Consider the following 265,632-nt stretch of genomic DNA (forward strand, 5'->3'; position numbering starts at 1 on the left):
GCATGCTGCCCGGGTTCGATCCTCAGCACCACATACAAAGATGTTGTGTCCACCGAAAACTAAAAAATAAATATTAAAAATTCTCTCTCTCTCTCTCTCTCTCTCTCTCTCTAAAATAAATAAATAAATAAATAGCTTAAAATACTTTTATTAAGAGGAAGAAAAGGGACTGGGAATGTGGCTCTGCGGTAGAGCCACATTTTAAGCCACACTTAAAAATCAAGGCAGAGAGTTGGGGATGTGGCTCAAGCGGTAACACGCTCGCCTGGCATGCGCGGGGCATTGGGTTCAATCCTCAACACCATATAAAAATAAAATAAAGACAGGCTGGGGATGTGGCTCAAGCGGTAGCACGCTCGCCTGGCATGCATGCGACCCGAGTTTGATCCTCAGCACCACATGCAAACAAAGATGTTGTGTCCACCAAAAAATAAAAATTAAAAATTCTCTCTCTTTAAAAAAAAAAAAAAAAAAGGGCTGGGGATGTGGCTCAAGCGGTAGCGCACTCACCTGGCATGCGTGCGGCCCGGGTTCGATCCTCAGCACCACATACCAACAAAGATGTTGTGTCTGCCGAGAACTAAAAAAAAAAATAAATAAATATTAAAAATTTTCTCTCTCTCTCTCTCTCTCTCTCTCTCTCTCTCTCTCTCTCTCCTCTCTCACTCTCTCTTTAAAAAAAAAAAAGATAGTACCAGAAAATTGTGACAATTGTTAAAAAAAAATTAAAAAATAAAATAAAGATGTTGTGTCCACCAAGAGCTGAAAAATAAATATTAAAATCAATCTCTCTCTCTCTCTCTTTCTCTCTCTCTCTCTCTCTCCCCCCTCTCTCTATCTCTTTGGAAAAAAAAATCAAGGCAGAGCTGGGCACAGTGGTGCATGCCTATAATCCCAGCAGCTTGGGAGGCTGAGGCAGGAGGATTGTGAGTTCAAAGCCAGTTTCAGCAAAAGCAAGGTACTAAGCAACTCAGTGAGAACCTTGTCTCTAAATAAAATACAAAATAGGGCTGGGGATGTGGCTCAATGGTCAAGTGCCCCTGAGTTCAATTCCTGGTACCACACCCCCCCCAGCCAAAAAAAAAAAAAAAAAATCAAGGCAGAGCTCAGCACTTACTGAGTTCCTAGCAGGTGCCAGAATCTCTGTATTCCACACACTAAACTTTCTCATGGCAGTCTCATCTCAATACAATGCAATGGGGACTACCATCTTCTCCACTTCCCAGATGCAGAGACTGAGGCTCAGAGAAGTGAAGCCTGTGGTTATATAGCGAATAAGGGAAATCTAGGATTTAACCCAAGCCCTCTCAAACTCAAGAACAACAGTCTTAGTTATGAATCCTATTAAGAGATATTCTAAAAACAAAATCAAAAAACCACCTGGAGTGTGGGAGGGGGATGGAAAGGAACATTAGGAAGGGGAGTAATGTTGCCATAGTAACTCTATCTGTCCCTCCCTAAAGACCTTTCAGTTATCTATGGGTGGCCACCTGTCCCCATGGCCCACATACACCAGTGGTCAGACTATTCTGCAAAATCGAAAGCCCTGTTCAGATGACTCCTGGAAGCAAGTCGGGTAAGTTAAGGTCAGCCCAGTGTGGATGGACTGTTACAGACCAGACCTTGTATTGGCAGGCAGGGCAGAGGCATAGGCTATCCCAGACCCAGGGTACAAGTGCCTGTGGGATGCTAGTGACATCTCAGTCCACCATTCCCTGCAGTAGCTTGAAGCAGTATCCCATGAGCACTGCCAAGCCAAGATACCTGGAGCAACTAGAGAACTACCTACGCAAGGAGCTCCTTCTGTTGGACTTGGGCAAGGATTCTACCCAGGAACTGAGACTGCAGGTCAGAGCTACAGACAAAATGTGAGAAGGGTGGGAAGAAACCTTACTCAAAGAACTGAGCACTTCACACCTTCAGGGGAGACGACCTCTCCCAACTCTGAAGTCTCCTTCCCTGAAAAGAAGCATATCCTATGACAAAGCCAGCTAGGGCAAAGCTGTAGCATGGAACCAAAACCCTAGTGAGGCTGGTAAGTACCCATCTGAGTGAGGTTAACTGGATGCAGCCTCTAGTCCCTTTTGCAGTCTCCAGGATCCAGGCTGAGTCTTATTTTATGTCAGCAAATAGCGCCCAAATTTGTCAGCTAGGCAAGCAGAAGTCATAGTGTCCACCAGCCCTGTAGTAACAACCCCAAGCTTGAGGAAAAAGCTGAGAGAGAGAGAGAGAGAGAGAGAGAGAGAGAGAGAGAGAGAGAGAGAGAGATATCAGTCTAGATGCAACACAAATTCCAGTACATATTAGGATATCAGGGAAGGACTCAAATAGGGATGATGGCAGGGATTCCCTGACTTCTGCCCTAATCCTGACTGAAGTATTTACTGAGCCCCAGACATGTACCAGGCCCTGGACACAATCATACAAAAAGAAGTTACAGCACTAACAAGGAAGCAGAAGCTTGAAGGCACACCACTAGGAGTAGTGGGGGTGGGACTCAAACTCAAGGCTGCTTCTGGAGCCTGTGCTCATTTCAGTAAACAGTGCTACCTCTCTGCAAATCAAGAGGTCCCTGCTTCACACCTGAGTAACATCTCAGAAAAACAAAACAACAAACAAAAAACAATCTTCCTGTGTCCAAGTGGGATAGAAAACCATACATCCACTATGAAGCTGGAACTTAAGGCAGGCTTGAACCTTCAACCTCTTCCCCCAGGATGGCAGGTGAGAGGCCAACAGATTCAGGAGTTAGAAAGCAAGAAGCTGGTTACCCGGGAACCAGAGACAGGGCTCAGACAGAGTGCCTGGCCCATGATGGTTCACCATGCCTCACAGACCAGCAGAGGCCTGCAGGCAGCTGCTCCCCAGCTCCATTGTGCCATGAAAAACTTTGGTGATGCCTTGGGCATTCATTTGTGTTACCTGGGAACACTTCTGTGCCCAGTTAAAAAACAACAACAACAACAAAAAAAAAAACATGGGTTCCTATAAAAGGGTGGCATCTATGAGCCAGGAATTGACAGGATTCCTTTTTTTTTTTTTTTTTCCCAGCCTTACAGAGAGATCTTTGAGTTCTTCATAGAGGATTTCAAAACATATAAACCATTGCTATCCTCCATCAAGAATGCATATGAGGTGATGCTGGGTAAGAACACAGCCCTTCTCATGAGCCCAGCCTACAATGGATGCAGAGGATTCTATTCTTTCTGAGGCTCCACAGCAGGGTTGGGGCAACTACTAATTGGGATTTGAGGTCACTTTTGCATGTACTGTTCTGTGATAGGGCTCCCCAGAGGACATCACCTCCTCCTGTCCTTGAGAGGGAACCCCAGAAGAGTGAGCACCTCTGGGAAGTGAGGTGGTCCTTTTTCAGACTCAAAAGGTATAAAGCAGATTGTGGCTTTAGGACTAAAGATGCAGGGCTAAGTGTGTAGTAGCAACCCTGATCCTCATTTGGACTCTGCCCTTGCTTTTAAAGCAAGTGTGAGAAGGTCTGAACTAGGAACCATGGCATTTAACAGGCAAGTATAGACTCTTGGTGTTTGCAAGTGATAGCCACTTACCCATGACCTTAGGATCTGTCTCCTGGCTGCTCTTCATGGCTCCAAAAGGACTCTTCCATCCATCCCTGCTTAGCCCACCAAAGGGAGAAGATTCGTGCCTTGGAGCCACTGAAGGCCAAGCTTGTCACTCTGAACGAGGATTGCAATGAAAGAATCATGGCTATGAGGGCTGAGGAGAGGTATGAAATCTCCATGCTCAAGAAAGAGAAGATGAATTTGTTAAAACTCATTGACAAAAAGAATGAAGAGAAGATCTCATTGCAGACAGAGGTGAATGAAAATGATGTACTGACCAAGTCCCTGAATTCCTGCCCCCTCATGGTGACCTTATTATGCACAAGGCTACTCCTAACCCTATCCACCCTCCATCTACCTTTTTAACCCCTCCCCAGAGCATCTGTTACCTCTATCCTCTGACCTGCTGCAGGGCTCAAAACAGGTTTGGTGTGGCCCTGAGTGCCAGCAGACTTTCTTCACAGGAGGAAGCACTGGCATCTTGTTGGGTTCTTGGGAATGCTGCTTTCCTTCTTCAACCTTTCTTATTCCTAAGCTGAGGACCACCCAACACCCATCCCACCCCTGTATCGACTGGCTGCCTACAGGGATCCATAGAAAGCTCCTGACCACACAACCACTGTCCTAGCAGGTGTCCAAACTGAGGAAGAACTTGGCTGAGGAGTACCTGCACTACCTCAGTGAGCGAGATGCCCGCAAGATCCTCATTGGAGATCTGAATGAGCTTCGGTACCAGCGGGAGGACATGTCACTAGCCCAGTCCCCAGGTAACCTGAGTCAAGAGTCTCTCCCCTCTCAAAGGGCTGGAGAAAAGTCTGGCTCTCATCACTCACCCCATTCATTCAAGATTTGTAATATCTGCTCATTCTGTACCCATACATGTGGGACATGTCCCTTTTACTAACAAGGGTTGTGAATCTTTTGAGTAGGACGAGAATCATGGGATCATTAAGTAGGAATACTCCTAGCAGCTGAGATAGCCAGGGCTCCCTGTGGACCAGACAGGCCTAGTAACACATGTGGTGGGTTTCACTACTTAAGAATGAACCCCTAGGCTGGTAGCCATGTGGATAAGACACGGGGGATTCAAGGCAGATAAGGCAGAAAAATCTTGGGTATGCTAAGGGATACTCAACCCAGGCCTGGGCTACAAACCCCAGAGTCAAGGTGACACAGGCTGATGGGTCCCCTGGCAGGCGTCTGGGGGGAGGACCCCGTAAAGCTAACCCTGGCTCTGAAGATGACCCGGCAAGATCTGACCCGCACACAGATGGAACTCAACACCATGAAGGCCAACTTTGGAGATGTGGTACCCAGGAGAGACTTTGAAATGCAAGAAAAGATTAACAAGGATCTTCAAGAGCAGGTGCTGGTGGGCAAGCAGGGCCAGGAATGGTAGGGCAGGGTTAAGCAGGTGGGTGACTAGGACCAATCACCTTACCCACAGCTGGACAGTCTGCGAGCTGATTATGAAGAGGTCTGCAAGGAGCATGATTCACTGCTACAGATGCACATGAGCACACTGAAGGAACGAGACCAGTTCTTTTCTGAGCTGCAGGAGATCCAGCGTACGTCCACACCACGACCTAACTGGACCAAGTGTGAAGGTAATGATGACTTTCCTGGCCCCAGGGTCTGCTAAAAGACATGAACTGGACTCCAGGTCCTTCTCCCCTTCTGCAGATGTGGTGGCTGGAGGCCAAGAACGCTGGCATATGCTGGCAGCAGACAAGAACAGTGACCAGCTGGTTGATGTGCTATTGGAGGAGATTGGCGAAGGCCTGCTCCGGGAGAAAGACTCCTTTCCTGGTCTGGTAGGGCATTCCTAGCAGGAAGTTTGGGTCAAAGTCAGAATAGTCAGATTGTGCTATTAAGGAGAGTTGAGCTTTAAAGGAGACCATCTGGGGCTCTTCCCTGCTTGGAGGTGGGGATATCAGGTAGCCCAGACATGAGCGGACACCATGCCTTCCAGGGTTATGGGGAAACCATCCCCACTTTCCTTCGGTTTGATGGCCCTGTGGAGAACAAGAAACCAAGCAAGAAGGAAGTGGTAAACATCCTTAAGGATGCCTGGAAGGAACGTCTGGCACAGGAACAGGTCAGCTCTCACCAGTCATGTTGGCCCAGTGTGGCCTTATATCAAGTCCTCTAGGGGGTCCCCTCATGGTGCTAGGGAATAGGGGTGGGTCAGCCAACCCTGGGACATGCTGACCAAGCATCCTCCCCACTCTGCAGAAAGAAAAGTTTCCAGATTTCTTCTTCAATTTCTTGGAGCATCGCTTTGGGCCCAGTGATGCCATAGCCTGGGCTTATACCATTTTTGAGAATATCAAGCTCTTCCACACCAATGAAGTCATGAGTCAATTCTATGCAGTTCTAATGGGAAAGGTAAGCTTGGACCTGTTTCCCTACCTGGTTCCCTCAGGGAGACAGAGGGACCTTTGTCTTCAGCATAGCCCAGCACTGCCCCCATCACTCCACAAAGCAGCAAGTTAGTGAATAATTTCCTTTCTATAGAGGACAGAGAGTGTGTATATCAACCAGAAGGAAACAGTAGCCCAGCTGCAAAAAGAGATGACCAATGCTGACAGTCAGAACGAGGGGCTACTAAGCATGGAGCAGTTCAGGTAAGAGGCCTGTCCTGGCCACACCAAACTTCGGCACCTCTCCTCTGGCCAGGAATACAGGGAAAAAAGAAGCCTGGCAGGAACAGTCACAGCCTCAGAGATTGCTGTTCTTCTGTACACTAATGGGGATGGCAGAAAAGGGTGTGGGGAATTGGGTGGGCAGCCTCTGCCAGTCCTCTTGTTTGTCCTTTTGTTTCCCCATAGCAACATCCTTAAGAGCACTTTCCCCCTCAAGAAGGAAGAGCAAATTCAGGAGCTGATGGAGGCAGGGGGCTGGCATCCCAACAGCAACAGTTCAGACTTGTTCAACTACCGCTCATTGTTTATGGAGGTAGGTAGGGAGTCTAAGAACTTGCTCAGCTCCTACCCTAGCATTGACTGGCCCCCATTCAATGTGGCCTCACCCTGCCTGGTGGCCTCTTCCAGAATGAGGAGGGCCAGAGTGATCCCTTTGTGCAAAAGCTGTGGCAACAGTATGTGATTGAGAAGGATGAGTACCTACGTGAACTAAAGCAGGAGCTGGGCCTGGAACTGTGAGTGACCCTGGGGCCTATAGGTCCACTTGGCCATTGGTGATTCCCACACAAGTCAAGTTCCACAGGGTGGCATCTCAGGCCCCTGAGCACACTGAGCTTTCTGCTGGGCACTATAAACTGCTCAAGTCCAGCAGAAAGGAGAGCACCTTAAGAGTTTGGGCTACAGAGAAGAAGGCTCAAGCCTGTTTCTCTTCTTTTTTTGTGGGGCAGCCATAATGAGGTGACCCTATCCAAGATGCGTAGGGCCTTGATGAACATTGATCCCAGCCTGGACAAGCAGACTTTGAGCACCTACCTGAGCCAGGCATTTCAGCTCCCCATATCAGAACTTCCAGAGGAAGGCAACGAGGTGGAGGAGGGCACCAAGCTGTGTCTCAGGCTTGCACTGGAACAGCTTCAGATGGCTGATGTCAAGCGCATAGGGCCTCGAGACATAGAGCCTACAAGCTAGGACCATCATGGATCGGATGAGAGCTTCAGTGCTGCTAATACAATGTTTAGTACTAAACTGTTTGAACCCATACCGTTTTCGAGGCTATGTTGAGATGTTGGGTGGTAAGGGAAGGAGGATTTGGGAGGTTAGGATATGAACCAAAAAGCAGAATATTCTATTTGTCACAATTTATTGATGCTAGGGGACAGGGAGGAGAGCTGGAGGGTTATGTGGGGTTAAGAGGCCTCAAGTGGGGAGACGGCATATTGAAGCCTCGCCACTACTGCACAGGGAAGACAGAATTCCCACTGAATGCACAGGGGATGAGCAGCTGCCGGTATTCCAGGGGTAGGTGTCGTTCCACAAGCACATACAATGAGACTTGGTCAGTGATCAGGCCCTGCCTGCAGCAGAGGAAGAGAGGGGTGTAGGGAATCAGTACCAGCACTCCCACACCCAGCCTTCCTCTTCTGCTCACTCACCGCACCCAGCCTTCCTCTTCTGCTCACTCACCGTCGCATCAACAGTTCCAGGTCTTCTGGCCTCACAGTCTTTCGGCCAGCATGAGCAGCATATACCTCCAAGTCATTGCAAAGGTGCTGGAAATACTTCTCTAGGCTGCCAAGAAGTTTGGGTTACAGCAGACTGAACAGTCTGTTCATAATCTGAGAGGCCCCACTCTCCATCCAGGTGTCCAAGACTCACCATTTCTCCACCATTTCAAAAGCCTTCCTCTCCATGGGCATCTTAGCATAGAAGCTGAAGAGTTTTGCATAGTGGTTCAGTCCAGCCTTGTAGGAATCTTGACGGGGCCTGGAGCCAGCAGTTCGGGGTCTGGGGGTAAGCCGGGCTGACACAGGCTCCCTAGTCTCTGAAGACAAGCTGGGGGCAGGAATGGACAGAGATGGTTAAACTGCTTTACTTGAGAAGGTCCCTAATAGGGCAAGTCCTACTGACTCATGATAAGACTGAGTCCATGTGCTCCTTAGCTTGGACCAGCAATCCCAACCATCTACAGAGAAGCAGTGGACTTGGGACCACACAGAAAGTTGGGTCCAGTGTTTCCCTGGACCCTGTTTGTCCAGTCTGGATACAATGTCCAAGTCTAGCCTCATCATATACAATGGTACTTACTCAGGCCTGCGATCCCCTGGCCTCAGAATGAACATTTTCTCCCCTCAGGAGTCTTATCACTGCCTGTCCCAATTCTGCTAATCCTCCTCCAGGAAGCCCTGAGTACACACTGACCTAGGCACATCTACCTCACCCTAGCTCCCGTAAGCTCTTGGAGGTAGGCATCAGGATCAGATATGCCCTTGGGAAGTATCTCCTCATACTGGCTCAGGCTGCTGTGCTAGATAATCATCTGTATACCTGTGGAAAAGGGGATGACTGTGCGCAAGGTACCTAATGCTGACTTCAGCGCCTGGCCCTTTCCCAAGAGGCCCATGAGTAACAGGGTCATGGAATCTTACACTGCAACATCAGGCGGTGGGGCTGGCTCAAGAATTGAATGCAGTCGCTTGGCCTGAAGGAACCTGGGTGTGCTGGATGCCAATTGTGGACTTGCTGCAGAGAAAGGGTAGGGTCATAGGAAGCTCACATTTGACCCATCTCACCCAGTTATACAGGTCCAGTAAAGTCTTTTCCTGTTTCTCAAGAGCCTCAACTAGCTCCAGCTAAATAAGTATCCCTCAGAGTCTCCCTGGCTCCCTACCCAGAAACAATACAGGCAAGCCCCTTGTGTGTGCAGGGCCTCAACACACCTGTTGCCATTTACCCACTGATCCACATACTAGGCTTCTTACCTGGCCTGTCAGAGGTGTTCTCATCCTCTGAAGATCCTTCTGGCTCCTCTGCCTCCATAGTCTCCTGGGATTCCTCTGCTTCCATTACTTCTGAAACAAAACAGGCCAAGGCTGTGGCTCCAAGAAGGGTAAAGATGGAGCAGCAAGGCGAGCCCCACTCATTGAGGAAAGACCAAGTCAGAGGCAGCACCAGGGCACTAATGTGAAATCTTCTGGTCTAACACTGACACTGTTTTGGGTGGAGGAAGAACCTCCAGCCAGAATGCTTTGGGGAACACAGTGTTAGGGCTTGAGGAAGGAAAATCAACAGTGTTAACCTGCCCAAGCTAAGCTTGGCTCCAGGCCACCTGCCCTACATACTCACTGTGGTTCTGTAGCCCAGGTCCACTGCTCTGTGTCCTGTCCCCCGTAGTCCTCTCAGCATCTTCAGTACCAGTAGGAAAGGGGTTGGGCAGAGAGCGATATACACTGGGGGAGCAGCCAACCAAGGGCTGTGAGAATGGCTGGGTGTCTTCCAGTACAGTGTCCGATGGCAGATTTGCAATAGGGGTTTTAAGGCTGTCACCTGAAGATCAAGAGCCAGCTGGCATTCAGTGTATTAAAGGCTAACCTGCTGATACTGAGTTGCCAGGGTCTGAGCAATTGGCCCCATGGGTGTGCCCTGCCTGAGTGGTCTCAGAGAGAGATGACCTACACCCTAAACTTCATCTCCCTTCCACTGCTTTCATTGCTTACCTTCCTGCCTTTGGTCCACAGCTTGCCCACCTGCAACTGTTTACCCTTACCTGTACTCTTCACTTTCCTTTGGCCCAGAAATTTTCCTACTCTGATAAATTTGACTTGTCTTAGGGAATCAGGCTCCCAGGTCAGCTCTAACTGGCTTGCTGATCATGAATCCGCCTTTCATTCTTCCAATGAGTTTCAACCACCAGACCACACCCTTTTCCTACCCTACCCCTGTAGTTCAAGGATTTGAGATTCTGGAAGAAATGGAGACACTCAGACTGAGCTCCACCAAGGCCAGTGCCAATAACCATGGAAAGAAAGTAGAAACTCCTCATAGACCTATTAGCCAGGCTCAAATGCTATCTTTGATTCCACCAAGAGGGATACAACCCCAGAGTGAGGAGTATCTCCAATCTGTCATAGGAAAGTACCTTCTCCCAAATGCTGAAAGGCAAAACCTCAACCTTACCTGGAGGAGCCAAGGCCAAGGAATTATCTTGCAAATCCTGCAACAAGGCACCCACATCTATAGCACGGGGGCGGGGAGGTCTGCGAGCCAAACCAGGTCTCCTCACTGACTGTGGCTTAAGAGGTGTAGCAAAAGTCAGGTTGAAGGAGCTGGTGGTAGGGAGGAGGCAAGAGGAAAGTCAGGTAAAGTCAGGAAAGCCCAATGTCCCCAAAGGAATGCCCCTATCTGCTCTTGGGGTTCTCATCTTTTAGAATGTAGTCACAAGTGTGTGAGGCTAGAACCAACAGGGATCATATAGCTAGATTCCATCAGTAAGAACCTCTCTCCCCAAGCCTCTACTCAATCAACCCCCAGAACAGGGAATAATACCTGGTAAGGGATGGGGCATCAGCATTTTCAGGATGCTCTGTCAGTGACCAGAACGAAGATGTAAAAAGAAGAAATCACGGTAAATTATTAGAGTCCATGAATGCTCTCCCTCAGGCCTCCTTAAGCCTCTTCAGAAAACAGGAGGCAGAGGAGAGCAACAGGTGGTATCCTAGGCCTTACCTTGCAAGTGAGGCAGGCCCTGGTCTACTTCCTGCTGAAACACTGACAATCTCAACCTCTGCTTCTTCCTGTCAGAGGCTGGCAGACCTGCAGCCAGGGTTGTGGGGGGCTCAAGTTCAGGAAGTTGTAGCTCCAGGCTATGAGGACAGATCTTATCTCAGACAGGCAAGGAAGCCCAACTTTGGCATTTGGAACCAAGAGGTGCCCAGACCAGAACAACTCAACAGCCCAGCCCAGGAGGAAAGTTCACTGTGTACCTGCCCTGACTGCTTTCCCTTCTGGAGGGTTGGACCACCTGCAGTGCTGGCACTGGCTTCACCACGGCCTCTGGCGTGAGGATGGAAGATTTTGGGGCTGCAGAATAGAACAGCAGAGGCTTCCTTGAATGAGGGCTAGCACAGGACTGGTGCCTATCTCTGCTTGGCAGATCAGTGCCCACTCACCAGTTATTAGGATGTTCTCTACCAGAGTCCGGGGTGTCTGTTCCTTTAGGTTACCAATGACTTGAATGTGGGCCAGTCTGCCAATAGACTATGGGTGAAAGCATCATGCAACTAGTCTGTTTTTTTTTTTTTTTTTTTTTTGCCTGGGGAGTCCTTCAAGATGGGCTCCAGAAATAGACCTGATAGCCCCAAGAAGGCAGTCTGGGCCCTATAGTCATCAGTGGACTGGGCACTTACCCTGACTCCATGGGAACGCTGTTTGGCAGATGTCTTTGTTCTGCTACTCAGCCTCCTGGAGGAAGATGTTTTAAGTAGGGCTCTCTGGGCACTGTGTAAAGACCAATTTTCTAAGAATTATGTAAGGGAATTGAAATGACAGGCTATATGATGCAGAGACATGCTTTCACCAGGGGTCTTGGTTTAAAGCCCTTTTCTCTTAGAGATAAGAACCCAGAAACCACTTGAGCCTTCCATAGCCTCTGTGTCAAACAGTATGTGTGTGAAAGAGAACTATTAGGTATGGGAAGAAAGGGACCATGATTGATCCAGAGGGGTACTGAAGAAGCCTTCACAAAGTGACTTTAGCAGAACCATAAAGGATAAGTTGGGATTAGCCATACAGACAAGAGGAATAATCGGAAGAGCTTCCATCCAAACACTTTTAAAAGTCTGAAGGCTATTTAAGTATTTTTAACCCTTTTGATTACTTGTCAGGGTCTGATGGGAGACTAAAATGGGTCACCCAATTCTGTCTCCCCAGTCCAGTAACTCTCAGAACCACATAAATATTCCCTGAGCACAGGTTCTATCTCATCACTCATAGGTAAAAAAATCTATCATAAATGACTTCCCACTCCTTTATAAGGGAAAGGACTGAACTGTCTCAAATTCCCACTTATGCACCCTCTGCCCCATGAGATCACCACAACCCTCTCCCAGGGTCACTCCCTCCAAGTCAGAACAAATTCCTGCTCCCTAGTAGAACATCTTTCTAGTTCCTGTCTCCCGACTTTTGCGAAGGCTGTTCTCTCTAGTTCTGTTCCCATCTTTCAGCTGAGAGCTGCAGAGTAGGGCTGAATGTGCAGGAAAAGGTGGGGACCACCCGGAAGGCAAGGGCAGATGTCTGGACACACCCTGGGTGGTGTTGGCCAAACAGCCTAGAAAACTTAGCAAGCATCCTTCTGACTCCAGAAGTGGAAGACTCCGAGAGTGCACTCTGTGGTCCCGAGGCCTGGTTGCCTGGAGCTCCAGGGTAGGGGCACAAACAGCTTGGCCGAGCCAGGCTGGGGGAGCGGAGCAATTCTCGGTGCCCAGAGCTCTGCTTCTCTCTGGGACTGTTGCCCTCTCCAAATGGGGTTGATGTTGGCTCCCACCAAAACCCCACTCCCGGGTCCTTCTAATTGCATCGCCTTCCCATACCCAGCCCCGGAACTCCGGGGTCGCCGAGGGGTACGCGAATCCGCGTTATCCAGCACGCGCTGCAGGACCGTGCGAATAGTAGGCTCGCTGTCCCAGTTGTCGGCCATCCTCTCCGCCTCCGGCTTTCGCCAACGCACAGGAAGCTGCCGATACTGCGTTCCCGCCGCCGCATTTAAGGAAGATATCGCGATGCTTCCGCACAGCCCCACGGGAATTGAAGTTCTCGCCTTACCCGCGGTGCGCCGCGCTAACCGTGGTGATTGCTAACTATAGCTTTGGAGGCAGCCTTTCCAAACGTAAGACTGGGCAACTGTGTGCTCCACTCCAAATTTTGGTTTCCTCATCTATAAGACAAGGCTGAAACCCACCTAATAAAGATTCGTGTCGGGACGGGTGTTGGGGACTGAACCCAGTGGTGCTCCTACCGCGGAGCTACATCTCCAAGCCCTTTCTAAAATTTTGATTCAGAGTCTCACTAAATTGCTGAGGCTTAGAATTTGCGATCCTTCGGTCTCAGCCTCCTAAATCGCAGAGATTACAAACGTGCGCCACCTCCACTAGTGAATAGGCATATTTGTATTTGTTATTAAAACAAAACAAACGTGTGATAACCCACACCGGTAATACCAGTAATTCAGTAGGGAGACTAAGAAAGATGGCCAGTAAGTCAGCCTCGGCAATTTAGCGAGACCTTATGAAACATAAATTAATTAATTAATTGCTGGGATCCGGGCGCGGTGACGCATTCCTGTAATCCCTGAGACTTGGATCACAACTTCTAGACCAGACTAGCAATTTAACGAGCCAATTTAGTGAGACCCTGTCTCAAAATAAAAAATAAAAATGACTGCGGATGTAACTCAGTGATAAAGCACTCTTGGGCTCAATAAGTAACAAAAAATAAAAAGTGCTGGGCTGGGATATTACTCAGCAGTTACTTTACCCCTGAGTTTCATCCCCAGTATTTAGGGGTGGGGGAGTGGGGAAGGAGCAAAGAAAAATTAGATTCTAGCTTCTGAAAATAATAGAACTGCCTGGCGGGTGCAGCACATCTGTAATCCCAGCAACTTAGGCAGGAGCATCACAAGTTCAAGACCAACCTGGATTGCCGCTGTCTGGCTGGGCACAATTCAGGAGCCACTTGTCAAAAGAAACTAACTTTATTTTTAGAACCACACACTGCCAAACAAAACAGCTCCTCAAGAAAAACCCTCAGAGCCCAACTGCCACCACCGGCTTCCCACAAGCCTCTCACCCACAAGCCTCTCCACCTCCCCCAATCCTCCTGCTCTTGAGGACCATTGGCTGGGTCACATGGGCGGAGCCAAAGAAGTCCCCCAATGAGCAGCTCCGTGGTCTGAAAGGGCAGGGAAACAGCCCAATGAGCATCACTGCAGAGGAGCCAATCAGCTAGATGTTGCTGGGGCAGCTGTGAGCCAGTCATCAGCTGGCAGTCTGAAGGGCGGGAAACAGCCCAATGAACATCACTGCAGAGGAGCCAATCAGCTAGATGTTGCTGGGGCCGCTGTAAGCCAGGGCCCCTGTGAGCCAATCATCAGCCAGCAGTTGGAAGTTTGCTGGCAGCTTTAAGTTTGCTGGGGCCCCTTTGGCTGTGGCTCTCAACATCTCCCCCTCTCTGTTTAAACAACAAGCATGTGGCTTAGGGACTGTGCCTGCCTTAGGTTGTCCAATACTACATATGGTCCTTACCTGTCATCGGATGAGCTGATCTCAGGGCGTCAGCCTCCTGTCTTAGGTTGGTACCATTGCAATTGGATCTTAGCCGTCACTGACTACCGGTCCAGTATACAGCCACACCTGTGGAGAGGTCTTTGTACCAGCGGGGGGGGGGGGGGGGGGGGGGGGGGGTTCTTTGCCTCACCTCTGTTGGCCCCCAAATTTTAGCTGAACGATCATGACAAGCAGAAGGGAGGAAGATACACCAAGCCAATTGACGGCTCCTTTTGGAAAATTTGTACCACCGATGACATCATCAGCAAAAATACCCCAACACTACCACAAGTCGCTGCACCAACAGATAGTTCACAATGCATACAAGTGAGTTCACAATGCATCCAAGTGACACATAGTCTAGGCAAGTTCTGCAAGCAGTTCGGTGATGGCTATTGCAGAAGCTGTAGATTGGTTTTATCTTTGTCTTCACCGGCACTGGGATGAAGATAGGAATTCTGGTAATAATGGCTAAAGAAAAAATTATGTAACATTCCAGAAGGCACTAAAAGAAAACAATTTTCTTGGGCTGGGGATGTGGCTCAAGAGGTAGCGCGCTTGCCTGGCATGCGTGCGGCCTGGGTTCGATCCTCAGCACCACATACCAACAAAGATGTTGTGTCCGCCGAGAACTAAAAAAATAAATATTAAAAAAAATTATCTCTCTCTCTCTCTCTCTCTCTCTCTCCTCTCTCACTCTCTCTTTAAAAAAAAAAGAAAAGAAAACAATTTTCTTAACAATTTACATTGTCTTCACTGGCACTGGGATGAAGATAGGAATTCTGGCAATAACGGCTAAAGAAAAAATTGTGTAACATTCCAGAAGGCACTAAAAGAAAACAATTTTCTTAACAATTTACATTATCTTGAAGAGAATTATTAAATATAATGAAAAGGAAAGGTGAAAGCAAACAAACAGATCTGTTAACCTCCTTTTTTGTTCACATATTAAAACAATCCTCAACAGTTGTTTACCCAATTTAAATTAACCCATTTAAATCACGTGAATTAAAAAAAAAATATTTGGATCCATTTTTTCATGAGCGCTCATCATATATGATATATGGACATACGTACATTCAAACATATAACACAAAACACAAGTGTGCACACATAATATAATACATACAACACATAACATAATAGTAAAGACCTTATAACTTTTTACAGGTGAAATCTCCATTGCAATGTTTAAAAACTCTATAGTCAAAAAAAAATAGAACTGATCAGCAAAATATTAACCTAGGTCTGTATGAGCTCAAAAAACAAAATAGAACTTCATGATATGGGAAAGGGCAATAATAAAATAGATATTGAAAAAAGCATCCTGGTTCTGTTGCAGATGTAAGAATAGCCAAACTGGAGTTTTGGATATCAGCTGTTATGTATTTGAGCCAAATCATCTTCTTTTTGGTCTGTAGAAATTGCTTTAATTAATCTCTCTGGAATCCAAATCGGCTGCTGTTCTCCCTGTGGAAACACAAAAACAGGCCCCCGACTCCAGACAATCACTGGGTCAGGACCTTGGTTAATCTCTCTGGAATCCAAATCGGCTGCTGTTCTTCCTGTGGAAACACACAAACAGACCCCAGACAATTACTGGGTCAGGACCTTTCCATTGTCCTGTTAGAATATCTTTCCAAAGTACCTTGGGCTTATGTACATTTTTTGGACACATATGCCTTTCTGCAGCACTAAGTCCTGATGAATCCAAATTTAAAAAGTTTAGAGTAAAAAGGGTTATTTTAAGTTTATCTTTGGGGAATATATACCCCTTCCCAATTCCATCTTTTTGCCGTACGCATGCCAGGCGAGCGCACTACTGCTTGAGCCACATCCCCAGCCCTCAAAATAAAATTTTAAAAGGGGATGGGCCTGTGGTTGGGGTTGTGGCTCAATGGTAGAGTGCTTGCCTAGCATGTGTGAGGCACTGGGTTTGATTTTCAGCACGGTGATAAATAAATAAAAAATAAACCATATATATATGGATATATGGCTGGGACATAGCACAGCAGTAGGGCACTCCTGGGTTCAATCCTCAGTACCATAAAAACAAAGAAATTAAATAAATTAAAAGGGCTGAAGCTAGCTTAGAGAGGGTCCTGGGTTCAATTCCCAGTACCACAAGGGGGCCGGAGTGGGGGGAGTCAGGAAAAAGGGTGAAAAGGGGCAAGAAAAAAAAATGGGAGAAATGGAGAACTCTGCAAAGAAAGGCTAATTTGCAGGTAACTTCCATGTCTATTGCCTGGCTCCTCTCTCATTTTCACAGCCTCATTACGCTTTAAAAGATTTTCTCCCAAAGATGTCAAGGGAGAGAGAGAGGTATTACCTACAATGCAAGTCCTTTTACTTAAAACTCTTCGATGGTTCCCAGTTACCTGCAGAATAAAATACCAAGTTCTCTAACATGGCCCAGTTTGTTATCTTTCAGCGCTTTTGCTACCCTGGCTGTCTGCTCCCATGCCCTTTAAGGGCCAAGAAAAGGCTACAACTTCCAATCAAGGACTTAAAGGTTCTGGGGCTGGGACTGTGGCTCAGCGGTAGTGCACTTGACTTGCATGTGTGAGGCCCTGAGTTTGATTCTCAGCACCACATAAATAAAATAAAGGTATTGGGTCCAACTACAACTAAAAATAAGTATAAAAATTGTTTAAAAATAAAAAGGACTTAAAGGTTCTAACTTTCTAGGTTCCTGATCACCATCACTTCCATTTTTTCCTCTGCCCTATTCCTTAATTTGTACGTTTACTTCTGACTAGCCATCTATTTGCAATATTCACATCTATTATTGAAAAGACAGATCCTAATCCTAGGGTTTCTGGCTCCAAGAGGAAGGGGCCTGGTCATTCTGGCTCCTTGCAGCCCCCTGCCCTATGTACTGCAAATAGTTGCCTAGTAGTGATTTAAATTATGTAAGTGAGTCAAATCAGGCTGAGTCGGAAGTCTCCAAGGCAGAGAAAGTGGTTCCTGAGCTCCTTCGGGGCACCGAGGCCCAGGTTTCCTTCTCTCCCAAGAACGCTGTCCACTCAAAGACACTCAGGATTTGGGGGCAGCTTCTAGCAGGTAGCACAATCTTGCCCGAATCCTAATCCGCAGTAACCGGACCTTTTCCTTAGGCGGCGCTCGGAACCACACTCGCAGAGTTCGCGCGAAGCATCATGGGACTCGTAGTCTCCGCGGGCATACCCATAGCGCTTGCGTACTGCTGAAGCACGCCTCCTTATCCCCAACCCCATCAGGATTCCGGGTCCTTGTAAGCAGCAGTCTATGTGACAGCATTCCAACAGAACACACTTCTTTCGCCCGCCAAGGATGATCCGGGTCTGGAAAAGAATTTTTTTCGGGAGACTGCTGCGGTGCCCTGGAAAGCAGCCGGAATTAAGCACGCCCCCTCCCGGAAGTGAGCGGCTTTTAGCGCGGTGCATTGTGGGGGGCGTAGTCCTCCTTTCCAGGCGGTCCTTCGCGGCGTCCCCCGGGCCGACTCCTGAGCGCAGGCGGACGGCCGGGCGGGTGGCGCGGCGCGGGCCGGCGGGAAGCGTATTCTGGGCACGGGGCGCCGGGCCGGGCCGCCTGCGCCCGGCGGCAATAGTGGGAGGCTACCTAAGGCCTCGTGCGGCGCCGCCCGTCGAGGGGCTGGCGGCGGCGGAGGGACCGGGCCGTCGAAGAGCTCAAGAGGCCGGTGGGCCGGGCCGAGCCGCGCGGCGCAGCCATGCCTGGCTTTACGTGCTGCGTACCGGGCTGCTACAACAACTCTCACCGGGACAAGGCGCTGCACTTCTACACGTTTCCCAAGGACGCTGAACTGCGGCGCCTCTGGCTCAAGAACGTGTCCCGTGCGGGCGTCAGTGGGTGCTTCTCCACCTTCCAGCCCACCACGGGCCACCGTCTTTGCAGCGTTCACTTCCAGGGCGGCCGCAAGACCTATACGGTGCGCGTTCCCACCATCTTCCCACTGCGCGGCGTCAATGAGCGCAAAGTAGCGCGCAGACCCGCGGGGGCCGCGGCCGCCCGCCGCAGGCAGCAACAGCAACAGCAGCAGCAGCAGCAGCAACAGCAACAACAACCCTCGCCATCCGCCTCCACTGGCCAGACCGCCCAGTTGCAGCCAAACCTGGTGTCTGCCTCCGCGGCCGTGCTCCTCACCCTTCAGGCCGCTGTAGACAGCAGCCAAGCTCCGGGATCCGTGCCGCCTGCGCCCACCACTCCCACTGGAGAAGATGTGAAGCCCATCGACCTTACAGTGCAAGTGGAGTTCGCAGCCGCAGAGGGCGCAGCCGCCGCAGCTGCCGCGTCAGAGCTAGAGGCTGCTACAGCGGGTCTGGAGGCCGCGGAGTGCCCTATGGGCCCCCAGTTGGTGGTAGTAGGGGAAGAGGGCTTTCCAGATACTGGCTCCGACCATTCCTACTCTTTGTCGTCTGGCACCACGGAGGAGGAGCTCCTGCGCAAACTGAACGAGCAGCGGGACATCCTGGCGCTGATGGAAGTGAAGATGAAAGAGATGAAGGGTAGCATCCGCCACTTGCGTCTCACCGAGGCCAAGCTGCGCGAAGAACTTCGTGAGAAGGATCGTCTGCTTGCCATGGCTGTCATCCGTAAGAAGCACGGAATGTGAATGGATTCCGCTGCGGTCTGCAGAACTCCTGGACCTTGCAGCCCTAGGAATCCTCAGGCTGATGTTGGAACTCCCCAGTAGTGTGGTTGACAGTACTGAGGCTTAGGGCAGCTGGATTCTTGCTGGTGATCTGGCACCTTCACTTGGGGCTTCTGACTTAATTGGTGACACCAGCAATTATGACTTTGTGTACCCTTTCTCCCCACTTTATGTTGCAGATTCCGGTTAGGCAGAGGCTTCAGAATCACTGAACTTGAAACTTACCCTGGAGGGATGCAGGTGGGATGCCCAGGAACTATGGGTTTAGGAAAACCACACCTTAAGGTTTGCCAGCAAACAGAGAAGACTCTACTGTGGGTAGTGATAAAGATCCAAATAACATCAGTTCTCCTTTTCATGGTTAACCTTTTCAGGTGCAGCCTGTGATTCTAATGGGGACTAGTTGATCTGTGCCTCCTCCTAGAACCTCCCCATCCATGAGGTCATTTATGGGGGATCTGGGTGACCTGCTGATGGAGATCCAGCTTGCCAGGGACTTAGGTTTATCCTGTTATGTTTGCTACTGGTTACAAATTCTATTTTCTGTACAATTAGTCAGACTAAAGTTTTCACTGTGTTTGTTTGGCAAAACAAATTAAACAAAAAGTAAGGTTTTTATTTTTGTTTCGCCATTTTATTTTTATAAAAATTCAGCTAAGTGTTCTTGAAATTTGGGGAAATAGGCCTATTTGAAAGACCAGGATGCCCCTGAGAATAGATATTCTTCAGGTTTCTCTATAAAGTGACCTTAAGCACATGGACCCTGGCCTCAAGGTCCTTGTAGAGTTCCTGGCCCAGCTCACCCCAAAGAATTTGGAAACTGCACTGAAAGTCTCATTGGTTTTCTCCTTATGTCCTTTTAACAAGAAGGTGAAACTGAGACTAAGATGAAGTCTAAGAGGAACTGTTCAGGTCCTCCTATCTCTGAGAGTTTTAAATTCTCTTAAATTTTCAGCTGGTATTGAAATTTGCTCATCATTTCCTTCCTAAGGCCTAGCACAGTGTTGGGTACACATATGCATGCAATTACTTAAGCCACAAAGACCACAGCTGGAAGCAGCCATGGGTCCTGCAGTACTCGGGACTCTTGTACAGATACCTTGGCCTTGGGACACCTTCAGTGTGAAAGAGCTATCCAAAGAGGGCATTAAGGAGTTGGAATTTGTGAGCCCTTGACTCATGTTTTTGGCTGCCTTTATTTTTTGACTGCTACTGGGGGGGGGGGTGAAAGAGTAACATTTTAATCTATAGCTCCAAGTAATTTAGCTCAAAGCCAATCTAGAGGTGAATGCCTTTGGAGCTATCTTGTTTACTATGAGTGATGGGGCACTATTAAATGACTTCCTTCTCTTCTGAACAGAGCCACCTGTGTGGCTGTGACCTGGAATGGCCCGAAAACTAATCTGTTTCCCTTCTGGTCCCTTGGCATTGAGGTGGGAAACAATCTTTTGTGAGGAAGGAGGGTACAGCATAGGTTGTATAGGGGCGCGCTTGGGGTACCGGACTGGATCTTTGCCTTTCAAGGACTAGCTGGCTGGTAATCAGATGGTAGAAGCATAGCTCTGCAATTCCAGACCATCTGAGCCTTATCAGACTGGTCTCTCACATATCACCACTCTCCTTCCTTGGAGTGGAGGCTTTCCCAGGCTTGGGTCTTTCTCTTTAGTGTATCCTTGAGCTCCTGTTCTTTCAAGGGATGCTGCTGATGTACTTTGTTTCTCTTGAACCTCTCAGCAGCACTCCCTGGACCCTTTCCAGTGTCTGGAGGTTACTTGCACACAACCTGTTTTGATTTCCAGGGGAGGAGGAGGACAGTTCACAGAGCAAGAAAAGCCCCAGGTGCAGGTGTACCACTAGCAGGTAATAGAAGAGAGTTCTCAGTGTCTGAGTAGTAGAAGCATTTAGATAGGTAAAGTGGTCTGAACAGTCCTGGGATTTAATCAAGTTTAGCTTGATCTTACCAGTCATCCCCAGGAGGCAAGTGTGGGTGGCTAAAGGTGCAAAACAGGAGTACTGAGAGATCTTAGGCCAGGAGAGAAGGCTTAAAGCTATTTCCCTTTCTTGTGGTGTCCTAGGTTGGCTGCAGAGCCATTTGCCCAGCATGAACCTGACCTACAGATAAGCTTTCCTTCAGATGTTTGTGTTACCAGGGAAACGAAGAAAAGGGCGTTGAAAGTAAAGGGCAAAGGATGGGAGAAGGGTTTACTGATTTCCTAGTCCTTTAAATATCGGGAAAAGTTTTGGGTGAGCTAGTTATTTCTCTTAATAAAAATCAAACTCATAGCTATCTGCTGGAAAGAAAAGACAAAATTTAGAATACTTTGAAGATCCCGCTGTAGAAATGTGAGTAATCGCTCCAGAAAGCCCCACCTGAGGGGCATCTGAGATTCACCCAAGAAGTCTAGTCTGCTGGAAACCAGCTTTAGGCCCAACTGGCCCCAGGGCCGAGCTCCCAAATGGTGGGACAGCAGAAATTGGGTTCCGCCCGGGCTGGCTTAAGTCCTCACGGCTCAGCTCGAATTGGCAGCCGGAGCCCAAAGGCAGCGGGGTTTCGCGAGCCGAACATCCCAAGGGCCCAGGGAGGGACGCCCCGGCCAGCTCGGGGCCAGGCCGGCCTCCTACAGAGGCGGGGCTAACCACCCACGGCCGCACAGCCTGGGCGGGGCCGGCCCGCTGGGACCGAGCGACAACAGAGCCCTGACCCTACCCTGGCGCCAACCTTCGTGTTCCAGAGGCTTCCGCTGGACCACAATTCTCAGGGGCTCTCCCGGGTAGCCTCCCTCCCTGACTTAGCCTCTCCTCCCGCGCTGCGGGCAGTGTCTGGGCCTCCATGCATAGCACAGCGGGAACTGTAGTTTTCTCTTGACGTGCTAATGCCAAAAAGGTGAGCGGCGGGACTGCATTTCCCAGAGTGCAACGGGGTGGGCGAGGGAAGGCAGGGGGGAAGGGACAGTCGGTCGCAGACCGCGCTGGGTTGCCGCCGCCGCTGCCGCCATCGTGCCAGCCCCTCGGGTGAGTGTTGGGGCCAGCGTTCCGGGGCGGGGGCTGGGCCGCAAGAGCCGCGCTCTAGGCCGCCGGCAGCCTCTGCTGCGAGTTTCCGGGAGGCCCCTCCCCTCCCCCCCCGACGGCCCGAAGCCGCGCGGGGCCCGAGCCATGTGTGGCGCGCGGCTCCGCCTCCCGCCGGTCCTCTGAAGCGGCGGCCTGGGGGAACGCGGAGAGCCAGACTGGCGCCTATCCGGGCTATACGGTGCGGTGGCTGGTGCGCCGGACTGCGCTGTGGCCAGGCCTTTTTCTCTAGTTCGGACCATCTGGATGGGGCGCTCCGGGCCCCGCCCCGTCTGGCCTGGCCCGGCCTGCTCGAATCCCGAAAGCTCTCCGGGCAGGCTAGCGGGCAGACACCATCCCCGCGTCCCGCCACCCGCCTGCGAAGATCCGGGGATGGGCAGCGCCACCCGGCTCACTCCAGAGCCAGCATGGGTAAGGGTGCCCGCCTGCCGCAGTCGGGGCTTGGGACTCTTACTCGGTCCCAGACTATAGTCATGCCAGGATGTAAGTGAACGCTCCGCTCCCTGCCTGGCTGCCTACTAGGAGTGCACGAAATCTACAGCTCCTGTGGTGGAACCCATGCTAGCTTCTGCATGGAGGGTAGGGTCGGGGAATCGGGCGCGAGAGTTCCACGTGGGACTTTACCTGTAGCCAGTTTGGGGAAATGTGAACCTGATGTGGTAGTGCGGCTCAGTTACCAGGTCCCAGCTACGGGTGTGTTGGCAGGCTGTGTTAGTGGAGAAAGGGAGGAAAGAAACCAAAAAGATGAAGTTGGAAGTGTGAGCCTAAGGTTTTGTTAGACCTTTTAGGCACAGTCCAATTTTGACGTCGGGACCTCCTGGAGTAAGCATAGAATTGCCCCGCAGAAGAGGATGACTCCTTAAGAATGGGATGACTAGGTGTGGTTTGTTGCAAGGGGAAGTAGAATCCAGGCCTGAGTTCCTTGAACCTAGTGCCAAACAAGACACCAAGGTGGAAGGGATCTTGAGGGTGGGGTGCATTTGAGCTGTAGGTGTCAGATTCAAACTCTGCAGGGCCCTTTTGAAGCCTGAGTGGCAGAAATAGAGCTGGAAGCTGCAGAAAGCCAGGCTTCCCCATCCCAACAGTTGGAGCTGCCTGTGAACAGGGAGGAAGCCAATTGGGTCTTGGGAAAGTGCCCTTAATAATCGTACCAGAGACTGGCCACATAGTTACTATCAGTCATGCTTTGAAAAGGCACTTCTGTTTGAATAATAAATTAAGAAATTAGTTCAGAGAAAAATCCTGGGACTTGGGAGTAATAATTTGTTAAGCCTTGATTCCTCTGCAGCTTTTGAGCCACAGGTTTTGAAGGGACCACAGCAGCTCCATCTCTGCACACTTGGCCTCAGCAGCAAGCAAAATGCTAGGTCTCTTAGGAAGGCTGGATTAAGTCCATAATGCAGACAACCACTGGCCCTGTCCTTTTTCTTTCTCTTGAATATTTCCCCAGATGATATTTTTCTGGTCATTCTGTTCTTGACTTAGAAGTTTTCTTTTAGTTGAATTGCTCTGCCTAATGATTCTCTCTGGTCCAGAAGAATAGGCAAAGAATGCTTTAGATCTCACCAGGGACTACCTTCTCTGGAATTAACTTTCCTAATCCACATCTTGGCCTTTAGAAATCAGGTCCATTCAGTAGGCTCAGGAGAGACCTGGTTTACCAATGGAATTGGGCAGTAAGAAAAGGAACTACCCACAGAACATGTGTAGGGTTAATGAGGTGGCTTCTCTTAGAACTAGAAACAGTTATTTCAAGAGCCTCTGGATTTTATTGGTGCTTTCTGGTACACAGGTTTCAGGTGAGGTGGGCTTATGGTCATGGATTAGTTTGTATATTGCCAGGTCTTGGGTAGTTTGACTACAGGGCTAGTGGTTTTTTTTTTTTTTTTTTTTTTTTTGTTTTTGTGTTTTGGTTCTGAGGATCGAACCCAGGGCCTTGCACTTGCTAGGCAAGCACTCTACTATTGAGCTATGTCCCAGAACCTGCAGGATCAAAAAGATACTATTCATTCTTCAAGGTTACCCTGGAGTAGGAGGAATTCAGGTCCCTCCCTCCTACTCTAATCCCTTTTGTAACTTTTGTCTGGAGTTTGTCTTGCTAGTCCTGACTATGAGAAGTCCTTGACCTTTCTGGAACTTGGCAGGCCATCTAGATTCTCTTCTCATCTGAAAACTCTGAGGTTCTTCAGGATCTTATCTGTGCCCTCTGTTCATGTAGGACTAACTTGGAACGTGGAGCCTGACATGGGGCAGTTGGTATATGTCTGTATAAGCAAGGAGCAGGTTGTGAAGATGCCTTTCATTCAACTCAAAATTTGTTTGCTGGGCACAGTCATACATATCTGTAATCCCTGTTTAGGAGGCTGAAGCAGAAGGATGACAAGTTTGACATTAGCTAAGACCCTGCCTCAAATAATAAAAAAGGATCAATATAGCTCAGGGTGAGCATGCTTGCCTAGTATGGTAGCCCTGGATTTAGTCTCCAATACTGAAAACAAGTTTGGTCCCTTAATGACCAGGAATACACTTCTCTCTGAGCCAGGTCTTGCTTTATTCTGGTGTCTTTGCCATTGGTGAGTTGGTATGGGATTAATGATTTAAGGGAGATAGAGAATTCTCAAATTTTAGAACTGGAAGGTACATTATGTCAAAATGTCAGGATTTCCTTACTGAGGCATTAGTATCTGGTGTGAAATTTTTTCCTCTTTGTTGGCAGTGATTGTGAGGGTTTTTTGGTTTTGCTTTTCTCTAAATGATCTTTTTTATTTTTTATTTATTTTTTCAGCCTTTGGCCTTCTCTGTATGTACACCTCTGGGCATAAGACGAAAAATGAATACTACCTAGCCTGGTACTGGGGAAAGGAGGTCTCCATGTTGGGGGTGACAGACAGGATCATGTTGGTATTATGTGCTGAGGGCCTTGTTGAAGAGACCTACCTGCAGGGTCCCTTAATCATGTGTAGGAGAGGAGGCTTTTGAATGATCAGAGGATTGAAGAGAAAAGACTTGGTGGATCCCCCTTCCTCTCCTATGTCTGGCAGAAACTGCCGAGGGAGGTATACCTCTGGATTGTGGGTTCACAAAGATTTTTTTTTTTTTTTAATATTTATTTTTCAGTTCTCAGCGGACACAACATCTTGGTTTGTATGTGGTGCTGAAGATTGAACCCGGGCTGCATGCACCCCAGGCGAGTGCGCTACCGCTTGAGCCACATCCCCAGCCCAGGTTCACAAAGATTTGAGTGAGGCTGCCACCACTCTAAATTGCTGTGACTATTGAGTTGCAACCTGCTCTTTGGTCTTCCAGGAGTCTGCTAAGGGTTTTCATAGTGGCTAGGAATCTCCCCAGCATTTTCTGTGGCCTTTCAGTCCCCTGGGTGTGTGGCTTCTGCCACTTTGACTGAAACTCTCATGGTCAGCTTGATTCAAGTGCCAAGCAGTTGTACCTAGAGTAGTGCCCATTAGGACATCTTTCCAGCATAAGAGATACAGGGGCTCCCTTCCTGCGTAGAGACCTGGTCATGGAGGCTCTTTGGGTGTTTCAGCAGATGACCCTTGCCTAAGGTACTGGGAAGGTGAACAGGAGCCAGAAGGGAATTTTTTTTTTCCCCAGTACTAAGGATTGGACTCAGGGCCTTACGTATGCTAGGCAAATATTCTTCCACCGAACTACATCCAGCCCTTTTATTTTTAAAAATATTTTATTTATTTATTTATTTATTTTTATGTGGTGCTGAGGATCGAACTCAGGACCTCGCACATGCTAGGTGAGCGCTCTACCACTGAGCCCCAGCCCCAAGCCCTTTTTATTTTTTGAGGCAGGGTCTCACTAAGTTTTGTAGGTTGACCTTAAACTGGTGATTCTTCCTTAATCTCAAGTAGCTGGAATGATAGGTGTGTACCACCTTACCTGGCCAGTAGGGACTTTAGAAATTACGGTGCTGCTTGTTTTAGAATCTAGTTCTCCACTTCTCAACAAGGCCTCCAAGACAGAGAAACAGTCCTTAGAGGACAGGTGAGTGGATCTAAAAAGTTTTCCACAAAATGGGATTTGAAAGTTGGACAGGATTTCTTTGGGCTGATATGGAGCTGAACCTTATGCTGGACTTCTTGTATAATTTTTTCAGGTGGGCCATTTGAAGGTGTTTGTGTTTTGAATTCAGTTTAAGTCAGCTACCTGTTTCCCAACTTTGACTATATGTGGCAGGAATTCCTAGAATAGTGACCATAAGGCATCTTTGCAGGGTGAGCCATTGAGGAACCAGCCCTATCTATCCCTAAGGGAGGCAGCAGTTTGTGGATTATCCCTGGGATGACTTTCAGGCCATGTGAATGATTGTTCTGGTCAATGCTCTGGCCATCAGGCCTATGTGCTGCCATCTCCCTTCTTATTTTATTATTTCAAGTGTATGCTCCTGGCAGGATGCTTGGCTCAGGTCTGGCTATGGCTGAGAAAGTGTCTTAGCAAGGAACAGGGACACAAGGCAGACCTGCTTTTTGGCCCCAGGGTTCCCACTGTTGGTAGACATATGGCTGAGAACTTTCTTTCACTGTCTTGGGCCTTATTCCTTTTTTGTTGCTGGTACATGCTATGTGCTGACTCCATAAGTCCCTACGCTAGACATAGGGCTACCACAGAGATGAAGAATATATATCCCAACCTCACTCTGATCCTTATCCTGAGAACCCTTATCTGATCCAACCCTGAGAAAGGGTTGTTTGAGGAACCTTGGAACTGTTCACCTCATTATCCTCAGTTAACTGGGAAAATTCCAGAATGTTCTTTCTTTCTTGTTCTGGGAATCAGACCTGGGCCTCACACATGCTAGGCAAGCGTTTTACTACTGAGCTACGTTCCCAGATGGGTTGATTGGCTGTTTGTGTGCTTGTTTTTCTTTTCTCTTTTATTTATTTAGTTATTTTGGTACTGGGGACTGGATCCAGGGTGCTTTATCACTGAGCTACACTCCCAGCCCTTTTCCATTTTTTATTTTAAGACAGGGTCTTGCCAAATTGTCCAGGTTGGCCTTGGAACTTGCATCCCCCTGCCTCGACCTCTTGATCACTGTGACCAGTGGTTATTTCTTAAAGCCTCCGCTACTCCATTGGAGCCACTTGGTTTCCCCAGGATAGAAACTAGAAGGTCTGCTAACCCCTTAAAGGTTCTCTGTGTGGAGCCCTTCTGCTTGCAGGTGATTTCAGTCCTAAGAATTTGTCACTATATTAAACCTGCTTTGACCTGGTGAGCATGTGCTCAGGTATTTTCCATCCTGTGTTGTATGGAGCTTGCTGATTTCAAACGGGAAGAAAAGGCCTGGGCTCTCTTCCCACCTTATTTTGCTGTCTTTATATGATCTTTTGCCCCACATTGGTTCTCAGCTATTCCAGTCCTGCTCATCTTCATGGACATTGTAATGCTAACTGCTAGAGGCCTTTTATGGTCTTGAATTCCTGTATTCCTTTGTTCCTTCCTTCCTTTTTTTTTTTTTTGGACAGTGCTGGGGATTGAACCCAAGGTCTCAGACATGCTCAGCAAGCTCTCTTCCACTGAGCTACGTTTCCAGCCTTTTTTTTTTTTTTTTTTTTAAGATTTATTTATTTTTTTGTGCCAGGAATTCAGGGATTGAACCAGGGGTGCTTAATCACTGAGCCACATCCTCAGCCCTTATTATTTTTGAGACAGTGTCTTGTTAGGTTGCTTAGGACCTTAGTGAGGCTGCATTCAAACTTGTAATCCTCCTGCCTTCAAGTTTCCTAAGCCACTGGGATTATAGGCGTATGCCACTGTGCCTGGCTCTTTTTTATAAATGCTGTTTTGCAACAGGGTCTCACTAAGTTTCCCAGGCTGGTCTTCAGCTTGGGATTCTGCTGCCTCAGCTTCCTGAATTGCTGGGATTACAGTGCTGGTACCACTATTCCTGGCTCGAATTGCTTCTTAACCTTGTCATGGCTTCTTCATCTACGAGTGAAGATACTCATACCAGCCTTAATTTCCCTGCTGTTCTCAGTCTTGGGATGTCACAGCAATGTTGTCCAGGCATAGTAGTGGCAGACCACAGGAGTGGTTACTTAGAGGATGGGGATGTAGCTCAGTGGTAAAGCACTTGTCTAGCATGAGCAAGGCCCTGGGTTCAATCCCCAGTACTGGGGAAATAAAACCAGGAGTGGTCACTTAGGGGCTTCCCTTAATCAAGTCCCTGTATACCTGACAAAGTTAATGGCATGAAGCTCTCAGTTCACATATGAAAAGACTGAGGCCCCAGAGATCTTGTGAGCCACTTGAGAAATGAGGTGCAAATGCAGGACAGAGAGACCAGAATGTGGTCTCAGGATTCCACTTCTGGATAAATCAGAGTAGCCCAATGGCTCTGGAAATTCTACCATCCAGGTAGAAGAGGAAGAATAGGCTTGTACAGTGCTGGGCTAGACCTCTGTTGTTTAGTTCAGAAAGGGTTCTGTCTGGCCAATCATCGGGCATCTCTTTATAGACTTGAGGCAAAGGAGTGGTGGGCTAGACAGTTGCCATTTCTGGGTCAAAGGGCCTACCTGCAAGAGGCTAAGGTCTTTTTCCTAGTGTTGACTTAGAATTCCTCTCAACTGGGTCCTCTATGATCTCAGTTATTTCTCTCATATGCCCACAATTACTGATGAGACAGAGTCAGAGGGTCACATAACAAGGGAAAGGTGGAGCAGGCTAGCGGCTAGATCTTTGAAGGGATGGCTGTATGTCTGCTATTCAGCTACAGTTGCCCCTCAGATGACAAGAACTGTGAGACAGTGTTGGTTAAGCCCCACCTGACACTCCACAGACAGATAACTAGATAGATGACAAAGGATCGTTTCCTGGCAACTTTGAAGGTGTGGGCCGGGGGGAAGTGGGTCACTGGGCCACTTAAATTGAGCAGGATTTGCCAGCATTGACTCCTCCAGACAAGGAGTCCCATGAATTTATGCAGTCAATCAAAAAAAAAGTTATTGTTGAACCAGGCACCATGGAATAGGGGTTACTAGAGAGGTGCCTTTATCAGGGAAACAGACCATAAAAAAGTATATAAGTGGGACAATCTATGTGGTACTGAGAAAACAGTACAGCAGGTAAAATGAGTATCTGGCGGGCTATCTAAACTGGGAAGTCAGTAAAGTGTTGATGAGGTGGTAACATTTGATTGACGTTTATGACATGGAGCCAGGGGTGTTGGGGCAAGAGTGAGCCAAATAGAAAAAGCAATATTTGCAAAGCCCTTGGGTAAGAAAAGCAGAATTTCCAGAATCAGGAAAATGCCTAATGTGGCTGCCAAAGAGGGAAGGAAGTGGACGGCAAGAGACAAAGTTGGGCAGCTGGGAATGGTAGCTAACCCTTAGGGAGTCAGAACAATCTGAAATTGTTCATAAAGTGGGGGCAATCCTACCTCTGTGCACATTTCTTGGGAAAGGACCACAGTTTTTGAGACATTCTCAGAGGGTCTTTGCACCCACAGAGACCTAAGGGTCAGTGGAGGCTGATGCTCAGTGGGTGATGATAGCTCCTCGAGGAGTCTGACCTGTCAGCCAGCGGACGGTTGGGGTGAAACAGGAGATGATGTGGTCAGCGGTCTCTCAGAAGAGCTGTAGGAGAAGCCATCAGGATGAAGGTCAGTCCCCAACGTGATGTGAGGCTGCCTCTAAGCCTTGGCATTTTGTTTTCTTACAGGCTGTTATTTCCATAGTAAATGTGTTAGGAACATAGTCAAGGCTTGCCAGCCCTTCAACTGGAATACCCACAGCCCAGAGCCACAGTGTTCCTGGGCAGAGGAGTAAGGCCTGTATATTAATAAGGGTTTGCACACAGGTTGATTTTGGGGGGAAGAGCCAGAACTGATCAGGCAGATGAGGTTATCTTGGCAGGAGACTCACCTGTGCATAAATCCAGGTGAGCAAGTACTGGACAAGTTATGGTGTGTGTATGTGTTTGGCATTACTAGATAAAAGTAGGAGAAAATGATTGATAAGATAGGGATAGGGATAAGTGGACAATGGATGACCATTGGCAGAGCTTTGGGGATTTGGTCTTTCTTTTTTTTTTTTTTTTTTTTTTTTAGGAGAGAGGAGAGAGAGAGAGAGAGAGAATTTTTAATATTTATTTTTTAGTTCTCGGCAGACACAACTTCTTTGTTGGTATGTGGTGCTGAGGATCGAACCCGGGCCGCAAGCATGCCAGGCGAGCGCGCTACCACTTGAGCCACATCCCCAGCCCGGATTTGGTCTTTCAACCAAGGTTGAGGGTGTTGTAGGGTAGGAATGTGGCCAGCTTTGTGTTTTAGAGCTTGGGAGTGGAAAGTTCATGGAGAACAAGTGCTGGCCCTGACTAGAAGCCCCAGTATTAACACACTGATGGGTGGTGAGCTCACTATGCCCCACCAAACTAGGAAGCCCTTCTGTTCCTTTATCCCTCCACCAGTACTCTTATCAAGTAGTTTTTGCATTAGAAAGTTATCATACCATTAAGAACAATAATGGAAAAGAAAACACACCCCCATACTTTCTCTGTCCTACCATGTGGCAGCACTTTTCTTGTGTTTGCATCAACTTCCAGTCCCAGTTCCCCTTCCTCCATCTCCAACTTTCTGCTTTCCTGCCCTCTGTTTACATGCCATCAGATATCTGCTGGTACTGTGTCTTCTGATTAGCATACATTTTTTTCTGGGACCTTCCCTGAAGGCTGCCCAACCCTGCCATGGATTGTGGCAGGAGAGATGGCTCAATTCATTCCTGCAATCTACCCCTGCCCCCAGAGGTCTGGGGATTGGGCAAGGTATCATGGGGGATGCTGTAGAATTGGGACAGGATTGAGAGAACTAAGCACAGTGAATACTAGGTGGAGGGGCAGAGATATGATGGGAGGCTATGCCCTGCCTCAGGTACTCTGAGTTTCTCTGTGGGTACAGCTTTTGTCTAACCTCTTGAAAAAGTACCCAAGAGAACAACTGAGACTAGATAATGGGTCCTTTGCTTCTCCCACTAGTTGACTTTTTTGTGGCAGAGTATGAATTGAGACACCTTCTGTTCCTATGTATAGGCGTGGCCAGATCCAAGCTTTCTTCTCTGCTTATTCTAGACCTTCCTGGAGATTTCTTAGTCATCCCAGTACTGAGCTTCTATTTTTAGTGCTACTACCTCTCAGGGGACCTAAAATTAAAAATTGGCTTAGTTTCTTAGATCCTCATTGGCTGGATTATTGGTCATAGGCTGGGGGATTGGCTGTGTTGTAACTGTTGGTACCTTCTGGCTTCTCTGGCCTAGGGTGAAGTCACAGGGACTTGAGTGAGTCTGTATTTACCACATTAAACAAGGGATTTAACCAAGTTCTCCAGTGAAGCTACACAACCACTGGCAACATTAGGGTTAGGATCCCCATTTTACTGGGGAGGCTGAGGAAGAAATCCCTTTAGGGTAGTGACTGATGTCATGATTGTCTGTTGGAATTGAACCCACTTCCTCTCTGCTTTGGCTCACAGTCCTGTTATCAGACGGGGCATGCTCCTCTCCATTCAAAGACAACTACAGAACATGAGGTGCAGAGAAGTGTGGGCCCTCTCACCCAGGACTTGGGCTTTCTATTCGGAGTCCTAGAGATTATTATCTGTGGCCAGGAGGGGGACTCCCTTCAAGACACCCCCTAGGGATAAGGCAGTACTAGGATGGGAGGATGTAAAGAAATTATTGTTTTCCCCTTTTCCATACCCCTCAGCTATCATTACTCTGATCCTCTGAACTCATGGCCCCAGCTCTGAGGCAGGGAAAAGTCATCCTCATCAATGGAGAAATGCCCCAGAAAGGGCCAAATTGGATATCAACTAACCTCACAGATGCCAACTGCTCCTTTGAGACTAACGGAGTTATTTTTGTTCTTTTTGTTAGAAGTGGGCCTCGAGGAGCCATCACTTCCCTATTCTCAATGGATCTTCCCCCACCTGCCAACAAAACCCTGGGACAGTGTGGGGGCCTGAGGTCTGCAATTGAAACATTCCATACATAGACATCGGTAATTTCTGGTCTGTGAAGTAGGAAGGATAGTAGTAACTCTGGTTTATAGCTTGTTGAAAGGATTAAATGAAAACATAGGGGGCTGGAGCAATTGCTTAGCTTCTATTTCAAGGGCCTGCTCCTTATTGGACATTGCAGGATCTGCTCTGATTTTCCTTTCTCAGGGCTCAACCCTCAACACCCATCCTGTATGCTCCACAACCTTGGTACTCTGACTCATCAACCAAGAGCTCCTCAAAGGAAGAACTGACTTTGGCCCTTCTCTGGGCTTCTAGCATTGGTCTAGCTTGGAAGGAGATCTCTTATCAAATCCCTAGGATTTCTCCATGTTCCTTAAGAGAACAAACCTCAGCAAAGGATTCCCTGTGCAATGAGGCCAGGGAAGGGGTAGGGGTCAGTGGCTGACTACCTCCTCATCTTGGAGTACCAATGCTTGCCTTTTTGTCTCACTGTTCTTGCAGGTCTCAGTGACGCTGGGTGACGCTCCAGAATGGGAGATAAGCCAATTTGGGAGCAGATTGGATCCAGCTTCATTCAACATTACTACCAGTTATTTGATAATGACAGAACCCAGCTAGGTGCAATTTATGTAAGTCTTCAGCTTTATGGCCAGAGTAGAACTTCAGAGGATCAATTCAGATGTTGGGCCAGTGGGCTGGAATTGTAGCTTAGTGGTAAACCCCTTGCCTAGCATGTGTGAGACACTAAGTTTAATCCTCAGTACTGCATAAAAATAAATCAATTAAATAAAGGTATTGTGTCCATCTACACTAAAAACTATATATATACTTTAAAAAGATGTTGGGCCAGTGTGTCCACTTCATAAGTTTGGGCTGTCCTGGCTCTTCCTCTATGAGTTTCTGTTCATAGGAAAGGAGAATCAAGGCCTGGTCCAACTACATATTTCCTTTTGTCATCTTCCATAAGAATGGGGATCCTACTGTCTTGGACAGAGGATTCTGGGCTTACCATTCCATGTGGTCACCACCTTATCAGGGCCCATGGTCCTGAGAGTGCCTCTAGACCAGACTGGGTAGCAGCAGGCAGAGGCTGAGGCTTATGGTACTCTCTGGAGGCAGCAGCTATGAGCATCTTCAGGTCAGAGCTGAGCTCTCTTGGAACCCCAGGTTCAGCTTCCCTTGGAGCCAAAAGCCCCTGAACACATGTGGGAAATGAAACCCTTCTATGTAGACATTGTTTACTACTACTTTAATGGTGTTCATTTATACTTATACTTGACCCTGCCTGAAATTCGGTCATAGAGATGCAATTGATTAGGCCACTGCTAGCAGATCTGCCCAGGATGGGAGTGATATGATTCATCCAGGCATAGCCTCAGAGGTTGGTTAGGCTGTGGGCAAAAAGTCTCCTTTTTAAAAGTCTAACTTTAAAAAGTCAGGGAACAATTAGAAATTTTAGAAGAAAGAAAGGACTTTTAGCAGTGAAAGACCAAACCCAGCATTAAGTATTACAAATATTAAGGTTAAGATGATTGTCATTACAAATAGAGACTTTTTTCTTTTTCCAGTGCTGGGGATCAAACCCAGTGCCTAAAGCATGTTTGGTCTCATCTTCTCTCAAATAAAGCAGGCTTTGCAATATGTAGTGTAGTGCATTCTGCTGTCATATATTTAAAAAAAAAAATCAATAAAAAATTTTTTTTCTAAGAAGAAACTAAATACTCAAAATTAAATTTTAGCAAAGAAATTAAAGTCAAAATAAATCTTGTCGATTATGGTTCTGAAAAAAAAAATAAAACAGGTCTGATACGGAGAGTTTAGCAAAGTCCTAAAAGAGCACTTACTATACATTGTTTCATAATCCTTAGCACATTTCCCCTTTGAAGATTAGGAAATTATGACTCAGAAAAATAAGTAGCTTGCCTAATGTCATCACTGGAAGTAGCAGAGGCTCTTTTGAATTCTACCTCTGAAGAAAGGGAAGGCATCAAAGGGCTAATTTAATGGACCCCATGTGGCATTTTGTCTGTTGATGGTAGTCTAGGGTTCCAGGCTACGTCTTGAAGAGGCCTTGTTAGCCTCCATTCCTCCCTGACTCGAGTACCTAGAAGGGCCACGGTAGAACTCAGCCATAGACCTGGAAATGGTAATAAACTTGGGATTTTTCCAAGTTATTTATTTTTTTAAAATTTGTTTTGTTTTTGTGGAACTGGGGATTGAACTCAGGGCCTCATACATGCTAAGCAAGCACTGAGTTACATCCCCAGCCCATATTTTAAATTTTTATTTCAAGACAGAGTCTTGCTAATTACCCAGGTTGGCTGTGAACTTGTAATTCTCCTGCCTCAGCTTCCCAAGAAGCTGGGGTTATAGGTGAGCACTACAACATCCAGCCCAAGTTCTTTTCTTTTTTCTTTTTTTTTTTTTTTTGGCCGGGGGGTACCAGGGATTGAATTCAGAGACACTCAACTATGGAGTCACATCCCCAGCCCTATATTGTATTTTATGTAGAGACAGGATCTCACTGAGTTACTTAGCACCTCACCGTTGCTAAGGCTGGCTTTGAACTCGTGATCCTCTGTCTCAGCTTCCCAAACCGTTGGGATTACAGGAGTGGGCCACCGTGCCCGGCCCAAATTATTTCTTATGACATCTCTGGGGCTGATGCTTACTAACCATGTGGCAGGATGGCTTTTGGCTGAGCACTGGCCACATATGGCCCTCCTGGAGCCCGTGGAGATTAGAGGCTCTTGAATAACAATGGGAAATGAAATCAATAAGTATATTTTGTTAAATAGGCATTTAGAGTCTGGGCCCATGGACCAATGGGGTGTGATTTTAAAAGTTGTTGATACTATAAACTTTGGAACTACCTTAGTTCCCCTGTTTGTGGACAGGAAAACTGAAGTGTGGACTCATTTTGTCAAATAAGACCTTTTCTCAGGTCTTAAGAAGAGATATTCCTTGTATTGAGGCCCTGACCCTGGGTTTCCTGTGCATTTTTAGATTGATGCATCATGCCTTACGTGGGAAGGACAGCAGTTTCAGGGGAAAGCTGCCATTGTGGAGAAGTTGACTGTAAGTAAGAGCCAAGCTTGGGTGTGGGTACTCCTTCCTTGCCCCTTCAGACCTCAGCCCACGGTCCATTCTTTCTCTTGCAGAGCCTTCCGTTCCAGAAAATCCAGCACAGCATCACGGCGCAGGACCATCAGCCCACGCCAGATAGCTGCATCATCAGCATGGTTGTGGGCCAGCTAAAGGTAGTAGTGCTGCTACAGTGTTATAGTAGTCCTGAGCAAATAGCAGAACTCTGGATCCCTGCCTTTCCTGTGTATGTGATCTGCTTATTAAGGGACAGCTAGATAAAGTGACTGTCTTGACCTGCAAAGTTCAATACAATAGCCATTAGTCATATTTGTTGTTGTTGTTGCTATTTGTTTGTTTGTTTTGTGATGATGGGGATTGAATCCAAGACCTTGCACATGGTTGACAAGAGTTCTACTACCAAGTTAAACCTCCAGCCCCGCAATTTTGGATTTTATTAAAATTAAATAAAATTTAAATGTAGTTTCTCGATTGTACTAGGTATATTTTAGATGTTCATGGTTAGTCATAGTCTATTGTACAGCACAGATACAGAACATTTCTATTATTGCAAAGGTATAATAGAGAACAATGATCTAGAGTATTTTTGGTGGGGGGAGTACTGGGGATTGAACTCAGGGGCACTCAACCACTGAGCCATATCCCCAGCACTATTTTATATTTTATTTAGAGACAAGGTCTCACTGAGTTGCTGAGCTCCTTGCTTTTGCGAGGCTGGCCTTGAACTCGTGATCTTCCTGCGTCAGCTTCCCAGGCTGCTGGGATTACAGGCATGTGCCACCCAGCAGTGTGGAATATAGAAAGGAGACAAAAGGTATAGGAGAAGGGTCAGGCTATAATGCTAAGCCCTTGGGCCCCTGAACTACCTCAGGGTATTAGATTATCCAGCTGGGTGCTAAGGGGCAGTTCCTTTCTGGAACTCCTGCATTTTTCTTTCCTCTTCTCAAGACCTGTCATTCTTTCCAGCATGGTGGCACATGCCTACAATCCCAGCTTCTTGGGAGGTGGAAGCAGGAGGATATCAAGTTTGAGGCCAACCTGAGCAACTTAGCAATACCCCATCTCAAAATAAAAACTAAAAGGGTCTGAGGATGTAGCTTGGTGGTAGAGCATCCTCGGATTCAGTCCCTAGTATTGGGTGGGATCCAGACTTATCAAACTTGTCAAACCTACCTGGCCCTTTGGACCCCTAGTAACTCTTGAAGGAACCTATTGTACTCCAACATATTAAAATCAGATCATGTTTTCAAAATACTTCTTTCATCCAGGTATGGTGGCTCACACCTATAATCCCAGCAACTTGGAAAGCTGAGTAGGATTACAAGTTTAAGGCTAAACTCAACAATTTAGTGAGTCTCTGTCTCAAAATAAAAAATAAATAAAAAGGGTGTTGCTTGGTGGTAAAGCACTCCTGGGTTCAATCCCTGGTACCAGAAAAAAAAAAAAATTAAAAAAAGGTAAGTCTCTCTTCCCAAAACAAGAAAACTTAACTGCCCCTTGGCCAGGTCCCAGTCTCCTAGAAATACGTGTGTCATGGTGGTGCTCACAGTAATAGGTTCACGTGCTTTCCCAATGCTAGTTAGGACAGGGCTTCCTAAGTCTAATATGGCTGTGGAAGGAGGGATATCCCAGCCTCTGCAGTGGACCCTGAGAGACATGCTTTCTGACTTTCCTGTCAGTTTCTCCTGTCTGTCCAAGATATTCTGTATCTAATTAGGCTCTCAGGATTTAAGAGGTATCTCCAGGGCTAGAGTTGTGGCTCAATTGTAGAGAGTTTGCCTATCATGTGCCAGGTACTGGTTTCGATTCTCAGCACCACATAAAAAAAAATAAATAAAATGAAGATATTGTTTCATCTACAGCTAAATATATATATATATATATATATATATATATATATATATATATATATATATTTTTTTTTTTTTTTTTTTTTTTTTTTTTTTTTAAGAGAGAGAGAGAGGGAATTTCAATATTTACTTTTCAGTTTTCGGTGGACACAACATCTTTGTTGGTATGTGGTGCTGAGGACCGAACCTGGGCCGCATGCATGCCAGGCGAGCGCGCTACCACATGAGCCACATCCCCAGCCCCTACAGCTAAAAATATTAAAAAATAAATAAAAAGAGGAGCCAGGGTTGTGGCTCAGTGGTAGAATACTTGCCTAGCGTGCGTGAGGCGCTGGGTTTGATCCTTGGCACCATATAAAAATGAAAACAAATAAAATAAAGGTATGGTGTCCATCTACAATAAAAAAAAATATTTAAAAAAAAGGTATCTCCAAGATATTCAATGCCTACTTTCTTAGTTAGGATAGTTAACAGTGCCCCTTCCCACCTGGTTTCAGATTCTTCCTGATGTTTCTGTCTCTAGAACTACAGTTCCCGATGACTGATTTGCTACTTTGTTGACATTAATTCCCAGAAACACAGTTGATGTTGGAGACACCACTGGTTAACTGGACTCTTACTTTAGTTAGGCCTCATCCCACTTTTCTCCATTTTGGCTAGAGACTGCTTGCCTTTCTTTTTCCATTACAGTGTTATATATTACACAACAGGACACAGATCACTCAAGTTTATACTGTTTTTCCCCTGTCAATTTGTGATCCCATTGTGAATTCAGTTTTAAGCCTTTTCTCACCTAGCCCCTGTCAGTATTAGCAATAGTTTCTCCAGATTGGATTGAATGGCATTATCAAATACTAAGACTGTTTGCAGGTTTTGTTTTTGTTTTTAATTTTGTTGTTGTTATTTGTTTGTGTGTGTGTGTGTGTGTGTGTGTGTGTGTGTGTGTGTGTGCGTGCGCACGCGCGCGCGCGCTGGGGATTGATTGCAAGGCAAGCACTCTACCAACTGAGCTTTTTCCCCAGCCCTTGTTTGCATTTTTTTGATACTATAAATTACATGGTAAGTACTAAAAGATTCTTTAAAAATTTTGATCATTTGTGCCCAGAGATATGGGTTTGAAGGCAGGTATATTCTCTGCTTCATTGTTGAAGCTAACTGGTGAAACAATCTGTACTTTTAATGCACATGGTAGTGGGAGCTGCCCTCTGTTGGCTTGTATGTGCCCAGTACAGTGTTTGATACATTATATCAATTTGCATTCACATTAGTTATATTGGGATTTGAGACCAGGACAGGAGGGTGTGATTTGGGATCAACTTTGGAGTTGACATTCTCTGCCCTACTCCCCTACCACTGAATTCCTTTTTTGTTCTTGGTCCTCTTACTGAATCATTTTCTCTCTCCTCACAGGCTGATGAAGACCCTATCATGGGGTTCCACCAGATGTTCCTATTAAAGAACATCAATGATGCTTGGGTTTGCACCAATGACATGTTCAGGCTTGCCCTGCACAACTTCGGCTGACCTCCTCCTGGCCAGGCACTCATGCTGTTTCCTCCTCCCTCCTCTTCCCAGTACTATCACACTCCTCCAGATGCTCCAAATATCATACACAAATAAGCAGGGCCACAGTGGGAGTGGGCGCAGTGCGCTGCTGCCACCAAGGTGTTGTGCATGATGTTTGGACACTAGCCTAGTTGCATCTGATGGGAGAAGTTTGTGTTGTACCAGCGCATGCCTTGGAAAGACTTAAGTAATGCAAAAGGTTGTCTTTTTTTTTTTTTTTTTTTTTAATCTACTGACAAGTTGCTCTAGTAACCCAAAGAAGTGAAGGAGAAAGCAGCTGCCTCACCACCCAGATATTGATTTGTTCAGATGTTTCAATGCCTCATGATACAATAAAACACGAAAATTTTCTTAACAGTTTAAATTGTTTTAATTAGTTTAATAGTTGACTAGGCATCAACAGCTACCCTGTTCCATTGTCTCTCATGTCTCACCCTCCCACCTGTCCTAACTCAGCAGTACCTGCTGCAAGGAGAACACAGGCAGAAGCACACTCTCAAGCCCTGTGGGCCAGAGTTCTCCACAGACTAGCTGGTCTTGGTTAAGCAAAAAGGGAGAGTATGGTCTGGCCTGAGCTTCTTTTGCAAGGAAGCCAGTGCTGTCAGTTCTGACACCTGTGACCTCTGCCGTGGGTAGGTTCAGGGCTCTAGTAGCAGGAGAGGATCCTGAATCCTGTTGCTGTGCTGAAGAGATCTTTGCACACACAACCTACAGGGTTCAAGCCCTCTAGGCTGAGGTGTCAACAAAAATGACAAAGGGACCTTGTCTGTCACCAGAATGGACAGGATCCCATCCAGGATGCCCGTATCCCCCAAGCTAAGCAAAGGGCAGCCCAGATCCTGTACCACCTGCTTGGGATATCATTGCCCACAGAGCTAGTCCCCACTGGGGTGGAATTAGATTTGGAACAATGAGAGAGGTCGGTCTGAGCATAAAGGATTCATATTCTATCAGTTCTCAGACCTCTCGGACATTTCCTGTCCACCTCCTATTTGTTATACACACTGCACACCTTCAAATCCTAGGAAGTCAACTATTAGGACATTTTTCTGCTCCTCAGTTTTGGGGGCAGAGGTCTTGTCCAGTAGAAATCTAGCCCTTCTGTCCTGAGACCACTGGATGGTGTAAACCTAGTAGCAAAGTAGTAACTGCAGACTAGAACCAAACCCAAAATTTTGGGCTAATGCTGTGAGAGTTTAGGATTGGAAAGGGCACCTCAGCTCAGGCCGATCTGTAAAGGCATACCTTTCCCCTCACCCACTATGGGAGAAGGATAAGGATTTTCTCAGACCCCTCAGGTTTCCTGGCTAAACTGGGCACACACAGAGCTGGATGTGCTGTTTGTCAGGGCAGCATATTCAGATTTCAGTGGGACTGGTCTCCAGCTGCTATGTTTGGGGAAGTTTGGGTTGGGGAGAGGTAGATGCCTGCTGCCTCTTAAACCATCCTGTATAAAATCTGCAATACAGCTTCTTCCATGTATCTGTACCTGAAATGTCTGCAATAAAGAGGTGTTTGTAAACTATGGTTTCTTTCTTTATAACCCAGAGGAAGCCCCGTGGGACAAGGGATACTGTCCAGTAGGAAACAATGACTGACCTTTATGGTGGGACTATCTCCCCTGCCCTTGTAATTCCTGTACTTAATGACCTCGTGGGTCCCCTCAGGCCTTGGGTTATTCCAACCCATTTCCCAAAGGGGACACAGGCCTCTGTCAATTGAGTTTATCCTGGGGGCTTGAGGAGCTCCACCCTGGGCGGTGGAGTTAATCCTGTCCTAGGCTTATCTAGACTTCATTTAGAGTAGACAGGAACTAGACTCGTCCCAGGGTGTCCTGGGACGAGTAGGGTTACCAGCCCGGTAATTGTACGTGGACTTTTGCTGCCCTTCAGTCTAACACAACTCCGACCTCACTGGCACTGGGTGGAGGTTGCAAAGGGTGAAGCTAGGCATTCTCCCCTACCCCGGAACCTTTTTTCTTTCGTCCTCGCAGGTTCCGGGAGCGGAGGCTTTTGGGGGCCGGAAGTGGAGGCGGTTGGTGGGGTTGGCGGGGCTCTGGACGCTGCACGGGCGGCGGTTTAGGAGCTGCGGGTGGACTGAGCGTAGTTACCGGCGCCCAGCTCTCTGCCCCATCGGGGCTGGGCGGTGCGCGGCGGCAGCGGAACGAACGCCGTCCGGGCGGAGCGCCTGCGGCTGGGCCCATGGCCTCTTGCGCGAGCATCGACATCGAGGACGCCACGCAGCACCTGCGGGACATCCTCAAGCTGGACCGGCCCGCGGGGGGTGAGCGGGGATAGCGCGGGTGGGCCCTCCGCAAGCAGGGGAGTAGGTAGCGTGGATCTGAACCATTCTCAGAGCCCGCAGTTCCTCTAGGTCCTTTAGGCCGATGAGGGCAGACCAAGTTAAAATCCCTAAGCGTACCGGGCGACTGGTGCAGACCCCTGGGTATGACCCCTCCCCATCCTGACGCCAGATTATCTCGTCTCATCCTTGAGAGTCTCAGCTGAAGGTGAGGTCCCTTCTTTGAACCGAGGCGCCCCTCTGGTTTTCTGGCCACAAAGACTGGTATTCTTGGTACTGGCCCAGCGCCCCTAGCCTTTCGCGGTGGATCAGAGGCCTACAGTTAAGCGCTGTGCTGAAGAAGCTCTGGTCATTCTCTACAACTTGCTCTTCCCTCTGGAATGCGACTCTAGGCCTGCCTTTGTTCTGAAATCTATTTTTTGGAGGAAGGTGGCCAGCCCCAATTCCTTGTTCTTTCTGTGATGAAGGCAAATCACAGATTGCACAACCTTGATTGGATTAGGTTTCGAACATCTGCAAGCCTAGCTTGTTCCAGTGCATTCAAATATCACTAGTGATACTTGTGAAGCTCCCTTGATTACCAAGAGCCCCGGAACAGAGCTAACAGGGTTGCAATAAAATGTTGTCATTGTAAAAGAGTACTGTTTTGGTACTGTTATGGAAATAGGGTGGAGGGAGAATGGAGCTGGAGATGCAGAGGGCAAATCTGAGAGAGGAGACTGTTTAGGCTAGGTCTCATAATAAGGACAGATCTTGGGTATCAGGAAGCCACATGTTACAAAAAGTTGTAGTGGTGAAAGGACTGGCTTGAGATGGTGGTATGGGTGTGTGGAGGCCGCATTGAGAATTGGTGTTTATACTTTTTGGATGGCCCAGTCTGGCTGCTTCTGGAAGCAGGCACTGGTGGTTAGCTCCAGGTGGGTTTAGGTAACTCATACTCTGCGGAAATCTATTTGCTGCCTGAGACCATTGGGCCCTTTGACCCATACTTTGTGTGCTCCCTTTCCTCATGAGTGTAGCTTGTGCCTCAAATGCCCATATCATCTGCTGAGCAGACTACACTCCACAGAGATTTGGTAGAGCTTGGCATGACCAACCACATACAGCCTGAGCCTCCAGTTTATCTTCATGGTAGGCTGCCTGAAAGGGAGAGTGATCACCTTTTCCCTGAGCAGCTATGGTGGCTCTGAACCTTGTGAAGTGACCTGGAGGCTTTCCTCATAACTCCATTGTTTATTGATTGGCACTTGATTTTCATTTGCCAAGTAGCTCTTGCTTGTCTCCTCCCCACGAAGGACCAAGTCATACCTCATACTGTTTTGTAACTGGAAATTTGCTATGTTCCTGAAGGCCCAGTCACCTTGCTTCCTGGGAGTTTTGGCAGTGGTGTATAAGCCAGTGAGAGTGCTCAAAAACCAGCCAGTGCAAACAGTTAAGATCTTGTCTTTCCTAACACCATGCTTCACCCTATAGTTTCTTTCCTTTTTGTTCAGCTCCTTCGTGTACATTTCCCCAGAGTTTACCTGTCTGAGATGACTTCAGAGCGATTTCTGTTTGGGACAGGACCCTTGCTTTCTTACTGCCACATTTATTCAGGCCTTAGGAGCCCTTCTCTCCAAACCCTGCCACTGCTTTGGTAATAGGCCCTGGTTATCTGTCACCAGATTCTTAGTTTGTATGCTGCCTTGAAGCAGCCAACCTACTGGTCGAAGCTGACCGTGTCACCTTTTCCTTTAAAATTCTTTTGTGGGGTTAACTTAGTAGTAGAGTACTGGCCTAGCATGTACAAGGCCCTGGGTTCTATTCCCAGCACCTCTAAAAAAGAAGAAAAAAAAATTGTGGTTCTCATTGTCCACAGGGAGTGTCTAAGCACCCCAGTGTCATACCTGAGGCCTCTGCAGCCTTGTTTTCCCTCCATTTTCCTGCTTTTCTTTTGTTGTGATTACAGTGATTATAATAGTGAAGGTGAGGTCCCTTCTTTGAATTGAGGTGCCCCAACCACATTGAACTCTCATCTCCTAGGTTGAGAGGTGAGGACACAAGCTAAGGGCTTTACCTGGGTGCCCAGTATAGAATGGAAGTAGGCTCATTCCCAAGGAGGGAGGTGAGCAAGGGAAGCTGTGGGACTGAGAACAATGGACCAGGCAAAGCTGGTCATCTGGGACTAGAAATCTTTACCAGGTGGCCTTTGCCATGCTCTCTCTCAAGTGTTCCTCTTGGAACACCTAGGCTGACCCCGGCCTGATATTACCTAGCTTCACACATGCTAGATAGGCACTCTACTACTGAGCTATACCTTCAGCCCCATCAGAGGATCTTTAATGGCATGTATCCCTCCTCCAGATGGAAGAACCTCATGTTCATCCTTGGTCCTTATATCAGCATTTATAGAATGAAATATGAACAAAGGGCCCTCCTCCCCATGGACATACTATGTTCAGTTTTTTTTTCCTAGAGCACCTCATGGTCCAGAAGGAAGTTCTATTGTAAGAGGGGCTAGTTGAAATGTGTAACAACCTTATCAGGGTGTCTCTCTTTCCCCAGGCCCCAGTGCAGAGAGCCAGCGGTCATCTAGTGCCTATAATGGGGACCTCAATGGGCTCCTGGTACCAGACCCCCTCTGCTCAGGTGATGGTACCTCAACAAGTAAGCCTGGTCTGCGGATCATACCACCCATTAACCTTCAAGAGAAACAGGTCATGTAAGTAGCCGAGAGATGGCAAATGTGCTGATGGTACTTTGGGGACATCTGCTAAATGAGGGCAAGAGGTGCCAGCAGCCTCTGCTGGATGACCTGGGACAGAGCACTCAACCACATTGAACTCTCATCTCCTGGGTTGAGAGGTGAGGACACAAGCTAAGGGCTTTACCTGGGTGCCCAGTATAGAATGGAAGTAGGCTCATTCTCAAGGAGGGAGGTGAGCAAGGGAAGCTGTGGGTCTGAGAACAATGGACCAGGCCAAGCTGGTCATCTGGGACTAGAAATCTTTACCAGGTGGCTGTGTCTTCTCCTTTTCTAATCTTGCTGTTAAGGTATACCAGACATATGTAACCCTTCCATTAAGCTTTTGGGTGAATAAAACAAAGTTCGTGCACCCCTCTCTCCAGCTGCCTTTCTGGAGATGACAGCTCCACCTGCATTGGGATTTTGGCCAAGGAGGTAGAGATTGTGGCCAGCAGTGACTCCAGCATTTCAAGCAAGGCACGGGGGAGCAACAAGGTAGGTACCAGGATACTGTGGCACATATAATGTATGGAGACACACCCAGCCTCTCCCTTCTCTCCCATGAGTCCAGTTCCTGTTGGTACCACCCTGACAAACAGCATGCCTCTATTTCAGGGAGCCAGGCTTTGCTGTCAAACCTCTGTGGGAATCTGGCTCAGGAGATTTGTGTGAATGACTGGGTTTTCATCTGTGTCCTCTCCATCCCCAGAGTTGTTGAGATTGCTGAGGATCAGAGTTGCTTCAGCTCTCAGTTTCTTTGACTTTTCCTCACTCTGGGTTTTCAGGTGAAAATCCAGCCTGTTGCCAAGTACGACTGGGAGCAGAAATACTACTATGGCAACCTAATTGCTGTGTCCAACTCTTTCTTAGCCTATGCCATTCGTGGTGAGTAGGGGCTCTGGGTTGTAGGAAGTATTCTGCTGGAAGCTCCAATTTGGGACCACTCAGACCTTAGGATACATTGGGAGGCTTCACTGGACTGCCCTAATCTCTGTCAGGCCTGGTGGAGCTGGGTAGCCAGGCTTGAGATGGTGGCAGTGAGGCAGGCAAGGGCAGAATTTCTGTACTGTTTGTTGCCTAGACCTAGATGTTTGCTCATGGCCCCCTGCTCTCTTGATTACAGCTGCCAACAATGGCTCAGCAATGGTGCGAGTGATCAGTGTCAGCACTTCAGAGCGGACCCTACTTAAGGGCTTCACAGGCAGTGTGGCTGATCTGGCCTTTGCACACCTCAACTCTCCACAGCTGGCTTGCCTGGATGAGGCAGGCAATCTGTTTGTGTGGCGCTTGGCTCTGATTAACAGCAAAATTCAGTATCCATTCCCAGGCATGGGGGCTGATGAAGAGTGGGCAAAGTGGGGGTTGCCAGGCATATTTAATCATCTATGTGTCTAGCCCTTAACATCCTGCTCAGAGAAGAGATCTTGGTCCATATCCGGCAGCCAGAGGGCACGCCACTGAACCACTTCCGAAGGATCATCTGGTGCCCCTTTATTCCTGAGGAAAGTGAGGACTGCTGTGAGGAGAGTAGCCCAACAGTGGCCCTGCTGCATGAAGACCGGGTGAGGGGGTCAGACATGGTGGAGAAGGTGAAAGCAGCCATATTGTATGAATGGGTTGAACACTCACCTCCTTGTACCTCCAGGCTGAGGTGTGGGACCTGGACATGCTCCGCTCCAGCCACAGCACGTGGCCTGTTGATGTCAGCCAAATCAAGCAGGGGTTCATTGTGGTAAAAGGCCACAGCACGGTAGGCCTACAGCTGATTGCTTCCTTGTCCTCCTCCTCTTCCACATTCTCCTCATCTATTTCCCATATTCACAGCTGTCCAGATAGCTTTACCAGCATTATGCCCATGGGGACTTAGCATAAAGTAGTTCTTATCTATGGAACTCATTCTTAACCTAGTTGTACCCTGCAGGTCTGGACTTCTCTGTAGCGCCCCCCATTCAGTCAGTCACAAAACATGTGAATCCACAGGGGTCAATCCAGTTTCCTACCATCTTCATTTGGGAGGGTCTCGTTTCCACCTTGGTCAAATAGCAAAGCCCTTTGGCTTCTTCCCAGTGTCTAAGTGAAGGAGCCCTCTCTCCTGACGGGACTGTCCTAGCTACTGCAAGTCATGATGGCTATGTCAAGTTCTGGCAGATCTACATTGAGGGGCAGGATGAGCCACGGTAAGGCAAAGCCTGAGGGACCAGGACCCCCTTTGCCTTAGGAACAGGAACAAATCACTCATTCAGGTCCCTCATCTGCCTGCCTTCAGGTGTCTACATGAGTGGAAGCCTCATGATGGGCGGCCCCTCTCCTGCCTCCTATTCTGTGACAATCATAAGAAACAGGACCCTGAGTGAGTGAGTGGGATACAAGCATGTGGTGGGCTAGACCATGAACTCCCACCCAGTTGGAGACCCAGCCAACCACTTGTGCTTTGTGGGTTTGTAGGGTCCCATTCTGGAGGTTCCTCATTACTGGTGCTGACCAGAATCGGGAGTTGAAGATGTGGTGCACAGTGTCCTGGACCTGCCTACAGACCATTCGGTAAGCAGGACTTGGGCAGGGAGCAGGCAGAGGTGGCAGGGTGGGAATGTGCCTTCTGTGAATTCTCAGTCTTACCTAGCCTGTTTCTTGGCTTCCTAGCTTCTCCCCAGATATCTTCAGCTCAGTGAGTGTGCCCCCCAGTCTCAAAGTTTGCTTAGACCTCTCAGCAGAATACTTGATTCTCAGTGATGTACAACGAAAGGTAGGCTGTCATGGGAGCACTCTGGGCAGAGCCAGTATCACTGGGAAGGACTGAAGGGACTCATAGTTTCTAAAGCTCAGTTTGGAATGTGGCACCCATGCAGGTCCTATATGTGATGGAGCTGCTGCAGAACCAGGAGGAAGGCCGTGCCTGCTTCAGCTCCATTTCAGAGTTCCTGCTTACCCACCCTGTGCTGAGCTTTGGCATCCAGGTTGTGAGTCGTTGCCGGCTGCGGCACACTGAAGTGCTGCCTGCTGAGGAGGAAAATGATAGCCTGGGGGCTGGTGAGCTGCTCCAGAGTCAGGCCTGGTATTGGTGTGTGGGGTGGTACTGAGGTGCAGAGCTGGCTAGCAGCTTAAGGTATCCAATCTGTCCTTTTAGAGGGTTCTCATGGAGCTGGTACCATGGAGTCTGCAGCTGGTGTACTCATCAAGCTCTTTTGTGTGCATACTAAGTGAGTGTGTCAGGAAGTCCCATCCAGGCCCTGCCTGTGTTCCTCCCCATTCCACTGACCTTGGCCCCTTTGAGCACTCTGTTCTCCCCCATGCCCTTTTCTTGCAGGGCCTTGCAAGATGTACAGATCCGTTTCCAGCCACAGCTGAACCCTGATGTGGTGGCCCCACTCCCCACTCACACTGCCCATGAGGACTTTGGTGAGTTAGAAGTGAGAGAAACAGGTTGGACTGACAATGGTGTGAGATCTGACTCAAGTGGCAGCTTTCCCCACAGCCTTTGGAGAGTCTCGGCCTGAACTGGGCTCTGAGGGCCTGGGATCAACCACTCACGGCTCCCAGCCTGACCTCCGACGCATTGTGGAGCTGCCTGCACCTGCTGACTTCCTCACCCTGAGCAGTGAAACCAAACCCAAGTTGATGACACCTGATGCCTTTATGACACCCACTGCCTCCTTGCAGCAGGTAGCTCCCTTAAGTAGGGGGAGTGGGAATGCCCCACTCAGGCCATAGTGCTTATTCTCTGCATCTCTCCAGATCACTGCATCCCCTAGCAGCAGCAGCAGCAGCAGCAGCAGCAGCAGCAGCAGCAGCAGCAGCTCTCTTACAGCTGTGTCTGCTGTGAGTAGCACCTCAGCTGTGGATCCCTCCTTGCCCAGGTGAGGTAAAGGTCAGAGTTGGGGAATGGTAGGGGCTAGTGCCAGGTGATGCCAAGCTCTGACTGCTGATGCCTTGGCCTTCCCACCACCAGGCCACCTGAAGAGTTGACCTTGAGCCCCAAATTGCAGCTGGATGGCAGTCTGACAATGAGCAACAGCAGCAGCCTGCAGGCAAGCCCACGCAGCCTCTTGCCCAGCCTGCTCCCAGGCCCAGGCGATAAATTGACTCCCAAAGGGCCCGGGCAGGTGTGTGTGCATGTATGTGAAGTGCTGGGTAACTGGTGGTTGGCTGCAGGGGAAGTTGGCAGTCTCTTCCTGCACCCTTTCTTTGCTGACTTGTTCTGACTCAGGTGCTCCATGTTCCCTCAGGGGTCATATCAGTCTTCCATGTTCCCTGGAGGCTATCTTCTCAGTTTCTCCATCCCCACTTCCTTTCTTGGGCTGTAGCCCTGTTTTTCACCTGCATCTCCCTTCCCAGCTGTCCCATCTTATCACTACTGATTCCAGTGCCTCCTGACTGTGGTCCCCTACCTCCTATCACTTAAACCCACATTTTTCACTCACTTCAGGTATCTGCTACTGCCTCTGCACTGTCCCTGGAGTTACAGGAAGTGGAGCCTTTGGGGCTACCCCAGGCCTCCCCCAGTCGTACCCGCTCCCCTGATGTTATCTCCTCAGCTTCTACTGCCCTGTCCCAGGATATTCCTGAGATCGCATCTGAGGCCCTGTCACGTGGCTTTGGCTCCTCGGCTTCTGAGGGCCTTGAGCCAGACAGTATGGCCTCAGCTGCCTCAGCACTACACCTACTATCCCCACGGCCCCGGCCAGGACCCGAGCTTGGCCCCCAACTTGGCCTGGATGGAGGCCCTGGGGATGGGGATCGACATAGTACCCCCTCACTCCTGGAAGCAGCCTTGACCCAGGAGGCTGCCCCTGCTGACAGTCAGGTCTGGCCTACGGCACCTGACATTACTCGGGAGACCTGTAGTACCCTGGCAGAGAGGTGAGGAGCTTAGAAGAGAGAAAGTATGTTTGTGGGAGGGACCTCAGGAAGAATCATCCACTGCTGAGTCCACCTGTCCCTTCAGCCCTAGAAATGGCCTCCAGGAAAAGCATAAAAGCTTGGCCTTCCACCGACCACCTTATCACCTGCTACAGCAACATGATAGCCAGGACACCAGTGCTGAACAAAGGTGGGTGTCACCCTGTACTATTCTTCCAACAAGGGAGAACTAGCAGGTGGATAGGTGCTTAACCCCTCCTTCCCCTTCCCATAGTGACCATGATGATGAGGTAGCCAGTCTTGCTGCTGCCTCAGGAGGCTTTGGCACCAAAATTCCTACTCCCCGCCTGCCTGCCAAGGACTGGAAGACCAAGGGATCACCTCGGACCTCACCCAAGATCAAGAGAAAAAGCAAGAAGGATGATGGGTAAGAAGAGTCCTTGGGCTAGGGAGAGGGGTGGTCTCTAGGCTGCCTGATGTGGCCTGAGGTACTTCTTGCCTATGGCAGGGATTCAGCCATGGGATCCCGGCTCACAGAGCACCAGGTAAGTAAAGGAGCTCTTCCCACCCATTGGAACCCATCCTTTAAGGGCTCTGGGCTATTTCCCTGGTCTGGTGGGTAGGGATAGGTGGGGCAGGCATCATGTGATTCTCAGTGATACTGGCAGGTGGCAGAGCCTCCTGAAGACTGGCCAGCACTAATTTGGCAGCAGCAGAGAGAATTGGTAGAGCTTCGTCACAGCCAAGAAGAGCTGCTGCAGCGTCTGTGTGCCCAACTCGAAGGCCTGCAGAACACTGTCACAGGCCATGTAGAACGTGCCCTTGAGATCCGGCATGAGCAGGAACGTATCCTTGAGGGTGATGGCACAGCATAGTATAGAAGAGGGGTAGCCTTCTTAGCTTGGGAAGGGATATGCTCCGGGATTGTTCCTTAGCTACAGTGCAGAACGGCGTCTAGAGAGGGCACTGGCTGAGGGGCAGCAGCGGGGTGGGCAACTGCAGGAGCAGCTGACACAACAGCTGTCCCAAGCACTATCTTCTGCTTTGGCTGGGCGGTTGGAACGTAGCATACGAGATGAGATTAAAAAAACAGTTCCTCCATGTAAGTTTTGCTTGAAGATTTCTTTTGGGTGGGCCAGGTGGGAATAGGTGAACCTGTCAGACTTAATCTCCTGATTCCACCTTCCTCTTCTTTCCCTGCCCCAGGTGTCTCCAGGAGTCTAGAGCCTGTAGCAGGCCAGCTGAGCAATTCAGTGGCTACCAAGCTCACAGCTGTAGAGGGCAGCATGAAAGAGAACATCTCCAAGCTACTCAAGTCCAAGGTGCTATAGGGCCCAAGATTGGGGTGGTGGCTAGTTCCGACCAGGTTGGGCTCAGGCTTTCAATTTGGCCTCTCCCTGTACCTCAGAATTTGACAGATGCTATCGCCCGAGCAGCTGCAGACACATTACAGGGGCCAATGCAGGCTGCCTACCGTGAAGCCTTCCAGAGCGTGGTACTGCCTGCCTTCGAAAAGAGCTGCCAGGCCATGTTCCAGCAAATCAATGATAGCTTCCGGCTGGGCACACAGGAATGTAAGTGGGGTTGTATAACCCAGCGTAGGAGGGGCGTCTATTCACTCCTTCATCCCTCTTATGATCCCCATGGTCGCCTCTCAGACTTGCAACAGCTAGAGAGCCACATGAAGAGCCGGAAGGCACGGGAACAGGAGGCCAGAGAGCCTGTGCTTGCCCAGCTTCGGGGCCTGATCAGCACACTGCAGAGTGCCACTGAGCAAATGGCAGCCACTGTATCTAGCAGTGTTCGGGCTGAAGTACAGCACCAGCTGCACGTGGCTGTGGGCAGGTATGTAGGCAGGGCTTTGGGCAAGGTGGGGTGTTTGGGATTGGCCAGACTTTGCTTCCTGTCCACCTCTGTCTCCCTTCCCTTTTCAGCCTGCAGGAGTCAATTTTAGCACAGGTACAGCGCATTGTTAAGGGTGAGGTGAGTGTGGCGCTCAAGGAACAGCAGGCTGCCGTCACCTCCAGTATCATGCAGGCCATGCGTTCAGCTGCTGGCACACCTGTCCCCTCTGCCCACCTCGACTGCCAGGCCCAGCAAGCCCATATTTTGCAACTCTTGCAGCAGGGCCACCTCAATCAGGCCTTCCAGCAGGTATGACAGCATTTGGCCCTAGTAAGGTTCAGGTGTCTTCTGACAAGACCTACACACCACACATTCCATTCCCTCCACCAAGCTGTGGGCTGTCTGACAGACTTTTTCATTCTCTTTGACCTCCAAGCCATTGCCTGTGCCATTCTTTTGTTCAGGATCCCTTTTTTCCTATTTCAGCTCACCTTGCCTTATAACCATTTTTCTAAGGAACCTTTCTTTTCTTTTCTTTTTTTTTTTTTTAAATATTTTTTAGTTGTTGATGGATCTTTATTTTATTTATTTGTATGTGGAGCTGAGAATTGAACCCAGTGCCTCACGCATGCTAGGCAAGCACGTTACCACTGAGCCACAACCCCAGCCGTTCTCAGGAAACTTTCTTTCTAATCTTTTTATTGATAGGGTAAAATACAGCCCTCCCGTTCTCTGGGTCCCTGAGTATCCTCCTCTGGAGCCCTTAGCACCCAACTCTGTGGTTCTCCTCCCCCAAGCCACACACCACAGACAAGCAGGCATTCTATTCTAATACTAGCCATAAATGCTGCTGCCCTGTTCTGCCCCCAGGCGCTGACAGCTGCTGACCTGAACCTGGTGCTGTATGTGTGTGAAACCGTGGACCCAGCCCAGGTTTTTGGGCAGCCGCCTTGCCCACTCTCCCAGCCTGTGCTCCTTTCCCTCATCCAGCAGCTGGCATCTGACCTTGGCACTAGAACTGACCTCAAACTCAGGTACCTGAGTATGTGCAGTAAGAGAGTAGGAGATAAGCTGATAGTGGGGGTGAGAAGGGAAGCAGAAACACCCACTCATGCCTGATTCCCTTCCCTAATTGTCTCCACTCATTTCCCCCATCCTCATTCATTGTAAGGTTTAGACTTCCCTTATCATCTATCCCTCTGGGCTTCAGTGCCACCAGGGGGCACTCCTGTCTACTGGCACCCACCTGTAGCCTGTGCTTTTCCCCCCATTCTCAGCTACCTGGAAGAGGCTGTGATGCACCTGGACCACAGTGACCCCATCACTCGAGACCACATGGGCTCCGTCATGGCTCAAGTGCGCCAGAAGCTATTTCAGTTTCTGCAGGCTGAGCCACACAACTCACTGGGCAAAGCAGCCCGGCGTCTTAGCCTAATGCTGCATGGCCTTGTTACCCCCAGCCTCCCTTAGCAGCTAAGCCTGCCTTGTGTAGGGGTGGGTTCCACTGAAGACCAGTAGACAGGCGTCAGCCAAGATTGGGGTCACATCTGCTATTTACTTGCTCAGGCCTCCACCTCTAGTATTTGGGGACTGGGGATGCAGGGTATACTGGCCGTGGTCTACAGATTGTGGTAATCAGTAGGGTAAGGCTGGGCCCAGGGCAGGTATTGTGCCTTCTTGGGTTCTGCCATTCCTGGAGCATGACCCCAAGATCGTGACACCACTTGAGTTGAATTTTCCATGTTCCTTTTTACCTCTGATTTGGATCTTTTTGTTTTTGAAAAACATTGAGAAATTCAATTAAATGCTTTTGGAATAAAATCTTATGTGTGTGGTTTTGGTGTGTCTTTGGTGTGACTGATGACTGCCCTTTCTCCCTTTGGGGAGATCTAAGTCAGCCCATCCCTGGGGCCTGGAAATCTGTTCTCATCAACTCCACTGCCTTCTCAGAGCTCCCCTCCAACTCCCAGGGCAAGGGTCCTCAGACCATCTCAGCACGAACCTGGGCCTCTCAGGGCACATCGACTCTCTGGGGGCACCTCTTCACCCTTCTGCCAATCTGGGCGCTGGGGGCGGAGCCAACAGCCTGCTTCGAGCCCTGCCCATTCCTAGCTTCCATCCAATCATGGTCCCTCCCTCCGTGGGCTGGGCCGGCCGGCTGCATTCCAAGCTGCTAGCTTGCACTAGGCTCTTAGCCAGGGACCATGCGCTGCTGCTGCTGCTACCGCCGCTGCTGTCAGCGGCTGCCTGATGCCCTGAAGCTGTTGCTTTTGCTGCCACTCGGTGAGTGCGGGAGCCCTGGACCCAGACCAGCCCTGGACCCAAGTCCTCTTGCTGGTCTCCCATCAGGCTGGGTATAGAGTGTGGGAGCTGGGAGTACTACTTTCCTGGTGCCAGGTGCCAGGGTGGATAGGTGTTCTGAGGGCCCCAGGAAAGTGTGAATGGTTTCATGATGGAAAGTGAGGAACAAATTGAGCCCCAGCTGTGGGGGGAAGGACCTTGAAATTCTGAAGTTCCTCTTCTGATAAAGGGAACCCATTACCTTTGGCAGGACTCCTAGACTAGCCTTGGGATTCCTGAAGTTCTCTGAGGGTCTGGCCTGGATCCCTATCCCTGGCTATGTTGCCCAATCTCATCTGAAACACTTATCTTTGGTGTGAGGTGGGAGGGTCATGCAAAGCGTTTGAAGGATGCAGAGATAGTGCCCCACCTGCCTCTAGACCCCAATCCCTCCATTCTCTCCTGACTTCTTCCCTTAAACCATCTTCACTTCACCTAGAGCCCCAAGAGCTCAGGAGGAACCCAATTCTGGGATACACAGTTCCTGCTTCTGCATCTTGGTCTAGGTCCTGCCTTGAAGGCAGTTGATCCCTAGACATGCCCCTCAGCTCCCAGGGGTGCTCTTTTCTCGCTGAGTCATGTCCCTAGAGCCCTCCCAAGGTAAACAAGCCCCTGGGGGCAGGTGGGGAATGGCCTGGCTTATTCTGTCAACCATTCTTCACCCCCTCTCCCCAGTCCTTTTACCCCTACTAGCAGCAGCCACAGAGGCTCCAAACCGCTGTGACTCCATATATCAAGGCTTTGCCGAGTGTCTCATCCGCTTGGGGGACAGCATGGGCCGCGCAGGCGAGCTGGAGACTGTCTGCAGGTACCAGCAGGTGGGAGGCAGAGGGCAGGTGGGAGGCATAGCCCTATCCGCGCCACCCTTGGAGCTGAACTTCCTTCCCATTCCAAAGCCTCACCCCAACCTAACCCCTCAATCCCATTTCCTAACAGGTCCTGGAATGACTTCCATGCCTGCGCCTCTCGGGTCCTGTCAGGCTGCCCAGAGGAGGCAGCTGCCGTGTGGGAGTCTCTGCAGCAAGAAGCTCGCCGGGCCCCACATCCTGATAACTTGCATACATTGTGTGGTGCCCCGGTGCGTGTCTGGGAACGCGGCACTGGCCCAGAGACCAACCAAGAAACACTACGGGCTACAGCAGCTTCACCCGCTGGGGCCCCTGCGCCCCTGCTGCTGGTTGCTGTTCTGGTGCTCGCCTATCTCCTGGGGCCTCTGGCCTAGCCAGTCGGGTCAAGTAGCAGCGCCCATGCCTCCAACCCTGCGCTGGCAGTCGCCGTCTGGGCTCTGCAGAGCGCACACGGCTTTCATTAAAGGTATTTATATTTGCACTAAGCTCCTTCCTTTCTCGCAGCTGCGACTCACTTGATTGGGAAAGGAGGCCCCAGAAACTGATCCCCAGCACAGGATGGGCTTGGCCAAAGGCTGCCACAGGGGACTCCTTAGGAACATACATTTCCCCCAGCGCAGAGCTTTCCATTACACTAATCTCAAGAGCTCTGGTTGAGACCGGAGATCTGCCGGAATGCGAGGTTGTTCTCTGCGTTTTGGGGCTTGCTTGGTGGGGGACCAGATGAGGTCTGGCAGACCGAAGTTCTAAGATCCACACTTCTAATCCTGCATACCCCTTCTATTCTGTCCCCTTGGGAAGGGGTGAGGTAGTGTTTGCCCTTGGCCTCACCCCAGCTGCCCAGGCTCCTTTCAGCTTCCAAGCTCCTGATCCTATCTGATCCTCCTCCCTCTGTTGAACTATTACTCAGGTTCAAAATTGCTTAGGCTCTGGGCTCAGTTCCCCTCCTCCTCCAAGGGTAATAGTCCTTTGGAAGAGGGGCTTGTTCCAAAAAGTGGGGATCCTCTGTCCTAGTCCATGTTCAAATTCTTGAGAAAATCTGAAGCTACAGAAACTGGGTTTATAATGAGGGATCTCTGGCTTTTACTCTCCACAAGCCTGTTCTTTCAGAAGAGGTGAGCATGTGTGCAGAGCCCCTATTCATCCTTGTGGAAAGGAAGGTGAGACTCAGCATGGGCAGAAACTGAAGGAGACCTCAGAGAGAGGGAACCTGATTTCAAGATACCACCCCAAGGCTTCTGCGGGCACTGCCTTGGCCTCCTCACTTGTTTCTATTATCACCTCCACTTTACTTTCTTGTCATAGTCATCTTCTTTTTTTTCTGTGGTACTGAGTGTTGAACCTAGGGCTTTGTACAAGCTAAACAAGCACTCTACCTCTAAGCTACATCCCCAGTCTTTTTAAATTTTTTGTTTATCTATTTATTTTTTTCTGTATTGAAGATTGAACCCAGGGGCATTCTATATTCTATATTCCCATCCTTTTAAATTTTTCTTTAAGATAGGGGTTATTGAGGCTGGCTTCAAACTTGCAATCCGCCTGCCTCAACTTCCCCAGTAGCTGGAATTACAGATATAAGCCATCACATCTGGCTTATTCTCTACTTCCTGAATGAAAATCTGATGACTGTGTTCCTACCCCTTGTCTGTAACGTCCTATATAAACCAGTTTTGTCCACTCCTACAGCCCACTCTGTAGTAACACAGAGGAGTTGTCTACCTATCCAGTCCTTCAGGACAGAAGAAGCTTCAGAGAGGACACAGCACTCTCAAGGGGGTGACAGGACATAGGATGTCAGACCTAGAAGTGGTGCAGGAAAGGTGGGCTGACATGGAAAAGACTTTACAAGAGACATCCAAAGCAATCATTTGGGAAGGAGGAAACAAGAGAGTTTTGCAGGCCAGGCCTACACTGAAGTTTATGTTGAGAGGGTGTCACCCTTCAGGACAGTCAGACCTGATGAGATCCTTGCTTAGGCAACAGGTGTCTCTAGAGACCTCTACATACTCCACTTTCATCAACAAGACCTTGTCCATCTTCTCACATCACCTGAAGGGGAAAGTACGGGGGGAACAGATTTATCCCCTTTGACCACTAGAATTTTCCAGGAAGAAAGCAGGCTTTTTATTCTTCTGTGTCTGTGCATCTATTATTTTTTGTTCAAAATATCATTGTGGCTCAGTGGTAGAGCACTTGCCTAGCATATGTGAGGCACTGGGTTTGATTCTCAGCACCATATATAAATGAATAAAATAAATAAGGATCCATCAACAACTAAAAAATATTAAAAACACCAAAATACGATTCTCCATTTTCTCCTAGTAAATTCCTACTTCTTGTTTAATATCCTCTCCTCCCTAACACTGACTTCAACCTGAATTAAAGCCACCTCTAGGTCTACACAGATCCTGGGCTTTCTGTTGCCTCAGTACTAATAGCACTGGCTTATTATTGTCAAGTACAGGTCAGAATTTTCCACTGTGTTGAAGAGGTTGAAGCAAAAAGATGGAAAGTTTGAAGCCAGCCTTAACTAATTATTGAGGCCCAAAGCAATTTAGTGAGACCCTGTCTCAAAAGAAAAAAAAATTAAAGGGCTGGGAGTGTAGCTCAGTGGTAAAGCACTCTGGGTTCAATCCCCACTACCAAAAAAAAAAAAAAAAAAAAAAAAATCCCCACTGTGGACTCCTCAAGAACAAGGAATTCTTGCTGTGTTTCTAGCACTCAACCTAGGGCTGGGAATAAAGAGTGTGCATAGAGTATATGAAATGAAAGAATATCTAAGCCCAGCACAGGAAGTATTTCAAAAGCTTGAACTGAGGGAAATATAGCTCAGTTGGTAGAGTGCTTGCCTCGCATGCACAAAGCCCTGAGTTCAATCCCCATCACCACACACACCCACACACACCCACCCACCCACACACACACACAAAAAGCTTGGACTGAGAATACCCCAACATAGGCAATGTGTCATGTTGGGGCAGTCTCCTCAGCCTGGGCATACTGTTAGGAGGGATGGTGCTGGTTTTCCAGACTCTCAAAGTCTTCCAGAGCCAGTTGTGGTGGGTGGCCAGGAGCAGCTTGCTTCCAAGAGCAGGGGCTTGGCTGCACTGACCAGCACTGGGGGATTACCATCCTTCTGCTCTGACCTACTTTTCCCCTGATTTTTTGCTCCCTAAGTCCCTACTCTTCCATGGAGTGCAGTGATGGGGGAGATGAGGGAGGGTGGAAAGAATCTGCTCCCTGGCCAGAGGCTTAAGGGCTTTGTGTGTTTTATCCCAAAGCTAGAGGAGAGGGGTGGGCTGATAGCCAAGCAAACTGGGCCCTGGGCACAGATGCCTAGGCTAGAGCATCACAGTGATAGTGTTTCACATTTGTAGCTCTGTAGATGAGGAACAGTTTATTTCAGAAAGGAGTCCAGGGGTTGGATTGCCTAGACCCCAGTCCCTTTTGCATCAATATTCTTCACTGCAGGGCCTCCTGCTCTTCCCCAGAGCCCAGAACAGGACCTGTTTGTAGGGCTTAATAAATATTTGTAAATTTGCTGAATATCTTTAAAACGGAGGTGTTGTGTAGATGTTTGAGTACCATGAACCTTGGAATTCCATATTATTTTTAATTCTTTGTGAGGTTGGGATTATGAGCCCCATTGCATAAATAAGAAAAAAATGAAGTGGTAGCTCACACCTATAATTCCAGTTACTCAGGAGGTTGAGGCAGAAGGATTACTAATTCTAGACCAACCTGTCTACAAACTAAATAAAAAGGGCTGGGGATGTGTAGCTCAGTGGTTGAACCCTGGGTTCAATCCCCATTACTGCAAAATAAATAAAAAGAAAAAGAAACTTGAGAGGAGATATCTTTCCTAAAAACACAGTCATGGGAATATCAGATCTGGGATTTGATCCCAGGTTTGTTTGGCACCAAAGTCTATTCCCTTAATCATAATCATCCCACTAAACTCGTTTTTGGTTTTTTTTTTTTTTTTTTGTTTTGTTTTTTTGTGGTGCTGGGGATTGAACCTAGTGCCTTGTGCTCCACTAAACTTTTCAAAAACATTGTGTGTGTGTGTGTGATTGAACTCAGGGGTGTTCTATCACAGCTACATCTCCAGCCCTTTTTTATTTTTCATTTCAAGACAGGGACTAGTTATGTTGCCCAGGCTGACCTCAAGTTTGTAATCCTGCCTCAGCCTCTGCAGTTGCTGGGGTTACAAGCATGGGCCACTACAAAGACTGGATAAGAGACAATTTTTAAAGTTTTTTTGTTTGGTACTGGGGATTGCACCCAGGGATGCTTTGTTGTTGAGCTACATCCCTGCTCTTTTTTAAATATATATTTTTTAGTTGTCAATGGATCTTTATTTTACTTATTTATATGTAGTACTGAGAATCGAACCCAGTGCTTCACTCATGCTAGACAAGTGCTCTACCAGTGAGCCATAACCCCAGCCCCATCCCAGCCCCTTTTGAGACAGGCCTCTTTAAATTGCAGAGGCTGGCCTCAAATTTCCGATTCTGCTGCCTCAGCCTCCCAGCCTCTGAGCTTACAGACGTGTGCCGTGTGCCGCTGCTCCCGCCTGCAAACCTTTTTTATTTAATTTTGAGACAGAGTCTCGCTAAATTGCCCAAACTGGCCTCCCTCGTGCCTCAGCCTCCCTAGTAGCTGGGCTTAGAAGTGACCACACCTAGGTTCCATTTTCAGCACCACAAAAGCAAACAAACCAAAAAACAAATAAACAAATGATAAAATAGGGCTAGGAATATAGCTCAGTGGTCGAGCGCCCTTAGGTCCAATCCCAAGTAACGAAATAAGTAAATAGGTAGATTTGTTATTGAAATTTAAGTCGGTCTTTTGCGGCGACTGAGGCATTTTCAGAAATCTCCGCTGAAACCCTCTACGTCCTTAACCTCGCTCTTCAAAGAACACTTTTCCCCAATCAGAAACTTGAAACTCTCTCCCAACTTCCTGAGGTCACTCGTTTTTCTAACACAGCCTAACTTCTTAGAACAATAAACAGATGTCCCCCCTGCTCCGCCACAAAAGAGGGACTGTCCCCGCCCCGCAGGCATCGCTCGGCAGACAGGCAGAGCTCGGAGCGCAGTCCGCCGCGTAGCCCGACCTATGGCGAGTTCGCCCGGGTCCCTCCCCGTAGGCGGCGGGGGTTTGTTTTGGCGCCGGGCGCGCGCTGTGATGACGCTACCACGCTGACGCCGGAGGATAGTGGCGGCAGCAGTGGCGGCGGCGGCGGCGGCGGCGGCGGCGGCGGCGGCCGTGCCCGCGGCCGTGAGACGGTCCGCGGAGCCGCCGAGACGCCGAAGAGCCCGCCGCCCGCGCGAGGTGAGGCGGCCTGGCTCAGGGCGAAGGCCCGACGGGCGGGAGGGGCTGACGAGCAGCAGCTTCAGTCGTTTCCTGTGAAAACAGGGCCTCTCCCTGCACAGCCCGGATTCCTCGGCCCTTGTGCTCTGGGGCCTACCGGGCCGGGAGCAGGCCGAGCGATGGCAGCTCGGGGTCCCGGGTGTCTGAATCTGGCCTGGCCTTGAAACGTGCTGCAGTTCTGGGTAACCCACACTGGTGGGCCTGGTGGAGCTGGTCAGCTGCCCTTACTGCGGTTCAGCGGCGTCGCTTCCAGTGTGGGTCAGATTGACCTAACCCCATGGCCCTCACTGCTTTGTAGTGTCCGGTGCCTACCCCACACCCTTACTTTGCACTGAACACCAGGGTCCGGCAGGTCAACCGACCACTTCCTTGTACTGACGGGGGAAAAAGCAGGCCAGAGTCCAGCTATGTTGACTGCACAGCAGACTTGTCATTCCTGCAAGGGGAAAGCCAATTCTCCTCCGTGAAGCTACTGAAGTTGAAAATCTAGTCTTTAACTTCCTATAACCGGCTCCTTTGTTACTGTAGTACATAAGCCACGCTTCTTAGTTTAAAGCATTCAGGGCTCTTCATAATCTGGTAGTGGCCTAATCCTACAGTCAACACCTGGGCACTTCTTCACTCCCTTTTCGTAATGTATGTTGTGGAAGCATGTTACTTCTATGGTTTCATATCCTTGTAATTTAAATATGCAGATTTCTCTGTTGTAATACTCTTCCTTCCCATCCACCAGTATGGGAAAAGTACATGTATTCTTTAAAGTCCATCTGAGTTGACATTTTCTTGGGAAAACTTGTTCGCATGTAATCATTGATTCCCCTTTGTCCATGCTGCTGCTGCGGAGTATATAATGTTGTGTCAAATATGATCTTACTTCTATCTGCATCTCTCTGGCTGTGTATCTGGCATAAAGTAGGAGCTCCAACAGCAGTGGTGTCTGCTGAATCTATTGGGATAGGTTACTGATTTGTTAATGGATTCAGATTCAGCTATATTATTGAACACCTGCCAGTGGCAGGGCCAGGATCTGAGATGACCACAGCAAACACCTATGTGTTGTAGGTGTGGATCTTCAACCTTGAAGATCCAAAATTTCTTTGGGTAGTTTCTTCTCTTTCTTTCTTTTCTTTTCTTTTTTTTTTTTTTTTTGTACTAGGTATTGAACCCAGGGGCACTTTACCACTGAGCTACATCCCCAGTCCTTGTTTTTATTTTTTATTTTAAGTCAGGGTCTCACTAAGTTGCTCAGGGCCTCACTAATTTGCTGAGGCTGGCCTTGAACGGTGATCCTGCTGTCACAGCCTCTTGAATTGCTGGGATAATAGGCATGAGCCACTGAGCCTGGCCTGGTTTTCTCTTTCTTTTCTTTTCTTTTCTTTTCTTTTCTTTTCTTTTCTTTTCTTTTCTTTTCTTTTCTTTTCTTTTCTTTCTTTCTTTCTTTCTTTTTTTTTCTGCAGTACTTGGAATTGAACCCAGGGCAGCCCCTGGGGTAGTTTTTCAAAATACAAATTCAGGAGTTTTCTCTCTTGAGCTGGGGTTGTGGCTCAGTGGTAAAGCACTTGCCTAGCATGTGTGAGGCACAGGGTTCAATCCCCAGCACCACATAAAAATGAGTAAATAAATAAAAGCATTGTGTTCTACAACTAAAAATATTAAGAAAAAAAAGTTTTACTCTTTTTTTCCTGCATTGTTTTTCTTATTGGTGCATTATAGTTGTATGTATTGATGGGATTTGTTGTTACACGTTCATATATACCTATATTAATTTGACCCATATCACTCCCAAGCACTTAACCCCTCCCTCCCTAAGAGTGTTATTCTTGATTTTTTTTAGGGCAGTGCACTGGGGATTGAACCTAGTACCTGTGTTCTACCACTTAACTATACTACCAGTTACCTCTCACTCTAAAATTAAAATTTTGATTAAAAAAAAAAAGTGGGCTGGGGCTGCATCTCAGTGGTAGAGCGTCTGCCTTGCATTTATGAGGTTCTAGGTTTGATCCTCAGCACCACATAAAAATAAATAAATAAAAATATTGTGTCCATCTACATACCAACAAAGATGTTGTGTCCACCGAGAACTAAAAAATAAATATTAAAAAATTCTCTCTCTCTCTCTCTCTCTCTCCCCCCCCCACTCTCTTTCTTAAAAAAAAAAAGAGACTTTACTGTGATTTATTCCTCCCTCCCTCCCTCCCTCCCTCCCTTCCTTCCTTCCTTCCTTTCTTTTTAAAGGAGAGAGAGAGAGAGAATCTTTTTTGTAGAAGGACACAACACAGTGCCTTTATTTTTATGTGGTATGAGAATCAAACCTGGGTCCGCGCATGCTAAGCGAGCGGATATACCACTGAGCCACAATCCTATCCCACTTTACTGTGATTTCTGCTTGAAGATCTGTGTCGCTGCCTCAAGAAACTTGTCTCTTTTGTCCAATGGAATGGGCTAGCTATGCATTATGGACTCCTGTTGTGTCTCATTGCCCATTCCTTAGAGAGACAGTATATTTTGGTGGTTAGAAGCAGGAACTTTAGAGTCAGAAAGACCTGGTTTCAATTTCTGGCTTTTATGAGATTTTAAGTTTCTTTGGATTGAAGTTTCCTATTTCTAGAATAGGAATAATCATTGCCTACTTCATATGGTTGCAGAGAGGATTGAGATATTGTGGATGAGATCCTTAGTGGAGTTGAAATTCTAAACTGAAGCCACTCTTATTACTAATGACCGTTAATAATAAGTGTCCTTTGTCAAAAGAAAATCTCTCTAGTCCCAGCAAATCAGGAGGCTGAGGCAGGAGAATCACATTTTGAGGCCAGTCTAAGCAACTTAGCGAGGCCTTAAGCAATTTAGCCAGAACTTGTTTCAAAAAAAAGAAAAAAGAAAGAAAAGACAAGACCAGGTATGTGGCTCATTGGTAAAGCACTCCTGGGTTCTATCCCCAGGACCAGGAAAAAAAAAAAATCTCCCCCCCACCTTTTTTTTTTTTTTTTGCAGTGTTGGGGATCAAATACGTGTGCTACCACTGTCCCCCCACCACCCCCAGAAAATCTCATCTTAATAAGGCTGTTTGCTCTTCAGACTGAGCTGCATGTAGGAAGCTGCCTTGTGTTAGGTGATTTCATTAAGGTCATTTCTCCTCATCAGAGAAAGCTGGCAACACTCATCAGGTTTCTCATCAGGATAGATATAGTTGGCTATTCCCCTAGAAGAAATGTGGAATGTTAACTCACTAGAGGGTGGGTTTGCTGAATAAACACATTGTCTAGGTCTAATTACAGTTCTGTGCTTAAGTTGTATAAATGAACTGGAGAAAGTGCAGCCTTAAGGACAACTTTTCTCTCTGACACTGAGCTACAAATTCACATTTCCTTAGATTTGCTTGGCTCTTAGAATGGAATGCCCCTGCAGATTTTAGAATAAGAATCTGCTGGGGCTGGGGATGTGGCTCAAGCGGTAGCACGCTCGCCTGGCATGCGTGCGGCCCGGGTTCGATCCTCAGCACCACATACCAACGAAGATGTTGTGTCTGCCGAGAACTAAAAAATAAATATTAAAAATTCTCTCTCTCTCTCACTCTCTCTCCTCTCTCACTCTCTCTTTAAAAAAAAAAAAGAAGAATAAGAATCTGCAATAGATGCTGGTATTCTCTGTCAGTCACAAATTCATAGTTAAATGACTGGCACTTTGGTTTGGCCTTCCATTTCACTCTAAAAGTATAAGGATTTGTGTGTGTGTGGTACTGGGGATGAACCCAGGACTTTGCACATGCTAGGCAAGTGCTCTGCCACTGAGGTACATCTTCAATCTCTTATTTTGAAACAGGGTCCTGCTAAATTTCCTAAACTTGCCTCAAACTTGTGATTCTCTTGCCTCAGCCTCTTTTTTATTTTTTTTAATATTTTTTTAGTTATATATGGGCACAATATCTTTATTTTGTTTATTTATTTTTATGTGGTGCCGAGGATCGAACCCAGGGTCTCACACAGAAGAGGCGAGTGCTCTACCACTGAGCCACAACCCCAGCCCCTTGCCTCAGCCTCTTAAGTAGCTGGGATTATAGACATGTTCCACTTTACCCACCTAATTGTGAGCATGTTACTTGGGCAATTTGGTCCTTTTCAGAGCTTCCCAAGTATATAATGATATTAATGTGCTTTAGGTATGCGAGAGTATTGACCCTTAAGCTTCAGGACAGTTGAGAATAGCTGTCTCCATTGACCCAGGATGTTGTATAACAATATTGTTCTCTGTGTATTGTGGCCCATTGAGAAACTTTGAGATACACAGCTCTGGAAGAATGTAAGCAATTCTGTTTGTTGAAAGCTGGCGAGAGTCTTATTTATTTGAACTCACTTTCTTTTCAGGAATCTCAGTGAGTATTAAGCTGGTTTGTGTTGGCTAGGTCATCACTGAGCTAATTCTAGGTACAACCCTCTGTTGCCATGGTGTCTGATATTATGCTAAGATCGAGAAACATAATGTTTTCATTTGCTGGGAGAAAATTATCTCAAAAGGTCTCCTTCCAGGCTCTCAGACTTGAAGTGGCTTCGAGGGCATCATAAGAGTAAATGGGTCAAGGAACTCTTGGTGTGGAACCATCTGGGCTCTAAGTTTCTTAGAAGCAGAAACTATGGTTCCTTCTTTTTGTCTGTTACAGCCCTGAGCAGAATTCTGGGCCCATAGCAGGAGCTCAATAAATATTTGTGAGTTGATCAATGTGAGTTTGAAAGGATAACTACAAATACATTGTGAGGGTCTGCATTTCTTTTTTGGTACTAGGAATTGAACCCAAGGGCACTTAACCACTTAGCCACATCCCTTGTCCTTTTTATTTTTTGAGTCAGGGTCTCACTAAGTTGCTTTGGGCCTCATTAAATTGCTGAGGCTGGCTTCAAATTTCTTTTTTTTTCCTTTCTTTTTTTTTTTTTTAGTTATACATGGACACAATATCTTTATTTTTTAAATTTATTTTTATGAGGATTGAACCCAGGGTCTCTCACGTGAGGCGAGCGCTCTACCACTGAGCCACAACTCCAGCCCCAAGGCTTCAAATTTTTTTTTTTTTAAAGAGAGAGAGAGAGAGAGAGAGAATTTTATTTATTTTTTAGTTTTTTCGGCGGACACAACATCTTTTGTTTGTATGTGGTGCTGAGGATCGAACCCGGGCCGCATGCATGCCAGGCGAGCCCGCTACCGCTTGAGCCACATCTCCAGCCCAGGCTTCAAATTTTTAACTCTCTTGCCTCAGCCTCCTGGTATCTGGGATTAAGTCATGTGCCATCACACCTAGCCAGGGTTTGTATTTCTGATAGTGAGATGTCTTAGATGGAGTTGGAGGTCATGATAACATGGGGAGAACACAGCAAACTTCAGAACATCTCTCTGAAGGTATTTGCCTACCAACTGTTACTATGTAGAGCAGTGGGTTCAGCTAGAATTCTTGAAAAATGGGGGCCTAAGTTACTGTTTTCTAAAAAGGAGTCATACATGGGTGAGGTGGTATTCTCCTGGAGTCCTAGCTACTTGGAAGACTAAGGCACAAGGATCACTTGAGCCCCATAACTTAATGCCAACCTGGCACTGACAGGTCTCAAAAAAAATTTTTTTTCAAAAGGAGTAATGGGCTGGAGATGTAGGTCAGTGGTAGAGAACTTGCCTAATGTGCATGTGCATGAGGCCCTGGATTCAGTCTCCAGTACTGCAAAAAAAAAAAAAAAGTCATAACAATTGTTATTATGAAATAATATTATTAAAAATTAAATAGTCACAGCCGTTGGGACCAATTTCCTGTATTTCTCCTTTGCTAGGATAGCAATAAACCTTCTTTTTCCTTTTTTTAAAAAAAAAATTGAAACATTATAGGAGTGAATAATGAACAAATATCTTTAGACACAAGTACTATAATAATTTGGTTTATTTGCCTCTTTTTTCTTATATTAGTATACACATTTCTGTAATACTTATAACTTTTTTTTTTCCGTACTGGGGATTGAACTCATGGGTACCCCACCACTGAGCCAAACAATTAAAAAATTAATTGTTTGAGACATGGTCTTGCTAAATTGCCCTGGCTGGCTTTGAATTTGCAGTCCTCCCAAGTTGCTGGAATTACAGGAATGTGCCACCGCACCTAGTGCAGAATACCTTTTAAAGTATAGTAAGTGGGCTGGGGATGTGGCTCAAGCGGTAGCGCTAGCCTGGCATGCGTGCGGCCCTGGTTCAACCCTCAGCACCACATACAAAGATGTTGTGTCTGCCGAAAACTAAAAAATAAATATTAAAAAATAAATAAATATAGTAAGTGAGCTGGGTGTGGTGGCACACAGAAGCAGAATATAGAGATCTTTGTAGGCAAAAGGTTGTAAAATTTTGCTGTTGAGAAAAATCTTGAGAGCTGCTATTGGAGAGGTCAGGTGCCTATAGTCCTCTGGTCTCTGTGGCCAGGAAATTATTTCAGAATCTGTCCTGGGCCCCCAGTCTTCTGTAAGAATGTGGACAAACTTACTTTAGTGTTCAGGTAATCTGTAAAACCTAAACAGGCTTCATTTGTTGGAATTGATTACTTGGGCACCCAAATAATATGTCTCTAGTTTAACTACTAGTGAGATATCTTATTGCCCCTTGAAAATTTCTGAGGTTCTAGAATGTTTGCCCCATACCAAATAGAAATCCAAGAGCCAGACCATCTTTCACTCACTGTTGACAAAGTAGGGAATGTTTTTTCTGAGCTTAGCACTTTGCTAAGTACCAAGGGAGTTCTGGAAACCTGAATAGTGGCCCCTTCATTGAGGGACTGATAACAGTAGTGATCAAAGGCAGTCAGGAGTAGAGCCTTGAGCAGCATGGCCCAGATTGTTGTTGGAGTGGAGTTTGGAATGGTTGTTCTGAAAAAAAAAAAAAAAAAAAAAAGCTCAGTAGAGGTGTGTTGACTCACCAGCTCAAGAGGTGGGGGATGGGGGTGGGTGGTTAAGGTCTTGATCTAGTGAGACTAGGCTCTGCTGGGCCCCAGACACTTGTAAAGTCTTTTCTGTGTGGTGAAAGCAGCTGACTGGGTCCACAGTGTCTGAGTGACTTTGGACAAGTCTCACTTCTCCTAGCTGGTAATTTCTGTACAGTGACAGTGAGGACAGTAGTGCTGAGTACTCACTGCCATTCTACACTGTCCAGTGTGCTTGTCTTCCTCAAGGAGTACTTTGCCTCTCCCTCACCCCGTGTGGTGGCATACTGTCATCCTAGCAGCTCCTGAGGCTGAGGCAGTGGGATCATGAGTTCAAATCCAGCCTAAACAACTTAGTGAAGCCCTAAGCAACTTGGAGAGAACCTGTCTCTAAATAAAATATAAAAAAGGGCTGGGGAGGGGCTAGAGTTGTGGCTCAGTGGTAGAGTGCTCGCCTAGCATGCATGAGGCACTGGGTTTGATCCTCAGCACCACATAAAAATAAAATAAAGATATAGTATCCACCTAAAACTAAAACTAAAGAAAAAAAAAAAAAAAAAGCTAGGGAATGTGACTCAGTGGTTAAATGCCCCTGGAGGGGAGGCTGTAGTTGAAGTTATAGAGCAGACTCTAGAGAGTCAGAGTCAGGTACTTTCTGCAAGATGTGTTAGGGTTGGTGTTGGTGACTTGTTGTAACTGGTGTAGTGTAACCCTCCTAGAAGGTTTCTTGAGGTTTCTTTAATCATTCTGCCCACCCCTACACCTACCTTGGTCACATACACAAGACAGCTGGGAGGAGGAAAAAGGCTTTGCCTCTTTTCTAGGAGTTTTACCAGCCACCACCCTTATCCCCATGTCTGCATTTTCACTTAACCTGTATGGGAAGAGAAGTTAGCAGATGTGATTGGAGCATAGTGATTGGAGCATAGAGCAGCTATGATCCACTAGAGGCTATTACATGTGTCCCTCAGTCCTCAGAGCTAGCACTTTTTTTTTTTTTTAAAGAGAGAGAGAGAGAGGAGAGAGAGTGAGAGAGAGAATTTTTAATATTTATTTTTTAGTTCTCGGTGGACACAACATCTTTGTTGGTATGTGGTGCTGAGGATCGAACCCAGGCCGCACGCATGCCAGGCGAGCGTGCTACCGCTTGAGCCACATCCCCAGCCCTCAGAGCTAGCACTTTATCTTCTATTTTTAGTCTGTAGTTCGGACAGTGAAGTGTCAGCAGCAGCCCACGTTTGAAGCATTTCTAATTGGAATAAATGTGGCTCTCTTACTGCTGATTTTAGTCCCTGTGCAGACTTCCTTTAAAGTGAAGTCAGGACTTTTATTTAATAAACCTTAGTTTTTCTTATCAGGACCATACTAAGTGTGCATATTTAAATAAAAAAGAGTCAGTGTATGTCTTCAGACAGCTATTTATTTGTGAATCTAGGACTCTGTTTCCTAACGAGAAAGAAGTGACACCTGAGTGGCTGTGCTAGGTCGTCTATGCAATCTGTCTTCCTTCTCCATAATGGTCGATATTGCTTACAGAGTGGTCTTAGGGATCAGGCGCCTGCCTGATCGAACCCGGGCCGCATGCATGCCAGGCGAGCGCGCTACCGCTTGAGCCACATCCCCAGCCCCCTGAGCTCTTTTTAATATTTTATTTAGAGACAGGATCTCACTGAGTTGCTTAGGGCCTTGCTAAATTGCTGAGGCTGGCTTTGAATGTGTGATCCTCCTTCCTCAGCCTCCTGAGCTGCTGGGATTACAGGCATGTGCCACCATGCCCAGCTGAAAAGGAACCCCTTTCTGAATGCCTTTGTTTAAAAATTGTTTCCTAAATTGCCATGGGAATCCATGTGTGACCTCCAAGGCATTAGGGTAAGAGCTGTAGCAAATCCTGAAGCACTTGTGTTGGTAGAGGACTATTTCCCTCTTATGTGAGGAAAGATAAAACTTCATTCTGAATTGTAGTGACACAGTGATTAAAACCTGAACCCTTAGCCAGGTGTGGTGCATTATGCCTATAATCTAGCTTTTTGAGAGGCTAAGGTAGGAGGATCTCAAGTTGGAGGCCAGTCAGGGCAACCTAACGGGACCCTGTCTCAAAATAAAGGGCTGAGAATGTAATTAGTGGTAGAGTGCTTGCCTACCATGTGCAAGACCCTGGGTTCAGTCTCCAGTACTCAGGGTAGGACCCAGACCCTTAATCTGTGGTCTCCAAATTTTTTTTTTTTATTTTATGGATTTGCCATCAAAGTTTTGGGTATGTTTCAGTGATGAGTTTGTTCCCTGAAAGAGTTGGCCATATTGGCCAGTACAAGCCTCATCACCTGGAATTTAGGCCCTTTGATTCACTGTAATCTGATGACTATTAGGGGTTCTCTATATCTCTCAATGTGCCACGGTAAAACCTGCAAGGGGCTTCCTGTGCTGCCTTGGGTGGAATCATTTGCCATTTTCACAAGCGGGTAAGGAGATGTAGCTATTTCTTCTTGGCCCCAAGTACTACTCTTGGGGAGTCACAGAGTCTCTGACCAGCTCTCTTTAGGCATCAGATTCTACATCCAGTAACCTACAGTAAGTGTCACATGGACGTTTCACATGCACTGCAGCACAGCCAAGACTGAACTCTTCCCATTGCTTCCTAAACTGTGCCTTCTGCTGCACTCCTGAGCCTTTGCCCAGGCACCAAGCAAAGAACTGGAGTGCTGCCCTTAATCTTTCCTCTTACCCCTTAGATCACCTCCAGCCTGTCATTGGTGCTACTGACATCTCCCAATTTTACCCCTTTCAGGCACAGAGTGTAGAAAGGGGGTAGAAACAGACAGCTCTTACCAGAATGCCTTGGAGGTCTCACATGGATTCACATGGCAACTCAGGACACATTGTCACTGACCATTTTAGTCTACTTTGACCCTCCTCTAGTTTAACTCATACTTCTTTCTTTTTTTTTTTTTTTAATTTTTTTTTAAAGAGAGGGGAGAGAGAGAGAGAGAGAGAGAGAGAGAGAGAGAGAATTTTTAATATTTATTTTTAGTTCTCGGCGGACACAGCATCTTTGTTGGTATGTGGTGCTGAGGATCGAACCCGGGCCGCACGCATGCCAGGCGAGCGCACTACCGCTTGAGCCACAACTCCAGCCCCTCTCATACTTCTTTCTAAACACAGATCAGATCACTTCTCTGTTCTGTTACTATTACTTCTTCTCCATTACTTCTCAGGAAAGCCCAGTCCTCAAGCCCAGTCTTCAATAGAACTCGTGATGCCTTTCATAATTTGGTTCCTCTTCCAAAATCTTCAGCCCCCAACCTTTGTCCCACTAAACTGCCCATTACCAGGCTTATTCTGGGATTCTGGGCCTTAGAATGTGTTATTCTCTGCCTAAGTCACCATTCCCACCTGTGCTTACTTGACTCATTTTGATTCAAAATTCAGAGTGGGGGTGGGGTCACCTCCTTCTAAAGGCTTCCCTAATCCCTGTCTTGCTCTCTATGTGTCTACTGTTGTTTCTCAAGCTTAATACCATGCTTTATTGAAATTATCTGTTTTTATGTTTTTTCTTTACTTAGACGATGAGTTTGATGACCATGTCTTACTTGACTTTTTTTTTTTTTTGGTGAGTGTTAAAATATAGCCTACGTTGGATCTTTGTTTATTCATTTCTGTATTCCTAACATTTTATAGATGTTCAGTAAATGTTTGATATGAGTTGACCATTTCACTCCCAATTCTGTATAGCCATAATTAGGAAACTCTTAGTTCTTTTCAAACCATGGGGCCCTCAGATAGACCTAGAGAAGGGCAGTCTAGGTAGAAAGGTGGAGACTTCTGGAAAGCAGTAACTTCATTATTTTTACAAGGTATCAAGGAAACATGGTATCCTGATCTACAGCTGAAATCACATCTGGATCAATGTGCTGATGTTCTTTCTGAGCTCAAGGCCCTCCCTGTCCCTGTGTGTTTTTTTGGTGGCACTGGAGACTAAACTCAGGGATGTTTTACCACTGAGCTACATCTCCAGCCCTTTTAATTAATTAATTTATTTTTTAATTTTAATTTTATTTAAAAAAATATTTTCTAGTTGTTGTTGTACCTTTATTTATATTTATTTATATATGGTGCTGAGGATCGAATCTAATGCCTCACACATGCTAGGCAAGAGCTCTGCCACTGAGCCACACAACCTCAGCCCCCCATTTTTATTTTTTGAGACAAGTTCCTGCTAAGTTAGCAAGGCTAGCCTCAAACTTGTGATCCTACTGCCTCAGCCTCACAAGTTGCTGGATTTATGTGTGTATAGCCAGACTAGTTTTGCAACTACCTGGTGGTACTGTGCTGAGGTTTGTGGTCCTAAGTTTGCTGGGATGGGTTCTAGTCAGCTTTGGGCCTCATGTGGATTTCAGCCATGTAGTAAGCTGGGGAAGTGAGAGACCCTAAGACAGAGTATTCAACTGCCTGAGAGAAGTTTGTACATTAGCAAAACTATGGAAATCATCCAGGAAAGAGTGAGGCTAGGGCAGAGGCCTAGGGAAGTGGTTTGTGGTTTGTTGTGGGGGAAAATCAACCCTTGCAGGAGGCCTTGAGGGCTGGAAACACTGTCCAGGAGGGAGGCCTTGGAGAAAGAGCTTTCTGAGCCCTGGTAGCTGAAAACCCCTGTTTCAGAAAAGATGAGTTAGAATAATAAGAGGAGTGATTTTAACATTTAAGAAATGGGACTTCAACAAGAAAGGACCCAGGCAGAGTAGAGAGGAGGGTGGGGCTGTGACAGCTGATCCTATTGCATACTCCTACCCATTCTGAGGCTTAAAGAATAGCATAAGGGCTGGGGATGTGGCTCAAGCGGTAGCGCGCTTGCCTGGCATGCGTGCGGCCCGGGTTCGATCCTCAGCACCACATACAGACAAAAATGTTGTGTCCGCCGATAACTAAAAAAAAAAAAAAAACTATTAAAAAAATTCTCTTAAAAAAAAAAAGAATAGCATAAGACTGAGACCCAAGGAGACTAGGTCAAGGCTATGGAGCTAAGACCCAGTCTTTCATCTAAACTCTACACTGAGCCTTCTACTCTAAGTGTTCAGGGGCCAAAACCATCTTCCCTTCCAGGGAAACATATTAGAGTCAGATTTTCTTTTCTATATTTAACCCAGAGATGCTTTACCACTAAGTCACATGTCCATCCCTTTAAAAAAAAAAAAGTTTTGTTTTTCTAAAAATTTTTTTAGTTGTGGACAGATATAACACCTGTAATTTATTTATTTATTTATTTATTTATTTATTTAATATGGTGCTGAGGATCAAACCCAGTGCCTCACATGTGCTAGGCAAGTGTCCTACCACTGAGCCACAACCCCAATGCACATCTCCATCCTCTTTTTTAAATTTTGAGACAGGGTCTTGCTGAGTTGCTGTGGCTAGCCTTGAACATGCAATACCTCTGCCTCAGACCCTGGAGTTGCTGGGTTTATAGGTATGCACTACTGTGCCTGGCTTAGGTTTTTTTCAGTCTTAATCAGACTACATGTATCAAGGGTTGAGGGCGGGAAGATGGCAGCATCCTTTCAGAGATGTCTCTGGTAATGCTAATTTGCCCTCTCTTCTGTCTGCGTAGGTGTAGACGGGGCACTGCCTGCAGAGCAGGTCCTGCCAGCCTCGCTGGAGAGGATGCCCCCGTGTCCGTGATGGGCTGTGGGACAAGCAAGGTTCTTCCTGAGCCGCCCAAGGATGTCCAGCTGGATCTGGTCAAGAAGGTGGAGCCCTTCAGTGGCACTAAGAGTGATGTATACAAGCATTTCATCACAGAGGTGGACAGTGTTGGCCCTCTCAAAGCTGGGTTCCCGGCTGCTAATCAGTATGCAAACTCCTGTTCTGGTGCCCCCACTACTGGCCACACAGAGCCTCCCTCAGAACCACCACGCAGGGCCAGGGTGGCAAAGTACAGGGCCAAGTTTGACCCACGTGTTACAGCTAAGTACGACATCAAAGCCCTCATTGGCCGAGGCAGCTTTAGCCGAGTGGTACGTGTGGAGCACAGGGCAACCCGGCAACCATATGCCATCAAGATGATAGAGACCAAGTATCGAGAAGGGCGGGAGGTGTGTGAATCAGAGCTGCGTGTGCTGCGCCGGGTGCGCCATGCCAACATCATTCAGCTGGTGGAGGTGTTTGAGACGCAAGAGCGAGTGTACATGGTAATGGAGCTGGCCACTGGTGGTGAGCTGTTCGACCGCATCATTGCCAAGGGTTCCTTCACTGAGCGGGATGCTACGAGGGTGCTGCAGATGGTGCTGGATGGTGTTCGATACCTGCATGCCCTGGGCATCACACACCGAGACCTCAAGCCTGAGAATTTGCTCTACTACCATCCAGGCACTGATTCCAAGATCATCATCACTGACTTTGGCCTGGCCAGTGCCCGCAAGAAGGGCGATGACTGCCTGATGAAGACCACCTGTGGCACGCCTGAGTACATTGCTCCTGAGGTCCTCGTCCGCAAGCCATACACCAACTCTGTGGACATGTGGGCACTGGGTGTCATTGCCTACATCCTGCTCAGTGGTACCATGCCCTTTGAGGATGACAACCGCACCCGGCTATACCGGCAGATCCTCAGGGGCAAGTACAGTTATTTGGGGGAGGTGAGTCTGTCTTGCCCCTGTCCGAGGGATGTTGAGGAGGTCCTTGATGGGGGATATAACCTTCTCAGTCTAAAGACCCATGTTCAGGAGACACATGCAAGTAATGTAAAAATAACAAGGTGAGATTAGCAGAATGTCTTAGTTTGGGTTCCCCAAAAGTGAGCCCAGAGGCAAGGACTTGGGAGCAGATAATTTATGTGGGAGGTGATTCAGTACAGTAAGATTCAGTACAGTAAGAAATGGGCTGCTGAAACTCAGTCCCATTAGGGACTTTGTAAATATCATGTAAACATGCTTTATAATTGTACTGCTGAGCCAGGTGCAGTAGTCCCAGTGATTGAGGAAGCTGAGACAGGAGAATCAAAAGTTCCAGGACAGCCTGGACAACTTAGCGAGACCTTGTTTTTAAAAGAAAAGGACTGGGGGTTAGGGTTGTGGCTCAGTGGTAGAGCACTTGCCTAGCATGTGTGAGGCACTAGGTTCAATTCTCAGCACCACATTAAAAAAATAAATAAGCAAATAAAATAAAGGCATTGTGTCCATCTATAACTAATAAAAATATTTAAAAAAAAAAGAAAAGGACTGGGGATGTAGTTTATTGGTAAAGCACCCCTGAGTTCAATCCTGATACCACAAAAGTAAATGAATAAATTAATTTTAAAAAATAAATTTAAGGGGCTGTGGCTCAGTGGTAGAGCGCTCGCCTAGCATGGGTGAGGCCCTGGGTTTGATCCGCAGCACCACATAAAAATAAATAAATGAAGATATTGTGCCTAACTACAACTAAAACAAATAAATAAAAAATTAAAAAAATAAATTTCAAAAGGGCTGGGGATGTAGCTCAGTGGTACAGCACCCCTGAGTTCAATCTCCAGTACCACCAAAACAAAACAAACTGCTAAAGGGTACTAAGTTTATATATATATATATATATATATATATATATATATATATATATATATATATATATATTTTTTTTTTTAGTTGTAGTTGGACACAATACCTTTATTTATTTATTTATTTTTATGTGGTGCTGAGGATCGAACCCAGCGCCTTTCATGTGCTAGATGAGCGCTCTACCGCTGAGCCACAACCCCAGCCCTGTTTTTTGTTTTTAAATGCACTGATTTTGTACATTATTGGTTGAGCATTTCTTGGGAGCATTAAATCTCTGGTGCTTCTGGATTGTCCTGAATGCCAACTAGTGCTGGCATTCAGAGAAGCAGAGAGATTCAGCCCCTGGCAGTGGGAAGCTGTGACAGTGCATGGCATCTGCATGTGGAATCAGAAGTACCCATCAGAGTGGCCCAATCCTGCAGATATAAACTGATGGTCATGAGCTCCATGAGGCTCCAGGCAAGTTAGAAAGAACATGTCCCATCTTAGGGAACATTTGCTTCTCTTTGCAGTTTTGTCAGGAAATAAAGAGGGTCCCATGTATCCAAATCTTCTTATTCTTGAAAGATAAACTAGATAGTCTGAGTTTAAGATTTTGGAATCCAGCCAGGTGAGGTGGCAAGCCTGTAATCCAAGTGGCTTGGGAGGCTAAGACAGGAAGATCGTGAGTTCAAAGCCAGCCTCAGTGAAAGCGAGGTGCTAAGCAACTCAGTGAGACCCTGTCTCTAAATAAAATACAAAATAGGACTGGGGATGTGTGGGGATGTGGCTTAGTGGTCCAGTGCTCCAAGTTCAATCCCCAGTACAAAAAAAAAAAAAAGACTGAGGTTGTAGCTCAGTGGTAGGGCGCTTGCCTCGCATGTGTGAGGCACTGGATTCGATCCGCAGCACCATATAAAACAAATAAATAAAGATTTAAAAAAAAAGATTTTTGCAAATCCAGGTCACATATTAAATAGTATCTGTATGCCAGCAAACATTAACCTGTGGCCCATATTCAACCAGCAGGCCATCAGTTTGTGTTTTTGGATCCATTGATATTTCTCATATCTGCAAAAATATCAGGTTTCAGCACTGCTGGTTGCCAAAGAAAGGTATGGAGAAAGAGCTGGCGAATCCTTAGAAAGATGCTAACTGGGTAGATGACAAAGCTGACTGCAGGGAACTGTAAGCACCTTTTAGATAATGGTGTACTTAGGGAACCCATAAAGAAAAGAATTATGATGGCTTTGGTGAGCTGAGTTTTGTGCATCAACTGGACACTAAGGATACTGCCATGGCTATTCCCCACTGAGTGTTCCCTTCAGGCCTGGGCCTGCCAAGATGCTGTCTGTGTCTTTTATGTAACCTGTATGGATGGGAAGTAGCTTTGGGAGAAGCTTCCTTGTGCAGTCCAGCTTTCCTCAAAAGGGTTTGGGTCAGGACCTCTTTCTTGCTTCCAAGAGCTAGCCTAGATCAGTGTTTCCTGCAGGAATCACCCAATAGCCCCATGTTACCAACTTAAGTATATGAGATTCATCATCACTTTCCTGTCAGCTTCTAGATGTGGTTATGGACTTAGTTCCCTTCAGGGTTAGGTGGATCTCCAGGTTACAGGTCTCACAGGTGGTACAAGTTAGAAAGGAAAGCCTTCCTCTTCATGCCAGCTATAGTGCAGACATAGTTCTAGAAGAGGGGTAGAGGCAGTAAGGCCAGTGGTAACTGTTTACACTACAACTGTGATCTATAGGCTCTGGAGTGAAGGAGTAGATCACTTGGTGCTTTCCACAGTGTGGTCAGGTCTGGCCCACTGTCATTCTCAGATGTTAAGTAGATGGGCATGTTTTGCAGAAAATTTCACTTCATATACCTACTGTGCTGGGCAGTAAATGAGACCATACTGGTAATGAGCAAGAGCTTAGGGTGCTGGAGAATTGTAGCCTACTACTCAGTTAAAATCCAGGAGTGACTGAGCATATTGGCACATGCCTGTAATCCCAGTAGCTTGGGAGGCTGAGGCAGAATTGCAAGTTCAAAGCCAGCCTTGGCAACTTGGTGAAACTCTCAGCAACTTAGTGAGTCCCTGTTTTAAAATAAAAAGGGCAGGGGATGTGGCTCAGTGGTTAAGCACCCCTGGGTTCAATCCCTGCCTGGTACTAAACAAACAAACAAAAAAGCCATGAGTGCCTCACAGTGTACTGTCTCACTTGGGAACCATTCCAGTATAATTAGATTTGGTTCCAAGCCCAGTTCAAACTTTGGTTCTTCAGGGCAGGTATTGGCTTGGGGTATTTACGGAGGGGACTGGGAAGAAGCTCAGGTGGTATCAGGGGCACAATTTGGGGATTATGCCTTAATGCGCACAGTTGTCTCCCCTCAGTAGTGCTAATATCCTAATGTTTACTTGGTCCTTAAATAGGATTGGTCATCAGGGTGGCCCAATCCTGCAGGTATATACCGATGGTCAGAGTCTCTCCCAGTTTTCTGGGACAGAACTGTAGAAGTTTGGCAAGGTATCACCAGCAGGTACTTGAAGTTGGTTCTGCCTCTGCTTCTGAGGAAGACATTTGGCTGTGAAGTGAGTGACTGGAAGGGATGATTACAGTCATATCTATCCTCATCTCCATGTATAAAAGTGAAAAGAAACCAGGGCTCAGCTGAGGAGAGGTAGAGGCCAGAGCTTCTCACACTTTTTTTGATTTTGTTTTGTGGGGGTAGGAGGAGGTACTGGGGAAAGAACCCTTCAAACACTTCATTGTCCATGCAAATCCCCTTAATTCTTGTTAAAAATGTAGGTTCTGATTCAGTAAGTCTGGGTGAGGCCTGAGAGTCTCTACTTCTGTCAAGCACCCTGCTGGTGTTGGTGCTGCTGGCTTATAGACCATGCTTTGAGAAGCAAGTGTTTGGGCAGATGCCATAGAATGGGCTGGGTTGCCAGGCATAGTGGCACATGTCTACAATCCCAGCTACTCAGGAGGCTGAGGTGGGAGGATTAAAAGTTCAAGGCCAGTCTCAGCAATTTAGTGAGGCCCTCAGCAATTTAGCCAGACCCTGTCTCAAAATAAAAATAAAAAAATAATAATAATAAAAAGTGCTGGAAATGTGGCTTAGTGGTAGAATGCCCCTGAGTTTAATACCCAGTACCACAGAGAAAGAACAGGGACTGGGTGGTCAGGAACAACTGTGGAGCAAGTGGAACATGAACTTTGGAGGATGCACAAAAGTACAGGAGGGAGACAAGAGGAAACAGACTTGTGGGCAATGGCCTAAGAAGCAGGTTCATTTGGAGTCAGACAGAAGATACTGTAGGGGAACTCAGAAAGTTCAGCTGTCTGGGTAGGAGGCCCTGGAGAACCACCTGAGGTTGTAGTTGAAACTGAAATTTTATTTTATTTTATTTATTTATTTATTTATTTATTTAAAGAGAGAGTGAGAGAGGAGAGAGAGAGAGAGAGAGAGAGAGAGAGAGAGAGAGAGAGAGAGAGAGAATTTTTAATATTTATTTTTTAGTTCTCGGTGGACACAACATCTTTGTTGGTATGTGGTGCTGAGGATCGAACCCGGGCCGCACGCATGCCAGGCGAGCGCGCTACCGCTTGAGCCACATCCCCAGCCCTGAAACTGAAATTTTAATATCCTTGAGTGCCTAAAGGTTGAGAGGCTGGTTGTATTCTAGAAGCTCTAATCTCTTGGAACTCTGCATGGTGCCAGGCTGGTCCTGGTAGCATTTGTCTGCCACCTGGAGCTTGGCTGACCCCATGAACAGATTCTACCACCCTCTGTGAAGAGCTCTGGCTTTGGAGAGATTTCTGTGGGTGTTTCCAGGGGGAGGTGGCCTCATCAGTAAATCAGGTTCTCAGCACTGGAAATCAATCTGTCTTTTTGTCCTACTGGTCACACACCTGGGAAAAATGCAAGAGGCATGAAGACCCGTTCCCCATGGAGTTAGAGGTTGTCTGGGGAGAGAGAACTGGAATGGGAAACAGCCACAGGACAAGCCTCATTGGCAGGCACATGCCAGTACAGTCTTGGCATAGAGCCACTGGACCTGGATAGTCTGGAACTTGGACTGTGAGACTCAGGTCAAGTGACTGGGCCCTATTCCCTCACTCCAGTCATCTGTCTTATACTATGTGGTAGGCATTTGCCCTCATGAAGTCCATCTAAGTGAGTAGGGCCCTGCCAGAGAAACCTGTCTGGTTGTTGAGGGGAGGTTGCAAGCAAAGGACTTCCCACTCTGAGCTCAGCAAGGTGTAGAAGGTTGTATTTCCCCACTAAGGAATAGGTTCTATAGAACTTGGTACCTTTGTAGGACACTTTTCCTGTCTCCTGCCCCTTTATGTTGGTTTCTTCTGTACATTAACCCCTGTCTGATATGCTTATTCCTTGCATGCTCTGACTGTACAGCTTCTGTCAGGCTCATGGACTTGAATAGAAGACTTCCTGCAGGAGGTAGGCTCAGACAAGGGGACATTGCTGACTGAGCTTCAGAGTAAGCAGAGATTGTTTGGGGGTATTGGAACAGAAGTGGAAAAAAGCTGGGGGGCAAGCCTGGTGCTTCTAGTGGGAGCCCTATAATGCTGGGAGGAGTCCTGGTTCTTGACAATGAAGGAGAAACACAGAAGAAAGTGTGGAAGACAAGCAGGATGCCTCACTGGCGGCTGTTGGGATGATCCCAGCCTGGCTCCTGGGCATTTTGAGGCAGATCAGGGATTCCATGGAGTGGACTCCACATGGTTAAGAAAAGAAAGAGTAGCTGGACATGGTAGTGCACACCTGTAATCCCAGCAACTTGGGAAGCTGAGGCAGGAGGATTGCAAGTTTGAAGCCAGCTTCAGGAACTTAGTAAGACCCAGTCTCAAAATAAAAAATTAAGAAGAGCTGAGGATCTAGCTCAGTAATGTTCCTGGGTGCAATCCCTAGTACCAAAAAGAAAGAAAGAAAGAAGAAGGAGTATGGGGCAACAGCATGCCATCTATAAGGGTCTCACCTTGACATACCTGGTAGGGCACAATGGTGGTGAGGCCCTATGATCCTGACATTTCAGATACTCCAGCCCAAAGCTGAGGTCCAAGTTGTACCCCACTTGCACACATCATAGGCCCAACATATTTGCTGCATTCACAACTCACAGTGAGTTTTTGATCACATTGTTCTATCTGCTCCCAGTGTCATCCTTAGAAATTTGATTAGCTCTAAAAGATCCAATTCAAAGTTTGCTTCCTTTAGGAATAATGCTGACCACTGCTGTTTGTGTTGTGCTTGCTGAGCACCAGCCATGGGACTGGATGTGCTGCAACCAACATTTCTAATCTTCACAACAGTCTCTCCAGATGCTATGATTCCCCCATTTTACAACTGAGAAAACTGAGGCTGGTAAGGTTAAGTACCTTGCTGGTGGTCTTAAAGCTAGAGGATGGCAGGATTTGAATTCTAGTCAGCTTGGCTTCAGTGTTCTTGACCTTTGCCCCACTGTAGCCTGAGACATCTGCCTTAGTATGTGCTAGGGTCTTGGCTTCAGTGCTTTCTCTGGTCTGTGGACATACCTCTCCTTCCTATGAGGCCCTTGAGGAATAGTATGTGTATCAGTAACATATGCTCTCCACTGTTCAGGGTCAGCACATGACAGGTACCTGTTTGAGTATTTGCTGGGTTAAACTGGAACATTTATAAGTGATAACTGGTTATATATGTGGGAGGGGAGGGTTCTTTGTTTTGCCTTCTCTTAAGGAAAACCACCAGTTGTTGATGATGCCCTAGAAAAGGTCCCAAATGTGATTGCTGGTAGGCAGATGGGGTTGCTCATCAGTAGGGAGTACTTTCTTCTGGGGACTGGTCTCTTGGACATATTAGAGATTCCAATGGCATTGTGCTTAGGGGAATGCTGGCCAGAGATGCCTGTGCCCACAGGCGGAAGGATTTGAAGGCCTTAGGACTCTGTGTGCTCTTCACTTATTAGTGTAAATTCGAGACTCTTAGAGAGTCGGGAATGCAGAAAGAGATCACTTTGAGAGCAGAAATCTGAGTTTTCATCCAATGCCCAAAGGTGCTAGAGTGGAGAGGGCATATTGGATGTGATAAAGACACATATTACTAAATGTGAGGAAGACATGTGTAGGGTTGAGAGCAGTGTGAAGACATACAGAGCCACCTTGAGAGGTGAGCTTCCTGTTGCAGGAGGCCCCAGAAGCTTGGAGGAGCTGTTTCCAAAGGAGTAACACAGAAGATGAGTCACCACTTGTAGACTCATACTGGAAGACTGTTAGGGTCCTCTCACACAAAGCTGCTGTACTTCACTTGACATGAAATGTGACATCCTTGGCCTGATGTCATTGCTTTTGTCAAGCGTTCTATTTCTAGAGGCAGGATGCATGAAGAGGCTCTTGGAGGTTTGATGGCAGAGTGATGCCATCAGCAGCTCTGCTGTCTGTTGCTTTTAGCAGCCTGAATTGACACCCTCCTCTGCTTGGGCAGGCTCTGAGCTGTGGGTGAGCCCAGGTGACTACACCAGGAATAGGTGGGTTTGGGTACAACTTTTACAGAGTTTTGTTCAGGAGAGTGAGTGTTGCTGAGCAGGTGACAAGGTTGGTGGGAGAGGAAGCCCACTCTGCCACTATCTGGGGGATAAAGGGATGATGGGAGGTGGCCTTCCAGGGTGGGATCTCTGGGCTGCCGCCTGGCTATCCATTCCCTTAGAGTTGAAGGGTACTTGAGGGACAGTAAATTGGGTTTCCACCATTAGTTCTGATTGTCCTGCCCTGCAGTAGGATGAGTGCCTGAGGCCAGAGCTGATATTTACTTTTCCCATCTCAGCTCTTTCCTGACCCCTCTGTTTACCTTACTCTTCCCTACTTTTTATTTCTTTTTAAGAGACAGGATATATTGCCCCCAACTCCTGGGCTCAAGTGATCTTCCTGTCTTAGACTCCCAAATAGCTAGATTCCCTCCTCCCCCTCCTTCTCCTCCTCCTTTTCTTTTTTTCTTTCTTTCTTTTTTTTTTTAATATTGGGGATTGAATCCAGGTGCACTTTACCACTGAACTAAATTCTCACTTTTTAAAAAATATTTTTTAGTTGTCAGCATACCTTTATTTATTTATATGTGATGCTGAGAATCGAACCCAGTGCCTCACACATGCTAGGCAAGTGCTCCACCATTGAGCTACAACCCCAAACCCAGCCCCCAGCTCTTTTTATTTTTTTAAGACAGGGTCTTGCTAAGTTGCCAGGGCTACCCTTGAACTTGCAGTCCTCCTGCCTCAGCCTCCTGACATCTGAGATTATAAGCATAGGCCACCACATCTAGCTTCCACTTCTTAAAATTGCTTTTTTTAAAAAAATATATTTATTTTGATGTGGTGCTGAGGATCAAATCCAGTGCATCACACATGGGAGGCAAGCGCTCTACCACTGAGCTACAACCCTAGCCCTTCTTCTTCTTCTTCTTCTTTCTTCTTTCTTCTTTCTTCTTCTTCTTTCTTCTTCTTCTTCTTTCTTCTTCTTCTTCTTTCTTCTTCTTCTTCTTCTTTCTTCTTCTTTCTTCTTCTTCTTTCTTTTTCTTCTTCTTTCTTCTTCTTCTTTTTCTTTCTTTCTTTCTTTCTTTCTTTTCTTCTTCTTCTTCTTCTTCTTCTTCTTCTTCTTCTTCTTCTTCTTCTTCTTCTTCCTTTTTTTTTAACAGTATTAGGAATTGAACTCAGGCAAGCTCTTTTTTTAAAAATTTATATATGATACTGGAATGCATTACAATTCTTATTACACATATAGAGCACAATTTTTCATACCTTTGGTTGTTACAAAGTGTATATACAGGCAAACTTTTTTTGTTTTTATTTTTTCATTTTGAGATGGTCTTGCTAAGTTGCCCAGAGTGGCCTCAAACTTACAGTTATCCAGTCTCAGCCTTCTGTGTAGCTGAGTTTACAGGTGTATGCCATCCCATTTGGCTTAAAATGACTCTTTAACACTGAGATGTTGAAGACAAAATGAGATGTAAAGGATGTAGCATATACTGGTGCTCTCTAGGTGACAGGAGTTAGCTGGAGTCTTATCCTCTAGGCATTCTTCTGTCTCTGCTGCCTTGGAGACACACTCCCCAAGAGAGCAGGACCTTCCCTGTGGTGGCAGAACCAGACACCATCCTCCCATGCTGCCACATTTAGCCCTTCCTACAGAAAGGCCTTGCTCTGACCATCTCTAGCAGCTCAACAGCCCAAGTCCGAGCCACTTTTGATCACGGCTGCTTTTCACTCCCAGCCCTCAAGGGGACATCATACTTGTGTGCCAGATGGCCCCTTCCTCTTCTTCTTATTGTTTATCTCCACCTGGATAGCCCTGCCATCTCACAGGCTCTGTCATTTCCAAGCCCTTGAATTCCTCTAGGAGCTGCCAGGTTGCTGTATTTCCCACATTCTGACCTCTTCAGATTTACTCATGGCCTCCCACACTTGTTCCCTCTGCCACCACTGAGATGAGAGGTAAGTCTCTCCATCATACGAAATGGTTAATAGTAACCTGGTCCAACCATCTCCACCAGCTTGCCTCTCCAGGCTCTCCTTCCTGTCAGTACTCCCGTCATACAAGGTCACCCCTTTTCATACCTGATGTGTCTCGGTTTGTCTGTTTCTCAGTATGTGTATTGTACCCATAACTGAGCTCCACTCCAGTGTATCATAACTGGCTTGGAACAGAAGGCTAAGTCACTTATCTCTTCACACATACTGCTATCCTGTGTTAATCAGGTGCCAACCCTGAACTGAGTCCTGAGTGTGCAGGATTCTGCTGACACAGACCTCTAGGGACAGAGACCACATATGGGTGAGATGCTGATTGCCACTAGGGTTCCACACTGCCTCAGAGATTAGAATGGGAAGAAGTTTAAAAACAAAAAAAATGATTCTGGACATGGTAGCATAAGCTTGTAATCCCAGCAACTTAGGATGCTGAAGCAGGAGCATTTCAAGATCGAGGCCAATCTCAGCAACTTAATGAAACCCTGTCTCAAGATAAATAGGGCTGGGGATGTAGCTTAGTGGTAAAACACTCCCTGAATTTGATCCCCAGTACTGAATGAATAAATGAATGAGTGAATAAATAAGAATTAAAAAACCAAAGAGCCAGGTTGGGCCTTGGAAACCTTTTGTCTTCAGCAGAAACCTTGAGTGGAGATCACCATTTAGCAGTCTCCTAGACCCAGAATCTTCTATGACATCATTAAAAGACATTGATAGGTTGCTGGCACAGCTGTTGATACCCTCCTGACTCCAAAGTGAGGAAAGAAGCAATCCTTCTCAACTTTTTTTTTTTTTTTTTGGCACAGTACTGGGATTGAACCCAGGGGTACTCTACCACCCAGGGGTACTCTACCACTGAACTATTCCCCACCCCTTTTTATTTTATTTATTTTATTTCTTATTTTGAGATGGGGCATTGCAACTTATCAAGGAAGGCTGGTCTCTAACTTGCGATCTTCCTGCCTTAGCCTCCTGAGTAACTAGGATGTGTTATCATGCCCAGCTTGATTCTTGAGTCATACCCTGTCTTCCTCCTGTCCCTCCCTTCACTTCATGAGCTCTGAGCATGAATAGATTGGGGTATAAGATTGCATTTTGTTATTTATCTCAAGTTTTAGAGCTCAGATTTACTTAACCTTTAAGTTGTCATGCCATTTCTCATTTTTGTGTTTTTACTTTGGGGTTTTTGTTTGTTTGTTTGTTTGTTTTGGTATGGGGATTAAACCCAAGGCCTTGTACATGCTAGGGAAGCATTCTACCTCTAAGCTATACCCACAGTCCTGCTTGCTTGGTTATTTATTTGTTTGTTTGTTTGTTTGTTTATATTACTTACCGTCCTGGGATTGAGCCCAGGGGAGCTCTGTGACTGAGCTATAATTCCAGCCCTTTTTAATTTATTATTTTTTTAAATTTTGAGATAGAGTATCAAAAGGGAGGTATGTACCATTGTGTCTAGTTGCCCTGCCTCTTTTAAAAACTCCGTTATCTTCCTTCTATTTCTCCCCTTCAGATTCTCCACCCGCATCCTTCTCTTTTTTGCTACCCTCCCCTTCTCTGGCACCTGCCTTAGCCCAGGGTGATAGATTTGCCTGGTCTGGAATCCCAGGCACCAGGACAATGGGTATGTTGACCAGAAGAGGGGATGTTGGCTTCAGTGCCACCCTGTCTAACCCTGTTGAAGGGGTTATTCACTGTTAAAGGGGTTAAACATTTCTTCTTGTGGGCAGCTTCAGAGTGTGCTGTTCTTGTTACAACACTCAAGAGTTCTGCTCTCCTTAGTAAATCTGAAACTCTGTTTCCCAGAATTTCCTCTGTGCCCTTTTCACTGCTCTCATTTAGGCCCACGTAAGTACAGAAAGGAGGCCTTTGAGGGTGGCAATACAGGGTCTGAAAATATAAAAATACATCTTGAGACAAAGCTGAGGGAAGAACTGAGTCATGGTAGCAAAGCCTCGCGTCATTCCTCCCCTCCTTCTTCCAGCAGCTCTTTGGTGGGGCTGCCTTCTCTGTCTGAGAGCCTTCCCAGAATCATGGATTGGATAAAGAACCCATAAGGGTCAGGAGGTTAGCTGGAATGTCAGATAGTATGCTGTGTGCCTTGCATGCAGTCAAGAGAGGAAAAATGATGGGGGACTGTGTTCTTAGAACCTAGGACATTAGAAACTGGAAGAGACTTAGATTCATTGCATATAGTCCCTTCATGTTAAAACTGAGGTCACCCAGAGAAGATAGAATTAAAATATTGGTTGCTGATTTGCAGTCATTGTCTCCTCCTCCTCCTCTTCCTCTTCCTCCTCTTCCATCATCATCATCATCATCATCATCAAACATAGGGCCTGGCTTGTGCTAGCCAAGTGCTCTGCCACTCAGCTACATATCCAGGCCACTCCCCCTCTTTTTCATTTTTTTTAATTTGAGACATGGTCTCACTAGATTGTTTATAGCCTTGCTAAATTGCTGAGACTGGCTTCGAACCTGCCATCCTCCTGACTTAGCCTCCCAAGTCATTGGGATTACAGGCATGTGCCATCATGCCAGGCTTCCTTGGGAAATGTTTTTGCTAGGCCCTTGTGACATCAGAACTAGAGCAAGTGGAAGGGATAGGGAGGAAAAAGGCAAGTCCTCTTAGGTAGAGCAGAATTCCTGTCTGTCTTTCTGCTTTAGGGCCTCTCTTCCAAAGAAAGAGTTGGGCTCCACATTTTTTTTTTTTTTTTGTGTGTGGTACTGGGTATTGAACCCAGGGGCACATAGCTCCTGAGCCACATCTCCCAGCCTCTTTTTGTATTTTATTTTGATACAGGGTCTCACTGAGTTGCTTAGGGCCTCACTAAGTTGCTGAGGCTGGCCTTGACTTTGCAGTCTTCCTGCCTCAGCCTCCCTAGCTGTTGGGATTAAAGGCATGCACTACCCTGAGCTCCACTATCGAAGAGTGACTTTGACCCAGCAGAAGTGGGGGAAGGAGGTTAAGTTGGTGAGGAATTATTCATGGACAGTCCCTCCTCTTTTCTGCAGTTGGTTCCTCAGGAGTAGGTATCCCAATTGAAAGGGGCAAGCCTCCTTGGGGACTGGTCTCAGGAGAAAGGCAGTGGCTTAATAGAGTGGAGATGATGTCCCTCCCCTCACAGCCTCTCCACAGGTCTGAACCACTTACCCATACAACTCCAGAGACTTGTGGAGAGTGTAGACTGGCACCCCAGGTATTTTTTTTTTTAAAGAGAGAGTGAGAGAGATAGAGAGAATTTTTAATATTTATTTTTTAGTTCTCGGCGGACACAACATCTTTGTTGGTATGTGGTGCTGAGGATCGAACCCGGGCCGCACGCATGCGAGGCGAGCGCGCTACCGCTTGAGCCACATCCCCAGCCCTGGCACCCCAGGTATTGAAGCTGTCTTCTGAATCCAGAGTAGACAGAGGCCGGAATGTTTGGAAGCAAAGCCAGCCAACTTTTTTTCTTTCTCTCTTTTTTTAATTAGTGGTATTGGAGATAGAACCCAGGGTACTCTTCCACTGAGCTACATCCCCAGCCCTTTTTATTTTGAGACAGGGTCTCACTAAGTTGTTTAGGCTGGCCTTGTGATCTTCCTGCCTTGGCCTTCCAAGTACCTGGAATTATAGGTGTGTGCCATTGTCCTGACTCCAACCAACCTCTTATCATTTCCTTCCAGGCCCAATGCTCCATGTGAGTCCAGAAATAGGTAGAAGCCTCTGGGAGGCTGACCAAGTGATACTTGTGGCTTGTCCCATCTATCAGGCACCTGACATCTACATTTATTATGTCCTGGTCTGGCCCCAAGTATATATATTAAGCTCAAAGTTCTGTCTTTCACCCAGAGGAAGCAGAGTTGTGGAAACTAAAGAACATAACTGTTTATTATTTTCCTTCTTCTCATGCCCAGAATGCTTCCTGGTCAGTCAATCATAGGCTGAAGGACACCTAGGCTCAGAGGCCTGAGCATGTTGGGGGAGCAGGTAGTTGGGCTATGGGTATTGAATTCTTTCTTAGAAGGTATTGGATTGGACTTGAGGCAGAACATGGCTGTGGGTGAGTGTGGAAGGCCTTATTTTTCCTTTTTGAGCCTTGTTTGAGGTCTCAACAAGGCTTCCAGGAACATTATTCTGGAGGTCAACCTAAGCCCCCACTTACGTCAGTGTCAGCAGGCAGGATGGGGACTACCTCCCTGTGTTCAGCCTGCTTGATTACGCTCTGCATGTTCTTGAGTGAATGAGGGGTAGTCTGGTGGTCATTGGTCAGGATGACTTGAATCATTGGCTTGGGGGATCTTCCCCCTTCCCCCAGTACAGCCACTCCCAGCTCTTCAAAGATGAGGAGCACTGGGACCTGTCAGAAAGGGCTGGGCTGGCCCTCAAACACAAATGAGTCCATCAGCATTCTGTGTACAGCTGCACGTACACAGTAATTGATGAGGCGAGAGTCTGGGGGAACAGGATAGGTGGATCAATTTGGCTCGCTTTGGCACTAACAGGCTGGCTGCCCGACTAGCAGCAGGGGTAGATGCCTGGGGTGAGCCTGTGCCACTCTGGAGATGGAGATGCTTAAGCCCATGGGGTAGATCTAGTGAGAGGCCCTTCTAAAACTGCACTGGACTGGTTCAAAGCCACAGGGTTCCATGGTTTGGTGGTCTGCAGATGGGAAATAGGGAAGCCTCTGGTCCATCCATGTTCAGATTCTTGGCTTGTGAGTCCAGCTTTACCACTGTTCTGTAGAGGAGTTGCCTTTCCATCCACGTTGGACCACAGGACAGGGGCAGAGGCTGTGTCTTAGCCCTGTTTGGACTAGTCTAAGCTGCCAGCCCTATCCTGTGGCTGTTTCCTTTACAGGCCAGGCTAGGCTGCTATGTGTTCCCCACCAAGTTATTTTCTTGGACACCATAAAAGGCTGGTAGGGCAATATGGGGCATTAAGCCCACTGCTTTCCATCTCTTAAGTGAGTAACAGGGGCTGCAGTTAGTGTCTGTGGTCTGGATTAGTTGGCCCATAGCAGTGGCTCCTTGTGTTCAGGTAGTAGTAACAATCAGTGAGACTTTCTTGAGCTGTAAGCCAAAAGCTTTTGTGGCAACCATCTGTTCCAGTCAGACAGCAAGGTATCTCTCTGGACCTTCTATGGCTATATGTCCTTGAGGCCATGACTTTTCTACCAGAATCACTGGAAAGCTGTCCTGATGGTGAGGACAGCCCTGTTAGGTGACTGTTTGGCATTGTGATTTCCCTGTCACTTCCAGTTCAGCTCAAGAAAATTTGATATTTGCCTTCCAAAAGGCAGGTGAGGACAGCAGCTGCAAGCAGCTCAGCCCTTCCACAGAATTCCAGATGAATGGTGTCTTTTCCTTGCCCCTGTCCAGCAGTGGGAAAGGGATAATAATAGTGCAAGAGGTCCAGAGGGCCAGACTAGGGGTGTCAGTAGTCAATGGGTATGACTGTCTGCTAAATGATCATGTTGTCACCCCAAAAGTGGGCTTCCACAGATTTCCCTGAGTTCCCTGGAGAGCATGTTCAGGGCTTCTCCAAGATGAAGGGTGCCATGGGGTGGAACAGGCAGACTTCAGTGACAGGAAGGAAAGTTATGGTGCCTCTGGCATCTCAGCAGAGACTCTGCAGTAGGATCAGGAAAGGTCCTAAGAGCTTAGCCACCCATCCCTTGAGGAGCATCAGAGCCCATGCCAGATGTGCTCCTAGGAGAGCATGGACTCAGCCTACCCTCCAGAAGGGGCCCAGGACATATGGGCTCTGCCGACTGAACCCCATGGCTTGGAAGCAGCTTCAGCCGAGGGCACACATCAGTCAGTATGTAAGGGTGGTTAACTCACTAAGCCTGTACCTACTGTGTGCCTCCTGTATGCACTGTGCCAAGCACTAGGGCTCAGCACCATCTAATGGGAATAATAAACTTTAATTCACAGTCTTCAAGTTATAGCTAGAATAACAGCCATAAGCACTGAGGGCTCACAGAGTATCTGAGAACCTAAGAATATCATACTGAGAATCTAAGACTCAGCGAAATGAAGACAAGCCAGGCAGGTGGCCCTGAGGTGGACAGGTGCTTTCTGTGTAGCCCTGAGATGAACAGGTGCTCAGTATGTGGTGTGTGTAGCAAAGCAGTCTTTGTGGAGTTCCTCCCTTTGGACAGAACATAACATTAGGAGGCTGGTGCATAGGAGCCCTTCATGCCTCAGAGAAGTCACGCAAACTAGAGAGTACCCCTGGGTGTCTGGCTCTAAGAGCTCCTGTCAGCTGACTGAGAAATCTAGATGCTTTGATTTTCCTTTTTTACCCCAAGGCTAAAGGAATGCTTTGGCAGTTGAAAGGAGGTGGGACCCAGGTACTTAAAGGTACCAGGAAGCTCCCCTTTAAATGATCTGTTTTGACCATCCAGGTTGGAGTTTAAGTCTTGTCTAAAGATGTGGTAGAAATGTTTGGGTTGTTCTGTCTGAAGTTTTCCCTGATTATGGTGGTCCTGGGGTAGGTTGAGGGTCTTGTCAGGAGTCACCTCCCTGAGCCAGGCTTTGGGTTCATAGCACTTAGAAATGTTCTCTGGGAAAAAGAATGGGTCCTTTTCCTCTGTCAAGACTCCTCATGACCCAGAGGTCAGCTCCACTCAGAAGCCTAGGTCAGTGTTGGGTGGGTAGGAGAGGCCCAGAATACTACTTGGGAGGATGAAGCATTGCCTCTCCCTAGGAAGTGCAAGGCCTCTGGGCAGGTCCCAGTGTTGTGGTGGCAGCATCATCCAGATGGGAGGACAGTGTTGGGTACTCTAATTCTAATGCTTATCCTTGGCTTCTAGCCCTGGCCCAGTGTATCCAATCTGGCCAAGGACTTCATTGACCGCCTGCTGACAGTGGACCCTGGAGCCCGTATGACTGCACTACAGGCCCTGAGGCACCCATGGGTGGTGAGCATGGCAGCCTCTTCATCCATGAAGAATCTGCACCGCTCCATCTCCCAGAACCTCCTCAAGCGTGCGTCCTCACGCTGCCAGAGCACCAAGTCGGCCCAGTCCACCCGTTCCAGCCGCTCCACACGTTCCAACAAGTCACGCCGTGTGCGGGAGCGGGAGCTGCGAGAGCTCAACCTCCGCTATCAGCAACAATACAATGGCTGAGCCACCAGCTGTGGCACAGATACAACATGGTCCCAGACTGGCTGGGCTCGGCTGTGCCCTCTGGGCCTGACATCCTCTGTGAAGACAGGTCTCATGGTTAGTGGTATATAGAGAATGTCTGGCCCTGGCCCTTTCTCTGTGCCTTTAGCAGCCCCTGACCTTATCATGGGCCTGGGCCTGGTGTGATGGGAGTCGAGGTAGCCCAGGAGGGTCATGACTCCCCTGAAATGGGAGCCTGGCCTGGCACTGATACCCCTTTTGGTGGGTAGCTGCTTTGTGACTTGGGGAAAGGGACAGAACCTGGCCTTCACTGTCTTCCTCATTCTTTGGATCTTTCCCAACTGAAGGGTCCTGCAGTCCTGGGAGTGAAGGGTGTCCTATGGTCCAGGACCCTTTGGAGTAGTTACTTTGGGCACCCCCTGTTTTGCCACAGAACCTTCCTTCCTAGCTCCCCACATTCCATGCCATTCTGATCCTTCAGATTATGCTCCAGTGGCTCGGGAGGTTGAAGCAGAAGGAACATGAGTTCAGAGCCAGCCTTATCAACTTAACAAGGCCCTAAGCGACTCAGTGAGAACCTGTCTCAAAATATAAAAAAAGGTTGGGGATGTGGCTCAGTGGTTGAGTGCCCTGGGTTCAATCCCCAGTACAAAAAAAAAAAAAAAAAAAAAGATAAAAAGATTATGCTCCAGTGGGAGGCCTGGCTTTGGCCTTAGCTAGACTGTAAATCTCCTTGATTGGACCCAAGCAGCCTCTACCTCCCAGCCAAGATCTTCCTTCATGGTGCCACCAGGGACCCCTTCTAACCCAAGTCTTCCAGGACCTCTTGTGGTAGGGCCATGGAATGGACCTTAGCCATTGCTGATGGTCAGCTTGAGTGGGGTCCTCCCCAATATACTCAGTGCCTTTTTTGCAGCACTCACTATTGCCTCCCTCTCCCCCTTAGATGTCTATTTCATTCCCCAGGTGCCTCCTTCCCAACTGTTGGGGTTTAAAGGGAGCCCCACTGCTGCTACCCAGGGGATGGGGGCACCTGGGCCAAGGCAGATGGTTCTCCCTTAAGTTCCCATGGCCATCTCTAATTTCATCCTTTGGTGTTATCCATTGCCTCTTCCCTTCAGGTGTCACTGTACCCTCCTCTGCAGCTTCATGAAGGCGCCATCTGGTGTCTAGTCTGGGTATGGGCAGCCTCTGGGTGATGAATGCACACCCATCTTGCATAGATAACCAAAGTCCTCTAAAAGGAAGTGGAAAGGAAGGAACTGCTACATTGAGAGAGGGTCGTGGGCTGCTCAGCTCCCATTCTGCTCAGCTTCTCCCTGGAACTTAGCCATACTGTGTGACCTGCTTCTGAACCCTGGGTGCCTAGGGTAATGACTGATCTTGCTGTGAGAGCTGGCCTTGCCCCACCCACCCTGTGTCAACTTCCTTTTACAGCATTAACCTTCCAGTCTGGGGCCTGCTGAGTCTCAGGCTGGAGGGAACCCTTGTGGGAAGTGGGTGGGGTTGGCGGGGCTTCTTTTTTAGAGGCCTGAGCCAGAACTGTCCCCATGGCTGTCATGATGTCTACACCAACACAAACCAGGCTGGAACCCAAACCTTCTTCCTCCACAGCTGCTTTCAGTGGGCAGAAAGGGCCAGGGGCCAGCTTTGGCCTTAGTTAGAGCCCCTGCCAGCAGGGAACATTGGACCCCTACTCAGCTCCTTCCTTTGGGCAGCCTTGGGCCAGGCCCTCCTCTCTCTGCACGTGCTGTTTCCAGAGGAAAACCAAAGAGACCACTCTGTGCCAAGTCAACTGTGCCTTACACACCCCTGTCTTCTGTTCTGACTGCCCTCTGGGCAGAAGGCAGTGGAAAGCCCAAGCCCCAGGGCTTCACAAATTCTCCCAGTTCCATAAGTGTTTCTGGGGGCCTGAATCCCTGAGGATTTTTTTTCCCCTCTTGCCCAGGGTAGGCCTGAGGGTAGGATAGATGGAGTTTGGAGTTTTGAACCTTTGATAGGCCTTTATGCCATGGACCGTGGATGGAGAATGTCAGTTATTTATTTTGTGTACTCAGTTTGTAAATGTATCCTCTGTATTCAATAAACAGGCTGCCCTCCCCAAGGAAGGCTGCCCATTCATTCTAAAATCCCTGTGTACTGTGGAACCAAGGGGTTGCCCCAGAGGAGGAGGGATGAGGGCCCTAGCCTGGGCTGGATACTGTAGAAAGATCTTTACTCCAGACCTTTCTGTGTCAGAAAGGTGGGGATAGAACTAAAAAGCCTCTCCTTTTCCCTGTGCCAGGAGGACAGACAAGAGGACAGAGACTAGAGTCTTTTATTGGATTGAAATGGGGAGGGAGCCTGTGGTAGGCTCAGTTGTAGGCTATGACCTGATTGATCCAAGTGTTGAACTTGCTAACTCGAGTGTACATGGCAGGTGCTTGCACATCACAATTATTGGTGCCCCAGGAGACAACACCAATAAGCACCCATGTGTTCCCCTTCTGGCAAACAAGAGGGCCTCCAGAGTCACCCTGAGAGGGAAGAGAAGTCAGTATGACAGGTTGGGGAGGTATGCTGTGGAACAATGCAGAGGGCAGAGTGCTTGTGCTCACCTGGCATGAAGAGGCACCTGAGGCACCTGCACAGATCATGGAGTCAGTGATACGTGAGCCCCAGTACTGCCGGCATTGATTCACGGTGACTAGAGGTAGAACCACCTGCTGCAGACGTGCTGGTGTCACATTGCCTGTGGGCCAGGAAGGGATGGTCAGGCTGGTCCAAGATACCTCCCTCTCCTCCTGTTCAGGGCCCAGGTTCCTACCCACGCCACTGAGGCGTCCCCAGCCAGTGGTGACACATGTGAGGCCTTGAGGCAGTGCCTCATTTGAGGAAGCCAGGCAGACTGGTGAGATATAGGTTGTGTATCGTGCTGGTGAGGCGAGCTTCAAGAGTGTCAGGTCATTGTTCAGAGTGGTGGGGTTCCAGCTTGGGTGTGTAATAGCCTGTGGAGCAGGAAGGGGCCATGTAGGGCTGGGATGGGCACAGGTACCCATCGATGGTGCCGAGATGGATAGGCCAGGACATGCCTGAATTCTTTCCCAGAGGAACCCACCTGTGACCCATTCTTCCTTCCCATGCATGCAGCCAGGCACTTACCTTTGAGATGGATAGTACCTGCACAGGCTCGGTGTTAGACGATCGGTCGTACTCACCCAGGACAGCAAAGTGGCGCCCAGGACTGCAGTAAGAGATTGGTTGGGCATACGCTGGGAGGGCAGAGCAAGAGAGGGGCAGCCAAGTGGGCAGAGCAGGTGGGGTACAAGTACTCACCTGACATTGCAGTGGGCAGCAGTGACCACCCAGTACTGGTTGATCAGAGAGCCACCACAGAAGTGGAAGCCATTGCCGTCCTGGAGTCAGGGGTCAGAGTTGGAGGTGAACTCAGATTATATGTAGGCATGAAGCACTCAGGACTCTACCCCACCCTCAGGGTGTGTATACCTGCAGGGAAACCTGCCAGGGCCAGGAGCCTGGCACAGCATTCTCCCCGTTGACAATCCTCTGGCTGAAGCTCAGTGATGGTTTAATAGCAGGAACTCCACAGCCTGACCATCCGGTTGGTGAGAATCAACACCCCAGCCCACCTCTCCCCACCTGCTTCCCCTGGATGTCCCCAGGCTGTGTGCCCCAGAGAGATCCAAATCAAAAGGAATTGTCACTAGCCCTTCTTCCCCCATCAGCACTTTCTGGGCCTCCAAAGCTATTGTGGTTTACCCTCCATCCAATCAATCTCTATTCTCCCACATCTCTTCAACTTAGTCCCTCCTGTTCTCCAACTCACCCCTGTCCTCCAGCCCAGGCTCTTTTTCTCCCTGACCTCTACCCATCCAGGCCTAAACAGTTCATACCCCTCATGCAACCTGTGGACTCTTTCTACACACCCAACTTTCACAGCTCAGCTTCTTAAGCCCTCCCAGGCTTGACTCAAGCTCCTGTCCCATTTGTGAGACCAGCTCCATCCCATTCTTTCCCACTTCTGACCCTGCAGGCCCCTTCCTGCTCCTTTGCCCTGGTCCATTCTTTTTCCTTTGCATACCTGTTCATCTACTTCCCTTCTATTCAGCCTGGTTCCTGGACTGGTGCTGGGAATGTGGGTTGCCCCAAACTGGGCAACCAGTCAAGGCTGCTCCTGGCCCACTTACCCCAGGAGAAGCCAAAGAGGATCAAGCTGAGGATCAGCCTGAGCAGTCGCATCATGGTAGGTGTGAGGTTGAGAACTGGACCCGGCTTTATTTATGGGTATCTTTGTCCTTGGGCCAAAGTCCTAGGCCTGAGACCAGGCCAGCTGTGCAGGCTCAGCTCACTCCCATGCTCTATTTAGGCCAAGGTCCCCTGACCCAGGCCTGGACTTATCAGAGAGACCCCCAGGTGTGAGATTCTCACCTCCACCTCCCAAAGCCTGGCCTCTGATTGGCTGCCTGAAGCACCACAAGCATTGGGCACGGGTACAAGGGCATATGGTGAAACCAGATCTATAGTGTCAACCTGGTGGCCAGGACCAGGGAAGCCTTCCATAGCTATCAGGAGACTAGGCTTTCAGAGAAGGCTGCTCAGAATCCAGGAGTGTTCTGAGGGGAGGAGGGAATGGTCAGCTGTGGCCAGCTTTCCTGGGGAAGACTAAGGAAGGAGGTTCTGGGGGTTGCTAGTCCTAAAAGACATCCTCTCAGGGATTCCTCATCATTTGGAACAGGAGTCAGATGGTGACTCTCCCACCAGCATGAGATGGAGTGGGACACAAACCCTCATGTGTATGACTCTGAACTCCATATTCTTATTAAATATAAGCTGAATCCTTGGTGACTAGCAAACCCTGGACTGAGGTTGTAGCTAGAAGGGTGATAGCAAACAAATCTCTGACACTTCCAGGCACTGGGGCTGTCATGGGAAAATCCTGGTGTCTACATCCCATTTGTTACTGAGTTCCAGGCTAAGTGTGAACTCATGGAGAGAAGACTCCCCTGTGTGGAGTTGCAACAGGTTAAGTTGGCTGGTTTCCTTCTAGGGGTGTGAGGGTTTTGACTGACTCATTTTGACCTCAGACCAAAAATAAGGAAATGGGTGGATAGAGGGATGGATGGATAAGAAGATACAGACAGAAAATATAACAAAATATGAATTATTAAATCTGTGGTAGGTATATGGGTATTCAGTGAAAATTGAAACTTCTTCAATTTTCATGACCCATTTCATAATAAAGTTGGGGGAGGGGAGCATAATCAGAGGCCCATGGGTGTCTGGCTTGGAGTAGAACCTCCCTAGAGGTGAGCAGACTCTTTAACAGTTCTGAAACCCCAGTGGAGCCCAGCTACTTTGAGGGCAGGATGTTCCTACCAGCACCCAGCAAGTGGGTCTGACATTCAATAGGTACTTAACAAAAGGTTTCCTGGATGAATGTGTCATCTCTTGCCACATGAGTCCTATGATCCCTGTCAGCCTAGAACACTTGGAGTTGATCTCCCTATATACAGCCCAGCATGTGCGGATGAAGCCCAGCTTTGTGTTAGTGGCTCAGGTGTGCCTGGTCATTTAAGGGGTGTCTCAAGTGCAAGGCTAAGGAACACTTGATGAGAGCTTGCCTCTGGAGGGAGTTGATCCTATATCAGCACTTATAGCCCTCATTGGGCCCAGGGTGGATCTGACTAAGACATGTGGGCTTTGTCCTGTTTCACTGATGAGCCAGGGAAAGGCTCTGGGTAGTGTTGTGATGAGGTCTTACGGGTTTTACAACGTTCCCCAGGGGCACCAGGCACAGTGGTGTACATCTATAATCCCAGTGACTCAGGAGGCTGATGGAAGAAGATCACAAGTTTGAGGCCAGCTTAGTGAGACCCTGTCTCAAAATAAGAAAGGGCTGGGGATGAAGCTCAGTGGTACAGCGTTCCTAGGTTCAATCCCCAGTAGAAGAGAGGGCAAAATCAAGGCAGGAGTGGTAGGGGAGCTTCTGTGGTGCGGACTAAGAAGGAAAATTAAAAGGAAGAAAGGATGGAAGCTTTCTCCTCAAGGCTGCAATGTTGGCCAGGGCTGGGGTCCTGGAAAAATAGATGCCTGAGGTGATGGGTGATAAGGCCAGGCACTGGAGCTGTGGGAGGTAGTGGCTCCTAAAGGGATATCTTAGCCAGATCCCTGCTGGCTTCCTGTCCTGTTCCACCCAAGAAGACACAGCCATCTGTTTAGTCTGTATAGATGTTTTTATTTTCTGGGTTTATTCCCCCTTGTTCTTAGCTCTAAACCCCAGACAACTTCACTCCACCTCCATGGCCTGCACAGTTTCTTCTAGGAGCTCCAAGTTCAATGGCTTCACTGTCTGGTTCAGAATGGCTGTGGTTCCAGGTGCAAAGCGGTAGCCATCAGGCCTGGGAGGGAGGAGGTAAAGCCTCTGAGCATGTGGCTTGTCCTCTTCTTGCAGCTCCCTTTTTCCATACCCTGCTACTGCCCAATCCTCCCCTGTGGCCCCACCTTCCCTGCTCCTACCTCTTTATAGGCTCTGTGGGCGAGCTCAGTGTCCGCAGCAGCTGGGCACCTGATGCGGTGATCACACATGCATCCACGCTGCCCCCAGAGCCCAAGTCACCCAGGATCCCTGCGGTAACAGCTTCCACCAGCAGCCCTTGTGCAGCCTCCAGCTATGGTGATATGTTTGTGAGGCTCAGTGGACCCTCTGGTGTTACTTCAGGCTCCAGCCCAGGGACTTTGTTAGATTTGAAGTCCAGACCAGATCACACCCAACCTCCCCTCTCTTTCTTTACCCCAAACTCCTATTCTTTGGCCTCTGCCTCCCTCTCTCCAAGACCCATGAACCCTCCACCCACTGTCCTCCTCTGCACAAACTTCTGAATTGCCTGCACTTTTAGCCCTTTTCCAGGCTGTCCACCCACCCAATGTTCACCCCCAGTCCTATGACTCACAGTGTTTCCCTCTGGGCCTTAGCCGCCTCTGAAGTGACAGTTACCCACTTCTATCCCACTCAAGTCCAGACTTCAGACCTCAAACAGGACCCTACCAGGTTTTCCTCTTCCCTTGGCTCCTAATGATTCTCCCAGCAGTCCAAACTTTGGTACTGTCAGGACCACACTTCTCCACCTTCACTCGGTCTCTCCTCAGTCCTTGCCTCCTCTGAGAAATCCTTCCCCGACTTCTATACTGGGCCAGGTTCCCTCTGTGTCGGTCCCTGGGTGTACTTCCCACTAGGGACCACGTAGGGGAGTACAGAGATCGCTCACCGTCATGTTTGGCTGGAACCGGTCCTCCAGCACCGCCAGGGCCGCGTCCTGCCCGGAGCCTGGAGGTGGAAGGGGCATCTGTGTGAAATCTGCTGTGGTCACCCCATCCAGGGACAAATGTGAGGCCAAGCTCGTAGAGGTGGGAGATTCGTGAGGAAGGGGCAGAAGCACTCACCCAGAGCCGTAAAGGGCAGTCGGCTGTAGGAACCGTGGGGGTGCACGCCATAGAGTTGTGGTCCGGTCAAGTCTACTCCGCCCACGATCAGCGATGCGCCCACGTGTCCCCGGTACCTGTTCGCCAATAGGTCTGATCAGCCGCAAGCAAACCGGCTCCAGGGCCCACCCCTATTAACACCGCCATTGAATCTGACCCCGCCCCCCCCCCCAAGACCTGTGTAGCCTGGCATTCCGCGGCCGACAGCGCCCCTTGTGGCCCAGATTCTGGAGGGCCAGTTTCTTCCGGCCTCCCTGCACTTCTCAACCCCACCCTTTCTCCCTTCCCTCCTTCGGTCAGCCAGTTCTTCCTGCAACCTCCTCGTCCCGCCCCCGCACCGGAATAGCGTCTGGCGTAGGAGGCGAGTGACCGTGGCCACGCGAGGCTCGCGTCCAGTGGACATTGCGTGTAGCTCCATGTTGGATGCAGCCATCCGTGTAGTCATTTCGGCGTCTGCGGCTACTCCAGCCCCACAGCAGCTGAGGGCAAAGGAAGGGGAGGGTCAGTGTGGAAGAGCGAAGAGCTGTTTTCTTGCATGCGGGAACTGGGCTGAGGGATTCTCACTAGATTTTGGGGGCAATGAAGTGGATCTTCTCGCAATTCTTGTCTGCCACGACTGAATCGTTAGTGGCCCTCGTATCCGCGCCCAGGATGACCCCGTCCTGCGGGGAAGAACGTCGTGCCTCAGTGCCCACCGGTTTTCTATCCCGGTTGTCCCTCAACAACCCCTTAGTCTTACTCCTGTGCTCACTCGGAATACAAGGCCTGCGATGGTGGTGCCGGTCTTGCGTGCATGAGGGACCCGAAGCCCAGGAAGGACACGTTCCAAGGATGCGTTTCTGGAAATAGAGGGGAGTGGCGTGGGTTTGGGTTCCAGTCCCAATGCCCCATCCCATCTTCCTGCCCGTGCTGGTCTTGCATATCTCCCTGGGTAAACCAGGACCTAATCTCCCAACTCACGCTCCCCAACCCCCACCTCCTCCCGGAAAAAAAAAGCTCACAAGGAAGCACAGGCCTCTTGGGACTAAGCCTCCCTATTCACCTCTGGCAGTTCTCAAAGGAGAAGCCCCCTCGGGGCTCCTGCGCGGACTTCAGCATCTAGGAGCAGGCAGGGAGAATTGGGATCAGGAGTTGATGGATCGGTTAGATGAGTGGGGCCAAGGAGGAGTAGAAAGGCCTCAGCCTCTGCTGCTGTGGAGCTCCACGGCTGAAGCTGACACTTCCCGCTTTCGCTTTTGCCTCTACCCTCCTAAAGAAGCCGTTGGCCTCTTTCTGCATATTTTCTTTCACTTTCACCTTCACTTCTGGTCCTAGGTAGCTTGGGAAGGATAGGGCGTCCCTTTCCAGTCCTTTGGTGCTGCTCCTTGGATCCTCTATTCCAACAGAGGGCAGCCCTTCCCCTTTGGTCATTGTTTTTTTTTTTTTTTTTTTTTTAAAGAGAGAGTGAGAGAGGAGAGAGAGAGAGAGAATTTTTTAATATTTATTTTTAGTTCTCGGCGGACACAACATCTTTGTTGGTATGTGGTGCTGAGGATCGAACCCGGGCCGCTTGAGCCACATCCCCAGCCCCCCCCTTTGGTCATTGTTCAACTCCTCCACCCTCTTCCAATCTGATACCCCCAGCAATCTTACTCTAACTCTACACTAGCTTCAGGTGCCAGTGCCCTAAAACTGTCAAAGCCAGGGCCAGGTCTCAGTTAATAGATCAGACCCCCCTAACTTTTGTCTTTTGTCAACTTTCTTCTCCCAGTTTCTGCCTCTTTTGCTGTCTTTGCCTCCTGGAAGCCTCAAACATGAAGTCTTAATCCTCAGCTATAGTGATGCTGGTCCTCCCATCTCTCTCAAGAGGGTCAGTGTGGGTTGTGGTTGTAGCTCTGTGGTAGAGAGCTTGCCTAGCATGGATTGCAGCTCCAAAAAAAAAAAAAAAAAAAAAAATGGTAGGTCACTGTGGCTATCCATTTAGTTGCGTGGAGTCATACTGGGCTCCACCCATGGCCAAGCCTTGTTATTTCACCCCCCACTTTTTATTATACATCTTTAATCACTAGACTCAGCTAGCTAGCATCCTCTCTAATTACCCCACAAACCTCTCTCTCCTCCCTCAGGCTATACTCTAGCCTGTACGACAGGGGTCTTTTCTAGCTTGGAATTGTTTCTCTGTTAAAAATCCTTCAGCAACTGCACAGTGCTTTTAAAGTGGTTCATATTACCCTTCTCAGCTCTCTGACCTGTAGGCACCATCCTCTGGGATGCTTTCATGACTCACAGGGCTCAGTCTCTTGCTGCTGCCAACTCTCCCAGGCTTTGGTTATACTAAAAATTGGGCTGAAAGTGTGCGGTAGAGCCCTTGCCTAATGTGTAACACCCTGGGTTTTCCCCACAACATCACACACAAAAATGTGTTCAGTGAAATGATCTGATTAATAGCTGTCACTTCAGCACATTTTTTTGGTGCTTGGGATTGAATCCAGGGCCTTATATTACTACTAAGCTGCACTCCTCAGCCCCCAGATTCTGAACTCTTGTACATTTTCCATCTACCCCACACTCATCTACCCTTTTGGAGCTGGGAGGGATAGATGAAGTCATCCTCTCCCTGTACATCCATTCTATAGCTGCAAGTACAGCTGACTGCAGTTCCCATGCACAACACAAAGGCAGGTAAGGGCAGGCTGCCTGAACAGCTCAACCAGAATAGTAAGCTGCACATCTCAGTGTCCAGTTCAGCTTCAGATCTTAGCAGAGCCCATCTTGCCTCATGCTCCACTGAGCACTGGTCTGTGGCTAGTGATGCATGAATCCTCTTGTGGGGACCCTCGTAGTGCCTCCCCTTCAAGCCACAGCATACAGGGCTACAGCAGCAAAAGTTTTTATTCAGGGGGCAGGGGCTCTGGGCTGGCAGTCAGGGGCACAGGGTTGCCATGGCGGTAGGCACCCAGCAGGATGGCATTGATGTGCTCTAGTGTCTGGTTGCTAAAGACCATGTTGAGGTGCTGTGTCCCGTGCAGGGGCAGCAGGTGTACAGGCTGCGGTTGGCGGCCCTGCCAATGGCCACAGAGCTCAGTGCTTCGTGTGGCAACTGTGTCATCACCGTCCTCATAGAGCACATTCACAGGGTCCGTGTAGGGGAAGCCATGGTCATAGATGTAGGTGCGGGGTGTGGGCAGGCCCACACCATACAGACAGTATACTTCCACACCAGGTGCTGGGAGTCCTGCTAGCAGGTCACGTGACTGTAGCCACATGTACCAGCCTTCCTCAAAGCGCAGGTCTGCAAAGAAGCGTTGGAAGTCACGGCCTGTGTAGTTGAAGCTTGGCGTGGAAATAAATACATGATCCTCAGGCCACACATGGCGGGAGGGAAACATCCAAGGGGAAGTCGTTGTTATGCGCTGCTCCTCTCTCAGCTTGATGCTGGACATGAGTGGGATACCCTGGTTGTCACCTGTGGACAAGGAACAAGGTACAATAGGAAGCTAGGCCTGGCTACCTCTGGCTCACAATTTGCCCCCAGTCTAAGCCCAGCAGTTTGTTCAAGCTTGCTCCTGCCCCATCCAGACCTGGACTTCTAGCCATAGAGTAGGCCTGATGGTACCTCTAAGACAGTTGAGGGCCTCAAAAGGGTGGGGGAACTTTCTGAGGTTGGGGTGTATGGGGGGCTGGTCTCCCTCAGGCCCCAAGTAGGGTTCATGCTGCACAGCAATCACCAGATTGTGTTCTGGGAAAGATGAAATGAGATGGTGCCTGTTTTGCCCTTCAGTGATGTAATCAGATGAGTGTCTCCTTCAGTAGACTGAGTGCCTAGGGAGAAGGCCACACCTGTCAATGCCCAGCACACAGTTAGTTCTCAACAAGTAGGAGTTGTATTAGCTCTGGGTCCTTGAGCTACTCCTCAGGGAAGAGCAGGAAAGGGCTCCTAGGTCTGGCCCTAGCTGTGGTAGATCTGTCTTCAATAAGGTAGATCCTTGGGCACAGAGGCTCCAGGAAGCAAAAGGTAGTTGAAAGTTGGGCAGGCCCTAGGGTCATGACAAGATAGACACCTTGGGTTGAATCAAATTGCTGGAGTTCACCTTCCTGTTTACTTCCACCTTGTCAACACTGGCACAGACTCTAGAAGGAATCATCCTAATAATGGTCCTGCCAGGATCACTGTTTTCAAGGGACTAAAGAAAGCATGGCCCACGGGCTACAGACAATACTTCTAGGTGCCAACATGAGCAGAGCTGGAGGAAGGTCAGCTCTGTTCCACCCCACCTCCTACAGGATACAGAAGCCGTCTCACCTGAGGCCAAGACCAGCATGGGCTTGATAGAGCCACCCCAGGGAGCCCCAAGAGAGATGAAACCATCAATGAAGCGGTCTTTCCAGGACTGAGGTTGACGTAGCAAGAAATAATGCAAGTGCAGGCAGCCAAGGCTGTGCCCAATGAGGAAGACGGGCTTCCCGTAAGCGGCGTGCATCTCTTCTACCAGCCCAGCCAGCTTCTGGTAGTATTCCTCTTGCTGGCCTGAAGGTGGGTGGATGGATCAGGGCAGTTGGGATCAGGGGCCACACCTGCCCAGCCCTAAGCCCATCAATAGCAGACACTCACTGGGCTCCAGCCGCCAGTCATAGGGGGCAGCCCGCACTGTCTCATCCCGCACGTACCCGTTGTTGACCAGATTCTGTACCAGTGTATGCATATAACCTGTGGGGAAGCAGCAGCATTGTGGGGGGCTCTGCTGTGACACCTGTGACCCAGCCATACTGGCCCACCACAGTCTGGAGCTCCTGGCCTTTCTTCCAGTACACACACCTGCTAGCTTGTTGCTGTCCAGGTACTCAACAGAGTAGGTCTTGCCAAAGCCAGGGACACGGATCTGTACACCAGGGGCATTGGATACACGTCCAGAGCTGCGGTTGTAGACAACCCTGAGGGAAGTGGGGACATTCAGCAGTCTGTAGCCAAGGGGCAGTGTTTATAAGCTAGGCAGAGGGCATGGCACATACCTGGTGTTATCAATCCAGCAGTCCACTCCAAGGGGTAGAAACATATTGAGATCCAGCCAGATGGTAAAGAAGTCCTCCGTCTTGCGGTAGCACATCCAATTCACCACATCCGGTTTATCCAGCTTGGCTTCAAGCTGATTCCCCAGGCAGCCAGGCACTGCAGGCACCAGCTCTCACTCTGGACTCCTTGACTTCCCCCCATCCATCCCCAGACCAACCCCACCCCTATCTCCCACATCCTCTACCTCCAGGGACCAATGACATTTATCATCAGCTGATCACACACATCCCCACTGTACCCCCAGCAGCCCAAAGCACAGACTCCCCCCAGGCAGGGAAGATGCAGGAGCCAAGGCCACTGACCCCTGCCCCTGCCAAGTAAACATCCAGCCTGGCTTTCCATTATTGCCAAAGTCCAAGGTGAGAATTCAGCGGGGAGGGGCGGGGGCTGGGGGCTGGGCCTAGAGTAGTGGGCAGGCCTTCAGGGACTTCTCCTTTTCTCCTACCCTGGGCTGGGCATCTTGTCCTTGGTAGGATAGGGGCTAAGGAAGGAGTGGTGGGGCCTGACCCAGACTCTAGTGTGGCTGTAGCTGACCACGCCTTGTAATGTTCCGGCCAAGATTTCAGTCCCCCCACAGCTCCGCCCCACCTCCAAGTAAATAACTCAGAGACAGGGAACACTGTGGTGGGGAAGGGGAAGAAATTCTCTGCAGGACAAGCCTTTGGCCCCTCCCCATGCTGAGGAAGGTATCAGGGCTAATACAGGGGCAGAAGGGCCTTGGCACTGTCTGCTGCCAGGGTTTGGGGCCCAGGCTTCCCATGCTGGCCTAGTGCATCAAGGGCCTGACGGGGGCTTACCGAGGATGACGGGCCGAGTGTGGTTACTGAGCTCAGCCTTGGGCGTGGTGTGCGGGGGGAAGAGCACATTGAGGAGCCAGAAGGGGGTGGCAGGGGGGAGCAGCAGCCCCAGCAGCAGCAGTACCCACTGCCATGGGGAGCCGGGCGGCCCCATTCCAGCCCAGTGCCTACTGCCAGAGGAGGCAGTGCTGGGCAGGCCTTATCTGGTATGTGGGTGGGAGGGGCCCAGGGCTTGTGGGAGGGACAGCCTGGCCAATGGGGGTGGCCAGTGATTGCTATTGCTGGGAAGAGCCCTAGCCTCAGGGAGCCAGATCTGGGCTTGGGTTCATTTCCGCCTTCTTCCACTGGCACCAAGGGAAACAGAGCAGGGGCAGCGGGAGGCCCAGAGTACACAATGTTTTATTGAAGAAAGTCAGGCCTTAGCTTGGCCAGCTCCATTCCTCTTGGCTTAATGGGGGTCCCTGCCCACAGTAGTCTGAGCCAGGTCTTCCTGCAAGCAGGATGAGTTCAACCCCCGCCCTTTCTGCCCTTCCCCTTCTCCCAAATGGTGACATCCAAACAATAAATATACAATAAATAGTGCTCTTGGGCTGGGCTGGGCCTTAAAACCCACATCAGCCCCCACCGGTCCGTCTTTAGCCAGGGCATCCTACTGGGGTATTGGAGAGGAAAGTCCCCACACCTCCCAGGGTCCCACAGGAACTCAAATCCATCTCCGTTGCCAGGCCCAGACCTGGTTTCCCAGGACACCTAGCAAAGCTGGCCCAAGGCAAGGCTGGGCAAAGCAGAACTGGCAAGTAGGTGCTCAGGTGGGGGCTATTGCCTTGGATACCCCCACTCTAGGCCATAAGACCACACTGGGCTCAGGAATAGATGGTAATGACTTCACGACCACCACCACGCACCAACAGCACCCGTTCAAGGCCCTCAGTCAGTACTTCAAGGAACTCCATGTCTATAGGCATCAGGTCAAGGAGGCAGCAGCAGGACCAAGGGGCAATCAGGGCCACCCCCACCCAAGGGCACCCCAGAAGGAAAACTCCTGGCCTGACCTCACACTTTGTCCACCTCCCCATGGCCTGCCTCTCCACAAAGGGATACAGTTCTCATCACCTTCACTGTTCTTGGGTGGGCCAGGCATGTTCAGTAGGACTAGGCGGGCATCATGGGATCGTGTGACAATAACTTCATTGAGCTTCACAGCAGTGTGCATACGCCGCACGTTGGACTGGTCCCTGACATAAAGAACCAGATCTAGCAAAGGAAGCCTCTGTCCCTGCCCACCCAACCCAGCCTGTCTGTCCCACACTGCCTCTTCCCCGGGGCCCAACAAAGCTGGGTCTATATTTGCTACACTCACGGCTTAATGTGAACCAGCTCCCGGAAGTTGTCAGTGGCATGGCTGGGGTCCCAGGGTTCAGTCATGTACTTGTCCCGGGTCCATGTCATCTGGATCTTATCGGCCCCTGCAGCAGACTCATCTTCCTCATCTGAGTATAGGCTCTCTAGCCGCAGGGCTGAGTGCCGGTCCTTGACTAGTTGGGCCTGGGAACAGAGGAGATGGCCTGGGCACCCTGAGAAAAGGAGGGCCTGACTGGCCTGACATGATTACTCTGCCTCCAGGAAATGGGCACTGGCTTAGGTAGGGCCAGGATGAGTCAGTCTGATGTCCCCATAGGATGGTGTCTCCAAAGGCCTGACCCTGCCACCCACCCCCAGCCTGAACCAAGGCAGCCACTGACTTCACGTTCCCTCTCAGTCTTGGTCAGCCTCATTTGCCGCAGCATCTGGGACCGCTGCTCCATCATCAGTGTGCGCTCATAGGTATATGCAGATATGTCGCTATTATGCTGGGGAGAGAGGAGGCTGTGAAGATGTGGTTGCATGGCACTCGGTATCTTCAAGGCAAGGGTGGGGTAGGCAGCTCACCATCTCCACCACCTCCACCTCTGCCTCAAGGCGGAGGTGGTATAGGAAGATGGCCAAATCCTTCTTCATCTGGATGCTGTTGTCATCCATCTGGGCAACCGTGAAGATGCGCATCCTGCACTTTCTCCAAACCTATGGCAACGGAATAGGGGGGTGGTTCAGTCTCATGTAGTCCTCCAAGAGCATAGCCACTCTCACCCAAGACCATTCACCTGGCCTACCTTATGTTGGCGCAGCAGGAAGGGCAAAAGCATGAGCATGCCACCGTCATGTACAATCCACCACACATCGATGTGGCCCTCCAGGTAGCGCTCGTGGTTGCTGGGGTAGAAGGCAATGTTCTTGGGCACAAGCAGGGCCAAGTGGGCAGCTGTGGTGCAGCGCACTGTGTCTAGGGAAAAGGAGCACTACTGACCATCAGCCTGTGTCCCTCAAGCCTCTGCCACCCCATGACCCTGGCCCCTGGCCCTTCACACACCAATAAAGGTCTTCCAGGCACGTGGGTCCTCACTCTGTCGCCAACCGTAGGGCCAGCCCAGCACCACGGTGTTATGCCTCATGCCACCCAGGCCACAAGACTGGATGAGGTGGGCCAGCCCCTCACGCACCTTGCTGGCCACCACTACCTGACAGAAGCCTTTCACTTTCTCAATCTCCATCATGTTCTTGATTGTCTGTGGGGAACACAGTAGTGTCAGGAAGTCAGGCCACCAGCTTCCCTCTTCTGGGCAACCTTCTAGGGCTCTCAGGCACATAAATTCTTGGAAGTGGGGGAGGGCTTGGAACAAGTTACCCACCCAGAGGCAATGTTTTCAAGATGGGACAACTATATTCTCTTGATCCAGCTTGAAGGGGCAGCAGTGTTGTCTACCTGGCTGGCCAGGCTGGCCAGGCTTGGTCCCCTCCTCTACAAGCCAGTTCAGCCCAGATACCATTGATCTGGCTCCATTCTTTCCCACCCTCTGCAGGCACCTGCTCAGCAGCCTGGGCCTCGCCATAGCTCTCCAAGAAGCTGCCCTGGATGACGGAGCCAACAATCGTCAGGCCCTTGCCAGCCTTAAGCTGAGAGGCAAAGGTGAGGAGTCGTGGGTACTTCACATGAAGGTCTTCATCCAGCTTTAACAGCACCAGGAGCTGAGGCCTGCAGTGGCCAGATGGGGAGGCAGCTTGAGACCACGATCAGGCCTTTTCAGGGCACCCCTTCTTTTCTTCCCTTCTCACATCATAGGCTCTCATATTTTGGATAGTGTAGATCCAAGGGTACAATAAGCAGGAGGGCATCCTTAGCAACCCAAGGAGGGGGAAACTGGACTAGGGATGGGGATCCAGCACTTTTGGAGGCTCCTACCCTCCCAGCACTCCCTAAGAACCTTGAGATGGCCCGTGCTAGACTGGGTGTGAACTCACCGCCAGTTCTTGGTATGAGGAGGTCCCTCTTCCAGCCTCAACAGCGCATAGCGGGCAGCACTCAGGGATAGGCCTCTGATCCCATCACCCCATTCCTTCTCAGCCCTGCAGATGCCACAAGCTTGTGAGCTCCAGGTGCCACCCAGGGAATTTTATTTTTTGGTAGTGCTGGTACTGGGAATTGAACCTAGGACATCACACTTTCTAAGCAAGTACTCTACCACTGAGCTATACCTCCCAGCTACATCCCAGCCCTTCACCAGGGATTTCTGTCTATATGAATGCAGGAATGGAAAGAGGTTAGGCCCTGAGTCAGAGCCTTCCAGTCCTATCACTCATGGTAGATACCAAAAGTAGCCCTGCTCCCTCAACAACTCACCATTCAGACCATCCCACTTCTTAGCCAGGAACACTCAGCCATATAGGTTATTGACAGTCCCTTCACTCACCCTTGGTACTCGATGTACTTGTAGATCATGCCTGCGATGAGCATGGCAACCAGAGCATAGTACCAGGAGGAAACAAACATAAGGGCCAGGCAGAGGCTCATGCCCAGGAAGGACAGCGCCCTAAGACAGAGTGAGGAGAGAGGTAGAATCAGGGCAAGACTGGTAGGGTCCTAGGCCATAACCCATCCCATGCCCTGGTAGCCCTATGAAGTCCCAAGTCACAATCTGGGTATAAAAACTAGGCTAAGGCCCCTTCCTCCTTCCCCACAGTGTTTCAAGAGTAACCACTGCCCAGCAAACTCAAAACTTCATTCAGAATGGCATTCTTAGACTCCCTGATACCTCCTATGTCAGGGAACTTGATTCAAGGGTCTAGCTTACCAATGATAGTATTTGAACCGGGGCCGCCAGTTGGGGGTCCTCAGGAGTGTCTGTACAGCACAGGCCAGGTTCACAAATAGGTAACACATCAGAAAGAACCTGTAGCACAGGGAGTTGGTCGGTACAGAGTAACCTCCTTAGTATCTCCGGGTACCTCATGTCAGGCTGAGCCTGGACCTTCTAGGCCATGTCTTTCCCTTCACTGCATGGACACAGTCAGGTCCTCCCACCCCCACAGCACCCACTCCTGCAGCCTCAGGAAGATGGGACTATGCGGAGAAGGTGTCCTTGGAGCCACGTTGTGTCAGGAGACACATGCAGCTGGCCTTGCCCATGTCCATGTTATAGATTTCCTAAATAACAAAAAGAGGCATTTTGTTTGTTTGTCTGTTTGAGAAGCTGTACCTGTTAAAACCACGAAGAGGATGAGGGAGCCCATATCCTTACAGCCAGCCTTACCCATGTCAGAAGAGAATGGACCAATGATCCCTGGCAGAAGGCTGGAAAGGGATGAGGGCCCCAGGATATCAAGTAGAGAGCTGGGATAGGATGGTGTCAAAGAATGCTGAGGAATACTCAGTGTCTGAAGATTGGCTGGCTGATACTGGCCTGGATGACCAGTGGATAAGAAGCTGTCACACGTGGGAAAGACGAACAGATCCAAGAGTAGATGACAAAGACCATATGAATGCACTGGATTAGACACCCGAGAGAAGCTGCTGTGGGAGTAGGAATCTGGAACATGGGCAAGGCTGGCTGTATGAGCCCTACCAGGTAGGCAGCCAAAAAGATGGCTAAGGGGAGGGGGCACAACTTCTACCCTCAGCTGATAGAGAGTAATAGTAGATTGGAGGCAGGAAGACTCCTGAGTGGGGTGCTAGGGGTAGGGGATTCCATGATAGGTAAGTCCCATCAGGATCTGCCAGTAAGTACAACATAATAAAGGCTGAGCAGTGTCCTTTGGCTTTGTACCTAGAACCGTTTGAGGTATGAGGGATGGGTTGAGTTAGAGGCAGAGGACAGCCCAGGTACAGCAGGCCTAGCTGCAGCCAGGGTGGAGACTATTTGCAGGGAAGGAAGCCCTGTCAAGTCTACAGGCTAAGGAGTGAAGGAGGTCAGGCCCTTCAGAAGAACAAAGCCCATCAGCCATGGAGCAGAGTGTGTGATGACTCTAACATGGGCAGAGGTGAAAACAGCAATTGAAGAAACTCTGCCTCAAGAATTACTGGAAATCTCCACGTGCAGATCACCAACTGCACAGCACTGGCACAAATGCAGATTCATTTGGGTTAGGACTAAAATTGTAATGAAAAGCATTTGTCCAGGTGCTTCCAGAATATTAAAAGCAAACGACTTTGAGCTAGGTACAGGGGTGCATACCTGTAATCCCAGCTACTCAGGAGGCTTAGGCAAGGAGGATCATAAGTTTGAGACCAGCCTAAGCAACTTTGTGAGACCCCGTCTCAAAATAAAATGTATCTATCTCTATATCTATCTATCTATCTATCTATCTATCTCACTGGAGATGTGGCTCAGTAGTAGAGCAGCCTAGGGTTTAATCCCTAGTACTGCAAAAAAAATCCAGAGCAAACAACTTTGAAAATGATGAATGGTGAAGTGATGGCTTCATCAAGCCTCAAAGGACCAGGTGCTTCTCTGTCCAGCAGTGGGAGAATCTGTTAGATTCCTGTTCTGGAAGGTCCCCACAGTAATGCAAGGGGCCTCTTGGTCTCTTTATAGCTCCTATGCAGGTGCCATGCTATCTCCAGAATGCAGGGGTAGGTTGAGACCTGCCAAGCAACATCTCCCCACACAGCCTGGCACACAGTTGCACCCTCAACACCAGAAAGGATCATGGGGAGGTGCTGGGGTCCCCTGCTAAAAGTTACTGGGATTCAGGAAGCTTTTACCAAGACCATTACTCTGCCCTGCCCCCAGCTCACATGGATAGAATGGGGGCCACCATGTCGAGGGAGGCAATGAGGATGCCCAGCTCAGCAATGAGTGCAGTCAGGAGGAGTGCCCACGTTGGTTCACCATTTGCTTTCCCATGCCCGAACACCTGTAGGCACCAGAAAAGGAGTTGTTCCTGCCACCCTCTCCTACACTTGGGACCCCAAGCCACAGCCTGGCCTCCATTATCCCCAGGCCCTTTCTCTGGGGCTCAGGCCATCCCCATGGGAGGTCACAACTTTCTCCTGACTCCACCACTCCAGGCCTCCCTTCTTTGGATGAGCCATAGTTCATGAGGATTCTGGGTCTTAGAAGCTCTGCCAACAATACACAGGGCCAGGGCAGCTCTCAGCAGCTCCTTATGGATGGCCACCTGGCCTTGGTGCCCCTGTGGGCAGACTATGCTGCATCCAAATTCCCTCTTTCCCTAGCCAGTGCTATGTCCAGAACCATGTGAGGGTGATATAGAAGGGCTCACCCGGAGGAAGGGGATGATGTTGTCCTTGGCAATGGCCTGCAATAGACGAGGCGCCCCAGTAAGGCTCTGGAGGCCAGCACCACATGTTGAGAAGAAAGAGCCAACAACGATGACCCAGGGCGAAGGCCAGGCCAATGTGCCCACCACCAGGTTCCTGCTGACACCGTCGCCATACCTGCAGGGGCCAGGCTCAGACCATGTTCTAGGCAAGGAGTCCCCCAAGTCCTGGGTGGGGCCACCCAGAGTGAGGGATAGCAGGAGCTAAGCGGGACAGAGCTCTGCCTTCAGTGGAGAAGGCCAAATGCCAGCCCCTACCCTTGACCCTCATTTCAGCCCTGACCCTGATGTTGCCATCCTCTCAAAACCAACTCTTGGAGGGGCCTGATCCACCTGATGGCATAGACTACCCTTGGCAGCCAGCAGCCTAAGGAAATGTTTGCGACCATGTGCAGGGTTTAGCATGAGGGGAGGCAAAGGCTGAGCTATTGCTACAGGGAGGGGCACAGCTCACTCACTTGTCTCGGAGCACTACACCCTCAATGCAGGCGCCGAAGAGAACCACACTGCTGAAGTCTACACAGAGTCAAGGAAGCTAGGCCTCCACTGCACTGTAACCAGACTCATCCCCACACAGGACCCTAGCGGCTCTTGCCCCAGCCCCAGCCTGCAGATAGCTGAGGGTACTATGTTTATGTGCATGTGTCCCCCCGGTGTGTGCCTGTGTACGAAGGGGTGAGGGATGCGTGTATAGTGTGTCTATGCATGCCAACTGATGATGTACATGTAGGCAAGTGCCTCCTGATCCCCTCTCCCCTGTTTCAGGCCTGGGAAAGGATACACACAAGCGAGGTTGTAACGATGGCCAAAATGGTTCCCACCGGGATGGATTTCTGGGCATCACGGAGGTCCCCGGAGCGGTTTGAGCCAGCCATGATGCCTCCAAAAACAGATGAGACTCCCTCAGGGGCTCCCCAGATTGGACTGGTGGCAGGGATGGGTGGGTGGGCAAAAGGGGCTCACCTGTTACAGAGGGGAAGAAGATGCCAACCAGCACAGTGAAGGATGTGGCGATATCAGCTACCACATACAGGGGCAGGCTCTCCTTCAGGCCAAGGGCGTCTGTGGAGGGCAGACCTTGCTTCTCCACGAACTCTCCCTTCTCCAGGTAGGCACTCCACAAGTTCTCTGCGGAGGCAGCAGCATCACCAACACAGCCCCATGGACCTCCCCAGGGTAGTCTGGGGCAGATCAGCCAGAAGCTGGGGACTTTGGGTACAGCTTCAGCCTGATTGCTACAGTGTCTACCACAGGGCTTCTCTGGTTGCAGGGAGGAAGCTATCCAAGCTACAAGTCTGATAGACAAAGGTGGCTGAAACCATCATCAACCAGAGCCCCACCACCGCCTGCATTCCCGACAAAAGCCCTTTATGGCCCCTGTGGGAACATCCCCAGGTGGCATTAGGGGCTGATGGCCAGAGGAAGAGGGGCTGCCAGAACTTTCCAGGGGCTTCTGCAGGGCTGGGATGCTGGCCAATCTCCATTCACCCGAAACTCAGCTGCCAAGAGCCAGGCTGAGAGGACACTGCTGAGCTGGGAAGGCAGCCAGACCTGCTCCCCCCATTCCCGAGCTGGCCACACAAGGACGGCTCTGTGCTCTGCTCTCCTGCTCAGCCTGTGGGCTCAGGGACAGGAACATGGGAGGGAGGACCTACCCTGGAGCACACCAGCAGCTGCCCCGGGAATGCCAGGGATCTCCGTGACATTGTTGAGCAGGAAGTAGGGGTCACAGGAGTCAGTAGTAAGGTTGGGGCTGTGGCAGAAGAAACTCCACAGCCGGGTGGCCACTGTCTCATTGTCCAACACAACCGTCTTGGCGCAGACATCAAACTGGTCCCGGGACAGGGTCCTGTTACCCAGCATGCACACCCTGCAGGGATGTAAGCATCTCCACCTGCTGAGCTAGAGGACCCAGTCCATTCCCACCCTACAGTCTTGGGGACCCAGGACATCAAAGGCAGTCTACTTGGAAGGGATGACAAGGTAATGTCTGGACAAAAACCTGAGTTACTTACGGAAACACGGGAGGGTCAAAAATGGACTTGATGCCCCCAGCATAGATAGAGAAGATGGAGATAATCACACAGGCCAGGAAGAGTGAGGCAAATTTGTTCACATACTTGACACCAACAAATACCACCAGTGTCATGAAAGTCAGAAAAATGGTCCCATATACTCGCATATTATTCAAGGTGGCGCTTGACGTGTCATGAGAGCCTGATGGGTAAAAAATGGCGGCTGGTGGAGCAATGTAGGTCTGAAACAAGAAGATGGATTATAGAGGGTTCAACCTTCCTATTTGGAGTGTGAAACCTGTCATTTTGGTTTTCTTTTAAAAGTATATCTAAAAGAAGCCAGTCTCAAAGGACCACATATTATATAATTCCAATTATACAAAATGTCCAGAAAAGGCAAATCTAGAGGTAGAAAACAAATTAGTGGTTGCTGAGAGATGACGGTTGAGGGAAAATGGAGAATGATGACTGATGGGGTTTCTTTTGGGGTGATAAAATGTTCTAAAATTGTGGTGATGGTTGCATCCCTGTGAATATATTAAAGACCAATGCACTGTACACTTTTACTGGGTAGTGCATTGAATGTTATGTGAATTACATCTCAATAAAGTCATTATTTTTTAGAAAGGAAAGGATCCAGACATAGACGCCAACCTGAAGTGGAAGAGCCTAAGTAGAATGTTTGAACAACAAAATAAATAGTGGTAGTATTGAATTATAACCAAAAACCCAGGGAACAAAATAAATATCCAAAAGTCCATATAATTACATGGTTGAATAAACAAACAAACTGGGGAAAAGGGATACATTTCCTTACAGAAGAATTCCAAATTATAAATGTAGAAGAAATATGAGGGGGCTGGGGGTGTGGCTCAAGCAGTAGCGCGCTCGCCTGGTGTGCGTGTGGCCCGGGTTTGATCCTCAGCACCACATACCAACAAAGATGTTGTGTCCGCCGAGAACTAAAAAATAAATATTAAAAATTCTCTCTCTCCCAAAAAAAAAAAAAAAAAAAGAAATATGAGAAATGGAAAACAAAAAACAGATGAGCTAGGCACAAGGTTCACACTATGAGCAGAGGACTGGAAGGTGGGAATAGTAAAGTCAGTCTCTCTAAATATCTTCTACTCTTTCATCCCTAGAGAAAGTACCTGCCATTCTGCTGCCCACATACCCTGTACATTTCTGCTTCCTCAGTGGAGAGTGGGAAGCTGAACTGGGCACAGCACCCTAGATTGCTTTCTGCAATCTCCAGAAGGCATCCTGTGGTAGCTCACTCTGACTTAGGGATAAGGAGAAGCTGAATCTGAAGGGCGCTGGCATAGAGCTCTAGGAGATTGAACTGGCCAGAGCCATCCAAGCTCAGGAAGTAGTTAGTCTCTATGTCACCACCCAAGATCTGTCATTCAACTAAATGCAAGAGTTGGTTGGTTGCTTGCCATGGCTGAAACAGTACCCAGATAGGTGACATATCCAGGCTAAAGTGAAGACAGCCAGGCCAATTTCTTGCCTGGCCCAGACTAGCATGAAAGTAAAGGGGGAAACAGGCCTGAGCAGAGATCCTTCTCTTTTGATGCCTCCCGTGGTATGACCCCAGGCCCTGGCCAGGGATAGCAGGGGAGCACAAACAGCCTGGGCCTTCTGTGTGGAATCCAAGGGAAGTGTTTAGACATGCATGTCATGAGAGCCTGATGGGTAAAAAAATGGCAGCTAGTGGAGCAATGTAGGTCTGGAACAAGAAGATGGATTACAGAGGGTTTAGCTTGACTCACCAGCAAGATCTCAATGGCCCCCAGGATATACATAGCTGCCGCAAATGTTGTTCCCAGATAGAAGCACAAGCCCACAGCACCTCCAAATTCTGGACCCAGTGAGCGGGAGATCATGAAATAGGAGCCTCCAGCTACAATAGAGAAATTATGCACAGGTCAAGGTCAGTGCTTTTCAAGGGGTCTCCCTCATGATAAGCCCTCACAACCACTCAAAAGGACAGGACTGCTTTTCCCATTCATACATTAGGGTAGGATTATTGTCTTTTCAGGTTTTTGGCCCCTGTGTCCCTGCATAAGCCTGCCACCATTTGAGCATTCATGGTTAAACCTCTGGCCCTAGTCTAACACCCTTGGCAAGACTGAGAGAGTCAACACTAGGCCCCAGGGTGATGAAGGTGAAGAGACAAGTGTGATTCCATGTTGCTGAGTACATCTGCTGCTGATATAACCTCTCTGATGAAGGCCTGGGAACAGGAATCAAGAAACTTAAAAAACAGTCTATCCCTTTCATACTGTATTCCTACCCCTAGGATCTTGCTAAGGGAACCGTCAGGGATGTGAACAAAGATTAGTGTTCAAGGCTGTTCACAAAAATAATATTTATAACAATGAAAAAGTAGAATCCCAAGTAGGAGAACAATCACATAAATTGGGTTATATCCTACTATAATGAGTTAAACTCTGTTGAAAAAACAAAACCCACTTTCCAACATATATATGTATGTGTATATATCTATATATACAGTAAAAAGAAATTATATGTACATTTATATGTGTGTGTGTGTGTGTGTGTATAAGGGGGGAAGAGGGGGAGAGAGAGAGAGAGAGCGCGATATTTTATAAGACCCTAAGATCATATGCTGAAAGCCTAATAGTAATGAACTCAGCATGGTGGGGTTATGAATGCTTTCAGTTTTTCATTCTGTTTTCCTGCCCTTTCAAACCTTCCTATGACAAATGAACATTGCCCATTGGGGGGAAGGGTGTATTATTTTTATACTAACAAAACATGACAGCAGTCTCAAAACTCTGTTAGGCTCCTAAGTGAAAGTCAGGAACTGGGATCCCACTGGGGAACTGTTTAAGGGTGGAGGAGAATGGGGTTTCCCAGACAGATCAAAGCAGATTCTGGGCCCCATTCCCTTACCTACCTGGAACCACACCGTTGGTGGCGATGGCACTCATGGAGATAGCTGTCAGCAGTGTCTGTGGAAAGGAGGGCCTGGATGAGCCCTGGACGAGCTCAGATGGGTGGGATCTGTAGGGTGACCATGGCCCCTGCTCAGTCTATCCGTGACCCACCAGGCTACTTACACAGCAGCAGCAGATGAGGACAATAAGGAGGGCCTGTAGCACCCCGGCTGTGCCCACCATCCAGGTCAGCCGCAGGAAGAGGATGACCCCAAAGATATTCTGCAGGCAGGGCAGGTACACCCCCATGAGTGTGCCCATGCTGGGTGCCTATATGGGCAGGAGAAGAGGTGGCACAGAGCATCAGAGGGGCACAGATGCACTATGGAAGGTAGTTCCCTAGTCATTCAGTCATCCCTTACCTGTAGTGGGGTACCCCCAGCCCCAGAAGTCAGGGTATAGCTAGAATGTCTCTATTAACTTTCTTTTTGGGGTACTGAGGACTGAACCCAGCAGCACTTAACCACTGAGCTATACTCACAGTTCCCCTTTTTTATACTTTTTTTTTTTTTAGTTGTAGATGGACACAATACCTTTATTTTATTTATTTAGTTTTTTTATGTGGTGCTGGGGATTGAACCCAGTGCCTCACACATGCTAGGCAAGTGCTCTACCACTGAGCCACAATCCCAACCCAAAACCTTTATTTTATTTATTTTTATGTGGTGCTAAGGATTAAACCCAATGACTCACATGTGCTAGGCAAGAGCTCTACCACTGAGTTATAACCCTAGCCCTCCCAGTTCCTTTTATTTTTTTAAATATTTATTTTTTAGTTGTATTTGGACACAATACCTTTATTTTATTTATTTATTTTTATATGGTACTGAGGATGGAACCCAGGGCCTCACACATGCTAGGCAAGCGCTATACTGCTGAGGCACAACCCTAACCCCCTTTTTTATTTTTTGAGACAGTCTCCCTAAGTTGCTTAGGACCTCTCTAAGTTTCTGAGGCTGGCCTCAGACTTGTGATCCTCCTGCCTCAGGCTCCCAAATTGCTGGGATTACCATGCCCATCTCTATTAACTCTACACAGCAAGACAGTTGGGATTGAGAAGGTTATGAAACCTGATTCTTTCTAAAACCCCACAAGTGAGCTTTTGAACTTAAATTCTCCTCAAGGTACTGCCTCCTCCCCTTCTTCTCCTCTGCTAAATGTCTGCGAAAAGGGGTCTATCTCAGGTCTTCACGTTCTCTCTGAACAGGCCCCAAATCACCTAAGCCAAAATCCAAGAAATTTTCCCTCTTGTTCCCTCTTTCCAATCCCCCCACTTTAACCAGATAGACATGGAGTCCTGCCCATTCTACCTCCCTGCTATCCAGAGACTAGGCTTCCTTGTCTCAGCCTTAGTCCCCCTAGGGCAGTAAACTGGGGCACTAGGTGATATCCTCCCACACTTGCCTACCTCTCCACACCCTAGCCCACTCTGCAGCCAGAGTAGGTCTCTGATAACCAAGTACAATCCCCTCATCCCTGTTGAAAACCCTGTTTTGTTCTATAATACAGTGTGTGGCGTGCGGTGCAGATTCCTTGGCTTGAGCTGACAGATGTACCCCATCACCTCCTCTGTCATTCCCAGCTCCATACCACAATGGCTTCTTCTGAGCCTTGGAACCTGGGCATGTGCTAGGCTCTGCCAAGGAGGATGGCCTTGCCTCACTGCCTAGAAAACTCTTTCTTCAGTGAAACCATCAGAAGTTTAACTGTCACTTCTTCCAGAAAGTTCCCCCTAGGCTGGGTGGAGTTGGTGCTCCTCCTGCAATCTTTCAGCATCTGACATACCTTTCTATGATAATGGTCACTACAGGTCACATTACTGACTGTGTTAGTATGACTCATTATCATACTGTGGCAGACTTGACTTGTTTACTGTTCTATCATCAGCAGACCCTACAGATCCCCCAAAGGTGCTCCTAAACCCAGTGAATGACAGCTTAGAAGTCCCTGGACATCCTGTTGAGAAAATCTTGCAGAGCGAATGGAGGGGTCAGAAGAGAGCTACATGTCAGAAGAAGCATTCTGAAGGGTTCTGGCTTGGGGCAGGGTCTGTGTGCAGGCTAAAGGAACTTGGGAGGATCTAGGCAAGAACAAAAGCTCCCTTCTGAAAGATACACCTCATCTAAGCTCTGTCCAAGCCCTTCTCAAAGGATACCACCCATTTTGGAATAATGGCAGCAAGAACTCTGAGTCCCACCCCCATCCTAGGCTGAGTCATTCTGAGAAAAGAGCAGTGTGGGAAAGGGCAGGACCGGAAATGCTTTCTGCATCCCCAAATAACCTCTGGCAGCCTCAGAAGGTCACTGGGCCAGAGCCAAAGTGACTGCCAGGGAGAGGCTGCCTTTGGGTCTTGGCATGGTCTGGTTGGAGGCCCACCCTTCCTGCTTCAAACCTTCTTTTCTGAGGCCCCTGCTCAGAGCTGCTCTGGGTGAGACCCACAGCTCCCTAGCTTCCTACTGTGTACTTAACTAGATTCCTCCTTCCTCCATGGTCCCAGCGACTAAGGCTGGGACCCTCAGCTTCCCTCTCATATCTTCACCTTAGGGTCAGATGGGTAACTAAGCTGAGGCTAGACCCTAGTATCCTCACAGGCTCCCCATTAGGCCAAAGGACCACAGCCCTTCACCAATTCATGCTTCCCTCCCATGCTTCTGTTGAGATGTGCACTAGTCTTTCCTGGGGGCCTTTTTACTCTCAGTCCTGACTCATCCTCAATGGACAGGGATGAGACTCTTATCCAATGATCCTGTAATCCACTGTGGGAAACACTCTCAGTCAGAAGTTAAGACCCCTCCTGCAAGGCTGCATAGGGGTTGCCAGAGACAGAGTTCTCTGCTATCTTTATTCCAGAATATACCAGCAAAATCTCAACCAGCTGAAGAGGTGGAGGTTAGTTCTGTAGAATCAAGATATCAGCTGCCCTCCTGAAAGGGTGGGCTTGTTTGTCTCCTGGAAGCGCCAGGTAAAGGATGTGCTTCAGCTTGGTGTATCCTCTCCTGGACCCACCCCAGCAAGACCCAAATCTCAGGAGCAAGTCTGAGCCTGGTGATCTGGCTTATCCCAACCTGGAGTTCCTTTTGTTTCAACTAACCTCCAAAGAGAACAGTATAGCCAGGACTAGACCCCAGCTCCTTCCAAATGCAGCTACTTCCCAAATCTCAGAGAGACAGGAGGTGGAAAGGGAGGGCCCCTAACTTTTTTGGGGGGACGGGTACCGGGGATTGAACTCTGGGGCATTTGACCACTGAGTCACATCCCTAGCCCTATTTTTGTATTTTATTTAGAGACGGGGTCAACACTGAGTTGTTTAGCGCCTTGCTTTTTGCTGAGGCTGGCTTTGAACTTGCTATCCTCCAGTCAACCTCCTGAGCTGTTTGGATTACAGGCATGCACCACTGCACCCAGCAGGACCCCTTACTTTCAAACCAAAATGCTGAAAAAATCCCCAGCCCTCAGTTAAACTGAGGCCCATCGAATACAGGAGCTGAGCAAGATAGAAAAATCATCCTAAATAGAGACGAGGGCTGAAGGAATAGATGTGCTTTACAAGGAAATGCCAGGCTCCATCACATGTTCATGCCTGCACAACCTGGTACTTAAGCAACCCGGGGGCTGTGGGAGCCTTGGTTAGGGGCAAGAGAGTAATGCCACTTGCTTTAGGCTGTGTAGCCCCCAGGCTATCCATCCTGATTTGATGCCAGTGATCTGGTATTTCACAATCACATACCTCACAGTACATCCAAAAACACTTCTCCCAGCATCATGCATTAACCTTGGGAAAGTTACTTAAGGCCTTGTCACTCAGTTTCCTCATCTGAGAAATGAAGATGAAAGTGGGAGAGAAGCCAGGCTTAGGGAGTCAGGAGGCTGGCCCAAGGGACTAGATAGGCAATGGGCAGGACTCAGAGGAGCTAAAAAAAGAATGAGTGACCTATCTCATAGGTTTTTTGTTTGTTTTTTTTTCCCAGTGGTGGGGATTGAACCCAGTACCTCATGCATGCTAGGCAAGTGCTCTATCACTGAGCCACATCTCAAATCCACCCATACTCCCTTCCTTCTTTCCTTTCTTCTTTTCTCTCTCTCTCTCTCTCTCTCTCTCTCTCTCTCTCTCTCTCCCTTCCTTCCTTTCTTTTCCACACAGGGTCTTGCTACTTCCTGCCTCAGCCTCCCATGTAGCTGGGACTACAGGCTACAGGTTTCCATCTCATGATTGTGTTGTGAGTATAACATTTGAGAAGATGGGGTCACTCTTAGAGGCTGAGTGCAAGCAGCTCTTGTTCCCACTGTCATTTCTTTCTGTCTTTCTTGAAGTGCTGATGAAACTCTACCAGAGCTAAACCTACACCTCCAGTCCAGTCCAAATGACAGTGGTGTCATTTCCTTCTTTTTAAATTTTTTGTTTGTTTGTTTATTTCTGGGGATTGAATCCAGAAGTGCTTAACCACTGAGCCCACTGAGCCACATCCCCAGTCCTTTTCTTATTTTTAGACAGGTTCTCACTAAGTTGCTTAGATCCTCTCTAAGTTGCTGAGACTAGCCTTGAACTTTTGATCCTCCTGCCTCAGCCTCCCTAGTCACTGGGATTACAGGCCTGCACCACTATGCCCAGCTTCACCCACTGTCATTTCTGAGGGCCTCCCTCAGAAGTTCCTCCTTAGCCCACCCCTTAAAGCCTCTATGAGCCCAAGACATTCAGTGCCCACTCTCATGCTCACCTCACCTGGCATCCACATCCCCTGGTGTGCGCACACCACATGGGAAAACAGTATATTCCATGGTGTTCTGTCTGTCATCTTAAGTGTGGCCCTTCTGATGACCCTGACTGGCTCACCTTGGCTGCTCTCCGACGGGAGCCTTCTCCACTCTCAGCCTCCTCATGCTCCTTGGCGCCCTGGGTGAGGTTGGTATAGCTGACAAGCTTGCCCAGAAGAGATGACACCTTTGGGCGGATGTCCAGTTCCTCCTGTAAACAAAGCCATGGGGCAATATGGCAATGGGCCAGGCCAGCGCCAGGCTACCTATATGTAGCCAGCAGCCTGGACTCTGGCTCCATGCCAGGCCCTGAGGCAGGCCTGGGCCTGATCCCAGCTCTTGCTGGGGGAAGCCCAAGCCAGCCAACTGAGCAGGTGTGGGCACCACACCCCAGCACGTGGCACTGAAAGGCCCAGCCCAGTGGTGGCTTCTCTCTGCCCCACCTTGGCTGCAATCACTGCCAGCCCATTTGTGAAAACCACCCGCCTCAGGGTAGAAAAAGAAGGGCAGGCACAGTTGGCAGACAGGAAAATTGCACACTTCATCCTATCTACTGTGTTTGGCCACCTACTGGCAATGGCTGAGCCTCTGGGATTCATATCTACCCTGGACTGCCCACAAAAAAAGCCACCTTAGTCACCTCAGGGACCAAGGCAGACAAAAGATGTCTGGAACAACTGAAGTCTCTGTTGTCTGACCTTCCTAAATGGTCTAACCCCAGGCTCTGGTTCCTGTGACTGACATAGCTCAATCCCAAAGTGGGACGCTGGGCCATCATCCTCAAAGTGAAGCCAGGACAAAGGCTTTACTGCAGAACCTTGTTGCTCTTGGTCAGGAGGTATCCTGGGCTCAGGACCCCCAACTCCCACGGGGGTCTAGGCTTTCCCTGCCCTTGATTCATTCTTAGTGCCATCTTTCCACTGGTTTCTTATCCACATTTAGCCTTTCACTGTCTGACAGCTCTTTTCTGACCCTACACACAGGGAGGTTGGTTGGGAGCAAAAAATAAATATACAGGCCTTTGGACATGTGGAGATTGAGAAGCCTACATTATTCAGCAGCTGAATATGTGGTCAAAGTTTAGGGGCCTAGGGGCTGGGGTTGTGGCTCAGAGGTAGAGTGCTTGCCTAGCATGCATGAGGCACTGGGTTCAATCCTCAGCACCACATGAAAATAAAATATATTGGGGGCTGGGGATGTGGCTCAAGCAGTAGTGTGCTCGCCTGGCATGTGTGCAGCCCGGGTTCGATCCTCAGCACCACATACAAACAAAGATGTTGTGTTTGCTGAAAACTAAAAAAAATATATAAATAAAAAATTGGAAAAAAAATATTGTATCCATCTATGACTAAAAAATAAATTATAAAAAAAAGTTTAAGAGCCTAAACCATGTCTTAAATCCATATCTTACTTTTCAGCTTGAGTATGGAAAGGGTAAAATATAAGTTCAGACACAAATTTGGGAAACTTTCAAAGAGGTATCAACTGAGCTTGCAGATGTGGAGGGCAAGAGCAGGTTCAGGGAGAAGGACCAGGGACAAGAGTTGGAAGAACCAACCAGGAAAGACAGAGTCCATGAGAGAGCCCACAGGCGGAGAACTGGGAGTGCAGGGAAAAAAAGAAATTCTCAGGGGGTGGTCACCTTGCTGAGGGGGCAGCAAGGAAGGCAAAGGTTAACAGCCCAGGAGATGGCAATGGGGGCAGAATTGCAAATAGCCTCTGGGAAAGCAGTTTCATTTTGAAGGGCCACAGGAAACACTATCTGACTACAGGGAGCAAGACAAGGGGAGAGCAGAAGAAGAGTCACCATCCAGCCTGCCTGCTTAGATGAGAGGCCCCTGACAGGCCTCGGTCTGTCTCCCAGCCTGTCATATTTGTGGCCTAAAATGGCTCCTCAACTACCTCAAACAGTGCCAGGTTCCTGTCATAGTAGTCACTTCCTCTGGAAGCCTCCAAGGGGCAAAGAAAAGGGCTGCTTTCTCTGTGATTACTCTGTCCTGTGGAGAGAAAGGGAAAGAAACCCAGTTAGGGGCTGCCTCCTGAGCATGCAGCCTGTACCCCTCCCCACAGGCCAGTCCCCAAAACATCCTTTCTGTAAACCACTCTGGAGGCCACAGTGTTAAGAGGCTGAGCATCAGCTTCTCCATCACACCTAATGGCCTCCTTGAAGAGCCAGGGTAACCCAAGAGCAGCCAGTAATCAAAACCCAGCCCATCATTCCCTGTAACACAGGGTACAGGTATGAAAGCCCCAGTGTAAGGCGAGGGGTGGGGCCTGTTGAGGGGGCGGGCCCTGGCCTCAGCCGGCCCTCGCATAACCCCTAACCCCTTTTCAGGCCTATCTGGAGCACCCAGAGTGCCCCATGCCAAGGGCTCGGTGTCGTCAGGCATCACCCGGGTACTGCTCTCCAGATAGATGAAGCCGCACAGAGCACCTTCTGCTGCCATGGCCAGCAGGTGGCCTGCTAGCTACCCCACCATGCCCCGTGCCTGAGGGGGCACCCTGGAGGGTGGCCCAAGGCATGCAGGGAGGTGGGGGCAAGCCCTAGCTGTACAGTAAGCAGAAGTGGGAGCCAGTTGTCCAGGTCATCTGCGAAAGATAAGGCTGGTGGGTGAATGTTAGATTGTATAGTCTGGAAATACAGGAGTGTAGCTGGGCGTGGAGGATGGGATATAAGGATGGAGGATCTCAAATTCAATGTCAGCCTTAATGTCTCAAAAAGGGGGATGACATTCCCAGCTTTCCAACAAACAGGTAGAACCCCTCTAGGTTAAATCCCTAGTATCAATAAACAAACAAACAAATGGCTGGGGATGTAGTTCAGTGGTAGTACACTCCTGGGTTCAATTCCCAGCACTGCAAACAGGAAAAAGAGGAAAGAAGGAAGATAGAAGCATGGACTGTTCACAGGGTCCCAGGGCATTAGCTCCTTGGTCTGCAGATTCCTCCATCTTGCATCAAAACAGGTGAGAGGCCCACACCAGCTTCCACCCACCCCTCAGGTTGGTGAGACTGAGCCTTAGCTCCAAGGAAACCTGGCAGAAAGCAACCAAAATGATTTTTGGGGGGTAGGGGGCTCCAGGGATTGAATTTTGGGACACTCAACCACTAAGCCCACCTTCAGCCCTATTTTGTATTTTATTTAGAGACAGAGTCTCACTGAGTTGCTTAGCGCCTCACCATTGCTGAGGCTGGCTTTGAACCTGTGATCCTCCAGTCTCAGCCTCCCAAGCCGCTGGGATTACAGGAAGGTGCCACCAGGGCCCCCCATCTTATTCTTCCCCCTTGGTAAGGCTATCTCACCTCCCAAAGCTTGCCTGCTTTTTCCTGGCATCCCATCATTCGTATTCTTCCCTGTTCTACATTTGTCTCTTGTGAGTCTTCATGGTGACATTCCCAGTTTTCCAACAAACAGGCAGCAGACACTAAGTACTTCTTTTCTAGATGCCAAGTATCCCTCCACCCCAATGAAGTCTGGTAGCTGCAGCACTGACTCAGGTCTCACAATAAATGGGCTGTAGGCATTTAGGTTCAAAGAAGCCATCCATGGTGTTTGCTGGAAGCAGCATGCAGTTTTGTTTTGTTTGGGTACTAGGGATTAAACCCAGGGGCACTCGACCACTGAGTTACATCCCCAGACCTTTTTATTTTTCATTTTTGAGACAAGATCTTGCTAAGTTGCCCAGGTTGCCTTCAAACTTGTGATCCTCCTGACTCAGCCTCCTGAGTAGCTGAGATACTGGCATGCACCACCATGCTCTGCAGAAGTATGCAGAAGTTTTGATTTTAAGTGGGTTGGCACGGTGTCCCCAGATGGACGCAGTAATAGAAGTGTTATTACCAACCCAGACTAGTGGTGTGATTGGGTCATGCGCTGGCCATGACTGTCAATGTTTTCATTTAAATAGGTCACAATTCATTTCTCATTTGCAGCTGAGAACGTGGACTAATGCATCCTTCTCCATCTGAAACATCCTCTTGATATCAGTGTGTGGTTTAACTTGGCTTCCCCAAGCCTACAACCACTTAGCAGGGGCTGCATTATGGATTCTTTATCACTCAAGGAGACTGATAGGTAAAGTGTGCCTGTGACAATTTCTGGGGTAAAGTCAGTTCTGCCTTAGCATGTGAAAGCAGTATATTTCCTTCATCCAGCAACCTGGACTAGTTAAGTGGGCCAAACAGATCAGTCACATGTTCAATGATTGCATATGGGTCAATGTCAATGACACAGTAGACAAAGGCAGCCAGAAAGTCATCCTACCAAGGCATGTTAAAGCCCAGTGGGGTCATGTAGCTCCTCAGACACCCTCACACCCTATGACATTTGCTATAACTTTGATGCTTACACAGGATCAGGAGTCACAAGAAAAATCTAAAAACCCAGTAATACTGCCCTTTATATTAACAGCTGACCAGTGAGAATGCAATTTTGTCAGACTATGATACAGGGTATTAGAGCCAGGTGAGGGCTTGGCTGTAGGTTCCCTATTCCTACTCCAGACCCCAGTCCATCCAGGATACACCCCAAGGTGTAGCATGATCCTTGAAGGTAAAGAAGAGGTCTAGAATATGCAATTTTCCAGAGTTTGCATATCCTGTCCTCTGGGTGTTCAGATGGCCAGAAGTCTGCTTTGGATTCCTGGCCTCTCCCATGTGAAAATGATCCTCTGTGCTGCCTTGTGTGTCCTATTCTATGTACAAATAGTAACACATGCTTTTCCAACTGCCCAGAGGCATCAGAAAAGGGACTGTCTGCTGCCAGACACCCAGAAAGCACTTGTTGGAGTTCCCCAAGCCTTGCTTAGGGACAGCTCCAATGGGATTATGGAAACGTAAGAGGGTCTAAGCAGACGCTAGATGTCTGTACTGCCCTCAGATTCAAGTTGCCCATTCTGGCCTCAGCTATTCCAAAAATTCCAGGGCACGTCTGGGCATGCCTGCCAGGCCCAAGCTGCTCACATGCCACCTGGGACCCCCAGTATGGCCGGGATCTGGGGCCTGCCTGTGAGGGACACAGGTGTGTTCCCACCAGCAACTGTATAGACACCAGTGACAGGTAAGGATCCAGGTGACCCTCCTGATCCCTGTACACAAAGGCATCTGCCTGAGGTGCCCCTTCAGGACCTCCTGAGCCCCTGCCCACAGGCTGGCTGACCCCTCAGAGTAGAGGGCAGGCCTTCAGCTAGGGGCCCCAGGAGATGGACCTGAGTTTGACTGTTTTTCAGCCCTCTGAACTTTTGCAGTCCCCACCAAGAAGGATCAAAATCACTCACCAGGGGGGCTGGGGTTGTGACTCAGTGGTAGAGCACTTGCCTAGCACGAGTGAGGCACTGGGTTCGATCCTCAGCACCCCATAAAAACAGAATAAAGGTATTGTGTCCACCTACAACTAAAAATATATATATATATATATATATATATATATATTTTTTTTTTTTTTTTAAGGAGAGAGACAGAGAGAGAGAGAGAGAAATTTTAATATTTATTTTTTAGTTTTCAGTGGACACATCTTTGTTTGTATGTGGTGCTGAGGATCGAACCCAGGCCGCACGCATGCCAGGTGAGCGCGCTACCGCTTGAGCCACATCCCCAGCCCCTAAAAAAGTATATTAAAAAAAATCACTCACCAGGGTTCAGGGTGTCCCCCATACTGCAAACACAGTCAAGGTCTGGCTGAAAAGAAGCAAGAGGAGGAGGAAAAGGAAAGGACCTAGTGGGAGGAGCTGGTCTTGCTTGGAGGGATCTGGCTGGATGAGGCTAAGGCAGGCAGAAGCTAAGCCAGCTCTGCCTGCCCACTGAATCAGGGATGCAGCCTAGCCCAGCCTCCAGGGACAGAGGTCCTTCCAGGCTTGGTCAGGGGAGCAGGGATGCTGCCTCTTGCTCTGACTCTCTGAACAAGACTAGGGACAGACAAGGGAATGGCAAAGGGTACTCACACAGCTGTCAAGCCTGAAAAACCTTCACAATGTCCAACAGCCCATCCCTCTGTCCTGTGCCGACTCTACACATGGCAGTCAGGTATTACAAACGCACAGCCACTCGCATCAGCATGGATCAGCTCAGTCATATCACCATCAAAGACAGATCAGAGGTCAAGATCATATCACCTGACACATCTCAATGACATGAATTTCTTAAATGTCTCCATCATGGTCAGTCCCAGACATTATAGGCATTTGTCATCAGTCATATCACAATCCTGCAGGATACAGTGACCATGAGAATGCCCTGACCTGACCCTGCCTTTAACTTGATACCCACAGCAGCACACTTGCACATGCATATGCCAGTACACAGTGCACAGACAGACAGACATAAGTTTCCAGCAGGACTCCAAAAGTGGCCCCTGGCAAGGACACCATCTGACTGAGTGAAACCCTGAGCCTTCTGGGAGAGGAGATGGAGAAAGGGGCAAGGGAAGAGGCAGGAACCTGGAAGAAAGGAGACACCTCCAAGACCAGCACTAACACCCAGCTTCAGAGTTAAGGTGCTAGAATCTCCCCTGGGGGTTTAAATACCCCCCCAACAACCCCCCTCCCTGCAAATTTCATAACCTCCCCACACTTTCCGCCACTCCTTCCTAAGTGCAAGTAACAGCATCTGTCCCAAGGAAGGTAGAGAGGATTAAACGAGTCAGTTCACGTTAAGTGCCTAGACAAGCCTGGCCCCGTGTGAATGCTCCCCAGATGCCCACTGTACCTACAGATCTAGGCCTGGGCAACAGGGACGACTTACAGGCAGGTACCCAAAGGCCCCCTCAGCAGGCACACCCTTCTCTCGGGGAGGGCCTGAGAGTTTAGAGAGTAGGGAGACACAGGAAGGGGAGGGCAAGGGAAGGAGGGAATCACCGGGCAAAGGCGACAAGAGGATGGAGGTCGTTTTCAAAGGTGAAGGGGCTGCAATTGGGGCTTTGGCTGTACTCCCAAAGGAAAAGGCAGGAGACCCGGGCTCGGAGCTATCCGGGGCCGGGCGGCCTGCTGTCTGGCCTCCCCGGGCGGCCACGTCTGCAGCCCCCGCCCGCGGCTCGCAGGGGAGGAGCTGGGCTAGGGAGAGCGACCTGGCCCGCGCGCCCGGAGCGGAGGAAAATCGTGTCTGCACGCGCGGAGCGGGGAGTGGCGGCGGCGCAGAGAAAGAAAAGTTAAGCCGGCATCGACGTAAGCGCGCCAAGTTCCACTACCGGCGGGAGCCGGCCCCTCGTGGCCGCCCCGCGACCCAGCCAAGGCCCCCGCCCGGCAAGCCCTCACCGTCCGACTCCTCCCGCTCGGCGCGCTCCCCGTAGTCCACCCAACTCAGACCCTCGAGGTTGTCATAGTCGCCGCGCCGCGGCCCGTCCACCGGCACCACAGTGAAGTGAGGCATCGCGCGCAATCAGCCTGCCGCACCCGCCCGGCCTGCCGCGCCCGCCGACCCCGCCGCCTGCCGGCTGTCCCCGCTGCTCCGGGCCGGTGCGCCCCGCCCGCTCACATTCCTCCCCGCTGCGCTCACTTCCTCCGCCCGCCCCCCGGGCCGCCCCTCGGAGGGCGGGGAGCAGGAGGGGCTCGGGCCGACTCCTCCCAGAGGGGGGCCTAGGTGGCGCGGGGACCCTGGGCAGGGAGTACTCCCCTGAGAGAGGGCCCGATTCCTGTGTGGCGTTGGGTGAAAGGCTGCCCTCTCTGAGTCCCACCTACGTTACTGGTAAAATAGCGGAAAGGCGCTTTCACTCTTTGGGGTTTTCTGGGGGCTCGGTGAGATGGGGCGCCGGGTGCATTAGCTCTGAGCCCTGGATCTAGTGAGTGAACAGCATTTCTGTTACATATAGAGAAGGGGATGGGTAGGCAGGACGGGTTCAAAACCTCAGGGACCAGCCCAAACCTGCACAGAGCCTCCAGACATCCCCTGATAACACACCCCATTAACATCATCAGTTTCCCGCTTTTCCACTGTGCCCCTTCGCTATAGCCTCTCCTATTGGAACCTTCTGGGAATGAGTCCTTGCCTGGAGGCTGCAACTTTCTCCGTAGGAAGGAGCACCACCCCTGGCCCCAGCCCCATTTGCCACTTTGGGACAGCACACTGGGTGATTAGTCTAGTTCTTTCATTTTATTTTCTTTTTTTACTGTCTTACCTCTTCAGGGTTCCTTCACCAGAGTCGTTTACTTCTTTGCTCCCCCCACACACTTTCTACTCCACTTCCTCAGATAACTTACCCAGTTGGCTTTCCTTTAGCATCTTTATCTTTCTGGACCCTCCTGTCCACTTGCACCCTTCCCCTTCTATCAGAAAAACCCAGAGCCCATCTTCTTATCTATCTCCATTCTTCTCCCTTCTGTGTCCCTAAGAACATCTGTCAACCTCAGGCTCTGCGCCTTCTGATTGCCGCCGCCTCTCACTTTCCAGCTCTGGAGCAGAATCTGAGTCTCATCGCCTTGCAGGGCGACCCTGATCCTACTGGCTACTGACCCCTCCTCATGGCCATCGCGAGTAGCGCCTTTCGATTTGACCTTCCTCCCCTTACACCATCCCCTGCTACCTTCTAACTGGACCCTTCCCCTGCTCACTCTTCTCCTGCGCTCTCAGGAGAGGGTGAAAGAGCTCCATCTGCAGAGAAACCCCTAGCTTGGCTCTTAGCTGTCAAAGCCCTGCTCTAACCATCCCTCTTACCTCTACAGAAGCCTCCCACCCCCCACCCCGCCCTCCTCCTGCCGCGCATCAGCCCTTCAAAGTCTCACCTGCTGACTCAAGGATCTTCTAGACATCACCCGCTGTTCCCTCTGGGGGGAACTGCCTCCCTAGGCTCTGCTCCCACCCTCACTAGCCCAACTCCTCCTTACCTACCACCCAGCCCCAGCCCCATTTGCCACTTTGGGACAGCCCCAAGGCTTTTCAAATACTCCCTCCACCCACCTCCTACACGGATTGCATTCCCCTGGGGCAGTTCCCATCAGGGTACCCACTCCAGAAATGTGTTGGTGAGATCCTCTTATTAATGTTAGTCGTGTCAACTAGACTATGGACTTCACGAGGACAGGACCCCGCCAGTCCCATCACCCTTGTATCCCCAGGACCTGGTCCCAACTTTTGTGTTGATCTACCACTGAATTACATCCCCAAACCTTTTTTTTTTTTTTTTTTTTGAGACAAGGTCTCACTAAATAGCCCAGGCTGGCTGGCCTCAAACATATAATTCTCTGCTTCAGCCTCCTGAGTAACTGAGAGTAGCTGAGATTATATGAGATTATAGATGTAAACCACCACTCTTGGTTTATATATATATATTTGTAGTTGACACAATACCCTTATTTATTTATTTATTTTAATAATTTTATCTAATTTATTTATATGTGGTACTGAGGATCAAAACCAGTGCCTCACACATGCTACACAAGCGTGCTATCACGGTACTACAACCTCAGCCCCAATTTATTTATTTTTTTTAATGTAGTGCTGAGGATTGAACCCAGGGCCTTGCACGTGCTAGGCGAGGGCTCTATTGCTGAACCACAACCCCAGCCCCCCAACTCATATTTTTAAAGTTGTTGATGGACCTTTATTTTATTCATTTATTTTATATGTGGTATTGAGAATTGAACCCAGTGCCTCACACATCAGAGGCAAGTTCTCTACCACTGAGCCACAATCCCAGCCCGTAACTCATTTTTTGAGTAAAGAATTAATAGGTAAGCTGATCCTTGTGGCCCACACCTGTAATCCCAGAGGTTCAGGAGGCTGAGTCAGGAGGACCATAGGTTCTAAGCCAGCCTCAGCAACCTAGCAAGACTATGCAAACTAGTAAGAACTGTCTCAAAATAAAAAATAAAAAGGGGTGGGAATGTGGCTCAGTGGTTAAGTGGGTTCAATCCCTGGCACAAATATATATATATATATATATATACACGAATAGGTGCCCCTTTGGTCCTCCCTAATGTTCTACAATGGTTTCCAATTTTGTCCCACACATCTGCAGCCTCACAGTGGGGTCAGGTGCTGTGTGGAACAGACAGGTCACTATATCCCAACCAATAACCTTAGAGGGAACACTGGGGAACTTTGCAACTGGTAAACAACTTCATCCATATCATTGACTAACCAAGCAGCCTGTACCATCAGATTCCTCTCAGGAAAAATAACTTCACAGGCAAATTCTAAAGATATTTAAAGAGCTAGGCACAGTGGTACATGCCTGTAATCTATTAGGGAGACTGAGGCAGTAGGATCAAAATGTTGAGGCTGGCCTGGCCAGTTTAGGAGGCTACTCAATTCCTTTGTGACATTCTCTGCTCAAAAAAAAAAAAAAAAAAAAAAAAGGGCTGGGGATGTGGCTCAAGTGGTAGCGCACTCACCTGGCATTGTCAAACAAAGATGTCGTGTCCGCCGATGACTAAAAAATAAATATTAAAAAGTTCTCTCTCTCTCTCTCTCTTTAAAAAATTTTTTTTTTTTTTTTGTGGGAGGAAACCGGGAATTGAACTCAGGGTAATTCAATAACTAAGCCACAACCCCAGCTCTATTTTCTATTTTATTTAGAAACAGGGTCTCACTGAGTAGCTTAGCACCTTGCTGTTTCTGAGGCTGGCTTTGAACTTTCGATCCTCCTGTCTCAGCCTCCCAAGCTGCTGGGATTACAGGTGTGCATCACTGCATCTGGCTCCCCTGTCTCAAAATTTAAAAAATAAATAAAATAAAAAGGAGCAGGGATATAGCCAAGTGGTAGAGTTCAAGCCTCAGACTGGTTTCAAGCCTCAGTCCCCTGCCCTTACAAAAAAAGATATTTGGTGTGTATAGACATTTAAAAAAATCTATCAGGAAGATTTCTGGAGAACATGGATAAAATGTTTTAAATTAGGGCAGGTTCTGTAGTGCACACCTATAATCCTAGAGACATGGGAGGCTAAGATAGGAGGATCACAAGTTCAAGGACGACCTCAGCAACTTAGTGAGGCCCTAAGCAATTTAGTGAGATCTTATCTCAAAATAAAAATTAAGCAAAAAAGGGCTGGAGATGTGCTTAGTGGCAAAGCACCCCTGTGTTCAATCCCCAGTACCAAAAAAATTTTTAATTAGCATAATAAACATTTAAAAAGGTAAGTGAATATTAGCAACATGAAACAAAACATAAAAAGAGCATGCAGGAATACAGGTATGAAAAATAGCATTATTTCATGAGGCTGCAGTTGTAGGTCAGTGATAGAGCACTTGCCAGCATGTGTGAGGCACTGGGTTCAATCCTCAGCACCACATAAAAATAAATAAATAAAAGTACTATGTCCATATACAACAAAAAATTTTTTTAAAAAAAGAAAAGGAGCATTATTTCAGTGATCAACCTACATACAAACTACCCCCAAGACATGTTGACTTAAAACAACAATCAACAATATTTAGCACTGGAAATATAGCTCAGTGCTAGAGCCTAGCATGTGTGAAGACCTGGGTACCAACGTCCAGCACCAAAATTCAATAAATAAGTAAAGAAAATCAGAGGACCGTATCTGAAAAAGCTGACATATTTATAAATAATTTTTTCCACTAATATCAAACAAGTTCCTGTTTATAAATAGTACCAGCTTATGTCTGTAATCCCAGCAATTTGGGAGGCTGAGGCAGGAGGAACACAAGTTTGAGGCCTCAGCAACACAGCGAGACCCTGTCTTAAAATAAAAAACAAAAAGGTCTTGGGGATATAGCTCAGTGATAAAGAGGTCCTGGGTTCAATTACCAGTACCAAACTAAACCAAACCAAACCAAAGTATAAAAATAAATAATATCAGATCAGCTTCTTAAACAAATTGAAACTTTCAGAGGAAGAGGGGAATCCACACACAGTAACACCCACTAAACTCAATTCCTTTGTGACATTCTCTGAGCTCAGGTTTTCAGCACAAGAAGAGTCCAGTGAGCTGCCTCTGTCCTTCCTGAGAAACAAGACTGGAGGTGACTGGGAACCCCTCTCCTTGAGCAGCTGAATGTATAGGCCACAGGTCCCCTCACCAATCAAGAACCTGCCTGACCCTACACCCACCATGAAGAAAGGACACTCACACGTGGCTCCAAGTCTCAAATTTTATTTTCACCACATTCTGGGGACAGAATAACAAGGACTGGGACCTTGTGGAACTTTGCACAGTGATTCCTGGGGGATACTGGCCAGATCACCAAAGCCAGAGGATGAGGACTGGGAAGACAGCAACAGCCACAAGGCCTGGAATTGGATGTGGAGAAGCTTTTGAGGGCTTCTGCAGGACCTGACTACTTGGCCAGTTGGTCTTCTCTGGGTGTGTAGCCATGTGTTTATTCAGAGGCTGAGGCAGGAGGTAGGAGTGGCAGGACCTGCTCAGCTGCCTGTCTAGAAACTCAGCCTCCACAGGGCTCTGTCCACTGCTTTCCTCTCCGATCTAGAGTGAGAGAGTCAGCAACCATGTACCCCCACAGCAGCCTCCTGACCTGCTTAAAACCATTGAACCGACCATCCTATTGTCCAACTCAGCATACCTGTTCTACTTCTCTGAAGACACGCAGTAGATTTTCTCGAAGTACACCTTGAAGCTCTTCCTCACTCCAACCCCGTCTCAACAACTCTTCTATCAGCACTGGGTATGTGGATACATCCTCCAGCCCCTGAGGAAACCTGTGTAGCCACGTACCAGTCAGCTGTGGGACCTTGGCTTCAATCCTGGTCTAGGACCTGGAGTTCCTACCAGCCCTAGTCACAAATGACTAAAACTGAAGGTTAAGTTCTTCCAGCTTGTGAATACAACTTTGGAAGTGCCTTCAAGACTGGAGTTCTGAAGCCCTAGTGGCCAAGCAGATGGTCAGCCCACAGTGGTCTGCTGGGGGAGTACTTAACAAGTGTGACCACCTGAAATGGGTCCACTGGGCCACAGGAAGGACAGAGCCAACCTAGAAAACAGGTCCTGGATGTAGAATTAAGTCTAAAGGACTCCCTTCTGTACCCCAGCCCAGGCCAAGTCCAGGGGAAGAACTCACCGGCCAGACCCATCATAATTTCCGCCAATCCCAATGAACTCAGACCCAATGACTTTCCTGATGTGGTCAAAGTGATCTAGAAGGTGAAGGATGATGATGGGCAGTTTAGGCTGGAGTTGGAACCTGGGACCAGCCCTGACCTGAGGAAGCTTTGACTCTGTCCACAGAATTCCAGATCATGGCAGCTGACCTCATAGAGCTCAGGGTCAGTCGTAAGTCCTGGAGTGGCTACAGACCAAACACTAGGCCTGGAGCAGACCTGAGAGCCACCACTTTGAACTTCTTCCTACCTCTGGGTTCCTTGAGAACCCAGTAGGAGCTCTGCCTCCTGCTCAGAGATGTGGGAAATGAGAGAGAATTGAGAGTAAAAGTGAGCAGAGATATCAAACCCAACAGCACTGACTGGGGAGATGAGTTTGCTGCCTCTCGGTTGCTGAAAGGTCTGCCATTGCCCAACATGTGCTAGACTGCTGGATCTTTCCTGAGAGACCCCACAACCACAGTCCAAGCCAGAGTTGCACAGAGTAGAGCTCACCTGCCACGGTAGACACGTTAGCTAACAGGTTGCACTGTAGTACCCCCATGGACAGAGTTACCATCACGATGCCACCATTCTTCTTCTATAGGGATAAACAAAGGCACACTTAGTTCAGCCCGTCTGGCCTGATGGCACACTTCCCATGCTGTGAAGGCCCTGGTAGGTCAGCACTCTGTCCTAGCTTCAGGAGTTGGCAGGTACTTCCCCTTTCTGGCTTTGTGCGTCTCTGGGTGTAACTGATTTGGCCTTGGGTTTCAGAGATGAAGAGGGTTAACCACCTTTGGGTACAAGGGTATGTGAGACCTGGGCCAACAGCTTTTTTTTGGTTCAGGATCAAGAATCTTTAGATGAAACATTCCTTTTGATGAAGCTCTGGGTGTGAGGGCTGGGTGGGCACTCACCAGAAGCTGCAGTATATCATCAGCAACATTCAGCAAATTGTCGCATACAGTCCTGGCGGCTGAGTGGGAGAAGATCACGGGAGCCCTTGACACCTCCAGGGTCCGCCTCACCAAGGTGTCCGAGGCGTAGGACAAGTCTATCATCATGCCTAAGCGGTTCATTTCCTCTACCACTTTCTGCAGGGACAATTGGGTTTGGGGGAGAGAAGGATGGGGTATCGGGTGCAGAGGTGTGTATACAAATCAGTAGGGAAGGTAGGATAGGGTATGGAACAAGAGTCCTCACCTCACCAAAGCTTGTCAACCCACTGACGTTGGTGTAGAAGTGGTATCTGAACTTGGTGGAACTCTCTGCCCTGTAGGACAGCCAGGGGAGAACAATCTAGCTGGTCATACCTTGGCCATCAGAATGGATGCCCTCTGTCTATCCATCCATCCAACAAGTGAAGACCCAGGCCTGCTTGGAGTATAGCCTTCCTCTGTGGACCACTTTATCCTCTCCTCTAGTCAGGCCCATCCCAGTAATGAAGCAGTTTTCCCTCCCTAATCAAGCAGAGTGCTCACCAAGGTGTACTGCAAATGAAGGTGAGAGTCAGGTAGCGAACTCCCAGCAGATAGAAAGTGCGCAATACAGAGAGGCTGCTGTCCAGTGAGTGGCCACCCTCCACACCAATAAGGCAAGCCAGTTTTTTAGTGTTGTTCAGACCTAGAAAAGGATGGAGAGTCAAGTGCTCAGAGCCCAGGGACAATCACTGGAATAATCCCTGGACTATCCCTCCATCTACCAGCCCACCTTCAGCTGAGGTCACAAGTTCCAGTTCAGAATAGGAGTCACACATGCGGCGAATGACATCAATCTGCTCCAGGGAATGGCGTATGGCATCACGGTCCTGGGTCTGGCATGGGATGTAGGCTGACCAGAACTAGTGCAGTGGGTACAGAATGAGCCCAGGATGGCCTCCATTGCCCTAGGCCTGCCTCAGTCCCCACAGCACCCATTTGGGTTTGTGACCCCAAGTGAGGCACCACATGACCCCATGGTACTTTGATGACTAACTAATAAGCTTTCTGCCAATGACTAAACTGGACTCATGACACATCATGGACTAATTCCCATGTATGTAAATGTCCCAGGCCAATCTACCTATCCTTATGGTTCCAGCAATCCCCACACTCACCAGGGATTTTCTGGTCATTTCCAACCTATCTCCAAAGAATCCGGGCACCCATGCAGCTTATCTGTCTTGGCCTCTACACTCTCTAACATTCACCTTATGGCTCACTGCATGCCTATGTACCTAGTCACCCAAAACCTGCCCCCACCCCCAAGTTTCTCTAATCCCAACATTCTCCAGCATCCATGCTGGTACTGTGTGTGTGTGTCCATATGGTACCTGAGCACCCACAAAGCCTTCTCTAAGCCTGTCCAGGCTGGTCTGGCCACGGCTGAAATTGCGCAGATTCACATCTTGCAGCCTGTTCTGGAAAAGCTGTCTCAGGAGCAGAGGTAGGTCATTGTGGCTGGTAGGGTCAAAAGGAGATCAGAATGGGGCTGGGGTTGTGGCTCAGTGGTAGAGTGCTCGCCAAGAATGTGGGAGGCCCTGGGTTCCATCCTCAGCACCACATAAAAATAAATGAATAAGGGTAATGTGTCCAACTACAACTAAAAAAAAATATTAATTAATTATTTTTTAAAAAAAGGAGATCAGAATGGGGACATGGCCTCCTGGTCAAGCAGGACATAGCAACATGCTTGTGCCTACCCTCCCTCACCACCCCCAAGCTCCATCACACATACAATATGGAGACCCCTGAGGTCTGACTGGAGAGAGTAATGGGGTAATAGGGTAGAGGACACCCACCCCAATGGAGAAAGGCTGAGAGACCCTCCAGGGGTGGTGTGAGAGGGACTGCTCCCTAGCCCTGCATTCTCAGAACCTACCCTGCCTAGGGGTGTGCTCAGCCCCTAGTCTTTCCCAGGAAGTCACCTACATACCCATCCACAAGCCGGAAGTCACTCATCAGGGTCCTAGCTCGCTCTCGTAGGCCCAGGACACTGGGGGTGCCCGGTGTGGGTGGAGAGACAGGGGTGCCTGGAGGGGTTGGGGCACTAGGAGTGCCGGAGGCGGTTGAGGCGTTGGGGGTGCCCAGTGTGGTCTGGGAGTGGGTTAATGGCTGCGGAGGCAGCAGAAGCAGAAAGAGCAGGAACGGCAGACATAGCAGAGTCCGCGGGTGGGGCGCCCAGGGACCTTCCAGGCCAAGGGGGAACATGATCCGCGGAAGGGTGTGTGGGGGGGAGGCGTGATGAACGAGATGCCTGGGAGGGGCAAGTGAAGGGCAGGAGGCAAAGACGGAGTACCGACCGTAGATTCAGGTGGATGCAGCCTCGTTTGGAGGTCGCTACTCTGGCACCCACGTGCTGGGATCCTTTGTGCTGCGAAGCAGAGTCGCCAGGGGGCACCGCAGCGCTCTCTCCCCAACTAGGAGGGCGCCCCCCTGGGCCTGGAGGGCTTCCTCTAGCCATACGGGAACTGGGTAAGGACCCAGGAATTGGCCTAATTTCAACTCTAGCCAGAGCCACGTCGGGGTTCAGCTGCCAGGTTGTGCCTTGTCCTTGAGGGTCAAACATTCTATGAAATTCTATGCTGCTGCTCAGAAAAGTGAACTGGATCTGTATGGTGTTTGTTTTGCAGTAACAGGGGACTGAACCCAGGGCCTCACGATGCTGGTCTTCATCACTGAGTTACATACATCCCTAGTCCTAGATCTGTATGTTTTCATTGTATTCTCTACAGACTGTAAAAATAAAAATGAAGCTGGGTGCGGTGGCAGGCGCCTGTAATCCCAGAGGCTCGGGAGGCTGAGGTAGGAGGATAAGGAGTTCAAAGCCAGCCTCAGCAACATGTTGAGTCCCTGCCTCTAAATAAAATATATAGAAAGGGACTGGGGATGTGGTTCAGTGATTAAGCAGCCCTGGGCTCAATTCTGGTAATTAATAAATAAATAAATATGTGGTTCAGTGATTAAGCAGCCCTGGGCTCAATTCCGGTAATAAATAAATAAACAAACAAACAAATGATTTTTATGGGAGACATGTTATTGTAGCCTTTAGAGTTGAATTTTGTTTCTGTATAAAACATTCTTCTGTGTAAACTCAGGGGTGGGCTACCAGTGAGCTACATCCCCAGCCCTTTTTAATTTTGTTTTCAATAGGATCTTGCTAAATTACCATGCACTGGCCTGGAACTTGAAGTCCTCCTGCTTTAGCCTCCTAGTAGCTGGAATTATGGACACGCATCATGTACCAGTGTATTTTCCTTTTTTTTTTTTTCTTGGCATTGTGGATTTTATTTAGAGACAGGGTCTCACTGAGTTGCTTAGCTCCTTGTCATTGCTGAGGCTGGCTTTGAACTTGTGATTCTCTTGTCTCAGTCTCTGGAGTGCTGGGATTACAGGTGTGTGCCACTACGCCTGGCTTCCTTCATTTTTTGAAGAATATTTTTACATAGAATTGAACATTAATAATTTCTTTCATTCTCTGTGTTAGAGATAGTTTACTTTGTGTGGGCTTCCATTATTTCTGTTGCAAATTCAGCTATCAAGGTTTTATTTGTTTTTTTTTGCAGTATTGGGGATTGAACCCATGCATGCTAGGCAAGTGCTCCACCACTGAGCTATATTCCCAGTCACTTTTATTTTTGCTTCTCAAGTTAATGTGATTTTTTTAAAATACTTTTTTCTTTTTGTGGAACTGAGGATTGAACCCAGGAGCCCCCTATCACTGAGGTATATCCTCAGCCCTTTTTTATTTTTTATTTTGAGACAGTGTCTCACTAAATTGCTGAGACTGATCTCAAACTTGGATCCTCTTGCCTCAGCCTCCAGCATCTCCAGCATCACTGGGATTACAGGTGTGCCCTGACATGCCCAACAAAACAACTACTTTTTTTTTGGTACTGGGGATTGAACCCAGGGGTGCTTAACCACTGAGGCACATCCTCAACCTTTTTACATTTTATTTAGAGACGGGGTATAACTGAGTTGCTTAGTGTCTCGCTGTTGCTGAGGCTGGCTTTGAACTCACAATCCTCCTGTCAGCCTCCCAAACTGCTGGGATTATAGGCGTCTGCGACCACACCCAGCCCTAGTAGAATACATTTTGACACATCATACATAAATGGAGTATAATTTCTCATTCTTGTGATTGAATATGATGTACAATTACACCAATTGTGTAATCATACATGCACATAGGATAATAATGTCTGATTCATTCAGCTATTCTTCTTACTCCCATAATGGCTCCCTTCCCTCACTCCCCTCTGTCTAATCTTAAATACCTCTATTCTTCCCAATCCCCTCCTTATTGTGAATTAGCATCCGCATATCAGAGAAAACATCCAGCCTTTGGTTCTTTGGGATCGACTTATTTTCTTAGCATGATGTTCTCCAGCACCATCCATTTACCAGCAAATGCAATAATTTCATTTTTCTTTAAGGCTAAGTAATGTTACACCGTGTACATACACCATTCATCTGTTGAAGAGCACCTAGGTTGGTTCCATAGTTTAGCTATTGTGAATTGGGCTGCTCTAAACATTGATGTGGCTGCATCACTGTGGTATGCTGATTTTAAGTCCTTTGGGTATAGACTGAGGAATGGGATAACTGAGTCAAATGGTGGTTCCATTCCAAGTTTTCTGAGGAATCTCCATATTGCTTTCCTTAGTGGTTACACTAGTTTGCAGTGTATGAGTATACCCTTTTCCCTACTTCCTTGCCACCATTTATTGTTGCTTGTATTCTTTTTTTAAATACTTATTTTAGTTGTTGATGAACCTTTACTTTTATTTACTTATATGTGGTGTTGAAAATCAAACCCAGTCCCTCACACATACTAGGCAAGAACTCTATCACTGAGCTACAACCCAGCCCTATAGTTTGTATTCTTTTTTTTTTTTTAGTTGTAGTTGGACACAATACCTTTATTTTATTTATTTATTTTTATGTGGTGCTGAGGATCGAACCTACCTAGGTCCTCGCACATTCGGGGCGAGTGCTCTACCGCTGAGCCACAACCCCAGCCCCTAGTTTGTATTCTTTTTTTTTTTTAAGAGAGAGTGAGAGAGGAGAGAGAGAATTTTTTTAATATTTATTTTTTAGTTCTCGGCGGACACAACATCTTTGTTTTTTGTATGTGGTGCTGAGGATCGAACCCGGGCAGCACGCATGCCAGGCGAGCGCGCTACCGCTTGAGCCACATCCCCAGCCCCCTAGTTTGTATTAATAATTGTCATTCTGACTGGAGTGAGATGAAATCTCAGTGTAGTTTTGATTTGCATTTCTCTAATTGCTAGACATGTTGAACATTTTTTCATATATTTGATCAATTGTATGTCTAATTCTGTGAAGTGTCTGTTCAGGTCCTCACAGTTTGATTCTGAAATGCAGTTTGAACGAATGCTGCTACTAAAAATATAAATTCATATGCCTTTTGGGGGAATGTATCCATTCTTTCCTGCTGAATATATATCTGGAGCAAAATTGCTCAGTCATGAGGTCTACATAGGCTACTAGCAATGGGAACTATTTTTATTACTCTCTATTATCGTCATACATTATTCACTATTAGTTGTTAGTATTAGCTCTTATTATTACAGTTGCTATTAGTTATCATTAAGGGCCTGGGGGGTAATCAGGGGGTATATACTAGTGCCTTTTGGAAAGGAAGTCTGTGAGGACTGGGAGCTCTGTACAAAGAGGAACAAATATCATTCATGATCCAGGCCGGTTCCCTTCTTGAGAATCTGAAGCAGAATTTCCTAAGAGATCCTCTAGGGGTGGTCAGTGGATTCACATGTCCATAGAGATGAGCTACTCAGAGGAAACCTGGAATAGGGTCCACCCTCCTGAGCAAGATCTGCCCACTATCTAGTACTGAGCTCAACCCCCTCAGTCACCTCAGGCTACTACCAACAGGCATTCCTTGAGCAACTGGTGACTGAAATGCAGGGTACCCTAATGATCATCAGCCCAGGGAGCCTATGCCACTAGACTACCACAGAGGACACTCACATGCGATTCCATGTCCAAAATATTTATTTCCAGGAAATGTTTGTGCCTTCCCAAAGTGGGGGTGCTCTGGGGTATCCAAGCTGCCAGAGTAAAATCTGGCAGGACTAACTGGGTCACTAGAGCCATAGAATGAGGACTGGGAAGGTGGCAACAACTGTGAGACCTGGGACCTTGAAGGAGGAAGATTTTGAGAGTGACCACTTGCGTGATAATCTGGGTGTTTGACGTGTGGGGATCTTGGTTAGTTTCTGGTCTGGAGCCAGATATTGTTTCTGACGCAGTCTTGAGAGGATGGATCGGCATGGGCTGCCCACCTGTTCATCTGGGATACTGTCCTCCAGGGGGCTTTGCCACTTGCTTTCCTCCTGTACCTAGATATGGAAGTTGGTGGTTAGCAACTCCCCCAGACCCCCCTAATACATTTTCAGAACCCTGGACCACTCCTTACCCAGCTCAGCATACCTGTTCTACTTCTCCAAAGACCCGCAGCAGATTTCCTCGAAGGACACCTTGAAGCTCTTCGTCACTCCAGCCCCGATTCAGCAACTCCTCTATCAGCAGTGGGTATGTGGACACATCCTCCAGCCCCTGAGGGAATCTGTATGGCCACCAGCAGAAAGGCCTCAGAATCCTAGCCCTATGTGTCCTAGGTCACTGCACTCCAGCTCTGATTAGATATGGGCAGTGAGGAGTTGGCAACAGAGATTTGCCCCACTCTTCATCCCTTAGAGGAATATTTGAGTATTTGCCAAATCCCACTGAACTGTATGATTAAGATTTGTATGATTGGGGCTGGGGTTGTAGCTCAATGGTAAAGTGCTTGCCTAGCATGTGTGAGGCACTGGGTTCTAGCCTCAGCACCACATAAAAATAAATAAATAAAATAAAGGTATTATGTCCATCTACAACTAAAAAATAAATAAATAAAAATTAAAAAAAAGATCTGCATGTGTCCCTTCCATTTAAAAAGAAGAAAAACTTCCCAGAACCAGAACTGGGCAGAGAAGATGGCCAGCCCATTCGAGACCTTGCTGATAGTCCACTCAGAGGGAGTGGATTTGTAGAGGTGGGGGTGGGTGCATGTGCTGAGTAGATGAGCTCTCTGGGAGTTTAGCCAAATATGACACTTTAGAATAGGGTCATTGGGCTGAAAACAGTCAGTGGGGTCCAGGAAGCAGACCCTGGGAATGAAGAGTGGGTAGATGTGAGGTGGGCAAGGCCTAGAGGCCATGAGGAACATGATGTGGTAGGCATAGTGACTGTAAAGGTCCCACAGAAAAGCCACTGGAAAGTACTCACTGGCTGGCACCATCATAGTCTCCACCAATCCCAATGAACTTGGATCCAATGACTGCCTTGATGTGGTCAAAGTGATCTGGGGAGATAGAGAGTCTGCAGTGTGAAGCTTCCAGGGCAGGGGTGCCCATAGAGCTAGACTCTGCTGATCCTCTTCTTGTAGTCTTTAACTTGTAGTATACAGGTTCCTGAAGGCCCTGAGATTTTATCAACTGATCCCAGCTGGCTCTAGATTGGACTTCAGGTTTTGAGTGAAGCCATTTAGGCCATTTCTCATCTAGATTCACCCTGCCTCTAGTCTCCTTGAGAACCTATTAGGTGCACCTTTCCAGGGGTATGGAGTATAAGAAAGGGACAAAGAGAACACTTGACAAAGATCCCGAAGACCTAAGCAGAGGCAGGAACAGTGTTTTGGTATCCCTCAGATGTGCAGATGGTGGGCACCTAGGTCTATGTCTGACCACCTCCCTTATATCCATCAGCATATCAGCATGGACTCTGGCTGTGGTTCTTCAAAGCACCAAGGTAGACATTGGGGAATTTTAGCCAAACCACTGGGGCCATGCCAAGGTACCCTCAGAGCCTCAGGTCCAAATCAGAGCTGTTTAGAGAACCTGGGGAGTACAAGGTGTGATGTCATATGCCTGTAATCCCAGCAACTCTGAACACTGAAGCAGAGGCATGCAAGTTTAAGGTCAGCCTTAGCAATTTAGTGAGATCCTGTCTCAAAAACGAAAAAGGACTGGGGATGTAACTCAATGGTAAAGTACACTGGGGTTCTATCCCCAGCACCCACAAAAAAGAGAGAGCCTAGAAGTGTTGGGGGCAAACTCACCTGCTACAGTGGACACGTTGGCTAACAGGTTGCACTGTAGCACGCCTATAGAAAAGGTCACCATCACAATGCCACCATTCTTCTTCTGCAAGGATGGTCAAATGGACACTCAGCTTGATCCCTGGCACAACAGCATGCCTGCCCACCCTCTAGCCCCTATGAGGAAGCTGTCCAGCTCTGGCTTCAGAAACCAGAGAGACTTCACCTCTCTGGTTTTTGTGAATAGGAGAATCTTAGCCATGGTTTGGGTGGGCATGTCTTGGCTCTGAGGTTAAGGGGTCAAGGAATATTTATGACCTAAAAGTCCCCCACCCTGTTCAAGAGTTCAAGGGCTATGGACTATGGGTCTGTGGTTCAGCCCAGGGTCTGAGGAATCTGAGGGATCAAGGGCTCCTGGTTCAAACCTCTTGTTTTAGATTCCAAGGCCGGGGTAGTTTCTCACCAGAAGCTGCAGAATATCATCAGGAACATTCCGATCACTCTTGCACACACTCCTGGCAGCAGAGTGGGAGAATATAACAGGTGCCCGTGACAATTCCAGAACCTTCCGGGCCACAGCGTCAGAGACATGAGACAAGTCTACCATCATGCCCAAGCGATTCATTTCTGCTATCACCTTCTGCAGGTACAGGTAGGAAGGCAAGTGTCAAGGGTGCATGCATGCCTGCATTTGTCTGTAGGGAAAGATGGGGCATGTACATTTGTGTGGGGTGGAGTATGAACTGGGGTCCTTACCTCACCAAAGCTGGTTAGACCGCTGACATTGCTGTAGAAGAAGTGGATATCCTTAGATGAGCTCTCTGCCCTGCAGGATTACCAAGAGATAGTCTGACTGGTGGCCATGTTTCAGTCACAAGAAACTAGAGCCTCTACTAAACTCTGTACCTTGCAACTCCCTGAAGAAAAACCAAGGACCCAGGATGGGTTGTATCTGGCAGAGGGAGAGCCCTGCTGGGGTCTAGTCTTGCTCTGTGAACCCCACGATACCAGATTCCCTCCCCATTCCAGGGTCAATGCCAGCTCCTAGGGGTAAAGTTTGCTCTGGGCTCTTGGTGTGACCTGGGGAAGACAGACCTCTACCGTCTGTACTGTGCTTACCAGGGTGTGTTGCAGGTGTGGGTGAGCGTCAGGTAGCGTACTCCCAGCACATAGAAAGTACGCAAGATGGAGAGGCTGTTGTCCAGTGAGTGGCCACCCTCCACACCAATGAGGCAGGCCAATTTCTTGGTGCTGTTCAGAGCTGGTGGGAGAGAGATCAGGTGATTACTTTTAGGAGTTAAAGTAGCTCAATCAATTCCCTAACATCACCTATTACTTCACCTACCTTTCACAGAGGTCACAAGCTCCAACTCAGAATAGGAAGCACACATGCGATGAATGAGGTCAATCTGCTCCAGTGTGAGACGCACAGCATCCTGGTCTTGGGTCTGGCATGGAACATAGGCTGACCAGAACTGGGGGGAAGGTCAGGGGTTGTTTTGGGCAAGGGCTACTTTGGAGCTCCTTGGGCCTCCATGGCTAACACAACACTTGGTGGGCCCAGAGGCCACACAGAATGCACTGTTCCTTCTGTCCTTCTGTGGTACCTTCATACCAATCAAACTGGCTCACCGTAGCCCCTGCAGACCCTGATTCCACATCTTAACACTTTTTTTTTCTGGTATTGAAGATTAAACCCAGGGGATCTTTAGCATTGAGCTACATTCTCAGTCCTTTTTACTTTTTATTTTGAGACCAGGTCTCTCTAAGTTGCTTATGCTGGCCTTGAACTTGTGATCCTCTTGCCTCAGCCTCCTCAGTAGCTGGGATGAGATATACAACCCTCCACCCAACATGCATCATGGCACTTCTTGAGTTGCTATAGTAACTGAGTACCCACATGACAAACTTGGGATCTCTGGAGCTGCCTCTCCTCCCCAAAGTCCCAAAAGCCATGTTGTGGTAGCCTGAGTGTCCCTGTGATACCTGAGCACCCACGAGGCCATCTCTAAGCCTGTCCAGGCTGGTCTGGCCATCACTGAAATTGTGCAGGTTGACATCCTTTAGTCCATTCTTGTGAAACTGCCTCAGGATCAGGGGCAGATCGTTGTGGCTGGAGGGACATCAAGGCAAGGTCAGGTCAGGGACAGATGGGTGGGCCCTTTAGGCTTCCAGGCAAGGCAGGGATCTGGAGGAGGGGGTGTCCTTCACCCTACCAGACTATATTGAGGTCTCTTGAGGCCTGGGCTGGGGGTTTCTCACCAGAGGGCAAATGGTAGAGGAGAGCAGGGCACCCAGAAAAGTTGGAGAGTGGGCATCCACATTAGGTGTGAGGGGGCCTCCTCGCTAACCTTGCATGCTCGGAACCTTTCCTGGCCTAGGGGTGCGCTCTGCCCCACTCGCCCCCGTGTGGCACTTACTTACCCGTCCACCAGCGGGAAGTCCCGCATTAGGGCCAGTGCGCGCCCTCGCAGGCCTGAGGTGCTGGTGGTGACTGGCGTGGTCCCAGAGTTGGGGGCGTCTAGAGTGGTCGGGGTGTCGGTGGTACCGGGAGTGATCTCAGTGCTGGTTACAGGGTTTGGTGGCAGAAGCAGCAGCAGCAGGGGCAGAAAAAACGAACGCAGCAGAGGCCACGGGCAGAGCACGTGGAGACCCTCGAGGCCCTCAGGCTGCATGTTGCGCAAAGCAGAGGTGACCATCTCAAGAGCCTGCAAGAGGGAAAAGGCGACGATTGGGTCTCGACTCTTGATTCAGGCCAACCAGCGTCGTGGCCCCGCGAGGAGTGGAATTTGAGTCAAGAGACTCCGAGATGGCGACACCGAATATCACCAAGTGGCAGCACAACCGCCAGGGGCCTCCACTGCCTTCCCGCCCTGCCACCTCCCTCCCCTCACCCCCACCCCCGGCAAAGGGTGCCCCCGCGGGCTAGGAGGACCTATTCACCTACTTGCCTCCCATCGCAGTCTTCCTAAGTCCCTCACTGCTACCTGACACTGCACTCCTCCCAAGGGTTGACCCAGAAGGTTTGACAACACCCCTATTGCCTCTAGGGCTTACTCTCTAAGCAGAGACTGGGGTAGTTCTCCCAGAGAGCGTCCCCATAGAGATCTTTAGAGTCCACAGCGCATCAGCTACCGCCTGCACCCTTCCTAGGACACCTGGAATGCTGGATGTGTCTCTGTGACCACGGTACTTTGGGCTCTGGATTTCCAGTGCTGGGTCAGGTAGGTGGTGTGTAGGGAAGGGGATAGGTAGTCTCTGGATCTCTCTTCCCTACCAGTCATAACCCCAGGTCCATCCCCTGGGGACTGTAGCCAGCAACTGAAAACTATCAGGAACATCCCTCCCTATTATCCTCATGCAGCTTCAGGAAAGGGCTTCCTCCTAAGGAGATTTTTGTACCTGCCCAGGACTCATAGGGAGGTACATTTGGGATGAGGACTAAGCAAGCATCTAGGGTGGGTCCGGGACTCAGCTATTTGGATGGAAGGAAATGAAGTAATTTCCAAGGCAGCAGAGCTCCCACTCCAGCACCTTCCTTCAAGAGCTGCTGGCTGACCTGCTGGCCAGGATCCCTCCTACCTGAATGAGGAAGTCAGGTTGAAAGCATGAGTCCTAAGGGAAAGCCTGGCACATGGGATCTGTGTCTACCCCAGTTTTATCTTGAGGTTTTAATGGTTCTGCTTAGTTCTCTTCATTTCCTGGAGAGCCCCACCCTATTTCTACCCTGGTTCCTCACCCAGGCTGCTTCCTCCAGGAAGCTTCCAGCTATATACATGTGCACAGATACACACATGTCAAAGCGGTGTGCATTCTTTTTTTTTTTTTTAAAGAGAGAGTAAGAGGGGAGGGGAGAGAGAGAGAGAGAGAGAGAGAGAGAGAGAGAGAGAGAGAGAGAATTTTTAATATTTATTTTTTAGTTCTCGGCGGACACAACATCTTTGTTGGTATGTGGTGCTGAGGATCAAACCCGGGTCGCACGCACGGCAGGCGAGCGCGCTACCGCTTGAGCCACGTCCCCAGCCCCAACGGTGTGCATTCTTGTTGAAATCCCATCACTTGAGAGCTTGGTCCAAACTCCATCCCCAAAGACCTTCTCCTGTTCCTTGCCCTCAGACTCTCAAGATTCTGCTCTAAATACTGACACTCTCTGGAGTTGCTCCATTTTTTGAAACATTCTCAGGTGATCAGTGCATGAGGACTGATGCAAGAAGGCCCTCTAAAAAGGAAATGAGTAAACTTCTCCTAAGGGGTGGAGGTTCCAAGCTACCAGGAGGAAGTGTTTCCAAGGTGGAGGTGTTTTAGGTACTATGCACTTGATGTTTCCCAGTGCCTCCTGTCTAGGAGGAATGCCAATCAATTGTGCAGGGCCTGACTCCAGAGCTGACCCTAAGTGTTAATCTCTGTTGCCTCCTCACTATCTCCCCTTTAACCAATCATAGCATTTCCTAATCCTGCTGGTTCAGGGGCATGGTGGTGCATGCCTGTAGTCCTAGCTACTGAGGAGGTTAAGGCAGGAGAATGGTAAATTCAAGGTCAGCCTCTGCAACTTAGCAATATTTCATCTTAAATTAAAAATATAAAGGGCTTGGGTGTAGCTCAGTGGTAGAGTACCCCTGGGTTCAATCCCCATGCTCAAACACATCCTACTGCCTCAACATTGAAATATCTCCCAAGTGCCCCTTCTCTGTACCTTCTCCTTTCCCCCCAGTTGAGGCCATCTTTATAGCTCTATTCCTCATGGTCTCCTTGCCTCAATTCCATTTCCCACAGAAAAGCCATACCATTTCTTTCTTTCTTTTCTCGTTCTCCTTCTCCTTCTTCTTCTCATTTTTCTTCTTCTTCGTACCAGGGATTAAACCCAGGGGTGCTTTACCACTGAGCCACATATCCAAAGCCCATATACATACATATTTATATTATATATTTTCTTTCTTTCTTTCTCTTTCTTTCTTTCTCTCTCTCTTTCTTTCTTTTTTTCTTTAGAGACAGAATCTCACTAGGTTGGTGAGACTGGCTTTGAATTTACAATCCTCCTCTCTCAACCTCCCAAGCTGCTGGATTATAGGTATGTGCCACTGCACCTTACTACCTATCCCTCTTTTAAAAATCTAATTTAAGCGATGGAAGTATAGCTCAGTAGTAGAGCACATGCTTAACCCCTGAGTTGCATCCCAGCACCAATAACAAACAAGCAAGCAAATAAAAAAGGGTCATCCTCCTGCCTAAAATTCTTTTGCAGATTCCCATTGCTCTTAGACTATACCAAAATATTTCCTTTGGCTTTCAAGTCCTGAGGAATCACTTCCCTCCAGCCTCTCCAAACTCAGCAAACAGCACAAACCCTTTGCGTTCTAAACTCTGTGTCAGTTATACTGCCTTCCACCAAAGGGCCTTGGAACATGCCATACTCTCAGCTTCCAACTGCTGGGGCTATTGAGGCAGGCCCAGGATAGAAAATTTTGCCACACTATGAAGGGATAAGTGAGCAACTTCTCCAATTGCTCACCTATGAAACAAGAGAAAGGCAGACAAGTCAGTGGTAGAAAGAGGTTTCTTCTTCAACTTCTTGTTGTAGCAGATCTAACCACTATGCTGATTTCCAGTATATTGCAAGAATATGATGGAAAGTCCGGATGTGATGGCAGCACACCTGTAATGCCACTGAATAGGGGCAGAAAGGGAGTCTTAGGCAGGAGCATTGCAGGTTCTAGGTCAGCCTTGACAACTTAGTGAGACCCTAATCAATTTAGCAAGACCAGGTCTCAAAAATAACAAATAAAAAGGGTTGGGGGGGTGCTGGGGTTGTGGCTCAGTGGTAGAGTGCTCGCCTAGCATGTGCAAGGCCCTGGGTTCGATTCTCAACACCACATAAAAATAATTAAATAAGCAAAATAAGGTATTGTGTCTAAACAAAAAATAAATATTTTTTTTTTTAAAAAAGGGGTTGTAGATGTGGCTCAGTGGGACAGTACCCCTGGGTTAAATCCCTGGTACTAACAAATAAGTAAATAAATACATGAAAATAGCATTTCTCTCTTTCTCTCTGTCTCTGCTTCCTGAGCACATTCTCTTCTGCCTTTGCTTCTACCATGAAGTTCTGCTTCCCATAGGACCAATGTGATAGGGCCAAGTGACTATGAAATGAAATCTCTGAAACCATGAACCAAAATAAATATTTTCTTGTTTTTAAATAATTTTCTCCAGTATATTGTCACAGCAACAAAGAGCTAACTAACACAACCCCATAGGGTCACGCTGAACTCAATACCTATTGAATATATTCTGTTCCTGTCAGTAGTATTAACCTCAAGAACTGGGTATAAAGCCAAGCGTGGTGATGCACGCCTGTAATCCCAGTGATTTAGGAGGCTGAGGCAGGAGGATCAAAGCCAGCCTCAGCAAATGCAAGGTGCTAAGCAACTCAGTGAGACCCTATATCTAAATAAAATACAAAATAGGGCTGGGGATGTGACTCAGTGGTTGAGTGCCCCAGGACTCAGTCACCAGTTTAAAAAAAAAAGAAAAGAAAGAAGAAAAGAAAGTAAAAGAAAAAAAAGGAATATTCTGAGAAGTTAAACTCAGGCTGAGTTATAGGTTTACAGGCCACTTAACATGCTCAGGTGCAGGGGTGGGTGGAAATGGGGGCTTACTTGCTATCCAGTGTTCCCCAGATGATGGTCATCAACATCTGAGGACCCCCATGGCTTGGTCCTGGAGTCGCCTGCTGCCCCTGCCTCTTCCTTGGTATTCCTCTTGATCTGCTCCCATAATAACTGACAGTGAAATTCCCAAGAAACAACAGTCTTCCAAACTGAAGACAGCTTGGCCATTGGGGACACACATCCTCCAATCACAAAGCTGGGGCCACCCTTCCTGTAGTGATAGCACATCTTTCTTCCTCAAAAAGGCATTCAGTGTTTATCTTGCTAGGAGAAGTGCAAAAACCACAAACCTATCTTCATTTCCTGCTTTCACCCAACCTTCTCCGTAACCTTCTCCCCAACCCCCATCTTTCTATCCTGTACCCTCACTAGCCTCTCTGTCCAACAGTTCAAGTCCCTTATGTACCACATAGCTCCTGCTACAGATGGGCACCACCTGTTTCAGCCAATATTGAGGATGCATACAAGGTCTCCAGGGCAAAAGCACATGTGGTGCCTAATAGGCTTGAAGTGTCTGACTGGGCTGCTTCTGGAGACCAGATGAGTGTAGCACACAGACTTGGAGCCTATGTCCTAAGATTGGTCTACATGTTATCCTGAATCCTTGAGCTTTCACCATCAGCAGGCAGTGTGTGTTCCATGGTGCAGGAGCTGCTTCCAGCAAGATTCTGGGAGGTGTCCTGGGATTCAGATGCCCCCCCGAACTGTATATGTCCTGGGATTCAGATGGCCCCCTGAACTGTATATCAGTTCCCTGGATGGAGACAGATCTTGCAGAGGTTCACCAAATCCAAACACTCTCTAGTGACCTGCCTTCTCTAGAAACAGGGATATGGGGAATCCTCTCCACACCCTGCTTAAAATTTTTTTGCTGGAAACTCTCCATTCTCCTCATGGTTGCTTTCCTTCTCTCCTCCTCCTCTTCCTCCTCACAGCAGTCTGCACTTGCCTGCTGCTGATCTGGCAGATGAACTGAGCACTTTCTGACCACCACAACTCTGTGCTGGCTCCTCTCCCTGTACCACCAGTCCCCAGCAAGGGTGCCAAAGAATTTGTTGCACTTGGCCCTTGGGAGGCTGCTGCATCCTCTTCATTCATGGAGCAAGGGCACATGATAATGGTGATGATGAGAGCAGCTGATGTGACTGTGTGCCCAAGCTGTGTTACCAGTTTGATATTTTATTCACAATAACCTACAGGGTAGTTTCTCTTGTCTCCTCCTCCTCCTCCTCCTCCTCCTCCTCCTCCTCCTCCTCCTCCTTTTCTTCTTCTTCTTTTGTAGAGGGGATTTTTTTTAAAGAGAGAGTGAGAGAGGAGAGAGAGAGAGAGAGAGAGAGAGAGAGAGAGAGAGAGAGAGAGAGAGAATTTTTAATATTTATTTTTTAGTTCTCGGCGGACACAACATCTTTGTTGGTATGTGGTGCTGAGGATCAAACCCGGGTCGCACGCATGCCAGGCGAGCGCGCTACCGCTTGAGCCACATCCCCAGCCCCTGTAGAGGGGATTATACACAGGGATGGTTTATCTGTGAGTTGCATCCCCAACCCTTTTTAAAAATTAAAATTTTTTTTGTAGATGGATACAATACCTTTATAGTATTTTTTTTTTAAATGTGGTACTGAGGATCGCCACCAGTGCCTCACACATGCTAGGCAAGCACTCTACCACAACCCCCGACACACACTTTTTAATTTTTATTTTGAGACAGGGTCTTGGAGGGTGGAGGGTGACCTGGAACTGGCAATTCATCTGCCTCAACCTACTGAGTGGCTGGGACTATTGGTATGTGCCAATACAACAAGTAGAGTTTTACCAGCCTCACTGTCTAGGTGGGAAAAGTGAGCTGCGGGGCAGGCAGAGGAACAACTGGTCCCTCGTGGCCAGGACAGATGGTTTCCTTGAATCCCTCCACTTCTGCTCCTTTCACCAGGAAAGGCCTCTGTTTCCGTACATCCATCTGTTTTTTCAGACATCCTCTGCTGCTCAGCTATGGTGTTGGCCCTTTGCTGGGGCAGTTGGTGAGGTGGCTGGACAACTCTCCAGTCATCACATGTGCTGGCATAAACAAGCAGAAAGGTGGCTTGCAGGGGCGCAGTTCTGGGGGCCAGTTCTGAACAAAGAAACATCTACACAGTTCTGGGAGCCATTTTTGACCAATTAAACATCTACACAGCATGTACGATTTGACATTTAGTCCAGGTTCAGACTTGCCATCTCTTTGTTCAGTGTGGTCAGCTCATGTGTGAGGTTGTCAGCTGCTTCTGTAACAGCATGTTGTTTGCTGGCACACCCAACCCCAGAAGGCTGACCCTCCTTCCCTTCTGTGGCTGCCACAAGCTGGCTGACCCTGCAAAGCAATCATCTGAGCGCTCACTGATTCTAAGTCTGACTGAACATCAAGCTGTACTTAGAAACTTTTACTTGTTTAACTTTTTATTTTAGAGAAAATGCCAAAGATATAAACAAAGTAGGGAGAAGGGCATGGAGTGTAGCTCTGTAGTAGAAGAGGTTGAGTGCATGTCTAGCATGCACATGGTTCTGGGTTCAATGCCTGATACTGCAAAATATAAAAATAAAAATAGCTGGGTTCGGTGTGAATCCCAGCGACTTGGGAGACTGAGGCAGGAGGATCATGAATTCAAACTCAGCCTCAGCAACTAGCGAGGCCCTAAACAACTCAGTGAGATCCTGTCTCTAAATAAAATACAAGAAAAGGCTGGGGATGTGGCTTGGTAGTTAAGGACACTTGAGTTCAATCCCTGGTTCCAAAAAAAAAAAAAAAAAATAAGAATAATAAAAATAAAACAACAACAACAATAACAAAAACCCAACTGCCATACCATTATGACTTTTAAAATGTTAGTAATATTTATATTATTATAAATTATCAAGTTCAAATATCCTTGCTTGTCCAATATTTAAAAATAGATTTGAATTAGAATTATAATAACAGGTATGGTATGGCTTAATCTGTAGGTTTCTCTACCTTCTTTGATCTTCCTTGCAATTCATTTGTTGAAAAAAACATCATGTGGGCTAGGGTTGTGGCTCAGCAGTAGATTGATTGCCTTGCATGCGCGAGGCCCTGGGTTCAATCCTCAGCACCAGATAAAAATAAATAAGTGAAATAAAGATATTAAAAAGAAATTGTGTTTTAAAAAAAAGAAAAATCATCATGTTCTTGTCCTTAGAGTTTTTTTCAGGTTTTGAGTTTGCTGATTGCATCCCATGGTGTCATTGAACATGTTCCTCTATTCCTTATTTTTCCTGCAAACTGGTAGTTATGAGGAGATTATATTATTTAGAGACAGGGACTGGCTGGCCTCCAAATGATGGGCTGCAGATGTGGGCAGGCCTGGGACACAGTCCAAACCTTGTGCTGTTCCTTCTCTGTTGACTGCCCCCAACAGTTGAGCAGCACCAACTGTCTCCTTAACTGCTGAGACAGACATTCCACTGGTAACAGCCAGCGCCTTACTGCCAAGGTTCACACAGCCAGAGTGATCTTTTTGGCATCTGCATCAGATTTCTTCCCTACCCTGTTCAAATCTATCCTATGACTTCCCCCTTCCCCCTTCACATCTAAAACAAGATCTATACTCCTTAGTATTGCTGATGTGGCCCACTGGGGTCTCACTCTCATGTACTTCTCCAACTACATCTTTCCTTCCTGGTCACATTAGCCTTTCTCCTGCTTCTTAAGTAGCTCAGTCTCATTTCTACCTCAGGGTCTTTTCCTGTGCTCTTTGGTCTAGGAATGGTCTCTCTTCAGTCCTCATATCAGTCTATTGCTTCCCTCCCTGATGAAATGCCCTGACTTTGAAGGGTCCTTCTGTGACTTTTTTGTATAATGTAGTATTCATCACTCTATGCTTTCGTTTTCCTTTATAGTAATTTTAATTAATTGAATTTAAAAAAATTGTTTAATGTTGGGGATGAAATGCAGGACTCTGCCCACACTAGGCAAGCACTCTATCACTGAGCTACAACCCAAGTCTCTGAAATCATATTGTATCCTTGTCTCATCCTTTGTTGGTGGGGGTCTTGATGAGAGGAACTTGGATCATCTCACTAATATGTTCCAAGCAGCTAGCAAGTGCTTGAGATGTAACAGGTTCTCAATAAACACTTGTTGAATAATGGAACAGCCAGATGAGTGGATGTAGATGGACCTGCATCTTCTCATTCCTGCCCCTCCCACACTCACATACACCACATACACACAGAAGCACGCATCAGGGTTTTTATTTGGCTCTGGGAATGGAACCCCATTAGTCTCATGCATGCTACAGCTCGTGCTCTACCACAGAGCTACATCCTCAGCCCAAGGCTCTCATTTCTTGATGAACTGACCTGGTTCCTGATCCAGTTCACCTAGGCATCATTGCAGATGTTACCAGTTGGAAACTGTACCCGAGAGTCCCTTGTGAAGGCAGAAGGCCTTAGAAGACCAAGTCCTCCATGTAGGAATGTACTTAAAGGGGATATTATGGTTTGAAGCTTGACCTTGAACAAGCTGAATTTCAAGTCAAACACTGTTACAAAAAAAATTATTGAGGAGTAGGGGAGTGTCTTGTGGCCATAATGGGTTGGGAATAAAGGAGCATGTGAGGCTCAGGGTGGCGCTACTGCCTTTCCCCAACCCTTCCTGTTCCAGGTAGCTACTGTGCCCGCTGAGAGCACAGGCAGGAGGCTCCCTGGGTAAATACTGCTTCTAGTTTCAGGAAGCCTACCTGATGGTTTGTGCTGATGTTTCTGGCAATAAGTCACGGCTGGACCTATTTGGTGGATAGGGCACCAGTGGGCCACTATGTCCTTCTCTCCCTCTACACTTGACTCCTCCTCCCCTTGGAGAGTGTCGAGTGTTCTCTTTTCTGCCCAAGGAGAGACTTCAGAGGATTGAGCAGAGGAATGGCAGGTCTTCTTCAAGGCCATCTTCAGCCTTGTTCAAAGGAACATATCCCTTCAAACCCCCTTTTCTGAGGTTTCTTGCCTGTGGCCAGTTGACATGGAAGGGGACCCCTGGTTGATAAAGGCTCATGCAGATTGACTGAGGTACTGTCTCTAGTGAGGGCAGTGGAGATCACTTCAGAAGATGCATTAGCCGAAGTGAAGACTACCTAATTTGTATTACTCATACAATTTCATAATGATATAGTTAAATCTTTATAGGGGAAAAATAGATTTGAATAACAATATTGTGACAAAAGGAATTCTAGATACTGGCCTTAGGCCTGCCAAGCTGCAGCATGCTCTGTTCTGTCCAGAGTCCTCAAGACATGCATACAGGGGCCAGGAGGTATTCTACCTGCTATTTCCCTCCTTTTTGAGGATTAAAGATTAAGCATCACATAGTATTAACCAACTGGCAGCCATGAGAGAATGGATGAAGAAAAGCCCCTTAGACTGGGAAGAATATGGTTACAAATAAGTCAGAGTGAAAGCCTATGAGAAGAAGGAGTATAAAGGATGGCTTTTAAATACAGATCTACTCTCTGCCAATCACTGAAGATACCAGCATAAGCTGCAGTAATTCCTTATGATAAGCTAAACCAAGGCCCTAGCTGCAGCACCATTGAAAATCATTTGCAATCATCTCCAGGGCTTCTCCTCAAATTTTTGAATATGAATAACTTTATATTTAACACAACAGCAACAACAATTGTTTTTATTTCTTTAAGAAATATAGGAATTAGGGCTAGGGTTTGGCTCAGTGGTAAAGCGCTCACCTAGCATGTGCGAGGCCCTGGGTTCGATCCTTAGCACCACATTAAAATAAAGGTGTTGTGTCCAACTATAACTAAAAAATAAATAATTTTTAAAAATTAAAAAAAAGAAATACAGGAATTAGAATTTTAAAAAAGATGATGCCTTAGATGTCCTAGGTAAATAAATGTTCTCTCTACAGGAAAGCTCAGCCAGCCAGCTTCTGTGACAGTGGTTTCTTGGCACGAATTTTGGGCCTGGGGCAGCCCAAGGTCTTTTCTGCCTCTGCTGGAGCATGGCATTTCTTGGGAGCCCCTCTGCCTCTCTGGTTTGGCTTTTGGGCTGGCTTCTCTGCTGGCTTTTCTGCTTTGGCCTTTGGTGGAGTGGCTAAGGGAGCATCTCCATAGAGCTGGTAGCCACCAACCAGGCAGTATGTCTCCCCATGCCAGCCCACCTGCATTTCTCCACATTCTTGGTAGAGGACATGGTGGTATGCAGGTGTAGAAGGAGACATGGGAGGCACTGCTGCTGGAAAGAAAACCAGAACTGATTAATTACTTCTGCTTTGTACAGTCTGCCACCAGGACCTCGCTCTCCTGTTGCTTCCTGTTTCTGACTGAAGCCCTCTCCTCTGCTTGGCATTCAAACACAGCCTTTGCCTGTGACCTCTATGGATGCTTTGCCTGTCTCCTCAAGGGATGCTGTCAAAGTACTTGAGTTCTGTGGAGCCAATGGAAGCAGCAGGAAAACAGTCAAACCTCAAAATATCCCAAAAAGCTGTCCCTCAGTCTCTCCCTTCTATAACTGAAAAAAAAATTCTTAAAATCTATCTTTTCTGAAGCTTTAATAGAAATAATTTTCAAGGTTTGGAAAAAAATGGTCTAATATAAATTGGTTTAGGGGCTGGCATTGTAGCTCAATGGTAGAGTGCTTGCCTAGCATGCGTGAGGCACTGGGTTTGATCCTCAGCACCACACAAAAATAAATAAAAATAAAGGTACTGTGGTCATCTATATCTATAAAAATACTTAAAATGAATAAATACATAGGTTTAGACTCCACACCTTGACATTTCCTGTTGAGACCCATTTATACAGTATGTTTCAATAATATTGAAATCTAGCCCAGTTTTTATAGATTTTTCCAATGCATTTTTTTTCTTTTGAGATATGTTTTGCTATTTCTTTAAACTGCCCTGGTTTTCAGCTCAAGCAATCCTCCTGCCTCAGCCTCCTGAGTAGCTGAGACTATAGCTGTACAGCACAGTGCCCAACTCTATAACTTTCCACAGGCTATATCCTGGGGCAGAGGATCAAAAGATTGAGATCCACTTCTGGGTACCAAGTTTCGGCCCAAATAGCCTTCTCACATCTACTTCCTGAGACATCATTTCCTCAGACCTCCAGTCTCAGTAACACTTCACCTCTCCCCGAGGCCCTTATGTTCTTCCCAGCTGCATGACACTACTCTTTTCCTCAGCAGATAAAACTGGGATGTGTGAGGGGGCCATTGTGGGTGTATCCCTGACAGTATGGTAAAGGTGCCTGGGTCTGAAGATGAGGTTCATGAGAGGCTGATAGCTCTTGCTTCAATTGCTCCAGTTAGCATTTGATAACAAAAGCACACTAGGTTTCTGTAAGACTCTTATAAAGGAAGGTCTGGAGAAAGCCTTTTGTTGATCGGTGTCTCACCATGTTACCCAGGTTTTACTATGTCCCCCACCCAGATACTCGAGTCCAACTCCTGGGCTCAGGTGATCTTCCCACTCAGCCCCCCAAGCAGCTGGGACTATAGGTGTGTACCAGTGTGCTGTGCTCTGAAGGAAGCATGGGGGTGGGGAGGCTAAATGGTAAGGCTAGATTGATGAGCACCTATCTGAACACTTGCCCTCAGCAGTCAGCAAAAACACTGTGGGTCCTTGAGGAAGCACCAGACCATTGGTCTTACTCATGGGTAGTGAAGTTCTGAGGTGTGCTGGGAAAACCCCAAAGGAAGATGTGGCAGTCAAGTGAGGTTGTATATTTACCAGGGGCTCCATTACAGGTGCCTGGCCTAGGCCTACCTGCTGCTCTGCTCTCCGAGGGGACAGCAGACAAGTTAGACTGAATATAGAATATCCGGTCAGACACATTCTCTGGAGCAACCAGATACTCTGGTGTCTTGTAGAGAACTTGTAGGGAAGTTTCCTATTGTTACCCTGCCATGGAGACTGAGGCTGTGATGTCATCACTACTCAGGAAGGCTATGGAAGGAATGTGTGTCTTTAGGCTTCAGATCCTTGGTATTTTATGGAAAGCAGGGCAAAAAGAAGAGAGCTCTGTCTGGACCCTCCCCTTTGGCCTTCCCCCATATCCTAATCAAATAGCCACCGTCTGTGGAGCACAGCTGGGGATTGGGTACAGCCCATGACCACAGGGAACAAGATTCTGAGAAACACAAATTCTGGTCAGACAGTTATGATTAAACAGAGAGCTAGGTTGCATGTCCCTGATGCTAAGTATTTACCTGTTGGGAGAAGCAGAGATTTGAGTGGATTAGGGGGTCAGAGAATGCTTCTTGGAAGTAGGCCTGAATTTAATGAGTTATACAAGTGGAAAAACATTCCAATTGGGAATAAAACAAAGAAGCCCTTCTTGACCTCATTCTGCCCCAAAGATAAATCCTTTGATGGATTAAAGATGTGGCTCAATGATGTGTTCACCTAACATACATGAATCCCTGGGTTAGATCCCAGGCACCATAAAAAAAGTAAAAAATTCTTTGCACCCTCACCTTTTCACAAATGCGTTCTGAAATGGAGCCTAAGGACCTAACCCAAGTCCACAGTGGTGTTTTACTAAATAGTAGAGTTTTATGTTGGAGGTCCAGATTTATAACTGGTAAGACAAACCTGTAACATTTCAACAAGATGGACACTGGGAAGGGTATTAAAGGTGATCCAAGGCAAAAAAAGTTTCTATGGTGACTTTTTAAAATAGGAATGACAGGCCTATTTTAGCATAAAATTTGAAACATGTTTAAGACAAAATGACATAATACAAAATTACCACATTATTCTTTCATACTCCTTTCTTCAAAAAAGGCAAAGAAACCATATGTCATGCAAGTCAGGAATCAGGAGGCCAATAATTTTTAAGCTATTCTCAGCAATGTAGCAAGACCCAGAGGATGTAGCTCAGTGGTAAAGCACCCCTGGGTTTAATCTCAAATACCACAAATAAGCATTAAAAAAAGGGAGGACAGCTGGGATATAGCCCAAAGGTAGAGTGGCCCTGGGGTGAAACCAAGTACTGGGGAAAAAAAAAAAAAAAAGAATAAGGCTGGGGATGTAGCTCAGTGGTAGAAAGGTTGCTTTCCAAAGCATTGCAAAGAAAGAAAATAAACTCAACAGGTTCTTTGTCCTACATGTGGCAGTTAGGCATATGAATTAACAGAACACAATGAAGTCTGCCCCCAAAATAATTTTTGTTAAGGTGGCCCATAAAAGCATCATTTATTGCTAGAAATCATGACATCACAAAAACTAAAATGCATTTTATTCTTCATATTTTATATGAAAGACTACATTACTATGGTCCATTGCTGGCCCGTAGCTTATCTTTCAAAGCTGCAAACAGCTCACCAGGCCTGAGGGGCATTAAGGTCAGCCTAAGTGACAAGTGTGTTAATCCACCCAGGACACCAGGAAAGATCCCTAATCCAGAATCCCATTTTAGTTGGCCAAAATCAAGCTTGCTGAGGCAAAGGCTCTCTCACTGAGGATGCCAGTCCTGGAAGGGTTCTCCTTCTACGAGCTGCCAGTTCAATGTTCTGAACCAGGCTCACATCCCATGGATGGGTCACAAAGCTGATGACTGAGCCTGGCACCTCGCTCCCAACACGGCCTACCCTTCCTGCTCTGTGGATGTAATCTTGCAGGGTGAGGGGAAAATCATAATTGACAACCAGTTCCACATGGGTGCTGTCTAGGCCACGAGAAGCAATGTCTGTGCAAAGCAGTATGTCTTGGGAGCCCTTCTGGAAGCACTGGAAGATACCTGCCCTCATTGAGGCTGGCATTTGCCCCTGAAGCCTTAGGTGTTTGATCTTATGGTCATCCAGAATATATCCCAGCCAGTTCACAGTGCTAGAACTGTTACAGAACACCAGGACTGTTCCTGAGCATCCAGTCTTATCTGTTTTGTCACGCTGCTTGAGGATCTGTATCAACTCTGTCACCTTGTCTGTTCCCTTCAGCCTCATAAATGTTTGTCTGACATGAGGCATAATGCAGTGGAGCTTGGAACTGGTGATGGTGGTGAGAGAGGATGGGCTCCCAACTTTACTCAGCAACTGGCTCACACCTTCAGGAAATGTGGCTCCCACGAGCACTAATTGAGCTTTGGGATTGAAAGGGTCTTGTAAATCAGCTGGGCCTTGGGCTATATGGCTCTTTTCCAAGATGTAGTCCACCAGGTCCTGGAAACTTTCATCCAGCAGTGTGTCTGCTTCATCCAACACCATGAAGGAGAGTTGCTCCAGGGTGATCAGTTGACTCTTTAGGGCCTTCCACAGAGCCCCCGGAGTGGCAACTAGCACATGTGCTGAAGGTTGTTTGGACAGCTGCAGCCTGATTCTACTCATGCCATGACCTCCTCCTAGTTCTTGTACCCGCAGGCCCAAGGAGCGGCCTAGCGACTGGGCCACAGCCTGCACCTGTTCTGCTAATTCTCGGGAAGGCACAAGGACCAGACCTCGAGGAGCAGGTATGCGGTGGGTTTCCAGAGCTGGACGATCAACAATCCTTTGCAACAGCGGAAGTAGATAGCTCAGAGTCTTGCCACTGCCCGTTTCTGCGGCGCAAAGGAGGTGGTGGCCGTGAAGCAGTGGGGGTATGGTGCGTGACTGCACGGTGGTGGGCCGAACGACTTCGGGAGCAGCATCGTGCAGTGCGCGCAGCACCCCAGGCTCCAGACCCAGGTCCGCGAAGCTGCCGTCGGACAGCAGGCCCCGCAGCGCTGGCGCTTCCAGTTGTGAGCGCTCGATGGAGAAATAGTCCCGATGCGCGCGCCGATGCCTCCAGCCACGCGAGGCGAGCGCCGCGCATTCCCAACGGCCCAGCGTGAGGCGCGCTGGCTGGTTTAACTCAGGCCGCCGCGCCGAGACGAGTAGTGGTCCCGGTCTTACTAACAGCGGCCGCTGGGCAGTCCGACGCCCGCTCTGTCGCTGTTCCTGCCGCCGCTGTAAAGCCCGCGGAATGCGCACCACTGTCAGAGGTTCATCCGGACCGCGGGCCGACAGATCCCGGCGGGGCGCCTGCAGCAACCGAGCGGCGAGAGACAACACCAACGTCGGGCGCGCGATAGCCATGTTGCCCTTGTTGTTGGAGAGGCGCATGTCAGTGACGTCACGTATGCGTCGCTTCCTCGCCTACGGTGGCTGGCTCGGCTCAGTAAGGTGCGAAGCTGAAGACGCGTCAGAAAGTGGGGAAGATCCCTACATTTCAGTGACAGCTAGGTCTGTAGATCAGCACCGCGATGGCGACATCCAGACCTAGACCGCCTTTGGGTGGGGAGCGCGGTGGAGGCTGGAGCATAGGCTAGCAATACCCGGCGTCAGTGGGGCCCTGGTCCTATGGACCAGGTGTGCTGGTGTCTTCTGGAGATCGGGTGCCCATCCCTTGAGATCTTGTTTGTCGTCCTCATTGCCTCTGTTGATGGTTTGTTCAGTGCCAGGCTCCCCTTGTAAATTCTGAAGGTGAGAGATGCTACGAAGTTTCCACAGATATGGACCCTGCGGAAATACTGGTAATACGTGTATTCCCAGCGTCTGAATGAATGGTAGGTCTGGGGACTGACGAGGGTGTGGAATTATGAATCTAGGCTCAATTCCCGCTCCATTCTGGCTTAGAACCCGCAGTAGAAGGTTGTGTCCTTCAACTCATTTTTACTCTGAAGTGGGAGGTAAGGTGATAAGGCTTTCAAGTGGTGACATCTCTTCTTTACATTAAAAAAAATTATTTTTAAAGCCAAATTTCACTCTCTGCTTCCTTGTCACCATTCTCAGCTTCCCATCCTGAACGCACCACTCTAGCAGCCAGGTGTGCTGGTGTCTTCTGGACATCGGGTGCCCATCCCTTGAGATCTTGTTTGTCGTCCTCACTGGTAATTCCTCAGATAGTATTAAGGATCCAGAAGTCATCAGCTTCATAGGCCTGGTCAGTCAGAATATTTGAATTAAAATCAGATATTTAAGTTGTAAAAGAGAGTTACACTAGTCATACTTCCTGAAAAGTTTTGAAAATGGGGGCCAGATCTTTGTAGTCTGACGTTCTGGGGTGGGGGGTAAGGTAAATGTTTGTGAATTGATTACATGGGAGGTTCTTTTTTTTTTCCCAGATATTTATTTTTTAGTTGTAGTTGGACACAACACCTTTATTTCACTTGTTTATTTTTGTATGTGGTTCTGAGGATCGAACCCAGGGTCTCCCCGTGCCACGCGAGGGCTCTACCCCTGAGCCACAACTGCAGCCCACATGGGAGGTTCTTAAAGTGGAATATGTGGTTTAGTTTCACCACTAGGTGTTGGCCCTTCCTATCTTCAGGTTGCATATCTGTAGATTCAAACAAGTGTGGATTGAAAATATGCTGGAGATAAATGTGCCTGAGACTAGTGGGATATCTCAGTTGGTAGCACTCTTGCATAGCAGGAGTCCTTGGATTCAGTCTCTGGCAGTACACACAGACACAGACACACACACACATATACACAGGAAAAAGAAAAGAAAAAAATTTGTCTGTATTGAACATTAAAAGAATTTTTCTTTTGGTGGAGAAGCCTTGAACTGAGAAACTCACACATGCTAGGCAAGTGCTGTACTACCACTAAGCTACATCCTCAGCTCTTTTTAAATTTCAGGTTGAAACAGTATCTAACTAAATTGCCATCTGGCCTTGAACTTGAAGTCCTCTATCAGTCTCCCAAGTAGCTGGGATGATAGGTGTTTGCCTCCAATTTACCTTCTATGCTACTTTTATGATTCTTTCTAAAAACAGAGCTCTTGGGCTGGGGGTGTGGCTCAAGTGGTAGCGCGCTCGCCTGGCCTGCGTGCGGCCCGGGTTCGATCCTCAGCACCACATACCAACAAAGATGTTGTGTCCGCCGAGAACTGAAAAATAAATATTAAAATTTCTCTCTCTCTCTCTCTCTCTCTCTCTCTCTCCTCTCTCTCACTCTCTCTTTAAAAAAAATAAATAAATAAAAACAGAGCTCTTAGCTGAATAGCTCCTTGGATGTCAGACCTGACAAGTTTCCTCCTTTGTCATGTGCCCTTGCACCAAACCAGAACAAATAATTATCAGAAAAGAACAATACATATGTAAATATATGCATTAAAATTGTGTTCAATTATTCAGGGATCTGCTTTCTCATTATGCTAGAGCCTTTATAATATAATTACCTCAAAATCTTATAGGGGTTAGAGGTTTTAAGGGTCTGTCTCAGCCCATTGTCCCTAATTTCTTGTCCTATCATCAGACACTGCCTAAAGTCTCTCTCTTTTCCTGATGTTCACAGCAGATATTGCATAACCTCTAATTGTTATTGAAACACATGGTTTAAATAGTTACTTCGGAAATAGGAAAGATTTGCATATTTAAAAAAAAAGTGAATTCCCAGGAGCAGGAGCTTAGTATGTTTCATGGATCTCAGGTAATAATGATTTAGTCATTCATTTATGTATTGATTTTAGAAATATTTTCTGCTAGGCGTGATGGCTCATGTAATCCTGGCAGCTCTGAAGACTGAGGCAGAAGGATCACAAGTTCAAAGCCAGCTTCAGCAACTTAGCAAGGCCCTGAGCAACTCAGGGAGACCCTGTTTCAAAGTAAAACATAAGAAGGGCTGGGATGTGGGGCAGTGCTTAAGTGCCCCTGGGTTCAAGTTTCAATTCCTAGTACCCCCCCCCCAAAAAAAAAAGAAAAAAATAAACAAAGAAAGAAATATTTTTGAGACTACACATGTGGCAGGTACTGTTGAAAGAGTGAACTGTGAACAAAATTCCTGTTCTTTTGTGGTTTATCTTTTTGCCTAATAAACTAATTATTGGTTTGGGGTAAAACTTATTTATTTATTTTGTGCTGAGGATGAAACCCAAGGCCTTGTTCATGCTAAATGCTAGGCAAGCCCTGTACCACTGATCTATTCTCCTAGTTCAGGCAGAGGAGGGGCACATTTGCAGATCACCAGCAGTTAGCTGATATGTTAAGCCATGTGAGTAAATAAGTTTACCTGGGCTAATGATTGGAATAAGAATGGAAGAGGGCCTAAGACTAAGTAGAAACCCTCATATGTGTAGGAGAGTTTTCAGTTGGGGACAGAGGTTGAGGGATCCAGGAGTGCTGGGTCAGGGAAGCCCAGGAGGGGGAGAAGAAGGAAGATGTAGGGCTCCACTATGTCTCTTGGTATAATTGAAAAATAAGTGGTCAGATAAATATCTAGTAGATACTTTCAGGTCATTGGTGTCTTTTGTTGGCGTAGTGAGGCAGAGTAGGCCTAGGAGTACAAAGCAAGTCTGAACAGTATCAGTAACTGAGCAGAGCATACTTAGTAAGTTTTGGACTTTTTCAAGGAGATCTTTTTTTTTTTAATATTTATTTTTTTAGGTGTAGATGGACACAACACAATGTTTTTGTTGTTGTTGTTTTTTTGTTTTTAATGTGGTGCTAAGGATCGAACCCGGGTCCCGCGTGTGCTAGGTGAGCACTCTGCCGCTGAGCCACAATCCCAGCCCCAAGGAGATCTTAATTATTAGAGTAAAATATCAACAGTAGTTACCACTTAAATACAGGATTTTGATTTTGTTTTTGTTCCTGTTGGCTCTTCAGAGTATTCCTAGAATGTGACCTCTTCTTACCACCTTTACTGCAGCTCCTTGGTCTAAACTTCCATTATCTCTCACTTTGATTACTGAATTGCCTTCTACTGGTCTTTCTATGATAATCCTTGACCCCTACAGTTTGCTGTTAACACAGCAGTCAGCTCATGCCACTCCTCCTCTTACAACCCTTTACTGGCTCAGGTACTCACTCTTATCTTCTTACTGCTGTTATTTCACATATCTGACTTATGTTACTATCTCTTCTCTTTCCTGTGATCCAATCATCTTGTCCTCCTTGCCATTCCTCCAACACAAGGTCCTGCCTTAGGAGAAGCACTGACTGTTGCCTCTGCTATGCATTCTTCTATTAGAGACCAACTTAGCAAACTCAAATCTTTGTTTAAATCTTGTCTTCTGGGGCTCGGGTCAGTAACTCAGTGGTAGAGTATGGACTTTGCATATGTGAGACCCAGATTTCAAACTCCAACATCCCCCATCACCCAGGAAAAAAAATTGTCTTTTCATTGAACTTGTGTTGATTTCTCTATTTAAAACAGCAACCCAGGGGCTGGAGTTGTGGCTCAGTGGTAGAGCACTTGTCTAGCATGTGTGAGTCACTGGGTTCGATCTTTAGCACCACATATAAATAAATGAGTAAAATAAAGGTCCATCAACATCTAAAATAAATAAATAATAAATAAATAAATAGCAACCCAATCCTACCAGGTTGGGAGGCTGAGGCAGGAGTATCGAAAATTTAAAGTCAGCCTCAGTGAATTAATAATGCCCTAAACAACTTAGTGAGACTTTGTCTCAAAATTAAAAATAGAAAGGGGCTGAGGGTGTAGCTCAGTGATTAAGTATTTCTGGTACAATCCTCAGCATATAAATAAATAAATAATAAAATTGCAACCCAGCCAAGACTGGTGGCAAGTGCTTGCAGTCCCTAGTACTTGGGAGGCTAAGGCAGGAGAATCACTTGAGTCCGGAGTTGGAGACCAGTCTGGGTCATATAATGAGACCTTGTGTCAAAACAAAAACAAAGAAAAAAGCTAAAAAACTAAAAATAAGATTGCTGCACTTTAAGAAAAGCAATATTTGCAGTCCAATCCCTGCTCCTTTCTCTTCCAGGGCTCAGCCAGTTTCCAAATCTGTCTTGTAATTATTTGCTTACTTGTTATGCTTAGTGACTTTTGCCTGTGCTCCTCCAGTAGCATGAAAGCTCGCTGAGCAGGAATTTTTGTCTGTTTTGTGTTCTAATGTATTCCAAGAGACTAGGAGAGTACCTGGCAGAGATTAAGCACTTAATGAATAGTGGTTCCATGAATGACTGAACATGCATATTTTGTAAGATCAGACAAAAGGAACGCAAATGACTGTGGGTTGGAAGGAAAAAGGAAAACCTGTCCTTGCTAAGAGAAGGGACTGTTTCCACTTGAATTTCTGACCCTTATTTTCCTGTTCTTCAGGTGAAACAGAGGAGGAATGATTGTGAACAGTGTCTCTCTGTGCTACCACAACAAACTCATCTTAGCCCCTATGGTTCGGGTTGGCACTCTCCCAATGCGGCTGCTGGCCCTGGATTATGGAGCTGACATTGTTTACTGTGAGGTAAGTGCTCCTGATTTTCTGGGAGGGCTTTCCCACAAATGCAGCCTCCTCATTTGGATGTGGGAATGGTCAGGAGTGGGGGAGGCAGGATGGGAACTCCCCACACAGGTGTTTGTTGAAAGTGGGAGGGGAGCAACAGGCAGGCACTGATGAGTTCTGTGGGCCCTACTGAGGCCCAGCATCCTGGGCAGCACAGAGGCGTTAGGGTTGCTGAGATGAATAGATGAGCATCAAGTTGGGGAAGTGCCGTGGCCCCTGTAGGAGCTAACATACATTCAGTACATCAGTAAATGGACTCGGAGGTTAGGAAGAAGAGTAAAAGGACCAGAATCAGGCTAAGGAAGCTGGATGAGGTTGGTTTTGATTGCCATAGGATTTTCTGGTGGTGATAGCTGGTAGGCCATTAGATACACTTGCAGACCGCTCTGGAGAAAAGTAGGGCTTCAGACCCAGGTTCAAAAACATCTGTCAGGAAAAATAGAATTAAAGGAGTAGGTAATGTTGGATGATGAAGGAATGTGAGCAGTGGTTCCCAATTGAGTATGTATCAGAATTAATCTGGAGAGCTAGCTGCTTTTTTTCTTTTTTTTTTTTTTTGCTAGGGATTGAACACAATCCCTTTACCAACTGACCAACTGAGCTACATCTCCAGCCCTGGAGAGCTTTTCTTTTCTTTTTTTTTTTTTCTTTTTAATATTTTTTTTTAGTTGTAGTATTTTTTTTAGTTGTAGATTAGTTGGACACAATATCTTTATTTTATTTATTTAGTTTTATGAGGTGCTGAGGATCGAACCCAGCGCCTCACACATGCTTAGTTGAGCACTCTACCACTGAGCCATAGCCTCAGCCCCTGGAGAGCTTTTCTTAATCTTCATATGTTTTCCTAATGAGTGAAAAGTTTAAGAGACTATACAGGTACTTCTGTTTTTTTTTTTTTTTTTTTTTTTTTGCTGTGCCGGAGATGGCACCCGAAGTTCTGTGCATGCCAGTGCTCCACTGCTGAGCTACACCCCCGTCTGAGATCCTTTCATCTTTAACAGCCATTGGGAGTAGGGGTAGGATGACTGTGGCTATAGAAGGCAATGGGGGGCTGAGGTTGTGGCTCAGTGGTAGGGTGCTCGCCTAGCATGTGCAAGGTGCAATTACTAATAGGGCATTATGTAAAATTGTGGATGTGTAACCGACGTGATTCTGCAATCTGCATTTGGGGTAAAATTGGGGGTTCATAACCCACTTCAATCTAATGTATGAAATATGATATGTCAAGAGCTTTGTAATGTTGTGAACAACCAATAAAAAAATTAAAAAAATAAATAAATAAAAATAAAGACAGTGTGTCCAACTATGACTAAAAAATATATATATTAAAAAAAAATGCAATGGGAAGAATCCTTGTAGTAATGGGATCATGCTGTGTCAGTGTCAGTGTCCCGATTGTGATTTTGTGTTATCGTTAAGATGTTGCCATTGGGGAAACTGGGTAAAGGGTACTTGGGTCTAGGATCTCTCTCACATCCTTACAGCTGCATGTGAATCCACAGTTACTCTAAGATAAAATGTGTAGAGATTAGGGAAGGTCTGTGAGTGGACTTGGGGAAACACCCTAGTCCTGGGTAGGAGTGTTTGGGAACAGGAATCAATGTGAGAAGTAAAAATGTGAGAAAATAGGCAAATTAAAAAGAGCTTACTCTCAGAGAAGGCCAAACTCAGGTCTGTAAACAATGTCAGGTGGTACAGAGAGATCCAATTGCAAGAAGACTGGTAGTGGTATATGTGAGAATGAGGTGACTGGGGACAGGTTAGGAGTTAGAGACTTAAGGATGAATAGTAAACAAGGAATCAGAAAAAGGACTGCCGGCTACCACTTCAGGGATTTAAGAGGTTAAGCATAGAAAAAGTATAGGCAGGTGGCTTGAGGTGAAGGAAGTAGGGTGAAGTGAGATATTTATAGAAGAGTTGCATGTTTGAGGAATAATAAGAAGGAAGGAGTTAGAAGTGAGGTGGGTACCAGAGGTGATGGGTAAGGCCAGTGGTGGAGTGGAGTCGATTTTTTTTAATTTCTTTTGGAGGGGACAGGATTTTTTAATAATATCTTTATTTGTTTATTTATTTTTATGTGATGCTGATAATCGAATCCAGTGCCTCACACGAGCAAGGCAAACACTCTACCACTGAGGTACAGCCCCAGGTCAGGGACAGGATTTTTTTTTAATATTTATTTTTTTAGTTCTTTTTTTTTTTTTAAGTGGACACAATATCTTTATTTTTATGTGGTGCTGAGGATCGAACCCAGTGCCTCACACATGCCAGGTGAGCGTGCTACCACTTGAGCCACATCCCCAACCAGGGACAGGATTTTTTTATTGTTATTTTTTGGCAGTGTTGAGGGTGAAACCCAGGACTTTGCATAGTTAGGCAGGCACTCTGGGACTGAACTATATCCTCAGCCTAGGACACAGAAATTTTTTTGTTTTTGTTAAATTTGTTCTTTTTTGTTTTGGATGACAGGAGAATGTATTTTTGTATAATATACATACATGGAGTATAACTTACGCTAATTAGGATCCTATTCTTGTGGTTGCATATGATGTGGAGTTATCGTGGCCTTATATTCAATACAAGGCTAGGAAAGTTATGTCTGATTAATTCTCCCCTCCTCCCCCACCCCACCCTGTCTTCCCTTTGTTTCCCTTTGTCTAATCCAATGGATTTATATTTCTCCCCCACCCCCCACCTTCCACTGTTGCTGGTTAGCATCCACATATGTGAGAAAACATTTGGCTTTTGGTGTTTTGGGATTGGCTTATTTCACTTAGCATGATATTCTCCTGTACCATCCATTTACCAGCAAATGACATAATTTCATTATTCTTTATGGTTGAGTAATATTCCATTATGTGTATATACCACATTTTCTTTTTCCTTTTATTTGTTGAAGGACACCCAGGTGAGTTCAATAGCTTAGCTATTTGTGACTTGAGCTGCTTAAACATTGATGTGGCTGTGTCACTGCAGTGTGCTGATTTTTAAAGATGTTTATTTATTTATCTCCATTTATTTTATTACCAAGTGCCTCACACATGCTAGGCAAGTGCTGTATCACAGAGCCACAACCCCAGCCCCTAGTATGCTGCAGCCCCTAGTATGCTGATTTTAAGTCCTTTAGGTATAGACTGAGGAGTGGGATGACTGGGTCAATTGGTGGTTCCATTCCAAGATTTCTAAGAAGTCTCCATACTGCTTTTTTGGTGATTGTACCAATTTGCAGTCCCACCAACAATATATGTGAGTACCTTTCTCCCCACATTCTTGCCTTCATTTATTGTTACTTGTACTCTTTATAATTGCCATTCTGACTGGATGAGATGGAATCTCTCTGTAGTTTTAATTTGCATTTCTCAATTTTGCTAGAGATGTTGAATATATTTCCATATATTTGACAATTTGTTTTTCTTCTTTTCTGAAGTGCCTATTCAGTTCCTTTACCCATGTATTGATTGGGTTATTTGTTTTTGTGGTGTTATGTTTTTTGAGTTCTTAGCTCTATCTGTGGTACAAGTGATAAAGATTTTTACCCTTTCTGAAAGTTCTCTGTTCATGTTCTTGATTGTTTCCTTTATAGTGAAGAAACTTTTTAGTTTGATACCATCTTTTCTGTTGATTCTTTTTTCCTTAGAGAGAGAGAGAGAGAGAGAGAGAGAGAGAATTTTTTAATATTTATTTTTTAGTTTTCGCCGGACACAACATCTTTTTTTGTATGTGGTACTGAGGATTGAACCCGGGCTGCACGCATGCCAGGGGAGCGCGCTACCACTTGAGCCATATCCCCAGCCCTCTGTTGATTCTTGATTGTTCTTCAGGGATCTTGTTGAGGAAGTCATTTCCTAAGCTAACATGATTTGGGGTTGGGTCTAGTTTTTCTTCTAGTAGGTGCAGGGTCTCTGGTCTAATTCCTAGGTACTTGATCCACTTTGAGTTGATTTTTGTGCACTGTGAGAGATAGGGGTTCAATTTCATTCTACTACATTTGGATTTCCAGTTTTCTTAGCACCATTTGTTGAAGAACCTATCTTTTCTCCAAGGTATGATTTTGGCGCCTTTTTTCCTATTCCATTGATTCCATTGGTCTTCATGTCTGATTTTAGGGCATGGGATTCTTTTTTTTTTTTTTTTTTTTGTGGTGCTGGGGATTTAATCCAGTACATGCAAGGCAAGCACTCTATCAACTGAGCTATATTCCCAGCCCACAGGATTCTTTTTTAAAAAATATTTATTCTTAAGTTTTAGGTGGACACAATATCTTTATCTTACATTTATGTGGTGCTAAGGATTGAACTCAGTGCCTCATGCATGCTAGGTGAGCACTCTACCACTGAGCCACAACCCTAGTTCCCCAAAGGATTCTTGATGAGGTGGTGGGTCCTGCCCTTGTCTGAAATGGGCCAAGGAGGTGAGGGGAAAAGTGATGAAACAGGAGGGAAGCCAATGGATTGTATGATGAAACTTGTAGGAAGGCAGTCTTTTGTTGGAAATGAGGGTGGCAAGAAGGGTTTGAGCGCCTGGGGTTGTGGCTCAGTGGTAGAATGCTTGCCTCTCATGTATGGGGCACTGGGTTCAATCCTTAACACCACATAAAAAATAAAATAAAGGTATTGTGTCCATACGACAAAAATTAAAAAAAAGAGAAGAGTTTGGTTTGTAGGGACTTGACTAATGTAAGAAGTTGTGTTTTTGTTCACATGGAGTCTAAAAACCTAAATGTTTGCCTGGCAGCTATGCATGCTATGTAGTGCTAACTTGCAGCCTTATAGGAAGGAGATCTGAGTTGCCTGGTGGGGATTGGGATGCTGGTACTTGCAGCAGGTCAGGGGCTGAGGTTTCTAGGCTCTGGCAAGGTGAAGTGAGAGGGAGGGTTGGAGGAATGGAGCACATGTTCTCCAGAGGTTTTAGGTGGGAGGCAGAAAGGGAGATTTCTTAGTTCAGGATGACAAAGGCCTAAGCATGTTCTGGGGCAAAGTTCTAGAGGTAGTTAAAATTGAGAAAAAGGCAATAGTGCCTATATTATTCATCTACCTTGGGCTTTAGTTTTCATGAGCCCCAGAAATGGACTTGATTTCTCTGAGAGTGATGGACAGTATAATACAAGGAGGAAGGGTCAATGTCTCTCACATAGCAGTGCCCATAGGCAGCTATGCTTCATTGACAGCCCTGGACCATCAGTTTGTGCCAGTGAGGGGTCACGAAAGGGAAGCTGGGCAATAGAAGCAGAGCTGCCACTGAAATCAGAACTCTGTTGTGAGAATCCAGATCCTCCATGGCTAATTCTTTAGGATTCTTAGGGTTGTTTTCAACCCCTTTAGAGGTTAAGAGCTCAGGATTTATGTGATGACTTTAATATGTGGCCCTTCTAATTGGGCAAAGTTTTCCTAATCAATGTGACCAGTTCTTATTTTCAGGGTCCTATTCAAGTTCGGAGCTAAGGAAATCTAATTTAAACACATTAATTTTGTTTTATGTACTTCACTGTGAGAGACTTGGAATAGCCTCTGAACCAACAAGGGGTCTCTGAATAGAGAAGATCTAATCCTGCCAGGCGCTATGGTGCACGCCTATAATCCCAGCAGCTCAGGAGGCTGAGATTGGAGGATTGTGGGTGCAAGGCCAGCCTCAGAAATTTAGCAAGCCCCTAAGCAACTCAGTGATACCCTGTCTCTAAATAAAATATAAAAAAAAAGGGCGGGAGATGTGGCTCAGTGGTAAAGGGTCTGTGGGTTCAATCTCTGGTATCAAAAAACAATACCACCACCAACACCAAAAAATAAATAAATAAATAAATAACCTAGTTCTTCCACAGAGTCCTAACTCCTACGGAGAGAAGATGATAGGCAGTTAGGCTCCTACTTGCCTTAGGTATTTGGCTGGGAACAGGGCCTTGAGACCTGGTCATGGCATAATGTGGTGCCTGGTGCCTCCTGGTGGTTCCAAGAGTTGCTCTGCAGGCCAACTATGTGCTGCTTGTATGTTCTTTCTGGGAGAACCAGATAGAGACTCAACTGTGGATTAGCTAACTAACTAGTCCACCTACCTGGTATAGAACCTAGGGGTAGAGCAGCATGCAGGCACTTCCTTAACCCATAGAGTCCTGAGCACCTGGAAGTCTTAGTTGAAAGAGCAGTAGTCCTTCTTCCCTAGGGTCTGCACTGTAAATTTTCCAGGAATTCCCCAGAGGTTGCATTTCTATTCCTTTTTATAATAACATGGGACTCCAGTTGCAGGAACTGAGAAGACAGAAGTTAGTGTTAAACCTTTTAATAAGTGGGATCAAGAGAGAAGGCAGTGTGTTTTTAACAGGTACCAGGGTGATTAAAAAGAAAAAAAAAAACTTTCCTCCCTTGTGGTAGAGTGCTTGTTATCATTTGAAAGGCCCTGGGTTAATCCCCAGCATTGCAAAAAAAAAAAAAAAAAAAGTATTTTTCTGTGCTGGGAGTATTGCTCAGTGGAAGGGCAACTAGATACTAGCATGTGTATGAGGCCCTGGATTCAATCCTAGCACTGAAGATTTAAAAAAATTTTTTTCTTATTGAGGAAAAACACATAAAATGTATAAATTTTAACCATTTTTAAGTGAACAGTAGTACTTTCACATTGTTGTGAAATAAATCGCCAGAACTTTTTCATTTGCAAAATTGAAACTCTATACCCATTAAACAGCACCTTCCTTTTCTCCTCTTCCTAGCTGCTGGTCACCACCTTTCTGTTTAGAAAGTAAACTATTTGGATGAATGTTCTGTAAATTTTTGATGGGCTTATTTTGTTTTAAATTGTAACTACTGGAGATTGAATCCAGGAGTGCTTCACCACTAAGTTATCAACCCCTTAATTTTTTTTTTTTTTTTTAATTTTGAGACAAGGTCTCACTAAGTTGCTTAGGGTTTCATTAAAGTTGCTGAGGCTGGCCTTGAATCTGTGATCCTCCTGCATCAGGCTCCTATGTTGGCAGTGATTACAGGTATATGCCACCAGGCCCAACATTGATGGGTTTATTTTAATTAGCATAATATCCTAAAAGATCATTCATGTTATAGCATGTGACAGGATTTTCTTCTTTTATGGCTGAATAATATTTCATTACATGTGTCTGCCACATTTGTTTATCCATTTTCTCATCGGTGGACATTTGGGTTGCTTCTGTCTCTTGTGATTTGTGAATAGGACAGCCATGAACAAGCTTGTACAAGCATTCTTGGAGACTCTGCTTTCAGTTCTTTTAAATATGTACCCAGGAGTGCAAGTGTGGGATTATTGCATGGTAGTTATTTTTTTTTAATATTTGGAGGAATGTCTTTATCATTTTCCATATGACTGCACCCTTTTGTAACATTCCCATCAACAATGCACAAGGATTCCAGTTTCTCCACATCCTCAAAAACACATTATGATTTTCTTTTTAAAATAGTAGCCATCCTAATGATATCATTGTTTATCTGGAAATGTCAATATTAATTTTTCTATTTTTTTTGTGTGTGGTAGTAGGGATTGAACTAAGGGATGCTCTACCACTTTGCTATATCCCTAGTACTTTTTATTTTTTTATTTTGAGACAGGGTGAGTCCAGCCCTGGCCCCAGGAGGATCAAGTGTATGCCCATTAGGCTTAAGGGATACTACTACTGCCCCTGCCCAGGTTCCTGCCTGGCTGCATAATGTGATTGTGTGGATCATGTGCTCCCTTGAGAGCAGTCATTGCTCTCCACCTAAAGCCTGAAATTAAGCAGGCTAAGAATGTCTTGGTGACATAGAAATGACCATGTCTTGGGGCTGGGGTTGTGGCTCAGTGGTAGAGCACTTAAGTGCCTTGCACATGTGAGGCACTGGGTTTGATCCTCAGCACCACATAAAAATAAATAAATAAAGATTTTGTGTCCATCTACAACTAAAAATATATTAAAAAGAAATGACCATGTTTCATATAGGGAAGGGACCCTAGGATCATTGGAGTCAGGATGGCTTCAGTACTTGGCCTGGCTGTGACTTGAGCAAGTTATATGACATCTTTCTATCACAGTTTCTTATCAGTCAAATGAAAATTATGAGCCTTAGTTTACTGAAATTGTACAGTTAAAGTGAAGACGAAATAAGATAAGGAACAGTAAGTAGTTTGTACACCTTAAGCCCTGTGCAAATGGAACTGCTTGTGGTGAACTGAGGTTTTTCTTCTAGTTTATTGATGAGGCTGATTCTGCTTTGATTAGAGTTGTGGTAATCTTTGAGGTTTCTAATACATACGTATGTACATATACACATATATATATGTCAAATCTTGATATTTCACAAAAAGTCATGACTCAATTTTGTCAAATTCTCTTTTATTTACATTTTTATATATTATGAAAAATTCAATATTATGAATCCATAAAACCTAGAAAATGAAAATCCTCCATAATCTCATACTTAAAGAGTTAATCAAGGTGGGTACAGTGGCACCCCTCTGTAATCCCAGTGACTCAGGAGGCTAAGGCAGGAGGCTACCCTCAGCAACTTAGCAAGACCTGTCTCAAAATTAAAAATAAAGAGGCCTAGGGATGTAGCTCATTGGAAAATTACCCCTAGTTTGAATCTCCAGTACCAAAAAGAAAGGTTAATTATAGGGTTTTGCATGTAGCTCAGTGGTAGGAACTTCCCCAGCATTCATGATATTCTGGGGTCATTCCCATGTACCACAACAACAACAAAAAATTAAGCATAAAGGGGAATAATGTGGGTTTTCCTACATGTATGCTTTGAATACTGTAATATACAAAAATATGACTTGTTTATATCTATGGTCCCTTTCCATGGGATCCTGTCACACATACTGCTTTGGAACTTACTTTTCTATTTGGACAATTTTGCATGTTGCATACATTAGAATTGCTTTCTCTAGTGCCTTTATTGGGGTTTCAGTATTTTGCTGTTATTGATAAACGTCGTCATAAGCACACCCAAGTTTTTGTGGTTCTCTTACACTTCTTGTGCCAGTGTTGAGCTGTCTCTGGGAGGGATCAGTTCATTTACCTCTCCCAGCATGTCATTGTGTTCACCCTAATCTTTTTAGCCTTCTAATCTGTTTAATGCCAGAATGTAATTACAGATTCCATTTAAGGAAATGCTTTACATACTTTAGAGATCTTAGTTCTCTAAACAGCCTTCAAGATACACATATTCACCCATCTGCCATGTATTATCTTTTTTTTTTTAGAGAGAGAGAGAGAGAGAGAGAAAATTTTTAATATTTATTTTTCAGTTCTCGGCGGACACAACATCTTTGTTTGTATGTGGTGCTGAGGATCGAACCCGGGCCGCACGCATGCCAGGCGAGCGCGCTACTGCTTGAGCCACATCCCCAGCCCCATGTATTATCTTTTTATTAGAGTAGTCATCTTCAAAAGTTAATCATGGTAGTAGCTTTATTAAGAAGGAAAGTAATGACATGACAGGCAAGCAATGTTCTATTAAGTTGTTAATGTTCTATTAAGTTGCTGAAAACACTAAAATCAGTTCATGACTACTGAACCAAATGACCCTAGGGGAAATACAGGATTAGGTGTTTGCTAGCCTGTTGTCATATTTTCATTATCTGATCAGCACCTAAACTTATTTTACGTGTGTTTCTGTTCAAAGACATGTTATTTATTTATTTAGGCACTAGGGATCAAACCCAGTGCCTTGTGTATACTAAGCATGAGATTGACTGTGTCGCTATACCGGCAGCTCTAGCCAATATACCATTAATTCGTTAATTTGAACTCAAGAGCCAATGACACTATATTGTCATGCTTACCCAATGCTTATCGAACAGAAATGTTTTGTCCTTTAGGTTCATCACAGCCTTCTTGTGCTTAAGAGCACTAGATAGAACTTCAGCACTGTGGCTCCAAGCAGAGCCATTTTAAACAGTGAGATCTCTAACAGAAAGCACAAAAATACAAAAAAAGAAGGACTAAATATGCCATAAAAAGGACATGATTTTACAGTATGAGAGCTCAAACAAGGGGATGAGTGGCACCTTTTTTGACCTCAACAAGAGGTGTGTATGTCAGGTGACTCAAATTTGTTGTCATTTAGCATAGATCTCTGAGTGACTGAAAAACACATGTATTGATTTAGGGTTATAAATCAATTTTACTGAATAGATGCATTTAAAAATGTGCAACTTCAGATAATAGTGAAGATTGACTGAAACAGGGTATTCCTCCACTCCAGTTTCCTGACACGCTCTAAGTAATTAAGAAATTATTACTTGAATGTCATGTGTAACTAATTAGAACAAATTAAAAATTTCTTTTAAAATGAAATCATCACTTGCTGTATGTACCTCAAAGGGCCATCTTTTGGTACAGTTTGGACCAATATTGAAACACAAAGTTCAGTGTATGTACCTTTTTTCCAGTATTTCAAAAAATCATAAAGTACTAGTAATCATGCAGAAAACGTGCATAAAATCCAAACATGCAGTTTAACAAATAATTATAAAGTGAATCATCCATTACCTGGATTGTGAGATGGACCATCATCAGCACCTTAAATGCCTCTCAGTGCATACTTATTTTGTAGGAAATATCTATGATTCATTTTTATCTCAAGGTTATACTTGGCTGTGTTCACTGCCAGGGCTTAGGCAAGTCTGAACTTGCATCCCATGTGTTTGTGTTTTCTTGCAGAGGTGCTCAGAACAGTGGATTTTGTGGCCCCTGATGACCGAGTCATCTTCCACACCTGTGAAAGAGAACAGAGCAGGGTGGTCTTCCAGATGGTAGGAGACCCTAATGTCAAGTGTCCTCCTAAGTCTTCCTGTCTCCTGGATTTCATTACTTGGGTCTTGTGCTGATCACTATTGAGTGCCTGAGCTACTTTGCACAGCAGGGACTTCCTGAAGACTTGACCATTTTTCAAAGGGTCATTCCTGAGTGCTTACAATATTGGAGACAGATTATGGAAATCAAGCTGTCACAGTCTGTTACATGTCTCCAGTCTCAGATTTAATTTACTTAATTAAAGGGATTTTCTGTTTGGCATGACTTCTATATTTGTTTTTCTCATCCATAACATTGATTATTCATGTTGTAGTGTTTGCTTTTGTGTAGACTATATTTAATTCCTATCAAAGGAATTAGATTCCTTAATAGTAGTTAAACTACTTAATTTTTTATTTGTTTTTGTGTTTGTTTTTTGGTAGCAGGGATTGAACTCAAGTGTACTCAATCCCTGAGGCACATCCCCAGCCCTTTTTATTTTGTATTTTGAGACAGGGTCTCAAAAAAAAAAAAAAAAAAAAAAAAGACTAAGTTTCTTTGAGCTTCGCTAAGTTGCTGAGGCTGGCTTCAAAGTTGTGATCTTTCTTTCTCAGCCTCCTGAGCCCCTGGGGTTATTACAGGTATACACCACTGCACCCAGGTAGTACCACTGCACCCAGGTAGTTAAACTTTATGTTAGAGTTGTAAGGACTCTATCACTCTTTTCTCTTGTTCTGGACATTTCTAGGTGCTTTTTTAGAAATCTTGAGTGCTTTTTTTTTTTAAAGGGATCGTGGTGCTTTTTTACAAAGTGTGTAGACATTTTGTCTTTCCTCTGGAACTCTGCTCAGATGAGGTCTGTCATGGAGGGTGGTGTGTTTCATGCTCAGAGACACAGTGAGAGGTTCATGAGCACTGACCCATGCATGCTTTTGAGTCTACCATCTTCTTTCAGTTTGAATGATCATTGCCTTTTTTCTTTTCATGTTTTTCCAGATAAAATAATGTAGGTGGTATTGACATCAACGTGGGCTGTCCAAAAGAATATTCCACCAAGGTAAATTGATTTCTTTATATTTCTCAGAAGTATCCTATGGAGATTAAAGGAAGCTAACAAGACATGATGGCTAGGTACAGCACCCAGTTCTGGACTAGATCCTGAACTGGATGGGGAAAATGCTTGAAAGTCTGTCAGTGGATCAATGGGCAAAACTGGAACAGGGCCAGGCATGATGGTCCATGCCTGTAATCCCAGTTATTTGGAGGCTGATGCAGGAGGATTGCAAATATGAAGCCATCCCAGGCAACTTAGAAGGACCCTGTCCCAAAATAAAACAATAAAAGAACTGGGGATGCAGCTCAGTGGTAAAGTATTTGCCTAGCATGTACAAGGCCCCAGGGTCAACCTCAGGTACTGTTTAAGGAAAAAAAAAGCAAAGAAAAAAATAATATGAACAGGGCTTTGTCTTGTCATAAATAATACTGAGACATCATACATTTAAGATTATAGAGGATGCAGTATAAATGTCATATCATAAGAGATCAGATCAGAAGGCTATGGTATGCCTGAGAACAGAGCGGAAGGGCGCCCTTAAACTTGTTTCTGATGAGGAAATGTGGTCCTTGAGGAAGAGATATAGACAGTATGAAAAGATTTCCATGTGCAGGAGCATGGAGGCCCCTAGGTAGTGAAGACAGAACTGTGAATGGCTCATTTTCATCAGAGGACTGGGGAATGGGAGATGAAGAGGAAGCAAAAGAGCATAGGATCACAAACTTTAATTGGGATCAGATCAGCTGGACTTGGACTTCAGGTATCTTTGGCCTTTTTTTTTTTTTTTTTGATAGGGAAGCCATGTATCTGGAGGATACATGGCAAAAGACTAGAGGTCTGGTTACTTGGACTTGGCTAGCAAATTGTTGGGTGTTGGATAGTGGGATAGTGGGATAAGTGGTTGGGGTTCAGGGAGGGTAGACTGGCAGCCAGGAAACAGGATTCTTGTTTTTTTTTAATATTTATTTTTTAGTTGTAATTGCACACAATACCTTTATTTCACTTATTAAGTTTTATGTGGTGCTGAGGATCAAACCCAGGGTCTCGCACATGCGAGGCCAGTGCTCTACTGCTGAGCCACAACCCCAGCCCCCTGGGATTCTTGTTCTTTATCTGTGATCAGGAGCTGAAGAAAGAACAGATTTGGAGCAGATATTAAAAGCAGGTTGAGGTTGCTGAGTGTAAGGCATCAGAGGGACTCCTGCAGTGATGTCACTGGGAACCTTGTTGTAGGGTGAGCAGAAGGTCGACAGTGTAGACTTAGTAGATGTCCTCCTGGCCCACTGTCCAAAGTCAGCTACTATGCTCTGAGGAGTCACCCATCCTGACACCAATGCTTTAGGTAAGGAGGCTTCAGAATGTCTGCCTGCCTGCTTAAAAAAACCAGAGGGCCCTACTTACACAGTATATTTGGAAAGTCAAAGAAGAATATAAGGACATTGGCTTGGTCTGGGGAAGGAAAGTTGAGTTTTATTTCTTCTTATTCGGGTAGTAAATTTACACTCCAGAGGTGCTACTTAAAATAATTAGTAACTGGTTCTAGCCAGTCAGAACAGATACCAAGCAGTATGCTGTAGTGGCACATGCTGGCTAACTATCTGCTTTTTTCTCGTGGTTCAACAAGGAAGCTGCATAAAAAGTATAAATTTAGGGCTGGGGTTTTGGTCAGTGGTAGAGTGCTCGCCTAGCATGTGTGAGGCTCTGGTTTCAGTCCTCAGCACTACATAAAATAAATAGGGGCTGGGGTTGTGGCTCAGTGGTAGAGTGCTTACCTAACACACACAAGGCCCTAGTTTGATCCTTAGCACCACATAAAAATAAATAAAATAGGGGCTGGGGTTGTGGCTCAGCGTAGAACGCTCGCCTCGGCTCGCCTTGGCCTCACACGACGTTCGAGACCCTGGGTTCGATCCTCACCACCACATGAAAAAATAAACAAGTGAAATAAAGGTGTTGTGTCCAATTACAACTAAAAAATAAATATAAAAAAATTAAAAATAAATAAATAAAATAAAGGTATTGTGTCAAACTACAACTAAAAAAATAAACATTTAAATAAATAAATAAATAAATAAAAGGTATTGTGTCCAACTTCAACTAAAAAAATATTTTTAAAAAGTATAGATTTAGGTGGACCTAGTGGTACACACCTATAATTCCAGTGACTCCAGAAGCTATGGCAGGAGGATCTCAAGTTTGAGACCCACCTCAGCAACTTGGGTAGACCCTGTCTCCAAAAGAACTGAGGGTACAATAAAGGACCCCAGTACTAAAAAAAAAAAAAAAAAAAGTGGAGATTGAAAGTCTCGGGCTGGTGGCTCAGAGGTAGAGCAATCACTTAGCATGTGTGAAGCCCTGGGTTTGATCCTCAGAAACACATAAAAATAAATAAATAAAAATAAAGATATTGTGCCCAACTACAACTAAAAAATAAATATTAAAAAAGTCTCTTCTCTAATTGGAAAAAACAGTAAAATTTTTTAAAAATATCTTTTGAACCTCTTTTATTTTGAATGTATTGTCTATTGAAAAAAAGGAAAAAGAAAGAAAAGAAGGAAATTCCATTGTGGAAAATTGCTGTGGCAGGGGAGTGAGCTTGAATTTTTGACCCTGTGATCCCATAAGGAAGGGCTGGATTGTGAGTGAAGTGAAGGACAAATAGAGCTTGGTGAGTGCCCAGGCTTCCTTGAGGCCTCTAAAGTTTGTATCCTGAGCTCTCTAACCTTTGTATCTCATATGCATAGGTAGTGGCTCCTCCACTCTTTCAATTCTCAAAAATATGTGTTTTTTTCCCTGGTACCAGGAATTGAACTAAGGGACATTTAACCATGAGATCTACCTCAGACCTTTCTATTTTTTATTTTGAGACAGAATCTCACCAAGTCGCTGAGGCCATCTTTGAACGTGTGTTCCTCCTGGCTTTCCCTCCTGAGCTACTGGAGTATAGGTATGCACCACTGTGCCTGGCAATCTGTGGTGAGTTAATGGTCTCTCCGATTGAATCTGTCATCCTTACATATGAAATTAAAGTGTAACAACTGAAATTAAACCTTCTGAGCACATCCTGTGAGCACTCATTAGTATGTGTTGTGTATAATATATTTATTGGATTTGTTTTTCTCCTTCAGATTTTTAAAGATTCTCTTCTCTACTACTCTATCCCAACACAGTGATTATTAAAGTAATTCTTTGCATTGTCTAAATGACAGGAAATGTAGAAAATTGTAAAGAGTGAGCTGGGTTGTGGCTCAGTGTTGGAGTGTTTATATGTGTGGGGCACTGGGTTCAGCACTGCATAAAAACAAATAAGTGAAATAAAGATCCATTGACAACTAAAGAAATTGAATAATAATAAAATTGTAAAGAGAGTGAGGTATGATGGCACATGCTAATAATTCCAGCTCCATGGAAGGCCGAGGCCTTCCACTTGGAAGTTTGAGGCCAGCCTGAGCAATTTCTGAGACCCTGTCTCCAAATAAAAAATAGAAAGTGCTGGGTATCTTGGTCAAAGGTAGAGCAGCTTGTTATTAATTTCCAGTATACTCCAGATGGACAAAAGAAAATGGAAGGAAAATGGTTTTGATAATGTCCTTAGAAATCTTGGGAAGAGTATGTTTACAAAGAAGAGTGATAGCCAGTGAGAAGGAGTATAAAGATGGCTTTTTTTATATACTTTTTTAATAAATTTCCTTTTTTATATGGTGCTGAGGATCAAACACAATGCCTTATCCCTGCTAGTCAAGTGCTCTACCACTGAGTTACAGCCCCAGCCCAAGGATGGCTTTTAAATACAGATGCAATCTCTGCCAAACTCTGAAGATACCAGCATAAGCTGCAGTAGTTCCTCATGGCAAGTTAGACCAAGGCCCTCTCTGTGACAACATTGTAAATCATTTGCAACCATCTGCAGAGCTTCTCTCTCAAATTTTTGTGTATTTGAATAACTTTATGATTAACACAACAGCAACAGTAAAATTTTTAAAAAATATTTATTCTTAAGTTTTCGGTAAACACAATATCTTATTTTACATTTATGTGGTGCTGAGGATCGAACCCAGTGCCTTGTGCAAGCTAGGCAAGTGCTCTACCACTGAGCCACAACTTCAGTCCCAAATTTTTTATTTCTTTAAAAAAATACAGGAATTAGAATTAAAAACAAAGATGATTCCTTAGATGTCCTAGGTAAATAAATGTCCTCTCTACCAAGCAGCTCAGCCAGCCAGCTTCTGTGACAGTGGTTTCTTGGCACGAAATTTGGGCCTAGGGCAACCCAGGGTCTTTTCTGCTTCTGCTGGAGTTCGTCGTTTCTTGGGAGCCCCTCTGCCTCTCTGGTTTGGTTTCTGGGCTGGCTTCTCTGCTGGCTTCTCTTCTTTGGCCTTTGGTGGAGTGGCCAAGGCAGCATCTCCATAGGGCTGGTAGCCACCCATGCCAGCCCACCTGTGTTTCTCCATTTCCTTGGTAGAGGACATGGTAGTATGCAGGTGTAGAAGGAGACATGGGAGGCACTGCTGCTGGAAAGAAAACCAGAACTGATTAATTGCTTCTGCTTTATACACTCTGCCCCCAGGACCTTGCTCTCCTGTTGCTTCCTGTTTCTGACTGAAGCCCTCTTTGCTTGGCATCCTAAACACAGCCTTTGCCTGTGACCTCTATGGATGCTGTGCCTGTCAAAGTACTTGAGTTCTGTGGAGCCAGTGGAAGCAACAGAACAGTCAAACCTCAAAATTATCTCAAACAGCTGTCCCTCAGTCTCTCCCTTCTACAACTGAGAGAAATTTCTTAAGATCTGTCTTTTCTGAGGCTTTAATGGAAATAATTTTCAAGGTTTAAAAAATATTATAATATCGGAACAAGACAGGGATGCCCTCTATCTCCACTTCTATTCAATATAGTTCTTGAAACACTGGCCAGAGCAATTAGACAGACGAAAGAAATTAAAGGCATAAAAATTGGAAAAGAAGAACTTAAATTATCACTATTTGCAGATGACATGATTCTATACCTAGAAGACCCAAAAGGGTCTACAAAGAAACTACTAGAACTAATAAATGAATTCAGCAAAGTGGCAGGATATAAAATCAACACGCATAAATCAAAGGCATTTCTGTATATCAGCGACAAAACTTCTGAAATGGAAATGAGGAAAAACACTCCATTCACAATATCCTCAAAAAAAATAAAATACTTGGGAATCAACCCAACAAAAGAGGTGAAAGATTTATACAATGAAAACTACAGAACCCTAAAGAAAGAAGTAGAAGAAGATCTTAGAAGATGGAAAAATATACCCTGTTCATGGATAGGCAGAACTAACATCATCAAAATGGCGATATTACCAAAAGTTCTCTATAGATTTAATGCAATGCCAATCAAAATCCCAACGGCATTTCTTGTAGAAATAGATAAAGCAATCATGAAATTCATATGGAAAAATAAAAGACCCAGAATAGCAAAAGCAATTCTAAGCAGGAAGTGTGAATCAGGCGGTATAGTGATACCAGATTTCAAACTATATTACAGAGCAATAGTGACAAAAACAGCATGGTACTTGTACCAAAACAGGCAGGTGGACCAATGGTATAGAATAGAGGACACAGAGACTAATCCACAAAGTTACAACTATCTTATATTTGATAAAGGGGCTAAAAGCATGCAATGGAGGAAGGATAGCATCTTCAACAAATGGTGTTGGGAAAACTGGAAATCCATATGCAACAAAATGAAACTGAATCCCTTTCTCTCGCCATGCACAAAAGTTAACTCAAAATGGATCAAGGAGCTTGATATCAAATCAGAAACTCTGCGTCTGATAGAAGAAAAAGTTGGCTCCGATCTACATATTGTGGGGTCGGGCTCCAAATTCCTTAATAGGACACCCATAGCACAAGAGTTAATAACAAGAATCAACAAATGGGACTTAATTAAACTTAAAAGTTTTTTCTCAGCAAAAGAAACAATAAGAGAGGTAAATAGGGAGCCTACATCCTGGGAACAAATTTTTACTCCTCACACTTCAGATAGAGCCCTAATATCCAGAGTATACAAAGAACTCAAAAAATTAGACAATAAGATAACAAATAACCCAATCAACAAATGGGCCAAGGACCTGAACAGACACTTCTCAGAGGAGGATATACAATCAATCAACAAGTACATGAAAAAATGCTCTCCATCTCTAGCAGTCAGAGAAATGCAAATCAAAACCACCCTAAGATACCATCTCACTCCGGTAAGATTGGCAGCCACTATGAAGTCAAACAACAACAAGTGCTGGCGAGGATGTGGAGAAAAGGGTACACTTGTACATTGCTGGTGGGACTGCAAATTGGTGCGGCCAATTTGGAAAGCAGTTTGGAGATTCCTGGGAAAGCTGGGAATGGATCCACCATTTGACCCTGCTATTGCCCTTCTCGGACTATTCCCTGAAGACCTTAAAAGAGCATGCTACAGGGATACTGCCACATCGATGTTCATAGCAGCACAATTCACAATAGCTAGACTGTGGAACCAACCCAGATGCCCTTCAATAGATGAATGGATAAAAAAAATGTGGCATCTATACACAATAGAGTACTATGCAGCAATAAAAAATGACAAAATCATAGAATTTGCAGGGAAATGGATGGCACTAGAGCAGATTATGCTTAGTGAAGCTAGCCAATCCCTAAAAAACAAATACCAAATGTCTTCTTTGATATAATGAGAGCAACTATGAACAGAGCAGGGAGGAAGAGTAGGAAGAAAAGATTAACATTAAACAGAGACATGAGATGGGAGGGAAAGGGAGAGAAAAGGGAAATTGCATGGAAATGAAGGGAGACCCTCATTGCTATACAAAATTACATATAAGAGGTTGTGAGGGGAATGGGAAAATAAAAAAAAATTATAAGCACATCCACTTCCTGAGACATTATTTCCTCAGAACTCCAGTCTCTGTAACACTTCACCTCTCCCCCTGGCCCTTTGTTCTTCCCAACTGCATGAGAACACCGTTTTTCTCAGCATTTCAGACTGGGATGTGTGTGAGGGGATCCATGTATGTGTCCATGACAGTATGGTAAAGGTGCCGGGTCTGTGCTCCAATTTTCCCCGGATAACAAAAGCACACTGGGCTTCTGTAAGACTCTTATTAAGGATCTGAGAATGAAGTCTCCTTTCTGTTTTGGTGATAAGTGCTCTCACTCTGTTGCCCAGGCTTCATTGTTTCCCACCTAGATGCTGGAGCCCAATTCCTGGGCTCAGGTGATCTTTCCACTCAGCCACCTAAGCAGCTGGGACTATAGGTGTGTACCAGTGTGCTGTGCTCTGAAGGAAGCATTGGGGGAAGCTAAAGGGGAAGGCTAGATTGATAAAGATTAGTACCTTTCTGAACACTTGCCCTCAGCAGTGAGCAGAAACACTGTGGGTCCTTGTAGGAGCACCAGACCATTGGTCTTACTCATGGGTAGTGAAGTTCTGAGGTGTGATGGGGAAACCCAAGAGTAATGTGTGGCAGTCCACTGAGATTGTGTGTTTACTAAGGGCTCCATTACAGATGCCTGGCCTAGGCCTACCTGCTGCACTGCTCTCTCCCAGGAGGAAAAGTTAGACTGAATATAGAATATCTGGTCAGACATATTCTCTGAAGCAACCAGACACCCTGGTGTCTTGTAGAGAACTGGTAGAGAAGATTCCTAGCGTTAACCTGCCCTGGAGACTGAGGCTGTGATGTCATCACTACCCAGTGAAGTCATGTTTCACCTGAGGGGTAGGCTTCAGATCCTTGGTATGTTATGGAAAGCACGGTAAAAGGAGAGAACTCTAACCTCCCTTTTGCCTGTCTACCCATATCCTAGTGGAATAGCCACTCTTCTGTGTAGCACAGCTGGGGGTTGGGTATAGCCCATGACCACAGCAGGGCAAGAGAAAACCAAATTCTGAAACTGGCCTGACAGTCACTATTAAACATAATGACAGCTAGGTTTCATGGCCCTAATGCATTTATCTATTGGAGAGGCAGAGATTTGAGTGTATTAGGGGGTTAAGGAGTGATTCTTGGAAGTGGGCCTGAAGGTAATTTAAAAATTGGGCTGTGTGTGTGGTGACCCATGTGTATAATTCCAGTGGCTCGTGAGTCTAAGACAGTACATTTTCAAGGTCAAAGCCGTCTTCAGTAACTTAGTGAGGCCCGAAGAACTCAATGAGACCCTGCCACTAAATAAAATAGAAAAAAAAGAACTTTGGGTGTTGATAAGTAGTGGAGTGCCCCTGAGTTCAAAGTCCAGTACCCCCCCCAAAATATGCACATGTGGAAAAACATTTCAATTGGGAAAAAAGCAAAGGCAGGTTCCTTTTCACCTCATTATGCTCCAAAGATTAATGTTTTAAGAGGTTGGAGGTGTGTACTCAATGGTAGAGTCTTGGTAGAGTGTTTGCCTAGCATGTTTGAGGCCATGGGTTTGATCTGGGCACCAGAAACAAAATGAAAAATAAAATTCTTTGCACCCTTACGTTTTATAAGGGAGGTCTCAAACTGATGTTAAGGAGCCTACCAAAGGCCCCACAGGTAGTGTAGAGGTGTTGTTCTCAATAGTAGGGTTTCAGGTTATTCATGTTGCGACTCCAGAATTATAGCTGAGAGGCCGATCGTGGCACATTTCAAGGTGGTGGACAATGAAAGGCTGTTAAATGTGCTCCAAGGCAAAATGAGCATCTCCAATAACTTTATAAAGTAGAGATGACAGGCCCATTTTAACATCAAATTTGAAACATGTTCATGACAAAATGACATTACAAAATTACCACATTATCATTTTAGTCCCCTTCAAAAAAGGCCAACAAACCATGTGTGGTCATGTAAGCCTATAATACCAGCAACTCTGGAGGCTTAGGCAAGAGGAATAGAAGTTTGAGGCCAATCTCAGCAATTCAGTGAGACCTATTTCAAAATAAAAATAAAAAGGACTGAAGAGGTAGCCCAGTGGTATAGCACCCCTGGGTTCAATCTTTATTACCACAAATAAGTAAGAAAGAAGGGAAGAAGGCTGGGATGTAGCCCAGAGGTAGAGTTCTCTGAGTTTACACCTTGGTACTGCAAAAAAAAAAAAAAAAAAAAAAAAAAGCAAGCAATAGGGCTGTGAAGATGTAGCTTAGGGGTAGAGAGCTTGTCATCTACAGCACTGCAAAGAAAGAAAACAAACTCAACTGATTCATTGTCCTACATGTGGCACTTTGGACTGTGAATCATCAAATACAATGAAGTTTGTCCCAATGATAATTATAGTTAAACCAGCCCATAAAATACCATTTATTGCTAGAAATCATGACAGAAAATCAAAATGCATTTTATTATTCACATTTTATGTGAAAGACTATGCTACTATGATCCAATGCTCCATTTCTCCGATGCTGGCCAATAGCTCATTTTGCAAAGCAATAAGCAGCCCTGAGGCCCTGAGAGTCATTAAGGGCAGCCTAGCTGACAAGTGTTTTTATCCATCCAGGACACCAGGAAAGATCCCTAATCCAGAATCCCATTAGTTAGCCAAAATCAGGCTTGCAGAGGCCAGTGCTCTCTCACTGAGGATGCCTCTTTGTCCAGCTGCTAGTTCAATTTTCTGATCCAGGCTCACATCCCACAGATGGGTCACAAAGCTGATGACTGAGCCTGGCATCTCAGTCCCAACATGGCCCACTCTCCCTGCTCTGTGGATGTAATCTTGCAGGGTGAGGGGAAAATCATAATTGACAACCAGGTTCACATGTGTGCTGTCTAGTACGAAAGAAGCTATATCTGTAAGAGTAATATGTCTTGGGAGCCCTTCTGGAAGCACTGGAAGATACCTGCCCTCGTTGAGGCTGGCATTTGCCCCTGAAGCTTTAGGTGTTTGATCTTGTGGTCATCCAGAATATTTTTTTTATTTATATATAACAGTGGAATGCATTACAATTCTTATTACATAAATAGAGCACTACTTTTCATATCTCTAGTTGTATACATAGTATATTAACATCAACTAGTGTCTTCATACATGTACTTTGGATAATAATGATCATCACATTCAACCATCATTAATTACCCCATGCCCCCTCCCTTCCCCTCCCACCCCCTCTGCCCTATCTAGAATTCGTCTATTCCTCCATGTTCCCTCTCCCTATCCCACTATGAATCACCCTCCTTATATCAAAATATTATCCCAGCTAGTTCAGAATGCTGGAACTGTTACAGAAAACCAGGGCTGTTCCTGAGTATCCAGACTTATCTGCTTTGTCATGCTGTTTGAGGATCTGTACCAACTCTGTCACCTTATCTGTTCTCTTCAGCCTCATAACTGTTTAACTGCCATGAGGCAATGATGCAGTGGAGCTTAGAACTGGTGATGGTGGTGAGAGAGTCTGGGATCCCACCTTAACTTAATGACTGGCCCACACCTTCAAGATCTTAAATTTGGGTCCAACCTTAGCAGCTTAGGGAGACCCTGTCTCAAAAAGGATGGGGGAGGTCTGGGGTTATTGCTCAGTGGTAGAGCAAGTGCCTAGTATATGTGTGTTATTGGGTTTGATCCTCAGTACCAGATAAAAATAAATTCTACAACTAAAAAAAATTATATTAAAAAAAGGTGGGAGATTTGGTAAAGGATCCCCCAATACAAAAAAAAAGTATATATTTAATTAAAAGTCTCCCAACCTTTAAGCAGAGGCAATCTTTATTTTTTTTTTTAAAGGAGAGATTCTTTATTTATTTTTTAGGAGTAGATGAACACAACACAATGCCTTTATTTTTATGTGGTGCTGAGAATCGAACCCGGGTCCCACCCATGTTAGGCAAGCGCTCTACCACTGAACCACAATCCCAGCCTTACTTTTTTTTTATTATTTATTTTTTAGTTGTAGTTGAGCACAATACCTTTATTTATTTATTTTTAAATATATTTATTTTCTAGTTGTAGTTGGACACAATATCTTTATTTTGTTTATTTATTTTTATGTGGTATGAAGATCAAACCCAGGGCCTCCCTTATGCTAGGCAAGTGCTCTACTGCTGAGCCACAATTCCAGCCCCTATTCTTTTTTTTTAAAAATAGGTTATTTGTGACTTTTTCTTTAAGTTTTTAGTTGTAGATGGACACAATACCTTTATTTAATTTATTTATTTTTAATGTGGTGCTGAGAATTGATCAGTGCCTCACACATGCTAGACAAGTGCTCTACCACTGAGGCCTATCCCCAGCCCCAATCTTTACTCTTTTATGTTTTGAACCTCTTACCATTTTGAATGTATTATCTAGTCCAAAACAGAAAAAGTTAGAAAGAAAGGAAGGAAGGAAATTCTATTGTGTTAAATTGCTGTGGAAGGGGCAGTGAGCTTGAATTTTAGATCTGCGATTCCATAAGGAAGGGCTGGATTGTGTGTGTAAGTACTGATGGAGCTGGGTAAATGCCCAGGCTTCCTTGAGGCCTCTAAGGTTAGTAAGCTGAGGTCTCTAAAGTTTGTATCACAAATGCAGAGCTGGTAGTCCTTCACCCTACCAATTCTCAAAATGCAAGCCTGGCCAAGAGTCTGGTGTTTGTTTGTTTGTTTGGTAACAGGGATTTAGTTCAGGGTCATTTAACCACTGAGCCACAATCCCAGTCCTTTTTATTTTTTTGTTTTGAGACAGAGTCTCACCAAGTTGCTGAGGCTGGCTTTGAACTGGCTCACTGTCCTGACCTAATGGTAGTATAGGCATGCACCTGGCAGTCTGTGGTGATTTAATGTTCTGATTAAATCTGTCATCCTTAAACATGAAAATAAACTAACAACTGAAATTGAACCTTCTGAGCACATCCTGTGAGCATTCATTAGTATGCAGTGTGTATACTGTATTTATTGGATTTGTTTTTCTCCATTTCATTCATATTTTTGAAGATTCCCTCCTCTACTACTCTCCCTGAGACACTGATTATTAAAGTAATTCATTGCATTGTCTAGTACATGGGATATATGGGAAAGTGTAAAAAGCTAAGTATGATGGCATGGGCCCATAATCACAGCTCCTCAGGAGGCTGAGCTCAATGGTAGGGCAACCCTGGATTCAATTCTCAGTACTGCAGAGGGAAAAAAGAAAAGGGCAGGGGAATTGTTGGTAATAATCTCATTGTCATGAAACAACCAGTATTGTTAGGATTGAGTTTTAAGTGGCTCTGAGTTGGTGGTTTCTGTTTGCTGGTGTTTTGTTCAAGTTTGGCATGTATCTGGATCCTCAAGACTGGGACATTGTTGGTGGCAGAGGAGAATCTCCTGGACAAGGTTTATGTCTCTGAGTGTCTTTGCTGATGTGGGTACCATAGTATTGGTATGAGAGGAAGAATGAGTATTTAATCTCATCATTTAGGGAGGATCCATTGTTTTTAAAGGGATGGAAGATAGTGGTGTTTAGTTTCTTATAACACTGAGACCTAAGTAGGGAGTGGGAAGGTCTGAAAAATATTTTTTTGGGGGGTACCAAGGATTGAACTGAGGGGTGCTTAAACATCAAACAACATCCTTTTTATTTTATTTTATTTTTTATTTTGAGACACAGTCTCATGAAGTTTCTCAGGGCCTGGGTAAGTAGGTGAGGCTGGCCTTGAACTTGTGATCCTCCTGCTTCAACCTCCCAAGCTGCTGTATTAAAGGCATGGGCCACTTTATTCACTACCTATCCCTGTTTTTTAAAATCTAATTTAAGCCATGGGAGTATAGCTCAGTAGTAGGGCATCTGCTTAGCCCTGGTTTTCATCCCCAGCCTCAATAACCAAAAAACAAGCAAGCAGACAAAAAAGGGTCATCCTCCTGCCTAAAATTCTTTTGCAGTTCCAATTGCTCTTAGAATATCCCAAATTTTTTGTTTTGCTTTCAAGTTCTGGGGAGTTAGCTGTTACCAACCCTTCCAAACTCAGCAAATAGCACAAACCCTTTGCTTTTAAACTGTGGCTGTGTCAGTCATACAGCTTCCCACCACAGGGCCTTGACACGTGCCATACTGTCAGCCTGTTGCCAACTGCTGGTGCTATTGAGGCAGGCCCAGGATAGAAAATTTTGTCACTAGGAAGTGATAAGTATGCGAGTTCTACCTCTAATTGGTCCCCTACGCTGTGGACAAGGCAGTGGTAGAAACAGTTTTCTTTTTCAAATTTATTCAGAGCTAACCACCCCTGCTGATTTCTAGTATATTGCAAGAACATGCTGTGAGGGCTGGGGATGTGGCTCAAGTGGTAGCGCGCTCGCCTGGCATGCGTGCGGCCCGGGTTCTATTCTCAGCACCACATACCAACAAAGATGTTGTGTCTGCCGAGAACTGAAAATAAATATTAAAAAAAATTCTCTCTCTCTCTCTCTCTCTCTCTCTCTCTCTCTCTCTCTCTCTCTCCCCCTCTCCTCTTTAAAAAAAAAAAAAAAAAAAAAAGAACATGCTGTGAAGGCCAGGTGTGGTGGCAGCACCCCCTTAATCCCACTGAGTAGAGGCGGAGAGGGGGGCATATGCAGGAGGATTGCAGGTTCTAGGCCAGCCTCAACAAATGAGCAAGGCCCTATGTAATTTAGTGATTCTGAGTCTCAAAAATAACAAATAAAAAGGGCTGGGGATGTGGATCAGTGGTAAATTGCCCCTGGGTTAAATCCCTGGTACAAACAAACAAACAAACAAATAAAAATAAAAGGTTTTTGGTGTAACTTCATAGTGGAGTGCCCCTATGTTCAGTTCCAGTTGAGAGAGAGAGAGAGAGAGAGAGAGAGAGAGAGAGAGGAGGGAGAGAGACAGAGGGAGGAAAGAATATTCAGGGAAGTCAACATCAGGCTGAGTTATAGGTACCACTTCATGTGCTCAGGTGCTCAGCTGCAGGGATGGGTGGAAATGGGGGCTTACTTGATATTTAGTGTTGCTCAGTTGATGGTCATCTATATCCGAGGACCCCCATATCCTAGTCCTGGAGTCTCACACTGCCTCTGCCTCTTTTTTGGTATTCTTCTTGATCTGTTCCCATAATTACTGATAGTGAAATTCCTAAGAAACAACAGTTTTCTGAACCAGAAGATAGCTTGGCCATTTCCGACACACATCCTTCAGTCATAGAGCCTTGGCCACTGTTCCTAAAGTGGTAGCACATTTTTCTTTCTCACGAGGCACTCAATGTTTATCTTGCTAGGAAAAATGCAATAACCATGAACACATCTTCATTTTCTGCTCCCACCCAACCTTTTCCTTAACCTTCTTCAACCTCCATTTTTCTATCCTTTACTCTTACCAGCCTCTCTGTCCAACATTCCTAGGCTGTTTTTTAAGAGAGATAAATATTGATTCAGGTCCCCACTTTATCACTGAATCCCATTACAGATGGGCTCTGCCTCGTTTCAGATCATATTGAGGATGTGTGTGCATTACAAGGTCTCCAAGCCAAGGTCACATGTTTTGCCTGAGAGGCTTGAAGTGTCTGACGGGGCTGCTTCTGGAGACCAGATGAGTGAAGCACACACACTTGGAGCCTATGTCCTAAGATTGGTCTAGATGCTGTCTTGAGTCCTTGAGCTTTCACCTTCAGCAGGTAGTGTGTGTTCCAGGGTTCAGGAGCTGGCTTCCAGCAAGATCCTGGGGGTGTGTGTGTCCTGGGATTCAGATGGCCTCATGAACCATATATGATCATCAATTCCCTGGATGGGGACAGGTATTGCCAGAGGTTCACCAAATCCAAACCCTCTCCTGTAATCTGACTTCTCTACAAACAGGGATGTGGGGGATCCTCTCCACACCCTGCTTAAAGTTTTGCTAGGAACTCTCCATTCTCCTCATGGTCTTCTTTCTTCTCCTTGCTTTCCTCCATCATCATCATCATCATCTCCTCCTCCTCCTCCTCCTCCTCCTCCCAGCAGTCTTACTTGCCTGCTGTTGATCTGGCAGATGAACTGAGCACTCTGTGACCACCACCACTCTGTGCTGGCACCTGTCCCTGCACCACCAGTTCCCAGCAAGGGTGCCAACTATTTTGTTGCACTTGGCACTTAGGAGACTGCTGTCTCCCCTTACTTTATGGAACAAGGACACATGATAATGGTGATGATGAGAGCAGCTTATGTGACTGTGTGTCCATAGCTGTGTTACCTGTTTGATGTTTTAGCTCATGTGACCCTCACAATAGCCTACAGAGGAGTTTAATTTTTTTCTTTCCTTCTTGTTTTTTTGTACAGGCAGTTGTACCCAGGGATGCTTTACCTGTGAGCCACATCCCCAACCTCCTTTTTAATTTTTTATTTCAAGACAGGGTCTTGCTAAGTTGTTGAGGGCAATTCATTGGCCTCAGCCTCCCAGGTGGCTGGAACTACTGGCATGTTCCAGTACACTCAGTGAGGTAGAGTTTTACCAGCCTCATTATGTTGGTGGGAAAAGTGAGCTGCTGGGCAGGCAGAGGAACAAGTGGTCCCTCGTGGCCAGGACAGATGGTTTCCTTGAATCCCTCCACTTCTGCTCCTTTCACCAGGAAAGGCCTCTGTTTCCGTACATCCATCTGTTTTTTCAGACATCCTCTGCTGCTCAGCCACTGGTGCTGGCCGTTTGCTGGGGCATTCAGGGAGGCGGCTGGACAACTCTCCAGTCATCACATGTTCTCGCATAAGCAAGCAGAAAGGTGGCTTGCAGGGGCACCAATTGTGGGAGCCAGTTCTGACCAAAGAAACATCTACACAGCACGTACGATTTGACATTTAACCTCCAAGTTCAGACGTTACATGTCTTTGTTCAGTGTGGTCAGCTCATGTGTGAGGTTGTCAGCTACTTCTGTAACAGCACTTTGTTCTTTGGCACACTGCACCCCTCCTTCCCATCCATGGCTGCCACAAGCTGGCTGATACTGCAAAGCCACCATCTGAGCCCACACTGATTGCAAGTCTGACTGAACATTAAACTGTACTTGAGAAACTATCTTTTTTTTTTATTGGTTGTTCACAACATTACAAAGCTCTTGACATATCATATTTCATATATTAGATTGAAGTGGGTTATGAACCCCCAATTTTACCCCAAATGCAGATTGCAGAATCACGTCAGTTACACATCCACAATTTTACATAATGCCCTATTAGTAATTGTTGTATTCTGCTACCTTTCCTATCCCCTACTATCCCCCCTCCCCTCCCCTCCCATCTTCTCTCTCTACCCCATCTACTGTAATTCATTTCTCTCCTTGTTTATTTTCCCATTCCCCTCACAACCTCTTATATGTAATTTTGTATAGCAATGAGGGTCTCCCTTCATTTCCATGCAATTTCCCTTTTCTCTCCCTTTCCTTCCCATCTCATGTCTCTGTTTAATGTTAATCTTTTCTTCCTGCTCTTCCTCCCTGCTCTGTTCATAGATGCTCTCATTATATCAAAGAAGACATTTGGTATTTGTTTTTTAGGGATTGGCTAGCTTCACTAAGCATAATCTGCTCTAGTGCCATCCATTTCCCTGCAAATTCTATGATTTTGTCATTTTTTATTGCTGCATAGTACTCCATTGTGTATAGATGCCACATTTTTTTTATCCATTCATCTATTGAAGGGCATCTGGGTTGGTTCCACAGTCTAGCTATTGTGAATCTTTTTTTTTTAAAGAGAAAAAGTCAAACATAGATTAAAAAAAAAAAAAGAAATGTAGAGAGAAGGGCTTAGAGTGTAGCTCAGTAGTAGAAGTGGTAGAGTGCGTCTGTAGCATGCACAAGCTCCTGCGTTCTATGCCCAGTCCCAGAACAAAGGAACAACAAAATATTAGCAACAATAACAACAAAAATTCCCCACTGCCATACCATTATGACTCTAAAAATGTTAATAACACTTCTGTTATCATAAATTATCATGTTGAAATTTCCTTGCTTGTCCAATTTTTAAATAATAAATTGTATTTGAATCATAATAACTATTTTACATGTATGTTATGGCTCAATCTGTAGGTTTCTCTTCCTTCTTTTATCTTCCTTGCAATTTATTTGTTGAAAAAACATCATGTTCTTTTCCTTAGGGCTTTTTCTGTTTTTGAGTTTGCTGATTGCATTCCATGGTGTCATTGAACATGTTCCTCTACTCCTTGTTTTTCTTATGAACTAGTATTTGTTAGAAATTTTATTAATTTGTTTGGAGACAGTCTTGCTTTGTTGCTCAGGCCACCCTGTGAATTATGGACCGCTGATATGACACTGGCCAAACCTTGTACTGTTCCTTTCTCTGACTGCTCCCAACCCCCATTCCCCAGCACCAACTGTCCCCTTAACTGCTGAGACAGACATTCCACTGGTAACAGCCAGCGCCTTACTGCCAAGGCTCACACAGCCAGAGTGATCTTTTTGGCATCTGCATCAGATTTCTTCATTACCCTGTTCAAATCTATCCTATGACTTCCCCCTTCCCCATTGACATCTAAAACAAGATCCATACTCCTCATATTGCTGATGTGGCCCGATGGGGTCTCACTCTCATGTACTTCTCCAACTACATCTTTCCTTCCTGGTCACATTAGCCTTTCTCCTGCTTCTTAAGTAGCTCAGTCTCATTTCTACCTCAGGGTCTTTTCCTGTGCTCTTTGATCTAGGAATGCTCTCTCTTCAGTCCTCATATCAGTCTATTGCTTCCCTCCCTGATGAAATGCCCTGACTTTGAAGGGTCCTTCTGTGACTTTTTTGTATAATGTAGTATTCCTCATCACTCTATGCTTTCGTGTTCCTTTATAGTAATTTTAATTAATTTTTTTTTTAGTGTTGGGGATGAAATGTAGGACTCTGCCCACACTAGGAAAGCACTCTAACACTGAGCTACAACCAAGTCTCTGAAATTGTCTCTCATTCTTTGTTGGTGGGGGTCTCGAGAGAGACTTGGATCACCTCACTCAGTAATATGTTCCAAGCAGCTAGCACAGTGCCTGAGATATAACAGGTTCTCAATAAACACTTGTTGAATAATGGAATAGCCAGATGGGTGGATGTAGATGGACCTGTATCTTCTCATTCCTGCCCCGGACCTGTATCTTCTCATTCCTGCCCCTCCCTCATACACCACCTACACACAGAAGCAGTCATCAGGTTTTTTTTTTTTTTTTTTGGCTCTGGGAATGGAACCCCATTAGCCTCATGCATGCTACAGCACGTGCTCTACCACAGAGCTACATCCTCAGCCCAAGGCTCTCATTTCTTGATGAACTGACCTGGTTCCTGATCCAGTTCACCTAGGCATCATTGCAGATGTTACCAGTTGGAAACTGTACCCAAGAGTCCCTTGTGAAGACAGAAGGCCTTAGAAAACCAAGTCCTCCATGTAGGAACATACTTAAAGGGGATATTATGGTTTGAAGCTTGACCTTGAACAAGCTGAATTTCAAGTCAAACACTGTTACAGAAAAAATTATTGAGGAGTAGGGGGTGTCTTGTGGCCATAATGGGTTGGGATAAAGGAGCATGTGAGGCTCAGGGTGGCGCTACTGCCTTTCCCCAACCCTTCCTGTTCCAGGTAGCTACTGTGCCCGCTGAGAGCACAGGCAGGAGGCTCCCTGGGTAAATACTGCTTCTAGTTTCAGGAAGCCTACCTGATGGTTTGTGCTGATGTTTCTGGCAGTAAGTCAGGGCTGGACCTATTTGGTGGATAGGGCACCAGTGGGCCACTATGTCCTTCTCTCCCTCTACACTTGACTCCTCCTCCCCTTGGAGAGTGTCGAGTGTTCTCTTTTCTGACCAAGGAGAGACTTCAGAGGATTGAGCAGAGAAATGGCAGGTCTTCTTCAAGGTCAGCTTCAGCCCTGGCATGTTCAAAGGAGCCTCTCCTTTCAAAACCCATGTTCTGAGGTTTCTTGCCTGTGGCCAGTTGACATGGAAGGGGACCCCTGGCTGTGAAAGGCTCATGCAGATTGACTGAGGTACTGACTCTAGTAGGGGCAGTGGAGATCACTTCGGAAGATACATTAGCTGAACATATGTAGTAAAGGCTACCTAATTTGGATTATTCATATTGATATAGTTAATCTTTATAAGGGAAAATAGATTTGAATACCCATACCATGACAAAAGGTATTATAGATGCTGGAGTGAGGCCTGTCAGGCTCCAGTGTGCTCTGCTACATGCAGGGTCTTCAAGGCTTGTGTGTGACGTCCTGGAGACATTCCACCTGGTATTTCCCTCCTTTCAAGGATTAAATGTAAAGCATCATATGGCATCAACCAACTAGCAGTCATGAGCTAATGGATGAAGAAAAGCCCTTTAGAATGAGAAGACTGTTTTCAAAGAAGTCAGCGTGATAGCCATTGAAAAGAAGGAGTATAAAGGATGGCTTTTATTTTTATTTTTTTAATAAAGAGAGAGGAGAGGGAGAGAGAGAGAGAGAGAGAGAGAGAGAGAGAGAGAGAGAGAGAGAGAGAGAGAGAGAGAGAATTTATTTATTTATTTATTTTAGTTCTCGGCGGACACAACATCTTTTGTTTGTATGTGGTGCTGAGGATCGAACCCGGGCTGCACGCATGCCAGGCGAGCGGGCTACCGCTTGAGCCACATCCCCAGCCCCAAGGATGGCTTTTAAATACTGCTAAGTCTCTGCCAAGCTGTGAAGACACCATCTTAAGCTGCTGTAGTTCCTCATGACAAGCTAAACCACGGCCCTAGCTGTGACACCATTGAAAATCATTTCAAATCTTCTGCAGTCCATATCTTAAATTTTTGTGTATTGGAATAACTTTATATGTAACACAATAGCAACGATAAAATTTTCATTTCTCTAAAAAACAGGAATTTTAGCTTAAAAATAAAAAAGAAGTTTCATTAGCTGACCTGGGAATTGAAATATTTGTCCTCTACAGAGAGGCTCAGCCTGCAAGCCTCTGTGGGAATGGGCTCTTGCCAGTGTGCTTAAAGCCATGAATTTGGGGGCTAGGGAAACCCAGAGCCTTTTCCGCCTCTGCTGGAGCACAGTGTTTCTTCGGAGCCCCTTTGGCTCTCTGCTTTGGCTTCTCTGCTGGCCTCTCTGCTTTGGCCTTTGGTGGAGTGGCCAAGGGAGCATCTCCATAGAGCTGGTAACCACCAACCAGGCAGTATGTCTCCCCATGCCAGCCCACCTGCATTTCTCCACATCCTTGGTAGAGGACATGGTAGTATGCAGGTGTAGAAGGAGACATGGGAGGCACTGCTGCTGGAAAGAAAACCAGAACTGATTAATTGCTTCTGCTTTATACACTCTGCCCCCAGGACCTCGCTCTCCTGTTGCTTCCTGTTTCTGACTGAAATCCTCTTCTCTGTTTGGCATTCAAACACAGCCTTTGCCTGTGACCTCTATGGATGCTTTGCCTGTCTCCTCAAGGGATGCTGTCAAAGTACTTGAGTTCTGTGGAGCCAATGGAAGCAGCAGGAGAACAGGGTTTCTCTTCTCTAGTCCGAGAGAGAACAGTGAAACCTCAAAATTACCACAAGCAGCACCCTCTCAGTTTCTCCCTTCTACAACTGACAAAAAATTCTTAAAGTCTGTCATTTCTGAGGCTTAATGAAAATTATTTTCAACATTTGGAAAAAATGGTCTAATATAAATTGGTTTAGAACCCCTCCCACCTTGGCAGTTCCTTTTGGGGGCCCATCATACAGCTTGTTTCAATCACACTGAATTTTACCCCAGTTTTTATAGATTTTTCTAATACCTTTTTTGTTTTGTTAAGATGGTGTTTTGCTGTGTTTCCTGAGATAGGCCTGAAACTCTTAAGCTTAAGTGATCCTTAAGCCTCCTGAGTAGCTGGGACTATAATTGTCACCTGTGCCCAAGTCTACCATTTTCTGAAGGTCATATACTCAGACAAAGGGATTAAGAGATTGAGATCCAAATTCTGGGTACCAAGTTTAGGTCCAGTAGCCTTCTCACATCCACTTCCTGAGACATCATTTCCTCAGACCTCCAGATTTGGTAACACTGAGACTGGCCCTTCTGTTCTTCCCAACTGCATGACACCACCCTTTTCCTCAGCAGTTCAGACTGGGATGTGTGTGAGGGAGTCCATGTGAGTGTATCTATGACAGTATGATAAAGGTGCCTAGGTGTGAAGGTGAGATTCCATGAGAGGCCAATAGCTGTCTCTTATCACTTGAAAACAAAAGTATATTAGGCTCCTGTAGGACTCTTATTAAAAAGGATCTGATAAAGAAGCCCCCTTTCGTTATGGTGATGAGTGCTCTTACCCTGTTTCCCAGGTTTCATTCACTATGTTCTCTACCAACATCCTTGAGCCCAACTCCTGGGTTTTTCACCTCTCAGCCCCCCAAGCAGCTGGGACTATAGGTGTGTACCAGTGTGCTGTGCTCTGAAGGAAGCACTGGGGGAGGCTAAAGGGGAAGGCTAGATTGATAAAGATTAGCACCTTTCTGAACTTGCCCTCAGCAGTGAGCAGAAACACTGTGGGTCCTTGTAGGAGCACCAGACCTTTGGTCTTACTCATGGGTAGTGAAGTTCTGAGGTGTGATGGGGAAACCCAAAAGTAATGTGTGGCAGTCCACTGAGATTGTGTGTTTACTAAGGGCTCCATTACAGATGCCTGGCCTAGGCCTATCTGCTGCTCTGCTCTCCCAGGAGATAGAGGACAAGTTAGACTGAATATAGAATATCTGGTCAGACATATTCTCTGAAGCAACCAGACACTCTGGTGTCTTGTAGAGAACTGGTAGAGAAGATTCCTAGCGTTAACCTGCCATGGAGACTGAGGCTGTGATGTCATCACTACCCAGTGAAGTCATGTTTCACCTGAGGGGTAGGCTTCAGATCCTTGGTATGTTATGGAAAGCCGGGTGAAAGGAGAGAGTTCTGCTTGGATACCCTCTCTGGCTTCTCCCCCAATAGTCAGATAGCCACTCTTTGTGGAGCACAGCCCAGACCACAGAGGGGCAAGCGAAACCCAGATTCTGAAACTGGCCTGACAGTCATGATTAACATAGACAGCTAGGTTGCATGACCCTGATACTAAGTATTTTCCTGTTGGAGAGGCAGAGATTTGAGTGCATTAGGGGGTCAGGGAATGCTCCTTGGATGTGAATCTGAACATAAGATTTGGGTTGGGCGTGGTAACCCATTCCTGTAATTCCAATGGCTTGGGAGGCTGAGGCAGGAAATTTTTGAGTTCAAAGCCAGCCTCATCAATTTAGCAAGTCCCTGAGCAACTCAGTGAGACCCTGCCTCTAAATAAAATAGGAAGAAAGTGCTGGGGATGTGCCACACTTGGTTGATGCCTCTGAGATCAATCCCCAGTATCAGAAAAAAAAAAAAAAAAAGAAAGAAAATTTGGACATGTGGAAAAACATTCACATTGGGAAAAAAAGCAAAGACCGGGTCCTTTTAATGTCATTCTGCTCCAAAGATTTATCCTATGATGCATTGGAGATGTGTGGCCGGCTGTTCCTTAGATCCTGAGCAATACACACATCTTTCTGAACACACACCCAGAGAAATGCACCATAACCTTCTTACAAGTGAGATCTCAAAAAAGAGGCTAAGGGGCCTACATAAGGTCACACAGGTGGTACAGAGGTGTTCTGCTCAACAGTAGGGTTGTTCATATTGAGGTTCCAGATTTATAGCCGATAGGACAAACTTGTCACATTTCAGTGTGATGGACACAGCGAAGGTTGTTATAGGTGCTCCAAGGCAACAGGAGACGTCTCCAGTGATTTTACAAAGTAGGAATGATAGATCTATTTTAACATAAAATTTGATATGTGATTATGGCAAAATTACCGTATTATCATTTCAGTCTCCTTTCTTTAAAAAAGGCAAACAACCCATGTGGTCATGTAGCCCTGTAATCCCAGCAACTCAGGAGGCTTAAGCACGAGGACCACAAGTTTGAGGTCAGCCTCAACAATTTAGTGAGACTTTTTCAAAATAAAAAATTAAAAGGTGTGCATGGTGCCAGGGACATGCCTGTAATCTCAGCAGCTCCAGAGGCTGAAGCAGGAGAATTATAAGTTCATAGCCAGCCTCAGGAAAAGTGAGGCGGAGTGCAACTCATTGAGACCCTATCTCTAAATAAAATACAAAATAGGGCTGGGGATGTTCTGTTTGATGGACATTTATGTCTGTGTATATTCCTTTGATATGAATTAAAAGTCTTAAGAGAAAAACATTATTTTATTCTTCCTGTGTTATGTGAAAGACTATGCGACTACGGTCTCACTGTTCCACTGCTCCAATGATAGGCAATAGCTCATCTTTCAAAGCCACAAGCAGTTCAACAGGCCCTGAGAGGCATTAAGGGCAGCCTAGCTAACATATTACAGATCTGTATAACCTAGAAAATGAAAATCCTTCATAATCTCACACTTAAAAAAGTTAATCAGGGGCTGGGGTTGTCCCTCAGTGGTAGAGCACTTGCCTAGCATGTGTGAGGCACTGGATTCAATCCTCAGCACCATATAAGAATAAAGATAGTTTCCATATATAAATATTTAAATAAATTTTTTTTTAAAAAAATTAAGCTGGATGCAGGGGCGTATCCCTGTAATTCCAGCAATTTAGGATTATGAGGCAGGACGATTGCAAGCTTGAGGCCAGCCTCAGCAACTCAGTAAGACCTTCTCTCAAAATAAAAAGGGCTGGGATGTAGCTCCATGGTAAATTTCTCCTGGGTAAAATCCCCAGTACTGTCCCCTAAAACTAAGCATAATGGGGAATAATATGGATTTTTTCACATATCTTATGAATAATGTATAATATATAAATATGTGACCTGTTTATATCTATACCTCCCTCCCATGGAATCCTGTCATACATATTGTTTTGCCATTTACTTTTCTACTAGGACATTTTTGCAAGTCAGATACATTAGAATTGGTTTCTCTAGTGCCTTTACTGGGGTGTCAGTATTTTGCTGTTATCAGTAAACTTCATTATAGGTACATCCAAGTTTTCGTGGTTCTCTCACAGTTCTTTCTGCCAGGGTTGAGCTGTTGCTGGATTACTTCTTCCAACATGTCTTTTTAGGCATCTAATCTGTTCAGTGCTCGGATGATAATTACATATTCCCTTTATAGAAATGCTTTACGTGCTTTAAAGGTCTTAGTTCTCAAAACAGCCTTCAAGATAGGCTTATTTTCTCATTTACCACATTCTCTCTTTTTATTATAGTAGTCATTTTTGAAAGTTAATGTGGTAGTGTTATGGCGAGATTGCAATAAATCACTGAGTTAATCTTAAAGCAGGAGATGGAACCATCCTTTTTTAAAATTTTTTTTACTTGTAGTTGAGCACAATATCTTTATTTTGTTTATTTATTTTTATGTGGTGCTGAGGATCGAACCCAGGGCCTCACACGTGCTAGGCGAGTGCTCTACTGCTGAGCCACAACCCCAGCCCCAGAACCATCTTTATTCACCACCAGGTAGTCCAGATCCAGCAACTGGTGGGCTAAGGGGTGGGCTGCAAGTCTATACCCTTTGTACCTCTCTCGGGGTTTGAGTTCACCTTTTAGAGTCCAAAACCATATTAATTATAAGTGGCTGTTGCTATGATTCAAAACCATAAACAAACGTCATTAGATTTAAAATCAGAAGCAGAAGTGGGGGAATGGATCAAAATGACCTTAGGTGACTACAAGTTAAAGAATGGTTACTAAGGTCTAGACAATCAATCTCTGACAGGGTACATTGTCCGAGAAAAATTGGAACCAAAGAGAGAACAATTTTACATTGTATATGAATTGCCATTTTGTGTTGCTAAGCATGTTATGCTAAGCAACTGTTGATGGGGACAGAGGCAGGGCTTCCCCATGGAAGAAGCATTTTTTAATGTGACATGGAGTCTCAGAGTAAAGTGGAGTCTGTTTAGTCATTGCCCATATAGCCTGGCCCACAATAGCCATTATAGAGCTTCATTAATAAGGAGAGATGAGATATAGTTGATTTTTGTTAATGTTCAAGTAAGTTGCTGAGAACACTAAAATCACTACTGAACCAAGTGACCCTTGGGGATATACAAGATTAGAAATTTGCTAGCCTCTGGTCACATTTTCATCAACTGATCACCACTTAAACTCATTTTATTTTTATTTTATTTTTTTAATATTTATTTTTTAGTTCTCGGCGGACACAACATCTTTGTTTGTATGTGGTGCTGAGGATCGAACCCCGGCCGCACGCATGCCAGGCAAGCGCGCTACCACTTGAGCCACATCCCCAGCCCTTAAACTCATTTTATGTGGGTTTCTATTCAGAGACTATTTGTTTAGTAGAAGCTAGGGATCAAACCCAGGCCTTTTACATGCTAAGCATGTAGTCTACCACAGAGCCAAACTGGCAGCTCCACCCAATATACTATTGATTCATTAATCTTGAACTCAAGAGCAAATAGCACTGTATTGTCATGCCTAACCAAGGCTTATCTAACACAAGATTCTCATGCTTAAGAGTACTAGACAGAACTTCAGCACTATGCTTGGACCCATTTTAAACAGTGAGATCACTAACAAAAAGCACAAAAATACAAAAAATGAAGGGCAAAATATGCCATAAAAGGGCATATTTTTACAGTATGAGAGCCAAAACAAGAAGACAAGTGACACCGTGTTTGAACTCAGCTGGAGATGTGTATGACAGGTGACTCCAATTTGTTGTCTTAGCATCTGTGCCTGAATGACTAGAAACACCACATGTATTGATTTAGGGTTATAAATCAATTTTACTGAATAGGTACATTTAAAAATATGTAACTGTAAATAATAGTGAAGATTGACTGATCCACTCCAGTTTTCTGACTCTAAGTAATTAAGAAATGATCACTTGCTTGTCATGTGTAACTAATTAGAACAAATTAAAAATTTCTTTTCAAATGAAATGATCACTTGCTGCACCTCAAAGGATAACCTTCCAGGAAAGTTTGGACCAGTATTGAAACACAAAGTTCAATGTATGTACCTTCTTTCCAGTATTTCAAAAAATTGTAAAGTGCTAGTAATCATGCAGAAAAAGTGCATAAAACCCAAACATGCAGTTTAACAAATAATTATAAAGTGAATCACCCATTACCTGTGTCGTGAGATGGACCATCATCAGCACCTTAGATGCCTCCCAGTGCATACTTGTTTTGTAGGAATCATCTATGATCCCTTTTTTCGTTTCAAGGTTATACTTGGCTGTGTTCACTGCCAGGGCTTAGGCTAGTCTGAACTTGCATCCCATGTGTTTGTTTTCTTGCAGATGTGCTTAGAACAGTGGATTTTGTGGCCCCTGATGACTGAGTCATCTTTCACATCTGTGAAAGAGAACAGAGCAGGGTGGTCTTCTAGATGTTTATGAGATCCTAATGTCAAGTGTCCTCCTGAGTCTTCCTGTCTCCTGGATTTCATTACTTGGGTCCTGTGCTGGCCATTATTGAGTGCCTGAGCTACTTTGCACAGCAGGGATTTCCTGAAGATTTGACCATTTTTCAGAGGGTCATCCCTAAATGCTTACAGTATTGGAGACAGATTATGGAAATCAAGCTGTCACAGTTTGTTACATGCCTGCAAGTCTCAGATTTAATTTATTTAATTATAGGAATCTTTTGTGGGACTGGGGATGTGGCTCAAGCGGTAGCGCGCTCGCCTGGCATGCGTGCGGCCGGGGTTCGATCCTCAGCACCACATACAAACAAAGATGTTGTGTTCGCCGAAAACTGAAAAAAAAAAAATAGGAATCTTTTGTTTTGGCAGCATGACTTCTATATTTATTTTTCATTGATTATTCATGTCATGGTGTTTGATTTTGTGTCGTCTGTATTTATTTCCTATCAAATGGATTAGATTTCTTCAAGAGCAATTAAATTTGGGGGTTTTTTGGTAGCAGGAATTGAACTCAAGACATTAAACCCCTTTTGAGACAGGGTCTTACTAAGTTGCTTTGAGCTTCGTTAAATTGCTGAGGCTGGTTTCAAAGTGGTGATCTTTCTTCCTCAGACTTCCGAGCCCCTGGGATTACAGGTGTAAACCACTGCACCTTGGTAGTTAGAATTGTAAGAACTATATAGCTCTCTTGTCTTGCTCTGGACATTTCTTGGTGCTTTTTTAGAAGTAGCTCCTGAAGATATTTAGGTTTTAAAAAGCTAAATGCAATGGGTAGACATGTGATCAAGTATATATAATTATAGACTCCAAGTTGTGAGTATCTGAATGTTCTCTGTATTTTCATAGGGCTGGGGTTGTGGCTCAGCAGTAGAGGGCTCGCCTAGCACGTGTGAGGCCCTGGGTTTCATTCTTAGCACCACATAAACAAAAATAAATAAAATAAAGGTATTGTGTCCAACTACAACTAAAAAATAAATATTAAAAAAAGATAATCTTCATGTTTTTGTATGTTGGAAAGTAACTGCATTAATGACATTGTTTAGGTTTTCCAAGTCCATCATTTCTTTTACCAGTGGCTAATTTATTAGGCTGGCTTTTTGGGAGAAAACTGACTCATTCTGCTTATTGGCATGAACATGTTGTGTGTGGGGAAAGGGGTTGGATGTGTTTGTCATGCACTTCTGCCTTTATCAGGGCATTGGTTAATGAAGCCTTTTGTGTTTCTAGGGAACCTCAGATGCATAGTGAGCCCTTGCTGTGGCCAGGCTTATGTAAGTTTCTCCCTCTTGAGCTTCCTTTGTCTCTCCTGTGAGTTAAGAGATTCTAATGTCACTGGTGACTTTGAAGGTGACCCACGCTTATGCCTCCTGGCACATTGCTATTTTTAGCTGAGGGTGATTTCCTTTCCTGTTTATGACATCTCAAAACTGTCCTGGGATTCAAATGTACCCACTGTTCCCAGACTGCAGAGATCCTCATGTGGAGGCCCAATTTTAATGTTTATTCATGGGATTCCCTTTCTGGGAATACTTCTGACTGTGAGTCTTGAAGCTTTAACTCTCAGTGTAGGTAAGACCTATTGCTTCTTGAGTTAACAAAGGCAGCAGAGTACCTTCTTCAGGAGTGGGTTTTAGAGTTTAGGTGGACCTGAGTTGGAATTCTGGGTTTGCTACTGACTGTGTGACCTTAAGAAGTTACTTAACCTTGCTAATAACTTAGTTCCTTTCTCTGTGAAATGATACAAACTTCTGCTACAGGACAGGGCAAATGAAATAAGGCATGTTATATGGAGCTTGTCACACATTGGAAGTACTTATTAAATGTTAGCTTTTGTTATTGATGAGAGTGATAGCAAGAAGAGACTCAGGTAGTAATTGTTGTTGATCACAGACTATTAACTGTACAAACCAGAGAATAAGGTCAGGGTCCTTTCAGCATCTGAGAATTGTTTGGAGTAAGCTACCCATGTCACCCAGCAAATGAAGGCAGTCCATTGTAACTTCTGCCAGAATTGTTGCTCTGGCAAAGGGCTCTTGTGCTTGTGTCACTTCTCTGCCTTGACAAATGGCTTTCATTACCCCAGTGAGAAATGGTGACCTGGAATTGAGTTTAGTATGAATGTTACTTAGTATTTGAGCTATCTGATGCAACTCAGGTGTAGCAAAGTCCTCAATACCTAGCTCTTTTCAGATGTGTAAACACTTTGTTTTTCCTCTGGAACTCTGCTCAGATGAGGTCTGTCATGGAGGGTGGTGTGTTTCATGCTCAGAGACACAGTGAGAGGTTCATGAGCACTGACCCATGCATGCTTTTGAGTCTACCATCTTCTTTCAGTTTGAATGATCATTGCCTTTTTTCTTTCATGTTTTTCCAGATAAAATAATGTAGGTGGTATTGACATCAACATGGGCTGTCCAAAAGAATATTCCACCAAGGTAAATTGATTTCTTTATATTTCTCAGAAGTATCCTATGGAGATTAAAGGAAGCTAACAAGACATGATGGCTAGGTACAGCACCCAGTTCTGGACTAGATCCTGAACTGGATGGGGAAAATGCTTGAAAGTCTGTTAGTGGATCAATGGGCAAAACTGGAACAGGGCCAGGAATGGTGATCCATGCCTGTAATCCCAGTTATTTGGGAGGCTGAGGCAGGAGAATTGCAAATATGAAGCCATCCCAGGCAACTTAGGAGGACCTGTCTCAAAATAAAACAATAAAAGAACTGGGGATGCAGCTCAGTGGTAGAGCACTTGCCTAGCATATACAAGGCCCCGGGGTCAACCTCAGGTACTGTTTAAAGAAAAAAAAAAAGCAAAGAAAAAACAATATTAACAGGGCTTTGTCTTGTCATGAATAACACTGAGATATACATTTAAGATTATAGAGGGGCTGGGGATGTGGCTCAAGCGGTAGCGCGCTCGCCTGGCATGCATGTGGCCCTGGTTCAATCCTCAGCACCACATACAAACAAAGATGTTGAGTCCGCCGAAAACTAAAAAATAAATATTAAAAAAATTCTCTCTCTGTCTCTCTGTCTCTGTCTCTCTCTTTAAAAAAAAGATTATAGAGGATGTAGTATAAATGTCGTATCATAAAAGATCAGATCAGAAGGCTACGGTAAGCCTGAGAACAGAGCGGAAGGGTGCCCTTAAACTTGTTTCTGATGAGGAAATGTGGTCCTTGAGGAAGAGATATAGACAGTATGAAAAGATTTCCATGTGCAGGAGCATGGAGGCCCCTAGGTAGTGAAGACAGAACTGTGAATGGCTCATTTTCATCAGAGGACTGGGGAATGGGAGATGAAGAGGAAGCAAAAGAGCATAGGATCACAAACTTTAGTTGGGATCAGATCAGCTGGACTTGGACTTCGGGTATCTTTTGCCTTTTTTTTTTTTTTATGAGTAGAGAAGTTACTGGAGGATTAGAATGGCAAAAGGTAGCAGCTGGGGTACTTGGACTTGGCTAGCAAATTGTTAGGTGTGGGATAGTGGGATAAGAGGTTGGGGTTTAGGGAAGAAAGACTGGCAGCCAGGAAGCAGGATTCTTTTTTTTTTTTTTTTAAAGAGAGAGTGAGAGAGGAGAGAGAGAGAGAGAGAGAGAGAGAGAGAGAGAGAGAGAGAGAGAGAGAATTTTTAGTATTTATTTTTTAGTTCTCGGCGGACACAACATCTTTGCTGGTATGTGGTGCTGAGGATCGAACCCGGGCCGCACGCATGCCAGGTGAGCGCGCTACTGCTTGAGCCACATCCCCAACCAAGGAAGCAGGATTCTTGTTCTTTATCTGTGGTCAGGAACTGAAGAAAGGACAGGTTTGGAGCAGATAATAAAAGCAGGTTGTGGTTGCTGAGTGTAAGGCATCAGAGGGACTCCTACAGTGATGTCACTGGAACCTGGTTGCAGGGTGAGCAGAAGGTCGACAGTGTAGACATAGTAGTGATGGCCCACTGTCCAGAGTCAGCCACCATGCTCTGAGGAGTCACCCAGCCTGACACCAATGCTTTAGGTGTCAGGAGGCTTCAGAATATCTGCCTTACCTGCTTAAAATACTCGAGGGCCCTGTGGACAGTAGCTTCAGAGAATTTCAGAAAGTTGAAAGTGCCTGTTAGGAGTTGAAAACTTATCACTCTGTTTTCTCTCATTATGTCTGTGTGTTCCTGAGTTATGTAAGGAGCAGAGTTGAAATGATTTAGAATGATCTCCTTGATGTAGTGAAAAGAGCAATGAGCAGAACGTCATACAGCATACTATTGTATACTTTAGGAAAATCGGAATGAATATTATGTATTTTGACTTTTTATTACAGAATTACTTGGAAAGATAAAGAAGAAACTAGAGACATTGGTTTCCACTGGGAACGGAAAGTTGAGTTTTTTTTTTTTTTTAAAGAGAGAGTGAGAGAGGGGAGAGAGAGAGAGAGAGAGAGAGAGAGAATTTTTAATATTTATTTTTTAGTTCTCGGCGGACACAACATCTTTGTTTGTATGTGGTGCTGAGGATCGAACCAGGGCTGCACGCATGCCAGTCGAGCGCGCTACCACTTGAGCCACATCCCCAGCCCGGAAAGTTGAGTTTTATTTGGTACTATGTAGGTAGTAAATTTACAATCTTGGGGAGCTATTTAAAATAATTAGTAACTGGCACTAGCCAGTCAGAACAGATTTCAACCAGTATGCTGTAATGGCACAAGGCTGCTACCTATCTGCTCTGTCCTTCTGGTTCAAAAAGCGATGCCAAATAAAAAGTATAGACTGAGCTGGACATAGAGGTACACGCCTGTAATTCCTGTGACTCCAGAAGCTAAGCAGGAAGATCTCAATTTTGAGGCCAACCTCAGCAACTTAGGGAGACCCTGTCACAAAAAGAACTGAGGGGGCTGGAGTTGTGGCTCAGCAGTAGAGTGTTCACCTAGCACATGCGAGGCCTTTGGTTCAATCCTCAGCACCTCGTAAAAATAAATAAATAAAATAAAGATACTGTGTCCAACTACAACTAAAAACTAAATATTTAATAAAAAAGGGGAGGGGGCTGGGGTTGTGGCTCAGCGGTAGAGCGCTCACCTTGCATGTGGAGGATCCTGGATTTGATCCTCAGCACCACATGAAAAGAAATAAAAGGTATTATGTCCAACTACAGCTAAAAAATAAAATATGTGAAATAAAAGTATTGTGTCCAACTACAACTAAAAAAATATTTAAAAAAAGAAAAAAAAGGAGATGAGGGGTGTGGTAAAGCACCCTAGTACCCAAAAAAGGAAAAAAAAAATAGAGATTGAAAGTCTTCCATTCCTTAATCAGAAGGAATCTTTACTCTTTTATCTTTTGATCCTCTTTTATTTTGAATATATGATGTATTAAAAAAAAAGAAGAAATTTCATTGTGGAAAATTGCTGTGGAGAGGGCAATGAGTTTGAATTTTAGACCCTATGATTCCATAAGGAGGGGCTGGATTGTGTGTGTGTGAAGGACAGATGGAACTGGGTGAGTGCCTGTGTTTCCTTAAGGCCTCTAAGGTTTGTATCTATGGCCTGTAAGGTTTGTATCCTGAGCCCTCTAAGTTTTGTATCTCAAATGCAGAGCTAGTGGCTCCTTCATCCTACCAATTCTCAAAATGTAGGCCCAACATGGCCAGTATGTAGTGATTTTTTTTTTATTATTAGCAGGGATTGAACTCCAGGATTGAACCCTGAGCCACATCTTCAGCCATTTTTATTTTTTATTGTGAGACAGAATCTCACCAAGTTGCAGAGGCTGGCTTTGAACTTGTGATCTTCCTGGCTTCCCCTCCCAAGCTGCTGGGAGTATAGGCAAGCACAACCAACCCTGGAAGTCTGTAGTGATTTAATGTTCTGATTGAATCTGTCATCCTTACACATGAAATTAAACTGTTAACTGAACTTAAACCTTCTGAGCACATCCTGTGAGCATCATTAGTATGTAGTGGGTATACTGAATTTATTGGATTTGTTTTTCTCTCCTTTATTCAGATTTTTAAAGATTCCCTTCTCTACTACTTTCCCCCACGACACTGATTATTAAAGTAACTCATTGCATTCTGTAGAACATGGGAAATATGGAAAATTGTAAAGAGAAGGCTAGGGTTATGGCTCGGGGGTGGAGCACTTGCCTGGTATGTGTGGAGCACTGGGTTCTTAGCACTGCATAAAAATAAAACGAAATAAAGGTCTATAAAAAAAAACTAAAAAAATAAATACAACAATAAAATTGTAAATAGAGCAATAATAAAATTGTGAAGAGAGATGCACATGCCAATAATCCCAGTTTCTTGGGAGGCTGAGGTAGTAGGATCACAAGTTCGAAGCCAGCCTGAGCAACTTCTGAGACCCTGTCTCCAAATGAAAAATAGAGAGGGTTGTGTATGTAGGTCAACAACAGAGCAATTTCTAGTACTAGAATCAATTTCTAGTACTACAGAGGGACACAAGGGCAGAAAATTGTTTTTGATAATGTCGTTAGAATGAAAAGACTACATTTACAAAGAAGTCAGAGTGACAGTCAGTGAAAAGGAGTATAAAGAATGGGTTTTAAATACACATGCAGTCTGCCAAACTCTGAAGACACCAGCATATGCTGCAGTAGTTCCTATGTCAAGCTAAACCAAGGCCCTAGCTGCATTGAAAATCATTTACAACAATTTCCAGGGCTTCTCTCAAATTTTTGTATATTTGAATAACTTTATAATTAATACAACAGCAACAATAAATTTTTTATTTTATTTTTTTAAATGGGTAAAATTTAAAAAGAAACATGCCTTAGGGGTCCTAGTTAAATAAATGTCCTCTCTATAGAGCAGCTTAGCCAGTCAGCTTCTTTGGCAATGCTTTCTTGGCAGGAATTTTGGGCCTGGGACAGCCCAGGGTCTTTTCTGTCTCTGCTGGAGCTTGGCGTTTCTTGGGAGCCCCTCTGCCTCTCTGGTTTGGCTTCTGGGCTGGCTTCTCTGCTGGCTTTTCTGCTTTGGCCTTTGGTGGAGTGGCCAAGGGAGCATCTCCATAGAGTCGGTAGCCACCAACCAGGCAGTATGTCTCCCCATGCCAGCCCACCTGCGTTTCTCCACATCCTTGGTAGAGGACATGGTAGTATGCAGGTGTAGAAGGAGACATGGGAGGCACTGCTGCTGGAAAGAAAACCAGAACTGATTAATTGCTTCTGTTTTATACACTCTGCCCCCAGGACCTCGCTCTCCTGTTGCTTCCTGTTTCTGACTGAAGCCCTCTCCTCTGCTTGGCATTCAAACACAGCCTTTGCCTGTGACCTCTATGGATGCTTTGCCTGTCTCCTCAAGGGATGCTGTCAAAGTACTTGAGTTCTGTGGAGCCAATGGAAGCAGCAGGAAAACAGTTAAACCTCAAAATATCCCAAACAGCTGTCCCTCAGTGTCTCCCTTATATAACTGAGAAAAATTTCTTTTCTGAGGCTTTAATGGAAATAATTTTCAAGGTTTGGAAAAAATGGTCTAATATACATCGGTTTAGAACTCCTTCCACCTTGGCAGATCCCATTGGGGCCCATTCGTAAAGCCTGTTTCAACCACACTGAATTCTAGGCCAGTTTTTATATATTTTTCTAATGCAATTCTTTTTCGAGATGTTTTTTTGCTATGTTTCCCCAGACTGGACTGGAGCTCTTGAGCTCAAGTGATCCTCCTGCCTTAGCTTCCTGAGTAGCTGGGACTATATTTGGGTACCTGCCCAACTCTACCACTTTCTGAAGGCCATATACTGGGGCAGAGGGATTAAGAGATTTAGATCCAAATTCTGGGTACCAAGTTTAGGTCCAATAGCCTTCTCACAAACACTTCCTGAGACATCATTTCCTCAGACCTCCAGACTTGGTAACATGAGACTGGCCCTTCTGTTCTTCCCCACTGCATGACACCACCCTTTTCCTTGGCAGTTCAGACTGGGATATGTGTGTGGGGGTTCATGTGAGTGTGTCCATGACAGTATGGTAAAGGTGCCTGAGTTTGAAGGTGAGGTTTTTGAGAGGCCAATAGCTATTTCTTAGAGTGCTCCATTTATCACTTGATAATAAATGCACACTAGGCTCTTGTAAGACTCTTATTATGAAACGATCTGAGATAGAAGCGTCCTTTCTGTTTTGGTGATGGGGATCACCATGTTGCTCAGGTTTTACTATATTCCTCACTCAGATGCTTGAGCCTAATTCCTGGACTCAGGTGATCTTCCCACTCAGCCACCCAAGCAGTTGGGCCTATAGGTGTGTACCAGTGTGCTGCACTCTGAAGGAAGCACTGGGGAAGGCTAAAGGGGAAGGCTAGATTGATAAAGATTAGCACCTTTTTGAACACTTATTCTCAGCAGTGAGCACAGCAACACTGTGGGTCCTTGAGGGAGCGCCAGACCATTGGTCTTACTCATGGCTAGAGAAGTTCTGAGGTGTGATGGGGAAACCCTAAAGGAAGATGTGGCAGTCAAGTGAGGTTGTATATTTACCAGGGGCTCCATTACACATGGCCTGGGCCTACCTGCTGTACTGCTCTCCCAGGGGACAGCAGACAAGTTAGACTGAATATAAAATATCCGGTCAGACATATTCTCTGGAGCAACCAGACACTCTGGTGTCCTGTAGAGAACTAGTAGAGAAGTTTTCTAGCATCATCCTGCCATGGAAACTTAGGCTTGTGATGTCATCACTACCCAATGAGGTCACAGAAAGGAATGTGTGACTTGAGTAGCAGGCTTCAGATCCTTCTATTTTATGGTAAGCAGGGTGAAAGAAGCGAACTCTGCCTCAGCGCTCCCTTCTGGCCTCTCCCCTCATTTCCTAGTCAACTAGCCACTATTTGTGTAGCACAGCTGGGAGTTGAGGACAGCCTATGACTACAGGTGGCTCGAGAACCCAAATTCTGAAACTGGTCAGTCATGATTAAACACAAGAGACAGCTAGGTTTCATGGCCCTGATGCTAAGCATTTAAGTGTTGGAGAGGCAGAGACTTGAGTGGATTATTTGTTGAGGGAATGCTCCTTAGAAGTGGTCTGAACATAATTTAAGATTTAGGCTGGGTTGGTAACCCACAAGTGGCTTGCAAGGCTGAGGCAGATTTTTAATTCAAAGCCATCCTCAGCAACTTAGTGAGGCTCTGAGCAACTCAGTGACACCCTGCATCTAATGAAATATAGAAAAAGGGCTGGGGGTGTTACTCAATAATTGAATGCCCCTGAGTTCAATCCCCTGTACCAAAAACAACAACAAAAACCCAAACAACAACAACAACAAAAAACCCAAAATCTGTATATGTGGAAAAGCATTCCAATTTGGATTAAAAGCAAAGGCAGGTTCCTCTTCACCTTATTCTGCCCCAAAGATTAGTCCTTTGATGAGTTGGAAGTGTGCTTCAATGGTAGAGTCTTGATAGAGTGTTTGGCTAGTATGTGAAGCCAGAGGTGTGATCCTGTGCACTAGAAAAAAAAATGAAATAAAATTTTTGCACCATCACTGTTTATAAGGGAGGTCTCAAACAGATGTTAAGGGGCCTACCAAGGTTCCACAAGTAGTGTAGAGGTGTTGTGCTCAACAGTAGATTTTCAGTTATTTATTTGGGGCTTCAGATTTATAGCTGATAGGACGATCATGTCACATTTCAAGGTAATGGACAATGAGAAGACTGTTAAAGGTGCTCCAAGGCAAAATGAGGATCTCCAATGACTTTATAAAGTGGGAATGACAGGCCCTTTTTTTTTTTTTTTTTTTTTTGTGGTGCTGGGCCTTGTGCATATGAGGCAAGCACTCTACCAATTGAGCTATATCCCCAGCCCATGAAAAGCCGATTTTAACATAAAATTTGAAATGTGTTCATGACAAAATGACATTACAAAATTACCACATTATCATTTCAATCCCATTAAAAAAAATAGCAAACAAACTATGTGTCGTTGGTCATGCAAGCCTATAATTCCAGCAACTCAGGAGGCTTAGGCAGGCAGACCACAAGTTTGAGGCCAGTCTCAGCAATTTAGTGAGACTGTGTTTCAAAATAAAAATAAAAAGGGCTGAGGATGTAGGTCAGTGGTAAAGCAAATCTGGGTTCAATCTCTTATCTCACAATAAGTAATAAAAACGGGGGAGAGGCCTGGGAAGCAGCCTAGAGGTAGAGTGCCCGAGTTCAAATATTGGTCCTGCAAAAAAAAAAAAAAAAAGAAAGAAAGAAAGAAAGAAAGAAAAGACCTGGGGAAGTAGCTCATGGATAGAGAGCTTTCTGTCCACAGCACTGCAATGAAAGAAAATAAACTGAGTCTTTGTCCTACATGTTGCAATTTGGAGTGTGACGAGGCAGCCCATAAAACATAAAAACATCATTTATTGCTAGAAGTCATGACATTACAAAAAACAAAATGCATTTTATTCTTCACATTTTATGTGAAAGAATATGCTACTATGGTCCAATGCTCCATTGGTTCAATGCTCCATAGCTCCACTGATTGCCAGTAGCTCATCTTTCAAAGCCACAAGCAGCTCACCAAGCCCTGAGAAGAATTAAAGGCAGTCTAAGTGACAAATGTGTTCACCCAACCAGGACACCAGAAATGATCCCTAATCCAGATCCCATTTTAGTTAGCCAAAATCAAGCTTGCTGAGGCAAAGGCTGTCTCACTGAGGATGCTAGTCCTGGAAGGCTTCTCCTTGGATGAGCTGTAAGTTCAACCCTCTGAACTAGGCTCACATCCCAGGGAATATATATATAGAATATCCGGTCAGACATATTCTCTGGAGTTGATGACTGTGCCTGGCACCTTGATCCCAATCTCTGCTCTGTGGATGTTATCTTACAGGGTGAGGGAAAAAATCATAACTGACAAAAAGTTCCACATGGGTGCTGTGTAGGTCCTGATTGGTTATGTATGTGCAGGGTATTTGTTTGTTTGAAACCAGGGATTGAATCCAGGGTTGTTTAACCAATGAGCCATATCCTTGGCCCTTTTTATTTTTAATTTTTAGGCTGAGGCTCTCTTTGAACTTGTGATCCTCCTGCCTTGCCCTCCTAAGCTATTGGGAGTATAGGCGTGCACCACTGCCCCTGGGAGTCTGTGGTGAATTACTGTTCTCTCTGATTGAATCCGTCATCCTTAAACAATAAAATTAACTAACAACTGAACTTGAATCTTCTGAGCACATCCTGTGAGCATTCATTAGTTTGCAGTGTGTATACTGTATTTATTGGATTTGTTTTTCTCCCCTTCATTCAGATTTTTGAAGATTCCATCCTCTACTACTCTCCCTGAGACACTGATTATTAAAGTAATTCATTGCATTGTCTAGTACATGGGATATATGGGAAACTGTAAAAAGCTAAGTATGATGGCATGGGCCCATAATCACAGCTCCTCAGGAGGCTGAGCTCAATGGTAGGGCAACCCTGGATTCAATTCTCAGTACTGCAGAGGGAAAAAAGAAAAGGGCAGGGGAATTGTTGGTAATAATCTCATTGTCATGAAACAACCAGTATTGTTAGGATTGAGTTTTAAGTGGCTCTGAGTTGGTGTTTCATTCAAGTTTGGCATGTATCTGGATCCTCAAGACTGGGACATTGTTGGTGGCAGAGGAGAATCTCCTGGACAAGGTTTGTGTCCCTGAGTGTCTTTGCTGTTGTGGGTACCAAAGTATTGGTATGAGAGGAAGAAGGAGTATTTAATCTCATCATTTAGGGAGGATCCATTGTTTTTAAAGGGATGGAAGATAGTGGTGTTAAGTTTCTTATGACACTGAGACCTGAGTAGGGAGTGGGAAGGTCTGAAAAAGAATTTTTTTTTTTTTTGTACCAGGGATTGAACTGAGGGGTGCTTAAACATCAAACCACATCCTCAGTCCTTTTAATTTTATTTTTTATTTTGAGACAGGGTCTCACAAAGTTTCTCAGGGCCTGGGTAAGTAGGTGAGGCTGGCTTGAACTTGTGATCCTCCTGCTTTAGCCTCCCAAGCTGCTGATTACAGACACGAGCCACTTTACTTTCTACCTATCTTTGTTTTTTAAAGTCTAATTTAAGCCATGGGAGTATAGCTTAGTAGTAAGGCATCTACTTAGCCCTGGGTTCCATCCCCAGCCTCAATAACCAACAAATAAGCAAGCAGACAAAAAAGGGCCATCCTCCTGCCTAAAATTCTTTTGCAGTTCCAATTGCTCTTAGAATATCCCAAATTTTTTGTTTTGCTTTCAAGTTCTGGGGAGTTAGCTGCCACCAACCCTTCCAACTTCAGCAAACCCTTTGCTTCTAAACTGTAGCTGTGTCAGTCATACAGCCTCCCACCACAGGGCCTTGACACGTGCCATACTGTCTGCCTGTTGCCAACTGCTGGGGCTACTGAGGCAGGCCCAGGATAGGAAATTTTGTCACTAGGAAGTGATAAGTATGTGAGTTCTACCTCTAATTGGTCCCCTATGCTGTTTTAAAATAAACCAAGTCCTGTGGACAAGGCAGTGGTAGAAACAGTTTTCTTCAAATTCATGTGGTAGCAGAGCTAACCACCCCTGCTGATTTTCAATGTATTGCAAGAACATGCTGTGAAGGCCAGGTGTGGTGGCAGCACCTCCTTAATCCCACTGAGTAGGGGCAGAGAAGGGGGCATATATAGGAGGATTGCAGGTTCTAGGCCAACCTCAACAAATGAGCAAGGCCCTAGGTAATTCAGTGAGACTGAGTCTCAAAAATAACAAAAAGGCCTGGGGAAGTGGATCAGTGGTAAAGTGCCCCTGGGTTAAATCCCTGGTACAAATAAATAAACAAATAAATAAAAATAAAGGGTTGTTGGTGTAACTTCATGGTAGAGTGCCCCTGTGTTCAGTCCCAATTAGAGAGAGAGAGACGGGTTGGGGGAGAGGGAATGATGAAGTGGGGGGGGGGGCAAAGGAGGCCGAGGGAGGGAGGAAGAGAGGGAGAGGGAGAAGTAAAATAAAAACAGTATTCTGGGACATCAAACGTAGGCTGAGTTATAGGTTCCACTTAACATGCTTAGGTGCTCAGCTGCAGGGATGGGTGGAAATGGGGGCTTACTTGGTATCCAGTTTTGCCCAGATGATGGTCATCAGTATATCCGAGGACCCCCAGATCCTGGTCCTGGAGTTTCACACTCCCCCTGCCTCTTCCTTGGTATTCCTCTTTTCTGGTCCCATAGTTACTGACAGTGAAATTCCCAAGAAACAACAGTTTTCTAAACCGGAAGACAGCTTGGCCACTCCTCAAATCATAAAGCCTAGGCCAGGGCTGGAGTTGTGGCTCAGAGGTAGAGTGCTTGTCTAGCACAGGCAAGGCCCTGGGTTAGATCCTCAGCACCACATAAAAATAAAATAAAGGTATTGTGTCCAACTACAATTAAAATAAAATATTAAAAAAAAGCCTAGGACACTTTTCCTGAAGTGATAGCACATTTTTCTTTCTCACAAGGTACTGTTTATTTTGCTAGGAGAAATGCAGTAACCACGAACACATCTTCATTTCCTGCTCTCACCCAACCTTTTCTTCAGCCTCTCTTCATTCTCCATCTATCTATCCTGCACCCTCGCTAGCCTCTAGTCTAACAGTCCTAGGCTGCTCTTTGAGGAAGATGACTCTTGTCCCCTCTGTACCACATAGCTCTGCCTGGTTTTAGACAATATTGAGGATCTGTATATAAGCACCCCACGGCAAACTTATTTGTTGTATATGAGAGGCTTGAAGTTTCTAACTGGACTGCTTCTGGAAATCAGATGTGTGCATTACAGAGACGTGGATCCTATGTCCTGAGTTTGGTTTACATGCTGTGCTTGTACTTGAGATATCAGCATCAGCAGGCAGTGTGTGTTCCAGGGTACAGGAGCTGCTTCCAGCAAGATCCTCAAGGAGGGGTCCTGGGATTCAGATGGCCCCCCGGAACTGTATGTGATCATTAGTTGCTTGGATGGGGACAGATCTTGCAGAAATCTGCCAAATCCAAATCCTTTCTTGTGACCTTCCTTCTGTACAAACAGAAACATGGGGATTCCTCTCCACACCCTGCTTAAGGTTTTGCTGGGAACTCTTCTTCCTCCTCTGGTCTTCTTCCTCATCCTTGTTTTCGTCCTGTTCCTCCTCACAGCAGTCTGCAGTGGTTGCCTGAAGCTGATGTGGTAAATGAACTTGAGCACTCTATGACCACCACCACTTTATGTTGGCACATGTTTCTCCACCACCAGTCCCCAGCAAGTGTGCGAATGAGGATGTAGGGAAAAGGTACACTCATACATTGTTGGTGGCACTGCAAATTGGTGCAACCACTCTGATAATTATCATAAATTTATTATCATAAATTATCATGTTGAAATCTCCCTGCTTCTCCCATTTTTTAATAGATGTATTTGAATTTTAATAGCTCTTCTTCATGTATGTTATGGCTCCATTTGTAGGTTCCTCTTCCCTCTTTTTTCTTCCTTGCAATTTATTTGTTGAAAAAAATCATGTCCTTGTCCTTAGAGTTTTCTCTGGTTTTGAGTTTGATGATTGCATTCCATGGTGTCATTGAACATGTTCCTCTACTCCTTGTTTTTCCTATAAACTGGTATTTGTTAGAAGATTTTATTTGGAGACAAGGTCTTGCTCTGTTGCTCAGGCCACACTGTGAATTATGGGCTGCTGATGTGACACAGGCCAAACCTTGTGCTGTTCCTTCCCTGTTGACTGCCCCCAACCCCCATTCCTCAGCACCAACTGTCCCCTTAACTGCTGAGACAGACATTCCACTGGTAACAGCCAGCGCCTTACTGCTAAAGCTCACACAGCCGGAGTGATCTTTTAGGCATCTTCATCAGATTTCTTCACTATCCTGTTCAAATCTATCCTATAACCTCCCGCTTCACATCTAAAACAAGATCCATACTCCTCAGTATTGCTGATGTGGCCCACTGGGGTCTTCCTTATACCTGCTTCTCCAACCACAACTTTCCTTCTTCTGGGGCTTTCCTTCCTGGCCACAGTAACCTTTCTGCTCCTTGAGTAGCTCAGTCTCATTTCTAACTCGGGGTCTTTTTGTGTACCTTTTGGTCCAGGAATTCTCTCTTCAGCTCCTCACATGACTCTCTTGATCCCATCTCTGCCGAAATGCCCTCTTTTTCAAATAAGCCTTCTCTGACTGTTTTGTATAACTATTCCTTATCACGCTATGCTTTTATTTTCCTTTATAGCACTTTTTTTGTGTCTGTGCGGTGCTGGGGATTGAACCCAGGGGCTTGTGCATGTGAGGCAAGCACTCTATATCCCCAGCCCTGTATGGCAATTTTAATTACTTGAATTTTTTTTAAATTTTGTTTAGTGCTGGGGAATGAAATACAGGAGTTGGCCCACACTAGGCAAGCACCTTGTGACTGAGCTACAACTGCTGCCCCTGAAATTGTATTGTGTCCTTATCTCATCCTTTGTTGGTGGTGCCTTAATGAGAGAAATTTATTTGTTAATATACTGGAAGTAGCTAGCTAGCAGCTTGCTATCTGAAATGTAACAGGTTCTCAAAAACACTTGTTGAATAAATGAATAGCTGGATGGGTAGACTGTAGATGGACCAACATCTTTTCATTCCTGCCCGTCTTCTCACACACTCACATATACCACATACATATGGACACACTTAGCATATTTTTTTGTTTTGGCTCTGGGAATGGAACCCCATTAGCCTCGTGCATGCTACAGTGCGTGTGCTCTACCACGGAGCTACACCCTCAGCTCAAGGCTCTCATTTCTTGATGAACTGATCTGGGTGCTGACCCAGGCATCATTCAGTTAGGCATCATTGCAGACGTTATTTTAAAAACTGTACCTGAAAGTCCCTTCTGAAGACAGAAGGCCTTAGAAGACCAAGTCCTCCATGTAGGAATGTACTTCAAGGGAACGAGGGGGTTTGAAGCTTGACCTTGAATAAGCTGAATTTCAAGTCAAACATTGTTACAGAAAAATTTATTGAGGAGTATAGGGTGTCTTGTGGCCATAAAGCACTGGGAATAAAGGAGCATGAGAGGCTCAGGGTGGCGCTACTGACTTTCCCTAACCCTTCCTGTTCCAGGTAGCTATTGTGCCTGGCTGAGAGCACAGGAAGGGGGCTCCCTGGGTAAACAGTGCTTCCAGTTTCAGGAAGCCTACCTGATGGTTTGTGCTGATGTTTCTGGCAGTGAGTCAGGGCTGGACCTATTTGATGGATAGGTCACCAGTTGGCCCCTCTTTCTGCACTTGACTCCTCCTCCCCTTGAAGAGTGCAGTGTTTTCTGTTCTGCACAAGGAGGCACTGCACAGCATTGCACAAAGGAATGCCAGGTCTTCTTCAAGGCCAGCTTTAGCCCTGATTTGTTCAAAGGAGCCTCTCCTTTCAAATCCCATTTTCTTGCCTGTGGCAGTTTATATGGAAGGGAACCCCTGGCTGAGAAAGGCTCATGCAGATTGACTGAAGTTCTGTCTCAAGTAGGGGCAGTGGAGACTTCAGAAGATGGATTAGCTGAACATATTTAGTGAAGACTACCTAATTTAAAAAATTTATTTATTAAATATATAATCACATATTGATAGTTAATCATTATAGGGAAAAACGATTTTTTGTCACAACTGTATTGTGACAAAAGGAATTCTAGATGCTGGGTGCTAAGCCTTCAGGGCTCCAGCGTGCTCTGTTGTGTGCAGGGTTGGTGCCCATGTGGGATCTGGGAGGCATTTCCACTGTATTTCCCTCTTTTGTGAGTATTTTAAGCATCATATGTTATTTAGCCAACTGGCAACCACGAGTGAATGGATGAAGAAAAGCCCCTCAGAATGGGAAAACTGTTTACAAAAAAGTCACTGATAGCCAGTGAGGAGTTAAAGGATGGCTTTTTAATACAGATCCAGTCGCTGCCAAGCTCTGAAGACACCAGTACAAGCTGCAGTAGTCCTTATGACAAGCTAAATCAAAGTCCTAGCCGTGACACCATTGAAAATAATTTGAAACCATCTTCAGTTCTATTTTTTGTAATTTTAATAACTTTATAATTAACAAAACAATAAATTTTTTTCTGTAAAATATATAGGAATTATAATTTAAAAAACAGAAGAAGCTGTATTAGTTGTCCTGTGTAGTCAATGTTTGTGCTCTCTACAGAGGCCCATCCAGCAAGCTTCTGTGGCAATGGTCTCTTGCCACTCTGCTTTAAGCCACCAACTTTGGGGCGAGAGCAACCAGGGTCTTTTCTGTCTCTGCTGGAGCTCGGCGTTTCTTGGGAGCCCCCCTGGCTCGCTGCATTGGCTTCTCTGCTTTGGCCTTTGCTGGAGTGGCCAAGGGAGCATCTCTATAGAGCCAGTACCCACCAACCAGGCAGTATGTCTTCCCATGCCAGCCCACCTAGGTTTCTCCACATCCTTGATAGAGGACGTGGTAGTACACAGGTGTAGGAGGAGATGTGGGAGGCACTGCTGCTAGAAAGAAAATCAGAACTGATCAGTCATTTCTGCTTTATATATTCTGCCACCAGGAACTCACTCTCCTGTTGCTTCCTGTTTCTGAATGAAGCCCTCTTATCTGCTTGGCTTCCCAAACATAGCCTTTCCCTGTCTCTTCAAGGGATGCTTGCTGTCAAAGTACTTGAGTTCTGTGAAGCCAGTGGAAGCAGCAGAATCAGATCTCTCTTCCCCATTCCTAGAGAGAACAGTCTAAGCTTAATATTATCACAAAAAGCCCTCACTCAGTCTCTCCCTTCTACAACTGGAAAAAAAAATCCCCTCCCCCCTGTACTGGAGATTGAACCCAGGGTCACTTGTCCATGAGCCACAGGCCTAGCCCTGTTTTGTATTTTATTTAGAGACAGGGTCTCACTGAGTTGTTTAGGACCTCACTATTGCTAAGGCTGGCTTTGAACTTGCGATTCTCCTGTCTCATCCTTCCAAAAATTTCTTAAGTTCTATGATTTCTGAGAAAGAAAAAAGAAACAATAGGCCTGGGATATAGCTCAGTGGTGGAGAGCTTGCCATCCACAGTACTGCAATGAAAGAAAATAAAACCATCTGAGTCTTTGACCTACATGTGGCAATTTGGAGTGTGAATTATCAAATACAATGAAGTTCTGCCCCAGTGATAATTGTTAAGGCAGCCGATAAACCATCATTTATCGTTTGAAAGCATGTCACGACACAAAATAAAACCCATTTTAAGATTGATCCAAATATATGCTTTCTGAGACTCTTGGGGAACTCTGGATAAAAGTGAAATGTTCCCCAAAGTGTTTATAAGGAAGTGAAACCAGGCATGAAGAACAAAAGCAGAAGGGATCAAATTTGAATTCCTGAATTCTTGTTTTGCTCTGGGATTATTTTCATTAAGATCAGGGACCACCTATTGCTGTCTCCTTTCTAGAAAATAAAATGTGCTTGAGAGAAAAATGTAGTCAGGTTGGAAAGTTCCCACATATATGAGAATGCTCCAGCATGTATTTCTTGGAATTTTCTTTTTACCTTCTTCAGAGAGAAGGGAAATACTGTGGGGCCAGTACAGTTGCTGACATCCCAGTGTTATTCTTGGCAGAGATTGTGTTTAGTATCTTTCAACTTATGGCCTTAAAACTCTTTCTAGACAGAAAACAGCTGGGTTCTGGTCTGTGAAAGCTTTGAGCTGCCTGAGGATGATGCATAAGAAAAAAGACACAGAGGCACATGTGGATCAGCAATCTGGGGCTTACTAGGTGTGCAGTGCCAGCATCTGACCCTATTTTTAGGAATTTCAGCTTTCTAACTATTGTTCTGTTTGACAGACATCTCTGTGTGTATTCCTTTGATGTGAATTAAGTCTAAAATGAAAAAAAAATTTTATTCTTCATGTATTATATGAAAGGCTATGCTACTATGGTCCCATGCTTCTGTTCCAAATGTGGCCAGTACCTTATCTTTCAAAGCCACAAGCAGCTCACCAGGCCGTGAGAGGCATTAAGGGCAGTGTAAATGATAAGTGTGTTCACCCACCAAGGACACTAGAAAAGATTCCTTATCCAGAATTCCACTTTAGTTGGCCAAAAAACAAGCTTGCTGAGGTAAAGGCTCACTCACTGAGGATGCTAGTTCTGGAAGGCTTCTCCTTGGATGAGCTGTAAGTTCAACCTTCTGAACCGGGCTCACATTCCAGGGATAGGTCAAAAAGCTGATGATTGTGCCTGACACCTTGCTCCCAATCCCTGCTCTGTGGATGTAATATTGCAGGGTGAGGGGAAAATCATAATTAACAACCAGTTCCACATGGGTGTTGTCTAGGCCCCAGGAGGCTGTTTGTGCAAAGCAGTATGTCTTGGGAGCAATTTTAGAGGCATTATAAGATACCTATTCTCACTGAGGCTGGCATTTGCCCCTGAAGCCTTAGGTGTTTGATTTTGTGGTCATCCAGAATATATTCCTACCCGATTTCCAGTGAAGGAGGCCAGAGACCCCCACACTGAAGACCCTTGCCATGATTAAGCTTCTCCTCTGGTCAGAAAGATTTTTACAGAGTATCAGCAGGCAGGATGTCTGCAGAAGGCATTGTGGTTTGAAACTTACTCTTTCTTGTAAATGCCAGGATTGCACACACAAGGTATGAGTAGAGTCTGCAAGCTCATTGTACAAAAAGGTATTATCTCATTGTTTAAAAAAAGAAAAAAACAACCTTGTGAAATCTGTGTATAGCCTTGGGGATGGAACACAGAGCACCTGTCAGCACTAACTGAGCTTTGGGGTTGAAAGGGTCTTGTAAGAAAGCTGGGCCTTGGGCTATATAACTCTTTTCCAAGATGTAGTTCACCAGGATGTTTCTGCCTCATCCAACAGCATGAAGGAGAGTTGCTCCAGGGTGATCAGTTGACTCTTCAGGGCCTTCCATAGAGCCCTCAGAGTGGCAACTAGCATATATGTGCTGAAGGTTGTTTGGACAGTTGCAGCCTGATTCTACGCATGCCATGACCTCCTCCTAGTTCTTGTACCCGCAGGCCCAAGGAGCGGCCTAGCGACTGGGCCACAGCCTGCACCTGTTCTGCTAATTCTCGGGAAGGCACAAGGACCAGACCTCGAGGAGCAGGTATGCGGTGGGTTTCCAGAGCTGGACGATCAACAAGCCTTTGCAACAGCGGAAGTAGATAGCTCAGAGTCTTGCCACTGCCCGTTTCTGCGGCGCAAAGGAGGTGGTGGCCGTGAAGCAGTGGGGGTATGGTGCGTGACTGCACGGTGGTGGGCCGAACGACTTCGGGATCGCGAGCAGCATCGTGCAGTGCGCGCAGCAACCCGGGCTCCAGACCCAGGTCCGCGAAGCTGCCGTCGGACAGCAGGCCCCGCAGCGCTGGCGCCTCCAGTTGTGTGCGCTCAGTGCTCCCAGTCACGCGAGGCGAGCACTCTCAATGGTCCAGCGTGAGGCGCGCAGGCTGGTTTAACTCAGGCCGCTGGGCAATCCACGGACGCTCTGTCGCTGTTCCTGCCGCCGCGGTAGAGCTCGCGGAATGAGCACCACTGGGAGGGGATCCTCGAGGACTCCTGCAGCAACTGAGCTACGACCAACCACAGCAACGTCGGGCGCGCGACAGTCCTGTTGCCCTTGTTGTTGGAGAGGCGCACCTCAGTGACGTCACGCAGGCGCCGCTTCCTAGCGTACGGCGGCTGGCTCGGCTCAGTAAGGTGCGGAGCTGGAGACGCGTCAGGAAGTGGGGAGGATTCCCTAAGTTTCAGTGACTGCTAGGTCTGTAGATCAGCACCGGGATGGCGATATCCAGATCTAGACCGCCTTTGGGTGGGGAGCACGGTGGAGGCAGGAGCATGGGCCTGCAATACCCGGCGTCAGTGGGGCCCTGGTCCTATGGACCTGGTGGGCTGGTGTCTTCTGGAGATCGGGTGCCCATTCTTTGAGGTTATCGTTTGTCGTCCTTATTGCCCCTGTTGATGGCTTGTTTAGTGCCAGGCTCCCTTTGTAAATTCTTTGGGTGAGGGATGCGGTGACGTTTCCAGACATGCGGAAAGACTGGTAATACGTGTTTTCCCAGCGTCTGAATGAATGGTAGGCCTGGGGACTGAGACAAGGGTGTGGAATTATAAATCTAAGCTCAATCCCGCTCCACTCTGGCTCAGAACTCGCAGTACAAGGTGGTGTCCTTAAGCTTATTTTTTTCTCTGAAGTGGGAGGTAAGTTGATAAGGCTTTCTTTTTAGTGGTGACATCTCTTCTTCACATTAAAAGAATTTATTTTTAAAGTCAAATTTCTCTCTCTGCTTCCTTGTCACCTTTCCAAGTTTCCCATCCTGAATACACCACTCTCGCAGCCAACTCACCTTCTATCTCAAGTATGGTAATTTCTCAGATAGTAGTAGAAAAGATCCAGAAGTCCTCAGCTTTGTTATGTGGCTTATCTCACATAGGCCTGGTCAGTAAGAATATTTGACTGAAATTCAGGTATTCAAGTTGTAAAAGAGTTACACTAATCATACTTCCTGAAAAGTTCTCTCTTGATTGTAGATCCTTCCTATCCTCAGATTTCGAATCTGTAGATTCAATCAAGTGTGGATTGGAAATATGCAGGAGAAAAATGTATCTGGCACTAGTGGAATATCTCAGTTGGTAGAGCTCTTGCATGGTAGGAGTGAGGCACTGGGTTCAGTCTCCAGCAGGACACACACACACACACACACACACACACACACACACAAATAAAGAAAGAAAAAAGGAAATTTGTATTGAATATTAAGAGACCTTTTGTTTTGGTGGGAAAGCCTTGAACCAAGAACCTCAAAAGATGCTAGGCAAGCTCTCATAATGCCTTTATCCTCATCCCTTTAACAGTGTCTTACTAGGTTGCCTAGGCTGGCCTTGCACTTGCAATCCTTCTATTTCACCCTCCCAAGTAGCTGGGATGATAGGTGTGTGCCTCCAGCACAGCTTCTATGCTACTTTTATGATTCTTTCTAAAAACGTAGAGCTCATTGGAAGTCTGACTTGACAATTTTCCTCCATTTCAATGTGCTCTTGCACCAAGCCAGAACAGATAACAGTTGCTGACTCAAATAACAAAAAGGGGCTAAGGGTGTTGCTCAGTGGTTAAGTGTTATGGGTTCAACCCTGAGCACAAAAATAAATAAATAAGGGGCTGGGGTGGTGGCTCAGTGGTAGAGTGCTCACCTAGCATATATGAGGCACTGGGTTCGATCCTAGGCACCACATAAAAACAAACTAATGTATCCACCTAAAAGTAAAGATACATAAATAAATAAATAAGGGAATAAATAAATAAAATTGCAGCCCACCAGGACTGGTAGCACACGTTTGCAGTCCTTGGTAATTGGGGGGTTAAGGCAGAAGAATCTCTTGAGTCAGGAGTTGGAGACCAGCGTGGGCCATATAATGAATGAGACCCTGTGTTAAAACAAAACAAAGAAACAAACTAAAAAAGTAAAAATAAGATTGCTGCATTTTAAGAAAGGCAAAGTTTGCAGTTCATCTCCTGCTCTTTTCTCTTACAGGTCCCTACCAGTTTTTCAATCTGCTGCTTAATGACTTTTGCCTGTGTTCCTCCAGTAGCATGAAAGCTCTGCTGAGCAGGAATTTTTGTCTGTTTTGTGTTCTAATGTATTCCAAGAGACTAGGACAGTACCGGGCAGAGATTAAGTACTTAATGAATAGTGGTTCGATGAATGACTGAACATGCATATTTTGTAAGATCAGACAAAAGGAACACAAATGACTGTGGGTTGGAAGGAAAAAGGAAAACCTGTCCTTGCTAAGAGAAGGGACTGTTTCCACTTGAATTTCTGACCCTTATTTTCCTGTTCTTCAGGTGAAACAGAGGAGGAATGATTGTGAACAGTGTCTCTCTGTGCTACCACAACAAACTCATCTTAGCCCCTATGGTTCGGGTTGGCACTCTCCCAATGCGGCTGCTGGCCCTGGATTATGGAGCTGACATTGTTTACTGTGAGGTAAGTGCTCCTGGTTTTCTGGGAGGGCTTTCCCACAAATGCAGCCTCCTCATTTGGATGTGGGAATGGTCAGGAGTGGGGGAGGCAGAATGGGAACTCCCCACACAGGTGTTTGTTGAAAGTGGGAGGGGAGCAACAGGCAGGCACTGATGAGTTCTGTGGGCCCTACTGAGGGCCAGCATCCTGGGCAGCACCGAGGAGTTTGGGTTACTGAGATGAGTAGGTGAGCATCAAGTTGGGGAAGTGCCGTGGCCCCTGTAGGAGCTAACATACATTCAGTACATCAGTAAATGGACTCGGAGGTTAGGAAGAAGAGTAAAAGGACCAGAATCAGGCTAAGGAAGCTGGATGAGGTTGGTTTTTGGTTGCCATAGGATTTTCTATTGGTGATAGCTGGTGGGCCAGTAGATATACTTGCTGACTGCTCTGGAGAAAAGTAGGCTTTAGACCCAGGTTTAAAAAGGTCTGTCAAGGGGCTAGAGTTGCAACTCAGCAGTAGAGTGCTTGCCTCAATTTCTATCACCACAAATATATAAGCAAATTAAGGAAATGTCCATCAACAACTAAAAAATATTTTTAAAAATCTATCAGGAAAAATAGAATTAAAGGAGTAGCTAATGTTGGATGATGAAAGAATGTGAGCAGTGGTTCTGAATTGAGTATGTATCAGAATTAATCTGGAGAGCTTTCTTTTTTTTAATATCTTTATTTTGTTTATTTATTTTTATGTGGTGCTGAGGATTGAACCCAGTGCCTCACATGTGTGCGGCAAGCACTCTGCCACTGAGCCACAATCCCAGCCCTGAGCCACAATCCCAGCCCTGCGTATAGGCAGTGGCATGACTGTGGCTCTAAAAGGCAATAAGAGGAATCCTTGTAGTGATGGGATCGTTCTGTTTCTTACCTGTGTCAGGGTCAGTGTCCTGATTGTGATTTTGTGTTATTGTTAAGATGTTGCCATTGGGGAAACTGGTGAAGGGTACTTAGGTCTAAGATCTCTCTGACTTCCTTACAGCTGCATGTGAACCCACAGTTACTCTAAGATAAAATGTTCAATTGGAGAGGACCCCACTGTGTAGAGATTAGGGAAGGTCTGTGAGTGGAGTTGGGGAAAATACCCTATATTCTGTGTGGGGTGTTTGAGAACAAGAGTCAACATGCGAAGTACAAATATGAGAAAATAGGCAAATTAAGAAGAGTCTATGGACTGGGGTTATGTCTCAGTGGTAGAGTACTTGCCTCACATGCGTGAGGTTTGATCCTAAGCACCACATAAAAATCAATCAATAAATAAAATAAAGATATTGTGTCTATGTACAACTAAAAATATTTAAAAAGTACTGTTAGGGAAGGCAAAAGTCAGGTCTGTGAACAATGTCAGATGGTACAGAGAGATTGAATTGCAAGAAGACTGGTGGTGGTATATGTGAGAATGAGGTCACTGGGGCCTGGTGAGGAGTTAAGGGCTTAAAGATGAACAGCAAACAAGGAGGCAGAAAAAGGACTGCTGGCTACAACTTCAGCTACATAAGTGTGGAACAAGTATAGGCAGGTGGCTTGAAGGAAAGGAAGTAGGGGAAGTGAGATATTTATAGATGAGTTGCATGTTTGAGGAATTAGAGGAAGGAAGGAGTTAGAAGTGAGGGGGTACCAGGGGTGATGGCCAGTGGTGGAGTGGAGTCAGTTTCTTTTCTTCTTTTTTTTTTTTTTTAATTTTTCTTTTGGAGGGGAAAGGATTTTTTATTTTTTTTTTGGCAGTGCTGAGGGTGGAACCCAGGACCTTGTATATGCTAGGCAAGTACTCTGGGACTGAACTATATATCCTCAGCTTAGGACACAGGATTCTTTTTGTTGTTGTTGTTCTTGTTAAATTTGTTCTATTTTGTTATACATTATAAGAGAATGTATTTTGGCATAATATACATACATGGAGTATAACTTATTCTAATTAGGATCATATTCTTGTTGTTGTACATGATGTGGAGTTACCCTGGTCTTATATTCAAAACAAGACTAGGAGACTAGGAAGGTTATGTCTTATTAATTCAACTGTCCTTCCCATTCCCCTTCCTACTGCCTTCCCTTTGTTTTCCTTTGTCTAATCCAGTAGAATTATATTCTTCCCCTTCCTACCCTCTGTTCTTGGTTAGCATCCACATATTAGAAAATTCAGCCTTTGGTATTTTGGGATTAGCTTATTTCACTCAGCAGGATTTTCTCCAGTTCCATCCATTTACCAACAAATGCCATAATTTCATTATTCTTCATGATTGAGTAATATTCCATTGTGTATATATACCACATTTTCTTTTTCTTTTCATTTGTTGAAGGTCACCTAGGTTGGTTCCATAGCTTATCTATTGTGAATTGAGTTGCTCTAAACATTGATGTGGCTGTGTCACTGTAGTATACTGATTTTACATCCTTTGAGTATAGACCAAAAAGTGGGATAACTGCATCAGTTGGTAGTTCCATTCCAAGTTTCTACTTGCTCCCCACATCCTTGCCCACATTTATTGTTACTTGTATTGTTTATAATTGCCATTTTCACTGGAGTGAGATGCAATCTCAGTGTAGTAATGTGTATTTCTTAATTTTGCTAGATATGTTGAACATTTTTTTCACATATTTTTTGACCATTCATATTTCTTCATTTCTGAAGTGCCTGTTTGTTGAAGGACACCCAGGTTGGTTCCATAATTTAGCTATTGTGAATTGAGCGGCTCTAAACATTGATGTGGCTGCATCACTGTAGTATGCTGATTGTTTTTTAACATTATTTTAGATGTTGAGGGACATTTAATTTATTCATTGATTTATACATGGTGCTGAGAATCGAACCCAGTTTCTCACACATGCTGGGCAAGCACTCTATCACTGAGACACAACCCCAGCCTCTAGTTATGCTGATTTTAAGTCCTTTGGGGTAACATTAGGTAACATTAGGTCATTAGTACCAATAACCACATTATTGTTTAGAGTATCAGTAAGGTTGCTTATTCTGAAGTTACATTTAATAGTTACAATATGTAATGTTCAGGGCTTTGTGCAGTTCTCAAGGAGGTCCATTGTCTGAAGTTACTGTTAGGCTAACAGCTCCAGGAGTGCCTGACCTTGGTGAAACGTAGTTACCAAGCAAACAAGTTCCTTTATTCCCAGGAGTTATGTGCCTAAGATTAAGGTGGAAGCTGATAAGACTCTAACATGGAGGGCATTACCATAGCAACCAGGCATCCTATGCCTTTGCACAGGAACTTTCCCAGGCACCAAGCATGTCACAGCCATGAAGTCATCAGGGACACCAATCCCAAACACAGAACCCCTTCAAATTTTTTATTCTAATTTGTCATATATGACAGCAGAATGCATTACAATTCCTATTACACATATGGAGTACAGTTTTTAATATCTCTGGTTGTATAGAAAGTATATTCACACAATTTGTGTCTTCATACTTGTACTCATGGTAATGATGTCCATCTCATTCACCATCTTTTTTTATACCTCTTGCCCCCTTCCTTCTTCCATCCTCTTTGCCCTATCTAGATTTCCTCTAATATTCCCATGGTCCCCCTCCCAACCCCACTATGAATAAGCCTCTTTATATCAGAAAAAACATTCGACATTGGTTTTTTGGGATTGGCTAACATCACTTTGCATTATATTCTCCAACTCCATCCATTTACCTGCAAATGTCATGATTTTATTCTCTTTTATTGTTGAGTAATATTCCATTTTGTATATATACCACGTTTTCTTTATCCATTCATCTACTGAGGCATCTACATTGGTTCTACAGTGTAGCTATTATGTGCTGCAATAAACATTGATGTGGCTGTTATAGATCCAACCTGATTTTCTCTCAAAATTGGGAGCCATCTCGCCACAAAGCCATGAAAAGATAATTTCGGCTTTAGTATAAATTACTGCAAATTCTGAACCTGCTTGGAATGTCTGCTGGTGCCTTGAACTCACCCATGCCTGGCTCTCTGACCAGATAGCAGCCCTCTCTGAAACTTTAGTGACACCTCATAAATATTGGCTTTCCCTGGCCAGATAACGACCCTCTCTGAGGCTCTAATAATCCTCATAAATTCTGATGTTGGGGCCAGCAAAAAATGTAAACTACCATTTGTGTTATGCTCCTCAGAGTTCTGTTATCTGTAACCCCCCTTTGTGTAACTTTCTGGGCTATAAAGCTGAACTGCAGGAAAGCTGCGGCTGCTGTCTTGTTCCTGTGGTTTTGGGTGGGAGAGGTAGCCCAGCCGGTCAAAATAATAAGCTTGCTTTAATTTGATTTTAATTGGAGTCAGTGGTCTTTTCTTGCGTCCTGGTCTAACAGCTATGTCCCTGTAGTATGCTGTTTTTAAGTCCTCTGGGTATAGACTGAGGAGTGGGATACCTGGGTCAAATGGTGGTTCCATTCCAAGTTTTCTAAGGAATCTCCATACTGTTTTCCATATTGGCTGCACCATTTTGCAGTCCCACCAGCAGTGTATGAGTATGCCTTTTTCCCCACATCCTTACCAACACTTATTATTGTTTGTATTCTTAATAGCTGCCATTCTGACTGGAGTAAGATGAAATCTTAGAGTAGTTTTGATTTGCATTTCTCTAATCACTAGAGTGTTGAACATCTTTTTATATATTTGTTGATTGATTGTATATCCTCTTCTGAGAAGTGTCTGTTCAGGGCCTTGGCCCATTTATTGATTGGGTTATTTGTTACTTTTGGTGTTTAGCTTTTTCAGTTCTTTATATACCCTAGAGATTAGTGCTCTGATGTGCAAGTGGTAAAAATTTGCTCCCAAGCTGTAGGCTCTCTCTTCACCTCACTGATTTTTTCTTTTGTTGAGAAGAAACTTTTTAGTTCCAATCCATCCCATTTATTAATTCTTTTTTTTTAAATTTTGTTTTTAAAGACCTTTATTTCACTTACTTATTTTTATGTGGTGCTGAGGTTCGAACCCAGGGTCTCGCACCTGTGAGGCAAGCGCTCTACCGCTGAGCCACAGCCCCAGCCCCATCCCATTTATTAATTCTTGTTTATACTTCTTGCGCTATAGGAGTGCTCTTAAGGAAATAATGTCCTAATCCGATATGATTGAGATCTAGGCCTACTTTTCTTTTGTTAGACGCAGGGTCTCTGGTTTAATTCCTAGGTCCTTGATCCACTTTGAGTTTTGTGCATGGTGAGAAATAGGGATTTAATTTCATTTTGTTGCATATGGACTTCCAGTTTTCCCAGCACCATTGTTAAAGAGGCTATCTTTTCTCCAATGTATGTTTTTGGAGCCTTTGTCTAATATAAGATAACTGTAAATGGGGCTGGAGTTGTGGCGCAGTGGTAGAGCGCTAGCTTAGCACATGTAAGGCCCTGGGTTCGATCCTCAGCACCACATAAAAATAAATTTAAAAAAATAAAGGTACAATACCTTTGGGTCCAACTACAACTAAAAATAAATATTTTTTAATAAAAAATAAGATAACTGTAATTATGTGGGTTAGTCTCTGTGTCCTCTATTCTGTACCATTGATCTACCAGTCTATTTTGGTGCCAGTACCATGCTGTTTTTGTTAGTGTTGCTCTGTAGTATAATTTAAGGTCTGGTATAGTGATGCCACCTGCTTCATTCTTCTTGCTAAGAATTGCTTTGACTATTCTGGGTCTCTTATTTTTCCAGGTAAATTTCATGACTGCTTTTTCTATTTCTATGAGGAAGGTCATTGGGATTTTGATTGGAATTGCATTAAATCTGTATAATGCTTTTAGTTGTATGGCCATTTTGACATATTAATTCTTCTTATCCAAGAGCAAGGGAGATATTTCCATCCTCTAAGGTCTGCCTCAATGTCTTTCTTTAGCGTTCTGTAGTTTTCTTTGTAGAGGTCTTTCACCTCTTTTGTTAGTTTAATTTGCAAGTATTTTTTTTTGAAGCTATTATAAATGGCATAGTTTTCCTCATTTCCCTTTCAGAGGATTTGTCCCTGACAAATTTATGCCTATGATTTTCTTTTTAAAATAATAGCCATCTTAATGATCATATGAGGTGTATTTCATTTGTTTATCTGGAAATGTCATATTAATTTTTCTTTCTATTTTTTTTAAAGAGAGAGAGAGAGAGAATGAATCTTTTTTGTAGATGGACACAACACAATGCCTTTATTTATTTATTTATTTATTTATTTTTATGTGGTGCTGAGAATCGGACCCGGGTTGCGCCCGTGCTAGGGGAGCGCTCTACCGCTGAGCCACAATCCCAGCCCTCTTTCTTTTTTTTTTTTTAAAGAGAGAGAAAGAGAGAATTTTTAATATTTATTTTTTTTTAGTTTTCGGCGGACACAACATCTTTGTTTGTATGTGGTGCTGAGGATCGAACCCGGGCTGCACGCATGCCAAGCGAGCGTGCTACCACTTGAGCCACATCCCCAGCCCCTCCAGCCCTCTTTCTATTTTTTTTTTTTTTTATGGTAGTGGGGATTGAACCAAGGGATGCTTTACCACTGACCCCTATCCCCAATTCTTTTAATTTTTTTTTTTAATCTTGAGACAGGGTTTTTTTAAGTTACTGAGGTCTTAGTAAGTATCTGAGGCTGGGATTACAGGTATGTGCCATGGTGCCCAACTCCCTCCATGCTTATGATACTAAATTTGAAGAACCCCTTATTTCTTTTCTTTCTGTGTCTGCTTGAATGTTTCCTGAGTTGGGAGCTCACTGGATAGACTTTTCATTCCTGTGTTCATCTCAAATTTTCGTCTCTATGCTTCTTTGCCCTGGTCCCAGTTTTATCATTCATTAGGCCTTTCTTCAGAGCTCTTCACTTGTCACCTTCTGCCTAGGTATCGAGGTGAGAGGTTGTTTGAGGAGAGTGGGCTTGAGCTGAGACTAATAAATGAGGAGACTGTCTCAGTATCCACGTTCTAGGTAGTTATCTGCTCTCTGAGTGGCTCATCCTTCCTCAAACATCTCCAAGGTTCCTGTTAAGATAACCTGATAACCTGATTGAGGATAGCTTACTCAGGGCCCTGTTTTCCATGCTTGAGGGGAGAGGACAACATTACATGTCCCCCAAATCACGATTTGTTGTTAGTACTAGTGTGACCGTCCATGCAATACCCATGTGATGTGAAATGAAGGTAGTTTTCCTGAGTCCAGGGCCTTCTCTTATGTCCAGGGTCTACATGTCCAGGACTGACCATTGTTCTCCAATTTCTCTACAGGAGCTGATTGACCTCAAGATGCTTCAGTGCAAGAGAGTTGTCAATGGTGAGTCCAGCCCTGGCCCAGAATTGTGTGTGTGCTCATTTGGCTTAGGTGACACTACCACTGTCCCTACCTGGGTTCCTGCTGGGCTGCATAATGTGATTGTGTGGATCATGTGCTCCCTTGAGAGCAGTCATTGCTCTCCACCTAAAGCCTGATGTGAAGCAGGCTAAGAATGCCTTGGTGACATAGAAATGACCATGTTTCATATACAGAAGGGACCCTAGGATCCTTGAAGTCACAATGGCTTCAGTGCTTGGCCTGGCCTGTGACTTGGGCAAGTCATAGGACTTCTTTCCACCACAATTTCTTATCATTCAAATGTAATTATGAGCCTTAGTTTATTTAAATTGTATAAAGTGAAGACGAAATAAGATAAGGAAACAGTAAGTAGTTTGTACACCTTAAGCCCTGTGAAAATGGAAGTGCTTGTGGTGAACTATGGGTTTTCTTCTAGTTTATTGATGAGGCTGATTCTGCTTTGATTAGAGTTGTGGTAATCTTTGAGGTTTCTGATACATACATATGTACATATACACATGTATATATCAAATCTTGATATTTCACAAAAAGTCATGACTCAATTTCGTCAAATTCTCTTTTATTTACATTTTTGTATGTTATGAAAAAAATCAATACTATAAATCCATAAAACCTAGAAAATGAAAATCCTCCATAATCTCATTCTTAAAGAGTTAATCAAGGGGCTGGGGATGTGGCTCAAGTGGTAGCACGCTCGCCTGGCATGCGTGCGGCCCGGGTTCGATCCTCAGCACCACATACCAACAAAGATGTTGTGTCTGCCGAGAACTGAAAATAAATATTAAAAAAAATTCTCTCTCTCTCTCTCTCTCTCTCTTTCTCTCTCCCTCCCTCCCTCCCTCTCCTCTTTCTTTAAAAAAAAAAAAAGAGTTAATCAAGGTGGGTACAGTGGCACACCTCTGTAATCCCAGTGACTCAGGAGGCTGAGGCAGGAGGCTACCCTCAGCAACTTAGCAAGACCTGTCTCAAAATTAAAAATAAAGAGGCTTAGGGATGTAGCTCATTGGAAAATTACCCCTAGTTTGAATCTCTAGTACCAAAAAGAAAGGTTATTATAGGGTTTTGCATGTAGCTCAGTGATAGGAACTTCCCCAGCGTTCATGAGATTCTGGGGTCATTCCCATGTACCACCACAACAACAAAAGAATTAAGCATAAAGAGGAATAATGTGGGTTTTCCTACACGTATATTATGAAAAATGTGTAATATTTAAAAATGTGACCACTTTTTATCTGTGCCCCCTTCCCTTGGGATTGTGTGGCATGTACTGTTTAGCCACTTTTTTACATTTTTGCCTATCAGATACATTAAAATTGGTTTCTCTAGTGCCTTTACTGGGGTTTCAGTATTTTGCTTTTATCAGTAAACTTCATTATAAGCACACTCTAGTTTTTGTGGTTCTCTCACCTTTCTTCCTGCCAGTGTTAAGCTTTCTCTGTGAGAGATTACTTCGATTACCTCTCCCAACATGTCTTTTTAGCCTTCTAAGCTGTTCAATGCTGGGATGATAATTCCAGATTCCATTTATGGAAATGCTTTACATGCTTTAAAGATCTTAGTTCTCAAAACAGCCTTCAAGATAGGTATATTCACTCATCTGCCACATTGTATCTTTTTATTATATTAGTCATCTTTGAAAGTCAGTGATGATAGAAGCTTTTGTTGAGCTTCTGCTGTGGCTCAGCAATAGTGCATTTGTCTGGCATGTGTGAGGCACTGGGTTTGGTTCTCAGCACCACACACATATAAATAAAATAAAGGTCAATCAACAACTAAGAAAAAAAAAGGAGGAGGAGGATATATGAGATGTAGTTGATTTTTGTTAATGTTCGGTTAAATTGCTGAGAAACACTTAAAATGTATTCATGACTATTGAACCAAGTGACCCTAGGGGAAATACAGAATTAGGTTTTTGCTAGCCTCTGGTCATATTTTCATCATCTGATCATCACTTAAACTTAGTTTATTTCATTTGTTTCTGTTCAAAGACATGCTGTTTATTTATTTAGGAGCTAGGGTTCAAACCCAGAGCCTTATGCATGTTAAGCATATGCTCTCGTGGAGCGATCATTGATTCATTAACCTTGAACTCAAGAGCCAATAGCACTATATTGTCATAACCAAGGCTTAAGGAATACAAGTGTTTTGACCTTTAGGTTCACAACAGCCTTCTTTTGCTTAAGATAATAGACAGAACTTCAGCACTATACTTGGAGCCATTTTAAACAGTGAGATCACTAACAAAAAGCACAAAAATACACAAAATGAAGGGCTAAATATACCATAAAACGGCTCATTTTTACAGTATAAGAGCTAAAACAAGAAAACAAGTGGCACCGTGTTTGAACTCAGCTGGAGATGTGTATGTACATCAGGTGACTCCAATTTGTTGTCACTTAGTGTCTGTCCCTGAATGACTGGAAACACCACATGTATTGATTTAGGGTTATAAATTAATTTTACTAAATAGAAGAATTTGAAAATATGCAACTGCAAATAATAGTGAAGACTGGCTGAAATAGAGTACTCCTCCACTTAATTACTCTAAGTAATTAAGAAACGATCACTTGCAGACCCTCAAAGTGCCATCTTCCAGGACAGTTCTAGTATTGAAACACAAATTAAATGTGTGTACATTTTTTCCAGTATTTCAAAAAATTGTAAAGTGCTTGTAATCACACAGAAAAAGTGCATAAAACCTAAATATGCAATTTAACAAATAATTATAAAGTGAACCAACCATTACCTGTGTCATGAGATGGACCATATCAGCACCTTAGATGCCTCCCAGTGCATACTTATTTTGTAGGAATCATCTGATCCCTTTTTTCTTTTCAAGGTTATACTTGGCTGTGTTCATTGCCAGGGCTTAGGCTAGTCTGAACTTGTATCCCATGTGTTTGTTTCTTGCAGAGGTGCTCAAAACAGTGGATTTTGTCGCCCCTGATGATCGAGTCATCTTCCGCACCTGTGAAAGAGAACAGAGCAGGGTGGTCTTCCAGATGGTATGAGACCCTAATGTCAAGTGTCCTCCTGAGTATTCCTGTCTCCTGTTTCATTGCTTGGGTCCTGTGCTGGCCACTATTGAGTGCCTGAGCTACTTTGCATAGCAGGGACTTCCTGAAGACTTGACCATTTTTCAAAGGGTCATTCCTGAGTACTTACAGTATTGGAGACAGATTATGGAAATCAAGCTGACACAGTCTGTTACATGCCTGCAAGTCTCAGATTTAATTTACTTAATTAAGGGTCTCTATATTTATTTTTCTAATCTGTAACGTTGAGTATTCATATCATACTGCTTATTTTTTATAGTCTGAATTTATTTCTTATCAAAGGAATTAGATTTCTTTAACAGTAAACTTTTGAATTTTTTGTTTGTGTTTGTTTTTTTGATAGCAGGGATTGAGCTCAAGGGTACTCAACCCCTGAGCCACATCCCCAGCCCTTTTTATTTTTTATTTTGAGACAGGATTTCACCAAGTTGCTTAAAACTTTACTGAATTGCTGAGGCTGGCTTCAAACTTGCAATATTCCTGCCTCAACCTCCCCAGCCACTGTGATTATAGGTGTGCGTCTCAGTGTCTGGGTAGTTAAACTATAGCTCTCTTCTCTTGCACTGGACATTTCTTGGGGCTTTTTTAGAAATAGCTCCCAAAAGATGTTTAAGTTTTTATAAAGTTGATGACAGTGAGTGGGTATGTGATCAAGTAGATATAATTATGGAATCTAAGTTGTGGTATCTGAATGTTTTCTATAAGATTTTTTTCATGTTTTTGTAAGTTAGAAAGTAACAACAGCATTAATGACATTGTTTAGGCCTTCCAAGTCCATCTTTTTTTTTTTTTAAACCAGTGAGCTAATATATTGGGCTGGCTTTTTGGGAGAAAACTGGCCCAAACTGCTTGTTGGCATGACAATGTGTGTTGTGTGTGTGTGTGTCTGTGTTTGTGTGTGTGTGCCTGTGTGTGTGTGTGTTTGTAAGAAAGAAATAGAGAGTGAGAAAGAAAGAGTGTGTGTGCGTGGTGGGGGAGATGGGTGTGTTTGTCATGCACATTTGCCTTTTTCAGGGCATTGGTTGATGAAGCCTTTTGTGTTCCTAGGGAACCTCAGATGCAGAGCGAGCACTTGCTGTGGCCAAGCTTGTGTAAGTTCCTCCCTCTTGAGCTCCCTTTGTCTTTACTGGAGTTAAGAGGTCTTACTGTCACTGGTGACTTTGGAAGTGACCCACACTTCTGTCTCCTGGCATGTTACTATTTTCAACTGAGAGTGATTTCCTTCCCTGTTTATGACATCTGAAGGCTGTCCTGGGATTCAAATGTACCCACTGTTCCCAGACCACAGAGACCCCCATGTGGAGGCCCAATTTTAATGTTTATTTATGGGATTCTCTTTTTTTGGGATACTTCTGATTGTGAGTCCTGAGGTTTTAACTCTCTGTGTAGGTGAGACTTATTGCTTCAGGAGTTAATAAAGGCACCAGAATATTCACTGTTTAAGAGTGGGTTTTAGAGTTAATGGTTTGCTACTGGCTAACTGTGTGACCTTAGGAAGTTACTTAACCTTGCTGATTACTTTGTTCCTTTCTATGTGAAAGGATACCAGTAGTAGTAACATCCTCTGGCATAGTGTAGGGCAAGTGAAATAAGGCATGTTATTTGGAGAATGTCACACATTGGGAGTGCTTAGTAAATGTTCCCTTCTGATATTGATGATAGGGATAGCAAGAAGAGACTCGGGCAGTAATTGCTTTTGATCACAGTCTGTTAAAATCAGAGAATGAGGTCAGAGTTCTTTCTGCATCTGATAATTGTTTGGAGTAAGCTACCCGTGTCACCCAGCAACTGAAGGCAGTCCTGTAACTTCTACCAGAGGAGTTGCTCTGGCAAAGGGCTCTTGTGCTTATGTCAGATCTTTGCCTTAGCAAATAGCTTTCATTAACCCAGTGAGAAATGCTGCCTTGGAATTGAGTTTAGCATGAGTGTAACTTGGTATTTGAGTTATCTGACACAACTCCATTGTAGCAAAGACCTCAATACCTAGCTCTTTTCAATGTGTAGATACATTATGTCTTTCCTCTGGAACTCTGCTCAGATGAAGTCTGTCATTGAGGGTGGTGTGTTTCTTGAATCCAGACTCACAATGACAGGTTTATGAGCACAGACTCATCCATGCTTTTTACTCTACTTTCTTCCCTCAGTTTGAATGTTGTTGTTTTTTTTTTTAAATATTTACTTTTTACTTATAGGTGAACACACAATATCTTTATTTCATTTTCTTTTATGTTGCTGAGGATCGAACCCAGTGCCTCATGTATGCTAGTTGAGCACTCTACCTCTGAGCCACAACCCCAGCCCTTTAATGTTTATTTCCTTTTTGCTTTTCATGTTTTTCCAGAGAAAATGATGTAGCTGGTATTGACGTCAACATGGGCTGTCCAAAAGAATATTCTACCAAGGTAAATTGATTTCTTTATATTTCTCAGAAGTATCCTATGGAGATTAAAGGAAGCTAACAAGACATGATGGCTAGGTACAGAACCCAGTTCTGGACTAGATCCTGAGCTGAATGGGGAAAATGCTTGAAAGTCTGTTAGTGTATCAATGGGCACAACTGGCAGGGCTAGGCATGGTGGTCCATGCCTGTAATCCCAGTTATTTGGAAGGCTGAGGCAGGAGGATAGCAAATATGAAGCCATCCCAGGCAACTTAGGCAGACCTTGTCTCAAAATAAAACAATAAAAAGAACTGGGGATGCAGCTCAGTGGTACAGCATTTCCCTAGCATGTATAAGGCCCAGGGTCAACCTCAGGTACTGTTTAAGGAGAAAAAAAAAGCCAAGAAAAATAATAGGACCTGGGCTTTGTCAAGATGCTGTGTCATATCAGAAGAGATCAGACTAGAAGGCTATGTTAAGCCTGAGAACAGAATGGAAAGGCACCCTTAAACTTGTTTCTGATGAGGAAATGTGGTCCTTGAGGAAGAGTTATAGGACAGATGAGAAGAGTGGCATGTGTAGGAGCATGGAGGCCCCTAGGTGGTGAAGACAGAACTGTGAATGGCTCATTTTCATCAGAGGACTGGGGAATAGGAGATGAAGAGGGAGCAAAGGAACATAGGATCGCAAACTTTAGTTGGGATCAGATCAGTTGGACTTGGACTTTGGTATCTTTGCCCCTCCCCCCTTTTTTTTTTGGAGCAGAGAAGCCATGTGTCTGGTGGATTAGAATGGCAAAAGGCCAGAGGCTTGGATACGGGTATTGGCTGGCAAATTGTTGGGTGTGTGGTGGTGGGATAAAGTGGTTGTAGTTCAGGAAGGATTGACTGGTAGCCAGGAAACAGGCTTCTTTTTCTTTAGCTGTGATCAGATGTTGAAAAAGGACAGGTTTGGAACAGATAATAAAAGCAGGTTGAGGTTGCTGAGTGTAAGGCATCAGAGCAGAAGGTCTACAGTGTAGACATAGTAGATGTTCCCCTGGCCTAGAGTTCAGAGTCAGCCACTATGCTCTGAGAAGTCACCCAGCCTGACACCAATGCTTTAGGTAAGGAGGCTTCAGAATGCCTGCCTGCCTGCTTAATAAACCAGAGGGCTTTGTGGATATTACCTTCAAAGAATTAACAGAAATTTGAAATTATCTATGAGCACTTGAAAACTTATTGCTGTTTTTTCTCATGACTGTGTGCTACTCAGTTCTATAAGGAGCAGAGTTGAAATGATTTGGAATGATCTCCTGATGTCGTGAGAAGAGCAATGAGAAGAATTTCAAATAGCGTACTACTGTATACTGAAGGAAAATGGGAAATGAGTATTTATATATGTTGCTTTTTTATTTATAGAATATAATTGAAAAGACAAACAATAAACCAGGGACTTTGGCTACTTCTGGGGAAGGAAACTTGAGTTTTATTCAGTGTTATATAGGCAATACATTTATACTCTGGGGTGCTACTTAAAATAATGAGCAGCTGGCACTAGTCAGAACAGATACCAACCAGTAGCACATGCCAGCTACTGTCTGCTCTGTCCTCCTGCTTTAAAAAGTATAAAAGTGTAGATTGAACAGGATACAGTGGTACATGCCTATAATTCCAGTGACTCCAGAAGGTACACAGGAGGATCTCAAGTTTGAGGGCAACCTCAGCAATCAGCTCCCTGTCTCAAAGAAAATTGAGATTGTCAATTAAAAAAAAAAAAAGAAAGAAAAGTCTCTTATCCCTTAAGTAGGGAAAATTGTTACTTTGTTACTTTCTTAACTTTTGAACCTCTTGCATTTTGAATGTATTATCTATTCAAAAAAAAAAGGAAAAATTAGAAAGAAAGGAAGGAAATTCCATTGTGGAAAATTGCTGTGAAAGGGGCAGTGAGCTTGAATTTTAGATCCTGTAATTCTTTAAGGGCTTCATTGTGTGTGTGTGTGTGTGTGTGTGTGTGTGGTGAAGGACAGATGCAGCTGGGTGAGTGCCCAGGCTTCCTTGAGGCCTCTAAAGTTTGTATCCTCCTGCCTCTAAAGTTTCTATCTGAAATGCAGAGCTAAGGGCTCTCCCTCCCTGCCAGTTCTCAAAATGCAGGCCCAATATGTCCAGTTTGTGATTTTTTTTTTGGGGGGGGGGGCGGGTACCAGGGATTGAACTCAGGGTCATTTAACTACTGAGCCATATCCCCAGCCTTTTTTATTTTTAATTTTGAGACAGTCTCACCAAGATGCTGAGGCCGGCTTTGAACTTGTGATTCTCCTTGCTTGCTCTCCCAAGCTGATGGGAGTATTGGTGTGCACCACTGTACCTGGCAGTCTGTGATGATTTAATGTACTCTTTGAATCTGTCATCCTTAAGCATGAAATTAAAACTGTAACAACTGAACTTAAACTTTCTGAGCACATCCTATGAAAATTCAATAGTTATGTAGTGTATATACTGTATTTATTGGATTTTTCCCCTTTATTCAGATTTTTAAAATATTTTTAGTTATAGATGGACACAATACCTTCATTGTATTTATTTTTACATGGTGCTGAGGATCGAACCCAGTGCCTTCCACATGCAAGGCGAGCACGCTACAGCTACAGCTACAGCCCCTCATATTTTTAAAGATTCCCTCCTCTTTTACTTTCCCGAGATGCTAATTTTTAAAGTAATTCATTGTATTGGCTAGAACATAGGAAATGTAGAAAATTCTATCAAGAGGGCTCTGTTTGTGGCTCAGTGGAGGAGTGCTTGCTGGAATGTGTGGGGCACAGGGTTTGATTCTCAAACTGCTTAAAAATAAATTAAAGACCCATTGACAATTAATAAAATTAAAAAATAAGAAATTTGTAAAGAGAGCAAGGTATCATGGCACATGCCAATAATCCCAGCTCCTTGGGAGGCTGAGACAGGAGGATCTCAAGTTTGAGGGCAGCCTGAGCAAGTTCTGAGACCTTGTCTCCAAATAAAAAATAGAAAGTGCTGGGTATATAGATAAAAGGTAGAGCAACCCTGGAATGAATTTCCAGTAGTGTAGATGGACAAAAGAAAAGGACAAGAAAATTGTTGTTGATAATGTCCTGAGAATGGGAAGCGTGTACTTACAAAGAATTTACTTGATACCAGCGAGGAGGAGGAATACAAATGGTAGCTTTTAAATACAGTCACTGTCTCTGCTGAGCTCTGAAAACTCAAGTTCAAGCTGCATTATTTTCCCATGTCAAACTGAACCAAGTCCCTAGTTGCAATGCCATTGCAAATCATTTGCAACCACCTGCAGGGATTCTTTCAAATTTTTGTATATTTGAATAACTGAATAATTAACAACAGCAACAATAAAATTTTTTATTTCTTTAAAAAAATATGAGTAAAAATTTTTTTAAAAGATGCATTAAGTGTTATAGGTAAATACAAGACCTCTCTACAGAGAGGCTCAGCCAGCCAGCTTCTTTGACATTGGTCTCTTGGTACAAATTTTGGGGCTGGGACAACCCAGAGACTTTTCTGCCTCTGTTGGAGCTCGGCGTTTCTTGGGAGCCTCTCTGGCTCTCTGGGTTGGCTTCTGGGTTGGCTTCTGGGCTGCCTTCTGTGCTGGCTTCTGGGCTGGCTTCTCTGCTGGCTTTTCTGCTTTGGCCTTTGGTGGAGTGGCCAAGGGAACATCTCCATAAAGCCGGTAGCCACCAACCAGGCAGTATGTCTCTCCATGCCAGCACACCTGGGTTTCTCCACATCCTCTGTAGAGGACATGGTAGTGTGCAGGTGTAGGAGGAGATGTGGAAGGCACTGCTGCTGGAAAGAAAACAGAACTTCTGAGACACTTCTGTTACTTGTGTTTTGTGCACTCAGCTGCTAGTACCTCCCTCTCCTAATCTTTCCTGTTTCTGACTGAAGCCCTCTTCTCTGCATAGCATCCCAAACATAGCCTTTGCCTGTTAACCTCTATGGTTGCTTTGCCTGTCTCCTCAAGGGATGCTTGCTATCAAAGTAATTGAGTTCTGTGGAGCCAATGGAAGCATGAGGATAATAGTCAAACCTCAAAATTATCCCAAACAGCCCTCCCTCAGTCTCTCCCTTCTACAACTGAGAAAAATATCTTAAGGTCTGTCATTTCTGAGTTTTTAATGGAAATAATTTTCAAGGTTTGGAAAATCTGGTCTAATATAAATTGGATTAGAACCCCTCCCACCTTAGCAGCTCCCTGTGGGACCCATTGTTACAGCCTGTTTTAGCCACACTGAATTCTAGAATAATTTTTATAGATTTTTGTAATTTTTTTCCCGTGGGATGGGGGTTGGCTACCAGAAATTGAACTCAATGGCACTCAACCACAGAGCCATATCCCCAGTAGTATTTTGTATTTTATTTAGAGGCAGGGTCTAGCTGAGTTGTTTAATGCCTCACTTTCGCTGAGGCTGGCTTTGAACTCACAATCGTCCCCTCTCAGTCTCCCGAGCCACTGGGATTACACATATGCACCACTGTGCCCAGCTGCTTTTTTTTTTTTTTTTTTTTTGGTTAAGTTTTGCTATGTTTCCCCAGATTAGACTCAAATTGAGCTCAAGCAATTCTCCTGCCTCAGCCTCCTGAATAGCTGGGATTATCGTTCCATACCACTGTGCCCAACTCTACCACTTTTTGAAGGCTATATACTGGGGCAGAGGGATTAAGAGAACGAGATCCAAATTCTTGATACCAAGTTTAGGCTCAATAGCCTTTGCACATCCATTTCTTGAGACATCGTTTCCTCAGAACTCCAGTCTCTGTATCACTTCACCTCTCCCCCAGGCCCTTCTGTTCTTCCCAACTGCATGAGAACACCCTTTTTCTCAGCATTTCAGACTGGGATGTGAAGGGGATCCATGTGAGTGTATCCATGACAGTATGCTATAGGTGCCTGGGTCTGAAGGTGAGGTTCATGAGAGACTGATAGCCCTTCCTCAAATGCTCCAATTATCCCTGGATAACAAAAGCACACTGGGCTTCTGTAAGACTCTTATTAAGAAAGGATCTGAGAATAAAGCCTCCTTCCTGTTTTGGTGATGAGTGCTCTCACCATGTTGCCCAGGCTTCATTATGTTTCCACCCAGATGCTTGAGCCCAACTTGTAGGCTCAGGTACTCTTTCCATTTAGCCACCCAAGCAGCTGGGACTATAGGTGTGTACCAGTGTGTACCAGACTATAGCTGTGCTCTGAAGGAAGCATTGGGGGAGGCTAAAGGGGAAGGCTAGATTGATAAAGATTAGTACCTTTCTGAACACTTGCCCTCAGCAGTGAGCAGAAACACTGTGGGTCCTTGAGGGAGCACCAGACCATTGGTCTTACTCATGGGTAGTGAAGTTCTGAGGTGTGATGGGGAAACCCCAAAGGAAGATGTGGCAGTCAAGTGAGGTTGTATATTTACCAGGGGCTCCATTACAGATGCCTGGCATAGGCCTACCTGCTGCTCTGCTCTCCCAGGGGACAGCAGACAAGTTAGATTGAATATAAAATATTCGGTCAGACATATTCTCTGAAGCAACCAGACACTCTGGTGTCTTGTAGAGAACTGGTAAAGAAGTTTCTTAGCATTAATCTGCCATGGAAACTGAGGCTTGTGATGTCATCACTACCCAGTGAGATCACAGAAGGAATGTGTGTCTTGAGTGGCAGGCTTCAGATCCTTGCTATTTTATGGAAAACAGGGTGAAAGAAGCAAACTCTGCTTCGACCCTCCCTTCTGACCTTTCCTAGTCAACTAGTCTGTCTGTGTAGCACAAATGGGAGTTGAGAATAGCCCATGACCACAGGTGGCATGAGAACCCAAATTATTAAACTAGTCAGTCATGATTAAATACAGAGACAAGTAGGTTGCATGGCCCTGATGCTAAGTATTTAAGTGTTGGAGAGGCAGAGACTTGAGTGGATTATTTGTTGGGGGAATGCTCCTTGGAATGAGCCTGAATGTAAATTAAGATTTGGGCTTGCATGGTGGTGTACACCTATAATTTCTTTCACTTGAAAAGCTGAGGCCGGAGATTTTTTTAATTCAAAGCCTGTCTCAGCAACTTAGTCCCTAAGCACCTCAGTGAGACCCTGTCTGCAAATGAAATAGAAAAGAAGGGTTGGGGCTGTTGCCCAGTGGTAGAGACAGGCACCTTGGGACTTCATTCTTCCCATAGTTTAATCCTTTAATGAGTTGGAGGTGTGCTTCAATGGTAGAAATTATTATTATTATTATTATTTTGGTACTAGGGATTAAACTGAGGGGCACTCAACCACTGAACCACATCCCTAGCCCTATTTTGCATTTAATTTAGAGACAGGGTCTCACTAAGTTGTTTAGCACTTTGCTTTTGCTGAAGCTTGCTTTGAACTTGAGCTCCTCATGCCTCAGCCTCCCGAGGTGCTGGGATTACAGGCCTTGAGGTGCTGGGATTATAGACCCTGAGGTGCTGGGATTACAGGCGTGTGTCACAGTGCCTGGGAATTGTAGAGCCATGAAGTGTTTGCCTAGCATGTGTGAGGCCATGGGTTTGATCTTCGGCTCCACAAAAAAAATGAAAAACAAATTCTTTGCACCCTCTCCTTCTTAGAAGTTAGGTCTGAAGCACATGTTAAGGGCCCTATCCAAAGTCACACAGGTAGTGTAGAAGTCTGCTCAACAGTAGGGTTTCATGTTGTTCATATTGGGGCTCCAGATTTATAGCTAATTTGGCAAACTTGTTACATTTCAAGCTGGTGGACAATGAGAAAGATGTTAAAGGTGCTCCAAGGAAAATGAGAGCCTCCATTGAATTTATAAAGCAGGAATGACAGGCCCATTTTAATGTAAAATTTGAAACATCTTCATGACAAAATGACATTACAAAATTACCACATTATCATTTCAGTCCCCGTTCTTCAAAAAAGGAAAATAAACCATGTGTAGTCATTCAAGAAAAAGAAAATAAACTCAGCTGATTCTTTGTTCTATAGGAGGCAATTTGGAACATGAATTATTAAGTACATTGAATTCTGCCCCATGATAATTATAGTTAAGGCAGCCCATGAAAACATCATTTATTGCTAGAAATCATGACATGACAGAAAATCAAAAATGCATTTTATTCTTCACATTTTATGTGAAAGACTATGCTACTATGGTCCAATGCTCAATTACTCCAATACTGGCCAGTAGCTCATCTTTCAAAACAACAAGCAGCTCCCAGGCCCTGAGAGGCATTAAGGGCACCCTAGCTGACAAGTGTGTTCAACCTCCCAGGACACCAGGAAAGATCCCTAATCCAGAATCCCATTTTAGTTAGCCAAAATCAGGTTTGCTGAAGCCAGTGTGCTCTCACTGAGGAAGCTCCTCCTGGAAGCTGCCTTCTTTGTACAGCTGCTAGTTCAATCTTCTGAACCAGCTTCACAGCTCACGGATGGGTCATAAAGCTGATGACTGCACCTGGCACCTCACTCCCAACACGGCTCACCCTCCTTGCTCTGTGAAGGGGAAAATCATCATTGACAAGAGCTCTACATGGGTGCTGTCTAGTCTCTGAGAAGCTACATCTGTGTAGGGCAGTATGTCTTGGGAGCCCTTCCTGAAGCACTGGAAGATACCTGCCCTCATTGAAGCTGGCATTTGCCCCTGAAACCTTAAGTGTTTGATCTTGTGGTCATCCAGAATATTATCCCAGTCAGTTCACAGTGCTGGAACTGTTATAGAACACCAGGACTGTTCCTGAGGATCCAGTCTTGTCTGCTTTGTCATGCTGCTTGAGGATCTGCACCAACTTGTCACCTTATTTGTTCTCTTCAGCCTCATAAATGTTTGTCTGACATGAAGCTTAATGCAGTGGAGCCTGGAACTGGTGATGGTGGTGAGAGAGTCCGGGATTCCGCCTTAAATTAGCAACTGGCCCATGCCTTCAGATCTCATGTTTGGGGCCAACCTCAGCAGCTTAGGGAGTCCCTGTCTCACAAAGGATGGGGACGGTCTGGGGTTGCAGCTTAGTGGTAGAGCACTTGCCTAACATGTGAATTACTCAGTTTGATCCTTAGCTTCTCATTAAAATAAATAAGTAAAACCATGTTTTGTGTTCGTTTTTAACTTAAAAATTATATTAAAAAAATGGATGGGAGATTTGGTAAAGGACCCCCAATACAAAAAAAAAAAAAAAGTATAGGTTGAAAAGTCTCTTGTTCCTTAAGTAGGGGGAATCTTTACTTTTTTATGTTTTGAATCTCTCATATGTTTAGTGTATTATCTATTCAAAAAAAGAAAAAAAGTTAGAAAGGAAGGAAGGAAGGGAATTCTATTGTGAAAAATTGCTGTGGAAGGGCCAGTGAACTTGAATTTTAGATTCTGTGATTCCATAAGGATGGGCTGGATTTTGTGTATGAGGGGTGAAAGATAGATGGAGCTGGGTGAGTTCCCGGGCTTCCTTGAGACGTCTAAGTCTTGTATCTGTGGCCCTCAAATGCAGAGCTATTGGCTCCTCCACCCTGCCAATTCTCAAAATGCAAGCCTAGCCAAGTCTGAGGTGACTCTTTTTTTTTTTTTTTTTTTGGTGCCAGGGATTGAACCACAGGATGTTTAATCACATTCCCAGCCCTTTTTGTTTTTAATTTTGAGACAAGAGTCTCACCAAGTCACTGAAGCCCACTTTGAGCTTGTGATCTTCCTTGCTTACTCTTCTAAGCTGCTGGCAGTATAGGTATGCATTAATGCACCTGGAAGTCTGTGGTGATTTAATTTTCCCTCTGATTGAATCTGTCATCCTTGATGTGAAATTAAACTGTAACATCCGAACTTAAATCTCTGAGCACATGCTTTGAGCATTCATTAGTATGCAATATGTATACTGTATTTATTGGGTTTGCTTTCCCCTTCATTCAGAGTTTCAAAGATTTCATTCTCTTTTACCCTCCCATGAGATACTGATTACTAAAGTAATTTATTGTAATGTCTAGAACATGGGAAATATAGAAAATTGTAACAAGAGCTAGGTATGGTGGCTTATGCCAATAATCACAGCTCTTTGGGAGGCTGAGTTCAGTGGTAGGGCAAGCCTAGATTCAATTCTCAGTACTGCAGAGGAAAAAAAGGGCAAGAAAATTATTGGTAATAATCCTATTATAACGAGACAAACATTATTGTTAGGGTTGAGTTTTAAGTGTTTCAGATATGCAGTTTCTGTTTTCTGGTATTTTTGTTTGTTTGGCATGTATCTGGATCCTCAAGACTGGGACATTGTTGCTGGCTAAGGAGAAGGGCCTGGACAATGTTTGTGTCCCTGCAAGACTTTAGTGTTGGTACTAAAGCAAGTATTGGGTATGTGAGGAAGGAGTATTTAAATCTCATCACTTAAGGAGGATCCATTGTCTTTTAAGGTCTTGGAAGATGGCAGGTTTAGTTTATTATGACACTGAGACCTGAAAAAGAATTTTTTTTCTTTAAAAAAAATCCAGGTGTACTTAAACATCAAACCACATCTCTATTCCTTTTATATTATTTTATTTTATTTTTTATTTTGAGACAGGGTCTCCATAAATTGCTTAGGGCCTGGCTATGTGGTGAGACTGATCTTGAACTTGTTGACCTTCTGCCTCAGCCTCCCAAGCCACTGGGATTATTGGCATAAGCCAAGACATCCAGCCAGAAATTCTGTGGAGCCTACTTCTAGAGATCCATGGGTTTTGCCAAGGGCATCATTGTGGTGACTTTAGAATTCATCAGATTCCTGACCTTGTGATTATAGGCATGAATCTTGCTGTCTTCCTACTTGTTTAGGAAAATGCCAGTTGTTAATGGACCTTGGTTACAAGGTTTGCATACCATGTTACCATAGGAGGTGGGGGCGGGCAGGAGCCAAGGAGTATCCTCCTCCAACTTAAAGCAGACCTTTCTTCTTGTTCTCTTTAGGGAGGAATGGGAGCTGCTTTGCTGTCAGATCCTGACAAGATTGAGAACGTAAGTTCTGCATGAGTGAAAGCAGCGTCCTCAAAACATGGCTATGAACTAGAGTTGCCTAGAATGCCTCTCTCCCCATTCCAGATTTATTGAAGTTTCCTTAGTCTATCCATTTGCGGCCTGGAAATTTTTTAGAAAGCTTCCCAGTGCTAGACGTACTGATGCACACCTGTAATCCCAGTGGCTCGGGATTACAGGTGTGCAAAGTTTTTCCAGACCTCACACAAATTTTCTTTGAGAAAATTTCAGCAGGTGGTCCTGAGATGCTCCCACGATGAAATCAGGGTCCTAAAACACCCAGCCTGGATCACAAAGCTCACCCACTCACCCAAACTGCTGGAAGATGGCAGGTTTAGTTTATTATGACACTGGAACAAAAGTTCAAAAGTTGGCCCTAGCAGTTTTACCAAGGCCCTAAGCAACTCAGTGAGACCCTGTCTCTAAATAAAATACAAAATTGGGCTGGGGATGTGGCTCAGTGGTCAAATGCCTCTGAGTTCAATACCTTGTACCCTCATTCCCCACCTAAATAAAAAGCTTCCCAATGGTTTTGACATGCAGCCAGGTTTGGAAACCCTTGAGCCAGCGTACAGCAGCCTTGAGTTGTATAAAAGCCTGGAACTTGGGCCCTGTCAACTAAGAGCCAGAGAGCCTGAAGACTGGGCTAGAGACTCCTCTGTTGTCTCTCTCCTTTCTAGGATGCTCATGAGAGCAGAGGCTAGACCACCTTTGGTGAGGGTAGGCTCTGTGTGTGTGTGTGTGTGTGTGTGTGTGTGTTTGGGGGGTGGGTAGATTGTCCTCTCTAAGGGGCCTGGATGAGAGTAGCAGGAGGGTTCCCCTCCATACCATTGGAGTCTCATCAGTTCTTTGAGAGCAAGCCAGGTCAGGGTCCCATGAAGCAAGCTGAAGTTAGTCTTTCTTTATTTCCCTTTCTGTGGTGATTTTGCAGAAAGGCTTAATGAGTCCCCTGGGTCAGGTTGGTATTTGCTATCTAGTGCTATGGGCTGCTAGGGGTTGTGGGGGTGATATTATGCCATATCATACCATGTGTACCTTTTCCCTTCCTTTCCTTTCCCAGCTCATCAGCTGTCAGCTTGTTGCTGATCGTAGCTCCTTTGTTTTGCTTTTCATTCACCATCCCTACTTTCTTGTCCAGGATTTGAGCCTCATGGTGCTTCCTGCAGATTAGAGTTACTTGGGACTCAGATACTACCAGTAAGAGCTGCCCTGGTTTGTTCTGGCTGTTGCTGTTCAACCGTGTTTATTCTTTCTGTCCAGCTGTCTCTGGGATATAAGAGGACCACAATATGTGCTGGCTGGATTCCTTCTGATTTTTCCCACATACAGCCACATATGATGTTCCTCTAACCTGCATATAATGTATCCTTACCATTTCTAGGGTAGTTTCCTTTCAAAGCATATTCCAATGTTATTTTATTTGTCCCTGAAACCCCTTGAGGTACACAGGGCAGGCATTCATTAGCTGCTGCTGCTTTTTATTGTTGTTGTTGTTAAAGCAATCTTACTGTGTTGCCCAGGCTGTTCTCAACTCATGGGCTTAAGAGATCTTCTGCCTCAGTCTTCCAAATAAATGGGACTGTTGGCATACACTACCATGCCCAATTACAATCTCATTTTGATCAAAAGTAATCAACTAGTCATGAGTGGTGGCACACTCCCAGCAGCTTGGGAGGCTGAGGCAGGAGAATCACAAGTTTGAAACCAGCCACAGCAACTTATTGAGGTTATAAGCAACCTATTGAGACTCTGTCTTAAAAATAAAAAAAAAGGGGGTCTTGGGATATGGTTTAGTGGTAAGGGCCCTTAGGTTCAATCCCTAGTACCAATAAAAAACAAAAACAACAGCAACAACCCCCCCCCAAACAAAACAAAACAAAAACAGAAAAATAAAGCACACAGAGAGAAAAATTATTTTCTTCAAGATCATATTACAAATAAGAGGCAGGCAGTGCCAACTTCGGAGTCATAGTCTTGTGATTCCTAATGTAGCGTCTGTGCCCCTTCTCAATGACATCTTCCATTAAAGGTGCCTGGCTTCATTTTTAAATATCTAACCACAGTTCAATAGGCAGCGGAGTTTGGAACTTCCAGTGAGACACCCATGTGCAAGATGGAGTGGAAATGGATAGCCATGATGTCAAAGCAGTTAAGAGAGGGGTCCTCAGCACATGGGCATTTTCTTATCCTTTGACCTGGTTTCTCCGACCAATGCTGCTGGCTCTATCCTTTCTGACGTTCCTCTTTGAATGAGGTACATTTGTTTATGAAGCAGTAGAGATGCATTCCAGATGCTTAGTTCATTCTGTTTCTTCTCCGGTGAGGGAATCATATGGGTTGGCTAAATGGGGTTTGCCTCATGGAGGGGAAGTTGCAGGGTTGCAGACTTCTCCTACAAAATCCAATGTGATTTTTGCATGGGGGGCTGGATTCAATTTAAGCACAGATTGTACTAGCAGTTTGGGTGAGTGGTTGAGCTTTGTGTTCCAGGCTTGGTGTTTTAGGACCCTGATTTCATCGTGGGAGCATCTCAGGACCACCTGCTGAAATTTTCTCAAAATAAAGATGTTTGTGTGAGGTCTGGAAAAACTTTGAAAATACTTAGTAATACCACTGAACTAATACCACTGAACTATACACTTAAAAAGGGCAAATTTTTTTTGGGGGGGTGGTACTAGGTATTGTACTTGGGAATACTCTGTCACTGAGCTATATACCTAGCCCTTTTTATTTTTTTATTTTGAGACAGAGTCTCATTAAGTTCCCCAGGCTGGCCTTGAACTTGTGATCCTCCTGCTCAGACTCCCAAATTGCTGGGATTACGGGTGTGTGCCAACATACTGGGCCTAAGGTGGCAGATTTTATCGTATATAAATTTTATCTCAATTGAAAAAAACAGATGCTATCTGTTGAATTCTCTAACCTTGGAGTAGATAGGGATGGGGGATATCAGTCTATTGAAAAAAGGTTCCACTAGGTAATGCTGGTATACTTTCCCTGGATTTAGACCCTCAGTTTTAGACTGTAGCTCTTAGTGATATATGGTCTCACCCCCATCCAAGTTTTCTGTGCATCTTCTGGCTGTCCACGGTATCATTTGTGTGAGTGAAGTTTCTTGAGTCATAGCTACCAGTGAGCAGGCCCAGAACTTGAACTCTGGTCTCACTGATACCCAAGCCTGTGGCTTCCAATCTTCCCACCTGCTTCCTCCTCAACAACCTGGGGAGATAGGGCTGCTTTTTCCCAGGAGGCCAGTTGATCTGGTGAGGCAAGCCTTGGGTTGATGTTCTGCTTCTCCACTCAGATATAGGCTTGCCTCTTGTCCTTTATCCCCAGAGATCTTCAACGGGACATGTGGTGTGATGTGGACCTGGAGAGTTGTGTCCAGAAGAGTTTCATGCTAGAGCCTGGCTGGAGGACTGCCTCCAGTTGCTGTTTCCCCTCAGTGCTGCCCTTGCAAGTGGTTAGGGCTTTTGGTTACCTAATCTCCTTCCTTGTCCTTAACATGAAATGAAGAGAAATTCTATTCTACTTGGTTAAAATACACTAAAAGGAAGTCCTGTAAAACAGAGCATTGGATCAGACCAGCTGGTGCTTCTTAAATTACCAAATATCAGAGGATTCCAAGTGAGTGCTTGCAAGGGAACTGTCGATAGGTGTTGCCTTGAGCCAGAGATAGAAGGAGAGTAAGAATTTTTATTGTGTCATGATGGACCTGGCAGTGCCCTTTTAAGACCTGCCAGGGTGTCCTTAGGACCTCAGGCCCAGTCTCCTGAGGCAGCACCTGTGGACTGGACTGTTCCTGCCTGCCTATCAATTTTGCCTGGTCCAGCAGGCCCTGTCTTGCTCATGAGCCATCCACTGGTCAGCCCAGTCTCTTGGTCTGTTATCTTCCAGAGTGGCTACCTTAGCCTGTCCCTGAGAAAAAGTCCTCCTCTGTTCGTTCTCTGCTTTCTGCTGCCCCGCCAGTCTAGAAGACTGGCAGCAGTCACCTAGGTATCTCCTCTGCTGAACAGAGGTTCAGTTCTGGGAAAGTCCTTGAGATTACCCTGCTTCCAACTTGCCTGGGTTGACATTTTTTATTTGGGAAGAAGATAGCAATGTCACAGCCATGCAGTGTCATTTGCATCTCTCTCGATCTCTGATTCTTGTGAGGTCAGGTCTTGCTACCTCACTTTCCTGTATGGCTTCTTGATCTTTTTTTGAAATCCTTTTCAATTATTATGCAATAAACACTTTTTAGCTTGTTGAAAATGTTGTCCCTTTTTTTTTTTTTTTTTGCCAGTTTTATTCCTGTATATCTGACATCTCCAAAGAGGAGTGCAAGGGCCCAGGCCTTTAAAGGCCTTCCTGCTTCCTCACTCTGCAGGGCTCAGGACGCACTCAGGGAACATTTCCTTCCCTTCATCCAGGGGAGAAGTTGCCAGCCTGTTCTTATCCAGGGCTGTGCCTCAAAATCATATTGAAAACAGAGTGTGTTGGTTAGAAACACATATTCCTAAGCCCTGCCCCTATAGAAATAACAGGATAGAATATAAGAATTTGTGTTTTTTAAGCTATTCAGGTAATTCTGATGCTTGAACCTGGCAAAAGATTACTGCATTCCACACAGGAATGCATGCAGATCCATTCACTCCCTAGTTCATTCAGTGTATTTAACAAGTACATACATACCATTTTGTGCCAGGCAGGGATCACTGGTGTTGGGGCTGTAGCATAGAACAGAGGCACATTCCTTGCCTCATGGAGTATTCCATGTGTATGTGTGTAACAGATTGATATATACATTGTGCATACATGAACTCTCTGTGCCCCTGAAATGCATAGATCTGTAGCAGTACACAAGCAGTGTGGAAGTTTGTTCTAGAAGAGGTAGGTGCTCCTGTGTGCTCCTCTTTGCAGATCCTCAGCACCCTTGTTAAAGGGACGCGCAGACCTGTGACCTGCAAGATCCGTATTCTGCCTTCAGTAAGTATTGTATTCTATTATCTCAAGGTCTGTTCTCTCAGGTGATGTTGGATTTGGGGATTGTGAATGATTCATGAGGGATGAATTAGGTTTGGTGGAGGGAGTAGAGTTGAGCCCAATTTAGGAGCCAGCAGCTATAACACTGGGGCCCCAGTAACCACTCTTGTGATCTTCCTCAGCTAGAAGATACCTTGAACCTTGTGAAACGGATAGAAAGGACTGGCATTGCTGCCATCACAGTTCATGGGAGGTGAGTGATTGCCTTTTTAGAGACTGACTGGCTGAGAGATTCCTCAGCCATTTTTATAGTCTCTCACTTACGTATTTTGCCTGCCTCTGCCCAACTCTTTGACAACCTGTGAGTTCAGAGGGCACTCAGACTCCTTACTCCTTGAATGGGCTTGCATTTGTCTGTTTCTTTTATTGAGCACGTATTGGTGCTAGGCCCTGCTCTGAGCTTGAGAGACACAGAGAAAGAGAAACTCCCCATCCACATTGATATTGAAGTTGTAGAGATGAAGTGATTTGCTCAAACCTGTATCATGCAGACAGAAAGTGGTGGAATTAGAACTCTCACTCTGAATGTTTTCTTTTGACTTAATAAAGCAATGGCTTCTCCCTGGAATGACCCCAAACAGATGGCTATTCATTCATTTATTGTGGTACTAGAGATTGAACCCAGGGGTGCTCCATCACTGGACCACTTCACTAGCCCTTTTTATTTTTTATTTTGAAACTGGGTCTTATAGTTGCTTAGGGTCTTGCTGAGTTGCAGAGGCTTACCTTGAACTTGTGATCCTTCTGCCTCAGCCTTCCACTTCCATTCCACAGTATGCCACCACTCCTGGAAAAATGGCTGTTCTTTTGAAGACATTGCTGCTTTGTAGCTAATGTGTTCCTTTAAGAGAGCCAAGGTGTTTCTGAAGGCTGCTTTTGGTTTCCCAGTCAAATCTGCTCCCTGTGCTCAGGATGTCCTTTCATAAGGAACCCCAGACAACAGACTTTGGCTGGTGACTTCTTGTCTCTAAGAAATGTACCTTTTGGGCTCAGGACTCTTATGGAAGAATCCAAGTTGCTGGTTGTCATTTTGACAGCCTTTTCAGAGGGCATCCAGAGGTCCATATATACCACAAAAAGCAGAGCTACTCAGATTGAAGGCATATGGGGAGGTGAGAGCCACACATGAATTTACATGCTCTCCTTTCTTGGGCAGTAGGCTTTGGGCTAAAATTGCTTGGTGCCAAATCCTATGTCTGCAGCTTATTAGTTGTATATCCTTTGGGGAATCACTTCTCTGAGTGCCACAGTCCTAATATGGAAATGAAAATAATTTCTTTTTTATAATTCTGTCATGAACTGTTTATGAGATTGTAAATAAAACCCTTGGCACATAGCCTGGCCATAGCCTGGCATTATTCTCTTAATAAAGGAAGATTTTTATTTATTTATTTATTTATTTATTTATTTTTTGGTGCTGGGATTGAACCCGGGGTGCTTTACCACTGAGCTCCACCCCTAGTTCTTTTTTGTTTTTTTAATTTGTTTTGAGACAAGGTCTCACTGAATTGCTGAGACTGGCCTTGAACTTGCAATCCACCAAAGAGGCTTTTACCAGAAGCAGTAGGAAGACAGATTTGGGTTAGTTTTAGGAAAGACTTTCTGACCACTAGAGCTGTTGAGGATGGGCTAAAATTAGCTGGGGATACAAGGAGACAGAGGTGGAAGCTGAGTTGGCAGGACCTTCTGAGGAATTCAGGAATGTAGCAGAGGGGACACACTCAGAAAAGACCTGTCAACCACCTTGCCTGCTTATCTCTGAACATGGGTCAGGCGTTGCCTCAGAGTCCCTAAGACTTGCTCACTCATGCACAAGAACTGCTTTCAGTCAACTTTGGAAGGAGGGGCCTTGGGTCATGTCCTGCTTCCCCTGTGGTTTATCATGACAGCCAAGCTCTGTGGCTTGCCCTGGCTGCCCTGGGAACAGGGCCTACCCGGTGTCAGGTGCTTTTCCCCAGGATCAGCTGTGGAACTTGGCTTCAGCACAGGCAGCTGTGTGGGAGTGATCAGTCTGAGCAGTAGCAGCTGTTCCCAGTCCCTTAGGATAAGACTGGGACAGTCGGGGCAGCATTCTTATAGCACTGTCTCTCATCTCTGGTGGAGGCAAGGGGAAGTCAGGGAAAGCAGCATGACCTTGGTTGCCAAGCCATTTACATTGGCCTCCTGCAGTCATGCCTTGCCTGCTGGCCTCTGAGATTTGGACTTGCCTTCTCAGCATGGACCTCGGCTGCTCCTACTCCTCATCACAGAGTTCTTCCCTAGAGATTAGGGAGGCCATTCCTGCAATCTGTCCTTGATGACCACATGGCTACCTAATCTTCCTGAGGTTCAGTAGGGAGGACAGTAGGTCTTAGCTAAGATAAACATGGGTGAGCACTCAGCCTTCAGCCCCATCTCTCTCTCTCTCTCTCTCTCTTTTTTGTCTCCAAGGAAGCGGGAGGAGCGACCTCAGCACCCTGTCAGCTGTGAAGTCATCAAAGCCATTGCTGAAACCCTCTCCATTCCTGTCATAGCCAAGTAAGCCTCTCGTCTTCCTCGTTTACTTTTTTACGCCCCAACTCATTCAGAATGGACTTGAGCAGGCATTTAAGAAAAGGAATGAGAACATTAAAAAATGACCATAAAGGAAAAGGGGGGAAAAAAGTGGAGCAAGATGCAGAGTGGTAAATGAGGCAGAAAAGTGACTAACAATTAAGTCAGGCCACTTGCGCTCTGGTGAGCGGCTAATGTAGGATGCAGGGCAGCTCAGGGCCCTCTGATGCCTGAGCTTGGGGAGAGTGATAAGGTGGCTGCTGAAACAGACTGATGGCAAAGTAATGTCATACCCAGGGTGACTTGTGCATGGTGCAATGGTGCAGGGGATTATGTTCATAGGGCTTTGGCTCAGGGAAAGTAATGTAGGTCACAGAAACCCAGAGAAGCACTCTGGGTAGTTATAGTACCAGGAATATGGACCAGCAGGTGTGAGGTACTGATGAGCAGCCCAGAGGCCACACCCACTTGGTACTGGGGAACTGGCCTGTGTTCAGTTCAGCCCTGCACCTAAAGGAGTCTGGGAGGTTGCATACAGGGAAGCCCTGACAAAAGGCATACCCGATAGGTGGGAGGGAAGAACTAAGGGTTGGGGAGCAGCTGGGCACTGTGTCCCCCAGGTAGTAAATTTTGGGGGTGGCTTGGAGAACCCTTGAGCCTGTCATTTCTACTATCATCTGAGGGTCCTCGCCCCATTTGACTAGATCTGGACAGAGACTACCAGCAGTTTCCTGATGAAACAGATGAGGACAGAGCACTTTCTGAGAGGATCCTGGAACATCAGGGCAGAGGAAGGGGAATTATGACCCAATTGGCCTTCTTCCAGACCCTCATGATCACCAGTGTATCCTCCTTTCCAGGGTTTTGACCCAGTACTTAGAAGACATATGGGTGGCTACTCAGTTTTGGTGTTTTAATTTCATGTCTTCAGATGTGGACTGGCATTTGCTACTGTATTGGATGAGGGAAGAGGAGGAAAGTAAAAGGTCTGGAATACCTAATAAATACCAGCCATGGTTTAGATTACTTTACATATGTTATCTTACTTAGTGAGATTATAATCTCCATTTTGCTGAAGCTCTAATAACTGAAGTGACTTGGCCAAAACCCCACTGTTAATGAGTGGCAGATCAGGAAGTTGCCTTTTTCTGAAAATACTGGTAGGTTCCATAATGAAGACACACCTAACCCTCCTGTTGCTTTTCAGTGGAGGATCTCATGAACACATCCAGCAGCATTTGGACATAGAGGAATTTCGACAAGCCACAGCTGCCTCTTCAGTGATGGTAGCCCGAGCGGCCATGTGGAACCCATCCATCTTCCTGAAAGAGGGTCTGCGGCCCCTGGAGGAGGTCATGCAAAAGTACATAAGATATGTACGTGTCTGCACTTTTTCAAAACCCCCATTTCTGTCTGCCACAATCCTTCAGAGAGCACTTTATGGGGGCCTCCAGTGGCCAGCAGCCCCTGTTGTTCTGCTCCTTTCCTTTTTAGATCTTAGAGTGTGGCACTGAGTCTCATCAGCTGCCATATGAAGAGAAGATGCTAGGATGTGTGCCCCATCATCATCTTCTAAAGCTTCCAGAGGTTTAGAGGTCATAGCAAGGACCTTCTGGATCCAGGATGCTGCTGAGACCCCACACACATGATATTGTCTTCTTTCTCCCTCACACTCCACATGTCCACATGCCCATGCACATGGACAAAGAGGTTTTGTGTCACTGAAGACAGTCATAGCTCTGTGTTGGAACAGGTGCAGCCAAAGCCAGGAAGAGCCATTGTAGTAGTCATTGCTAGAGACAGATTATCTCTATAGAGATTTCTCACCTGATTTGACTTATCTGTCAAAATCACTTCTAAAACTTTTCTATTGCTAATTTCTAGGATGCTTTGCTATGAGTTAGGGAATAATCTAACTTTAATGCTCTACTTAATGAACAGAATTTTCTAAAGCAGTTTCTTTCCATTGGGAGCATAATGGTAGCACTAGAGGCATTTCCCTGCAAAGGAATTTTTTTTTAAATTTTAATGAGTTCACACCTGTTCTGTTTTCCACAACAGTTGGACTCTGTGGGACTCTTCTACACATCTATAGGCAGAGACTGAGTGGTCCTCAAACTCTTCAGTGAATTGGACCTGGGTGGAGAATGTAGCTCTTGCTCAGAGCAGGCTTCCACCTTCTTTAATCCTAGGGCTTACCTGCATGGAGCTACTTACGTCCTCTTTAAGTTATGGCCATGCATGTGGGGTTCCCATGGCCGAGTAAGCTGGGGATGGTAGGAGGACTTGAGCCTTTGTTCAGAGCTGGGAAGCCACTGTCCTAGAGCCTCCTCTCTTCAATGCTACAGCCCTCATCCCCTAGGTTCTGGATGAACTGTTGGGCAGTTTGGTTACAACCAGTTCTCCAGTGGTCTGGGTCAGCTAGAGGCAAGGGACTTTGCCTCGTCCCAGGTCAGCTTTCCATCTCTTCTGGCCAGCTGGCAGATGTATAGCAGAGAAGACATGTTTAGCAGTGCTGAGTCTGCTCACTGGGTGAAAGGTGATGTTATTACTCCTGCTTCACTGTCCCTTGGCAGCTTTCAAGAGGGTGTGTTGTCAGAGAAAGAGAGTGGACTTAAGTGTCAGCAGGGCTGGCTTCTGGTCCAGCCAGATGTCTTCAGGTCCAAATAAGCTGAATCATGGCTCTGCTGCTGGCTGGGGCTTACCCACTTACTTCCCATTTTGTCATGAGTACATCATAGCACCTTCCTAGGCACTGATGATAAAGACTCAGGCAGAGATTCTAAAATATATAATTATAGAGAGCAAGGGCTAGGAGGAGAATCTGAAGTTTTTATCTACTATTGCTCTCCTACCCTATCCTTGACCATGTGGGTGTCGATGGTACCCTTGGGCAGTCATCTTTCCTTCCTGAGACTCACTTCCAAGGCTGTGGAGTGGAATAATAGCTGCACTTTGTATAAAGATATGAAGTGACATATAGTATATCAAATATGCTGGTAAATGGAGCTGTACCCTACCCTTGTAGGGGAAGTTGGAGAGAACTTAATCAAGATGTCAGAAGAGAAGGTACACCAGGCTCTAAGAAGACTCTTACCTCTGTCCTTGGTGTTCCCCTTCCCTGTAGTCAGTTTTCCATCATAGTCCTTGGTGGCCAAAGCAGGACGGGGATTCCTGCACTTCTAGACCTCAGGCAGGAAAATGTATTTCTGATTGTGGGCCTTGACTATGACTCTCAAACATTGTACCACCAGCTGGAGGAGTAGATGGCTTTTATGGGGTCACACTGCCTTGGCTGTAAGCATACCTCTGATGCCCCTTGGAGCCTTTTTTCTTGCCACTGAAGCCTAGCTCAGGCCTTGGCACCTGCTGGTAGCAGATGGGCTCACACCAGTTTTCTTCTCAGGCGGTGCAGTATGACAACCACTACACCAATACCAAGTACTGCTTGTGCCAGATGCTGCGGGAACAGTTGGAATCACCCCAGGGAAGGTTGCTCCATGCTGCCCAGTCTTCTCAGGAAATTTGGTAAGAAGGGCAATGAACTGTCCATCTGTCTTTGCAGATGTTTCCCAGGCTTGACCTTGAGCCTTATGATGGCCACAGGGTGTCAGGCTACATAACTTCTGGACGGTGATGTGTAGGAGTGAGGTGATGGTACAGTTTTGCCTCATAGAGTGGGATACTTTCAAAGCTTTGGAATGTTCTAATCCTAGACTCATCTCAACAATAGGGTTTTGGGAAGTAGGGCAGTAGTATATTAGAGGAATGCAAAAGATAGGCTTAGGAATTCCTGAGGAGGAAGGGGCTTTTCCATTAACAATCCCATAACATGCCAGGCTATAGTCAGGAGAGGTAGGGCTATTGAATAGAGCCCCTGGCCTGGGCCTGTTCCCACACCCATTACATTGCAGTTTGAGAGGCCACTGTTTGGTCCTCCAGATCTGGTGTAGCTACAACTCAGGTGGTTGACACTGGAGGTACTTCATAGCTTAGCCTAATCCTGGCTCCTATGGCTCCCTGTCTACCTATCTGCTTTCATACCTCCATACCTGTGCTCCTGCTGGGTCCTCTGCCTAGAAAGCCTCTCCCCTTGTCTGTATCCTCCAAGAAGCCCTTCTGAACCAATCTCATCCTTAGATCCATCCGCTTGCAGGGCCTCCAGCCCTCAAGATACCTCCCAGAGGGAAAATATTTGCCAGAATTATTCTCAATGCCCCTGGCTTGTGGCATTGATTCTTTCTCTACTCCAATAGCTTAGGTAGCTGGACCTTGGTTCTTGGAAGCTCCAAACTGAGTATAATTCAGCAGCTCTGGTGGTACCTACCTCAGTTCCAGTTAGGTCCATGGCAGCTCTTTGAGGCCAGATGGGAAGTTGGGAACCACTCAGTGGTCAGGCCTCCATCTCTTCCTGCCATGGGCTGACATAAAAAAGAAGCTGCATAAATCCCAGGTGCTTAATCAGTATAGGGAAACTCTATCACAGCTGCTGGGAATACCCACTTGTCTGGTTATAATGGGGGAGAGACTATAAGTAGTAGGGGTGACCTTAGGACCTTTTCCACCCAGCCCAGCTTCCCTGCTCAGGGAAATTCATTCTAGCTTCCTGTCTAGGTTAATAATGGGCTGGGCAGGAGGCTTTTGTTCTGGCCAGGCCCTCATGGCATTTGGTGCAGTTGATTCTCAGTCGTGGGGCCCTGGGTTCCTAAAGTACCCTGAATGCTGCTCTACTAAGGTGCCTGCTCTGTTCTACTTCATCTTATAGTGATGCCTTTGGCCTTGGTGCCTTCTATGAGGAGACTACTCAGAAGATGGATGCCCGGAGGGCTGAGCTCTTGGCCAAGACTGCAGAGAAGGTGGGGGAACCAGTTGAAGATACCTCTGGTGTCATTAAAATGGCTGTCAAGTTTGATAGGTAGGTTTCCAGCTTAGCCTTAGCATGGGCCAGGGCCAGTACCTTCAGAGTATGACTAGGCCAGCATGCTGGTTGCTGTATGTGCTGGGCACAGTGGCACATGCCTGTAATCTCAGCTACTAGGGAGGCTGAGGCAGGAGGATCACAAGTTTGAGACCAGCCTGGGCAACTTCTGAGACCCTATCTCAAAAAATAAAAAGGGCTGGGGATAGTTTAGTGGTAGAGTGCCCTGGGTTCAATCTTTAGTATCCCCAAATGCTTAGGTACTACAAATCTCCTTGGATACTTGTTTGGTTTGTTTATTTATTTATTTATTTTTTAGTTGGACACAATACCTTTATTTTATTTGTTTACTTCTGTGTGGTGCTGAGGATTGAACCCAGGGCCTCACACATGCAAGGTGAGCACTCTACCGCTGAGCCACAACCCCAGCCCCTGGATACTTGTTTGGTTTGGATACTTGTTCCCAGAGAAGGCATTTTCAGCTAAGACAGTCCCTGAAAGCCTAGGCAGGACTGTTTGAGGATGTGCGTGTTGTCTCAAGAGCAACCAAACTCTACTTTTTCCCAGACCAATCCCTCTCACCCCTTATGGCAGGGGAACTTGTTTTCTATTCCTAAAAGTCTATGCTTCTTTCCCCCTGGCCTTGAGCAGCTAGCTGCCTACATGGAATTCCCCAACAGCTATAGGAGCTTCACCTTCATTTGACTCTGGATCCCTGCCCACATCCACTGTCCTCACCAGCTCTGTGGTTCCCTCTTTAGGCAGAAGTAGCTTCATGCTTATTTTTACTTTATTTTTACTTTAGATTGTGACTCAGCTCTCCCACCTCCTTCCCCCTCACCCCTGTTCTGGCGATTGAACCTGGGATGCTTTACCACTAAACTATATCCCTATTCCTTTTTATTTTTTTATATTGAGTCAGGGGTCTCACTAAGTTATACAGGCTGACCTAAAACTTGAGGATCCTCCTGACTCAGCTTCCTAAGCCACTGGGATTACAGACACGTGACACCACTCCAGGCTTGTGACTCAGCTTTGAATGGTGCCCTCATCCTTGTCCTCTGCCATCTGATCTGAGCCTTTCTTCAGTCCCCGGACCCAGACCAGAATCCAGTCTTCTCTGGCAAGACTGTGTGGTGGGGGTGAGAGGACGACTGTTGGGCAGTCACACGCCAGAGAGAGCTCCCAGTGGGAAGTTGAAACATGTCCCTCCTACATTGTCACTCTGTCTCAGACAGACTCTGACATCAGAGTTCATTGTGTCCATGGCAGCAACAGATTATTTTGACACTTGGCAGATGGAGTCAGAGTGGGCATTGAGTTAGAATCCTGAGCTAAGTTCCTCACCTTTGTCTACTCTCAGAAATCTTGTGTTGTGAAGCAAATTGGACCTTCCTTCTTGGTTATTAAAGACTATTTTAAAAATAATTTTAAAAAATATTTTTTAGTTACACGGACACTATATCTTGATTTTGTTTATTTATTTTTATGTGGTGCTGAGGATCAAACCCAGGGTCTTACATGTGCGAGGCAAGCACTCTACCGCTGAGCCACAACCCCAGCCCTTAAAGACTGTTTTTTAAGATCGAGTTTTAGGATTCTTTCCACCTTCAGTTTCCCTAGAATGCTGAAGCCCATCTTCGCTTTAGGTAGAACCTAGTTACCAACCACTGGCAGGAAAGGAAGGAGAGCCCAGAGGAGTAGGCATAGGATCCTTAAGGCAGCAGCCTGGGGTCTCAGTTCCTGCAGCCCCTATCAGCTGAGTGGTACCATTGGTAAGAGGGGGAGCGGAGATGGTGAGTGGTTCCTGAATGCTTCTTCTCCTTTCCATAGGAGAGCCTATCCACCCCAGATTACCCCCAAGATGTGCCTGCTGGAGTGGTGCCGGAGAGAGAAGTTGGCACAGCCTGTGTATGAGACGGTGAGTTCCTAGCTGTGACTGCCCTGCAACCAGCCATGGTGCTCCCTCCAGTGGTGCCATCGCCTAGTACACCCACAGTTCATACCCTGAATTCTAGACTATTTGGCTAGTGTCTAGCTTTGCCTTCTAGGCATGCAGAAGTTGCTTGTGGCTGGGTCAGTTGCTGATAGCCCTTCCCCTCTGACCTTGGACTATTGTCCAACTTGGCACGTATATCTTTGGATTGGACCTTAGCCAGTGGGGCACAGAACTGGGGCCTAGACATGGGGCCTGTGGTGTGGAAACCTTGAGATTAAAACCTTGCTTCACTTCTTTTGGTCATTCCTTGTTTAGGCTGCTCTGCCTCTTCCAGACAGGCTTGTACCTTCTGTGCCTTGTGTCCCCTTCTGCCAGAGTGACTTTTGCAACACAAATCTAACCTCTGTCTCCCTTGCTCAAGTTATCAGCTCCCCAGTGCCTGTAGGATCTAACCCAAGACCCTCAGCATGGAGCATGTGACCTCCCATATGCCTTGCTGCTTCAGGTCTCATCCACTCATCCATATCACCTGGTCTTCCAGATGTATCTTCTCTGTCCCTACCCACGTCCTCTTTCACCCCTTTGCCATCTGGTAAACTCCTCAGTAGGAGGAGGTCCCATATTCGCGGGCAGTTAAGGACTTGACGGCCCTTTGTTTGGGTTCATGACAGAAATTTATTTTTTTATTTATTTATTGTTTTATTGTTAATTTTATAGGTGGCTTTTTTTTCCTTAGAAGACGCACCTCCTTTTACATGGGAGGAGCATATGAATAGACAGCCTTCAGTTGCATTAAGTTAGAAGTACTTCCCTTTACCTGCCTTTGATGCTATGGGGCAGGTGGGCCTTGAGGGCAATCAGCCCTTTTTCCTTTGTCCTCTGTACCAGGTTCAACGACCCCTAGATCGCATGTTTTGCTCTGTTGTCACCGTTGCAGAGCAAAAGTACCAGTCCACCTTGTGGTGAGTTTTCTTATCAGAGGGTATGAGGCTTGGGGTGGGAGGTCCTGAATCCAGCATTGGTCTGGGAGGGTTGGGTGGATGGTGTGCCTGAGCACTGATGTCCCTGCATGATGACACTTTATTCAGTTTTATCAGAATCTCTGCTAAGGGTGTATAAGAGTAAGAATTCCTGGCTTTTCATCCTGCAACCTGCCCACCTGTCTTATTTCCCTATTACTCATCTGCTCAGGGACAAGTCCAAGAAATTGGCGGAACAGACTGCAGCCATCGTCTGTCTGCGGAGCCAGGGCCTCCCTGAGGGTCGGCTTGGTGAGGAGAGCCTTTCATTGTACAAACGCAAGCGGGAGGCTCTTGACCAAGACTCTGGAGGCCCCAGAACTCAGGAGCCAGCCCTGCCTAGGGAGCTATGCAAGAAGCCCTTTGTGACATTGGGAAGTGGTGAAAAGAGAACCCTGGAAGGTTGGTGACTACTGTCCCTGCCATGGTAACCCTCTCCATGGGCGTGGCACTGAGGTGGCCTTGATACTGGAGCATGAACCAAATGCCACTTGGTCAGTTTGCTCGCCCTGCCTGGCAAGAGTGTAGGAGGTCCAGGACTAGGTCATCAGTCTGGAACACAGGCCAAGGAGTGCCCAGGTGTGTATCACATTTCTTCTGACTGGCAGGGCCAAGTTCCTAGTGATTTGAGTATTGTCTTTGAAAACAGGAGCTTTTCAGGTGGTTTATCCCTAATTTGACATTGGTACAGTGCAATAAAGACACCTTCCCACTGTTACCCATGGCTGACTGCTTCAGCCCTGGGCATCTTCACACACAGACTTGTGTCCTAGCATGATTATTCTACTCCCACCCTTTGTGAAGAAATGTAGCTTCCAAAGCATGTCCCCTGCATATCCTTATGGGTATGATGGAGCTGGGGGATGGGCTATCAACTTTCAGGCCCACCAGACTTGGGTTGACCTAAAAAGGTCCAAGAGACCCATTCTAACATAGGAAACATGAGGTGTTAGGTTTTAATTGACTTTCCTTAGAAAGAAAAAGTAAATTCTTACCAAAAAAAAAAAAAAAAAGGTAAATTCAATAGAATTTGGGAAAGGACTAGGGTGTCTGCTGCCCCATTAAGTGACCAGCCCAGTGGGGTGGGGAGTGTTGATCTGATTCTTCAGTCTTTAAGCCTGAAAGGTGATTGGAGCTCAGACCTGGTGAAATACCTGCTTTGTATAGTGGGCACTGGAAGCTGTGGGTGACAGCAGTTTCGCTATTGCATTCACAGGTCACACCCTCTCTTCCCCCTCCCCAACCAACTTGGGGCAGAAGGAAGTGGCAGATTCACTTTAATTTCCTCTTGGCAGTGAGAAGCAAACAATCAGCCACTACCTCATCTCTTGGGGCCTCCCCCACTTACTGGGAGGGGCATTCTGACCAAAGGTCTCTGCCCAGCTCCGCCCCCATTTCCTCTTCTGTAAACATGCTGTGTGTCCTCCCCTTTTCTAGGCACTATGAGGGGAGGATTCCCCTCTGGGCCAAGGCTATCTTCCCTACATCTCCCTTGGATCAACCGAATGGCTCTGTGGCAACCTGACCTAGGGTCTGGCCCCCTTTCTAGCCAGTAGCCCTTGTCTCCATGGGTCTCTGAGTCAAGGGTTTGGTGGGTGAGGCTTTGTCCTAGTCCCAGTGCTGCCCTTCCCTGTCACCCACACTTGCTTTTTTGTGTTGAGATAAGAATACTCAATCCCAGCTGCCTCCCAGAGCCTTGGAACTGCGCAGACAGAATAGCCCCAGTGGAGCGCCCCCCTCTGTCACTGGGGAGGCACTAAATCCCACCCCTCCGGTGGGAATGGCCATTGATCTTTTCTCCTGTCAGTGTGGTTTTCCTGGGGATGTCTCCTTCCCCGTCAGGGTTAGGTTCATTGCTGGGCCATGGGGAAGGACAGGCAGGGATAGAGTTCTATTAAGATAGAGGCTGGAGTTTGGAGCCTCTGAGGGCATAGGGGAGAGGCTCATTCACTAGAGTCAGGTAGGGAGGGGCTGGTTACTTTATGTCTGGTGACTGAGGACTTTTGGCATAGGTCCTAGTTGAGGGACTGGGGTGCTGGGGCTCAATGGTAACACACTTGCCTGACATGTGTGAGGCACTGGGTTCGATTCTTGGCACCATATATAAATAAATAAAGGTCTATTAACAACTAAAAAAAATTAAAAAAAAAAAAAGGTCCTGGTTGAATATGTTGGTCCTCAAATGGTCTCACTTTATTGCACCTCAGTGGTAACCTGCCCAAAGCCTGGGACTGAGAGCCTTAGATAAGCCTAAAGACTTTACCCACCATTAGTGACCATGCCTACCTTAAATTAGGCCACTTAAAACCCCCAGACCCCTTTCTGGGCTAGTAGCTACAACACTTATACATCCATTTACCCACTTTTGAGGCCTTTCCCTTAACTCATCATATTTTAGGGATAAAAGGTTGTGTTTTTTTCCTAATATTTATTAGTTATTGATGGACCTTTATTCATTTATTTGTTTATATGTGATGGTGAGAATTTAACCCAGTGCCCCACACATACTAGGCAAGTGCTCTACCATTGAGCCACAACCCCAGCCGACTAAAGGTTTTGATATGAGCACAAGAGGGAGAGGTGAGTAAGATTGGAGAAGGTGGCAGGATTTTCAATGGTATCCAATGGTAAAGAAGACTGGATTTGTGCAAAGGTGAAGGGGAAATCTCTTAGATCTACAGTTCCTTATCTTAGGGCCTCCCTGGATATCTTGCGACTGCCCTCTGGACTGAGACCAAACCCCTCTGCCTAGTGAGGACAAAGTGCTGACCTATCTTCTCAGCATTCTCAGCACCCTGTGCTGACTCCAGCAGCTAACTTTCTGAGGGTGTAGTTGGCTGGTCTTATCCTTTCCACCCTGACTTGGGAGCTGCACAAGGGCAGTCCTTATGTCCTTTAATGGCCAGTGTTGGCCTGGGG

General features: G+C 46.0%; 17 protein-coding genes and 1 pseudogene across 32 annotated transcripts; 7 read left to right on the forward strand and 11 right to left on the reverse strand.

Annotated features, from left to right (window-relative positions):
- Positions 1–1,463: 1,463 nt before the first annotated feature.
- On the forward strand, positions 1,464–7,192 carry TSNAXIP1 (translin associated factor X interacting protein 1; the record flags this gene model as incomplete). Its single annotated transcript, XM_081274998.1, has 14 exons — positions 1,464–1,576; positions 1,722–1,848; positions 3,052–3,145; positions 3,637–3,833; positions 4,210–4,345; positions 4,775–4,944; positions 5,026–5,185; positions 5,262–5,392; positions 5,551–5,676; positions 5,814–5,966; positions 6,096–6,205; positions 6,410–6,536; positions 6,632–6,738; positions 6,952–7,192. Exons 1-14 carry the CDS (start codon positions 1,479–1,481, stop codon positions 7,190–7,192), a joined length of 1,977 nt encoding a protein of 658 aa, XP_081131124.1. The 5' UTR covers positions 1,464–1,478.
- A 171-nt stretch (positions 7,193–7,363) lies between these two features.
- On the reverse strand, positions 7,364–12,745 carry CENPT (centromere protein T). Of its 2 annotated transcripts, none has more exons than XM_081275000.1 (13): positions 12,589–12,745; positions 11,407–11,461; positions 11,170–11,257; positions 10,984–11,080; positions 10,727–10,863; positions 10,547–10,583; positions 10,178–10,326; positions 9,347–9,547; positions 8,983–9,072; positions 8,650–8,743; positions 7,880–8,056; positions 7,688–7,792; positions 7,364–7,578 (listed from the first exon to the last, which is right to left on the reverse strand). In XM_081275000.1, the coding sequence occupies exons 1-13, from the start codon at positions 12,693–12,695 to the stop codon at positions 7,455–7,457; spliced, it is 1,461 nt and encodes a 486-aa protein (XP_081131126.1). In that variant the 5' UTR covers positions 12,696–12,745; the 3' UTR covers positions 7,364–7,454. The 2 variants fall into 2 exon arrangements, with proteins under 2 accessions (XP_081131126.1, XP_081131125.1); XM_081274999.1 differs by having other exon boundaries at positions 11,407–11,497.
- Positions 12,746–17,236: 4,491 nt separating this feature from the next.
- On the forward strand, positions 17,237–19,588 carry THAP11 (THAP domain containing 11). Its single transcript, XM_081275005.1, has one exon. The coding sequence runs from the start codon at positions 18,029–18,031 to the stop codon at positions 18,929–18,931; it is 903 nt and encodes a 300-aa protein (XP_081131131.1). The 5' UTR covers positions 17,237–18,028; the 3' UTR covers positions 18,932–19,588.
- Positions 19,589–21,862: 2,274 nt separating this feature from the next.
- NUTF2 (nuclear transport factor 2) lies at positions 21,863–38,896 on the forward strand. 3 transcript variants are annotated; one of them, XM_081275009.1, is made up of 5 exons: positions 21,863–21,982; positions 32,520–32,647; positions 35,025–35,096; positions 35,180–35,278; positions 38,384–38,896. In XM_081275009.1, the coding sequence occupies exons 2-5, from the start codon at positions 32,549–32,551 to the stop codon at positions 38,495–38,497; spliced, it is 384 nt and encodes a 127-aa protein (XP_081131135.1). In that variant the 5' UTR covers positions 21,863–21,982; positions 32,520–32,548; the 3' UTR covers positions 38,498–38,896. The 3 variants fall into 3 exon arrangements, with proteins under 3 accessions (XP_081131135.1, XP_081131136.1, XP_081131137.1); XM_081275010.1 differs by lacking the exon at positions 21,863–21,982 and adding an exon at positions 22,009–22,447; XM_081275011.1 differs by lacking the exon at positions 21,863–21,982 and adding an exon at positions 29,551–29,666.
- Positions 38,897–40,559: 1,663 nt separating this feature from the next.
- Positions 40,560–52,093, forward strand: EDC4 (enhancer of mRNA decapping 4). Its single transcript, XM_081274994.1, has 29 exons — positions 40,560–40,822; positions 43,385–43,541; positions 43,949–44,060; positions 44,351–44,450; positions 44,689–44,878; positions 44,980–45,127; positions 45,211–45,315; positions 45,633–45,742; positions 45,832–45,915; positions 46,011–46,106; positions 46,206–46,308; positions 46,412–46,592; positions 46,690–46,762; positions 46,870–46,961; positions 47,038–47,225; positions 47,298–47,419; positions 47,512–47,665; positions 47,989–48,422; positions 48,508–48,612; positions 48,697–48,849; positions 48,931–48,967; positions 49,091–49,268; positions 49,369–49,524; positions 49,629–49,744; positions 49,831–49,996; positions 50,081–50,267; positions 50,357–50,576; positions 51,138–51,301; positions 51,545–52,093. Exons 1-29 carry the CDS (start codon positions 40,741–40,743, stop codon positions 51,735–51,737), a joined length of 4,206 nt encoding a protein of 1,401 aa, XP_081131120.1. The 5' UTR covers positions 40,560–40,740; the 3' UTR covers positions 51,738–52,093.
- Positions 52,094–52,213: 120 nt separating this feature from the next.
- On the forward strand, positions 52,214–53,928 carry NRN1L (neuritin 1 like). Of its 2 annotated transcripts, XM_081275008.1 has the most exons (3): positions 52,214–52,550; positions 53,283–53,415; positions 53,544–53,928. In XM_081275008.1, exons 1-3 carry the CDS (start codon positions 52,472–52,474, stop codon positions 53,827–53,829), a joined length of 498 nt encoding a protein of 165 aa, XP_081131134.1. In that variant the 5' UTR covers positions 52,214–52,471; the 3' UTR covers positions 53,830–53,928. The 2 variants fall into 2 exon arrangements, with proteins under 2 accessions (XP_081131134.1, XP_081131133.1); XM_081275007.1 differs by lacking the exon at positions 52,214–52,550 and having other exon boundaries at positions 52,643–53,415.
- A 4,693-nt stretch (positions 53,929–58,621) lies between these two features.
- Positions 58,622–89,573, forward strand: PSKH1 (protein serine kinase H1). Its single transcript, XM_081275001.1, has 3 exons — positions 58,622–58,792; positions 71,365–72,391; positions 88,577–89,573. The coding sequence occupies exons 2-3, from the start codon at positions 71,435–71,437 to the stop codon at positions 88,892–88,894; spliced, it is 1,275 nt and encodes a 424-aa protein (XP_081131127.1). The 5' UTR covers positions 58,622–58,792; positions 71,365–71,434; the 3' UTR covers positions 88,895–89,573.
- Positions 89,295–93,966, reverse strand: CTRL (chymotrypsin like). The gene is made up of 6 exons (XM_081275012.1): positions 93,082–93,966; positions 92,381–92,484; positions 92,210–92,289; positions 92,036–92,117; positions 91,492–91,881; positions 89,295–91,410 (listed from the first exon to the last, which is right to left on the reverse strand). The coding sequence occupies exons 1-6, from the start codon at positions 93,134–93,136 to the stop codon at positions 91,249–91,251; spliced, it is 873 nt and encodes a 290-aa protein (XP_081131138.1). The 5' UTR covers positions 93,137–93,966; the 3' UTR covers positions 89,295–91,248.
- Positions 93,967–94,911: 945 nt separating this feature from the next.
- Positions 94,912–97,781, reverse strand: PSMB10 (proteasome 20S subunit beta 10). The gene is made up of 8 exons (XM_081275006.1): positions 97,416–97,781; positions 97,125–97,212; positions 96,938–97,035; positions 96,712–96,852; positions 96,335–96,450; positions 96,160–96,218; positions 95,411–95,562; positions 94,912–95,292 (listed from the first exon to the last, which is right to left on the reverse strand). Exons 1-8 carry the CDS (start codon positions 97,469–97,471, stop codon positions 95,181–95,183), a joined length of 822 nt encoding a protein of 273 aa, XP_081131132.1. The 5' UTR covers positions 97,472–97,781; the 3' UTR covers positions 94,912–95,180.
- A 1,168-nt stretch (positions 97,782–98,949) lies between these two features.
- Positions 98,950–102,618, reverse strand: LCAT (lecithin-cholesterol acyltransferase). Its single transcript, XM_081275004.1, has 6 exons — positions 102,221–102,618; positions 101,363–101,519; positions 101,169–101,284; positions 100,965–101,060; positions 100,656–100,880; positions 98,950–99,818 (listed from the first exon to the last, which is right to left on the reverse strand). Exons 1-6 carry the CDS (start codon positions 102,372–102,374, stop codon positions 99,244–99,246), a joined length of 1,323 nt encoding a protein of 440 aa, XP_081131130.1. The 5' UTR covers positions 102,375–102,618; the 3' UTR covers positions 98,950–99,243.
- On the reverse strand, positions 102,602–126,073 carry SLC12A4 (solute carrier family 12 member 4). The gene is made up of 24 exons (XM_081274995.1): positions 125,852–126,073; positions 120,507–120,601; positions 118,684–118,815; positions 113,976–114,122; positions 113,813–113,867; positions 112,662–112,792; positions 110,890–111,131; positions 110,530–110,744; positions 109,838–110,002; positions 109,656–109,754; positions 109,333–109,390; positions 108,818–108,992; positions 108,330–108,448; positions 106,387–106,485; positions 106,006–106,125; positions 105,557–105,661; positions 105,122–105,290; positions 104,628–104,823; positions 104,371–104,540; positions 104,150–104,281; positions 103,963–104,070; positions 103,581–103,765; positions 103,322–103,455; positions 102,602–103,175 (listed from the first exon to the last, which is right to left on the reverse strand). The coding sequence occupies exons 1-24, from the start codon at positions 125,964–125,966 to the stop codon at positions 103,084–103,086; spliced, it is 3,258 nt and encodes a 1,085-aa protein (XP_081131121.1). The 5' UTR covers positions 125,967–126,073; the 3' UTR covers positions 102,602–103,083.
- A 4,662-nt stretch (positions 126,074–130,735) lies between these two features.
- Positions 130,736–134,879, reverse strand: DPEP3 (dipeptidase 3; the record flags this gene model as incomplete). The annotated part of the gene is made up of 10 exons (XM_081274729.1): positions 130,736–130,978; positions 131,076–131,211; positions 131,571–131,646; positions 132,106–132,190; positions 132,510–132,686; positions 132,796–132,865; positions 133,074–133,215; positions 133,303–133,432; positions 133,904–134,030; positions 134,506–134,879. Coding segments are annotated over 10 exons (1,560 nt in total), but the record flags the coding sequence as incomplete, so codon positions are not given.
- A 3,740-nt stretch (positions 134,880–138,619) lies between these two features.
- On the reverse strand, positions 138,620–147,510 carry LOC308637962 (dipeptidase 2-like). 2 transcript variants are annotated; one of them, XM_081274851.1, is made up of 11 exons: positions 147,348–147,510; positions 143,119–143,402; positions 142,681–142,807; positions 142,040–142,142; positions 141,814–141,955; positions 141,451–141,520; positions 141,158–141,334; positions 140,716–140,800; positions 139,884–139,959; positions 139,047–139,182; positions 138,620–138,955 (listed from the first exon to the last, which is right to left on the reverse strand). In XM_081274851.1, exons 2-11 carry the CDS (start codon positions 143,391–143,393, stop codon positions 138,701–138,703), a joined length of 1,446 nt encoding a protein of 481 aa, XP_081130977.1. In that variant the 5' UTR covers positions 143,394–143,402; positions 147,348–147,510; the 3' UTR covers positions 138,620–138,700. The 2 variants fall into 2 exon arrangements, with proteins under 2 accessions (XP_081130977.1, XP_081130976.1); XM_081274850.1 differs by having other exon boundaries at positions 142,040–142,169; positions 147,348–147,509.
- Positions 147,511–156,584: 9,074 nt separating this feature from the next.
- LOC308637496 (putative ATP-dependent RNA helicase DDX28) lies at positions 156,585–158,553 on the reverse strand. Its single transcript, XM_081273887.1, has one exon. It carries the CDS (start codon positions 158,439–158,441, stop codon positions 156,792–156,794), a length of 1,650 nt encoding a protein of 549 aa, XP_081130013.1. The 5' UTR covers positions 158,442–158,553; the 3' UTR covers positions 156,585–156,791.
- Positions 158,554–158,738: 185 nt separating this feature from the next.
- DUS2 (dihydrouridine synthase 2) lies at positions 158,739–263,472 on the forward strand. 10 transcript variants are annotated; one of them, XM_081273893.1, is made up of 22 exons: positions 158,740–158,884; positions 163,392–163,533; positions 174,233–174,324; positions 175,301–175,361; positions 178,230–178,305; positions 202,875–202,918; positions 204,022–204,082; positions 224,417–224,558; positions 231,781–231,826; positions 234,779–234,870; positions 235,969–236,012; positions 237,263–237,323; positions 247,215–247,262; positions 252,183–252,248; positions 252,428–252,498; positions 254,736–254,822; positions 256,045–256,213; positions 258,244–258,365; positions 259,603–259,752; positions 261,589–261,676; positions 262,583–262,656; positions 262,886–263,472. In XM_081273893.1, the coding sequence occupies exons 8-22, from the start codon at positions 224,433–224,435 to the stop codon at positions 263,121–263,123; spliced, it is 1,482 nt and encodes a 493-aa protein (XP_081130019.1). In that variant the 5' UTR covers positions 158,740–158,884; positions 163,392–163,533; positions 174,233–174,324; positions 175,301–175,361; positions 178,230–178,305; positions 202,875–202,918; positions 204,022–204,082; positions 224,417–224,432; the 3' UTR covers positions 263,124–263,472. The 10 variants fall into 10 exon arrangements, with proteins under 10 accessions (XP_081130022.1, XP_081130019.1, XP_081130021.1 ...); XM_081273896.1 differs by lacking the exons at positions 202,875–202,918; positions 204,022–204,082 and having other exon boundaries at positions 158,739–158,884; XM_081273895.1 differs by lacking the exons at positions 158,740–158,884; positions 163,392–163,533; positions 174,233–174,324; ... (1 more) ...; positions 178,230–178,305; positions 202,875–202,918 and adding exons at positions 203,067–203,216; positions 215,735–215,868.
- Positions 184,874–222,410, reverse strand: LOC308637884 (putative ATP-dependent RNA helicase DDX28; annotated as a pseudogene). Its single transcript has 4 exons — positions 222,348–222,410; positions 221,308–221,990; positions 185,558–185,777; positions 184,874–185,264 (listed from the first exon to the last, which is right to left on the reverse strand). The product of its transcript is annotated as a putative ATP-dependent RNA helicase DDX28 (transcript).
- On the reverse strand, positions 206,213–214,458 carry LOC308637498 (DPEP2 neighbor protein-like). Its single transcript, XM_081273898.1, has 2 exons — positions 210,152–214,458; positions 206,213–208,780 (listed from the first exon to the last, which is right to left on the reverse strand). Exons 1-2 carry the CDS (start codon positions 210,216–210,218, stop codon positions 208,461–208,463), a joined length of 387 nt encoding a protein of 128 aa, XP_081130024.1. The 5' UTR covers positions 210,219–214,458; the 3' UTR covers positions 206,213–208,460.
- On the reverse strand, positions 240,761–242,832 carry LOC308637288 (DPEP2 neighbor protein-like; the record flags this gene model as incomplete). The annotated part of the gene is made up of 2 exons (XM_081273607.1): positions 240,761–241,116; positions 242,766–242,832. The coding sequence occupies 2 exons, from the start codon at positions 242,830–242,832 to the stop codon at positions 240,761–240,763; spliced, it is 423 nt and encodes a 140-aa protein (XP_081129733.1).
- Positions 263,473–265,632: the final 2,160 nt, after the last annotated feature.

The sequence above is a fragment of the Spermophilus citellus genome (assembly GCF_964194105.1).
Source record: "Spermophilus citellus genome assembly, chromosome: 18".
Lineage (NCBI taxonomy): Eukaryota > Metazoa > Chordata > Mammalia > Rodentia > Sciuridae > Spermophilus > Spermophilus citellus.

Excerpts from the sequence above, each read along its gene's own strand:
- LOC308637498 (XM_081273898.1), bottom strand. The coding sequence starts at position 210,218 with ATGTCTGACCGGATATTTTATATTCAGTCTAACTTGTCTGCTGTCCCC. Across the intron at positions 208,781-210,151 it reads CTGGGAGAGCAGTACAGCAG|CAGCAGTGCCTCCCATGTCT; the intron begins GTAGGCCCAGGC and ends TTTTCTTTCCAG.
- LCAT (XM_081275004.1), bottom strand. The coding sequence starts at position 102,374 with ATGGGGCCGCCCGGCTCCCCATGGCAGTGGGTACTGCTGCTGCTGGGG. Across the intron at positions 100,881-100,964 it reads TGACTGGCGGCTGGAGCCCA|GCCAGCAAGAGGAATACTAC; the intron begins GTGAGTGTCTGC and ends ACCCACCTTCAG. Across the intron at positions 99,819-100,655 it reads CATGCTGGTCTTGGCCTCAG|GTGACAACCAGGGTATCCCA; the intron begins GTGAGACGGCTT and ends CCTTGTCCACAG.
- CENPT (XM_081274999.1), bottom strand. The coding sequence starts at position 12,695 with ATGGCCGACAACTGGGACAGCGAGCCTACTATTCGCACGGTCCTGCAG. Across the intron at positions 9,548-10,177 it reads CTTGGCCTTGGCTCCTCCAG|GTGACAGCCTTAAAACCCCT; the intron begins GTAAGGTTGAGG and ends CTTGATCTTCAG. Across the intron at positions 7,793-7,879 it reads TTTGAAATGGTGGAGAAATG|CCTAGAGAAGTATTTCCAGC; the intron begins GTGAGTCTTGGA and ends ACTTCTTGGCAG.
- PSMB10 (XM_081275006.1), bottom strand. The coding sequence starts at position 97,471 with ATGCTGAAGTCCGCGCAGGAGCCCCGAGGGGGCTTCTCCTTTGAGAAC. Across the intron at positions 97,213-97,415 it reads TCCTTTGAGAACTGCCAGAG|AAACGCATCCTTGGAACGTG; the intron begins GTGAATAGGGAG and ends CTCTATTTCCAG. Across the intron at positions 95,563-96,159 it reads GGTTCCAGCCAAACATGACG|CTGGAGGCTGCACAAGGGCT; the intron begins GTGAGCGATCTC and ends ATATCACCATAG.
- EDC4 (XM_081274994.1), top strand. The coding sequence starts at position 40,741 with ATGGCCTCTTGCGCGAGCATCGACATCGAGGACGCCACGCAGCACCTG. Across the intron at positions 45,916-46,010 it reads CATAAGAAACAGGACCCTGA|GGTCCCATTCTGGAGGTTCC; the intron begins GTGAGTGAGTGG and ends GTGGGTTTGTAG. Across the intron at positions 48,423-48,507 it reads TGTAGTACCCTGGCAGAGAG|CCCTAGAAATGGCCTCCAGG; the intron begins GTGAGGAGCTTA and ends CTGTCCCTTCAG.
- LOC308637496 (XM_081273887.1), bottom strand. The coding sequence starts at position 158,441 with ATGCGCCTCTCCAACAACAAGGGCAACATGGCTATCGCGCGCCCGACG.
- DUS2 (XM_081273896.1), top strand. The coding sequence starts at position 224,433 with ATGATTGTGAACAGTGTCTCTCTGTGCTACCACAACAAACTCATCTTA. Across the intron at positions 234,871-235,968 it reads GCAGGGTGGTCTTCCAGATG|GGAACCTCAGATGCAGAGCG; the intron begins GTATGAGACCCT and ends TTGTGTTCCTAG. Across the intron at positions 262,657-262,885 it reads AAGTACCAGTCCACCTTGTG|GGACAAGTCCAAGAAATTGG; the intron begins GTGAGTTTTCTT and ends TCATCTGCTCAG.
- NRN1L (XM_081275007.1), top strand. The coding sequence starts at position 53,186 with ATGTCCCTAGAGCCCTCCCAAGGTAAACAAGCCCCTGGGGGCAGGTGG. Across the intron at positions 53,416-53,543 it reads GAGCTGGAGACTGTCTGCAG|GTCCTGGAATGACTTCCATG; the intron begins GTACCAGCAGGT and ends ATTTCCTAACAG.
- LOC308637962 (XM_081274850.1), bottom strand. The coding sequence starts at position 143,393 with ATGGTCACCTCTGCTTTGCGCAACATGCAGCCTGAGGGCCTCGAGGGT. Across the intron at positions 141,521-141,813 it reads CACACCTGCAACACACCCTG|GGCAGAGAGCTCATCTAAGG; the intron begins GTAAGCACAGTA and ends GTAATCCTGCAG. Across the intron at positions 140,801-141,157 it reads ATGATATTCTGCAGCTTCTG|AAGAAGAATGGTGGCATTGT; the intron begins GTGAGAAACTAC and ends CCATCCTTGCAG.
- NUTF2 (XM_081275009.1), top strand. The coding sequence starts at position 32,549 with ATGGGAGATAAGCCAATTTGGGAGCAGATTGGATCCAGCTTCATTCAA. Across the intron at positions 35,097-35,179 it reads CCATTGTGGAGAAGTTGACT|AGCCTTCCGTTCCAGAAAAT; the intron begins GTAAGTAAGAGC and ends TTTCTCTTGCAG. Across the intron at positions 35,279-38,383 it reads TGGTTGTGGGCCAGCTAAAG|GCTGATGAAGACCCTATCAT; the intron begins GTAGTAGTGCTG and ends CTCTCCTCACAG.
- PSKH1 (XM_081275001.1), top strand. The coding sequence starts at position 71,435 with ATGGGCTGTGGGACAAGCAAGGTTCTTCCTGAGCCGCCCAAGGATGTC. Across the intron at positions 72,392-88,576 it reads AGTACAGTTATTTGGGGGAG|CCCTGGCCCAGTGTATCCAA; the intron begins GTGAGTCTGTCT and ends CTTGGCTTCTAG.
- SLC12A4 (XM_081274995.1), bottom strand. The coding sequence starts at position 125,966 with ATGCCTCACTTCACTGTGGTGCCGGTGGACGGGCCGCGGCGCGGCGAC. Across the intron at positions 118,816-120,506 it reads GGAACCTGGCACTGTTTGAG|GAGGAACTGGACATCCGCCC; the intron begins GTAGTTGAGGAG and ends CTTTGTTTACAG. Across the intron at positions 105,662-106,005 it reads AAGTACATCGAGTACCAAGG|GGCTGAGAAGGAATGGGGTG; the intron begins GTGAGTGAAGGG and ends TGGCATCTGCAG.
- CTRL (XM_081275012.1), bottom strand. The coding sequence starts at position 93,136 with ATGATGCGACTGCTCAGGCTGATCCTCAGCTTGATCCTCTTTGGCTTC. Across the intron at positions 92,118-92,209 it reads GCTGCCCACTGCAATGTCAG|TCCTGGGCGCCACTTTGCTG; the intron begins GTGAGTACTTGT and ends CTCTTACTGCAG. Across the intron at positions 91,411-91,491 it reads CAGGTGCCTCTTCATGCCAG|GGTGACTCTGGAGGCCCTCT; the intron begins GTGAGCACAAGC and ends CTTCCCTCTCAG.
- THAP11 (XM_081275005.1), top strand. The coding sequence starts at position 18,029 with ATGCCTGGCTTTACGTGCTGCGTACCGGGCTGCTACAACAACTCTCAC.